This window comes from Lobosporangium transversale, assembly GCF_002105155.1.
Source record: "Lobosporangium transversale strain NRRL 3116 chromosome Unknown BCR41scaffold_30, whole genome shotgun sequence".
Taxonomy (NCBI): Eukaryota; Fungi; Mortierellomycota; class Mortierellomycetes; order Mortierellales; family Mortierellaceae; genus Lobosporangium; species Lobosporangium transversale.
In genome coordinates, this window is record NW_019029008.1 from 249,238 (window position 1) to 490,187 (window position 240,950).

The 240,950-nt window shown below is 40.8% G+C and overlaps 54 protein-coding genes across 54 annotated transcripts; 33 read left to right on the forward strand and 21 right to left on the reverse strand.

The window, feature by feature from the left end:
- Nucleotides 1-10,937: 10,937 nt before the first annotated feature.
- BCR41DRAFT_423774 (hypothetical protein) lies at nt 10,938-17,758 on the reverse strand (the record flags this gene model as incomplete). The annotated part of the gene is made up of 12 exons (XM_022030330.1): nt 17,625-17,758; nt 17,456-17,492; nt 17,178-17,224; nt 16,850-17,034; nt 16,701-16,724; nt 16,553-16,584; nt 14,678-16,457; nt 14,210-14,569; nt 13,851-14,090; nt 12,502-13,749; nt 11,218-12,363; nt 10,938-11,099 (listed from the first exon to the last, which is right to left on the reverse strand). Exons 1-12 carry the CDS (start codon nt 17,701-17,703, stop codon nt 10,938-10,940), a joined length of 5,340 nt encoding a protein of 1,779 aa, XP_021879364.1. The 5' UTR covers nt 17,704-17,758.
- A 618-nt stretch (nt 17,759-18,376) lies between these two features.
- On the forward strand, nt 18,377-21,715 carry BCR41DRAFT_357545 (hypothetical protein). The gene is made up of 8 exons (XM_022024920.1): nt 18,377-18,492; nt 18,766-18,855; nt 18,972-19,190; nt 19,359-19,559; nt 19,708-20,242; nt 20,369-20,674; nt 20,787-20,995; nt 21,134-21,715. The coding sequence occupies exons 1-8, from the start codon at nt 18,397-18,399 to the stop codon at nt 21,689-21,691; spliced, it is 2,214 nt and encodes a 737-aa protein (XP_021879365.1). The 5' UTR covers nt 18,377-18,396; the 3' UTR covers nt 21,692-21,715.
- Nucleotides 21,716-21,829: 114 nt separating this feature from the next.
- Nucleotides 21,830-23,523, forward strand: BCR41DRAFT_357547 (hypothetical protein). The gene has a single exon (XM_022024921.1). The coding sequence runs from the start codon at nt 21,983-21,985 to the stop codon at nt 23,477-23,479; it is 1,497 nt and encodes a 498-aa protein (XP_021879366.1). The 5' UTR covers nt 21,830-21,982; the 3' UTR covers nt 23,480-23,523.
- A 187-nt stretch (nt 23,524-23,710) lies between these two features.
- BCR41DRAFT_423777 (hypothetical protein) lies at nt 23,711-25,242 on the forward strand (the record flags this gene model as incomplete). Its single annotated transcript, XM_022030331.1, has 2 exons — nt 23,711-24,799; nt 24,931-25,242. Exons 1-2 carry the CDS (start codon nt 23,792-23,794, stop codon nt 25,240-25,242), a joined length of 1,320 nt encoding a protein of 439 aa, XP_021879367.1. The 5' UTR covers nt 23,711-23,791.
- Nucleotides 25,243-25,541: 299 nt separating this feature from the next.
- BCR41DRAFT_410036 (hypothetical protein) lies at nt 25,542-26,293 on the reverse strand (the record flags this gene model as incomplete). Its single annotated transcript, XM_022029427.1, has 1 exon — nt 25,542-26,293. The coding sequence occupies exon 1, from the start codon at nt 26,202-26,204 to the stop codon at nt 25,542-25,544; it is 663 nt and encodes a 220-aa protein (XP_021879368.1). The 5' UTR covers nt 26,205-26,293.
- A 5,988-nt stretch (nt 26,294-32,281) lies between these two features.
- Nucleotides 32,282-35,193, forward strand: BCR41DRAFT_128547 (kinase-like domain-containing protein). Its single transcript, XM_022019475.1, has 7 exons — nt 32,282-32,616; nt 32,702-32,995; nt 33,166-33,216; nt 33,406-34,023; nt 34,171-34,270; nt 34,402-34,598; nt 34,692-35,193. Exons 1-7 carry the CDS (start codon nt 32,578-32,580, stop codon nt 34,908-34,910), a joined length of 1,518 nt encoding a protein of 505 aa, XP_021879369.1. The 5' UTR covers nt 32,282-32,577; the 3' UTR covers nt 34,911-35,193.
- A 182-nt stretch (nt 35,194-35,375) lies between these two features.
- On the reverse strand, nt 35,376-37,050 carry BCR41DRAFT_338758 (3-ketoacyl-CoA thiolase). Its single transcript, XM_022022122.1, has 3 exons — nt 36,918-37,050; nt 36,201-36,719; nt 35,376-36,078 (listed from the first exon to the last, which is right to left on the reverse strand). The coding sequence occupies exons 1-3, from the start codon at nt 36,967-36,969 to the stop codon at nt 35,465-35,467; spliced, it is 1,185 nt and encodes a 394-aa protein (XP_021879370.1). The 5' UTR covers nt 36,970-37,050; the 3' UTR covers nt 35,376-35,464.
- A 285-nt stretch (nt 37,051-37,335) lies between these two features.
- On the forward strand, nt 37,336-39,741 carry BCR41DRAFT_372388 (nucleophile aminohydrolase; the record flags this gene model as incomplete). Its single annotated transcript, XM_022026676.1, has 7 exons — nt 37,336-37,426; nt 37,516-37,564; nt 37,729-37,937; nt 38,051-38,973; nt 39,065-39,433; nt 39,535-39,573; nt 39,676-39,741. 7 exons carry the CDS (start codon nt 37,336-37,338, stop codon nt 39,739-39,741), a joined length of 1,746 nt encoding a protein of 581 aa, XP_021879371.1.
- Nucleotides 39,742-40,073: 332 nt separating this feature from the next.
- Nucleotides 40,074-42,113, reverse strand: BCR41DRAFT_381513 (fatty aldehyde dehydrogenase; the record flags this gene model as incomplete). Its single annotated transcript, XM_022027316.1, has 4 exons — nt 41,959-42,113; nt 41,202-41,827; nt 40,366-41,059; nt 40,074-40,214 (listed from the first exon to the last, which is right to left on the reverse strand). The coding sequence occupies exons 1-4, from the start codon at nt 41,998-42,000 to the stop codon at nt 40,074-40,076; spliced, it is 1,503 nt and encodes a 500-aa protein (XP_021879372.1). The 5' UTR covers nt 42,001-42,113.
- A 3,595-nt stretch (nt 42,114-45,708) lies between these two features.
- BCR41DRAFT_372390 (hypothetical protein) lies at nt 45,709-47,143 on the forward strand (the record flags this gene model as incomplete). The annotated part of the gene is made up of 5 exons (XM_022026677.1): nt 45,709-45,759; nt 45,851-45,874; nt 46,069-46,421; nt 46,641-46,913; nt 47,023-47,143. The coding sequence occupies 5 exons, from the start codon at nt 45,709-45,711 to the stop codon at nt 47,141-47,143; spliced, it is 822 nt and encodes a 273-aa protein (XP_021879373.1).
- Nucleotides 47,144-47,648: 505 nt separating this feature from the next.
- Nucleotides 47,649-50,314, reverse strand: BCR41DRAFT_357555 (hypothetical protein). Its single transcript, XM_022024922.1, has 5 exons — nt 49,381-50,314; nt 49,041-49,256; nt 48,743-48,925; nt 47,940-48,664; nt 47,649-47,800 (listed from the first exon to the last, which is right to left on the reverse strand). Exons 1-5 carry the CDS (start codon nt 50,161-50,163, stop codon nt 47,668-47,670), a joined length of 2,040 nt encoding a protein of 679 aa, XP_021879374.1. The 5' UTR covers nt 50,164-50,314; the 3' UTR covers nt 47,649-47,667.
- A 1,357-nt stretch (nt 50,315-51,671) lies between these two features.
- BCR41DRAFT_357557 (hypothetical protein) lies at nt 51,672-55,285 on the forward strand. Its single transcript, XM_022024923.1, has 2 exons — nt 51,672-52,911; nt 53,457-55,285. Exons 1-2 carry the CDS (start codon nt 51,829-51,831, stop codon nt 55,074-55,076), a joined length of 2,703 nt encoding a protein of 900 aa, XP_021879375.1. The 5' UTR covers nt 51,672-51,828; the 3' UTR covers nt 55,077-55,285.
- Nucleotides 55,286-55,533: 248 nt separating this feature from the next.
- BCR41DRAFT_423784 (hypothetical protein) lies at nt 55,534-57,836 on the forward strand. Its single transcript, XM_022030332.1, has 3 exons — nt 55,534-56,285; nt 56,394-56,531; nt 56,807-57,836. The coding sequence occupies exons 1-3, from the start codon at nt 55,883-55,885 to the stop codon at nt 57,820-57,822; spliced, it is 1,557 nt and encodes a 518-aa protein (XP_021879376.1). The 5' UTR covers nt 55,534-55,882; the 3' UTR covers nt 57,823-57,836.
- Nucleotides 57,837-60,492: 2,656 nt separating this feature from the next.
- Nucleotides 60,493-60,768, reverse strand: BCR41DRAFT_288296 (Homeodomain-like protein; the record flags this gene model as incomplete). The annotated part of the gene is made up of 1 exon (XM_022020306.1): nt 60,493-60,768. A coding segment is annotated over one exon (276 nt), but the record flags the coding sequence as incomplete, so codon positions are not given.
- Nucleotides 60,769-63,605: 2,837 nt separating this feature from the next.
- On the reverse strand, nt 63,606-64,977 carry BCR41DRAFT_297424 (dihydrouridine synthase-domain-containing protein; the record flags this gene model as incomplete). The annotated part of the gene is made up of 3 exons (XM_022020455.1): nt 63,606-64,460; nt 64,602-64,784; nt 64,915-64,977. Coding segments are annotated over 3 exons (1,101 nt in total), but the record flags the coding sequence as incomplete, so codon positions are not given.
- Nucleotides 64,978-66,490: 1,513 nt separating this feature from the next.
- BCR41DRAFT_410044 (glycosyl-transferase for dystroglycan-domain-containing protein) lies at nt 66,491-68,174 on the forward strand (the record flags this gene model as incomplete). Its single annotated transcript, XM_022029428.1, has 4 exons — nt 66,491-66,724; nt 66,960-67,293; nt 67,412-67,785; nt 67,893-68,174. 4 exons carry the CDS (start codon nt 66,491-66,493, stop codon nt 68,172-68,174), a joined length of 1,224 nt encoding a protein of 407 aa, XP_021879379.1.
- Nucleotides 68,175-72,642: 4,468 nt separating this feature from the next.
- Nucleotides 72,643-73,444, reverse strand: BCR41DRAFT_357564 (hypothetical protein). Its single transcript, XM_022024924.1, has 3 exons — nt 73,397-73,444; nt 72,936-73,265; nt 72,643-72,751 (listed from the first exon to the last, which is right to left on the reverse strand). Exons 1-2 carry the CDS (start codon nt 73,417-73,419, stop codon nt 73,085-73,087), a joined length of 204 nt encoding a protein of 67 aa, XP_021879380.1. The 5' UTR covers nt 73,420-73,444; the 3' UTR covers nt 72,643-72,751; nt 72,936-73,084.
- A 3,676-nt stretch (nt 73,445-77,120) lies between these two features.
- On the forward strand, nt 77,121-81,665 carry BCR41DRAFT_372398 (hypothetical protein; the record flags this gene model as incomplete). The annotated part of the gene is made up of 5 exons (XM_022026678.1): nt 77,121-77,976; nt 78,299-78,512; nt 78,677-78,786; nt 79,967-80,106; nt 80,226-81,665. 5 exons carry the CDS (start codon nt 77,121-77,123, stop codon nt 81,663-81,665), a joined length of 2,760 nt encoding a protein of 919 aa, XP_021879381.1.
- Nucleotides 81,666-82,103: 438 nt separating this feature from the next.
- BCR41DRAFT_423788 (exocyst complex component Sec5-domain-containing protein) lies at nt 82,104-86,481 on the forward strand. Its single transcript, XM_022030333.1, has 11 exons — nt 82,104-82,255; nt 82,467-82,733; nt 82,847-83,044; nt 83,216-83,296; nt 83,447-83,876; nt 83,977-84,095; nt 84,199-84,315; nt 84,440-84,973; nt 85,076-85,611; nt 85,766-85,907; nt 86,005-86,481. Exons 1-11 carry the CDS (start codon nt 82,219-82,221, stop codon nt 86,397-86,399), a joined length of 2,856 nt encoding a protein of 951 aa, XP_021879382.1. The 5' UTR covers nt 82,104-82,218; the 3' UTR covers nt 86,400-86,481.
- A 1,207-nt stretch (nt 86,482-87,688) lies between these two features.
- BCR41DRAFT_378339 (glycosyl-transferase for dystroglycan-domain-containing protein) lies at nt 87,689-89,495 on the forward strand (the record flags this gene model as incomplete). Its single annotated transcript, XM_022027155.1, has 4 exons — nt 87,689-87,783; nt 88,316-88,940; nt 89,053-89,160; nt 89,280-89,495. The coding sequence occupies 4 exons, from the start codon at nt 87,689-87,691 to the stop codon at nt 89,493-89,495; spliced, it is 1,044 nt and encodes a 347-aa protein (XP_021879383.1).
- Nucleotides 89,496-92,071: 2,576 nt separating this feature from the next.
- Nucleotides 92,072-98,399, reverse strand: BCR41DRAFT_398314 (glycosyl transferase family 41-domain-containing protein; the record flags this gene model as incomplete). Its single annotated transcript, XM_022028955.1, has 3 exons — nt 92,072-93,682; nt 93,793-96,905; nt 97,007-98,399. The coding sequence occupies 3 exons, from the start codon at nt 98,397-98,399 to the stop codon at nt 92,072-92,074; spliced, it is 6,117 nt and encodes a 2,038-aa protein (XP_021879384.1).
- A 3,465-nt stretch (nt 98,400-101,864) lies between these two features.
- BCR41DRAFT_357573 (hypothetical protein) lies at nt 101,865-104,227 on the reverse strand. The gene is made up of 4 exons (XM_022024925.1): nt 104,148-104,227; nt 103,776-103,977; nt 103,174-103,540; nt 101,865-103,031 (listed from the first exon to the last, which is right to left on the reverse strand). Exons 1-4 carry the CDS (start codon nt 104,148-104,150, stop codon nt 102,092-102,094), a joined length of 1,512 nt encoding a protein of 503 aa, XP_021879385.1. The 5' UTR covers nt 104,151-104,227; the 3' UTR covers nt 101,865-102,091.
- A 426-nt stretch (nt 104,228-104,653) lies between these two features.
- BCR41DRAFT_308699 (RING/Ubox like zinc-binding domain-domain-containing protein) lies at nt 104,654-105,853 on the forward strand (the record flags this gene model as incomplete). The annotated part of the gene is made up of 5 exons (XM_022020926.1): nt 104,654-104,749; nt 104,903-105,015; nt 105,123-105,273; nt 105,415-105,620; nt 105,718-105,853. The coding sequence occupies 5 exons, from the start codon at nt 104,654-104,656 to the stop codon at nt 105,851-105,853; spliced, it is 702 nt and encodes a 233-aa protein (XP_021879386.1).
- Nucleotides 105,854-108,340: 2,487 nt separating this feature from the next.
- BCR41DRAFT_128869 (hypothetical protein) lies at nt 108,341-109,883 on the forward strand. The gene has a single exon (XM_022019476.1). It carries the CDS (start codon nt 108,524-108,526, stop codon nt 109,805-109,807), a length of 1,284 nt encoding a protein of 427 aa, XP_021879387.1. The 5' UTR covers nt 108,341-108,523; the 3' UTR covers nt 109,808-109,883.
- A 1,398-nt stretch (nt 109,884-111,281) lies between these two features.
- BCR41DRAFT_372408 (hypothetical protein) lies at nt 111,282-112,045 on the forward strand (the record flags this gene model as incomplete). The annotated part of the gene is made up of 2 exons (XM_022026679.1): nt 111,282-111,550; nt 111,808-112,045. 2 exons carry the CDS (start codon nt 111,282-111,284, stop codon nt 112,043-112,045), a joined length of 507 nt encoding a protein of 168 aa, XP_021879388.1.
- A 688-nt stretch (nt 112,046-112,733) lies between these two features.
- BCR41DRAFT_308622 (cyclin-like protein) lies at nt 112,734-113,473 on the reverse strand (the record flags this gene model as incomplete). Its single annotated transcript, XM_022020923.1, has 2 exons — nt 112,734-113,315; nt 113,393-113,473. 2 exons carry the CDS (start codon nt 113,471-113,473, stop codon nt 112,734-112,736), a joined length of 663 nt encoding a protein of 220 aa, XP_021879389.1.
- Nucleotides 113,474-114,992: 1,519 nt separating this feature from the next.
- BCR41DRAFT_357578 (hypothetical protein) lies at nt 114,993-115,794 on the forward strand. Its single transcript, XM_022024926.1, has one exon. The coding sequence runs from the start codon at nt 115,026-115,028 to the stop codon at nt 115,776-115,778; it is 753 nt and encodes a 250-aa protein (XP_021879390.1). The 5' UTR covers nt 114,993-115,025; the 3' UTR covers nt 115,779-115,794.
- Nucleotides 115,795-117,593: 1,799 nt separating this feature from the next.
- Nucleotides 117,594-119,122, forward strand: BCR41DRAFT_372411 (hypothetical protein; the record flags this gene model as incomplete). Its single annotated transcript, XM_022026680.1, has 5 exons — nt 117,594-117,707; nt 117,961-118,066; nt 118,121-118,279; nt 118,351-118,457; nt 118,544-119,122. The coding sequence occupies 5 exons, from the start codon at nt 117,594-117,596 to the stop codon at nt 119,120-119,122; spliced, it is 1,065 nt and encodes a 354-aa protein (XP_021879391.1).
- A 3,208-nt stretch (nt 119,123-122,330) lies between these two features.
- On the forward strand, nt 122,331-122,936 carry BCR41DRAFT_387989 (hypothetical protein; the record flags this gene model as incomplete). The annotated part of the gene is made up of 1 exon (XM_022027951.1): nt 122,331-122,936. One exon carries the CDS (start codon nt 122,331-122,333, stop codon nt 122,934-122,936), a length of 606 nt encoding a protein of 201 aa, XP_021879392.1.
- Nucleotides 122,937-132,098: 9,162 nt separating this feature from the next.
- BCR41DRAFT_410091 (hypothetical protein) lies at nt 132,099-133,564 on the reverse strand. The gene has a single exon (XM_022029429.1). It carries the CDS (start codon nt 133,504-133,506, stop codon nt 132,244-132,246), a length of 1,263 nt encoding a protein of 420 aa, XP_021879393.1. The 5' UTR covers nt 133,507-133,564; the 3' UTR covers nt 132,099-132,243.
- A 1,232-nt stretch (nt 133,565-134,796) lies between these two features.
- On the reverse strand, nt 134,797-135,286 carry BCR41DRAFT_372414 (hypothetical protein; the record flags this gene model as incomplete). The annotated part of the gene is made up of 2 exons (XM_022026681.1): nt 134,797-134,861; nt 134,974-135,286. The coding sequence occupies 2 exons, from the start codon at nt 135,284-135,286 to the stop codon at nt 134,797-134,799; spliced, it is 378 nt and encodes a 125-aa protein (XP_021879394.1).
- A 1,964-nt stretch (nt 135,287-137,250) lies between these two features.
- Nucleotides 137,251-138,302, reverse strand: BCR41DRAFT_423798 (hypothetical protein; the record flags this gene model as incomplete). The annotated part of the gene is made up of 2 exons (XM_022030334.1): nt 137,882-138,302; nt 137,251-137,782 (listed from the first exon to the last, which is right to left on the reverse strand). The coding sequence occupies exons 1-2, from the start codon at nt 138,214-138,216 to the stop codon at nt 137,251-137,253; spliced, it is 867 nt and encodes a 288-aa protein (XP_021879395.1). The 5' UTR covers nt 138,217-138,302.
- Nucleotides 138,303-140,727: 2,425 nt separating this feature from the next.
- Nucleotides 140,728-143,758, forward strand: BCR41DRAFT_308650 (chitin synthase 2; the record flags this gene model as incomplete). The annotated part of the gene is made up of 5 exons (XM_022020924.1): nt 140,728-141,060; nt 141,332-141,580; nt 141,674-141,795; nt 141,980-142,676; nt 142,808-143,758. The coding sequence occupies 5 exons, from the start codon at nt 140,728-140,730 to the stop codon at nt 143,756-143,758; spliced, it is 2,352 nt and encodes a 783-aa protein (XP_021879396.1).
- A 280-nt stretch (nt 143,759-144,038) lies between these two features.
- Nucleotides 144,039-146,785, reverse strand: BCR41DRAFT_338787 (hypothetical protein). The gene is made up of 5 exons (XM_022022123.1): nt 146,244-146,785; nt 145,776-146,098; nt 145,540-145,663; nt 144,852-145,345; nt 144,039-144,715 (listed from the first exon to the last, which is right to left on the reverse strand). Exons 1-5 carry the CDS (start codon nt 146,568-146,570, stop codon nt 144,052-144,054), a joined length of 1,932 nt encoding a protein of 643 aa, XP_021879397.1. The 5' UTR covers nt 146,571-146,785; the 3' UTR covers nt 144,039-144,051.
- Nucleotides 146,786-146,958: 173 nt separating this feature from the next.
- BCR41DRAFT_357605 (L-threonine 3-dehydrogenase mitochondrial precursor) lies at nt 146,959-150,146 on the reverse strand. Its single transcript, XM_022024927.1, has 5 exons — nt 149,644-150,146; nt 149,356-149,398; nt 148,503-148,642; nt 147,800-148,053; nt 146,959-147,671 (listed from the first exon to the last, which is right to left on the reverse strand). The coding sequence occupies exons 1-5, from the start codon at nt 149,840-149,842 to the stop codon at nt 147,123-147,125; spliced, it is 1,185 nt and encodes a 394-aa protein (XP_021879398.1). The 5' UTR covers nt 149,843-150,146; the 3' UTR covers nt 146,959-147,122.
- Nucleotides 150,147-153,441: 3,295 nt separating this feature from the next.
- On the forward strand, nt 153,442-155,224 carry BCR41DRAFT_410120 (aspartic peptidase domain-containing protein; the record flags this gene model as incomplete). The annotated part of the gene is made up of 7 exons (XM_022029430.1): nt 153,442-153,524; nt 153,640-153,684; nt 153,791-154,161; nt 154,213-154,468; nt 154,610-154,763; nt 154,836-154,949; nt 155,076-155,224. Exons 1-7 carry the CDS (start codon nt 153,483-153,485, stop codon nt 155,222-155,224), a joined length of 1,131 nt encoding a protein of 376 aa, XP_021879399.1. The 5' UTR covers nt 153,442-153,482.
- Nucleotides 155,225-156,699: 1,475 nt separating this feature from the next.
- BCR41DRAFT_338791 (Scramblase-domain-containing protein) lies at nt 156,700-158,775 on the forward strand. The gene is made up of 3 exons (XM_022022124.1): nt 156,700-157,282; nt 157,384-158,167; nt 158,320-158,775. Exons 1-3 carry the CDS (start codon nt 156,781-156,783, stop codon nt 158,681-158,683), a joined length of 1,650 nt encoding a protein of 549 aa, XP_021879400.1. The 5' UTR covers nt 156,700-156,780; the 3' UTR covers nt 158,684-158,775.
- Nucleotides 158,776-158,920: 145 nt separating this feature from the next.
- BCR41DRAFT_357611 (HAD-like domain-containing protein) lies at nt 158,921-160,237 on the forward strand. Its single transcript, XM_022024928.1, has 3 exons — nt 158,921-159,225; nt 159,372-159,857; nt 159,989-160,237. Exons 1-3 carry the CDS (start codon nt 159,083-159,085, stop codon nt 160,143-160,145), a joined length of 786 nt encoding a protein of 261 aa, XP_021879401.1. The 5' UTR covers nt 158,921-159,082; the 3' UTR covers nt 160,146-160,237.
- A 2,187-nt stretch (nt 160,238-162,424) lies between these two features.
- On the forward strand, nt 162,425-163,453 carry BCR41DRAFT_129165 (hypothetical protein). Its single transcript, XM_022019477.1, has one exon. The coding sequence runs from the start codon at nt 162,590-162,592 to the stop codon at nt 163,133-163,135; it is 546 nt and encodes a 181-aa protein (XP_021879402.1). The 5' UTR covers nt 162,425-162,589; the 3' UTR covers nt 163,136-163,453.
- A 2,574-nt stretch (nt 163,454-166,027) lies between these two features.
- On the forward strand, nt 166,028-167,654 carry BCR41DRAFT_378342 (NDE1, mitochondrial external NADH dehydrogenase; the record flags this gene model as incomplete). Its single annotated transcript, XM_022027156.1, has 3 exons — nt 166,028-166,113; nt 166,245-167,128; nt 167,284-167,654. The coding sequence occupies 3 exons, from the start codon at nt 166,028-166,030 to the stop codon at nt 167,652-167,654; spliced, it is 1,341 nt and encodes a 446-aa protein (XP_021879403.1).
- Nucleotides 167,655-171,113: 3,459 nt separating this feature from the next.
- On the forward strand, nt 171,114-172,115 carry BCR41DRAFT_387999 (hypothetical protein; the record flags this gene model as incomplete). Its single annotated transcript, XM_022027952.1, has 4 exons — nt 171,114-171,241; nt 171,523-171,665; nt 171,706-171,786; nt 171,829-172,115. 4 exons carry the CDS (start codon nt 171,114-171,116, stop codon nt 172,113-172,115), a joined length of 639 nt encoding a protein of 212 aa, XP_021879404.1.
- Nucleotides 172,116-177,283: 5,168 nt separating this feature from the next.
- On the forward strand, nt 177,284-179,040 carry BCR41DRAFT_372426 (hypothetical protein; the record flags this gene model as incomplete). Its single annotated transcript, XM_022026682.1, has 3 exons — nt 177,284-177,491; nt 178,645-178,651; nt 178,878-179,040. 3 exons carry the CDS (start codon nt 177,284-177,286, stop codon nt 179,038-179,040), a joined length of 378 nt encoding a protein of 125 aa, XP_021879405.1.
- A 3,850-nt stretch (nt 179,041-182,890) lies between these two features.
- BCR41DRAFT_372427 (hypothetical protein) lies at nt 182,891-184,253 on the forward strand (the record flags this gene model as incomplete). Its single annotated transcript, XM_022026683.1, has 3 exons — nt 182,891-183,071; nt 183,237-183,549; nt 184,154-184,253. The coding sequence occupies 3 exons, from the start codon at nt 182,891-182,893 to the stop codon at nt 184,251-184,253; spliced, it is 594 nt and encodes a 197-aa protein (XP_021879406.1).
- A 5,223-nt stretch (nt 184,254-189,476) lies between these two features.
- BCR41DRAFT_129223 (hypothetical protein) lies at nt 189,477-190,375 on the forward strand. Its single transcript, XM_022019479.1, has 2 exons — nt 189,477-189,873; nt 189,987-190,375. Exons 1-2 carry the CDS (start codon nt 189,771-189,773, stop codon nt 190,292-190,294), a joined length of 411 nt encoding a protein of 136 aa, XP_021879407.1. The 5' UTR covers nt 189,477-189,770; the 3' UTR covers nt 190,295-190,375.
- Nucleotides 190,376-195,569: 5,194 nt separating this feature from the next.
- Nucleotides 195,570-199,360, forward strand: BCR41DRAFT_388002 (hypothetical protein). The gene is made up of 2 exons (XM_022027953.1): nt 195,570-196,524; nt 197,933-199,360. Exons 1-2 carry the CDS (start codon nt 195,616-195,618, stop codon nt 199,262-199,264), a joined length of 2,241 nt encoding a protein of 746 aa, XP_021879408.1. The 5' UTR covers nt 195,570-195,615; the 3' UTR covers nt 199,265-199,360.
- Nucleotides 199,361-200,143: 783 nt separating this feature from the next.
- BCR41DRAFT_357620 (ferritin-like domain-domain-containing protein) lies at nt 200,144-201,443 on the reverse strand. The gene has a single exon (XM_022024929.1). It carries the CDS (start codon nt 201,426-201,428, stop codon nt 200,166-200,168), a length of 1,263 nt encoding a protein of 420 aa, XP_021879409.1. The 5' UTR covers nt 201,429-201,443; the 3' UTR covers nt 200,144-200,165.
- A 2,748-nt stretch (nt 201,444-204,191) lies between these two features.
- Nucleotides 204,192-204,536, forward strand: BCR41DRAFT_372433 (hypothetical protein; the record flags this gene model as incomplete). Its single annotated transcript, XM_022026684.1, has 1 exon — nt 204,192-204,536. The coding sequence occupies one exon, from the start codon at nt 204,192-204,194 to the stop codon at nt 204,534-204,536; it is 345 nt and encodes a 114-aa protein (XP_021879410.1).
- Nucleotides 204,537-207,633: 3,097 nt separating this feature from the next.
- On the forward strand, nt 207,634-209,345 carry BCR41DRAFT_308681 (proteasome complex subunit Rpn13 ubiquitin receptor-domain-containing protein; the record flags this gene model as incomplete). The annotated part of the gene is made up of 6 exons (XM_022020925.1): nt 207,634-207,734; nt 207,867-207,945; nt 208,119-208,359; nt 208,576-208,679; nt 208,882-209,155; nt 209,287-209,345. 6 exons carry the CDS (start codon nt 207,634-207,636, stop codon nt 209,343-209,345), a joined length of 858 nt encoding a protein of 285 aa, XP_021879411.1.
- Nucleotides 209,346-209,422: 77 nt separating this feature from the next.
- On the reverse strand, nt 209,423-211,296 carry BCR41DRAFT_398343 (S-adenosyl-L-methionine-dependent methyltransferase; the record flags this gene model as incomplete). Its single annotated transcript, XM_022028956.1, has 5 exons — nt 209,423-209,722; nt 209,834-210,700; nt 210,821-210,901; nt 210,997-211,110; nt 211,240-211,296. 5 exons carry the CDS (start codon nt 211,294-211,296, stop codon nt 209,423-209,425), a joined length of 1,419 nt encoding a protein of 472 aa, XP_021879412.1.
- Nucleotides 211,297-213,679: 2,383 nt separating this feature from the next.
- On the forward strand, nt 213,680-215,871 carry BCR41DRAFT_423811 (hypothetical protein; the record flags this gene model as incomplete). The annotated part of the gene is made up of 3 exons (XM_022030335.1): nt 213,680-214,462; nt 214,588-214,678; nt 214,814-215,871. 3 exons carry the CDS (start codon nt 213,680-213,682, stop codon nt 215,869-215,871), a joined length of 1,932 nt encoding a protein of 643 aa, XP_021879413.1.
- A 1,787-nt stretch (nt 215,872-217,658) lies between these two features.
- Nucleotides 217,659-219,340, reverse strand: BCR41DRAFT_308556 (hypothetical protein; the record flags this gene model as incomplete). The annotated part of the gene is made up of 5 exons (XM_022020917.1): nt 217,659-218,246; nt 218,395-218,547; nt 218,650-218,802; nt 218,945-219,037; nt 219,209-219,340. 5 exons carry the CDS (start codon nt 219,338-219,340, stop codon nt 217,659-217,661), a joined length of 1,119 nt encoding a protein of 372 aa, XP_021879414.1.
- Nucleotides 219,341-220,015: 675 nt separating this feature from the next.
- Nucleotides 220,016-224,257, reverse strand: BCR41DRAFT_357627 (Muniscin C-terminal mu homology domain-domain-containing protein). Its single transcript, XM_022024930.1, has 11 exons — nt 224,096-224,257; nt 223,777-223,857; nt 223,519-223,669; nt 223,265-223,376; nt 222,816-222,895; nt 222,594-222,692; nt 222,374-222,464; nt 222,208-222,270; nt 221,905-222,089; nt 221,698-221,804; nt 220,016-221,576 (listed from the first exon to the last, which is right to left on the reverse strand). The coding sequence occupies exons 2-11, from the start codon at nt 223,839-223,841 to the stop codon at nt 220,052-220,054; spliced, it is 2,478 nt and encodes an 825-aa protein (XP_021879415.1). The 5' UTR covers nt 223,842-223,857; nt 224,096-224,257; the 3' UTR covers nt 220,016-220,051.
- Nucleotides 224,258-225,782: 1,525 nt separating this feature from the next.
- Nucleotides 225,783-228,904, reverse strand: BCR41DRAFT_398348 (hypothetical protein; the record flags this gene model as incomplete). The annotated part of the gene is made up of 4 exons (XM_022028957.1): nt 225,783-227,223; nt 227,292-228,078; nt 228,158-228,588; nt 228,846-228,904. The coding sequence occupies 4 exons, from the start codon at nt 228,902-228,904 to the stop codon at nt 225,783-225,785; spliced, it is 2,718 nt and encodes a 905-aa protein (XP_021879416.1).
- A 5,804-nt stretch (nt 228,905-234,708) lies between these two features.
- Nucleotides 234,709-236,494, forward strand: BCR41DRAFT_372443 (hypothetical protein; the record flags this gene model as incomplete). Its single annotated transcript, XM_022026685.1, has 4 exons — nt 234,709-235,306; nt 235,395-235,634; nt 235,692-236,052; nt 236,311-236,494. 4 exons carry the CDS (start codon nt 234,709-234,711, stop codon nt 236,492-236,494), a joined length of 1,383 nt encoding a protein of 460 aa, XP_021879417.1.
- Nucleotides 236,495-240,950: the final 4,456 nt, after the last annotated feature.

The following is a 240,950-nucleotide window of genomic DNA, read 5'->3' on the forward strand; positions in this document are numbered from 1 at the left end:
GGCAGGGTCCAGTAATATAATCAATTATATCCTTAAATGGTGCTTGCTTGATCGGATGATTCTCTGATACTGTGACCTGAAATAGCTTGTTGGGTCCCAATGCAAAATCGATGCACGGAAAGTTGGGTAAAGATGGTAGAAACAACTTGTCTGTTGTTTTGGAGAATGTTGAAAAATCTGCTGCAGTCTTGGTAAATAATACTTCCGAGTCCCTCGGGAGATCAAAGAATCCTGTTTCGTCTGACTGAAGATCCTTAAATGGAAACCGAAGTCCACCACATCGAATTAAATAGTGAACATAGAGTTCAAACGAAGGTCCTTTTTTTATTTCACTGCCAGCTTTGGCAAGTCGCTTCAACTCGTCGATCCAAGTCTGATCTTGTAATTCCATGATGATACGTGATCGAACATAAGGAGATGCCCATACCAGGTGGAAGCGGAGGTGGTCAGAAGTGGGGACTCTATGGAGTAAATGACTACCCGCTTTATCTCCTGGAATAAAGAGGTCAAAAAGATCTCCTGGGGACTGGAGTAGGCCAATGGCATCATTGACACACTGAAACGCAGTCTCTCTAGCACCGTCAATATCTTTTTGATTTCTGCATAGTACATCAGATGGACCCTGTAGGACCTGTCTTGGCACACCCCCCAAGTTGCAAAAGAGCTCCTCCAAAAATTCTTCATCCATTCGATGATAATGCTCTACATTGGCTCTACATTCCTTAAGCTCGTCCAAAGTCCATATTGACATGTGATAGTAGCTAAATGGTGTAGTTTCCTTGGCGAATTCATCGTACTGTCCACTGAGAGTTCTTGGTGATGCCGAAAATATCGTCCTGGCTTGATCTGGTTGAGGATTATCACCACTATCAACTAAATACCACGTTTCAGGCCGAGCAAGGAAAACTCGGAATGTTCTTATATTCCCATAACGTTGGCAAGTTGTTCCTCCATAAGCATAGCATCTAGTACTCTTCTTCTCTTGGAAAATAATAATCGGTGGGTTTTCCTCGTCGTGTTCGGCAAGGAGGCGGATGGCAAAATAGACCAAAAAGGCTGACTTCCCAATTCCAGGTGTTCCAGTGACAAAGAGTCGATTCAAACGAGATACTTTACGAGGGGTACTGAGTTTGGCTGTAATATGGTCATAAAGCTCTTTATATTCTTCTCTGATATAAAGATGCCGTGTATTAACAATAGGGAAGGTACGACCCTCAGGGGCAGTCAATATTTTGGAATCCTTGATACCTTCACCAGAATTTCGGAGCTCGCGAGCCACGCTAATAATACTGTAGTAAATACTACCTACCGATGCCTCCCCCATGTACGAAAGCACCTTGACCCTCTCTTTCGAGTTGAGAGGCGAGATGGCAGGGTAACCATCCACTTTCCCTTTCGTTGCAAGCCCTGCTTCTGTAATCGCATCCATAAGAGCACTAGAGCGGCCTGTGCTACTCATGCTTGAACGAGCTTTTTTAGAGGATGACTCTGATAAAGGAGATAGAGTGATCAAAGTCAGTATTTTTGATTTATTGCACATCACTCTAAATTGATCAATAACCAGGTTCTCGGCCAAAAGCACTCACCACAATCTCCATCTTGTTTTCTTTTCTGAGCTAAGTATCAAAAGCGAATAATTAGAAAGAACGTTGAGTTATCAAGGCACAAACCAAATGGTGATATTATGCACATGGCCGTTTAAGATATAAACCAAGCTTCATCAGCTGGAAATATCAACAATCAGTCCATCAAGAGCCAAAGATATACCTCGCTGTGGTGGCTTGACAAAAACATGGATAGTTTTCCTTGGAAGTTCAGAATTGAATATGTCCCCAAGCTCCTTTGACGCGATTGTGAGAGCCTCTTTTGACTCGATTTCTGACTCAAAGATGGCCTCGTCTTTGTCAGGGATGGAGACCTTGTAGAGGGTTTGCTTTTCTGGCGGGATATTACCAAACCTGGCGGACGAATAGATGGCTTGCTTGAGTTCACCAACTGAACTATTGGAAAGAATCTTTACAAGAAAAGATGTTGATTCTCCCTCAACAACGCAGTTCAGCTCCAGCAGCGGTGAGATGGCGCGCTTTTTTCGTTGTGGGTGTTGGTTTTCTCTTTTTCGTTTATTGAGTGTGGAGGCATCCTCAGGCTTATTTGCAGTCATTTTTATTTGTGCTTGGCTCCTTGTGGAATCATTTGCAGCTATGTTTTTTTGTGTTGAACTCCTTGTGGCGACCATTGTTAATAAAGATAAGTAAGACTGAGTATGGTTGAAATGCTGGGAGAAAATGAAAAACGAGTAAGGCAAAAGGAAAGGAAAGGAAAGGAAAGGAAAGGAAAGGAAAGGAAAGGAAAGGAAAGGAGAGGAAAGGAAAGGAAAGGAAAGGTGATGAACGAAGGCTTGGAATAAACGAAAAAGGAAGTTGAGTTCCTTAATTCAAGACCGTGAGAAAATCAATCACATGCCATTTTCTTGATCATTGTCACGTAAAAACGGATAGGATGCATTTGTTTTTTTATTTTATTTGATTATGTAATCAATCAAACATCAAAGGAATAGGCGAAAATGTAAGAATTTAACTGTTACACTAGCCCAATTTCTTGATTGTTCCTCGCAGAAGAACTACGTAATGTAAATTATCATTCCATAGCTCTTGATAGGTTTTCCAGCATTGCTTTTGCAGTATAAGAGGTATTCTTTTATGATCCCTACTTAAATTTTTAGCTACCTGTATTATAGACAATCATAATTCTGTTAAATAACTGGTGCAATTGATATGTATCGCCTCAGTATAGTACGTAAGTTCCTTGCCCCTTTTTTGTGGGGAGATTGTGGGGTCAAAAGAGAGCGAACAGTTGTTCATGTGGGGATATGCGGGACGGCTGCTGGGGATCAACTCAGTGAAATGAGTGCCGTTAGACCAAGGACTTGAGCTTGGTTATCCTTAGAATAGGACAAATACATTGTTATCCTCCTCGCATGATCTCTTCAAACCACGTCTCACCGGGCGTGTCGTGCTTTGATGACCCGTTGCGTACTCAATGTGCGAGGACGTTTGGCAGGTGGCGAAGGTCTGACAGATGAATGTATGGAACATGTCTTTTTTTTTTTTTTTTTTTTTTTTTTTTCAAATGAAAAGTGAAAGGTGTGTGAAAGTAAAGTGTGTGAAAGCAAGGGATGTGATAGAAGAAGGTGTAGAGTGGTAAAGTATGCTAAGAGTTTAGGCCCATAATATATACTCTCGCATCGTACATTGTTGACATGACCTTTAATAGCGTGTGTGGTGTACCGTACTCAGAGAGTGCATCAATAGCCCCAGGACTTGTATACTGTATGATCTGTGTAGCAGTCGCTTCGCCTTTATGGCAGCCACGTTTCGTTTCGTTTTAGAATATAAGAAGAAGAAGAAGATAAAGTAAGGAATTAACCCCTCTCAACCAAAAAAAAAAAAAAAAGAATCAAGTTAAGCCTCGAAATGAGCAGAGATAGCATATATACATCTATACACCTTATATCGATGGTGCCCCGATCTAAAACAACAAGGGAATACTCAACAATCTGGCATCACCAAGGCTAGTCAAGGAAGAAAAAAGAAAAAAAAAAAGACGTTGATCAGAGATTTTTAGACGGCTTACAAAGCTGAGGAAGGCAAACTTTGATTGGCCCTGACCTAACTTGTAAGCATTGATGAAAGTCACTGGTGTGTCCAAAGCCGTAGCTTACGCGCGTGGAAAGTATTGAGAAAAAAAAAACTTCATAATTGGTGAATCTATTTGACAACCCCCCTTGATTTAGCAGCCACACAGGGTTATTTGACAACCCGGGTTGTCAAAAAAAGAAGAAAAATTATTTTTCAACCTATCACATGACAGGCTTCCACTATCCTGCTCTTTTGGAGAACCTTTCCCGACTGGGGCCAATTTGCGATTATAAAATGGTGGCAAAGGTCTATTGTCATGTCTGTGGCTACAGCCTCTCTGTCTTTCTCTTTTTTCTTTATCTTCCACTATGCTTTACACTCGTCATTGCCTATGCACTCTTCAAAACTAATTATTGTCGTCATATCTTACCCACTATTGAGTACTCCATTGGTTTTCAAGTGATAGTGGACACTCTAGACAATTAGGGGACGAGGCAAATTGTCTAATAACAGCCCTTAGGATCCTTGTCAATAAAAAAAAAATGGGGTTGTCAAATAACAGCGAGCTCAGGGTTGTCACGCAAAGAAAAAAGTTAAGCATACTGTTTAAGGGGTAGGGTTGTCAAATAGATTGTGAAACGAACACAGATGGATACTAAGCCACAAGATCTTTATATTTCGCTTTCACAATCTTTTTCCACAAAATGCGAAATCTTTTTATGGTAGAGACAGTGTTAATGATTAAACATGACAGTTTTTATATTGATGAAGTGTTCAATTATTTCTGCTATAATGCATTGGTAGCCGAGTCGAGTCAGAAATGCCTTGATAGCGCTTTGATGGTGTTTTGTCTTGTTAATATTGTTGACGATGATGCTTTTTCCTGGATGATACTTATGCTAAACACCTTGGAAGATCACAAATTTCACGACAATGGATTGCTTGTACATTGTATTTTCTCAGCCTCTTTTGGCTCAAGGATGCAGCCAACAGTTTTCTGCCTCTTGTAGCTCAGTTCATGTTTTGGTATTTCCGACAACATCACTACTTTGTACTTTAATGCTTAAATTTATATCCTAAGATATATATTATATGTATATAAAAAAAGAAAAAAGAAAAAAAAAAATTTACCCTTACTCATCTACTCGTCCGCATCTTGGTGACAGCGTTCAGATGATTTTCAACCGCCCTTTTACTGTACTATCAAACGTCGTGATTAGCAGGCATTTGTGAGACTTAAGATTTTTACTCTTTTTATTTAACGAAGATCGCTGGATTATAGTAAACACATCTTTCTTTCGTTCTTGCTACACACTATGGTCCTGGGGTATTTCACCAAGTTCTGAGATGAAGATCTTATGATGCAGACAGATCAAGTAGTATCTATTGCAGTCAACTGAGAGATTGATTGATTGTCCATTTCTATTGGGTATATAGCTTGTATGATAGGTGTATAGCCCACATGAATGGTAATGAGCCGAGATTCACTACGCTGATGATGAGTGTAGTAGCATGGGCTTCTTATTCTGAGGAGGAGCCGAACGGACTTCTGAAATTGCTCCGCCCAATCTCAGTGAGATTCAGAGGCTGGTTGGACTTTAGAATATATATATATATATATATATATATACGTATATATACTCTGAATTGAACCGCACATTGCATCCTTAATTTTATCCATTGCTGTTTTGTTAAACGACGATATATATAAATGTTGTAGCTTCCAAGGTAAAGGCTAGGGTTAGTCTGAATGAAATGATAAATGCACAGTTTTATCCAGACAAAGATTGAATATCCGATATAGGCAGGAAAAAGAAGGAAAAAAAAAAAAAATGGAAGCACGGAAGCTGCTGCGATATCACCTCCTCAACTTGACCGAGCTCTGAGGTTGCTTCAGTGGTATATAGATAGTATGTGGAATATAGTATATATATGATATAGAGCCTCATTTCCACACTGACAGCTCTAATTAGCTTCACTTGAATAAAGCATCCCCCTAATCAATACCTTGGATTCTTACTTTTGGGTCTTTCAATTTTGACATTTCATGTAGTGATAGATGTAGAGAGAGAGACTGTGTGTGTGTGTGTGTGTGAATGAATGGGTGAGAGAGAGGAGCCACTGACATCGATTTCCGTCAAGTGAAGTAAAGGCGACTGCACCGCTTGGTATGATGAGGTATTTGTCTACCAGAGTGGGTATCAGCCTCCAGGACTATTAGCTTGAATAAGAAAAAAGCTGCTGTGTGATCTGCATGCGCAAGAGTCCCGATAGCCACACACTGCGTGGCTTGCTGCATTACGCAACCAATTTCCTTTGATGTTTGATTGATTACATAATCAAATAAAATAAAAAAACAAATGCATCCTATCCGTTTTTACGTGACAATGATCAAGAAAATGGCATGTGATTGATTTTCTCACGGTCTTGAATTAAGGAACTCAACTTCCTTTTTCGTTTATTCCAAGCCTTCGTTCATCACCTTTCCTTTCCTTTCCTTTCCTCTCCTTTCCTTTCCTTTCCTTTCCTTTCCTTTCCTTTCCTTTCCTTTCCTTTCCTTTTGCCTTACTCGTTTTTCATTTTCTCCCAGCATTTCAACCATACTCAGTCTTACTTATCTTTATTAACAATGGTCGCCACAAGGAGTTCAACACAAAAAAACATAGCTGCAAATGATTCCACAAGGAGCCAAGCACAAATAAAAATGACTGCAAATAAGCCTGAGGATGCCTCCACACTCAATAAACGAAAAAGAGAAAACCAACACCCACAACGAAAAAAGCGCGCCATCTCACCGCTGCTGGAGCTGAACTGCGTTGTTGAGGGAGAATCAACATCTTTTCTTGTAAAGATTCTTTCCAATAGTTCAGTTGGTGAACTCAAGCAAGCCATCTATTCGTCCGCCAGGTTTGGTAATATCCCGCCAGAAAAGCAAACCCTCTACAAGGTCTCCATCCCTGACAAAGACGAGGCCATCTTTGAGTCAGAAATCGAGTCAAAAGAGGCTCTCACAATCGCGTCAAAGGAGCTTGGGGACATATTCAATTCTGAACTTCCAAGGAAAACTATCCATGTTTTTGTCAAGCCACCACAGCGAGGTATATCTTTGGCTCTTGATGGACTGATTGTTGATATTTCCAGCTGATGAAGCTTGGTTTATATCTTAAACGGCCATGTGCATAATATCACCATTTGGTTTGTGCCTTGATAACTCAACGTTCTTTCTAATTATTCGCTTTTGATACTTAGCTCAGAAAAGAAAACAAGATGGAGATTGTGGTGAGTGCTTTTGGCCGAGAACCTGGTTATTGATCAATTTAGAGTGATGTGCAATAAATCAAAAATACTGACTTTGATCACTCTATCTCCTTTATCAGAGTCATCCTCTAAAAAAGCTCGTTCAAGCATGAGTAGCACAGGCCGCTCTAGTGCTCTTATGGATGCGATTACAGAAGCAGGGCTTGCAACGAAAGGGAAAGTGGATGGTTACCCTGCCATCTCGCCTCTCAACTCGAAAGAGAGGGTCAAGGTGCTTTCGTACATGGGGGAGGCATCGGTAGGTAGTATTTACTACAGTATTATTAGCGTGGCTCGCGAGCTCCGAAATTCTGGTGAAGGTATCAAGGATTCCAAAATATTGACTGCCCCTGAGGGTCGTACCTTCCCTATTGTTAATACACGGCATCTTTATATCAGAGAAGAATATAAAGAGCTTTATGACCATATTACAGCCAAACTCAGTACCCCTCGTAAAGTATCTCGTTTGAATCGACTCTTTGTCACTGGAACACCTGGAATTGGGAAGTCAGCCTTTTTGGTCTATTTTGCCATCCGCCTCCTTGCCGAACACGACGAGGAAAACCCACCGATTATTATTTTCCAAAAGAAGATGAGTACTGGATGCTATGCTTATGGAGGAACAACTCGCCAACGTTATGGGGATATAGAAACGTTCAAAAATTTCCTTGATCAGCCTGAAACGTGGTATTTAGTTGATAGTGGTGATAAGCCTCAACCAGATAGAGCCAGGACGATATTTTCGGCATCACCAAGAGCTCTCAGTGAGAAGTATGGTGAATTCGCCAAGGAAACTACACCATATAGCTACTATCACATGTCACTCTGGAGTTTGGACGAGCTTAAGGAATGTAGAGCCAATGTAGAGGATTATCATTCAGTGGATCAAGAATTTTTGGAGGAGCTTTTTTGCAACTTGGGGGGTGTGCCGAGACAGGTCCTACAGGGTCCATCTGATGTACTATCTGAATATCAAGAAGATATTGACTGTGCTAGGAAAGCTGCGTTTCAGTGTGTCAATGCTGCCATTGGCCTACTCAAGTTCCCAAGAAATCTTTCAAACCTCTTTATTCCAGGAGATAAAGCGGGTAGTCATTTACTCCATAGAGTCCCCACTTCTGACCACCTCCGCTTCCACCTGGTATGGGCATCTCCTTATGTTCGATCACGTATCATCATGGAATTACAAGATCAGACTTGGATCGACGAGTTGAAGCGACTTGCCAAAGCTGGCAGTGAAATAAAAAAAGGACCTTCGTTTGAACTCTATGTTCACTATTTAATTCGATGTGGTGGACTTCGGTTTCCATTTAAGGATCTTCAGTCAGACGAAACAGGATTCTTTGATCTTCCGAGGGACTCGGAAGTATTATTTACCAAGACTGCAGCAGATTTTTCAACATTCTCCAAAACAACAGACAAGTTGTTTCTACCATCTTTACCCAACTTTCCGTGCATCGATTTTGCATTGGGACCCAACAAGCTATTTCAGGTCACAGTATCAGAGAATCATCCGATCAAGCAAGCACCATTTAAGGATATAATTGATTATATTACTGGACCCTGCTCGAAGGGAAACCGATCAAAGTCGAATGGAAGTGATGATACCATTTTCCTCTACTTTGTGGTACCAGGATACATATATGACAATTTTAAGGCTCAAAGGTTTGTTACCAACGATGGTCAGGATGCCAAGGCAATACCTGAATGCTTGAAACATGTAAGACAGCGTGTCATAAAAATCGACATCGATGCTGCATATTCAGTAGGAGCAGCCGGTACGAATCTGAAGAATTAAATCGAATACCAATCAAGTGGATGAAATTTGTGTTGTAAAAGAAAAGCATTATACCTGTTCCTTGAGGGTTTTTTTACAATAGTACATCCTTTATGAATGAAGCCATCATTATCCACTTACCCTTTAGACAAAGGGGATGGCGCCTTTTAATCGGTCCTACACACACACTTATTGAGGGCCTGTCATAACTGTTGTTGCATATTTGGTTTAACTGCATATTTGATCACACGAACAAAAGGATAAATGCAGCCCACATAAATAGGATCTTAATTTTATATATAGAAAATGAATGAATAAATACTCGGATAATGTGGTGCTTGCAATGGTTTAACTTAATTGACATTGTTTACACATGATCTCTGTCACTCCACTCAGGAAATTAAAACAAAACCTGTGAAGAAAAAATAAACCTCAACGCGCAGATTGTTACTTTTGCCAGAGGAAAATGTCCCACGATATAGTAAAAACCTCTGTGATACTCTTATGAGCGTTATGATCCCATTCTCTTGGATCGTGTTATTCGTCTATTTTCCGAGTTGGCTTTATCAGATAGTTGTATCTTTTTTTGACTTATTAACCTCTGATGTTCTTCATGATGCATCGTGCTGTTGCTGCTTCCGTGTTGCCTGCTGCGCCAAATAATTGGCGTGTGTGTTAGAGCCTGCCTTACGACATGAAAGTTCATGACGCTTCCAATAGTCCGCAATGCATTTTCGTTCCCCAAAACTTCCTTCTGGTTCCCATGTGTTGCCATGCGAGCCGAATCCTTTCCATTTTACGAGGTACCACCCCCCCCTCCTCCTCCTCATCAGACTCAGAGGTACGATGATCGAGAATGTCTTCCACCTCGTAAAGATCGTTGTCATCGAGGTCATCCAACACTAACTTAAGTTGTGAAGGTGCATAATTGCGACCCAAGACTTCACCTGTGCCATCTCTAAGCACATAGGCGCCACCTGTGTTTCGACGGACAACAATGAAAGGACCTTCATATCTAGGAGTGAGTTTGTCACCCTGGATGGGATCGACTGCCATAACTTTAGCGCCGTCAGGAAATTCATTGTGCACAATCGTCTTGTTAAAACGATCATTCATTTTCTGCTGTGTAGACCTAGCTTTCACATCAATAGCGAAGACAACCTCAGATATGTATCTAAGATGCTCCTCGAGCTCGCTTTGGGATAAAGGCTCACCTGCTTCATCAGATAGTTGATGTAGACCACTGAAACGTCGTGCAAAGAATAGAGAAAAAGGTGATGAGTTGTGTACCGCAACGATCCTAGTGTTCAATGCAAGCTGCACCATTGGAGCATGGTCATCTCAGGTATGCTTTATTCCTTGATCGTTTTTCTGATAAGCCCCATCGTTGCTTTAACGTAGTTCTCAGCGACACCATTGCCTCTTGGATGATAAGGAGTGGACAGTCTATGCTGTGTGCCCATTAATCTAGTCATCTCTCTAAGACCCTCGTTGATAAATTCTTTTCCATTGCCTGACTGCAAAATGAGTGGAAAGCCAATGATGGTAAAGATATTGAATAACGCCTTCGCTATCGTTTGTGCTGCCCTGTCCTTTATTGGTACCACGAACACAAACCGGGTACAAACGTCAACCAAGACTATAAGTCTAATATTGTCGTTCTTAGTGCCAGGGAGTTGGCCAACGAGATCAACTGCCATATGATCTCCAGATAGTTGAGCATGGATTGCCTTCATAGGGTGGTATCCCTTGCATTCTATGCTAACTCTTTGACACTCGCGGCATCGTTTAACATAGGCAAGACAGTCTTTGGCTAAATTAGGCTAAGTCTTCTGAAGCGAATGAATGTAATTCACCATGGCATTCGTGCCTGAATGGGACATGTCATGTGCTTCCTTCAATACATCGACTCGCTTGTCTTCATGCACAACGTCTTTAGGATTCTCTTCACCTTGCAGCATATGCATGTATCCATAGACTTTCTCATTACTACTAGACGGTGAGCGACTTGTCCACAGTTCTTGAAGGAACTGACGAGACAGAGCGTCTGATAAAACATTAAGCGCACCTGGTCTGTAGACAACTTTGAATGTGTATGAGCTGATGATTTCTTGCCAGCCAGTCAACATCGAATTCAAGTGCTCAATCACACCGTGTACGTTCGGATCATCCTTCATTTTTATTCTACATATTATGCATTCATTCATTCATATTTTTCTTTCCCTCTAATTAGGCACAGGTGTGTCCATAATATTGGGTAGGGCAGGCGCTGCTGTCGCAGCTGTTGGACTGACACTGGTGCTTGTTTCGGTTGAAGGCAAGGACTTTGCTACCATGGCCGTCATCAATGCTGGAAGGTATTCCTCGCAGAAGGATGAAAAATAGAACTATGAAGAGAACAATAAACGTAACTTGTTAGTTTCTCTTTGATGAGGCATAATTGTAAAAACAAAAACAAACGAAAAAACAAAAAAAAAAAAAAAAAAAAAAAAAAAGCCAGCATACCTCATGCTTGCTGCTATGTTCACTGACGAAATTGTGCGCCAACTCATGGGCCATCGTGAAGAACCAGTAAATAAGTCCGACATCCCTAGAACTAACAGTCTTTCCTTGTACCTGCTTCGGGGTCAATCCAGCCCCATCATCGTGTCCTAAGGCTACAAAGTATCTCCAGTTGAAGAACAAAGCCCCTCCACGATTGAAAGCAATGGCTTGACCATCGGGATCGTAGTAGACATGCATCGTCTCAGGCACAAGCCCAAAGACGTCCTGTGCCAACACCATTAACAGCCTCACGAACCGAGCTAATGATTTGAGGTTGTCTTTGGTCATGATCTCATCAGCATCACAGCTTTTATCCAGATAAAACTCGAGTTCACCAGCATGGCCTACAAAACTAAGTTGATGACCTGGTTTGACATCACAATATGAATTCGTCAACACTTCTGACACTTGCGACGCTGTTGGTTCACTCGCAATATCGTCCCGGCCATTCGATCGACAGTTTCGAATCGCTTTCTGGAGAGATTGCTGCAAGTTCTCTTGGTAGTCAGGGGTGAAGCTCTTGATGACAGAGTTGGTAGTCGGCGCTGTCGATGTAACCGATGTTCGCTTGATGTCTGAGGACTTATCTGAACCAGAAGGTGTGATCCCAGTCAATGTATCCTGACTAATTGGCCTTCCAATCACAGAGTCTCTGATACTCTTCAAGCGACTAAAAAATGACCCTCCTCCACCAGAACCTGATGGCGATGGTAAACTTGCTTTTGCAGGCGGTGCGGGAGGTAGCGTAGAGATGGTGGAGACATTGCTATTATCCTGTGATGGAAAGGATCCCGGTACATGTGCAGGAGCTGGCACCTGACTGGACCTATTCTTACCTCCTTCAATACGAGGATATCCAGAGTCCAGCAACTTCATGGTAACACGCTGAACATGGTCCTGGTTCTCTTTGGAAAGTGCATCCATCAAATAGGCAGGGTCGCAATCTGGGAAAACATCCTTTAACTGTGCAAGGTACTCTGCCATTTTCTTAGGCCCAGGAGCACTGTTAGCTGCCTGCGCAGCAGCGGCAGCATCAGCCTTGGCGGCTGCTTCAATTCTAGCTTGCTCAGCCTTTTTTGCATTCAGAATTCGATCCACTTGGAATCCCTAAATGAGAATAAAGCCATAAGGTATTGATGTTAGAAAAAAAAAAAAAAAAAAAAAAAAAAAAAAATTGGGATATTGACATAGTAATATATAGTGTTGAGCTGAAAGTGTGAATCAAATGTTGTCTATTTGCATTACCTTGCGCTTCAAATTCAATAAGCTAGTAAAGAGCAGGTTCGACCACCAAATCGAATCGTTCAACTTTTTCTTTTTCAGCAACAGCTTTGCCAAGGCATCAGCAATATCAAAGTAATCCATATCACCCTTTGCAGTGACAAGTAGGTAGTAAGCTTTAGCTTGGTCTTGGACGACACATGCTGTAGTTGACTCGATATGTGTTGCACCAGTAGGGACAAACTCCCGTCGCAGTTGAATTTCGGGTACCTGGCGCACCTTGAGCTTGGTAGTCAACCAGTCCAAATCAAAATTCAATCGATTAGGCGGATGGTCACTCAAAAGTAATGGTGCACGCTCAACAATTAATTCCTGCAGGCTCTGTGACCTCCGTGTCACTGCTAATGCCCCCTGCGGACGACAATTCTCCTTGACCTGTTTCGAGATCCAAGTGCTGCCCAGTGATTCGTAGAGTGTTTCCAAAAGACTCTCCATAGGAGCACTGAGAGGCGTAAAGATCTGCTGAAGGACAGTGTCATCAATCAAGTAGATGTCGCAAGCTCTTGCAAGCTTGTACTGAACAACAACTTGCCCCAAGCTAGCAATAGATGAATCACCTGTATCATCAGCTCCTCCTGTCTTATCGCCCGCAGTAGCTGTTGACGAACTTTCTTCCTCCAAATCCTGGTTAATCCGTCTCTCACCCAACAAAAATGGTGCACTGACCATCTCTTTGACTAGGGTCTTATTTGTCCGAATGACATGCATATGAGACGCAATCTGACGTAGGATTGACTTGTAATTCTCGACACCTCCGTTCCTGTTTAGGAAATCTTGTGGAGAACGAACAACAAGCTGTGTCAGCTCCATTGGGGTGGGTTCCTCCTTGACACCGCACGACTTGAGAAAAAGGTTCGCAGCCCGACCAAAATCAACTGTAGTAAGCAAATCTGGATGGAATGCAGAGTCTTTCTTATAGAAATAACAGGCCTGAGGCTCCGTAAAAGACTTTCCGGAGTCATCCAGAGGAATAAACTTCATACCGCGGAGAGTAAGCCAGTGATGGTGGCTAAACTCACCTTGGAATTTACCCAAGAATTCAAATATTTGCCGTGCCTTCTCTTTAGTAGGTGGAGGAGAAGTCTCTAGTTTCTCAATCAACTTTAGTGCAGGAGGATTCTCTCGGATCCGAAGCATAGCTGCGTGTACCCGCAAATCTTCACGTAACACAGGAAAGCCCATAACACTGCATGCAGCGTTCCAGTAGCATCCCTAGTCAGAAATAATGAGTGTATACTTAGTCAATTGAGGCTTGCTCATCACTTTCATACACAAACATATGCCCGTAAGAATAAACAGCATGTATAGCATACCTCTGGTGTTTCCATTTTGTTATCCACAGTTGGCAAGAATGCGACTTTGACGTTCTTAGGGTTGTAGTAAGGTGCATAGAGGGTCTTGAAATGCTCGAGCAAATACTGCAGAGCCTTGACTTGAACTGTCTGTTCAGATGGAGGTGCAGCCAACGTAAGTAAAACATCCAATGACGGATGTGTTAGTAATCCCAGCTCCAACAGAAGCTTAGCCTCATCTGACGTCGATCTCCACCGACCCTATAGAAGACAAATAATGAGTAATTTTAGTACATGGCCTGTCTAAAATGGGGCTTTTTTTTTTTTTTTTTTTTTTTTTAACTGTCGTCATTCGAAATGATTTCACACGCGACAAATACCTTCCACTCAATGACAGGCAAGCCCAGGGCTATGTGGTCATCTGTAGGGACATAGAGCGTACTGGCAGCGTAACGCTTAATAGGCAGCGGTGGAGGGCCGGTATTGGGCACTTTTCCTGAGGCTGCACCAGTGGTGGCGGCGCTTCCTTCTTTATCTTTCGGTGGAGCGGGTGGAGGTAATGTTGGAGCAGCCTTGTTCTTTTCAAAGTTTTCTCTAGGGAAAATCGGAGTGGCCTTGAGACGCTTCATCTCATTCGGTGAGAGAGTTTCTCTTACAGAAGTGAGGTACTTGACCAGCTGCATATGATCCCAACTTCCTGCATTCACAAGTCGGTCAAACACCAGTTGCAGCTCAACGCTCTAGTTGAATTGAAGGATAATATATTCAGTAATGTGTTAGTACCAACCTGGGCTGATGTAGTCGTTTTGATTCATGGACGAAATAGACACAAGTGAGTTTATGGTTACCTTTCTGGCACCCATGGTCAACAACAATTTCTCAAGCGGCTGCTTTGTAAATACCATGACAGGCAGATCCGGGAATAATGTCACGGTTTTGAAGTAAGATTCGTTTGGAAGTTTCATACCATACTTGGTAGGGATACATGTCTTCTGCACCAACATGGCCACAATAGCCTTTTGTTGATTCTCATGTAACTGACCCCACCCGCGTGACAAGACATGAAGGACCTTTTCTGCAAATACAGGTGACGCCACAAACTCTGGATCGTTCACAATAAATTTCGTCCACTCAATGAGATTGAGCTCCTGCCAAGTACCAGATATTCTGTAGAGTTCCGGCTGTGTAAATGTCTTTGTGATGTCATATGGGATGGTATTAGGCGGTAGAGGCATATCAATCGGCGTCACTTTTGGATTGACGAACCACTTTAGTGTCGAGAGTGGCTTTACTGTGTCACCTGAACAAACAAGTGCCAGTTGGAAAAATGAGTCGACATCCCCATCTGAAAGAGTGTGCCTGCCTTGATAGTTGATCCACCATTTCAGCATAGCAGTCATTTGCTCCACTGTCAGCGTTCGGTTCTCGAGCTCAGTAAGGACGTCTTTGAATGAAATTCTCTTTACTTTTCCTTGTTTCTCCAATTTTTCAATATATTTTTGACTTCCAGTATACAAACTTGAGGGGATAGTTGGAAGTTGCTTCAAAAATGCTGACATGGCCGGATCAGGAATACGGATCTTATCGAGCTCCTTAACACCATGAGAAGAAAGAATCGAGAGGGCAGCGGTTGACATCCTAAAGAAATAGCCTTCAATGTAGTGAGAGACCTGGGGACTAGGTGTGCTTTGGTGGTATTCAAATGCTTGCAATGCATGGAGTGCTCGCTTCTCCAACCATTCCCGTGCTGTTGCACTAACTTGATCATCAGGCTGATCCATGTTTTGATGTGCCAGGATCATTTCATTGTAAAGATGGCCAATCTGAGCGAGTTCGTCTTCATAGATAGCCCTTGAAAGCAATCCGGCCATGCATAAAAGCTCGTGATTCCAGACTTGAAGGCATTTGTCGACAAAATCCAAGCTCTCGCGTTCGACCGTTGGAATGAATCGACCCGCAACGTGGCTGCAGAACCCAGTTGTTTGATGTGTTGGAAAACCAATAAAGATTCTGCCCTGTTCCGGAAATGGCACTAGGTCTTTAAATATTGACTTGTTTTCTGTAGAAGCCTGTTTCTCATCATGTCCGACATAGAGAATCTGAATGGCCGTTTGAGCTGGAGGATATTTCTTAGTTGTGCGCTCCATCTCTGCAGCGAATTTTTTGGATACATTAACATCCATATGCCCAGATGCTGTTTTGAGAAAGATAGTTGTGACAGTTGTAGTTACTTCGCGAGTCCATCTTGAGACCTCCATCCTAGTCGCATCCATCTGCACGCTTTGGAGCTCAACGGACTTTAGTGTAAATATCTTTTCCGGAGATGTTTTATACATGGACTTTGAAAGTGTCATTGGACGGGGTTCGCGCATTCTTTTAGTGATGTTCAAGAGTCGATGGTGGTCCAGATATACAGTTATTTCTCGTAGGTTTCCTGTGAACCCAAGAGATCGCGCCAGGAAAGGAGCAAACTCATCCATGTCTAACATGTCTATGGGCTCACGCAGATCAAGTAGAAAAGTCGTCCAACCATCCTTCTGTAAATCTTCCTCTGGAATCTGAGCTCTTTTGGCATACAGCTGATCATTTCTCCAGTAAAAAGCCATACATTCCTTTCCAGACGATACACTATAGTTGGGAAACAAGGGCACTGTAGTTAGAACAGGAATATATGCACATGAGGATAATTCATTTAGCAGCATACTGTCTACATGGATACTTACAAAGGCTCCTCACAGATGGAAAACAGTGAGTACTGCTCATATTATTAGCACAAGAAAAGAAAGAAAAAAAAAAAAAAAGATCCAGTTAATCCAAATGCGTTGATAGATATAAACTCGAGTGACCCAAATGCCTATCTTTGTAACTTACGAATCCGACACCAAAAGCACCGATCTAGATCGTAGACAATAGAAAAAAAAAAAAAAAAAAAAAAAAAAAAAAAAGGGTTGTTAGGACCTAAAAAGAAGAAGCTGAAAATAAAAGGTTTGTATTATATATATATATATAATTCTTGATACCTTGGATTCATCAGGATTTCCTTCCGCAATCTTTTTCAGCCGATTCCAATCTTCTGGTCGGAAATCCATGCCATTGTTTTTGAACAAGACTCGTGTAATCTTTGAGTTCAAATTCGGGGCTGTTTCGTGACGACCAGGCGACCCAGTTTCAAAAACAATTTCTATTCCTTTAGCTCCAGCGTCATCTACGGGGGACAATTGATAAGGTAAGGAGAGAGAGAGAGAGGAAAAGAAGAAAAGAAAAAAGAATCAGTAAAGATAAGCAAATAGAAAAGGTAACATTATGTCATGACATTTGAACGGAGAAGTCATATAGTATAATATGTACCAGAGTTCTGCATGAGTTCGCGGTAAACTACATATTCAGCAGAGTATCTAAAATTAAGAGGATCGATGGTTAGTTTCCTTTGGAAATATCTTTGTTAATCTCCTCGTGACCCCAACTGATACACCCATTAACCGACTACCATGCAGGCCACGTCATCTTTGCCAAGTGTTTGATTTGATTTTTTTTTTTCGTTAGATCACTTCAGATCAAACACAAATACATACACGCAGCGCTTTTTTCATGACATAAAAAATAATACGAAACAAATAAAAACGAACCTTGCCAAGATTTTGTCAATGAGATGCCGTTGGTTGACTAGGATATGATAGATAGTAAAGAACAGCGAAAAAAAAAAAAAAAAAAAAAAAAAAAAAAAGGTCAGTTTGTTCTGAACATCTTTTTATTGTTCTTTACTTTTTATTTCAGTAAGAAAATGAGCTTTCTAACCTTCAACCCGCTCTTCTGATCCAGTGTGAGAAAGCACCTGTGAGCGCAATGCATCCAAGGCAGATTTCTTTGAAGTCATGTTTGGTCTGTGTGTAGTGAGATTGAGAGGATATGGGAATATGAGAACTTATAAGAGAACTGAAGGAAAAAAAAAAAAAAAAAAAAAAAAAAAGAATGTGGGCGATGTATGTAGTGTGGTGCAGTGCAGTGGAGTGTAGTCTAATGTAGTCCTGTACAAAAAAAGTCTAAAGAGGAATGAGAAACCGGATGAATGAATTTAAAAGAAGAAGAAGAAAAAAAAAGAAATTAAGTGACAGGATGATGCAATGGGGGTTTTTTTTCTGTCTGTCTCCCCTGAGTCTGAGTGGTCCCTGTGCCCTGTGATACAAGGGTATTGCCACCAAATTTGTAACAACACATCTAGAAAAAGTAAAAAGTAAAAAGAAAAAACATCGGGCTTGGCCCATTGGGCTAAATCCAGTCTGACGAGTTATTAGCCATTAGTAAGACGCTAATGCGCTAATACGCTAGTCTGTGAAAATGCTCCCAAACCATTGCCTGACAAAGATGTATACAACAGAACAGACATGACAAGTTTGCTGCGCTACAGCACATGACATGGCACAGTTGTCCGTCAACTCAGGATGACGCATTGGACAATCCTCGTCAATTGAAAAGGGGCTCAGCTGCATTTAAAGTATCCTCTTCTAGTCTTTTTCTTTCTCACTTTTTTTTTTATTTTTTTTTGTTCTATTCTGCTTTTGCATAACAAATGACCATCAACATTGAGGAACGTGAGACTTTGTCCACTCTCATTCTCACCATCACAAAGAGTGGTGACCTCTATCTCGATCCTACTCAAGTGAAGGTGTGAAAACATTAAACAAAAAAAAAACAATTCCTTCACTCCCCCTTTTGAATGAATAGAATGCATGTAATGCAAATTCACTTCAAGAATGAGGGAGTGAAGGGGAAGGAAGGGGGACATGCTCGTTTGACACCATCATAGTCGTTTGACATATCCTTTCTATCCATTTTTCCATCCAATCCCTCTCACCCTCTCCCTCACCCTCTCTCTCTTATCTTTTTGTAAACATATCACTCACTTTTAACAACTCCATCATTTGACACCAACGTTTAGCAAGTGAAGAAGATTTGCAAAAAATCAGATACAAATGTCAGGATTGCCTATGAGTTATTGATGATCCAGCTTCAACGCAAGCATGCTCAGGTATACTTTATAATACAATCTTTACTGTCTGCCTTCATATCTGTGCCTGTTTACTACAACATCTAGTCATAATGGCATTATAACATACTTTTTTTTTCCCCCTTTTTCTAATAAAGATCCGCTTTTCAAGTACACAACTCATTGCGGAGCTATTTCAACGATCTCATGTCTTTCGTGAGTTATTGGTCGCAGATTATTCTATCTTTCTGCAGTTGACAGTTGGTATCCATCAGAATCCACTTCCTCCTCCAGTTTTGTTCGCCAACAAGACCAAGCAATTGGCTATCTCGCTCACAAACGAATGGAATGCAAAATATGGATCCGTTTATAAACAGGTAACAAAAGAAAAAAAAAAAACATGTTTATTTTTTATCATAGATATAAAGGCGATTAAGAAAAAAACAAACAAGTAATAAACTGCTGGGGTTTTTTCTTTTTTTTTTTTCTTTTCTTTTCTTTTCTTTTCTTTTCATTTCTTTTTCATTTTCGATGAATTTTTCTAGATTGCATTGGGATATGACTTCTTAAAATATCACCTCAAGGTCGATTTTACAAACCTCGTTCCCGTGACAGATGAGGCTCGAAGTGCAGAGCAAAGAGCACAAGAAGAGATGACTCGACGGCTTCGTCAAAAGAAATATGAAAAGGCTGCTGCGGAAATGGAAGAAAAAGCGGAGGATATTCAGGACAATATAAGAAAGATGGCATGTGTCGGAAGAAATCAAAAAAAAAAAAAAAAAAAAAAAAAAAATAGTATCGCGTGGAAACCATTTCATGAACTACAACAATATATCCCTATACCTAATACCTTTTTTTTTTTTTTTTTTTTTTTTTTTTTTTACATTATTATAGAACTCTTGTTTTGAAATCCTAGTACCAAAACTAGACGACGAGGCTGCTCTAAATGCAATTTTCAACGTCCCTACGACCGAAAAGGATATTTCAACAACAGTAAACACGGCAGAGACAGAAACGACACATAATGACGATGACGATGATAATAGAAATGAAGATCAGGCAATAGAGAGCGATAATGATGAAGAGATACTTCGGCATGACCCTCTCGGTGTACATGAAAATGCATTAGGATCCAATCGATACAAATTGACCATTACCCTGAACAAGGACAACCCTGTAGATGTTGTGGAATCTGAAGACAATCGAGAAGTCTTTAGTACACTACGAGAATGCTATCGTTTAGTTGTCAAGAAGCATTGGCCCTTGGTCATGGACTGGCTAGACATCTTGATGAAAGCCGATCGGGAAGCATGCGAGCCAAAAACCGAATATGACCGACTGCTCAGGCTGGCTATTGATCTTAAAAAAAGTGTAGCAGATGCGAAGAGCAAGAGTGAGGATTTAGGTGTCAATATGGACACTATGTATGGTAATGAAACAAAAGGGAAAAGGCAAAAAAAAAAAAAAAAAAAAAAAAAAAAAAAGTCAGACTGAAAGCAAACCGAAGCATTGAAACCGATACTGACTGTTATCTTTTATATGCGTGTGTTTTTAGGACCGAATGATCATGACTCTGATGAAGATAATGAAGAGTTTGAAGAGGTAGATATCTTGGCCTCTCGTAATGATAAGAAGAAAGGAAAGCAACCAAAGAGGAATACTCAACCAAGCCAGCCCAAGAAACCAAGAAATGCAGTCTTTGCGATGCAGGGTGAGGATATTTTAAAAGACGATCCAACTTATGCTGGAGGCACCCGGGTGGTGTCTCGAAGGCAGGAACAAGAGTCTATTGAGGACTCCTCAAGGGCTACCAGCGAGGTATCAACTCCACCAATAGACGATGCTGATGCAACAAGACAAGGTACAGATGTATATTTAAAAATAAAAAATAAAAAAGCTTCATGTGTTGCTTCAATTAGCTAATTATTAACTAACATCTGGTCTTAATGACTTGCTAAAATAAAAAATAACAGAGCTATTGGCGAGAGCACCAGTTGTGCCGTGGGATGATGATTTGGCAGTATGGGACAAAAAGGAAATGGCATTCAACACTTCAGGACTTGAGCGCTCGCATCGATTCCTCGGAGTGGGCGATGGGAGTAACATGGTATCGGATGCTACTTTGGAGCGTATGAAGATGCGTACACGTATTTATAGTCCCCAACTGCCCAAAGTCATCAAGGTAAAGCGCTTTTATAGTCTTTTTTCTTTTCTTTTTTTTTTTTTTTTTTTTTTTTAGGAAAAAAAAAAAAAAAAAAAAAAAAAAAATGTTACTACAACACTCTTCTATTATTGCAATGAATTAATCACTCTTTTATAGGCATGTCGCTATCCCATGAGCAATGGACGGCTTTGCATGAGACGAGACCTGGTGCGATGTCCATATCATGGTCCTATCGTCCCTCGAGATGAGTATGGTCAAATTCAACGATTAACTGAGGATGGTAGATACGTACCGGTGGAAGAAGAGGACAAGGGACTGGACGATGCTCAAGAAGCCGCACTGATCGATAGAGCTATTGCAGCAGCATCCGGCTCATCGTCCTCGCTAAGGTCATCTGCTACTCGATCGACTTCAAAGGCGATAATAAAAGACCAATCGAGTTGGGAAGATATTGAAGACGATGTCCATCTCGCCTTGGGTCTTGAGAAGATTGAACCAAAACGCAAACGAGGTCAGGGTGGCTCGAATGAGAATAAGAAGAAGAATAAAAAGCCTGCATCGGCCCTAGTCAATATCACAAAACCCCCAGAGTCTTCGAGGGCTCGGCTTTTGAGACATGTAGGAAGCAAATCAAGCAGAGACTCTGTAGAACAGGATCGACAAATGGAGAAGACAAGCCAATCAAAAGACACACGCCTCAATCGCTGGAGATAGAGATAGATTTCCCACAAAGCCGCTCATTATTTATTTAATTTTAATTCAAAAGAAAATAAACATTTGTTTGTGTGTAATTAGGTTTGTCCCAAAAGTCGAAAACCTAGAGTTCATGGCTGTTGCTTCAGCGACGTGTCGTGTTCATTCAATTTCATTTACCCATTCCCATTCCCACTTTTCTCACTTTTCAACTTTTTCACTTTCTCACACTTCTCACTTCTCACTTCTCACTTCTCTCACGTACATCTTTAGCTGCTTCATCCATTTTATCAAGTTTCCTGTTGTTTCCTCATGCCACAAGGACCCATGACATTCCGTCCTTTGGACGAGAATAATCGAGATGCACCTCCACCCTATGAGGCCAATGCAACAACAACTAGCCCACCTATTAGTCCTATTGCTCCACACCAACAGTACCCAGTCCTTAGCGCAGCAACGCACCATGATGGCACTACATCCTTACCGTCGCCACCGCCTATTAGCTATTATCCTCCCATGACAACTATCTCCAACGCAATACCAACAGTAGCAGCAGTAGCATCAACAGCACAATATCCTCAGTATCCCACAATGACCATGGCAGTCCCTGATACGTCGAGTGAAGTGCCTTATCCAATAGCATCTTCTGATAATTTCTTTCCATCACCCCTTGTCACCCTTACTGTTAGTAATTTCTATAGGCCGCAATTATACCCAACGATACCACTTCAGGACTCTACCACCAACGACGGTACATACCCTATATCACTTTCATCCACACCGAGTAGCCTGTCGGTGCAATATGAGCCGAGCGCCCCTAGTCCGCATAACCCTCAATGGTCGCTGTATTCATCTACAATTTCTACACCAGCAACAGCGGCATCCTCACTTTTTCAAGATGATAAGAGAGCTATGCAAAATTACTATAATGAACTGGATAGTAGAGTAGAGTCAACATCAATAACACAGCATCCATATCTCTCTCAAGCCTCATCGCAACAACAGCAACAACAGCAATCACCAACCTATCCTTCATTTCCTGCGATGACACCTATACCAAAACTAGTAACTACATTCCGATGCAAGAAATGTGGAACGATCTTGGAGTCAGAAACAGCCGTCTGTAAGCGCATTCACACCGTGCCAGTGAACTTTTCAGAGCGAAAAGTTCAACACGCGACAGGACGCGATCTCAGAGAACGAACGATATATGATTCAGATTTGTTCAGAATGTCCAGTCATAATAGCATGGGTGAGGGGAGAAGGAGGTGGAGTACGGCCCATGAAAATAGTCATAATGATAGTTATGATGCTGGTAATGCTAGTGCTGATGCTATGAATAGCAATGGCGGCGATGCCATGCTCCATTCGTCGTCGTCGCCCCAACGGTCGAGGGCAACATCATATTGTTACGCGCCTTTCTCAAGCACAGGACCGGGACCACCAGAACTAGGTCTACTTGCGCCACCAACCATTACAACGACGACGACGGTTACAGATAACACTCAATATGAAACAAGTAATGGGCAAATTCGACGATCAATGAGTGTACAGAACCCAATGACAACATTAAGGAAGTTATGGCGCGATGCAAAGAACGAGTTTAACTATCAGTCATCGACTTCAAGGAGTTCATGGCAGCAACAATATGAGATTGTAGCTCCATCTCCACTGCCCTCTTCTTCTTCATTCTCTCCTTCTACTACTACTACTACTACTACTATTGCTACTACTCCCACCACCTCTACAACTTTGAATGTTGCGCCATACCAAGCAGAGTCGATCTATCCACCTCCACAACAACCCTGAAAAGGAAAATGATAAAATGATGCAAATACAATAAATGACATGAGATTGTTTAAACGATTAAATGATAAACAAATTAACCTTGTTTTTTATTTCTTGACATAATTGCAAACAAACACTTTTTCCAGAAATTGCCTTTTTGGATAAAAAAAGATTGATTTCGAAAGCCAAGGAAAAAAAAAAAAAAAAAAAAAAAAAAGTCTCAAACAGTATAATAAACTCTTATTTTTTTGCCCTCATTCTTCTTTCATTCCCACAACAATTTAGCATTGACATTCAGCAAAACTACACACCTTCAAGAAGGCATTTACAACCATGTCAGAAGACAGGAACAACAACAACAACAACAACAATAACAACAACAACGATAATAACAATGACCGCAGTGGTAAACCCATCTATTCAGTCACGATGGATCCCAACGCTCTGAACCGAGAATTTAATCAAGCGACCCAAGCCCTGCACTCCTCTGTCAATTCCCTCCTCAATATGATGCACTCCTCTGTCTTTGGAGGACTCGAAAGTATTTCCAAGGAGATCTCTGCGTTCGAAAGGAACAGTAAAGAGTTTCTTGAGAACCATCCTCTTCAATCTTATTATCAACATCATCTTCAAAATCTTCCTTTCTGGAATCTTCGATCTGATGGCCCCAAGAAACGATATCGAATCACCATTGAGGAATTACCTCCATTGGAAGAAGGAGAAAACCAAGGCTCTTCAAAAATCTTTTCGACTTCTTCTTCTTCTTCCGATGTTGTAACTAGAGGAGGAAAAGGATCAGGATCAGAGATAGATGAATTCACAATCACTCAGGGTAAGGCTGGAACGCCAGACGAGGGCAAGACTGTGATCACGACCTCGGTAGCGCCAGGACTGTTGGATTGGTTGTTGTTCACGACCCATGAAGATTCGTTCTTTAGACGATTGGGACAACATGAATATGAACATCCACATCATTCACACCATCCAAAAGAGTATTATGATCCTCTCACGGGCGCGACTATTAGAGAGTTGAAAGAATCCGAGATGGAGGATGATGGTGATGATTATCAGAGTCAACAACACAAGAGGACCGTACCCGCATTGGTGGAGAAAGTGAAGCAGGTGGGCACAAGCTGGGAGAGGGATGCTAGGCATTGGTGGCAACGCAAACGTCATGAGGGTGGAAACGATCAGAGTGAAGACAAAGACAATAAATCTCAAGAGCAGCCATTGGATCATCAACATCATCTCTTTACGGGCGTGAGTCAAAGTGAAAGGGATCAAGAAGAGGAAAGATATTCGAGAAGATGGCCTCGTGGACGTACCTGGGGACACACTGAGGTAAGAAAAAGAAGCGAATGAATATTGTTGAAGAAGGGAAAGAAAAGAAAAGTCTGTACAAATATAAGATGCTAATAGACTAATGAATTTAACTTTCTTATTTTTTAATTTTTATAAATACAATTGATCAGTCATATAGTCAGACAACAGTTACACGTCCCGATGGTACGGTTGAACACCGAACTGTGAACAGCATCAATGGGGAGACAGAGACGATTATCAAGATTCAACACCCGGATGGCTCTGTGGAAGAGACGATCACGCGAGAAAATCGTGATGACCATTCTTATAATGGTAGCGGTGGTGGTTTTCGTGACCGGTGGTTAAACCGTCGTCATCGTCGACACGATCGAGAAGAGGATAACGAGGATCGTACGCGAGACTCCATTGCTGCAATGGTTACAGAAGCCTTTAATGATGAACATCAACAATATCGAAAGTAAAAAAAAAAAAAAAAAAAAAAAAAAAACCTCTGCAGCATTTGAAAGGTTGAAGTTGTTGAATCAACTTTTGATAGCAAATATCAGTAACAATAAAATAAATTAATAAAACGTACACGACACGTTCACGGCCATTAAATTATTGATTAACAGCTCAACAGAACAAAAAGTTTTTAAACTGTGAGGACAAAGATGAGAGAGGGGATTTATATGTTCTCTTTATATATTATGGATTAAGGTTATTCTAATGGATAATGCTTTTTCTTTTAACAATTGAAGAAGAAAAAAAAAAAAATTTTTTACTAGAGTACCAAGGCAACTCCAGCAACAACAGCAAGGACGATGGTCACAACAGTAGATCCGATCATGTTGGTATTAGCGCCGGATGTGGTAGTGCCAACGGCCTTTGAGTTTACATTCGTATTAGTACTGCCGGTCTCTCCTGGGGCCTTCACCTGGAATCGACCGGAATACGCGTTTTTGGGAGACAGGAGCAATTGGAGGGCATAGGTACCGGCCTTGGTATCTGCGGGAACGGTCCAGACGAGATTCCCGACCATCTTTGTACAATCAATGGTTCCGACCTTCTTGACATAGAATGCGTTGTCGATGTTGTTCGAGTCCATGAAATCAACCTCTGTCTCGTTCGGTGTTGCAGAGACCAAGGTAGAGGGCGGAGTACAGGCCATGGACCAGGAGAAGGTCTGGTTCGTACCAGCAGCATAGGCGATACCGTCACCTACGGGTTGTGTGAACGAGATATGATCTGGAGGCCCACTTGGGCTTTTGTTACCGCCAGGAGCATCCAGGGTGGTGGAGCCAGTGCTGGGAGGGGCAGGAGCGGCAGGAGTGGCAGGAGTGGCAGGAGTGGCATCAACACTTGGAGGAATGGCAGCACCATCAGCCAAGACAGTCGTGGCTGTGGCCACAAGAGCTAGGAGATTAATAATGGACTTGAGGATCATGATAGAAAAGAAAAGATAAGAAGAAGAAAAAGAAAAAATAAAAAAGATGTTTTGTTGTATTGACCAAGGATGTCTGTTGGAAGGGAAAAAGGAGAAGAAGAGAGAGGAAGCAGAAGAGAGAGGAAGCAGAAGAGCGGATGAAGATGCTAACGAAAGAAGCAAAGGTTTAAGAGAGAAAGAGACACAGAGATTAAAAAAAAGAAAAAGAAAAAAAAAAGAAAAAAAAAAAAAGCAAAAAAAAAAAAAGAAAAGAAAAGGAATCAAGGGGCTTTTTAAGCGATGGTTATATATTTATTCTTGGTGGTTATTCTTGATGGTTATCCTTGATGATTATATTAAAGCACTGACAGGGATCAAGGATAAAAGATCGGTTAAAATCACAACCATAATGACTAGGCAACACCGGTACCTTCGTTTTTTGTTTTTTTTCTGTGGAGAGAACTATTTTAAACCCGATGAACTCCTTTTAGTTTTAAAAAAAGCAACCTAATTGGAAAATGATGTCCACATTCTTCTTTGCCTTGGAAAGGAGAAAAGCAACAAGAATCGGCATCGTTTCCTTTCAAAAAAAAAGAAAAAAAAAAAAAAAGGAGGTGGAAAAGATCAAGGTTAATGAGATATGATGGGATCAAGAAGGCGATATATAGGAAAGGATAGGAAACTATTTGTAGCTAGGCATAGAAATGGTAATAAAGTAGGAGACAGAAAAAACAGAACTCAGGAGAGAAAAGGAGATAACCCAGGTACCATCATTTCCCAGAGCCTGAAGGGGAGGAGAGTAGAAGAGGCCCCTTTTTTGGTCTGTGCATATCTGTACAAAAAAAAATAAAATAAAATAAAATAAAATCTCTAGATGTTGGGAAGAAGTTTGTTTGGACGAGGAGCGTGCACGTGACCTATAGTTCCAATTTAAATGTTTAAATCCAAAGGAAACTTGTTATGGGTCGGGCTGTTTGCAACAGCCAAAGATTCTTGTATACAACCGCAGTGTCTGTGTGTTTGTGTGCCTGCTTTCCTGTTTATCTGTTTTGTCAAAGGGAAAAGATGGAGAGAGTGGAAAAAAGTATTATTGCCGAAATTTGACCGAGGGATCAGATGTGCTTTTGAAAGCGTGTGTGGCATATAAATATTATATGGAAGATTAGGGTTTATGAATGTTGCGATGGTTGTGAGTGGATCGTTCATTATGAACCATTGGCCATTAACCGCAAGGGTTCTTTTATTTTATTTTTTTTCTTTTTTTTTCTTTTTTCTTTTTTATCATAATCTTTCTTGATGTTTTGTATAGATGTTTGTCCATGCATAAATATAAAAAAGTAAAAAGTACATAAAAATGTACAAATGAAATGAAAGAAAGTCAAAAGGAAACAAATAATTGAGTTGCAACGTGCTAATCTTTGTCCTACACATCTTTTTTTAATATGAAGCAAGATTACGCGATGTAAAGATACACATGAGACAGCACGCGTTCATTTGTTGCCACACACTCCCCTATTTCTTTCCTTCTTTCTTTCCCCACTTCCACTTGTTCCCCCATTTATTCCCTTCCCCCTGCATTGTGAGTTTGAGGATTATTGTAATTAATATTGTAATATTATTTGTGGACGAACAAGAGTTGTTGTATTTTTCCCTCTTCTCAACGTGCACATGTGTATGTGTGAAACGTTCATGATTATTATTGTCTATATATATTTATGAATATTCTTATTATGATTATGATCTTTTTTTTTATTTGGCTGAAAATCTATGTTTAGGGCAACAAGTTACAAGCTGACATGTGCTTACTCATCTTTTCTCTTTTTCTCTTTCTATTATTCCCTCTGTACATCTTTGTAACAACATTTTTGTTTTGATGCACAGCCTTGAAGGAAAGGAAAAAGAAAAGAAAAGAAAAGAAAAAAGATAGGAAGAGAAAATAAGCATATATATATATATACATGTGCATATTTTTACCACACTTTACACATGGCGGAATTAAATTGGAAAAAAAAAAAAAAAAAAAAACGCGCGCGAGGTGCTTCTTCTTCTTTTTTGGGGTTTGTGGGATGTGTATCATGTCAATGCTCCTATTAAGGCTATAATGTAGGGGTAAACAGATCCAAAGCAACTTGAGCTTTGATCTTGGAGAGTATTTCTACATGTTGGCTTTATAAAAGAGTCTGTGGTTTTTATTTGATTGTTTAATTGCTATTGATGTGTATTTTGTATTTACAAATATATATATATATATATAATCATATAATATATATACAAATACACATAAATGTTGTTTGTTGTTGTTGCTGTTGTTGCTGTTGTTGTTGGTTGCTGTTGTTGGTTGCTGTTGTTAGTTGCTTAGTTACTTGTTGCTAGTGCACGTTTTGACCTGTCATTTTTAAAAAAAAAAAAAAAAAAAAAAAAAAAAAATGTCCAGACAAAAAAACATTTGCTCCTGCGCTTTCTTCTTTTTTTCTCCCGCGAACCGTTGTTGAGAGCCTTTTTTGTTTTTATTCCACTTGATCGACGCCCATAAAAAATATATAAAAAAATAAAATAGAAAATATAGAAATATAATGATAAGTAAATAAGAGGTGGTTATTATTACATTGAATATATATACATATATATATACCATGTATATAATATAGTATATATAATAGAGAGATTGATAGATAGAAGATGAGGATGAAAAAGAAGAGAAAGAAAGAACGGATCCACAACTTTATGAGAATCTGTATTTCTTTTCAAAGAATAGAAATGGTGCGATGGTAAAACGGTCTGATATTCGAGCCCTATTTCTCCTTTTTAAAAAAGATTCGATCTCTCTCTGATTGCTCTTGTACTAAAAGCAGAAACTATTGATGAGCAAGCAAAGCAAGTAAGGAACACAGCAAGTTCAACAATAACATGCATGATTAACTTTTGGAGAGGGATTATTTATACGTTGCTTCGCTCTCTTTCCAACAGTCTATAGGATTAACATATGGATTTAGTAGCAAAGCCCTTTGATCTTTTTAAAGAATGAACCTAAGAATAAAAAGAGGAAAAAAGGATAAAAGACTAACCTTGGGGAGATTGTCTGCGATGGCAATGAATGCATCCACTACCAGAATGCTTTTCTAAAAGCAAAAGTAAAAAAGCATAAAGCAAAGGAGTCAAAAGTAAAAGAGTCAAAAGTAAAGAGTCAAAAATGCAAAGTCAAATAGAAAAATAGAAAATAAATTAAAAAAGACGTTACAAAGTTACCCAGGGGTTAAAAACGACTTTTTTTAAACTTCCTCTCTCTTCATCTTTTGACTCTTTCATCTCTTTCATCTCTCTCTCTCTCTCTCTCTCTCTTTTTTTTTTTTTTTTTTTTGCTCATCATTCTCCATCCTCTTTTTACCTTTTGCCTTTTGCCTTCACCCGCGCAGCTCACCTGGCTTAGCTTTCTAATCACTCTCATTCTCTCATTGCTCTCTACACGCGTTTTTTATCTTTTTTATTTGTTTTTGTTTCTTTTTCTTTTTCTTTTTCTTTTTCTTTTTTTACTCAGACCTGGACAAAGGTAAGCCCCATCTTCATTTTCATTTTCATTTTCAGATGAGAAAGAAACAACTCCATCGCTCAACGATGATCCAGTCTTTTGGTTAACACTCTTTCTCTTTCTCTTTCTTTCTCTTCTACTTTTCTTTTTCTTCTTTCTCTTTTACATTCTCTTTTACTTCCACTTTTATATTCTCTAATTCTCTAAAAAAAAAAAAAAAAAAAAAAAAAAAACAATCGCTCTCATTCATACTTGTACATTGCCTGACATACAAAAAAAAAAAAAAAAAAAAAAAAAAAAGTCCATCGCTCCTTCATCCTGGCTGGCATTGCTCAATCCCCTTTTCTCCCTTCCTCCTCCGCGTCTTCTGCCCGCTCCGCACCCTCCACCGTGCGTGCCTCTTCCACTCCTTACTCCTCTTCTTCCTCTCGCTCATCCTTCGAGGTCGTTGAACGGCCCATCACCCCTCCGCCCCCCTCGCTTCCTTCTCTCCGTCTGTCTTTCTCTCCGCTCTTTGACGACGACGACGACGACGACAACAATAACAACATCAACAACAACAGCACCAGCACCAGTATCAACATTAGTACTGCGGACGAAATCAACAACATTAGCCATAATAGCTGTATTAGCAATAGTAATAGCATTAGCATCAGCGATATCGCAGACATTAACAACATTACCTACAACGACAACAGTAGCAACCACAATAGCAATCGCAATCGCAATCGCGACAGCAATACCAATACTAATACCAATACCAATACCAATATCAATACCAATAGCAGTACCAACAGGAGCAGCTTCAACAACAGCACCAATATCCAAAGCAACATCATGTCTACTCCTTCCTCTCCACCTCAACAACCTCATCACCCAAACATGTCCCCATCCTCCAACTCGTCCTCGCCTTCTTTCCCACCCTCGTACTCTGTCTCCCAAGCAGCATCAGCGCCTTCCAGCTTTAGCATCGGTGGCAAGCATGCGTCCTTTGGGAGCAACAAGCATAAGCACACATCTCTCAAAAGTAATAAACACGCCTCTCTTGGGAGCAATAAGCATTCGTCCTTTGGTGGCAGCCTCAAACACTCTGCCAGTACTAGCCACAGTAGCCTCTCACACTATCACGGTACCAATGGTTCTAGTGGGCCCCAGAGCATGAACCTTCCCCGAAGTCTTATGCCACCCATGTCATCCTCCTCGAGACCCTCAGGTAAAGCAATCCTTGACTTTCAATTCTATACAACAGACACGGTGAACAAACATTGGACCTGGTCTTTTCTCAGTATATATGGTTTCTGGTGTATAGTGTATAGCGTATGGTGTATGGTGTATGGTGTGTGCTGTCTTTTTTTTTCTCCTTTTATGTAGAAAGAATAAGAGACAGAAAGAAAAGCAAAAGAAAAAGAAAAAAGGAGAAAGAAAAACTTGTCATTGTCTTCATCTTGGCTACTCCTTCGTCATTCATTTCTCTTTTGGAAATGACCGAATGACTATGGAGGCTGTCTCCTATTTTTTTTTTTTTTTTTGTGTTCTGTATCCGTCTTTTTTGCCGCTCATTTCTCTTTTTCTCCTTTTTTTTTTTTCTATTTCATCTTTTTTTTTTTTTTTTTTTTTTTGCAACTTTGCCCTTGTCCTTTTGCTCCATCCACCCCACCTTCTTTTTCTTTGCTTACTTACCTGCTTATCTACTTACTTTGAGCTCTTCCAAGCAAAGCATTACGCGCTCTTGTGGGCGGATAATAATAATAATAATAATAATTTTTTAAAAGTCCAATTGCTCCCACAACAGATTATTTTTTACTTCATCTTTCTCATAAAAAAATAAAAAAAATATGGAGGCAATCGATGATGGCTCGGTCCCACAACGTCAGGCACCACCACCACCGCGTCCATCCACCTCTTCTCTTTCACTTCAGCTCTCATCAGGATCTATTCCTCTTTCCCCACCTTCTTCTAATGTCTCTTCATTTTCTTCTTCTTCTTCTTCCTCACCACCAGTGTCACCCCAGGCAGAGCGAGATGCTGGTCATGCTCCTCCGAGAGTGCCTCCTTCCAAGAAAGGTCCTCCACCGCCTCAAAAACCCTCCCGCCAGAATGACTATAGACAGGACTCCTTCCGATCCTCTGACAATACCATCACCCTCAACGCAAATTATTCACCCAAATCATCCTACGGCCGTTCACACCACTATGATTCCTCTTCAGATTACGCGCCTTCCAACAGATCGACCTTCAAGGGCGTTTTCAGTAACATTGTTAATTCCATGTCAGGTAAAAAAAAAGTTTTTTTTTTTTTTTTTTTTTTTGTGAGCTGCACCCTCCCTGTGGTCGAGCTCTTTTCACAATACACACCATTAAAGTCAAAATGGATAAAGTAAAAAAGAGAAGAGAGCTTGTACTGATTTGTTAAGAATCGCTCTTCTTTTTTATTAATTATTCTCTTTATCTGAACCAGACCTACTTTCTTCTGATAAAAAGATGGAGATTTCTTCTCCATACAATCCTGTCCATTTGACCCATGTGGGTTATAACCTTGACACTGGTGAATTCACAGTAAGTGCTTGCATATTAAAAACAAAAAACAAAACCCATCCTTTAGTCAAAATATAATGGTCATTATTTGTTGTTTGTTTGTCTGTTCATGAACACAAAAAGAAAGAAAGAAACAACGACAACAACAACAACAACAACAACAACAACAACAACAACAACAACAACAACAACAACAACAACAACAACAACAAAAAACTAAAGCAGGATATGACAAGGATAACGGCACAAAACTTGCGTTCAAAAAAATAAAAAAAAAAACAAAGAGCCTCAAGAAAGAGAGAGAGAGAGCTGCTGCAAGTGGAAAAAGGAACAATGGGCTCTCCCTTCATCCTTATTGTGGTTTGCTTACATGTATTTTTTCTTTATTTTCTTTCCTTCTTTATGTTTTTTTTTATTTTTTATATCCATTCCTTTCATTTCATTTACACTTTACTAGGGTCTGCCAAAGGAATGGCAACAACTACTACAAGAATCTGGAATTTCAAAGCAGGATCAAGCGGCAAATCCTCAGGCAGTGATCGACATCATCGGATTCTACACTGATAGCCAGGAAGGGAAACAGAATGATGCAGTCTGGAAGAAATTTGGACACAGCGCTGAACCAAAGACAGCAAAATCTTCTACCTCATCTTCCAGTGCATCGAAACAGCCGCTCAGGGATGACCGTGTTGTTCGTGAGAAGCCTACTTCACCTCCCTCACCCCCTAGCCGTCCAATTCATGAACCCCCTGTATGTTTTATCTATACGAATTATTATTGTTACGATCTTTTGGAAACACACATTGAATGATTGAATAATGTGTACATGTCATGGGTCGCATTCATCCATCCATCGAACGTTATATCTTGTTTCCTTATATTCTTTACATTCTCTCTTTTTTTCTTCAAAACTATTCTTAGAGAGCACCTCCTACGCCTAAAAAACAAGCTGTTTCACGACCAACTGATTCGGTAAGAACATTGCGGAGCTAAGCAAAAAAAAAAAAAAAAAATAAAAAAATAGGAGGGTAGGATAAGAAAGGAAAGGGGGAATAAAAGAAGGTCACGAGCCACGTGCCTTTTTGCATGGTCATGCCATTCTTTTTTACTTTTTTCTTTACTGATGGTCTGTCATTGATCATATCCTAATGATGATATTAGACCCCTGAGCGGACAGAGGCTTTGGAAAGTATTGATACGGATTCAAATCCAGTCTCGCCTCCCGCAGCCACCCCTGTCCCATCCTCTCAGGCACCAAGATCACCACCACCAAAGCCTAAAAAGACGCCACATCATCCGGGTTCAGCCAGTGCTGTACCCTCATCAAAGACCGGCACCTCATCACCTTCAGGGGCTCACCATCCTCAGCCTAAGCGACGTGAGAAGAAGCCAGAAAAGGACGGAGTCAGTTCACAGGATGTGATTCGTCGTCTGCAGGCAATTTGCACAGATGCAGATCCTACAAAGTTATACAGGAACCTTGTCAAGATTGGACAGGGTGCATCAGGAGGTGTTTACACGGCCTATCAGGTCGGCACCAACATGTCGGTGGCCATCAAACAGATGAACTTGGAGCAGCAACCCAAGAAGGATTTGATTATCAATGAGATCCTAGTCATGAAGGAGTCTAGCCACAAGAACATTGTCAATTACATTGACTCGTTCTTGTATCGTGGTGATCTCTGGGTCGTCATGGAGTATATGGAGGGTGGAAGTCTGACAGAAGTCGTTACAACCAACGAGATGGCTGATCCTCAAATTGGAGCTGTCTGCCGAGAAGTAAGCAAACTTTTTTTTTTTTTTTTTTTTTTTTTTTTCCTCCTTTAAAAAAAAAAAAAAAAAAAAAAAAAAAAAAAAAGCAAGGAAAGGAAATATTTTTGTTCCGATTTACTTATGGATGATGCACCTTTTACCATCTTTGAATAGACCCTGTTAGGACTCGAGCACTTGCACTCTAAGGGAGTTATTCACAGAGATATCAAGTCGGACAATGTTTTGTTGTCGTTGAATGGAGACATCAAGCTGAGTAAGAATTGATTAGAATCTGAATATTAGATGAGCAAGAAACTTTTTTTTTTTTTTTTTTTTTTTTTTTTTCTTCTTTTTCTTCATTCAAACTAATGATTTCTGCTTGCGCTTGTTTTTGTTTTATTACAGCCGATTTTGGATTCTGTGCGCAGTTGAAAGAAGGTACTGGAAAGAGAACAACGATGGTTGGAACTCCCTATTGGATGGCGCCCGAGGTTGTGACAAGGAAAGAATATGGTCCCAAGGTTGACATTTGGTCTTTGGGTATCATGGCGATTGAGATGCTTGAGGGCGAACCACCATACTTGAACGAGAACCCACTCAGAGTATGTTCTTCTTTTCTCTGTTCTTTAATAATGGAAGTGATGAAGTTTATTTTATCGTTATTTACCATTCATTACTATGAATTGATTTAATAGGCTCTCTATCTGATTGCAACGAATGGAACACCAACATTGCAACACCCAGAGAAACTGTCGACTGATTTCAGAGAGTTTTTGGGCAAATGTCTTGAGGTGGATCCAGAAAAACGACCCACAGCAAGTGAATTGTTGAAGCATCCTTTCCTAACAAGGGCGCATTCTGTCAGGACATTGGCTCCTTTGATTAAAGCTGCCAAAGAAAGCCAACGACATTAAAAATATATATATGTATATTTTTCTTTCTTTCTTTCTTTTTTTTTTTTTTTTTTTTGCGATCGCGTGAAGAAGGAAGGCAAGTCAAGAAACAGGAAGACGAAGAAGAAGAAGAAGAGAGAGATGAACTTTTTGGGCAACAATGTCTTCTTGATAGAGACATTTCGATCTATTGTTGAGGACAGCCACATGTGTTTTTAGAAACCATTTATTATTATAGAGAGAAGTTTTTTACGATGGAAAAAAAAAAAAAAAAAAAACCATTGAGAACTCTTCTCTTCTCCCCACTTTTTTTTTTTTTTTCTTTCTTTCTTTATCGTTATATTATCGTTATATTATTTGATATAATGATCTGCGACATTTGATCCGGTTCATTATTATTTAAGGAATAAAAATGCCATGTATTTTATTACATTTCAAGAGCTTTTATTTTTTTTTTATTTTTTTATTTTTTTCTTTTACAAGTGTGTGCAAATGGCTATCTACAATTGATCATCTATTTTTTGAATATTTTGTTTGTTTTGCTTTTTTTTTCTTTTTCTTTTTCTTTTTTTTCCTTAACATCTCTCCAAAACGATGGCAATACCCTGACCACCACCGATACAAGCAGATCCAATAGCATACTTGCCCTGAGTGCGCTGCAACTCATGGGTCAAATGAGCAATGATTCTGGAACCAGAAGCACCAAGGGGGTGACCCAAAGCGATGGCACCTCCGTTCAAGTTGGTCTTGTTACGGTCCAATCCCAAGACCTTCTCCACTGCCAAGTACTGAGCTGCAAAGGCCTCGTTGACCTCGACCAGATCCATGTCCTTCAAGCCCAAGCCAGCCTTCTTGAGTGCGCCCTGAATAGCAGAGACAGGGCCAATGCCCATGATGGAGGGCTCGACCGCAGTCACGTGCCAGCTCACCACCTTGGCCAAGGGCTTCAATCCATGCTCCTTGACTGCCTGATCCGAAGCCACGACAACAGCACCGGCACCATCGCTGATACCGGAAGCATTACCGGCAGTGACTGTGCCCTCCTTCAAGAATACTGAGGGCAACTTTGCCAAGGTCTCGATTGTGGTTGTGGGACGAGCATGTTCATCATGGCCCAAGCTTTCGACCGCCTTCTTGACCTTGTATTCCACAGGGACAATCTCTGAATTGAAGCGACCGGCCTTGTTGGCTAATCCATTATGGTCACAAAATATATGAATTAGCTTTACCTTTTTTTTTTTTTTTTTTTTTTTTTTTTTTTTTTTTTTCTGGCGGAAGAGAAAGAAAAAAAAAAATTTAAAAAAAGCTTACCAGCGGCCCAACGCTGCTGAGACAAAAGAGCGTACTCATCACAGTCCTGACGAGAGATGTTGTGTTGTTTGGCCAAGTTTTCGGCAGTGATACCCATGGGACAATCCTTTGGGAAACGATCGACCAGAGAAGCAGCCAAAGTATCCTCCAACTTCAGGTCGACTCCAAAGCGAGTACCACCGAAACGGATGTTACGAAGGGCATAAGGGGCCAAGGACATGGATTCAGAACCTCCTGTCAAGACAATCTTGGAATCTCCGACCAAGATCTCATGAGCTCCGTTGATGATGGATTGGAAACCGGATCCACAAAGACGGTTCACCGTCAGGGCTGGGATCGAGATATCCAATCCTGTACGCAAACCCACATGACGAGCCAAATAAGGGCCAGCTGCATCCGAATGACACACATTTCCGAAAATCACTGAATCCACCGGCACTTCCTTGCCCACATCTGCAAGAGCGGCCTTGGAAGCAAAGGCACCAAGCTCAGCAGCAGTATAATCCTTGAGCTTTCCACCTGATTTTTTGTTTTTTTTTTTTATATATTGATATTGATTTTTTTGGTTATTTTGAGGTTTTTTTTTAAAAAAAAAAAAAAATCAGTATTCAGTATTAGAAATAAAAAGATAATTATATGATTAGTTCATTGCAGGGTAAAGAGAAAAAAAAAACAAGTGAAGCCATTTTTTGATATGAAGGGATTGATTCTCGTTACCAAAGGCACCGAAGGGAGTGCGCTTAGCAGCGACAATGAAGATGCTAGCCATAGTTTTTTTTTTTAAAAAAAAAAGGTAAGGAGAGTGGAGAAGTTGAAGAGTGGAGAATGAGTGTGGGAGGTTTAAAAAAAAAAGGAAAAAAAGAAAGAAAGAAAGATGTGACTAAAAAAGGCTACGCGTCCCGGGAGGAAAAGGGACCCAAAGACTTGAGCGAATAGGAAGGAACAGCGGTTTTGTTAAGAAAAAAAAAAAGCTGGTGGCACGTGAAAAATACATCTCTCTTCTTCTTCCAAACCACGGACACAAAAATAAAATAAAATAAAAAAAGAGCTTTTCTCCACGCGTGAACAAAAAAACATTACTGTAAAAAAAAAAAAAAAAGAAGAGAAGAAAGAGAGAGAGAAAGAGATTATAAACATGCAAACTAATCATCCATCAGATGCAAATGCACTTCATGAACAACCATCTATTCCAAGTAAAGGATTCGTTGCAGTGCATGTCGGTGCAGGTAAAAAAAATAAAAAAGGAAAGCTAATGCCAATCATTAATTCACTTGATTCGACTCACACAAGCTGTTGCGGTTTGGTTTTTTTTAAGGTTTACATGCTGCTAAAAACAAGGCGAGGTACCTTAACGTCTGCAGAAAGTAAGCACCTCTTTTACTCCGTATACACGTGATGCACGCGTGCACTTCACACAACGTGGTTGTCATTCTGTACTATACATTATGACAAAAGGAGGACATTATCAATCCAACATTTTAATTTTGCCATATACACATACATCTTAATATGCTTGACTGTATAAAAGAGCTTGCCAAATGGGAATACGCCTGTTAAAGAAGGATCCTAGTGCTACTGCAACTATGATTGTTGAGCAGATGATCCGGATCTTGGAAGATGATCCTGTCACAAATGCTGGCCTAGGATCTAACCTCAACTTGAAGGGTCATGTTGAATGTGACGCCAGTATCATGAATGGCACCACCCTTGGCTTTGGATCCGTCGGTGCAATCACTGGTAGGGAGGAAAACTCTTTTTTTTTTTTTTAAAAAAAAAAAAAAAAAAAAAAAAAAAGAGCTGAATAGATCGCTCAGAGCACACCTACCTCGGTGTATTATTACATAACATAGATTTCAAAAACCCTATATCTGTCGCCCAGTTGATCCTTCAAAAATCAGATGAGGGTCCACTTTCTCTCGGACGGATCCCTCCCATCATGTTGACCGGATCTGGTGCCACACAATGGTACCATACCATGGGTTTCAATCATCTTGATCGAGTCTTGCCAGAACTTCCGAATTCAATTGTTTTAACTGAGCTGAAGAAGCTTTGCACCAACCATAATACCAATACCGACACCGATGCGGATAATAATAATAACTGTAATACTAATAGTAGTAATAGTAATAATGATGTCAAGAATAGCAACAATAATGATAATAATAATGATGATGATGATGGTGATGATACCTGCTCTTTAAACGGGTCCTTGGTCACCCGTGAATCACTTCGTCGCTATGCCAAATTCAGCGCTATGCTCACCGCGAGCCATCCTCAGAAATCATTGGCCCTTCAAGCGACCTCTACTCTCACTCAACCAGGGAACTCCACCATCAACACGTCCACTCTAAATAATGATATCGCCGTCCATAACCCAGAGAGCTCGAGCAGACCTCCTATTCCGGAGACACAAGCCGTAACAATGATGATGAAGCGTAAAGCATCAATAGGAAGAGGAAAAGAAGAAGAAGAAGAAGAAGAAGAAGAAAGAGATAAAGTAAACAAACGTAGCTCTAGTTATCTAAAGCAACCTCCGCAACACCAACAACAACAACAACAACAGCAGCGGCAGCAGCAGCAACAGCACCAAAACCTTTCACAACCCAAATATGGGGGAAATATCAAGCAAGTCCTAGAAGAGGAGGAAGGTGAAGAGATCAATGATTTACTTCAAGACACTGTTGGTGCCATCTGTGTTGATAGTTGGGGCCGAGTGGCGGCAGGTGTTAGCAGTGGTGGGATCGCTATGAAATTTCCGGGACGTGTAAGTGAGGTAAGCACAAGATTCGTTAGTGGCAAACACGTCAATGGTTAATATAGCACCAAATTTTAATTTTATTTTTTTTCCTTCAAAAATTATTAAGGCTGCGTTATATGGTACCGGTTGCTGGGCGCAAGATCCAACTATTTCCAGTGGAGGCTTCGCTTGCAGTATGACAGGTGCTGGAGAACAGATCTCAAAGACCTTACTTGCGAGGACATGCATGGACACATTTCTCCAAGAAGATGATATAGCCATGGCCACCACCGATGTTCTCGATCGCTTCATCCACAGCCCTCTGCTAAAGAGCTATGAAGATCGATATGCAGGCTTTATTGCCGTTAAAGTAGAACCATCCTCCTCCGTAGCAGCGGCGGTAGAAGGCTCTATCACCAACAGCAATAAGGACAGGAACGAACCATTGCAACCACTGCGGACAGAGTTTGTGTTTGCACATACAACCAAAACCATGGTATTTTTTTTTTCCGCCTTTAGAACAACCTTTAGAGACAAAAAAGAGGTTTCCATCATATTGACTATTTTTTTTTTTTTTTTTTTCATCCTACACTTTAGGGTATTGCTTATATGTCTGCTAATGATAATAAACCTACAGTGAGTTCCAAACTTTTTTTTTTAAAAAAAAAAGAGGCCCTAAATAAGAGACTATTTATTAAGACAATGTTCTTCTTATGCTATCATAATCAATAATACTAGGCGATTATGTCGGAACGAAAGGCCAAAAGCAACAAATCGGTGTTTACGAAGATGATCAAATTATGAACATTAATAAAAGTAAAAGTAAAAAAGAATAGAAACGTTTATTGTAAATGTATATACATGTTGCTTCTTATTTTTTTTTTTTTTTTTTTTTTTTTCAATATCACAATGCATTCACCGTATCGGCACGGAATTCTACTTCTTCTATGAATCAATTAAGCGATAAAAGGTTGGGATGTAATTGTAATCGTTGCCTATTATCAGTCTCTGAAATATATTACTTTTTTTTTTTTTTTTTTTTTTAAAGACGAGCTGATAAAAAGACCAAAAGAAAGAAAAAAAAAAAAAAAAAAAAAACACACATTACAGTCAACAATAACAGTGTAGTATATTCATCAATTGTTATAGAAAAAAAAAAAAAAAAAGAATAGTGCTTCTTTACCTTTGGCAGCTCCTGGATTAGCGGCGTTAGGACCATACTTGGGGTTATCATAGAGAATCCACTGAAGCCAGCTCAACTTCTTCTCTGTGTATGGCTATTTATCATTCCAAAGAAGCCGAGCAAAAAAAAAAAAAAAAAAAAAAAAAAGGTCATGTCAGTGTAAAGTGTAATTATAAACAAAAAAAAAAAAAAAAAAAAAAAGTCGCACATAAAACATAAACTGATTAAAAAATAAAATTCCTTACAGGGAACCGAAGGTTGTTGCCACTATCCATGCCGAGAGACTTGTGAATTGTGCTGCGATCATGTGAGAAGGTATCGAATGACTTCTTTCCGTGGTAGTTGCCCATGCCTGATGGACCGACTCCTCCAAAGGGCAAGCCGTGCATAGTGAACTGAATCAACGCATCATTGACGACCGCACTGCCCGATCGCGTGTTGTCCAAGATGTAGTCGATTTTCTTTTTGTTATCACTAAAGACATAAAGTGCCAGGGGTTGATCACCGCGGCGGACATAGTTGACACCTTCTTCCAATGAATCCACAACCCAAATAGGCAAAATGGGTCCAAAGAGCTCGCTTTGCATAAGTGAATCAGATGGATTGACGTTCAGAACCACAGTGGGTGAGATATACAGATCATCTTCTTGAAGATCGCCTCCAATAACAATTTCTCCCTTTGTGCCCTGAAGAGCGGTTTTCAATCGATTGAAGTTGTGCTTGTTGACAATGCGGCCATAAGATGATGATGTTTGAGGTGAGGCTCCATACATCTCTTGGATATGGAATCGAATAGCCTTGACAAGTTCATCTGCGACTTCTCGTTCAACGATCACATAATCCGGAGCGATACACGACTGGCCGCAATTGAAGAGCTTGGAGCCGATAATGCGACGTCCGATCACCCCAATATTTCCTTCCTTACTCACGAAGGCGGGGCTATTTTTTTTTTTTTTTTTTTTTTTTTTTTTTTAAAAAAAAAAATTATTCAATGTTTTAACAATAGTCTAAGGGAATGGGATAAAAAAAAAAAAAAAAAAAAAAAAAAAAAAGGCAAGATATCCACGGGAACTGGCTTTACCTCTTTCCACCCAACTCCAATGTTACAGGCGTGAGATGCTTAGCAGCAGCAGTCATAATGATCTTTCCGACATTTCCACTTCCAGTGTAAAAGATGTGGTCAAACTTTTGCTCGAGCAACAAGGTCGTCTCCGGAACACCTCCGTTGATAATACGATAGCTTCTGCTATCCAAGTACTTTGGTAACAACTTTGTTAACAATGCAGCAACATGAGGAGAGAATTCGGAGGGCTTGAGGATAGCAGTGTTGCCCGCAGCAATGGCGCCAATTGCAGGGATTAAAAGAAGATTGACAGGGTAATTCCAGGCTCCAATAACCAGCACGATTCCCAGAGGTTCCTTACGGACATGAACAGTATCCATCTTGTTGATCAAAGAGACCTTGACCTTTTCAGGTGCTGCCCAATAATCCAAGTTTTTGAGCGTATCCACACACTCTTGCTTCACAGGTCCAGTCTCGCCCAAGACAACCTCCGTGAGTGGCTTATGGAGGTCGAGGACGCAAGCTTCACGCAAAGCTTCCTCATTTTCGACTATGAGGTTGTAGAGTCCCTTGATTTGTTCTTTCCGATAAGCGAGTGGTCTTGTCAGACCAGACAAAAAGACCTCACGAAGTTCTTCTGTGATCTTTTTTTTTTTTTTTTTTTTTATTTTTTTTTGAGAGAGAGGCAGTAAACGAATATTAATATGTGAAGGACTTTGACCTGAATTCTACAACACAGCACAATATTAGCCATTCTAAATTTTTTTAGACCAACCTTTGGGATGTCGCCCATAGGTGTATACTGAAGAGGTGACATAATGTTAATGTTGGCTAATGAATATAATGAATATAGTGATGTAAAATGAAGATGATGAAGAGCAAATTTATTTCAAATGAGAATATAATTTGGTCTTTTTTTTTATGTTTGAGTGTTAGAGGGTGCATCATGGCCTCTGCGCTACCTTCTTTAACTTCTTTAACTCGGCTCGGATCAGCACGCTAAACAAGAACCTAAAACTTTGTCCAGAAATAAATTTATTTACCCGTATACGCAATTCGATCAACCCAAGCATCCAAACGATCGGACTTGAGGACGACCGTTAGTTCAAGCCGAGCAATGTTTATTGTCTTGGTCGGCGTGAACATTTTCAAAGACCTTGTAACAGTAAGGAACGTTAGAGTCAATTCGAATTCGTGGCCAAAAAAGGAAGACAATGTAATCTTGTCTCACATGATTTCATTACACGTCAATGCTGACTAACAAAATATTCTTGAAATACTCATCTACATTTATATTTATTTATTATAATTTACAAAGATCGTCGCTTTTTGTGTCAGATGGTTGTCTATCCAGAACAACTACTTTGTTGGCTTTGGATTTTTGACTCGACGCGTACGTGATTTTTTTTTTTTTTTTTTTTTTGGATTACTACTTCTACTTATTACCCTTATTACCATTTCCTGTCACTATTGTCATATTTCCCGTCGTGTCTATCTCTAGCCATCTCTTTACTCTTTATAAACACTTACTCCGTCGTTTTCAGCAGGCCTTTCGAGTTGTGTTGTAATTACTGCTGCTGCTGCTGCCACTGCTACTGTTTCTGCCGCTTTCGCCGCATCTGCCGCCGCTGCTGCTGCTGCTGCTGTTGCCACTGTCGTTTCAACTGTTTTTTGAAGATGATTGGACGTAGATATACAAAACCTGTTCCATTCGTTTATCCAACGTTCATCATCTTGGCGCTGTTGCTCTCTTCGCTCTTCTTCTCTCGCACGAGCTAATTTCACCTCCCGAATCCGGTTACGTTCCTCTACTTGAGTGAGCCGTCCAGTGAGTTGTTCCAGCCTTAAATGGGCATCTTCAAGGACCTCATTTTGTCTCTGAAGCGCTTGTCGGACCTGAGTGATCTTTTGCGTCATCTGAAGAATGGATCTTTCCATCCTTTGCCTTTTCTTGCGCTCAATCAATGTTGCTATTTTTCATTTCACGAAGAAAAAAAAAAAAAAAAAAAAAAAAAGTCAGACATATTTTAATTATCGAATCAGCAGAAATGGTGGACTATTTTTTTTTTTTTTTTTTTTTTTTTACCTGCGCGAAGTATTTGTTGCCATGTCCATTGATCCTGTCTATCACAAATCTCCCTTTCAGCCTGATCTAAAATGTAGTCATCTAGTTGAGCCTCAATTGTCAACCTTCTCCATAATTGATCGACATTAGCGAGTTTGTAGAAATGTTTATTGATCTAAAAACAAAAAACGAATAATTTAAAAAAGGTCCATAGTATTGAGGTGACCAAGCATTTCCCAAAGACCAAATAAATCCTTACAAACTTTGCTTGGTTTAACTCTAAAAGATTAAGCTGGCCCATAACCATGAGTTGGATTTCAGTCGGAAGGTCTTGAAACATAACGAAAAAGAAAGAAAATTAAAAAATAAAATAAAATAAAATAAAATAATGTTAAAAGAGTGAATCATCAAAAGACATCGATCGCCCTTTACTGTTTGAATATATATATTCTCTTATTTCTCAATTACCAAAAAAGAAACAACATCGTTGCTGTTGTCCTTCAGTATGGCTAAAGCTGCCCGACATTCGAGTATGAAAGGTATTAAAAGAATAATTGGCGTTACTATTGTTGATCTATGAAAACACGAACGTTGATAGGAAAGGGATAGGAGAACAAAGAAACAAAGAAAGCAAGAAGTAAACGAATAACGCGACATATGTAAAAAAAAAAAAAAAAAAAAAAAAAAAAAAAGAGGGTTCCTTCAAGCTGCCGACAAAATTAGGTGAACACATATTGGCAGCTATAAGAATGTCTTTAGAGCCCTTGGGCAAGATGAAAATATAACCAACTCAACCCTAAATCTTCAAGGGTCCTTCTTTGCCTTGATTTTTGCTCGGGCTGCTAATTTAAAAGTTACCTCATATCTCATATCATCCTTACCTTTTTTTTTTAAAAAAAAAAAAAAAAAAAAAAAAAAAACCGAGAAAAGTAGAAAAGAGTTGAATAATCAAGTCTGTTGTCTCTACAAGTATGGAGGTACGACTAGGACGATATTAAGGGTCTCAAACGTACCCCGCTCCGCAACAACAGCGATATGAATATCTATTGCCTTGCTTAATCCCGACATTTATCTCACTGGGACACGTCTCTGTATGTACGAAAAGGTAAGTAGATATCCTTAGCTCTATGGGTAAAATCACCCATTTCAAGGCCAATTGGACCCGTTCCATCCGAAGCCTAGGGCGGGTGCCGAAACACCCAGCCTCTCCTGATTGGGTTTTAGTTATACGATGCGCGCAACAAAACACAAGTATACATTTGGACATTCTCATGTTTAGTTTTGCAAAACTTGGCGAGTGATGCAGCGCAGCGTTGATATGAAACCTTTAGATGTATTTATTAATTATGAATCTAACGGTTGTAAAATCGATGCCAGTGGCATATCCAAAGAAGAAAAAAAAAAAGACGAGGACAAGGACAAGTGGCCAGATCGTGGGAAAAAAAAAAAAAAAAGAGTAACGTCTTTCGGATAATCTACAATCAATATCTCAAGAATCACTGCTTGTAATAGTGAAAAGCGATGTTCATATTGCTGTTTATAACCTAGGCGAGCGATATTCTGCTTTGTCAAGACCCTATTACTCATTTAGTGTGTCAAAAACGGCATAGCATTACTTTTTTTGTTTTTGTTTTTTTTTTCTGTGCGCGTCTACTGGAGCATAAAACGGGCAAATTTGTCTATTTATCTTTCATCAGCTCATGAGCAGGTCAGATGCAGTTCTCTGTGCTTTCTACTAGCATAGGAAGCATAGAAAAACAACCGTCTATTGAATTATTGTCCCCATACGAGGCCACAATTACGATTCATACACCATGCATGGCTGTCCAGTGCACAAGCTTACTCGATACATTTTTTATACGCTATTGGACAAAGGATTTCGATAGATCGAGAGGAAATACCACTTGTAGAAGCATCGGCAGCATGAACTGTTGAAGCCAAAGACGAAATTTATACTGATATGGACGAAATATTTGTTTTATCTGCAATCAAGAACTACTTTCAAAGAAGTTCCCTCATGATGATGGATGACAGAATCAGCTCTTAAGTCCGCAAAATGACCAGCATGTTCATGCTCGCTCTTACGGAATAGAGCACGAGAACGAACATGACGACAAAAAAAAAAAAAAAAAAAAAAAAAAGATTTGTCACATAGGGCTGTAACTGCCCTTGTGTGAGACTGTGAAAACGTTTGGATCCCTTTCTTCACTACTTTTGTGTGTTGTGTGAGATGACCAACACAGCAAAGTAAAGAGTGGTATTATCATAAAATAAAACCAAAACAAAAAAAAAAAAAAAAAAAAAAATGTTTCGATTATTTCCAGATCATATAATTTCGTCTCCTCATCATAGCTTTTTCCCCTCCTTCATTCTTTTTTCTTCATAAGCCTTTTTTTCTAACAAACTAGCGGTCCATTCTACAAAGATTAACAAAAGAGCAGACTGGAGACGAAAAAAAAAATGCCATCAATCTTAACAATCCCGGACGAGATTCTTTGCCATCTCTTGACTGTATGTTGGATTTAATTTTTGAGCAAATTTTGTTACTTTTCTTGGGCGAAGCAACTCACTTTTTTTTTTTTTTTTTTTTTTTGGATTATAGTTTGTAGAGGATATAGATCTTCAGGTAAAAAAAGTGTGCTCCTCTTAAAATAGCCTTAAAAAAGACCCCTATTACCTCTTAATATGTTTAAGTGTCACTGCCTTCATCTACAATGTTGAAAGAGAAGAGCGAAAAGAAAAATAAACAACAAAATGCGAGCGTATGAGACTGAAACCTCTTTTTTCCCTTTTTTTCTTTTACTTTGTCTAATAACGCAGACATTGGCCATAACATGTAAGCAATTTCGTTGCATCATGATGGACGGTCCACTTCGTCGCCATATCCTTCTCAAGCGTACGCCTGCTAGGCTTCAATCTTCGCTTTCCGATCGACCTTCACGCGACACATTAGCGAAAAGAAATATCCTAAGGGGAGTCAATATCCGTCAGCATATTCAGGAAGGTAACTACATTGGAGGACCTATAGCAGTTCGAACATATCATGTCTCCTGTCAATTGGAGCGACAGCTGGTGAGCATTCAAATTTCAAAAAAGCTTAAAACCAGGCCGAACTGGGCAATGTTGGTCGAACGAGGACTGATTCCAGAAGAGATGCTGGTCAGCCAAGAGAAGTATGAACCAAAGTGCAAAATGGTCACTTTTCAATACCAACGGCAATAGCAGCAGCAATAACGGCAACAGCAATAACGGCAACAGCAATAACGGCAACAGCAATAACGGCAACAGCAATAGCGCTAGGAAATAGCTCAAAACTATGGCCGTAAGCCTCAGTACCCTAGGGTATTAAGAGTTTTCTATGTCAACGGCTGGTGATGACTCTTTATAAATAGTATCTTTCAGCCATTATCCGGATATAGGTTTATGTGTCAACCTGATGATGGATCATCCTTGATACCAGGCTCAGTGTCGACATTAGCACCAGCAGCAGTAACAGAAGAGGCACTTTATCCAACCTACTTTTGTCTCCAGAAAAGCTCATCAACATTGTCCCCCAATGTCAACTCGGACCCCCTGCACATGGCTATGGGCTGCCACCTGTTTCATATTCTTTGGAAGCGACACTCACCTATGGAATTGAAGCAGTCGCTCAAGATTGTCTCAGTGTAAAATACAGTAGGCTTTGAGGAGACAAAAGCATGGGCGTGATCCCGAGTGAATTAAATAGGAGAGAAGGGTCGTCTTTTTTATTTCTATATTTATTTTATTATTTAGATTGACTGACAGCCATTTAATACATAAAGGAAATAAACTATTGCAATGTTGTCGAGGATTAAAGCTTAATCTGAGTATCAGACGACAGGACGCGTCATTTTCGCATGGACCGATATCATAAATTTTGTGCCACTTTGATGTTCCAAACAATTTGTATTAGGGTTCATTACCATCAGCAGCACCTAATTTTGTCCACTGGCGGAAAAAAAAAAGTGCTAGAGTGCATAGAGATATAGAGGCAGATAAAGCAACAGAGGGTAGGACAAAGTGAAGGAGAAAAAAGTTACAAGGGAATAAAGGAGTAAATGTATCAATTAGTGTCCATAAAAGAATTATTTATTTGTTTTGGCATCTAAGGAACTTCTAGGCTTGGAGATTGCGTTTAATAATTATATGGCTATAGCCGTTTTTTCTTTTTTTATAATAATTATAGGCATCCATTCGTCAATCAAGTATTTAAATTATTGGCTGTGGTATATCAAGGAATGGGATGCCTCGATGTTTTGAAAATGCTTGAAAGGAATATAAATAAATTAAAATACATGGGAAAATAAAATGACGCCAGCGGAATTAAAAAGATTTTTTTCCATACAGATATAATTTTTTTTTTCTTTTTTTTTTGTTGGTATTGATGTTGTTGTGCTGTTAGATGAGTCCGTATCGTTTGCCAAAAAGGATGGCCACAATGCAATACAAGAGCATAAAGCCAATTATGCCCCACCACCAATTCAGGGGCTCGCCTTCCATTCCTGGTTGGCCTGGTACACGAATGTTCATTCTAAAGAATAGTAACAAAAGCAGAGTTATTGAGTAGGTAAAAAGCAATGGTCTCATTTAGAATGCGATGATAGAAAATAAAACGATAATAGAAAAACGATGATACAAAAAAAAGAGTAACTTTTCATATTTGCACTCACCCCCAAAGACCCGAGATGAATGTCATTGGGACGATCAAACTAGCAAAGAATGTGAGTGAGCTTACAACTTCGTTCGTCTTATTTGACAATTGGTTGATCTCTAACGAAATCTGCGCCAAGTAGTTGGAATGTGATCTATCCAGAATCTTTTCATAACTCCACAACGACTGCAACATGGTTAGGACGTGATCCAGAATATCGCCTAAATATAACAAGATCTCTCCATCCCGGTGATTGTTTGGATGAATAAGGCCTCCTGCATTGTCATCAGCTTTGGGTACAGAGCCTGAAGAAGCCGCTCCATTATTAGCGCCAGCACTATTAGGTCCTCCATTTCCTGCAGTAGTTGCAGAATTCCCTGCGTTAGCCGCCATTGCAGACGATGAGGCCAATGGTGCGATTGCATATCGTTCATCGAATCGTTTCATCAATCCTCTGACCACATCTGCCTTATTCGCTAATAGGCGTGAAAGCGACATGACATTCTTCCTACATGATCCAATACGTCTCAACATGTCTGTAGTTTCACTTTCTCTCAGTAATAGAACGAGCTCATCGATTGAATCGACTTCGTACTGAATAGTCTGGATAGGAGACGCAAAACTATCGGTGATATCATCCAAGAGTGCATAGTTTATCCAGTCAGGGGTTAAGGTAATATGTGAGTGCAGTTGTTCTATTCTTCGAAGTACATTCAGATGGTGATTTGTTGGTCGGAAATGGAACTAGATAGGTTTTTTGAAAGTCAGCAATTTTTCAAAAGCATTAAAAGGTTACTGTAAATAGGATAAAAATATACATACGGTGATAAGACCATCTCTAAAGACGACGCTGTACATGCTTGCTGGCTGTAGATACGACCCCGAGTTGTAATCTTGGTCAAATGTCCGAAAGCAAACGAAATAGTAGTGGCGGAATACCTCGTATTTTTCGCGTACTTCTTCAGTTGAAATATCCTCGATTGTCAGAGGATGGACTTGGAAGTCCTTTGTATTCAAAGAGATAAAGTTAAAAAGAGGTATTATTATTATTATTATTATTATTATTATTATTACTATAGTAACTTTTTTTTTTTTTTTTTTTTTTTTTTTTTGCTTATACCTTCGCAAGAATATGCATGTCAAAGTCGCTGGGATCAAGGATATCGAGCCAGAAACATCCATCCTTCAATATGTCAGAAAACACAGTCGGCGCTGTAGAACCACCATCCTCTGTTTGTATAGTAGCACTGGACAAAATCTGGGGCATAGAAGGCGCCTGAATGAAGCCGGTTGTTTTTGAGTAAAATGTATAGCGCAAAGATTCCGGTAATGGAGGCTACATTGCATCAATAGCAGTAATGATAATGATAGTAATAAAAAAAGAAAGTAAACATGTGTCATGGCGAAAGGAGAAAAGAAATGAATATCATGCGCTCCAACCACTTGACTACATTACATACACGTGGAGCACGCTCACTGTAAAAGGATGCTTTCCTAGCAGATCGTCTCCGGAATTCAGTGTTCCCATCATTGTTAGAGGAACCCCTTAGAAGGATTGATGAGCCAGTTGATGTTGTGCGGTGAAGATCCTTGCCGGTACTTGTTCCTTTTTCCTTGTTATTGTTGTCTCCTTGGGTATCATAGGTTGTAGCAGGCAGTTTGGCGAGAGACTCCTCGAGTGTTGTCCTTTGAAACCCATTTTCGATCAAAGAGGCTTCGGCAATAGATGCATCTAGGCCAGCATAGTCGATCAGCATAGGTTTATCCGAGTCTCGGGTAAACTGATATCCTCCTCCTCCATCCATCATTCTATGACCACCAAGAGGCGCATGATATTCATTACGGATAGATGAAGTGTAAGGTCGCACGGACTGTTGATGCCCTGAAAGGTGGGTTGAGCGAATTGAAGGCGTGTAGTCCCCATGAAGAGAGTGACGAGGATATCTGAAAGCCGGCGCAAGGTTGCCACCGAAGGGAGGTGAGATGGGGCGTTGAGATTCATCACCATATTGAATGCTATTAGTGTCGCCATTACCTAAGACTGTGTTGGTGTCATTTCCAATTCCATCATCGCTATTGGGATTGTTGCGGGGTGGAAAAGTGTATACACTGGAAGGAGTGTTCCCTTCCAGAGGACGAGGGGTCGCCTGGTCAACTGAAATGACAATATCAGCTCCATCATTATTAGCGGTAACCTCGTTGTCATTAGGAACTTGTTGATCTTGTCCTGAAGAACGATGCATGGCTTATTATTTTCTTGTAGCCTTCTGAATGAGTGTATGAAAGAGAAAGGTGTGACAAGTTACTTCATGGAAGGATCTCAAGATGTGACAACAAAGTTGTAACGCAATGTGAAAGCACTCAAGATTAATTGCGCAATGAAAGAGGAGGGAGAAGCAAAGGAAATGAGAATGAGAAGAGGCACATAAGCATGGCTACTGTGGCTATTATTAATAGATAGAGCCGTTGTGCAACTGCAAAGTTTAAACGGTCCCATATTTAAATCATGGCGCATTTTCCATTACCGAATATGAGTTATGAAAGTCTTTGTCCTTGCTGCACCTGTCTTCCAAGCCCATCCTTTGTTCCCCTTCACTCTGATATCACATATTTTCTCTCAAGAATATAGGGAGTACCGATATTCATCGACACCTTCTGGACTGGTTCACTAAGTGTGTTGGAGGCTAGTCTGGCTCTTTCCTCCAGAAACAAAGCTTGCTTTCCCGAATTCATAGAGCGTAAGCGAAAAAGCAGTAAACGCTACAGCCATTTGCTATAGACGTAGACGTGATACTACTTTCCGGATACTCCACTGCATCGATGCCACTGCTCTTTTTTCCTGCGTTCAAGGACGTGAGCCTTGTCGAAAACGCGCTTGATCGCAAACTGCGATAATCCTTATGTCTGAATTGGTTGATGTTACTCTAATGGACCACATACCACCCCAATGCAAAGAAGAAAGTACACTTATCCATCCACACTCCAAAAGTATTATACTGAAGATCAAACCTTGGGGAAGGCTCAACTATCATGCACACCCCAGGCTCCAAGACATCAAGCCCCAACCCTACCAATTATTAGTATAAATAGTCCACTACGTTAAAACTAAATAAAGCGTCCTTTGACCCCAATTCCACTTAGACACGCCTTTGATCCTGTAAGTTGCCTTGTTAGCACTCATTTTCTCTTCATAACTCAGCCAAAACAGTGCTTTACCAGGATTTATAATAAGATGGCGCGTATTCTTTCTGCTAGTCCCCACCTAACACCGAACGCCAGTCTGATCCATCGCTATCCATTCACTGTTGTGTGAGAGGCATAGGGAAAAAATAAAATAAGATAAAGACAGACTCCAACTAGTACACGAAGAGTATCAGGATAGAAGAACTTTGTGCCGTAGAGGCTAGTACTAAGCGCGGTCACGGTGCGGCGACCAGCCCGGCCACCGTAGTCTGAGTAGGCCAGAGTGAAGTGCGAGATTCGCACAGCAACGCACAATGGTTGAACTAGAATCAAGTAGGGCTGCTTGATCGGTCAATAAGAAATTAGTAGACCGTCTAATAGAAGGAATGATGTGTGAATCAATATATGCCAATATATACATGGATTTGGTGGCGCGAATATGACAACTAAATGTCTTAGTTTGCACAGTCACGGATTTTTTCCTTTCGCCCACAGAAATGTTGTCAGAATGCATTGATGCAAAAACACTCACAGACCTCGTTTTTCCCATTCTTCCTTTCTTTCTTCCTTTTTCACTCCTTTGACTTTCTTTTCCTTTACCCGATTTTATGATCCATATCGCTTTCCCTTACCACCCAAGCGCTAGCAACGCTCTTTTATTGTTTCATCCAATCAACTCTTGAGCGACTTTATTACTTTTGCTTGAATCCTTCCATTCCAACAATATGTTGGTCGTGTCTGCGCACATGCCCTTCTCCGAGGTTTACTCCACAGTTTCGCGCTGGGCCCTATTCTTCTCCATTATCTTTCCTCCAGTACATGCTCTCGGGCTTGAGACTTCCGCCTCCTCCCCGAGTCCCAACCACGATTGTCCCCACTATCACCATAAAATAGGCCTCCATCGCTTCAGCTCTGCGTATTCGTTGATAGTCTATCTTGACCCGACTCATGCCTCTTGCTTACCTTTGTCAGCTGCATTCCCCTATGTATTGAATGAAGACCGAGACAAGCAATTGTTACCATTGCGGACGCGTTCCTCTAGTGTTATTGAAAATGTTGTTAGTCAATCTTTGATTAGCTCTCCGTCACGACGCAAGAAAACTATCAATCGTTGCCAACGTCTCCCATGTAAGGAGTCAGTCGCATCACACCCATCATCAGCACAACTACAGCATTATCACCAACGACATCATTGTTACTGCCAGAGACAGAGAAAGGAAAACGGAAGAGAGACAGAGGAAATGAATAGGGATCAGGCTCCGACTGCTACGCATCAGCATCAACCTAAGGACAAAAAAGAGCATTTTCCAATTTCGGCTAATTTTTCTCCTAATTGTCACTGGGATACGAACTCAGCCCAGGATCAACATCAAAAGTACTGCATTAGTGTGCTCACAGATACATCAACAGATATGATCACAACCCCAGTTTATAGTCGAGAGCACCCTCATCAGAAGAGAAAGATGTCTGACAATAATATCAGAAGAATCAATGTGAGGATGGAGCAGGGTAAACTAACAATGACTAGATCCTTCCTCCATCAGTTTCTGAGTCCACCGTCATTATCTGCTATGAAACCATCTCAGAATCAAAGTCGGCAGCAAGGACGGATGACCTGGCTGGATGTTTTTTTAGACAAGAATCCATCTTTTGTCTCGCCTCAGCAAGAACGTACGGTGAATCCAGCACAGAGCTCGAAGCATGTTACTCGATATTGTCAAGATGAAGAAAATGGCCGTAGGGTTGATTCAGATATTTTCCGGCAGGACCGTCCATTCAGTTCAAGTCATAATGCTTTTCCACTCGTTGTAAGTGATGCCATCTTGCATGAATACACATTTCCCTCCCCCCTCTCGTGACTAGGTGTCTCTTTTCCTTGTATCTAGTAATAGTGTAAAATACATTAATTGGTGGGATCAAAGGAGATCTTTCTTCTCATAAGGGCTTACCAAACAAGACACGCACACAAAGGGGGATATTGGAAGAGAAGCCGGTATCCTTCCAATTACTTCGGATTTGAACATTCTCCCATCCTTCTTTCATTCTTAAACCTCCTAGCCCTCTTATGTTTTGAAGGAGTCACGTTCACTTTTTTTTTTTTACTGTCTTGGAAACCAGATTGCAGATTTTTTTTTGTCATGCGCAGATTGTTGCACAAAAGCGCAGTGGTAATTCCCCACAAGTAAACAAAAAAATTTCCGGAGTTATTTTTTATTGCGCCTTTTTTTTATTTTTTTAATTTTTTGTGAGCAGTTGTGCTGGTGATATGACGTTATTAACTGACGATCAAAGATACAGCACAGAACCCGTTGCAATTGATGGCTAAAAAAAGAAAAAAACTTATTTTGATTAGGGTACCTCTCTTCAATCATGTCCCCAGCATTCAGATTCAAAGCGACGGATAGAGCGAAGGGATAGTGCTCATTATAAAGACTGGGACTCAGAGGTTCTGGTTTCTTCAGTGCCTTTGATCAATACTTTCAACCGAGTACTTGTCCAACTAGGCTTACGTCCAACTGCTGGAACAGAGTCGAATCTACTTCATGGGTCAGCCAACAAGGTTATTAGTTCGTTACCTTCATGGCGTGTTCAACCTCATGCGGATCGCATGGCTCCAGAAGCCGTGTCGGTCAAGGATGGTCAGAAAGAAGCGAAAGGAATGGCCTCGACACCGTTTTCGCCTCTTTATACTTCATCACTCTTGAAGCAACAAAAAGCCATCTTCACTACCACTGCTACCAGAACCACGAAACACTCTGAGAATGTCAAAATGGATGCTGAAGCAAAAAGAGAAATGAAAGGCGAAGGTCCAGAAGTAAAAGCAGGTACAGAAGATACCTGTGAACCCGATGGGCCCACGATGTTTACTGTACCCACACAAGGACCAAATCTGCTCCTCAATAAGCAGATCACTATGGATCGTGTGTTTGTTCATTGTAAAAGTAGTGGTACCGACAATAGTAACGGCAATGGTATCCAGACTTACACTCGGCGTGTTGTGCGGCGAATTTCTTCCTTTTCGCCTTCAAAGTTTGCACAGGATGCCACGATCTTGGCCCAAGATGACAGTATGGCAGGAAAACTGGCCATGGTGGTGATGAGCACTGTCTGTGGAGTAGGTGTTGGGATGTTTGGTGCTCTGCTTTTTGTAGTAGCGCTCAAAGTTCGACTCTTTCAGGTCCGTCGACGTGAAAGACAGCAAAGAGATAACGGAGGGGAGCTTAATGCGCATGCGGCAGCAGCAGAACAGCAGCAGCAATTGATGCATGGGTATGGATACAAACGTGTTATTCCAAAAGGCTTCCTTGATAGCCTTGGTATCCAGACTGTCCTCCACACCTCGACTACCACAATGACGACCACCACCCTTGTGTCCCAGCTAGAAATAAGAAATGCGAAGTTTGTGAAGGCCAAACTGGGATTTGCAGAGAACGTGATTGAGATGGAGGAAGGCTTTGAGGATATGGTGACGCGCCACAATGCGCGACGAGAGCGAATGAGGACTCGGACAAACCATCTTTTCGTCCAAGAGGAAGGAGGTGCGTCGACTATTAGCACCACTTCACTCATGCCCACCTCGGTATCGTCTGCGATATCTCTATCGGTTTTACATCCAACCGATGATCTGACCAGCAGCAGCGGTACAAGTAGTGGCGCCAACAATATTGCGTCTTCTACCATGTTTAATGAGGATAAAGATCGGATACATGACATAGGCAAATCGCATGATGATGAAGGAGAAGGAGGTGGAGAAGGCATTGATGTCAAAGAGAAAAGTAAGCTTCCATTTGCGAATGCAAATGCACAGACAATGTGTTCGATCTGCTTGGGGGATTATGAAGTTGGAGATCAAGTGCGAACACTGCCATGCTACCATCGGTACCACGTGGCATGCATTGATCCATGGTTGTTACAGGTTGCATCACTATGTCCTATCTGCAAGCAAGATCTGTGGCCTGGACATTCGTCCTAGTAAACTGCTTTGAGCTAGCTGTAGTTTTTGCAGTGATGTCCAACATTACTTATCACATCCATCCATTTGATGCATCTGGTGCATTTGATGGAGAATTTTTTTTATATTTTATTTCCGACTGCTCAGATGAGTTCATGAAGCTGAAATATGAACCATGTACCAGTAAAAAAAGCCAATCAAAAACCTTTGACTGGTATGTGGAGCAAAAACACACGAGTGCATATTTTTATTCATACCTTAATTTTATCTACTAGTCAATATCGATCTCCTTGCGTTTCTGTTGGTTCAATCAGAATTCTGCGCTTTTTTTTTTTAGGATTCACTTCCATCTTTCTCCCCCTGTCCTTCATCGTCCGCCTGCCATTCTCTTCCATCTCATCTGCTCCTTTTTCTTCTGCCTTCAACTTCTTTAAACATATTTATAGCGCAAGCCAACCTTGTTGCATACAACTCCATTCAGGGCTCTTTTTTTATTTATTTATTTCATTCCTCTTTGCATTCCATCCCCATCCTTTCCAAAGGCAATCAAACTTTTTTTTTTTTGTTTTTTTCTCGTAACTTTGACTTCAATCTCATCCCACCTTTTATCCCACCCTTTATCACATCCTTCGCTGCCATTTCACTCTCTATCTGTCATTATTAATTCTTGAGGTCAAGAAGCAGACCATTGCCACTTTATCTTACTACTTCAACAACAAAAGCAACAGCAACGGACTTCAGTAGCAGCAGCAGTAGAGGCGGGCATCAATACTAATAACAAATAATTACAATAATAATAATATAATAATAATTAAAGTCCTCGAATCATGCCTTTAAACGACTACCGTGTCTCCACCATTGTGATCCTTTGCAAGGACTGTGGTAATGATGTCGGAAACTATCCTGGTCTTCACAAATGTCCTCCTCCACCTGCCATGCCTGCCATGCCTGCCATCCCCTCCAAATACCAACAGCAATCATCCCCAACATCACCGTCATCACCATCAGGTCTGAACGGAAGAGGAACAGGAGGAGGAGCCAATAGTAATTCATATGGCTCTTATGGTAGTGGAACCAAAACCCCTACTTCATTTCAAGAAAGGATGAACGGATCCTCAGCACGGACACCGACAGCATCTTCTTTTCAAGAACGGATGCGGGAACGAGATCGAGAAAAGCAACAACGTGAACGTGAAGAACGAGAGGCTGCTGCAAGGGCTGTTCGTGAAGGTAAATCAATTCAGACTGTCATTCAAGAAGTTTGATGTTGCACTTACTTTTGATTGGATTTTAGCTTAGCCTTTTTTTTTTTTTGTTTCATTGTCTTATAATTAACAGATACCCGGGCAGAATCAGGTGGATCATCAACAGCTGCCCCAGCACCAGCGTCGGGAGCAGGGTCGACATTATGGAGTAGATTAAAAGCTGCCAAGGAGGTCATCAATGCCACCATCACTGGAGAGGAGAAATGGCCAGGTACGTATATATTTTTATATATTTTTATATTTATAGATGTATATTATATTTGATTGTTTTCAAGGAAGAGAAAGGGGTTGTAGAGCAAAAAAAAAAAAAAAAAAAAAAAAAGGGCATGGGAATGATAGAGAATTTACAGTCTTTGAAACATCCAACTGATAAAGCTTGGTGAAAGGAGTGTTGAATGTTATTTAACAAAATGGAGAGCTTAAACACCACCATCTAACACTCACTCGTTCTTTCTCTCTCTTTCTATTTAAACTTGTATTTTGCAGAATCTGATGATTCGGATTATGAAGGTGAAACGCACGTGCATCGTGTGATACGCGAATATGCTGACAAAAAAGAGGAGGCAGAGCTTGCAGCCAAGATTGCAGAACTGGAGATGATGCCTGTTGATGAGATACCAGCTTCAGCCACGAAATCAGGCGGAAGAAATGAGTATCGCCGAAAGGATGCAGCGCCTTCAACAATGTCATCCACATCTTCATCCTCAAATGAACGTGACGATTATTATGGTCGGTCACTTCGAGCTAGAGGCGAGGCTCAGGATGAGAGATCTAGGTCACCATATGCAAGTAAAAGCTCAGGAGGGGGTCCATCTTCTTCGTTAGATAGTCGATACAAGACCACAAGTGATGCAAGTCGAGACGATGCATTAAGTCGGCTGGAGGGCAAATCTCAAGGCGATAAACTAGCAACTCAGGTCAGTCACCTTGGAAGCACCACTCCTAGAGGAAGGGCCAACTCTCCAAATGTTGGATATCGATCACAAGATCCAGCACCTTCATCACCAACTTCCCCTAATAGCAACAATAATAACGGTTATGGTCAAGCTGGGCATTACAACAGCCATTCGGCTTCTTCATCACCATCACCTTCACAACGGCGATACGATTCACCATCCCCTGCACCTCCATCAACATCATCATCCCGACCACGGTATCAAGGACAGGCCCCTGTCTCACCATCGTATGGAAATACTAACTATCGTCAGCCACAGCCCGGTCCACCTCCAGCGTCTAGAGGGGATGCCTATGCAGGAAGTCGCCCTCGTGGACCGGATCCATCATACGGTGGAAGCGGAGGAAACTATGGAAGACCAGATTATGACCGGAAGCCGGCCTACCCACCGAATGGTGGCTATAGTGGTGGAGGTGGTGGAAATAATATGGGTGCATATGGACAAAGACAACAGCAACAACATTATCAACAGCAATACCCTCAACAACAGTATCAACACCCACAGCCGCGTCATCCTTATGGTGGCTCGCAGGGCAATTACTTTTAATAAACTTTCTGAACATACTATAACCAGTTTTCTTTTTAAGCTATTTGTTTTATAAAATTTTGTACATTCTTTTTTTTTTTTTTTTTTTTTTTTTTTTTCTTAGTGTTGGGTTTAGTGTCCAGAGGGTCTCTGTTGCTGCTGCGAGTAGTGTTGATGATGTTGATGGTGCTGCTGCTGCTGCTGATGATGATGATGATGATGATGCTGCTGCAGACCCTGAGATGGTGGTACAATAGATGAAATAGGGCCAGTTGGGATACTTCCAACAGGTGAGGAAGGTGGACCTGGGGATGTCGGTGACGACCCTGACGATGTTGATGATGCTTGGGCATTTTGCTTGGCCATCATGAGCAATGCTGAAGTGGGAATAAATCCTGTTGGGGACGAAATCGTTGGAGACAGTAATGGTGGAGCCATGGATGATGATCCGAACGTCGAGATGATCGGCTTGGGTGCTCCAGAAAGGGGTCCAGCCCCACTTCCTATCAATCCACCTACATTATTGGCACCAGGACTTCCTGCATTACCACCTATAACTCCTCTCGCTGTACTGCTGACAATATTCGCATAAGAATCAGCTCCACTGTCATCTATCCTTGATTTGTCATTGGAGCTCATGAACATGGGTCCTGTGATCCGATTAAGCTCCTCTTGTTCTTTCGGTGTCAATATTTGTTGTTTTTGCTTTTGCAACAACACCTGAACACGCGTTTGTTGTTGACTTTGTTGACTTTGTTGCTGTTGCTGATGCTGCTGTTGTTGTTGTCGATTCCTCTCTCTGTGATGCTCCATCAATATGGCAGATGATGGCTGTTTTGATGGTGTATTGCCTGTTATAGAAGACGATGGTGACACTAAGCCTGATGATGCTGGAGTCACAGTCATTCCAGAGACTGGAGTGGTTAAAGGTGAAGGACTGGACCCTGGGATGGAGCCAGGAGTTGTCTGCATCTGTATCCTTTGTGAAGTCCCTTGCTGAGCCATAGGTCCATGATGGGATGATGATGGTGATCCCGGCATAACTGCGGATCCTTGCGGATTGTAACCAGAAAGTCTCTGATTTGTATAGATATTCGGAGGACTATAATGCTGTGATGACGGCTGCGGAGGTTGCTGCTGTGCTTGCGACTGTTGCTGAGATGAAGGCTGCTGACTTTGTTGATGATGAGAGGTGTAAGATATTGGTGCGGAAGAGAAGTTGTGATTTTGTGACGCCACTGGTGACCGATAGCCTTGCTGTTGTTGTTGTTGCTGAGGATGATGGGCTGTGGTTGCTGCAGGGACTGAAGCAGCTGATGCTGGTGCACTTGTGCCAGACGAAGGGCTTATTGGAGACCCTACAGATATGGAGGATCCCTGTCGATGGTGTGTCATAGACTGATTACCAGAAGACGGCTGTCGATAATGGCTAGATTGTTGCATATGCGGCGACTGATGCTGCTGACGTTGCTGTGATGGGTACGATTGAGGGTTGTTTCCATGAGTGCCCAGCCCTGTTGTCTTGTTCATAATAGATCCAGAGGCACCAGGTGAAGCTTTGTTGCCGAGCCCACCACCACCACTGCTACTGTTATTATTGACGCTGATAGTGCTGCTGGAATCGTTCGTGCCATTCGTAGTCTGATCGTAAGATCGTGATGTCATAGCCATTCTTCCTGATGATTGAGTTGAATAGTCGGATGTGTGCATTTGCTGTTGTTGATGCTGGTGCAATGAATGATGGTGCCGCTGGGATAGAGTTTGTGAAGAAGGTTGTGATGGAGGTTGTGGTGACAAACCATGACTTAGCGAACGCTGCTGCTGGGGTTGTTGCGATTGTTGAGCTTGTTGCTGTTGCTGCTGCTGTTCGTGATTTTGAACCGCGGAGCGATAGTCTTTAGAAACACCCTGTGCATGTGGACTTGAATTGATAGACTATTAATAAAACAAAGTGACATTTGTGATTAGCTGATTTTACAAGCACAAAATGTGTTATCCACCATCTTTTACCAAAACCTATGAACTTACAGGCTTCGGCCAATACGCAGCCGCATCGCTCGAGGGAGCTTTAACTTGATGTACTGACGACTGTTGCTCGTGCGGATGAGAGGTTTGTGATGGATGTTGGTGTTGCTGATTATGATGTACATGCTGTGGCTGTGGTGGTGGTTGTGTTTGGGGTTGTTGAGGTTGTTGAGACTGGGGGGACTGTTGAGGCTGGGGCTGTTGAGGCTGCTGTTGATCCCTAGGAGATTGGTGTTGTGATTGCTGATGGCTTTGAGAAGGAGGCTGTGCCTTGGGGCTAGATGCTCGTTCATCACTGACGATCGTATCCTGTTGGCGTGCTGGGACAGATGCAAGCTGTTGGTACTGACTACCTCCAGAAGTTACTGCGGGGCTATCTTGGATAGGCTTATCGCTGCTAGAACTAGAATTTTGAGTCGATATCTGTCCAGCATCAGTCTTGGCTCTGCTCTCTACAGTGGTTGGCGACGAAGTAGCACCTCGCCCTTGGGCCTCTTTAGCAGGCTTTTTTGGCTCCATATCTTTTGAACCAGCCTTTGACCCATCTAAACTATTGCTTGACGTACGTCCACCTGTATTTGCAAGGCTTGCTGGATGAGATCCCGCAGTCATCATGATTTTGGTCTTAACGCTCTTGGCACGTACGCGATTATAACACTGATACCAAGTTCTGGTTTCAACCATCTTTGCGATTTGCTGCCATGAGTTTCCAAATGTGTGATAAGCCTCCACAAGCTTCTCATCCTCTTCAGCTGTCCACGGTTGTCGATTAATGCGTGGATCCAAATCTGTCTGCCATTTCTGCATACACTGCTTAGCATTTCGCCCAGGTACTTTCATAGCAACAGCATGCCAATTTTCGCTTGAAAGGTCTCGAACAGCCTCCAAAAGAATTTCTTCTTCTTGACTAGTCCAGGTTCCCTTCTTAAGTTTGTCCTCGGATTTGTCAGTATAAAGAGGTCCGCCAGACCCCACATGAGGACTCTGAGAACCACTTGAACCAGTAGCCTGGATGGGTGTTGCCTGTATATTCTTAGACTTTCTACCCATAACCTGTGTATTGATGGCTCCGGGTTTCTGGCTTTGTCCTTTGGATCCTGCGTCTCCCTCAACTCCAGAAGTTTGGCTTTCTGAATTGGGCCTAATGCTGCGTTGACTGGGGGCTCCAGGTTGACCACTGTTCTCATTGTCACCTTGTTCTGATGGAGGGATCCATCCATGCAAAGGTTTAGGCCGATCAAACCCAGCGCTGTCTCCTGATGACGATTGGCCTAGCGTTGATGAGAGCGGCTTTCCAGACTGTACTAGTGTGATCTTGAAAGGGCGACCACGCACGATCACACTACTTCCAGATTCTGTGCCATCTTTTTCTTTAGATGTCTCTCCGGATGCTAATCGTTGTTCCTCAGCCTCACGTTGAAGGCGAAGTTTGTTGGCCTGCTTAAGTTTCTTCCGAGCGAGACGACGTTCTATCCGAGATAATTTCCGTTGCTGGTCATCATCATCGCCATCATTATCACCGTCCTTAATTCTATGCCTTGGCTCTGCTTCCCTGCTCGCTGTGGGCGATTCAGGCTCCATAGAATACCGTCCTGCGGTATCCCCGCTTGGCAGTGAAGGTGAGTCAATATCATGTCGAGATCTCTTCAAGAGTCGCCCATCATGCATGCTGCCGGGTAACCTTTGAGGGGAAGATTCTAAATCCCGTGAGCTTCTACGCTTACTAGATTTTGTCCCATGGCGATAGCTTCGATAATGCCGTTCACGATCCCGGGAACGTCGTTGCTCTGAAAATACTCCGCTTTCTGCTGGATACTGTGCAGGTAAGGGATGCTCATATGGATAGGGGTAAGGATAGTAATAATGATGTGGGAGATGCGAGGAAGGTGTAGGATCCCAAGGCTTCTGTCGTTGGAAAGCAGGGAAAAGAGCGTGTCTTGCAGGCAATATTTTGAACTTTGGATCGGATTCGTAGGCCTCATCGTCGCTGATATCCAGTGGCGGCTCAAGGTCGACAGCAAACCAAGTATTGTCTTGATAAAATGTGAACGCTTTTTTATTCATATCCAGGGCAGACTTCCGAACTTCAAGTTCTAGAGCAAGATGATCGGTAGCGGATGAAAAGGCGAAGAGCACTTGAGCAGTTTTGAGTGGCGAGAGCGAGACCAGGAACTTGAGCTGCTCATAAAGATCTAACAAATCTTGGTCCAACATGATGTCATCTAATTGTGGGCGAAAAATTGCACAAGGATGTTTTTGCTGTGATAATTCACTGTCGTCCTCAAAAATATCCTCAATGTCTGATTGTGATGATTTTATTAGCCGCTGTTCATCTGTTACTCCATTAACCCCGCTCGAATGCTTTATTGAGTCCTTTTGTTCCGTCGTCAAAGCGTTTGGAGATGCAGATTTGAGGTTGATTTTGACGATGGTCGAGGCAGGATTAGAAGATATCTTTGGCGATGCCATTGGCTGGTCAACGACTTCTGAGGTATCAGGAATGACTAGTTCGCTTACAGGAGCGTCTGATGTAACCTCCATCATCGCCTGCTGGTCTACGACAGCCATTCGTCGCTTGTATGTTGTGAAATTACAGAAAATACAGAAATTACAGTGTCCTGAAAGTTATGCCCCCTTTTCCACCTGCCACTTTAAATATTTTGTCAATATATACTTGTGTCGTATCACTAGGAGGTCACTTCAGAGAGCAAGGTTGCTGAAACTAAAGTGCAAACAGGCCAAGGAATAGAGAGTTTTAGCCATTAGCATCTTGGGCCACTCTCGAATGATTACGCATCTAAGGAGAAAGCAGGCGTAGTTTGATGCCTCTCCGAACAACGAAGAGAATGTCGGTAGGGATGCGACATTTGCATTTTACTACAAAAAATGAATGATGCTTACCGAGAAGGTTGAATAATTGCCTAATAATAAATAATGGCTTTTTGAAATGATGCTTCAACTAACACTAAGTATAGGTCACAGATGAAGCCTGATGGCGAATCGAGTGTGCTGAATGAAGTATGTCTCCAAACTGATAAAAAAAAAAGGCGGCGTACCACAAAACACGTCCCTGCCTAAAACCGTAGAATGATATTTTCGTAGGAAAACAAAGGATACTGAATTTACAAGGGCAAATGAATCACGCGAATTACGTGTTCTGTCCTCGGTGTGATGAATTTAGCCTGCCCTTCAAATATTGATTTTATCTAATCTAGCAAAAGTGACCTTGTGACTATTGTTAAATAAAAATCAGCAATCTCTGATTGGTGCATTAGACCACATTAGGTTTGAAACAATGCATTTATGAAATAATTTTACTATAGAATCTGACAACGGTCTGTCTTTTTTACTCCTATTTCATTATCGGAAGAACCCACCATCATGCCTTCAAGCGCTACGCCAGCGATGGCCTCCCGTGAGTCCACACGAGGGAGTAGGGTCGCATCATCATTATCCTTTGCACGCATAGATTTGATAGGATGGGATGGGCAATCGTACTGGTCTCTTGCGCGCTGATGTAACCGACAGCAGCCTTTGCACATCTGATAAATACATTTGGGTGAAAAGCTATTCTGACACTTCTCATCTTGACATATCTTTGGAGCAACTTTAACCTTCTTGACCTTCTTGTTCGTCTTGACCATAACGGCACCTCCGACGTCTTGATTGTTATCGTTGTCTTCATCATCTCGATGTCCTGAAGTATCTGCAGATCTCTTCGCAGAGCCTGTTAGTCCATTGAAAGAAGATTCGGTAACGGCTATCTTACCATCTTCTTCCTTATCTTTTGACTTTTTCTTATCCTGAGGTGGCATGGGCTGTCTAAAATATGGCTGTACCAGCCAGTGGGGTAGAATCGGGAATCCCTTATCATTCACGCGACCTTCAAACGATTCACCCCTCTGTTCAGAGTCCTCTTGATCTTTTATCAGCCTTTCTTTCAACTTCCTGGCAACTTCCCACATAGCTTCCCTTGAATTAGTCAAGCCAAGTTCTGTTCTGAGATCGGTGTGAATGCTAAGGGATGGTTGGAAGATTTTAAACAGATGTCCACGAATATAGGCGATTTTGGTATCGAGTTCATCACAGATAGTAAGGTATTCCTCAGCCAAGCTCCATGATTTTATGTGGCCCGGCATAAAAATTGCAGGGTTATAGAGGCTTCCTTCTGCAGACATGACGCCTGCACAGCCTGTTTCGTTCAAGCATCGCTCTATGTCTTCGTGATAGAGAATATTGCCGTTGGCAATCACCGGGACCAAATGACCCACAGCTTCTTGCACTAAACGGATTTTTTCCCAATCAGCAACTCCTGTCAGGTGTCCCTTCATCTCACGGAGTCGTCCATGGACAACCAAGATCTGTGCACCAGCCTCCACAACCATCTTGGCATATTGAACAGTTTTTTCGGCATCAGGATAAACACGGATCTTGGCAGTAACAGGAATAGGTAGATACTTATGTAAAGTTGAGATCAACGATGCTATCAAGGGCCAATCTTCCATCAAAAATGATCCGTAATGTCCTCTCCGAGCAATGTGCTGAGGACATCCTAGATTGAGATCAACAGCATCGCAGTAAGGAGCTACAAGTAAGGCAGCCTGCAACAAATACTCTGGGTCATTCGCACAAAACTAAGGCAACACCCATACACATATTAAGAAGAAGAAAAAAATATATCAAAATTAGACTTTGAATCAGAACAAGGACTATAATAAACACCACTCTGGGTCCAGACAGAAAAGAGCTTTTATAAACAAACTAAAGGACCTTACTTGTGTAATGAGGGGTCGATCATTTGGTCCGCCCCCTCCAAGCCCATCCTTCAATCCTGGCCAATGCTCATTGCGATATTTCTCTTCCTGTGCAAACAATTTGGCGTTGAACATTGGAGTATAGCATAGATCAGCTTTATATCGACGACTCAGGATTCTCCATGCGAGTTCAGACTGATCAACCTACAAATGTAGAAAAAAAAAAGGAGCCCAAGTATTTCACTATGTTTTAGTTGATCATTAACTATTGAGATGTACCTGAGTAATATAAATGTTTAATATAGAACCAACCGGTTATATTTCTACATATTACCATTGGAGCGACGATATATTTTGGAGAACCAATAGATTTGAAAAACTCCCAGCCTGAGAGTTTTGGCGGAAACTTGTGTTCTGCAGTGCATTTGGCCGCAGCAGCAGCATATCGCTCCTCGGCTGGTTGCTTTGCTCTCGTCATTACTTAAAATCTTTTCCTGAATAAATGTGCTTCAAATGATGTACAGAAGTATGGAATGCAGAAAAAAAAAAAAAAAAGAAAACCTTGACGATGAATGTCAAATCGAGCTACACTTTCATGCTGACCGTTGACAGAAAAAAAAAAAAGGACTGCTAAGTTAGAAAACATTTGCACGTGCAGTCATGACATAAACAGGTGTTTTTTAGTCTATTTGACAACACTCTTATTTGGCGGACCGCCCCTTAATTATTATGTTGAATCTGGTTTGACGAGCCTATTGACAGCCCTTTTTTTTAATTGACAAGGATGCTCTGGGCTGTTATTTGACAATCCCCCTCGTCTCCTAATTGTCTATAGTGTTTACTATCATTTGAATACCACTATAATACTCAGCGGCTGGTAAGATAATGACGGTAATAATCATTTTTAGAGGATATCTAGGCAAGGACGAGTGTGTAGCATAAAAGAAGAAAAAGAAAGACAGAAAGAGCTAACAGCTACAGTCACGACAATGGAGTGTTGCCACCATATTAGAATCACAAATTTGCCCAGCCGGGAAAGGTTCAGGATAGTGTAAGGTTAGCATGTGACAGGTTGAAAAAGATAATTTTTCTGATCACCAAAAACAAGGGTTGTCACAAGTACAGTTGGTTGCTCAGATGCTTGAACACCTCTATCTTGGAGAGCAAGGATTATATTCCTCAAATCTGCCACTGCATATCCTTCAATATCTGTACATGGTCCCTTTTTTCTATTATTTGCTTTACCGCCCAACCTCTTCAATGTAGCGTTAATCAACAGAGTTGTGAAAAGTTTCAATTCCTGAGTACATGACTCCTTTTAACAAAATCAAATAAATGAATATCTTGTCCACCTGTTACAGGCACAGCTATGTGTGGAAAGAGGCTTTGGCATGTTTGCGTAACGCTCTTAAATTTCGTATATTATGAATCTGCACCCTTTCTCCACAATTCATAATGCATACTATACACAGCAGTTCAGTTTGTAACCTGATATGGAGAGTGTCTCCTAATGTAATTCAATGAAATAATCGCACAATGCCCAAACGCGATCATAAATACCTTCGCTTCAGAATAGCACCACACCGGAGGCTTTTAAAGCATTCATTCCAAGCTGCGTATACTTGTGTGCTCTTTCGCCCCTATGAACTGATTTATTAAGAAACGCCACTTTGCTTCCTATTTCCTTTTTGAAGAAGCTGCTATTTCGATTCCTTTTTAACGTAAAATGTTGCTCATTTTGATCCTTTCTTTTTTTTTATTTTTTTTTATCATTCATCATTTTCCAGGAAGCCATCCCGTTCTCTAACGCTCTGATACACAGTACTTCACTTTCATTCAAAAGAAGACTGAAAAAGAAGAGCTTGTATTCAATTAATAGGCAGCCTTATATTTCGAAGAAAAAATATCATATGAGACCAGAATTATCACCAAAGGTATTGGTACTGTTGCGGTATGCAGCCGCCGTGTACCTCTTAGGATCAGTCCTCTTCACTCTATATAGCCTCTTTCCCCAATACAAGGAACCACAACCAGAGCCTAGCATCAAGCCAAAAAGACTAACTGAACCAGGACAGGCAACATTTGATGTGGAAAATATTCTTTACTCACAGCAGATTATGACATGGAAGAGTAAGAGTTTCTTGGTGGGTCTTGTGAGCAATAAAAGTAAAATCGTCAATTGAGCGCCTTTATGAGGAGACGGACAAATTGGAATAGATCGTACCATCCTTTTTCCTTTCTTTATCCTCATTCTCCTCTCCCCTTTTTTTCACTCTTTCCTCCTCTTCCCTCTATCGATCATGACATCTAGCACCAAACGGTCATCACCATATTGAAGAGGACGCAGTGTTACAAAAGGTCTTTGCCAACACGATACAGCCTTCTAAGGTCCTACCATATTATTTCAAGGCTGTTCGCAACTTTAATCCAGAATCTGTGACCATTACCACTCTGATTACATTTGACCGCTATCCGATCTTCAGCAGACTAGTGACCAACTATCAAGGTCCAATATCAGTATCAATCCATATCACCGATGATGAAAACAAGGACGAAAACCTGTCAAAGCTTCATGACATGTACAACTCAAACCCATATATGAAAGAGTTTGTGGATATTCATGTTATCGTTGATAAATTCGAGCGACAATTCAACATGTGGCGTAACGTAGCTAGATTCTTTGCGCGTTCCAATTACTTTATGATGCTTGATGGTGAGGATGTAGAAATATTCTAAAAAGAATCCCTAAGTCAGTCGTATGGCTTTTTTTTTATCCAAATGAGAAACTATGTCTCATTTTGAAAGTTTTTTATTATTATTATTATTATTAGTTGACTTCCATATCTGTACAGATTTGCAACGTCACTTGTCTCTGGATGCTAAGGCACGAGGAGTTCTGAGTTCAGGAGCAGCAGTAGTTCTTCCAGCATTCGAATATGTAAAGCAAGACGATGGGATCGACTCTGCTACATTCCCAAAGGACAAACAGGCACTAATTCAGCTTGTACAAAAAAAAAAAATCACGACATTTCATGATTTTTTCCCAAGAGGCCATAACGCGACGGATTATGAGCAATGGTACAAATCAGACTCTGTTTACAAGGTGACAACATACCAGCATTCGTATGAGCCTTACGCCATCATGAGAAAAGAAGGCACACCATGGTGCGACGAGCGGTTCATTGGATACGGAGCCAATAAAGCAGTATGCTCTTTTTTTTTTTTTTTTTTTTTTTTTTTTTTTTCCGGTGTATAATAGGTGAAAAGCCCTGGTACAGCAACTTTTAATATTATTATTATTATTATTTATAGGCTTGTTTGTTTGAGATCTACATCTCTGGTATCGACTATTGGGTCCTTCCCCAGGATTTTGTAATTCATCAATCGCACCCGTACAAAGAAGAAACTCGAAAACAAGAGCGCAAGTACAACCGCAGGCTTTATCAGAACTTTCAGGAAGAAACTTGCTTCCGCTACTTTAAATACTTCCTTGAGACCAGCCAGTGGAACACTTCAAAGGCCGACAACTTGAAGGAACAATGTAGCCAAATTAGAGGTTTTAACCAAGCTGTGGAGCAGTTTACAATCTCATAGTGGCACTTTCTTTTTTCTTTCTTTCTTTTTTGGGATCAGCAGACTAATAAAGATATATTCCACTTTCTTTTCTTTCTTTTCTTCCTTTCTATCTGTATACATTGGCGAATACAACACTTTCAATGAAGGAATAGGATGATACCTTTACGATCAATAGATTTTTATTTATTTTTATTTTTACCATTATTTTTATTTTTATTTTATGCTCCGCGAAACCTTCTTTTGAACTAGACGCGTCCAGATCTAGAAGTAAAACCTTGATAGATGAGCCAATAGCTAGTTTTCTAACTTAAAGACGCGTCTTGTTTTCCATCTTGACTATATATATACCATTATTCTGTAAGAAAAAAAATTACACCAATATTTTATTCCCCCCACCGGGACACAGGAGAAACTGATGACCTTTTTGCCACTCACTCCGTCGCACAAAAGTCAAGAGCTTATTTTATCTTTCTACCTATCACAATGTTCTGAGTTTCGCACGCGCCTCTTTCGAATCAAACATTATATACATTTTAGCAAAGAAAAAAGAAATCACTTTAATGTATAAGCATTTGTTTATTATTCATAGCCTGTTTATCAGCCCCTTCTTGTTGTGCCTCTAGGACAGAGGCGTTTCTGTTATGCAGTTATGCATAACAAAACCAAGATCAGCCTCAGCGAAATCATGATGTAACAAGAAAAATGAAAAAAAAAAAAAAAAAAAAAAGTGTGTGTCTTTGCATGATATCAGTATGTTTCTGCCAGAACGTGCCGTTATATCAGGAGAAGCTATCAATAATAAGGAAGGAGGAGGGGAGGGAGAGAGGAGGGGAAGGATAGTTAATGTTGTCGCGGGGGGGTTTTTTTTTTTTTTTTTTTTTGCGAACACATGCTAAAAGAAAGGAGTGTTTTTACACCAGAATAGGAGAACTATGTGATGTGATTTGAACGCTCAATGTTTTTTTTTTTTTTTTTTTTTTTTCTTGTGCTGTGTGCTCCAAAGCTTGTTCAAGTGGTACCTTCCTGGTCGCCCTAGAAAGAGGGAGAGTTTGCCCAGCATGGAATAGATGCAGACCACACATAAACAAAGCTTTTAACTTTTTTTTTTTTTTTTTTTTTTTTTGCGCTGCACATGCCATGGTACGTTCACTAAAGATTAAGTTTCAGTCATTACGCTTCCTTGGATCCGAGAGATTTTTTTTTTTTTTTTTTTTTTTTTTTTTTTTGACCTGGGGAATAACGAAATACATGCATTCCGATCCATTCTGCATTGTTGGACTTGGGTCTCTGATTTTCTGATGGATCTTTTGTTTTCTTCTTTTTTTTGTCGTGCATACAAAATGCAATGCCCTTTTTTTCTTTTACTTCTTGAAAAGTAACCCAGTATTTAGTTCGACCAGAAAAATCATATGCACAAAAAAAATCAGCTTTAGTTATTTGTTTGCTTCCCGCTTCCCGTCGACTCAAAATAGCCTATGGTGCAAGAAATAGAAGCAACCAAATCAGCGGCCCAGAAGGGCTCAGAAAAAAAAAGAGATCAAGATTTATACCAAGCAGCATGTCAAGTACAGCACTAAATGCGGGTCAACTCTCTTTGCGCGGCATGGACACAATTAATCCCTCTTATATGCAAGAAAAAAAAAAAATAAAAAAAAAAAATAAAAAAAAAAAAAATAAAAAAAAAAAAATAAAAAAAAAAAATAAAAAAAAAAAATAAAAAAAAAAAATAAAAAAAAAAAATAAAAAAAAAAATAAAAAAAAAGGAAGATGTAGGGAAAAGGTAAACGTAGTTATGGGAGAAAAGGAGAAACCAATGGACGAAATAACATTCCAAAGGTATGTCGAAGTTCTGCACCTTTATTCGAATAGGAAATGTCTCCTTGGTCTTGGTCAGACAGATAGGTAACCCAGCTCTTATCCTGAGCAGCCCCAAGCCTATTGGTAACCTCGTCATGGGAGAAGTTAGCCACTAACTCAACCCCATTCGTTAAAAAGTATACAGTATGAAAAACTGATCCGACGATACGGATGAAACAGTGTATCACCCACCCCATTAGAAAAAAAAAATTATGTAAATCTTTGTTGACTGGTATCATCCGCTCATCCTGATCTACAATACATGACGATAGACGAAATAAAGAAGTAAATACATTAATATACGGAATATCTGTAAATAGTCTATGTTTTCAAGTTCCAATTGAGTGGCTCAGAAAACAACAAAAAACTTTTCAACCTCCGTTTAACTATCCAAGGGCAAACGCAACGTGGATGACCGGAAAAAACAGAGTTGTATTCTGCTTTGTGCATGGTATACTATCCAGGTCATGTTTGATACTAAATAGATATACATAAATATGTGTATATAATAATTAGATAGATTACTATCAGTGGTGAGTTTACAACAGGGCAAACTAATTGACTTAACAACAAAAAAAAGGAAGACAAAAATGGAATAGTTCGCCAAATGAGGCAAGGTATTTCATATAACCGGTTTTTGCTTAGTTGCGATCCCATTTTTTTTTCTGAATAGCCTCGAATGTATTGGCAGCCAATCTGTTCAGCAACTTGTCACGGGTAACAAATTTCAGCCACCAAATCAAATCAACCGTCGCGTTCGGCAATATGCAACATTACTATCATTAATATTAATGTATTATAACTATAGCGATCATTGTATATATTTGTTATTTCTATTTCAGTCTATTATAATATATTGTTATCATTACCCTTATTATCATCATCATTACTACTATTGTAATTTTATTATTATCATTGTTATTATTATTAGATATTAGTATTATATTTCAGTTCCGGAAAATCTATGAAAGCAACTGAATGGATCACTGTTGTTAGACTCAAAGAACCGTAGATGCCGAACTTCTAACTTTTTTTACTCCTTTTGCAAGCTTCATCAGGGAAAAGAGGGGGAAGAGAAAAAAAAAAAAAAAAAAAAAAAAAAATCGGATCTTCAATTTTGCAAAAAACCAGTTGAAAGGTACATGGACTATGCTTGTCAATGACAATGTGTGAGCGCTTCCTTGATGCAAGGGACACACATTGTGGTGTTTACTGAAACCCTAATCTGGTGTGGTCGAATGGTTGTTGTTTGGTAAGACTTTTTATTCTTTTCTTTTCCTGATTGTATTGGTCAGAGCAATCATAAATATATATATACGTATATTTTGTTTTTCCTTTTTTCTTCCATTAGATGGCGAGTACATTGACAATGTGCTTACCTCCAGATGTTAGCCAAACTCTGTTTGCGTGCATTTTTTCCGCAAAGACCAAAGAAAAAAAAGAGAGAGTCGGACAAAAATCTTTTGTACGTTTGGAAAAATCATGGTCCCCCTCCTATTCGTCTCGTTCGCTGATCTTTGTTTATTGAAATGTGTACAGTATATATATATGTATAAATATATATATACAGTATACATTATGTGCATGAGTCAGACGGCGTAAAAGATTGAAAGTTTGTTGTTTGTCCTTGTTGTTGTCGCTGTCGCTGCCCCTGCTTGTCTAATCAACATCGGGACATTAAAAAAAGAAAAGAAAAGAAATTAGACCGTGGCAAAAAAAAAAAAAAACCTTCGGTCCTGATAACCCATGGAAGGCTAAATGGTCCCCACCCAATTTTGTCCGAAGCAGTCGAGACTAAAATTCGTCTTAATGCCATATCACTCTTTTTTAACGTCTATTCCGCGAGTAGTATAGTGTTGGCAAAGATAAAGGGAGCTTTACACAGCAGGCAAAAAGAAAAAAAGGACAAAGCGATATAAAAACACTAATTAGTACATATTGATTGGTGGTCACTTTCTAATGTAGAAAAAAGTTACTTTTGAAGACTCTTCTGAAGATAAAGAAAATGATCAATGGGGCAAAAGGCGGCTCATTTTTTGAGTACTGGTTTGTTTTGCAGATTCCCGTTGCTCTCCTGGATGCATTAAGCGGCTATAGAGCATGGAGACCTATGCAGGAGTAAGAACCCAGTGTATATTCTGATCCTTTTTGCTCTTCAAAAAAAAAAAAAAAAAAAAAAAAAAAAAAAAGGCGGTGTAACTGAGTGAAGTTGAAAATGAGTAGTAACATGGCTAAATGGCCAAGCGGTTAAATGGCAAATGGTCTGCAATATTATGTATATCAAGCTTTTTTAATGGTTAGAAAGGCGAAAAAAGACTTCAAATTGCAACATAGTTTTACTTTTTCGGTATTCTAATGAGAGACTACCAGAATGATAAAAATAATATGCTCCGCAAGTCATTCCAACGCGTAAAGGAAAAAGAGAAAAGACAAGTAAATGTTGCTACTAATGTATTTTTGGCCACTTGAAGAGATATGTGGGGCCCGAGTTATTATCATTCTAATAAGATTAAAAAGCCTTTCTGGGCTTTTTCCTGCACAGCTGTCAAACTATATGCTTATTTTCTATACTTTGTTTTCTTTAATGATCTCAATTGAAGTGTTCTAGACCAAAGTATTATTAAAACCCAACTCCGTTAAAATGACAAAGTGCTATGTATTAATCAGTCAACTATGACAATCTCATATAATCTGATGTACGTGGCTCTGGGTTCACTGCTCGCCGCCGAGATATGAAACTAACGTATCATATTAAGATCAAAAAAAAAAAAAAAAAAAAAAAGAAAAAGCTGGGTCATTGGTTCATCAGATTGGGGGAAAATACCAAGATACTAACATCCAAAGACTTTTTCAGTCTTTGTTTGGCCAAGCTATGATTGCTTACACTACATGTAGTCTGTATACAAAATGTTGATATCATACCTGCATCAATTCAGAGACAATATCATATAGTCACAAAATATCTTGCAAGAGGCCATCGCATAAGAAATTAAGAAAGCATCCACCCCAAAATCCTGAAATTTCGGATTTTTCGTGGGAGGTAAACATGGCGTTCTTGTTTCTACACGCATCTAAAAACATAATCTCACAAGCGCCCTTCTTTTCAAAGCCATAAATGTATTTACTCTGTCCGTATGCCTGAATATATTTGTTGAACTAAATACCTTCTGTAAAAAGGACAAAGAGAGAGCAGAAGACGGTGGTACGAATTTAATCTCCTTTGGAGTGACAAATGGATAAAGGTCCCATGAGCTATTTCAAAGGGACCATTATTATTGAGCATGAGGAAAAGACATCTTTGGAATATATTGTCTCATGTCATCATAGACTAGACCAAATATTTAAGAGCACTACAAACGTTGGATGTGGAAGAAATAACGTACGAAATACAGCACAAGTAAATCATGGCGTAGCTATCAGGTACCTGTCTGAGCTGTAAAAATGGAGCACAATTTAAATCGAATAGTAAAAAAACGGCTAAGGTTCTATCTCCATGTCGTTTATAAAGAAAAAAAAAAAATAGAGCACATGTCAACACTGTGCCTGTTTCGTCTTTGCCTTGCAGCAACAAGATTGCTGGTTTAAATAAAAAAAGTACATCAGTGATGGTAAAGCCCTCATCTTCGTTGTGTCCCTGAATCTTTTTTGCTTTAAGATTGGAAAAGTCAAGTGTTATGAAGATTATAAAGTCGATGCTAGGGAGCTTGAGGACAATGTTTTACTCACAAAAGAAGCAATCAGAAAAGGATTTCCATGCCGATAAACTTTTACTACGGGGCTGTGACCTTATTGCTGATACTTGATATGAATTAGAACATTCAAAGATGTTCAGACTATTTTTCCTTTTTAACTATTGCAATGTTATGGGTAATGCTAGTGATTCAACAACGTGGCAATTGTGTAGATTGATGTCAACGCCATATTATGATATCATTTAAATGTCGGGGTATACATGCACTCTGCATTGTCGTTGATAACCAAGGTCCGACAGTGTGCAATACGGGGTAGTAAAGTTCAAGGTGTTCCAGTTGACTTTACAAATTGAGGTAGCTCTAGACCCACAATTAATAGTGAAGGAAAAAAATGTTTTTTTGTCCAAAGGTTGACCCGGTCGTAGTCCCCAGGTTGCTCAATGTTCAATGTCAACGTGCAATGATTGGTTAAAGATCGCAAGGGCGCGAAAAGAAAACATGCGAGAGGATTACTCAATATCCAGATACTTTTTTTTCATATACAGTCAATTAAACATAAACACTATTGTAAAGCACAGCATCTCCATTGATTGTGAGCCCTAGCATAGCACAAAGCTGTTTTCGGTTACTCTTGTGGTAAGAGGAAAAAAAATAAAATAAAAGAAGAGGCATGTTCATCTCTGGTGAATGAATGTCCTTTCTCAATGAGAAGCGATCACAAACAGATTCGCAATGGACTGCATAAAACGAGCCCACAACAAGCCCTGAAAATAAAGTAAAATAAATAAAATCATGTGTAATGTCAAAATAAATAAAACAAGCTCAAACTCAGAGTTGACAAAGGGCGAGCAAAATTTTCTCACCCTTTTTCTCCTCTGCCATCTTTTCGATTCATCCGTACTTGGTTCTTTCTTTTTAATTTTATGTTCAGTAGTCAGCTCCATGTAGCCCTCAGTTAACGAGGTATATCAGAGTTATGAGTAAACTGAAAACTCTTCTGATATCTGTTGCCTACCAAGTTTCCTTTCAATAGCTTTTGATGGACGTGAGGTATGCAAGAGAGACAGAGTCGCTACTTGAATTCGCGTTTTATAGGTCCATGGCTGAGGAAAGGCGTACATGAAGTCTGTCATTCGCTTTGTTTTAAAAATAAATAAAAAAGTGGGGGTGTCGCAGTACTATAACTAAATAGCGCCGACTGTATGGATAAGCTGATTAATAAATGCCATAATACATATACATAATATATTTATGATTAACAGCATTTGTCCGTCAGAGACGGGACTGACCACCAATTATACGCAGCTGTACGAAAGGCAGCTTTTCTCTTGGTCGCTTCTTCCCCGCATCCCTCCAATGATCTAGTCTAGAACAGCCCTCATCTGTAATCTTGATAAATATATATACCCTTTTTTATCTTGATAGAGAATATCGTTCATCCACAGAATATTAAAAATTAACCGTTTCAAAAATATTAAATGAAATTCAGTGCATTGTTCATTTTAAACGTCAACACTTCCTCTACATGGCTGCATTGACCCCTAAAAAAAAATTATGAACGGTCATCAGTCAAGAGGCAGAGGGGCCAAGAGGCTTATGAGCGAGATAATTAAATGACTTTCATAATAATTTATTAGGATGATGGCCCATTTTACTTTATTTCTCATCCAGTTCTTCATTCCTACTCTCGTTGATCTCGTTGAGCGACCAAATATTGATTGATTATTATGATCACTAACATTGTTGCCGCTACTGCTACTATTTATTACTGAACGATAAATACTGAATATCTTTTTCTTTTTTTTTCTTTTTTTTTTTTTTTTAAAGAAAAAAGCAAGGACTTTAGTATTCTTCAAAGAGCCAAACTTTACCTTAAGACGAACTTTTTAAAAGTTTCCCTTGCATGCATACTCGTTTATAACTTGGACATTGAAATACTGCAATTCATTAAGAAGTGCTCTATTCAATCGAAAGCACATGCGTTCATATTCCGAAGATAAACAAAGAGCTCTAGCTCCAGTTCATGTCATTGAGTCTTTTTTTTTTTTTTTTTTTTTTGCCTTTTCTTGGCCATTTCATATCAGAGTCGAGAAGAGATGATTCTATTGTTAAAGTAACGAGGCCTATAATTTACTGTAATGACACAAGACAAAGAAAATGAGTCGAGAAAAGCTTTAGTCCTTTGTGATGAGATTAACAAGCGAGGATGAAGAAAAACAACGATATTGGAATGTCTTAAAAGTTTACCTCTCACCATGACGGATCATTCTTCAACTATTCCCGATCGCATTGCGTGGAGCTTAGGCTTTGTATGTCATGATATCGAAGGGGAGCAAACAGAGTAGACATAACATATGGTCGGAGGATCTTAAGATGTTGCCCATGTCATCTGTTGCGATATCTATTATTCAGTTGAAGACGAAAGAAGGGAAATGAAGTCTAAAAGGCTTCATTCAAATGAACATGTTAAAACACATAATTGACAGTGAAGATGCGAAAGCTTGAGACTCAACCTCGGTAGCAGTCAACCAATCCTCATTCAACAAGGACAAGTCAACTTAGCTTGGCCAATCCTGTTTAGAGAATTTTATTCAGCGTTTTTTTTAACCGTTTTTTCCCTCTTTCGTTTCTTCCTTCCCTTTCTTTCTTCTCTCTTCTCTCTTCTCTCCTCTTCTTATTTCATTGTTTCTGTTCCTGTTCCTCTTTGCTTCCTCTAATAGCTTGGACCATCCTTTCCCGTCTTTTTAATTTTTTTTTTTTAAATTTTTTATTTCCTTTTCCCTTTTTTTTCCTTTTTAACCTTCTCTCTTTATTCATTTTATTTCTATTGTCGTTGCTCTGAGCTTGTGGAGGCATTATATATTTTGTATTCAATTCAATTCAATTCAATGTTCACATAAACCTGGATCAAGTGTTTTTTTTTTCCTCTTCTTTTAACCTTTACAACTTGCTCACTGACACATTGTGCCGTTGTGAGGGTTTGTTCGGTTTGATCCCTTTTTTGTTCATTCATTCATTTGTTCATTCTCTCATTCGCTCATTTCATAGTCTTGACTCCTGTAACGGTTGTTCTTTTTATACTTTCTATTCAATCCAATTCAATAATTTTCAACGGTTCTTTTTATTTTATTTTATTTTTTTATTTTACTACCTGTCTGTTGTCTTTCTCCCCTATCACCCATCTCCCTGAACTATTAGAGCTGCATTGTAGTTGGAGCAGAAATGTTCAAACTGATCTAGGTCTCAATATTTCTTTTTTCCTTTTGCAAATGCATTGGTGGCTCTCCTTGAACCCACGAATACATTTGATCACTCCCATTGCAACCGTTAAAGTTTTTTTTTTCTTTTTTTCTTTTTTTCCTTCCTCACGCTCCTCTTTCCCTCTTCCTCTTCCCCTTCCCCTCCCTCCCACGCTATGGAACACAGCCAGAATACATTGTACCCGTTCCATATTCAGAGCAGCAATAACAGCTCCAATAGCAGTAACGGAATAGGCAATAATAGCGCCACACTGAACAACGGCAATACCAGTGTTCATCATCATCCTTATCACAGCACCCCTACCCACCAACACCACGAATTCCAGCAGGAGCTGCTCTCTCCAACACATCCGCACCCACAACAGCAACAACAACAGCCGTTTCATGGTCAGCATCATCTCCATACGCCACAGCATGATAATAACAATAGCTTTCATGGGTCCCATCCCGATCTGCAAAAGACGATCCCACATCAAATGGAAATTTATCAACAACCTCAACCTCCACCTCAGGGTCACGAGTTAGTGGACCCACTCTTGAACCGACATTTGAATACTCAGGCGAACACTCTCCAATCCTCGCACCATCACCAACACCATCATTATCAACCGCCGCATACCTCACAAGCACCACCATACTATTATCAACAGCAGCAACAACAACCGCCACCACCACAACACAAACAATACCCTGATCAGCATCCTGATCCTAATACACCAGTCTCAATAGCAAGCTCTGCTCTAAACTCTGGCTCAGCTGCGTCTACACCTTCCCTATCATCACCAGCCTCGGCTCTACCTTACCAGAATAGCGATTACGCCTACATCAGCAACAACCCAGCTTTGCCTCATCTCCAGAAGCACACATCACCAACAGCCTCTTTCCATGTCCCCACTGCGCCAACTGCGCCAACGACGCCTTCTAGTGGACCACGTCTTGGCTCACCATCGTCGGCACAGAATCTCGGCACAGGCCTACCGCTAGCTATGGCTCCATGGACCACCTCCAATGGTAAGATGTTGTCAAGCCAATATCTTTGAAAGCAACAGTGCGACTGTACATGTCAGGGGAGTTTGTAGATCGCGCTACAATTTTTAGATCCGTCCTTGACAAAATGTGGTCAATGACAGGGATGTGGTTGAGAAAGTGTGCTGTATCTCTCGCTTTTCTTCAAACGAGTCCAAGTTGTGCTTTCTTTTCGTTTCTTTCCTTCCTTCCTTCCTTCTTTCTTTTTTTTTTCTTTTTTTTTTTTTTTTTTTTTATAAACATAAAAATTAATTCCTTTTTATTGCTGTTATTTGTCTCTTCTTTTTTCTTCCGCCTTACTCTATAGCCTCATCAAGTGAGCAGGATATGCAGCCAAGACAACATCTTCAACAACAGAGCCATGCTGCTCCACCTCCATCTCATCCTCACCCTCAGCAACAAGCACAACAACAATATTCCCAGTCTGCACGCGAGCTTGCTCACCTGAGTTCGTTTAAAGGGGATCGCTCGTCATATCATCAGGTATCGCAGCCACAACAAGCCTCAACGCATCTGTACAGGTAAGCAAAAAAAAAAAAAAAAAAAAAAAAAAAGAAGCTCCAGCGGCCTGCGTCACCTTGTTTACAGAAGATCTCAGCAATGAAGCACTTCTGTCTGAGTTTTTATGTGTAATAAATAACATGTGGAATCATTTTTGCGATTTTGCATGTAATTTTTGGAATAGTCCGCAAATTCAAGATCAACAACAGCAACATCATTCGCAACAACATCATGCGCAAATGTGGATTGGCGACATGTCTTCAGAGTCGTTCCATTCTCCACCAGAGTTTCTAGGTAAGCAAGCAGTTATGTTTGATTTGTGTGGGTGAAGTACAGTTTATGAACATTAAACAAAGTTCAACCATGGAGCATCGGGCATTGTTCTGCCAACTCTTTTCTATTTTGAAGAGTCTACGCTTATGCCAATATGCTTTTTTTGTTTTATTTGATTTGTCTGTGATTTGTTTGTTTGTTTGCTTGGACTTTCTTTTACTTTTTTACGTTTCAAACTTCATTTATAATTATTTGGATACTTTGGTCGTACAAAACATAATAAGCGGGGTAGGAACGCTTTATAAGGGTTACCAGCATAAGGGCAGAGACATCAATGAAGAGGGGAATCAGCTCATATATTTATTGTATGTATTTTATTGTATGTATTTTATTGCATTTTATTATATCGCATTACATTGCATTTGATTATATTTTATATTATGTTAATAATGTTAACACCGCTTTATTCATTCATTAATCGCTTGGCTCATTGTGGGTTTCATTTTCGTTCACCATCTAAAGCCTAGAATAATTTATGGGTAAAGGATTAAGGATGAAAGAATAATCTTTCCATGCACCTTATTGAAAGGGGGTGTTCGCGATTCATTAGTTCATGCGTTCACAAAAAAAGACGCGAAAGAGTTTTTGATTGGACCAAACATTGTACGACATTCGGAAGGGCATATATTATATATAATTTTGGATACAGAACAAAAAAAAAAAAAGCAGGAGTGACAAGGATCTCGCTGTTCGCATGATCTTATTCGGGTGATAGACAACAAGTCTAACAGCAGCGAAGAAGGGAAATGGATGGTGATAATCATGGGGACGATGAATGTAACACTTATTATACTTCTCCGCATTCATGCGGTCGTTTTTTTTTTTTTTTTTTTTTTTTTTGTACGTTGTATATTTGATCACGCGTACGCGGCTTGATCCCAATTATTATAAACTTTTTGTGTTTTCTCTCTTCGGCGAGATATGCAAACCGGTGACTTGTTAAAATCGAGAGTTTAAGCGAAGATAAAGAGGGAGAAAAAAAAGTTCAACGGAAATCAGAGAGCTGGTGTTTTTTTTTATTTTTTTTATTTTTTTATTTTTATTTTATTTTAAATCCCTCAACAAAACCCTGATTACCAGAAGCGCCAAAAATTAATAGAGCAATTCGGCTTACTCTAATTTCATTGCATGATTAATCTAGAACAATCTGATCGACAGCCTCACAAACAGCCTCGACCATTCGGTGCGCCTGACAGCGCCGATCATCCCGTTCATAATCCTCCATACACTACGACCGGTAATTATATGAATAGCCATAATGCCCCTGGACATGAACGACCAGTAAGTAACAGACTTTTATGTAGTATAGAGAGAAAGCAGCATAAGAAACAATTAGGAAAAAAGGCAGTCTTGTGGATAACTAATAACATTTTCGTGATATTCTTTTCAACATTAATCAGAGAGTACAATCTGGAAGACACCACGCTCTAGATCGCAATATCCTCGATTATTCTGAGAGCTACAACCCTCACGGACAGGAGCCACCACTAGTGACTCATCATACAGGAATGGCGTTCTTGGATGATATGTCGCTACTCTCTCCATCACACCCTTCCCAAACCATACAACCAGATCCTCAGGGGCAGTCCTTTCATCCTATGTTATTAAATACGGGAACTAGTAAAAATAGAATCTCAGGGTCATTAGACTCAGTCCCTATGGGATTGGCATCTCCAGCAATCATTCCTCATCCTGATTATGGTGCTGTTGCGTCCTACGTTCATACTCCTACAGCTTTCGTTTCAAAGGGTCGCTCATCTGGCAGCGGAGGGGGGGGCGACGCTCTACCTTCCCGACCGCTTCCACAACGTACTCAATCTGCTGGTGGGCGTATCACATCAACGCCAAAGCTTCATCGGACTCGGACAGGCTCTGCCATTTCTTCATCCTCCTCTCTTGGCTCTAGTGCTGTTGTGCCACCGACCACATCTGCCTTGGGTATTGCCAACAGTTCTTTTGCAAGCTCATCATCTGTGATTAGTACTGCTGCAGGTAACCCTCCCAACACAGGTGCGACCACGGCTATTGGAACAGGATCCGGAGTCGACATGGATGAAGGAATATCTGTATCTCCTTCGTCCTCGTTTTCGTCTTCAGCATCGAAACCACGACCAAACAATCATCCTCGCAAAGCTGTTGCCGCAAGGGTATATGAGTGCACGTTTCCTGGATGTAACAAAGCTTATACACAGCTACACAACTTAAAGTCACATGAACGCACAGGACATACCCCTGTCCAGAAACCCAAACCCTTCCTCTGCATAATCTCTGGCTGCACTAAGGCCTTTTCACAGCGAAAAAGTCTGGCGCTTCACATCCGAGCTTCACACAAAGAATATAAATTCAAACCTTTCAAATGTGCGCAACCTGGATGCCAAAAATCTTACACACAGCTACATAATCTCAGGACTCACGAAAAGACCGTGCATATGTTGGATCTTTCGAAAAAGAGGATTCGAAATCCCGCTCCAAACACAGAGAGCACTGAGGAGAATATGATCGGAGTACATGAGGACGATGAAGCCAGTGACAACGATAAAAATAAAAAGAGCAGCAACATTAACAACGACAAAAACATCAACAACGCAACTATTGATCATGTTCATCAGGATGAAGTCGTCGCTACTTCGAATTCAGAGGGCCATTCAATTTCAAACTTTTCGAGCAGAGGTTATAACTGTAATAGCAGTAACAAAGGATCTTTTGAACAGAGAATGGAGTTAAACTATAGGAATATAAATGAGCTCGGTGGTTACGGCGCACGCCGAGAAGCCGAGGGAACCTATGAAGATGAGGGACATGAAGGAAATATTAAAAATGGAGGCTATGTAAATGATTAGGTTAAAATCTCTCATCTCATACAAGGACACATTTGCTGCTGAACACAACGCATAATACACAACATGACACACAACACACATTCAGGGAGAAAAGCAAAAATGTACAAATACTGACGTGTGCAAAAATTAGTTACGCCCACGCTATTTTTTCCTCCCTTCTTCCTTTGAGAGAATTGTAAAATAAATAGTATAGCAATCACATATTCATAAAAGTTATATTGCTGTGCCCTCCTCAAATGCATCAGAGCAACGCACAACCCTCTTTCGAGTGCACGTTTGCGCGCCACGAACTATAAAAAAACAACGCGCTTTCCAAAGTGGGCCGACCATGCTCGCAATTGCTGCGCCGAGACTTTCGGGTTTGATCTGGCAGTCACGTTATTCATGACTGAACAGGCACGACATTGCTCTCCATGTGATGTGCATCATCTTTATTAACACAAGGTCTCATATACATGCAGCAATATTACATCTAATCACCGTACGACATTTAACATTTTAAAATAACATCAATCCATCGAGGCGATCATCATCAAGGCCTAAATATACCAGAATGGGTTCCATTGTCAAAGATATTCAGGAGATTGAAAGTACGGCAAAAGATTTTTTTTTTTTTTTTTTTTTTTTAAATATAAATCTTCTTGGCGGCTAAGCATTCTAACACGATGGTATCAATATACCAGCATGTTTGCAATAACATTTCGTGATAATCTGTCCAACTTTTTCATTGATTATTTGAAAAACTCTGATTATTGACTCCTTGTTGCTTTATTATTATTATTATTATTATTATTCACAAAGTTCTTCGTCATTACCATCTGGACAAGACAAATCCGGACGTTTGGGTTGATGAAGAAGATTTGCCTTCCTGGGTTCATGATGATGATATCAATACTGATCATGGTGGACGAACGACCCCTAGGGAGCCAACTCGAAGTGGAAGAGGGGGAGGAGCAACAGGAGGTCCATCTTCACAGGATGATGAGACATTTACTCTTTCAGAGCAGGTCGATCTTTTAGGGTTAATCAAAGGAAATATCTTGAAGTCTAAGAACGTACGAGGAGATAGTAAGTTGAGATCAAAGGCGAGTTTTGAGTGTTTGGTTTATTCATACATACACATTTGTATATAGTATTATGATGTTTACAAAACGATTTTTTTTCTTAACTATTTTTAATAGCTAATCTCATTTCTTCCACACAAAAGAGTTTTAATCCACAACGATATCTTTATGCAGTGCATGCAGATACCTCTTATGATGACCTTTGTGTGGGTGTTGATAATCTTCAGGCTTCAATTGCTCAAAGATCCTCTGCTCTGAAGGTCTTGGTACAAAATAATTTTAATCGCTTCGTAAGCGCCAAGAATGTGATTGATTGTAATGTTCAGTATTTTTGTTGACGGTTTTTTTTTTTTTTTTTTTTTTTTTTTTTTTAAAAAAAAAAAAGTTGGAATGATTCCTTCAGTTGGGAAAAATAATATTCTATGTAGCGTTGACTCTCTTCCTTTCTACATATATATATATCTATCTGTATTTTTTAACTCTTAGCTGTTTATGATGACATGAAGGAAAAGACTCTTAATGAAGCCCAGGATTGGGGTACCAACCGTCTAAATAATATCCTTCGAGGTAAAAAAAAAAAAAGCTTCTATTTCTCGTTCCTGTTAAATGTTTTATATCAATATATTACTTTAAGCTCACATTCTACAACCTCTTTTTTTTTTTTTTTTTTTTTTTTTTTGCTTCTACACCTTGAAACCCCATGATGCATATCGTCAGAGTCATATGGAAAGGCGCATGAAGTAATCAATCCTCTTTTAGAACGCCGCGAGAAAATCGAAAAGTTGCGCTCAACAGTTGGACTTATGGAGCCTTATCGACTCTTCTTCAACTTGCCCAATACACTTCAAGAGAGTATCAAACAAGGAAAGTATCAACAAGCAGCTCGCGACTATAATAAAGGCAAAGTGTTATTAGCGCAGGCTTTCCCTACCAACACTGGGGCAACAACAGCACCATCGACCTTGAGCAGCGATAATGCATCGACCCATTCACATTCATCAACATCTAATCTGATTGAGACGAAACGAAGGGTGTTTGATAGAGTTTGGTCCGAGGTTGAAAGGATTGTGGCCAAGCTGAGAGCGGATTTGGAATCACAGCTAGAAGAACCCTGGCGTGGAATGGAAGAACATGAGCGCAATATCAGGTTAGTTTTTGCCTTTTTTTTTTTTTTTTTTTTTTTTTTTTTTTGTAAACTTTTATTTTTTCAAGTAAAAATGTAACTTTCCTCCCCTCCTTTTTTTTAGACTTTTATTTGAATTGGACACCACAAAAGATCCTGTATGGCATTGTTTATCCAGTCAATTTCGTTGGATTAAAAAGATTATGGTGGAATCGTATGATGAACAGACAATTATTGTCGAAGGTAATGAAAAAAAAAAAAAAAAAAAAAAAAAAAAAAAAAACTTATGTCAATGCTTTTGGTGTTTAATGGTTGACTTTCAATCTTTATTTTACAAATTTCATAGAGCTCCGTAAGAGTGATGAATATCTACAAAGTCAAAATATGACTGTGAGTGGCCGTACGGCTCTCTTCAAGCAGATATTGGCAAATGTAAATTCTACAGAATTCGAAAGCATGTTTGGTAATACTTCGGATTGGATATGATTGTTTAGAACATACTCTGTTAGATCAGCCTATATTAGTAGTTGGATTATGGTTAACAGTGATTTCCGTGTCTATTTTCCCTCCTTCTGCTCAACATACAGCCAAGGAACCTGAGGTCAAGATTTGGCTTGCAATATCAACAGGTGTCAAGACCCTTTCTGAGCTCTTGATGCGACTTTTGCCAGATTTCTGGAAGCTGGCAACCACTTTCATGGAAGACAAGCTTCAGAAAGTTCAACCTCAGAAACGACGCACGGGCGGGAATACTGTTGATACTCAGAAGGTTGCACAGTGTCATGGGATGGTGAGGGAGATTATTGAGCTTTATTCATCGCAAATGACCTCAATGCTGATCGACAACCTGATTCCAGAGCCACAGCCCCTTCCTAATGATGAAAAGAATCATGGTCAACAAGGTGAAGGAGAGGAACGAGATCAAGCTCAACGTATATCGCGCAAGGAAAATTCTGTGGTGACAGCATTTTTCTTGAGCAAAATGGTGACTGAAGTCAGTAACTGTGTTAATGATGTGAATGGCCTGAGCATACGTGGAGGCGCCTTCATGGTCTTGGTAGACTTGATGCAGCGTGTTCGTTGGAAATTTGTAGAGGTCCTCTGCGAGCTCTGGGGCGAAGGTAAAATTTTCTACTTTTGCTGTTGCTCGTTCGGAAGAGTGGTCATGTATTGTTCGAATATGCTTTTCATCTCTTTTGCTTTTTATTAAAAATTTTTACTAGATGCCAAGGTCTTTTATAAGCACGAGGATTGGACCCTTCAGTCTGAGAACTCACAGATTACATTGTTTGTGGAGCTGTTTTATCAATTCCATGAATATTGTCTTCGCTCTGCTTACAAGTATGCCAGCATCTGGACTGCCACGACAGAGGATCCTGTTCAACATGACGATGGCAATGCCGTAGTCCCCACTCAATACACAGAAAAAATCCGACAGATGTTTTTAGATGCGTTATATTCATTCCTGGATGGACTTGTCCATTTAGCATTTGCTGATGCAGAAAGATCAAACCAACAACAAAAACAGCAGCAGCAGCAGCAGCAGCAGCATAGTGAATATGATCTTAGTGGTCCTGGTGCAGCATCCTTTGAGAATTTGGCTGGCGGAAAGAAATCCAAACTTATTGACATCACCGAACTCGACCCACGAATCTTGATCACAATCAGCAATTTGAGTGAACTTCGGGCAGTGACCATTCCCAAACTGTTGGCTGATTTTGAGAGGACTTGCGATATTAGAATGATGGATGATGGAAAGGTAAAAAAAAAAAAAAAGCATTAACGGTACTAGCGGTATCAATTCGAATTATTGTTTATCTACTTGATATGAGTTTTTTTTTTTTTTTTTTTTTTTTTTCTTAAAAAAAAAAAAGATTGGAAAGCCATTGACACAATTTTTTTTTGTATATAAGACATTGATTGAGGTGGTAGATCAATTGGATAGTATCTTGTTTGAGGACTACATCAAGCGCAAGGCCGTGGTAGCAAGCCGAGTAATCACAGATGGTATTTTGTACGGGGGTATTGATTGGCAGTCTACTCCAAAGCCTACTGGTAATGTGTTTATTTGCAAAGCTTTTTGATTTATTACCACAAAAAAAGCTTCTTTTAATTTTTTCTTTTCTTTTCTTTTTTTTTTTGTGCTACACAGGCGTACATTCGTTCATGTATGAAGCACTGCTCTCGCTTGTGGTGGTGCATGCTCAGATCAGCGAGATCGCGCCTCCACTTGTGTTCCGTGCACTGTCTGCATTGTTAATCAACATGGCTCAGGATTGTCTACGGTGTTTCCAGCAGGTGGAGCAGTTTGGAATGGGAGGAATGCTGCAAGCAACGCTGGAGATGGAGTTTATGAACCATACATTATCTCAATACCAGAGTCCATCTTCGGATGAAGTTCTGCAAATGATTTATGATACCATTGACCGAGCCTATAGGCCAGAAGGTGAAAACCTACAGAATGAAATGACGGCACTCAAGAAGCTGCTGGCGGATGCTCGGCAGTCGACTCAGATGCAGTTTATGTGTTTTAAGAAACCAAGGTGAACAGATTTAATCAAACCGCAAGTTCAAAATGTAGTAGAGGGAGAAGGAGAAGGAGAAGGAGATAAATAATAATAATAATAGTAAAAATTGAACGTATTGTACAATTAAGAAAGTGAAGGAGAAGGGAGTGAGGAAGAAGATGTCAATCACGGATTCAGCGGTTGATGTTAGAGATTGTTAGAGATCAATCAAAGCATCAAAGCTTGTTATTTTTGTACTGTTCAATGTAGTTAATGTAGTTGTGGACAAGTGGACATGAGGTGTGGATATTCTGAACATGTACACAATTTTGTGTACATGTCAGGATGATTAAATGAGAAAATAGAATAAAGAGTATAAATAGATTCAAGGAATCCAGGGCCAGGGCTTCATAATTGGGTCAGGCCAACTCGCTCTATCTTATTTTAAATCGTTTAATGAAAACACAAATTCAAGATACTTATTTTTATTTGAAGAATGAAGTATACATGCAATAAATTTTTATTTGTTCGTTATACCATCTTGTTCCATCATCTTTCTTTTCTTTTTTTTATGCCGCTAATGTCTTTTCTTCGGCCCTCATCTGCATCTTGATCTACTCATTTGTCCTTTGCCTTTCTTGTTATTTATTATTATTATTTTATTATCATTATTGTATTAGTATTATCATTCTATACCCTTTTGTTTTCCTACTCTTCTCCTCTCTCTTACGCAAAATACGCACAAACCTTTTTCACAGGCGATAAAAAAAAACAGTAACCATTCACCCCATGGCAGTGGCAGTGTCAGGCAACTTGTGCAGTTGTCTTTTCCGATATGTCGTCCTTGGCTTCTTAGCCTTTTCGATAGTCTATACCACAGGATCGATATTGTTCCCAGACTTGAGTTCAGCGGACCTTCGCAAGAATGCAGCTGGTCTGATTCAACGTGGAGCTGGCGCTGCAGGTGTCTCATCTTGGATTGATTCTCAAACCCCCACGTTTGAAATTGAAAGCATTCATTACAGTAAACAACAGATGGTCATTCAGAATGCTCAACAACGCAAAGGTAAATTTTATCCCTCCCTCATATTGACCTATTGACCATATTGAATCAATTTTTTTTTATTGATGTGGCTTAATATGTGAATCGGCTTTGACTAATCAAAAGAACTCCGCTTACTTCTTTTAACCTGTATCATGATGATCGCATTTTAAAATAATATATATCATATAATATGTATCATATAATAATCATTATCAGGAGCAGATGCGGCTAGTTTGCATAAGGTGGATGAAGATTTTTATTTATCCAAGGTTTTTAGCACGGCAATGCAACCTTCCAAGGTGATTCCTTACTACTTCCGGGCTGAGGGTGTCTTTGATAAAGAGGAAGTGACAATCACCACTTTAATCACCGAGAACAGGTAAAACAAAACCAGCCAAAATCCATCGTATAATCAGAAAGGGAAAGAGGGGGAAAAGGGATTGGCGGCTTTTGATGTCTACTCTCCTCCCCCTTTTTTTGTTTGTTGCTAAAACTTGCAAAAAAAAAAAAAAGAAAAAAAAAATTAAGGATGTTACCAAGAGTAACAGCAGCAAAAAGAGATTGTAAAGAGCACAGCAGATTTACAACGTGACATTCAGCGCAGAAACATCAGGAATTTATCTGTCTATGGAAGGTGGTTGATGAGAAGTGGCCTCTTCCGGTTTCTTCCAGGCAGAAAAAAAAAAAAAGAGCTGCTCATTTAATTCAAGGGAACCCATACAATTATCTTATTTATCACTAAAAACGAAGAGAAACGTTACAGAGAAGCAAAAAAAAAAAAAGGGGGAGGGGGGGGGGGAAGAAAGGGCAAATACAAAAGTTATGTCGTCATATCCAGAAAGAGACTGTGAGGAAGCTCTACGTTGAATTTTTACTCATAATTTGACTCAATATTGCCCTTGGTTACATAGATTTGGTGTTTTCACGAAACTAGTGCGCAACTATCGTGGCCCCATCTCTGTCAGTATCTGGATTCGGGATGATGAGACAAAGGATCAACATTTCCAGGCATTGCACGACCTCTATGAGTCTGAACCATTGTTGAAACAATACGTTGATGTACACGTGGTAGTAGATCGATTCGATTTCCAGCTCAACATGTGGCGCAATGTGGCTCGTCTGTTTGCTCGAACAGATTACTTTTTGTTGCTAGACGTTGATTTCCACATCTGTACAGATCTGCGTAAACATCTTCAGGAGTCCGCTCAAGCAATGCAATTGTTGCGTGAAGGCTCAGCTTTGATTTTGCCAGCATTCGAGTACACTCATGAAGAAGATGGTGTGGATTCTGCCACATTCCCAAAGGAGAAAGGGCCTGTTGAAAAGTTAGTGTTGGATAAAAAACTGATGGCATTCCATTCTGCCAAGTTTGAACCAGGTCATGGAGCTACCGATTATCAGAAATGGTACAGGACTACAAATGAAATTTACAAGGTTACAAAGTTCAATCACAAATATGAGCCATATGTGATCTTGAAGAAAGAAGGTACACCTTGGTGTGATGAGCGATTTGTCGGCTATGGTGCTAACAAGGCGGTAAGTCTTTTTTTTTTTTTTTTTTTTTTTTTTTCTTTCTTCAAATGCTTTATTTTGTTTATAATATTCGTTTAACTCATCAATTGTTTCTCTTTTCTGCATTATGGAATAGGCATGCTTGTATGAGATCTACATCTCTGGTATTGATTATTATGTCCTGCCGCAGGATTTCTTGATCCATCAATCTCATGCCTATCCCGAATCAAAGCGTTCAGGCGGTGTAAGTTATTATACTGCTTCTTATTTACTTTCAAGCTTTATATATATATATTATAAATATGACAATAACTAACCTTTTACATATTTCATCGCCTCTTTTTTTTTTCTCTTCTTCTCTAGCGCAAACTCAACGCTGAGCTATATGCTGCGTTCAGAGACGAATTGTGCTTCCGGTATGCCAAATCCATGTACTTGGCTAACGAGTTATCGACGAAGAAAGCCAACAATATGCGTTCTCAATGTTCCGCTCTCAAGGGATTCAAAGCCGCACTCGACTCCTTCCCTCAGATGTGGCCCACTAAACCTCCAGTTGCCTCATTGCCAGGATCAAAGTAAAGGAGGAAAAGAAAATACGGATGTGATATATGTGAGAGGACGAGAGAGAACCGCAGAGAAGGTGTTTGAGTTATGACTTTTTGATGAAGCAAGTAGCTTCGAAACATAGACAAATTGAGAATATTAGTTACACCATGTATTATCATAATAAAAAAAGATTGGCGATGTACATGTATGTCTCAGTTGGTATTTCTTAGGAGAATGACTCGTACAACAATATTTGAGATACATAGCCTGAAAAAAAAAAAAAAAAAAAAAAAAAAACTAACAAAAAGAGTCAGTAATACATCGCCACACAGAGTTGATGCAGAAATGTAGTGTAGGAATGATGAGTTCTTCGTCTCGTCTTGGGCTTTCCTTGCAAGGTCGTTGGATGTTTCTTTCAGGTTTTGACTACCATTAACAGAGCGAATCGAACTTGTTGGGTCTTCATAGCCGGGAAAAAAAAAAAAGAAAAATAAAAAAGACCATTCTTCATCTGTCCTTGTCAAGTGGACTAGAGTCTGATCATTTACTTTGCTTGGCTCCCTTTACTCGATTTTTTGTTTAAGAAAAAACGTCGTCGGTTGATACAGAAAGTTTTCTGATTTCAGTAATTTTTTTTTTTTTTTTTTTTTTTTAGTGGTTCAGCATTCAAAGCTGTGCTAACCCGTTTAACATACACGATAGTACTTTAGTAGGTTAGTACCCACGAGCCGATGAATCTTCTTGGCAAGAGTTTGGTGATCCTGATGAGGAAAGCATTTTTCATTATTATATTTTCAATTAAAGGTAAGTTAATCTATTGTTAATAAAGCTCAAGCATGTAGTAGTTTGTCCAGTCAAGAGATCCTAGCTTTCATACTGTTGAGTATTTTGGCTTTTCTTTCATAAATCATGGTCTGATGGTCATGGATGCTACTCGAAAATCAGAGAAATAAAAGAAAGTACGCTTCCGGTTTCTTATTAACATGAACTAAAGCTACATTCAAATGGACATTCCTGGATTGGAAAAAGAAAAAACCATATACGGTCACCATTGCGAGATAAACACATCCGACAGCCTCAACAGCTTCCTTCTTTTTGCACAGCTCAAATATATCAAAACTGGATGCAATATGAGGGTTTTGCAAGTCCATACTTGGCTGTGCTACGGTCAGCTTTCATCGCTAAGCTTTTTGAGCTTAAAAATCGGCAATTAGGCTCTTTTCTATAATTCAAACAATCTGAACAAAAAGTTTCCCTAGGTTGTCTTACTTGAACTTCATAATGATATTCTGGTTATCAATATATATATATATATTTGTATGCTAGAAAAGGAGAACTGCCTGATATCGCTACTAGCTTGCGATAAATCATAGTTACTCAAGCTTTTGGATCAGCACAAGGTACGATGGTAATGTGTAGTGACAGGTACTATCTTTTCGATCCTTCTTGAAAGTTGGATACAACTTCATGCGAGTAGTTCCAGGGTGAGAATCGTTCCCCCAAGATGTCATTGCGTTACTCAGTTAGCCTTAGTCCAGAGTCTCCTGTACATCAAAAGCCATGGAAAAACACGTTACCTCATCGTTAGGGATCTATAGGTCTACTATGGCTCCAACATCACAGCCTGTGCCTTGACTAGGGGGAAAAAAATGTAAAGGCCGCCCTAAATAATCTGTTCGACCCCACTCTTGAAGATATCAGTCCTCCACCAGCTATCTCTTCAACTGCAAATGACAAGAGCAAGAGAGCAGGAGTCGAGGAAGAGAAAGTGAGAAGAACAAATTGCTGAGGTCACGAAGGGGCTGTAAAATGTGGAAGCGCTTGAGCAGTATAAAAAACTACTTGTAGCTGTGAGCAATATTGATAATACCAACTACAAAGCATCATACTTACAATCCGTTGATCTTACCCTCAGGAATGCCTTCATGTCAAAGGAGTATAGCACATCTTCAACCTCCAGGATGCCTTCGGTCCAAAATTATATGCCTGTGATCCATTTTTGCTATTTTGAGCATCCTGCGCACAGTTTAGGAAGGGGTTTGGGGAGGTATATAAATATGTACATATTAATAAGAAACAATCCGGTTTCTTGGAATTTCGTGTGTAATCATCACCCTGAAAATAAAGGTTTATCCTATTGAACTTTGTTCCTATAGTTTCCTACAAACTAGAAAGCCTGTTTAAAAAAGGCTACAGCTGCTTCTTTCAAGCAGTTCCTGATGGGCCTTTGAAGGCTGGAGTTGGTGGTCCAGGACAAATCTCATTCATAGAAGATAGATCTTAGCACATAGCCTTTATACTAGTTCTGGAGTTGTTGAGTGCATGTGCGCCAATATTCATGAAGACAGTAACAGAAGATACCCTGTCAGTTTAACATTTTAAACAACAGGCTAATATGAGCAACACCAAAAATGGCCATTCAAAAAAAAAAAAAAAAAAAAAAAAAAAAGGTTAAAATAAAAAAGAAGAAAAAGAAAAAAAAGAAAAGAAACAGAAAAAAAAAACACCATTGCTGTTTCTAACTAAGTGGTTGGTCATGGTTTTCATTTTTTTTTTTTTTTTTTTTTTTTCTTGTTGAAAGTGTTGCAAGTGATAAGTAGACATCGCACTCAAACAAATGCTGAGGTTTCATCGCGAACAAAGATACAGCCAACATCTGGCCTACGAATCTGTTGGTCTAGCCGCTCGACTCGAGTCTTCATCATAATCCCTCCGCCATTACTCGCCCGTCTTGGCTCTCCATGCTGACCCGGATCAATCTGACCTTCAGGGATACCATAGCCGCTAAAAGTGCCTGCACTGCCATTCGAACTAGACTTGTATGCTCCATAGCCATTAGTCGATGAATGCCTCTTTGTGAGCGTTACCCGAGTTGGTGACGACGATAAAGCCTCTGACACAATAGTGCCTGAGTTAGCTGGAGGTGGCGGGACATAAAGAGGGTGAATGGACGCCGTTGTCGATGTTGCCGCTGAAGAGCCAGTTAAAGGGCCATGCATGCCACTATTACTATAACTACCATTGTTACTGTTGATACCTGTTGCCTCAAATGACTGCCTTGTTATTCCTGAATCAGATGAAGCAGACACCTTCGCTATCATGTCGTGAGCACCAACTCCACTACTACTTCCATTGTTATTGTTAGTCTCAGTGCTATTGGAAGTACTTCCGTAATTGTTTCCAACCCCATTCGCTCGTACGTGTCCATTTGCTATCGGAGGCGTCATATGCATATCTCCGTCATTTTCCACAACGATGTTTCCTCCAGATCGTCGTGATTGACTGCCTACAGCATGGCCTAACGCAGAGTTCTCCACTAATTCATCGAATTCCTGACCGCTCTCCCAACGCCTCCAAGCCTCACAAAAGCCTTTCTCCAAGTTTCGTGTCCACCGCAAGGTATCAAAGAGCAAAGATCGGTCTCGATTCTCCCACAATTTCCTTCGCAGTTCAATCAGTGGGCCATGGCCGATCCAATGGACAACGGATTGTTGGGATTGTACCAAAGGCTGATGTGTTTGTTGCATTGGATGTTGCTGTGTGTATATTGCCATTTGATGTTGTTGCTGCAATAGTTGAGAATGCACTACAGGGGCACTATTTCCATTTATGGCGCCAATATGGCTCATTGCTCCGTTCACTGAATCAGGTGTGTGCAATGGTTGCGTCAATGAAGTGCTGGAAGTATTCTTCATGATCTGTGCATGGTTAATGCCGTTTGTTGTTCCAGTGCCAGCTACCATAGAGTTAGTAAGACCAAGCCTACTTTTTAGAACATTGTCTTCCACATACTCCCACCGGCAACCCTGCGCAAAGCTAACTGCTCGGTCTTCGTATTCCTCCTCAGTGTTAACGATCATCTCGTTGCCGTGTCCAGTGGCATAAGCAATGCTGGCACCAACCCGAGAACACATCTTATGAGCATACTTTGGGAACGTGAGGATCGGAGTGCCGCTCCATAGAATATCTGCAGCAGTTGTGTGAGCATTACATTCAGGAGTGTCCAAGAAAAGGTCCGCAATACGACCACGATGGATGTGAACCTGCTTAGGCGCCACATCTGTGAAAATTACACGTGATGCGACTGAAGGGCCAGCCCATTCGTTGGCCGTGCGAAGCAAATGAGGCTCCCCAGCAGCAGGGAATCGTAGTAGCCAGAGGATGGAGTTGGGCACTCGAGCCAAAATCTGTAGCCACACTTTGAAAATTAGTGGATCAATCTAAAGGGGGGTTTTTTTTTAAAATAAAAAAAAAAATAAAAAAAAAAGTTAAAACTCAATGGTTTGTCCAAGTACTATGTGCCGGAGAATCTGTATGATTAAATAAATACCTTATATAGCTGGTTAAAGTTGGCAAAAATGACGGTATTCTCGGCAAGGCCAGGGAATAATTCCTTACGCATCTGCCATCGTCGGTCTTGCTCCAAAACCCAATTCCACTCAGGACTCATAGCTAAATGAGGCTCAGTCGCCATAAGCAATCGCTTTTCCTTTTCCTTCTCCTCCTCACGGAAGCCTTGCCGGTGATCGTTGACAAAATAGCTATGAGGCATGTATATAAACTTTTCTGTGTAGACCCAGTCATCGCCGTTATCTTCGGGATCCACTTCACCCTCAAAATCAGAGAAATTCTGATGGGAGAAGGATAGTATGTTTGGTGTCAAGGGGTTGGTAGAACCTTGCTCCACCTTAATGTCTTTTTCGGCATCAGTACTAGGTCGTCTCTTTGGTCCCGTGCCTCCTCGAACTGACTCTCCATTGACACGAGTGGGGTTCTCAAGGATGAAATTTCGTTGTTTTCTCTTCCATGCGACTCCCGTCACCATCTCGGGTGGGCAAACTACAGGATCAGCAACAATATAGTCGCACCAACCAGCACCCAATGTCCCAGCAAAACCCATAAAGGATACCTGAACGGGACTAGGTCGTGCTGCAAAAATCTCGTTCCTAGCACCTTTGGTGTACCCATTCAGATTGACGAGCACATGAATGCCATCTTCAACAACCCGTTCGACAACTGCCTGGGTGCTCCAGGTGGAAACCTCGATAAAATGTTCAACTTCGCTTTGAATCTTAACTCTATAGGGTGTTTGATCGGCTGGGGTGGTTGCATAACAGAAAACTTCGAAGCGAGTCTTGTCATGCATACCAAAAACACTCTGCATCAGATGCGATAGCGGATGGTTGTTGAAATCGCTGCTAATGTAACCAATCTTGAGACGTGGGGAGGGCGGTGCAGGGGGAGGGTACACAGTACTTGGTAGCCAATTAGATCCCAAAGTTCCATGTGTAATCCGAAGAGCATTCCTATGTGAAATCAGGCGAACCTGTCGAGCGCTTAGGGGATAGGTGAAAGTGTGGAATGGAAGGACGGTTGGTACTGGAGGAGGAGCCATTCCATGAGGAAGCATTGGTCGCTGATATTGCTCCTTGATTTCCGAGCTAGGACGTCGGGTTCGCGTTGAATTGGGACTATACTTTTCCAAATACCATTTACGTTGAAGACGCCTCGATGCCCTCTCTATTAGCCGAATAATCCAACCGCCTTCATTTCGACGATCCTTTATATCTGTACGACTAGCCCAACCATCCAATCGTGCCTGCCAAAGGGCTGCATCGCGATGACAGGGGTCTGAATCCAGAAATGCGCGTAAGATCACCTGCCACAACTGCTGACGGAATACTCTTACCAATCCCATGCCCCAGACAGCCCCTTCTGTTAGCTGCTTCTCAACAATTTCGGAAACTTTACCCATAAAACCAGAGGTCGGTCGCTTCTCTATTGACGAAACATTTATAATCTCTAATCGGCCGGAGGCACTAACGCTCACGGCACCAACTCCGCCTCTTCCACGCCAGTCACAAACGCCACCCAGCGCATTAACCAATCCACAGACAGCTTCAGAAAAGTTGGGATTGATCTCCACAGCACGCTTGTACCACTGGATACTGTCTTGAACTTTACCCAAATCTTTGACTGCGTTACCGAGGTTGGCCAAGGCCACATCAAAGCGAGGGTTGCACTCCACCGCCTTCTCGTACATTGCGACGGCCTCATTCAATTGTCCCATGTCCTTAAGCAAAGATCCCAGGTTAGTGTAAAGATGAGGATGACGTGGATCAAGCTGAAGACCATAATTGTAGAACTGAAGAGCAAGTGCTTGTCCAGTGATTGGATATGCTGGCGCAGCTTGAGTAGGAATGACCAAACCATTTGCCTGGATCTGAAGCTGCATAGGTTGAGCAGGAGCTGGATACGAAAAGATCTTTGCTGTGGGTGGGATTGAGCTTAATAAGATCCCTAAATTGTTGCAAGTCGAAGGCGATGGGTTTAAAGCCAAACTGAGATAGTATAGCGGCAGCAGTATCGACATGGTTGGAATAAAATTGTCAGCCCCAGCTAGTTCCTTCGCCTTGGCAGGTTGATCCATAACATCCTGGAAGAGCTTGGCCAGAGTCAAAAGGATAGTGCTAGTGGTCTGATTAGCCTGTTGCCAAAGCGAGGTGCTTACTCCATTCTGAGTACTTGAAACTCCAGATTCATTACAAGACGCTGCTAGAGCAGCCAACCCCGGAAGGATACCACCAGTGTCACGAAATACAACCTGTGTGACTTGAAGAGCCTCTTCGGGGCGGAGTAGCAGCATGGCGCCATCAAGCTCACGAGGTGTAGGCCGAGGGTAGCCAGCACTCATTCTGGTCAAGCACATAAGCTCATTCACCACTTGCATTGCCCCAATACCTGGGCCAAACACAATCTCCAAACTTCGTTCGTACTCTCGGCGTGCACCGGCAACATCACCAAGAGCATACTTGAGGTTGCCTTTAGCATAGAGTAAATTCTGGAGCCTTGGAGTATGTTGAATCGGAAGCGGTGGTGGCTGCTCTCCTGTAGGGTCAGAAGGATCTGGTAGAACGTTTACCTCTACGAACTCACAGATCTTGAGCGCCTCCTTATATCTAGGAGGTTGCTGAACGGTTGCTGGCTTTTCAGTTTTTGGCTTTGATGACTCTGTTTCAGAAGCCACAGCCTCGCTAGTTGAGGCCTCCTTGGGTGTCTGGGCCTGAGACTCTGAAACACCGTATCCTGAGCACAAAACCCCAATCAAATTCTCGACGGCGTCCCAATATCCAGGTCTCAGTCGAACGGCCTTCCACCACCATGATTCGGCCTCAGACTGCCGTCCCATGCTTCGCAAAGTCGTACCAATGTTACTCATTGCCTCCACATAGTTTGGATCCTTGGTCAGGATGGCATGATTATACTCGAGTGACTTTCCGTAATTACGTTGAGTATAATGCACACAAGCAAGCAAAAGAAGCGTTGGCAGATGGGATGGATGGATTTGATGAATCATTTCCAGGATTGATACAAGCTGAGAGTCAGATGTCGGATTAGCTGCCTCTGTAGCGTACAATGTATGAGCATGTGCCAGTAATGCATCTAGTGGGAGTTCGCGAACACAAGGTAATGGGCATCTTAGGCTTATCTGTTTGTAGCAAAACCAATAAGGCAATCCTATCTGTACTTGGAAATATCCTTACCTCTCCATTCAGGCTTTGTCGGATCAATTTTCTCATGATGAATCGAGCCGTCTGCATATTGCACCTGAACATCCAACTCAAACATCACACGCGGCATTTGGATTTTGACAATTGTCTTTGGTCCCGAGTCAATGCTGGCCGTAGACTTTACAAGTTGCTGTTGGTGGTGTTGTTGTATCGCCTGCTGCTGATGTTGCTCCTGTGCTTGAGCGTGATGAGCATACAATATTTGCTGATGAAGTTGCTGTTGCTGCAGTTGGGCTTGAACTTGAGCCTGAGCATGTAACTGAGCTTGCTGTTGCAGTTGAAGCTGTTGATTAGTGCTCTGCGTTGGATACTGTAGGTGCGCTGCCGATGGGACAAGCTGAACATAGCCATTCATTGACACTTGATCAAATCCGGCTTGTCGGCTATGTGCAAGTTGCTGTTCAAGCGATGCGTGCAACTGATATTGAGCCGCTTGCTGTTGGCTTCCACTAGATAAACGCTGCTGCAGCTGCTGTTGCTGATGCTGTTGCTGCTGAATCGCATGTTGAATTTGCTGTTGTTGCTGGAGTTGAAGTTGAGCATGAGTAGGCTGGTACTGCACAGGTACGTGGGCGTGAGATAAGACTTGCTGTTGATACGCTGGTAAGACGCCAGAATAGTGTTGATGTTGGGATTGTTGTACATGAGGGTAAATGCCGGAGGTTTGTCGAGGATGCGGGTGCTGGTGAAGTTGATGTTGGTGCTGTCGATGTCGGTATTGTACTTGCTGCGGCTCTAACTGGGTTGGAATCTGGCTCCTATGTTGTATGTAGTCATGGATCGAGGTTTGTCCTGCTTGAGCCCGAAAAGCCTGCTGTGGTGCATAGAGAACTCGATCTGGCTTTTGTAGATCCTTATGATAGTATATTGAGTGTGCGCCTTGAGTAGACTGCTGCAATGCTGACTGGGTGTCTTCATATGGTGCCGTACCAGCGGCATTCAAGATGCTATCCAAATATTGATGATCAGAAGCGCTTCCTCGAGCTAATGCTCGTTGAAGCTCTGCATGATGGTAGGCGTCTACGCTTCCGGATCGCTCAAGTCGTAGCCAGCCTCGATCTTGATGGTAGTAGTAAGAGAGGGTGTTGGGTGAGGGCGGTGGTTGCATCAAAGGAGGAAGCTGTTGTTGCAGGTGTGCTTGATATGACTGTAAAGTCTTTGCATACTGTTGGGATTGTGCTTGCACTTGAGCTTGAACCTGCTGAATTTGTTGGATCTGTTGGATCTGTTGAATTTGTTGTTGTTGTTGCTGTTGTTGTTGTTGTTGTACAGCTGAGGTGTATTCGCGCACAAAGGCTGCTGCCGTGTTCTGAAGATCGTAACTAGTGGGCATATTAATGGTGTGTCTAGCTTGAGAAGAAGACATCTTTTGATGATGGGAAAAGAGAAGTGATGAATTGATCAGCATCAGAATCAAAATATATTATTTCATGTGGTCTAGGCCACTACTATTTAAAAAGATAATGATGAAAGAAATGTAGAGGGCTTTGTCGTGTAACAGAAAGTCCTTTCTTCTTCATCTGCTATAAGCATTGACATGTTGATCGACGCATATTGGATTGACTGTCCATGTGAAGGAACAATTGATTTACAGTATGCTGTGCGTACCTTGTCCGTGATGCGATGCAATATTAAAAATAAAAAAATGAATCAAGAGATTATTCAATTGCGATCAAATGCTATTAATCATGGAAAACAGGATATTAATATATTAAGCAGGTCGTTTGGACGATTGGAATCCAGATAATAATGATGACGATGACGATGAGAATAAGATTGATATTGACTACGAAACAAGAAAAAGAGAGAGATAAAGACGAAGAGAAAATGGGAAGTAAGGAGAAAGTACGCCTCGGCTTTTTGGCTTTGGTGTCAACAAAGACAGTAAAGAACAAAAGGGGGAAAAACGAATCCCGAGGTTAAAAATGGACTAGGCAATATTGACATGTCCGCTGTAGACAGACTGTGTGCACCACAACTCTGTGGACCTTTTTTATTAATCTCTGTTTGTCCTACTCCTGTCGATTCTCTCTTTAGCGCCATCGCATCACAGTTTAGCTCAGAGAAAGAAAAGGGAAAAGAACCGGACCCCCCATGGATGGTCCATTTCATTCCAAAAATAACAAAAAGAACATACTATCGAACTTTGGGACAGCACCTTGGGATGGGGCAGTGCCCATTCAAGGACCACAGTCATCAATAATATAATGTCATCCCACTCCAATTATAAAAAGAACATTAGAGGCTTTATGCAAGTTCAGCCAAGTGTTAACACCCAAACCCCAAATGCTCTCTCAAGTACCATTATGAAAGCAAAGTAAAAAAAAAAAAAAAAAAAAAAAAAAATGTATTACTGCAGTCAATTCAATCGGTGCTAACCGCATCAAGCTTCTTTCCTCGTAAAGATTTATATTTCGTTGCCACTCCAAAAAAAAAAAAAAAAAAAAAAAAAAAAAACTTTCGTCAAATGGTAATGCATTCATTTCAAAAAAAAAAAAGAACAGATCGTTGCCTCTGCCACACCACCACGAAGGAAATGACAATAATAAACAATACGCAGAACGTAGACTCAAAAGTAAAATGCTCATAAATAAAATACTCATAACACATTTTACTGAATACGACACAAAAAAGAAAAAAATTTAATGCAGCCAAAGCGGGACACATTTGTAGTTTTTTTCTTTTTCTTTTTTTTTTTTTTTTTTTTTTTTTCATGGTGCTTTTGACATGGAATGCAAAGTTCAATTGGTGTCATTCCCGAGTGGTTGCCATTACTTTTGAATGTATGAGGTAATATTTTACCTGTCAATAATAATGGGTGTTTGTCTCTAAAGTGAGAGAGACAGGGAAAAAAAAAGGCTCTTGTTCTTTTTCGTGAGCGCGTGAAGGGATTGAAGGACGATCGTGAGCAGAAAACGAATATAGCGATGAATTATGCGGGAGAGAGAGAGATAGAGAGACGTTAGAAGGAAGAACGAAGGAAGGGAAAAAAAAAAAAAAAAAAAAAAGTCGGATGAAAGAAAAAGAATAAAGAGAAACGAGACAATATCATTGAAACAAAAAAAATCTTTGAATTGTATAAAAATATTCTTTATTGAGTAAACAGATATTCATATTAATTTGAATAATTAGACTAATAACAAATTGAATAGTGAATTGAGACGAAAGCCTTACTTTATTTTATTTATTTTCAATGAATTACTATACCATTCTTGTTCACCTACACCATTTACGCACGCAGTTTTATCGACTGAATTGTTGCGGATGTAGCAAAGAATCGCCACATAATAGACAAGTCCCAAGGCAAGAAAGAGACATGAGATCAATCGGTAGTATTGAACATTTCGTCGGGTCCTTTGACCTCGGTATTGAAGAGTGACAGGACACTATTAGATTAGACTAGGGCCACGCTAGATAGCTAAGCTATCCAGCCCGCACGGGGCCTAAATGTCCAACAATACGGGATGCTGTGTCTGACTCTGAATGAAATGTCAGAGAGATAGTCATTTTAGATAAGGAATAGAATGACAGACAGAGAGAGGATCTAAAATGGACATCCTTGACTTGTGAAAAACACTTTTTTTGTAAAAAAAAAAAAAAAAAAAAACAACAACAACAACAGGGGTTAGAAAGAGAGAAGGGGCTACAGCTGTCTAGTCTAGCACCATGGCTATGGTAATGGTCATGAGGCCAAATCATCCGTTTTATTCCTACGGAGCTTACTCTGCCAAGTCTATGCCGCTTTTAATGAACACACGTTTACAATTACAGAAACTCGTTTAGAAACGTTTTACATCGTCAATTAACATTAAGCGGTGATGCTGAGTCGAGTTTCACTAACTGATGAGTTGTCCAGCCAAGCAGCTCAATCGATCCCAATGCATAGCCTACTGTTGTACTCTACTGCGCTCTCGAAAGCAGTTATGGTAGTCGATTCAACTCAGTCACATACACCCTATTGACCTTATTTGCAAACAAACAAAGCTGGGCATCAAATTCGTATTGACTTCAGCGCTACTTGACATCATTCTTGAGGAAAAAATAGAAAGGGTATCTAGCATCAGCCACGCTGTGTCTGCCCCGGTTGGCTCTCATTCTGCCTTGCTCTCACTCTCGAGGTTGTACTCTGAAGTATGTACTAAACGAACCAGGGTAGAAATCATTTGTTCCATGATGTTCTTAACATCTCATTCCTATCATGCAGCGACATATAGTTTATAACTGACCAAACCCGTAGATACCCCTGTCTGGACAGACCTCAATGCGTATTCAATTAGAAAATATGTGCTCAGGAGTGAAGATGCACAGACGGAGGCTAAGAAAGAGAGCAAAAACACACAAACGCACATTTCGGCTAGCATGCACGAGTAGAAATAGGCAAACGCACTAGTGTTCTGCCTGACAACAATGATGACAAGGTACGAAAGAGCGATCTCCGGCTAAACTCCGTGTTAATTAGTGCCGGGACCTTGATTTATAGTCATCTGGTGCATGTCCCTCATAGACAGGCTGAGTGTTACTCTTCAGGGTAGATCTTTTACATGTTCATTTTTATTCTCATTCATTATCCATCTTGCGCTACGCGGCGTAAACTCTCCTTGTGTTATAAACCTTTTGTTGATGCTTTACTACAAGTCTAACTTTATAATAATAATAATAATAATAATAAAACAAATGCCCAAGACGTCCAAGATCAGTCCTCATCTTTCTTTTTCGATGCGACAGAGATGATTACTAGCTCGGACAATGGACGTTAAAGACGTTATGGTATTTCACCGGTGAGATTCCAGATTCAAGAAATGTTACGCGACTCAGCCGTTTATGGATAGCCATGTAATCCACCTTTTTTAAACCCAATTGACTATTGCCACGTCCAATAAGAGTCGCGTTAAAAATGCATTTAATGGTGTTAATAATGATAAGTTTGTGTACAAAAAAAAAATGAAAAGAATAAAAATAAAGGCAGCAATGAGGAAAGATGGGTCAGGTGAAGCTACTCTACAAAATGAATCAGGCGAGTGAAAAGGATAGTATCAAGGCATTTTTTGCTTGTTTGTTTTACTTCTTCTCCTTCTTATCTTTCTTATCTTTCTTGTCCTTCTTCTCCTTCTTCTCCTTTTTGTCATCCTTATCCTTCTTCTCCTTCTTTCCTTCCTTGCTACTCTTCTCCTTCTCCTCCTTCTCCTTCTTGGCTCTCTTGGAGGAGGACTTATCCTCCTCAGCGGCTCTCTTCTTGCCAGTCTTGGGGGCAACATCTTCCATCTCAGTGTCAGCAGCCTCCTTGAGACTGTCAATGACCTTCTTCATCGTATCAGCATTCTTAGCAGGGGTGGCGCCTGACTCATAGAACTCAAGACGCTGCTCCACTTGCTCCTTCATAGCCTCACCAAACTTGGTAGTAGGCATTTCGCTGAAGCAATCAATGCGAGAAGCGATTGAGCACTTATTGGCAACGAAGCGTGAGATGCGGCCCTTGTTTTTGGTTCCTGCACGACCAATGAAAGATGAATGGTAGATCAAACCGTACTTGGGAGTGTTGCCCTTGGTCTTCAAGGCGCGGAAAAGAGCTTTTTCTGCACCAAGAATCTGAACAGTTGAGGCAGGGTATTTGGAAAGGTTGGTCAGTGAGCCCGCGTGGGAGATAAGGCGGGCACCAACCATTTCGCCGATCAAAGCAGACAAGTTGGGGGCAACGTTGTTCATCTTGGAGATCAAATATTCGTGCAACTTCTTGCGATAATCAGCAAGATCAATGACACGTCTGGCAAAGTTCTCAATATTGATCATATCAATCTCGGAAATGTCAGTACCCATAGAGGCACGTGCAGCGTCCACAATCTGCTGAGCCTGAGCAGCATCTCCGGTGATCTCCTCCAAAGCCTCCAATTTGCTTTCAGAGAGCTCGCCTTTGTTCTTAATAAGCTGTGCCAATTTGGCATACTTATAGTTATCGTTGACGATCTTCACCAATTCAGGGAAATGCCACGAGTACCATTCCCTATACGGAGGACACATAAACGTTATTATATAAACAATTAGCAGCTATTAAAGAAGGATTATGGATTATTAAACAAAGCCACCATACCATAAGGTATGATAGTAGACTGATTCCATGAGACATGGTTATTCAATATACTAACCTGATACGCATGGCAAAGGTGTTGACATCCTTATCCATCTGATCCAATAAGGCAATGGCCTGAATGATCATGTTATCAGAACGATGAACGTTAAACTTAACCTTGCCACGAGAGTAACTGTGACCCAGACCAAGCTGAGCACGCTCGAGATCACCCTCCTTGAGTTGTTTCAAGAGCTTGTCAGCAAAGAGACGGACACCGCGGACGAGATCCAGAACAACCTCACTTGCATCACACTCAATGCCAAGACCCTCTTTAATGGATCCTGCAAGCGACTTTTCAGTTACGCCCAAGACAACCTTCGATTTTTTGCCAGGCTTCGGGACGTTCAGTTCCAAGAAAGCCTTCAAGTGGTCGTTCATGATACCTGAGATATGAAGATGGTATCCATGTTGACAATGGATCATGATTATCCATAAAAAGTAGCCGATGTCATATTATATAATACGTGCAGTCGATTGAAATGAAGTCGTCCATGATCAAGTGGTGAAAAAAGAAATATGTAAATAAAAAGATGGTGAGTAATCCATGATAAGTCCCTTCCTTTAGGTAAACTAATCTATATAAATAAGAGTAATTTGTCTTTCTTCAAATAGACGCACCTTCAGAAACATCATTCATGTTCTCAAGAGCGTGGGCAGCGCTCTTGAAGGGAACAAAAGACTTCAGTTTGATCATCTTGCCCAACTTTGTAAGGTCAGTGGCAGCAGCACAAACGTCAGCAAGCTTGGATCCAATCTCTTCTGACTCGAGACGCTCAAAAAGAGCATATCCTGAAGAGCTCTCAAAGAGGAAGTAGTTGACCTAAATATTGATCATTAACTATAGTCAGCCAAGCATTTCATTTGAATCTGATCAACAAAGGATAAATTCAAATGACACACGCAATTGAAGGGTAAAACAGCGACGCAATAAGTTCTAGCAGCAATGTGTACGTGTGAGCGAATGTAAAGCCATTAATGCAATCCATTTACCATATTGAATAGGTGGATAGGATGGAGTAAAGATTGCGATGAAAGAAAGGGAGAGAGCAAAAGCAATAAGGCAATCAATATTTTTTTTTTTTTGACTTTCGACACTTGCAGGTAGTTTTTTTTTTTAATTGTTGTTGTTTTCAAAAGGGACTGTGTTTGGATCTTAAGGGTTATTTCAGGCATACGACGGCAGAACCATTTATTCATCAGCATACTCAATAGATCCAAACGCTCGCTGTTAATTTATTCTGGTTTATATTGACATGGTGAAATGCCCGCTAATTGGTGGTTCTGCTCCTGTGTTTTTATTTCACTACAAGCACAAAAGGCACCATCAACTCATATTTTTTTATGTTTTTCACTTTTTAAAGTAATTCGCATCCTCAAGGATACTTTGACAACTACTTTTTCCATACTTGCAGCGCATACATTCCTCCAATCGCTATCTGCGTCTACCATTCTTACAGCACCCTCATCAACCAAACATCTCGCATTTAATATCAATCATGTATTCTGAAGAAGAAGATTTTGACTGCCCTTTGTGCATGGAAGAGTTGGACATCTCGGACAGGAATTTCCGTCCTTGTCCCTGTGGTTATCAGGTACAGTTCAGTCTGCGGTTGAGCAATTACTGCAGTTCATCACGCTTCATTTTGTTTATCGAAATGCATAGTATTCCATCGTTGATGTTAGTGAACTCATCATCTTTCAATGTTCCATTGCATTGCTGCATCACATTTTCATCTACTTTCCAGATCTGTCGCTTCTGTTGGCATCACATCAAGGAAGATCTCAATGGACGTTGCCCTGCTTGTCGACGAATCTACTCTGAGGAAACAGTTGAATTCACACCCATTTCCGCAGACGAGTAAGATACTTTATTCGTGATTCATCATGCTATGCATTCTTTTGTCCAGCAAAGTTTTACTGATTGTTATATTTCTTCCTTTTTTATCTTTTGCAACTTTAAAAAAGATTGGCTATGATCAAGAATGAGAAAAAAGCCAAGGAGCGTGAAAAAAAGGAAATTGAGGCTATGAACAGAAAACATCTTGCCAACATGCGTGTTGTTCAGAAAAGCTTAGTTTACGTCATAGGCTTGCCCCCGAAGTTGGCAAACGACGAGGTACGAAGGATGTGAAAGTATATTTGGCGCTATTGGAATCAACATTTGAACCTCTAATCTAATATGCTTGATCATGTTCCTCCTTTCTTTTTTATTTTTATTTTTTTTCCCTTTTTTTTCTGGGATGCATGCTTTATATAGCATACGTTGCGACAACACGAGTATTTTGGTCAGTATGGCAAGATCTCAAAAGTGGTGATTAACCGTAGGAATGCGCCAGTACCGTCTTCAGGGGCTTCTGCAGGAGTGCCAAGTATTGGAGTGTATATCACCTATGCACGCAAAGAGGACGCAGCAAAGGCCATCGCAGCAATCGATGGAAGTATTTGGGATGGCAAGATCCTTAGGTAAACAGTGGCGCAAAAAAAAATTATGTAATGCAATATTTTTATTGATCTTGGATGCAGGTTAAATTGTCTGACTGCTATTTCATGTATTCAATAGGGCATCGTATGGCACAACAAAGTACTGCACGTATTACCTTCGTGGCATGACTTGTCAGAATCCTAATTGCATGTACTTGCACGAACCTGGAGAGGATGCAGACAGTTATACTAAAGAGGATCTTGCAGTTGGGTAGGTGACAATAGACTTTTTTTTATTTAAAATCTTTATTTGTTTACCATGAACAAAAATAGTATCTAAGCTGAATGGTTTTGTGGTATTAGGAAACATCACCTTCAAGAGCATATTGTTCCATATGACCCATCCATACACAAGCCAGTTGCTCTCGGTCGTCCCACTCTACCATCACATGCATCTAGCTCTTCCTCAACTCCCAGACCTAGACCAACGACAGTGTCGTCCTATCATACGAATCCATCTTCTATCACTGATTGGCCTGCACCAGGTGAAAAACCACCTGGAGATGACAGGGAAAAAGACAAAGATAGAGACGAAGAGAGCTCTGCATTACCAGTCACGGCATCCTGGGCCAAGATTGGAAGTAACCCATCTACACCAATATTAATGAATTCAAAACCGCTCTCTCGCAGGACGACCACAGAGCCACCGCCACTACATGCAAAAGGATCCTCTTCATCAATCATTACAGGTGTTATTGTTAACAATGGTAAACAAAAGGAAAACACGCATACTGCTGGATCACCAATACTTGATTGTAAGTATCGCTTTTTTATAATTATTGTATCTATTATCTTTTTTTTATTTTTATTTTCTTTCTGCCTTGCAAATATATTGAAAGTTGTAATAGAGCCATTAACCTAGGCATATATATTTCCATTGTATAATAGATGAGCCTACACCCGCCGAGGCTTTAGCTCTTGAGGCAGCGGCAAAAGAAAAGATGCTGCAGGAACAGCGTCAGCTGCAGGAACAGCAACGTAAACTCTCAAAGAAGCAGGCTAAAGACCAAGATGACGCTGAGCAACAAGTAGAGACTTTAAACCGAAAGCTACGAAAGCAGCGTCAGCAAGAACTCGAGCGATTCCAACAAGAGATGGGGCAAAAGCTCCAAGCCCAAAAGGATAAAGAAGAGGCACAAAAACAGCATCAAGAAGAAGTCGAGCGATCCCAACAAGAGATGGAGCAAAAGCTCCAAGCTCAAAAAGATAAGGAGGATCAAAGAAAGGAACAAAAAGAATGTGAGGCGCGAGAAAAGAAGGAGCTGGAGCTTCGAGAAGCGGAGGAAAAGGCGAGAAAGGAGAGGGAGGAACTGGAGCAGAAAAAGAAGGAAGAAGCCGAGCGCAAGGAACGGAAGCGACTCGAGTTTGAAGAACAGAAGCGGAAGCAGATGGACAACATGTTTGTCACGACACCGACATTGTCACTTGGCTCATTTTCATTCAACCCTGATGCCTCGTTGGCCACACAGCCTCTAGCATTTGGAAATGGTAGTAGCCTTATGTCTCTTGGTTCAGAAACACCTGGTGCCTTTGGTCTAGACAGCTTCTCAGCATTCTCTAACCTTCCTGTGACCCCAGGACATTATACTGGATCGTTTAATCCATTTTCGATGGATGATGAGCCTCTCATGCGACGATCTGTTGTGCCACCGGCTCGATCCTTTCTGGATGACTTGGATTACGACCCGATGACTGGTCGTAGCCGACCCGTGGGACCTCCAATTCCAGGCAAGCCTAGACAGACTTCTCGCTTCGGATTTGCGATGGATCAACAATATGGCGATTCCTTTGGCCACGAAGGATACTCTAGTCCCCAAGCAATGCAAGATGGGTTCCGTGCCTTGTTCCCAAATGTCAATGTTAGTTTTGGTGACTCCATGAATGTACAACAGCAACAGCAGCAGTCACAGCAGCAGCAGCAGCAGCAACGACAACAACAACAGCAGCAACTCCAACAGCTTCAACAACAGCAGTTCCCAACGTCACCGCTTTTTCATCGCCAGGAAGCTCCACAGAATGCAGGATGGGACTCTTCTGACAAGCAGGATACTCGTATGCTACAAAGAGGTATGAATCAACTCAGCATGGATCCAATGCTGACTACACCTAGCTCCCGTATGGCAGAATACCATCAGCAGCTTCAAATGCAACAGCAATATGCTCAGCGCAGTGGCCCTCCTGGTATCACTCGCAGTGCACTTGCCTCGCCAATAGTGAAGTCTCCTCCTCCTGGTCTAGAGTCTGTTGCCAGAGCCGATATGAGTAACTGGGCTTCACAGCAACAATCACCATTGCAGCAAAGACAACAGCATTCGTCAAGAATGAACAGTTGGAGCAGTGATAGTACTAGCCATATTAGCAATTCAGGATTAGGAGCAAATCAAGAGCCTACTCAAGATGTATTTGGTGCATCGTTGAAGACTGGCACAGCATCCCCTCTTACAAAAAATAGAGGTAATAGAATTATTGAATATTTTCTTGGTCGGAATAATTATATCGCCAGAAGGTGTCGATTTTGACTCTTTTTCGTGTGTTTTCGATATTTTTAGGCTCACTCAACTCCATGGCCTTCCCGGACCCAGCAATCATGTTCGCTCGTATCTCTTCGGCAGGACCTGCCAAGGCATCGCTTGTTGAGGCTCTCCAAACCCCTCCTGGTAGCTTCCGTATGACTGCGTCTCAGGATGGGTTACGGTCGCTCAACAATGAAGGCATGTCAGGTGCGTTTTACGGAGTATCGAATCGGAGCGCTATGATGGATGGCGCCATAAACTTGAAATGGAATGAGCACAGTAATTAATCAATCGACATTGATGATTATGGAGGATACAAAGAAGGCATTGACAGCATGACTGGACGAGGATGAGTTTTATGATATTGAGATAATGGAGAAGAGAAGAGATACAGAATTGAATAAGATGTGTCTGCACACCTTCCCATGCCCTGCGACATACAAACAGGACATGGGAAGGTGTGTTGAAGCACATTGTCTTTCCAAATTACCTTTACATATATCTTTAGCAATATCTTCAACTCACCTTTTTGTACTCTCGTTCTTCTATTTGCACTTAGATCGAGTCAGTGATAATGATAAAATGAGCGAAACCCAGACCATCCTGCAGAAGCAACTACCAACGAGACAATCAACCCCAGATTCACCTTCATCCTTACAGAACATTCCTCCAGGCTCTAAGCGCAAGGAGATTAAATCTGTTAAGGGTGTATTGAATTCTGGTATGAACGCACCTTTGAATGGAGGATCAAGATCTCGTCCTCCCTCAACCCCAGGTTCTCCTCTTGTGGAGTATCGTATGCAACTCTTTGGACAGCAACAACAGCAACAGCAACAACAACAGACAGCGCCAGGCGAATCGTCTCTAGTAAATGGACTTTCCTCAGCCGCTGCTCGATCCGCTAAAGTCAAATCAGATCTGCTAATGGGTCTAAACTCACCCAATATCCGACCCGATCGTTTTTCTACTACAACTATGAAGGATACATCTGAATCTACCCAGCAACAGGGCATTAAGATGGCCAATGGCCACGGTGGATTTTACGCATCGAGCAGCCCTTATATCTCTAACAGCTATTCTAATAACGCGAATGGCTATGGTAGTAACCCGACCACTGGCGCTGCTTCTGGGCCTCCCCCAGGCTTTGGCAACTCTGCATCTGGATCTGGTAATAATAGCCCTTATTTGATGTCGACTCTATTGGGTCGCGTACAGGAAAATAACTCTAATAAGCCTTTGGACGTGGCCAGTATGATGAGCGCGCTAGATTTCTTTGGTCCTGGTCAAGCAAGCTCGCTAATGATGTCACCTAACTGGAATCTGGCAAACGGAACCAACATGAACGACAATAACTTTGGTGGCAATGGAAGCAGTGGCCAGTCACACTTAATAAACGGCGGGGCTCTGAGCGTTGGGAGCGATGAATCGAACGGCAATACCATAGTTAATACCAATAATAACAATAGCAACAATCATGCCAAGAATGCTAACGATGATAATAGCGACAATACGAATAATGACACCATCACATCGGCGAGCGCACACAGTGTTGAGGATTTAGAGCTTCAGGTCATTAACGCCAAGATGGAGACTCAAATGTTGGAAAATCAGTTGAACGCTGTCATCAAGCGCAACCGTCGCAAGCTGTATGCTTGATATATTAATGAATGAAGGAAACCGAAACTATCCACAATATTGTAGAATAAAATAAAGAAGATTAGATAGATGTCTTGTTCAAAAAAAAAAAAAAAAAAAAAAAAAAAACTGAGCTATGTTTCGTGCTGTTTCTGAGAACAACAGCTATTATGGGAGGCTCGATCGTAGGTTGGCATCAAAAAAAGTGACAGCACTGGAGTATTATCATCGACACCAACACCACATGACATCAACTTTCCGCTTCAGTTTTGAAATTCCGCAATAACAACTACTTCCATCGCCTCAGTCCAAGGAAACTGATGGTCTTAATAGGGGAAGCAATAACAGCAACAACTCATAACGGTCGCTGCAACAGTGTTAAGGAAACAGATCTGTCGCCATCATCTTTATCATAGCCGTACTCATTAACACTGCCATCATTATCACTATCTTCATCTCCATCGTCACCATCAATGGGACCGATCCGTAGAAGAATATTCATATTATCAATATTACCAACCTGTGTTTCAAGGGAACAGGTTGTCCTTGGTTTCAGCATTAGCAGCGGCAGCATAGGCACCAACATCTTAACCATATAATTATGTCATAACAGCAAATACCCGCGAAGACACCACAACTACCACCGCCTTCATTAACATCAGAGGCAACACGGCTAACGCAACTACCCACAATGTCAATAAAGTTGAAACTTTTTCGACTGTTACTTATTATTCCTACACTTTCGATCTCTACTCTCTCTATTCCCTTCTCTGCATTGTTAGATGGCAGAGACCAAGAACAAGCCGAACACAAATAAAACTGAGGACAAGATTTTAAAGAGGAACATGAGTTAAATCAAAAACTGAGAAACTCCGCAAGCGGAATCACCGGCCGTAGTCACCCACATCTTCAAACTCTCTTCTAAACTTGAACAAAACACTCCACAATCAGGTTCTAGTTCTGATACAATATTTGGAGAGCGGGAAGCGCTGGATTAAGAAGCGGACAATAAGTATATATTAGAAAGGAGTAAAAAGGAACAAGATCAAGGGCAGGGTGGTAGAGTAGCAATACTCGTGGTGTACTTAAATAGTGATCTTTTTCGGTTTGAGTGTTTTGGATTCAAAGTGCTTTCCTACATGAACAATCTATTACCTTTTCCCTCTCTCATCTAACGTTCGTATTGCTGCTGAAGTTTTCCGCAAATATCATCTTACCTTAAATAAAGGAAGTAACAGTAATAATCCCAAAATCAAACATCGTCAAAGTTGCTCGTTCGTTAAACTTAGCAAAATAGCGATTTTGCCTCTAATGGTGGCCATAATGAAAGCCACCTGCTGTATCGAAACATTCATATCGCTACTATTTTATTATTGTTCTTTCTTCAAGACAGTTGACAAAACATATCAACTGCTGCTTCTTGGATGGTGCGGATAGGTTTGAAGCCAATTTTCTCCCTGATCATACAAAGAGCGTGCGGAGGAAATTATTAAGAATGATGTCAAACTTACCCGATTTGATCATTTTAACAATTAGAAGACACTTCCCCATCCCTTTTTCACCTCTTCTTCTCTTCCCATTCCCTCCACTGAATACTTTTACTCGTGAGCTTTGGAAGCAGTTTACCTCCCTTAATAGAAAAAGTGGTTTTGAGAAATGTAAATCACGGGAGCTTAGGAAAGTGGTTCGCGTTTCTCTTGCAAAGCCTTATAAAGGAGTTAAGAGCCATTGCATGGTCCTTGGTATTGTTCAGCTATTCGGGAGGTTTTTTATTAACCTCTCTCTGACGTTTTCCCCGTTAAAAAAAAAAAAAAAAAAAAAAAAAGATAACGGAACACGATACGTCAAACCACCTCCTCGTGGGTGCGCTCCGAACAACCTCTTTTCCCTCTGTTGGTTATACATGGCTAGCAATCAAAAAGATGACTAAGCATCTGGCTCAGATTAGCTTAGAGTGTATTGGTAGAAGCATTTGTAGCAATAAAAAGAGCTTATTATTTATTATACATATTTTAGTCAAGCTGTTCTGTGTTAGAGGTTGACTTTTTTTTCCCCTCACCTCTTGGCAAAATAAAGTTTACCGCATGTCACAGTCGCGGAACCTTCAATTTTAGAACTCCATCTGCCAGTTTACCAGAGTCTGTTCCTTCTGTATGGTTCAGATATATCAAGTTGGTGGTTCATGGCGTATGGGTATACGTTGTCAATACGCTGTATGCTGTCCTCAATGTTTTGATGAAGCGCATATGCCCCCGCTGAAGCTGTCGTTTTTACGAACTATAATCGATAAAAGTGCGTCCAACCTAACCTTATTCTTCCTTCACACAAAACGAGCAAGACAAACAGGCAAGCATCCATGGAAGATGTGGTCATTTAAAATAAAAAAAGGCTTCTTTATTCCTCAAAAGGACCAAACCAATCATATATAGCTGATAGCCCAAGTGACTTTTCAATCATTTAACAACCAGATGACGAATATTTCAGGCCTATATCCATACTGTGATTAGAAACAAGACTAAAACTCAAGTACATATATTTAATTATCGATGTTGAGCGATGAAGGGTATTACTAACTTTTCTAATTCCGGCTATGGTTGAATCAAGTGACATCAGTATATCATGTTAAGCGTTTTGTAGAGACCTAGATGACGTGATCTTCTTCGACTGTATTGCAAGAGGATGCTTCATGGATCCAGTTGACGACAATCTTCGCGAGGCCGCTATAATCCTTATTGTATCGACGATATACAAATGTGTTTGGCGTGCTATCGCTCACCATGGTATCAAGCATGTCTTCTACAGCCGGTGAGATTTCCTCCAGTGTATAACCAGAGTATAAAATCATTGAATGTGTCTAGCAATTCATGCGTCCCCATGTCATAACGAAAGCATGTATAAGCCATAGAGCCCATTTTCAATCTGTATAACATTGATAATATCAATAATATTAACGTACCCACTCTGTCCGGCCCATCATCCAGCGGCTAATATATACTGCAGCTGCAGCTTGAAGCGATGGCTTATAGATGAGAAATCGGGGGTCTAGTAGGACTAGTTCAAGGATGAACCTGGTGATGGACCTAACATAGATAATGTCATCATTGTCCCCGTCTCCACGTAAGCATCTCCGCAAGAAAGGCAATGGTCCTGGCCAACCAACCCTGTAGTCGAGCAACCGTAGGATTTCGCGCTCATAAAGCTGAAAATCGGTGACTTCTACTTGGTATCCAAACTGACCCATAAGCCTAGTATACTCTCTCAATCGCATACATCCAACACGCTGCTCGAACTTAGCGGCAATCAATAAGCAAACGAAGGAAGTTATAACGAGGACCATCTTATTGTCGTGAAACTTTCGTGAAATTTTGTTTAAAACTCGGTCAAACAGATTGACGCCGAGGAATAGGGGTTCAGGGAGGATACGCATTTTCATACGTGTCTCTGTCATAATCTCGATGCAGTGCATCCTGTGAGCCCACGCAGACTCTGGCATCCGCTCCAGATATCCAATATCTGGCTGGAGAGTAGTCTGGGAGGAAATATAAAAGAAGTTCGTTTATATTTGTTTGCACACCTGGGAGGCAGAGTCATACATCAATAGCTTACCTCCATCTCACGGCAGTGGCTAAAGATTTCATCCTCATACTCCATCATCAAGGTCTGGTCATGGCTGGGGTCTCTGTCCATAGTTGTGGAATTAGTTCGTGAATCAGAGGTCATGGCCCGCCTCTGCTTTTCCTGGAGTCCGATATTCTCACAATTGGTGATTGGGGCTAAGTGTGATATGGGCATATTTGAGTTCGTAGCGCTCTTCTGCGCCGTAGAGACTTCATCTTCCCTGCTTCTACCTACGTGTTGCTCGCGCGCTAGTACCTTGATATGCGCCGCCCCTTGGCTGGTTACAACAGGATGTGTTGCTTTGTTAGGCGTTCGACCAACTGAGGGGGCCACACCTTTGGGGTTGTATTGTTCACTGCTGCTTGTCCTCCGCCTCTTGTCATAGCTTCCTCCCGCACAACCAGCCTTTGAGGGGCCTACTGAGCTGACGTCCACTTTTTCCCCTTGCTTTCCCCCGTTAGAGGGTTCTGGTCTCCTAGATTCATTTGGCTGCTCATCATCCCTGTCATGCTTGCGTTTCTTGTCTACTACGTCGACTTGGACAACTTGTTCGGATTGTGTATCGAATGACGTCGATGCCCGTTTAAGCACTGAATTTGCCTCTGGGACTGCATGACTGTGGGTAATATTTGGATTTCGGATACGTTTATTGCTCATGGGCTGTTCATGTTGTATCTTCAAGGCATCTCTTTCAACTGCTGTAGTCACCATGCTCAAAGTGCTGTTGTTATGTGACGCAACTGGCTTGGATGCAGTGAAAGGAAGAACTGACTCAATAAGTTGACCACCATTCATGGCCAATTCGTTACTTGAAGTTGCTCGAGAGAACGAGGCTCGAGTTGTTGATGCTCTAGAAGCAGCTAAATTACAAGCAGGGGCTGAGGAAATCTGATCTCTGGGATCAGTTGGGTATTTGATTGGAGCCTTTACAAAATTCACTTCAGCGTCGCCACGACAGCTTTGAGCTTGTTGGTCTCCGCTCGTATGGATACTTCGTGTCTTGGATGGTTGTAGTGGATCAGCAATCTCGTTTTTCAACCTAGCTTTCTCTGAGTCCGCCTGATTGATAACCAAGATTAAAAAGGAAATAGCTTATTGTTAAGACCGCGTATATCATCTTCGTACATGGAACTACAATGCTCGCTCTAACATTAAAAAAAAAAAAAATAAGCTCACTAATTTTCACTCTACCTTACTCTGCTCTATATTCTCTTTATTATTTCGGGCTACTGTGCGAGCTGTGCTTTGTAAGCCAGGAGGTTTTTTATTGAGAACCATATTTATATTTTTCGGAGGTGTGCAAACGTTAAAGAAGGTAAAAAAATATAGTGGATTTGTACAAGCGAGTTTGACCAAGTTTCTGCAAGGAGCAATAAGCACACTAGCAAGCAAAACAAAGCAGGAGCTACAACTGCTAGTGCAGAGGGAATTAAAGAGAGCTTGATAGCGAAGCAGGGTCTAAGCAAAGGTTGTGGATTAAAGAAAAAGTAGAAAAATTATGATTTATCACACTACCCACGTGCAAACATTCCGAGGCACTTGTTCCCGCCACCAAAATGAGACGTTAATAAAGATCTGTGTAGCACTGAAAAAAATCAGTTCCACAGATCCATCAACATCAATGGTTCACATGTACAGATTCACTCACAGGATGATTGAGGTCATCCAGGATGACAATGCTCAGGACAATAAGACAGTAGTGCCTGCGGAGGTCACTCTTGCTAATCTGACAATGTTTTCAACTGTCCTCTTCATGACAGAATTCCACAAGATGGGCATGGGAGACTCTGTAGACATTTCAAAGACGTGCAACATGTCTGAATGGCATCGTCGTCTGTACGCAGGAACAAGGAAACAAGCTTCAAATACCAGTCGTGAGGACGAGGACGAGTACATTGATATCCTTACTTTGCTACCAAAGCCAATCCCAGAGGCTGGGGTAATTTATGCCACTACATCCAAAAGTCCAAATGATGCATCTGACAAAGAAAAATTCACTTCGTTCCTGTTTGCTCATCACAAACAATCCATTGCTCAAACAATCCCATCATTGCCATCACAAGGAGCTTCTATTGATAAGCTGTCACCCGAAACTCAGGCGTTGATATCTAAGCTGGGTGTCACACATATCTGGCTGTGTGGATCAGACCCAGAGCAGCGACGACATGGTCTCATGGTCCAATGTCTGAACCAGCTTGAAAAAGACGTTTATACATGGAAGTCTTCCGGACAGGCTTCTGGCATAATAACTGTTCATACGATCCCTCAAGCGTTCCCAGGAATGGTTCACTTCTTGACAAAAAACGAATTTCAAGGCGGTGACAAGGTAGTTGGCGGCGATGCTGGGAAAGTTCTCTTTTGGAAGGAAGTGTAGTAAGATACAGTCAGAAAGATCATTAATTCCAAAAAAAAAAAAAAAAAAAAAAAAAAAATTGCACAAATTAAGTAGAATAACTAATATTTGATAAATACAGTATCGAATACAAATGATAGCAGAGGAGTGGGCTTAGGTGCAAAGATAGAATGAAGTGATGCCAGAATAGTCAAAAGGAAGACATAAAGCATTCTTATAGACTATGTTTCGCTTGTATATACGGCCTACCCCCAAATACTGACATTGGAAGACAGCAGCGGCCTACCCTTCACAGTCCATTAGTTACATTGAAAGCAGCCTACCTTCTCTTCGTGGGAATGATGTAAGCATAAAAAACTATATTGAGAAGCTCAGAAATATGGGGAAAGCCCTAGATTCCTTCCTTCTATAGCAGCAACAATGTCATCAAGAAACATAGGTGGGATGCGAAAAGAGTCCGAACCGAAGAATACAAGATCACCGACAGCCTGCTCAAGATAGGGACGGGTCTTGCAAGTTTTCGCCTAATGCAAGGCTATCTTTGTTACACGAATCATTCCAATCATACTTCGTGAATACGAAAAGTACTCGCCCATTATTACAAAAAAAACGTGGCCGGCGGCCATGCGGCTTTAAGCAGTAGTTAAAACAGAGGTCGGCCAAGTTAGCCGTAGAAAAACCGTCAGCCATTACTTTTTTTGTCGTTATTATCACATTGTAACTAATCTTGCTCTTCTCCCTATGAGGCCCGATCTCTTGGGTACATCGTTGTATCGTTGTAGGTGTAAACGAATATTATACTTCAAAAAAAAAGTCCGATCTGTCAAGAATTTGTTAGTCAGGTTGAGATCCGTCGACTCTATTGCAGCAGCTGCAAGACATTTATGCACAGAGATGTCATAGCATGGCATAACATTTGGAGCGTTGTTCAAGACCATTTACTTTATCAAGAACAACCATCCTATCTTGTGTCAAACAAAAATAAGGATGGATGACGGAAATGTAGTTCACCATAGTTGACAATATCTGCGTGTCAGCTGTTTTCGATGACGTAATAAGGCCAAGATACTTCCGTTCTTCGTTCATTTGCATTGCAAGATTGCTCTCCTGCCCACTCCGTAATCGCAACATCCCACAAGAAATCCTTTCACTTGTTAAGTTTTCTATATCTACTTTTCAAGGAAACAGATACTATGAATGCACAGGGTAATAGCCTACTATAGGGTATTGAATTAAAGCAATTGTAATTTCATTTACCCATGGTGTAGTGCGGTGTTTTGGGATAACCGGAGGTAGCTGTGTCTTAGGTACAGTGAGGCAGGCCAACTCATAGTTATAGCTTCATTACCCATGGCGTAGGATGGCATTTTGGGCTTTGAAATTACAGTTAGTTTTAGGATTATTTACTGACTATTACGCTTTAGTCTCTGAACAGATTGATATAGCTGAGCAATATCCTGATGTCTTCCTTCCTAATCTTGCTGGCGTGGGATATTTCTTCTAGCTAAATATCCTGACTAAATCGAACTTTCGGGGTTATTATACTTATCGAAGAGAAGAAGGTGTCAAGAATTGGAGAACGGCCATTAAAGAATGGAATGGATGGACGAAACGTTTTCAAGTCTCTGATCATAAGCAGCTTAAGGTTCTAGCCCTGGATGAACCACAAAAATTCAGAAATAATTTGAAGGAAGGCAGCTGTAAGTACTTTTACGTTTTATGTTTAGCTTTCATTGGTGATAGATTTTAACCTAGCATATTTTTCAGCATCTTCAAATCTATTTTCTTCAAGCATTTTCCTAGAAAGTCCGACAGTAAACCGAATGACTGAGGAATATGAACAAATTTGCAGAGGATTTCCAATTACTCTGTCAACCAGTGTTCCTAACCGATTCGAATAAGCCTTATCCTGGAATGATTCGAATGACGCGAATGGATCGAATGGATCAAGTATCGAATGGATCGAGTGTCGAATAGTTCGAATGGTTCGAATAGGGGCACTGGATATTCTTTTATTTAGTTTATTACTGAGACCCTCAGGAAGAAAGGCAAAAGAGGAAAAAGAAAGGAAAGGAAAGAAAAAAAAAAAAAGGAGATGAAACATAATGAAAGGTAGCATTGTTACGCGTAGCGAAAGTACGGTCATTGTAATTTACGCCCAATCAAAAAAAAAAAAAAAAAAAAAAATTACTACAAACACAAGTTTAAGATTATCATTTCCTATTGTGCCAATGGTTCGAATGAATCGAATAGTATTCGAATTTTGATATCTATTCGAATGGTTCGAATAGGAGCACTGCTGTCAACAGGTACCAATATTGATGAACTCCTATTCCAATATACAAGGGATCTATAACATGAAGATCCGTTGCATTCGTTTGTCATATTCAAAAGGATAGAATGGAGTTTCATTCCAGAAGGTGATTTGAAGGAGTTCCAGGATCTTCTCGAGCAATCTGAGGGAAAGCGTGGTACATATTCTTTAAAAACATGGGAAGCAAATGTAATTTTGCGATTCAAAGGTAAATTTATAGTGAGTTGAGGTGACCTTTTTGTAAAAAAATTTACACTTGCTTTCTACGTCTAACTCAAGTCTATGAAGCACATAACAATGCGCTTCCAATGAATGAGTCTGAATCGTGGTATGTGAAGAACATTTGGAACATCTTGCTAGACTTGACTCATAGTACATTTGTGAAGGTATGTCCTGGAGATAAGAATTCGACCGCGTCTTCGAAAAGGAAAAACGTTGAACGGACTCTATCTACTGGATATGCTATTGGAAGAAAGGCAGATTCTATATTTCTTTCGAATCGACATCCATTCAAATTGGCGTTGTGAAGATAGGTAGGTTGGACAAAGGAGAAAACTCTACCAAGTCCTTAAAAGATGGCAGGAAGATATGTAAATTCCTGAAAGGCATGTCTGATCTGATTTGTAGCAGGCACCGCGACGCTCGAAGTGTAAGAGATGGGTTAGTATTGCACGGCATTATATTGTCAGGCCTGAGCATTACTTTTTTACTATTTGTATATGTTGGGGGACAGTTTCATAGATTATTTACTCATGAAGAGAAAGCTCTGACAGAGTCATGGAGCTATTCCAATACTATGAGTATCATCAGGGCATTCGTTCTTCTTGGAAAGCGACTGAAGGACACAGAAAAATATATTTATGAAAGCACTTCTACCACTGAAAATAACATTGAGGCTGAGTTACACGGCGCCTCAGTACCTGTATCGAAGGGATCAAGTATATCTACCGAGTTTCCTCCAACAATAACAACACCTTATAACAGTCCACCATCCTCTCTATTGTTAAAAAGATCTCGCGCTAGTAATCAGGCATTTACGGAGCAGTCATAACCTCTTCTCATTATCATTTTTTATTTGAATAAATTTTACGCTGGTCAATATCCAGCTACTTGCTATGGTCCATAAAACTACACCTACTCTACTTGACTCGTTGTCGATAGAAAGCACTTTTTTTTTTTTTTTTTTTTTTTTTTTTTTGGAGAGCATTCTGTAATTCTGTAATCTGAAGATATTAAGAAATGTGGGACGTCTCGGGTCTCCAATGTTGTCATAAGGATTATTTATTGTAATAAACAACAAGGCCATTGGTTCTTTTCTCTCCTTTTTTGTCTCCTCACTTCTTTACACGCACTCAATTACTCTGTTCGTTGATATAACCAGAAACTTCTGTATTTGTGGCTCACCCACGCAGTTACTTTCGTTGAAAAGGCCAAACCAAACTCAAAAGAATGGCTCCGACACATTCACCTCAAGAGACGAGGGCTCTAGCTTAGTCCCAGCGTTTTTAACAGGTGTTTTTTTTTTTTTTTTTTTTTTTTTTTTTTTTCCACCGGTGACTGATGATGGCGTGCGATAAATCCGTGTTGCAATTAACACAGCATCTTGTACATATTCTGTTTTTTGTTTCAACTTGGACATGTGATTTTGGTGAGGGCCGGTTAGTGAACTGATCGTACTCTTTGATTTTTGACTCTAGCTTGGCCCTCAAGGAATCAGTGAGTATTAAATAGTGGATGAAACGTTATGGCAACTGAATACTCGTCTGTGGTTATGATACGTTTCTCCAGCTGGTCAATGAGGCGATTGAGCTCGGCAGTCAGATTGAATTCTGGCTCGTGGCTGTCGCTATCTGTGGCCAAGGGAGCGACAGCCGCAACATAGCCGCTTATTGACGAACTAAAAACGATAGTCATGTCATTAATGAGCCCCAGTATATCTACTAGCTCATCACCCTGGCTCATCTCTTTGCTATTTAGTCGTAACGTCAGAAGTCTATCGTGATTAGCTGATTCAGCTTGGTTCGGTCCTGCGGCTGCGTCGATTATTAAGCTTTCAGTGGCTGGCATGGGTCCTCGGTGCCTTTTGAACATCGCTAGAATACTATCCCATTTGGTTACGACGTCAAGGACCACGGCCATTGGCGTACACGTTGGATCAATTTCTTCCTAGCATATCTTTAATGCCTGACCCAACTATGGGTGTTTACCTCGATCGCGCTACAATTTCAAGTCGGATATAGAGGTTCTTAACGTCATTCTCCATTCCCCATTCCCCCTTTCATGCGCTCCGCTCATTCCACTCGATGAGTCTTGCATCTTTGGACTTATTCAAGCATAATTGAAGACCCTAATAACACCGCATCCCAGTGAGGGACGGGTTACTGTCCACTGAATCTTGGTAAATGTTACAGCAAACCACGCGGAAGCCATTGATGAAGTGAGTCACTTAGTGCTATGGTGTCAACTAACTTTTGCTTTCCATACGCTAACTGCTTAACTCGCCTCACAGAAAAACGCAAGATAAACCAATCAATGAATAATATATATCTTAGATTTAAGGCGTCAGGATCGGTACCGGCTTCCTGGTGCTATTTTCATTCCTAACTCTTTAAATCATCCTTATAAAAATCTGAAACATAGGTCTACCATAGTGGCAATAAAAGAGTGCTAAGAAGAGAAAAGCACAGTCAGAAAGGAAATCTGAAAATGTTACATTGAAGAGCAATGTCCATCAATTGAGATGTGTGAGTGGAGTCTAAAGTCAGCATACGGGTATACTTTTTTCGTATAAGATACTAAGAAGTGACGATACGGAGGAAGGAGCGTTTGCAAGAGTGACTTAGATAAAAGTCAGCCGCTGTACAGTCACCTGAAACAAAGATTGGACAAAAAAATAAAATATTGAAATAGTTACGTAGGGAAGCGTTTCCTTCAATCTCTTTCCTTCCTGTTTTTCACATACAAACAGCTTGAGTAAACCACCATGGCGAGACACTTAGACATTGAGAATAAAGGTATCATCGTTGGAATGCACCTCGCGGGCATGAAGGCTGCGGAAATCGCATTGCAACGCGGTGTACCCCGAACCTCTGTTATTAATATTATCAGGGTGTACCAAGAAAGAGGCACCACTGCTTGCACTCCGATCCCAGGACGGCCCAAAGTACTAAGTGAACGGGACCTCAGGAGCATCGTTCGCCATACTAAGCAGAATAGAAGGTGTACTCTTAATGATATCACTAACCAATTGCCGAACAAAGTTTGCGAGAGGACAGTTGCGAAGGCATTGCATTCACTGGGTATTTTCAGCCGGATTGCAGTAAAAAAACCATTCTTAAAAGAAGGACATATAAAAAGGAGGCTGCAGTTTGTCAAAAAATATATGAGTTGGTCCATGGAAGACTGGAATCGGGTAGTTTGGACTGACGAATCATCATTTGAAGTTGGTAAGCATTTTCGTCAAATAAGAGTTTGGCGTAAAGTAGAGGAAAAGTACGATCATGATTGCCTCGCACCCACTTTCAAAAGTGGTAGAACAACTCTGATGGTCTGGGGGGCGTTCACAGCAACCAGAAAGTCTCGGTTGGTTGTATTTGAAAGAGGTCGTAAAGATGGACGGTGTTTCGTGGAAGATGTATATCAAGGCGAGCTAGCCAGATTTATGGCTGAGGTAGGGGATGGCATACTTATGGAGGATAATGCTCCAGTTCATACTTGTAAGATTGCAAAAGAATGGCGCGAAAAAAACAGCATCCCGAGGATTCCAGACTGGCCTTCATGCTCCCCAGATTTGAACCCTATTGAACATGTATGGTCACTTCTTGCGGATGCACTCGATAGGCGCGCTAAAGGGCCAAGAGATCTTCCCACTCTCACACGGGCTCTTATCGAAGAGTGGAATAATTTACCGCAAGAGAGGCTGGCCAGCCTTGTCGCTACCATGCCCGAAAGGCTGGAAGAAGTGAATGGGGTCGATGGTAGGAACACTCACTATTGAACCTACATGGCACTTTTGCTACTCTAACAATGCCGTCTTCAAAACCCCAATAAATAACAGTATTGACCTCTTTAGTGAGCATGTAAAATTTCATGTGTATTGATGAAGTCTTTATGTATGTTGCATATGAGCTGTTTGTCCAGGTTGTTCAAAAAAAAATCAAGAAAATCCATTTTGTCCAAACTTTATTTCAGGTGACTGTACATCGCTCCTCCATTTTGCTTTGTTGATTGACAAACTACATTCTGATACTAAAGAAAATATGACTTTTCATTACCCAGAAACAGCGCAGGAAGACCCTTCTATTGAAGCGCTGCGCAGAGAGTTGGCAGCTGTTTCGCTAGTGCTCAGAAACACACAACAGGATCTCAAGGATGTTGAAGATAACCTCGCATACATTCAAGCAGAGCGCAATACAGCACTATTCAGTCTCGCTGAGACCAAACTCGACCTGCAAAACGCCAGAGACGCTCTTGCCAATAGTGAGCGTGCACGCCGAGAGGCCAATCAGGATCGGGTCATTTCTCGCCCTTGTAAAGAGCAGGAAGTCTTTGTTATTTTAAAGTTTCAAAAGCCTCAACCATCACCTGTCGGAGGATTTCGCATCTTTGCACAGCAACGAAAGGTCGTTGACCGCAGACTGAAGCAATTCATTGCTGATAACCCTGAGCTGGATGCCGTTGATGTTGAGGAGTTGCGATTTGATCGTTCGCCGAGGGGAGAAAACGTCATTCAACATATGAGGCGCGATAAAGATGCCCCAATCAAGCTCAGTCGTCGCAACTTCATCCTCAAGGACGGCAAGACGGAGGATGAGATGGTTGAATATATCACACGAGTTTTCAACACCCATACCCAGGAGAACTAAACTGTCCAATAAAGTAATCTTGACATTTCACACAATTTCTTTTTAAAAAGATATTGTGCTGCTGAGGTAAATTGTATTTGTAATGGGTGTTCCCCAGCAATGTGTGTGTTCAGTAGGTGTGCTACGGAGCAGTTTAAGACATCGGTCAATGAGTGTTGTATTCACAACAGGAGGGTCGTCCCAATAATAATCCACCTCAACTCCGGTGAAACATTTATCCGGTGGGTAGACTTGCAAATGCATTCTGTAAAAGAAAAAAAAAATATTGGAAGTCTACCCACCGCCAAGCCTGGTTCGTGTGCATGCTTTTAATACATAATATTCTCATTGGAAGGTTTGGTGTCACTGGAGCCAGAGATTTGGAACTAACACCGCTTCTGGTCTGCATTTTTCCTCTATAATTCCTATGGAGATGAAGATGAAGGCAGCCTAGAAGGCGGTCATCCGAATCCAAGTAGTCACCCAAGATCCAAAGAATTGAGCAATATCCAGAAGTTGGCGAAAGGCGCATTGATATCGATGGAAAGATCTTTGAAATATATTTAAAAAAAGTATGCAGTTTGAGGTAGTGAGGGGGTTGATCTTGTAGTTTTAAACACGTTGATCCAATATAGTTGGACAGATAGCTCGAGAATGGCGGTACATGGCTCACTCCACTTCCACATCCAAGCCAAGATACCAAAGCTCAATTGCCATAACTATGATTCAGGATCTCATCGTCAGCATTGGAAGAGGTGAGTGAATTGTTTAAGAAGGCATCCTGCAGTTTGAAGATACTTCGTGCATGATCCATCTTGACTTTATAACTTGGAGTCAAAACCTGTACAAGAGTGGCGTTATTACCATCTGGATATTCAAAGCTGTCCTGTGTCCAATGGCTATGATGCGCCTCGGCGGTGATATTGCGCAATGCTACCATGCGTTTGATGTTGAGGAGCAAGCAGCACAGCTTGAATTGCAATGAAAAAGTGCTCTTCTCTGAGCTCTTCTCTGAGACTCTATTCACCACAGTGTTGCTGAATTTGTTGAAGGTGGTCTGCATTTCCCCAAAATAGCTTTCAATCCTTGAGCGAAAGCTGCCAAACATGTCGTTATATCTACTCTCGCTGTCTGTCAATGCAATTCCTTTGCATTTGCGGATTGGGCAGCTGAAATTTGACGATTTCAATATTCCACTGCCTGTTATAATGCCCTCAATATACTGTGTATAGCCACCATCTAGAGCAATGCAATCAAGGGGATGGATCTTCTTCTCAATAGCCATTCTAGAAAGCATGGTTCCATCATTAAAATCGCGGCATTTACCGGGCTGAGATACAAAAACAACCATACCATTAATATCGCAGCATACCTGCGTGCGGAATCCTGACTTTTTGAGTTTGTATGAATACATGCTAGCTTTATCTGCATTGATGTAAGCGACTCGGCTGTCATGACCATCGAGGTGCATCGTGATGTGTTGAATGACTCTGGATTCACATCCCGTGAAGAGAGCAAACGCAGCCTTATGCTTGAACACATACTTGCCAAATAGGCGGTCAGTTTCCCTTCTAAAACATGTGCCTCCCTGCCAAAAAAAGTCCTTATAGACATCATGAAACGAACTTTTGGGCAAGAATGCACCCATCTCACCAGTTGGAATACCTTTCAACAGCATATAAAGTATAAGCACGCCTTTCTCAGCATTCCTGTATGGGCCAGGATAAGGCCTCGTGCCAAAAATCACAGCCAGGAAAAAGTACACAGGAATGATGCCCAACTTGTTCTGTACAAAGTCTTTGATCTTTCGAATATCTTGTATATCTTTGATCTCAGTACGGTGGAATTTGTTCCGCTCCACAGTCGGCCATTCCTCGTACAGGAATCCCCACTGCATTGATAACAATTTGTCAAATTCTGCATCCATTATCAAATATCACCAGTACTTTTATTTGCCTCAATTCATTTTATTATGTTGCTATCTCTAATCATCGCATTTCAAATATTCGTACTGTATATTTTTATGTTAGAATTCTACAGTATAAAATTAGGTCGTTCTCACTTTTGGCTACCCGTGCACGGACCAGGCTTAGCGGTGGGTAGACTTCCAATATTTTTTTTTCTTTTATAGAATGCATTTGCAAGTCTACCCACCGGATAAACATTTTGCTGTGATTTAAACACACAATTTTTTTAAATATCAAAGGACATCTGCCGTAGTGAAGCAACCTTTGAGTAGTGCACCAGATGATATTTCGCACAGCGTTTGTTGACTCCCACAATCTTAACACCAAGCACATCATGTAAAATATTGTTTAGATACCCTAGTTGGTGTTTGAATATCCAATTATTGTGCGTTGGTTTCTTTCTATCCAGTGCTGTGCGAGTGTTATCCATTTCCTTCAAAACGCCTTCCCATATCCTTCTGATTCCTTCTTTGAGAGTCTGTGCTTGCACAGTATTACTGGCGAATACATCTGTGAATTCACATGATGTCATGATATCCGCTGCATATTGCAATTTGACATATCGCGAGCCTTCAAGATTGTGATGCACTTTGGTTTTTGGGCATAATCCTAGTCTAGCCTCCTCCCTTTGTCGGACAGCCTCTAGTCTATCTTCCAAAGTGGTGCTATTAGTGGTGTATAGAGAGCACAGGTTCTTGTAAACGCTTTTCTCTTTCTCATTATCATAATCCTTGACCCACTCAGGCGTCACAATGTCAGGTGTGGTTATATTGTAGGCTTTCATCAAGCGATATTTAGACACTGCATACTTATCTGCATGTGTGAGCTCAGGCAACTCGCACAACTCAATGAAATCCTCATAGGACAGGCTTCTTGCATTAGCTATCTGCTGATGGCGCTCATCTTTGATCCTAGCCAGTATTATTTTCTGGGACTTGATAATTGGATGGCCGATAATATTACTGAGTCCTGCTTGAAGAGAAACCGATCAAACCTCGGAGAAAAGTGACAATATCACATTCCTCTGTTTCATGGTCCCAGGCGACATACACGTCAAGCTTAAGATTCAGAAGCTCGTTATCAACAATGGTCAGAATGTTAAAGCAACACCTAGATATTTAAAACATGCGGGACAGTGTGTCATAAAAACTCACATCAATACCGCATATGCAGGAGGACCGCCGAGGTTCAAGCATGAAGAAAAGAGTCGAATGTCAATCAAGTGAAAGGAATTTTGTCTTGTAATGAAAATACCATATCTATTGAGTATTCTTTACAATCGTTCATCCTTTATGAACGAAGCCATCACTATCCACTTGCCCTTTAGACAAACGGGATGGCGCTTTTTAATCGGTCCTACACACACACCCAAATCACTAGCCTCATTTTTACCAATCATCTCTTGTTTCCATCATCTGCATTGCCATCTATTATTCTAACATTTTATTATTCTAACATTTGAATCTACTCCACAATTCTCGTTTCCATCTCTCTGACCTTATTAAGCACACTATCTTAATTAAAGGTAATTAATTGATTAATTAGAGCATGATGACTCTTTTTACGCGAAATATACCATTCTTTTTTCTCATTCCTCGTTCGTTCTCAATCAAATCAATATCCTAGTCTGGACTTTGAAAAAAAAAGCCATTTTCTGCGGCGAGAATGGCAGAAAAAAAAGAGCCTTTCCTGCGGCGTGTTTTCGACTTGGAAACTTTTTCAAATTTAAAAAAAGAGACCTCTAGCCAAAATGTCAAGTTTGGTCCCAGCCTGTGCATGTGCACATGAACTTCGTCCTCAGGCTGGTGACGAGACTGAGAAATGAGTTCTTTGCGCCAGAGGGTCAAGCTTGTCGCTCTTTTTGGCTAGACTCTTTCAAATATAAATGGTTTACTTAACAAAATTCTTATAACTGAAAAGGACTAACCAAAAAGAGTGACAAACTTGACCTTCTGCTGCGCACTAAAGATTGTCACGTCACAATGACCCAGAAAATGGCACGTGGCTGATTTGAAAAAAATATTTTCTCACACGTCGCCTAACCTTGCTCCTTTCTTTCCTTTGCTCCACTTCATTTTCGCCACCTTTTTCATATTTCACCACTTACCTCTTTTATTCATTCCAAGCCTTCATCTATTGCCTTTCCTTTCCTTTCCTTTCCTTTTTTTTTTTTTGCCTTACACATTTTTCATTTTTGTTTTCATACAGCGACCACGGGTGATAGAGTAAGAATATACCTTTGCCTATTTAACCATCATTCTCCCTGCATTTCAACCACACTCAGTCCCACTCATCTTAATTTTCAATGGCCACCACAAGGAGCCAAGCACAAAAAAACATGGCTGCAAATGATTCCACAGAGAGCCAAGCACAAAAAAAAATGACAGCAAATAAGCCTGAGGATGCCTCCACACTCAATAAGCGAAAAAGAGTAAACCAGCACCCACAACGAAAAAAGCGCGCCATCCCACTGCTGCTGGTTCTGAACTGCGTTGTTGAGGGAGAAGCAACGTCGTTCCCAGTAGAGATTTTCTGCGATAAATCGGTCGGGATGCTTAAGCAAGCCATCAAGGTAGCAAAGAAGCCAGAACTTGATCATGTTGCCGCAGATAAGCTCATCCTCTACAAGGTCTCCATCCCTGACGAAGACAAGACCGTCGTCGAGTCAGAAATCGAGTCAAAAGAGGCTCTCGTACCCGCGTCAATGGAGCTTGGGGAGATATTTAATTCTGAACTTCCAAGGAAAACGATCCATGTTTTTGTCAAGCCACCGCAGCGAGGTATGTATTAGCTCTTGACGGACTGATAGTTATATTTTCAATTGATGAAGCTTGTTTGCTTATTTTCATGCCCAACACCATGTGATATCACGCCTTTTTTATGTTTGTTTCGTTGTAATACAGCTGTTTTATTTGTTATTGAGATGGATCTCACGTCAGGTTTTTACTTGGGGTATTGATGTGTTTGAGAAAACATAGAGATGCAACACTAACATAGTCTTGATACTTTTCGATTTAATAAAACAGGTCAAAAGAGGGGTCGCGACAATTTTGAAGTCGACGAGGGCGACGAAACTTCCTCCAAAAGACCCAAAGTTGAAGAGGACAACTTAATCAAGGCAATTCGAGCAGCAGGACTTTCCGAAAAAGCCATAGTAGATGGGCGTGCCAACCTTCCTCGTCTTACAAGTAAAGAGTTGGTTTCGGTGCTTGAGAACATTGGAAGCAGAACATCAGAGGCCAACATCTTCCAAGCAATATCCCGAACAGCTTCCAGGCTAAAACGTTCATCTTTTGGAAAAGCAGATTATGTGATATCCAGTCCACCAGGGACAAGGCTTCCGGTGATCGATGCGCAAGATCTATATGTAAGAAAGGAATTCAAGGATCTCTACGATTTAATCACCAAACAGTTTTGCAACGCTGAGGACGATGCACGAAACCGTATTGTTGTTACAGGGACGGCTGGTATAGGGAAGTCATCCTTTCTCATATATTTTGCCATCCGACTACTTGCAACCAGTACTGAGGATGATCCACCTATTGTCATCATCCAGCGAAAAGAAGATTCAATGTGCTACGCTTTTGGTGGGTCATCTACTGTTCAAAATGGAGATATAAAGGATTTCGCCGCCTTCCTAGAGCTACCTAACACTTGGTTCCTAGTCGACAGCTCACCAAAGCCGGAGCTTATGGAGGCTCGAACTATCTTCTCAGTATCACCAAAGACGTTATTTTCCGAGTCCAACATGTATCAAGAAATTGTAAAGAGGGTGGTATGGATTTATTACATGGCACCATGGGAGCTGGATGAGTTAAGACAGTGTAGAAAAATGGTTCGGACCTTTAACATCGTCAGCGAAGAATTTATGATGGAACTCTATGAGAAGATAGGTGGTGTGCCAAGGTATGTTCTCGAGAAACCAGCGAGCCGACTGCACTTTAATAAAAAAGATCTTGATGGAGCTAGGAGGGTAGCATACAGTCGCGTAGAAGAAGCCCTCGACAACCTCAAGGATCCATTGAAGCTGTTACAATATTTTGAACAGGCCAAAGATTCACTACAATATAGCAGCCGACTTCTTCATCGTCGTCCAATAGGAGATCACCAGCAATTTGTGTTAGAGTGGGCCTCTAATCACATTCTCGAAAAGGTGTACGAAGCAGCGGACGACAATACTTTTGATATGATATTGAATCGATTAGTCAATGGCAAAGTTGGAGTAGATCTAGGAGCTATGCTCGAGATATGTATACGTCGCATACTACGGAGAGGCGACTGTACCTTCGTGGCCAAGAGTCTAGATGTAGAGAAAAAGCAAGATATCACCATCACCATCGATGCCAAGCCGACGGTTAAATTCTTCGAAGCTTTTGATGTTTACAAGGAATCGATGAAAGGAGAACTATGGATCCCAAAAAGCAAGACTTTTGCCTGCGTTGATATGCTAATAGCGCCGAATTATCTACTCCAGATTACGGCAAATGTAAAGCATGGTATCAAGAGTGAATCTTGCAAAGAACTTCTTAAAAAGCTTCAAGAAAAAAAGTGGATTCGCTCAGAGAAGGACGTTGTATTTATTTTTGTTGTTCCAAAAGCTAAGGCTGAGGAATATAAGAAACAAAAATTCAAGATTGGGGCTGGTCGGGTGGATCCTAAACCGACAAAAGAACTATCAAGTATCAAGCAATATGTCATGGGGGTAGACTTAAACGCAGAATTACAGCGAGGTAGACTTGAGGGCAGAACTAAAGCGGTATAAAATAATAATTTGAGAATAGTACATCAAACTGCTTCCATAATAATTATAATGTAGAATGACAATATATTCAATAAATAGAAGAATAGAGGCTGGAAGTAACACTGTAGTATTGGGTACCAGAATAGCCTAAGATGTCTTTGTGACTTGGTAAAAGGAATATTTCCAAGCAACTCTCGAGGCTGAACAGCTTATATTTCATCAGGTTACCAAAATCTCTGTCTGGATATTTCCTTACCATCCTGTGCTTTTACAGAGACTCTGCACACCAATTTTACCACTCTGCTGATTTTACTGCTACCACTAGATTTACCCGAGAGAAATATTTATCTGGTGGGTTGACTCGCAAATGCATTCTATAAAAGAAAATAAAATATTGGGAAGTCTACCCACCGCTATGCGCATAATACAGGGACTATATCTATCTCTAATTGACAGACCTTCTCTATCTGACTCAACTTTTTTTGCAACCTCGACTCCGACCCATGTGAACCAATGAATTCATGCCATCTCATCTTTATCCATCTCATCTCTTTTGTCATCCATCTCGAAATTTATCATGCAACGTTTTGTCACACCGCAGTACTCCCATCTCCATGTGATCAGCTACAGTCATCTTGTATTGTATTTTTGCTGAAAGAATTGCTTTTCACCATTTCTCCTCATTACTATTCCAAACAATGACTACCAAGAAGTGCACCAGTATGTACAGTCACCTGAAACAAAGATTGGACAAAAAAATAAAATATTGAAATAGTTACGTAGGGAAGCGTTTCCTTCAATCTCTTTCCTTCCTGTTTTTCACATACAAACAGCTTGAGTAAACCACCATGGCGAGACACTTAGACATTGAGAATAAAGGTATCATCGTTGGAATGCACCTCGCGGGCATGAAGGCTGCGGAAATCGCATTGCAACGCGGTGTACCCCGAACCTCTGTTATTAATATTATCAGGGTGTACCAAGAAAGAGGCACCACTGCTTGCACTCCGATCCCAGGACGGCCCAAAGTACTAAGTGAACGGGACCTCAGGAGCATCGTTCGCCATACTAAGCAGAATAGAAGGTGTACTCTTAATGATATCACTAACCAATTGCCGAACAAAGTTTGCGAGAGGACAGTTGCGAAGGCATTGCATTCACTGGGTATTTTCAGCCGGATTGCAGTAAAAAAACCATTCTTAAAAGAAGGACATATAAAAAGGAGGCTGCAGTTTGTCAAAAAATATATGAGTTGGTCCATGGAAGACTGGAATCGGGTAGTTTGGACTGACGAATCATCATTTGAAGTTGGTAAGCATTTTCGTCAAATAAGAGTTTGGCGTAAAGTAGAGGAAAAGTACGATCATGATTGCCTCGCACCCACTTTCAAAAGTGGTAGAACAACTCTGATGGTCTGGGGGGCGTTCACAGCAACCAGAAAGTCTCGGTTGGTTGTATTTGAAAGAGGTCGTAAAGATGGACGGTGTTTCGTGGAAGATGTATATCAAGGCGAGCTAGCCAGATTTATGGCTGAGGTAGGGGATGGCATACTTATGGAGGATAATGCTCCAGTTCATACTTGTAAGATTGCAAAAGAATGGCGCGAAAAAAACAGCATCCCGAGGATTCCAGACTGGCCTTCATGCTCCCCAGATTTGAACCCTATTGAACATGTATGGTCACTTCTTGCGGATGCACTCGATAGGCGCGCTAAAGGGCCAAGAGATCTTCCCACTCTCACACGGGCTCTTATCGAAGAGTGGAATAATTTACCGCAAGAGAGGCTGGCCAGCCTTGTCGCTACCATGCCCGAAAGGCTGGAAGAAGTGAATGGGGTCGATGGTAGGAACACTCACTATTGAACCTACATGGCACTTTTGCTACTCTAACAATGCCGTCTTCAAAACCCCAATAAATAACAGTATTGACCTCTTTAGTGAGCATGTAAAATTTCATGTGTATTGATGAAGTCTTTATGTATGTTGCATATGAGCTGTTTGTCCAGGTTGTTCAAAAAAAAATCAAGAAAATCCATTTTGTCCAAACTTTATTTCAGGTGACTGTACCTTTAATTCTTCGCATATTTTTCATTACGCTAGGGCCATTAAGGCTTGCCCTCTTCAGAGATACTAATGTGTATGCAATATAATAGCTGGGTTTTAAGTTTGAAGCACATTGAAGAGGTGATAGGCTGGCTCGAAACTGATGCATTCAATGTTGGGACAGAAGCTGTAAAAATATCTTGCACAGTCGCATAATTTATTCAGGAGTATAGTGGAGAAGTGAGTGTGGTGGTTGGCATGATTATTGAATGGGGAAAAGAACGAAAAGACAAGAAGAGGAGGAAAGGAAAGGCAAAAAAACGAGTAGTATTTAAGCAAGGAAAGTGGTAGAAAGTAAGCGCAAAGTCGGGATAGTTTCCTTATAAACTTGCAATTCCGATAGGAGTCTGCTGCTACTTTACTTCCTTTGGTTCCTTCCTTTTCCTTGACCCCTGCTATATTCGTTTCTCCATCTCCCATAACCTGGCTCACTTCTTTGGCATCTTACTTTCCTTTAAGTTAATTGGTGTTCCTCCTCCGTTCACAAAATCGATAAAATTATTTTATTAGATACCTACCTATTCTACTATCTGTTGTCCCGCTTTCATCTCCCAAACCTCAGCCTCATCCGCTGACTTCTTTTGCACCTTCCTTTTCTTTGTACTGTTCGGCTTGCTCACACCGTTTTCGTGCTCCATAACTTGGATGTCTTCAACTGTTCTCTTCAGAGGATTTATCGCACTCTTCAGAACGTCTACCACTTCTGGAGATGCCAAGGTTTCCATATTGTCTTTGTCTATGATAATAGTGTACTGTGTCAGTGTTCGGCCGCTGCTGTCGGTGACTTCCTTGGGCTTGGCCACTGAATAGCTACTCCGCTCACAATTGGGCAAAAGCAGCAGCGAAAAGAATATGCCTCCTGAACAAAAATCAGCCAGAGAAGGAGGATTACTGCTGGATGGTAATGGAGGCAAAGAGAGGTGTGCTTCGATGCTTTCACAACAGACCGTCCTGTGAGCATCACTGATATCCTTAGGATAGAGGGATCCAGATATCTTTGACTGTATGAAAACTGGATAGTGTTGGTTCTCTGACTCTAGTACAAAAACAACATCAGGCCCGGATGGAGTCTCTGGTGGATAAAAAAATGGCGCAACCAACTTGGTGTTGTGTATTGAGTCAGTCTTACAGTGGGCATAAAGGAATTGACCCATGCTAATCTTTTCATGATGGGTCCCTCGCAGCCCAGTGTCATGCCCAACGATTGAGTATGTCCTGTCTAGTATCTTTTGGGTCCCACTGTCCTTGATCCCATCCTTGAACAACAGTGGATTTATTTTCTCTCCATGAAAGATTGGGATAAGTAAAGCAGGGCTAAAGTACTCCAAATATGAACCTCGTGAGCCTGCTGCAATATTCTCTGAGAACCCACGACCAAGCAACCGAAGCAATCCAGCGTCGTCCTTTTCAAAAAAATTAAATGCTGCTTGGAACGCAATTGGTTCGTCAATAATTGTAAGCATCTTCCCATTGGCGCGGGCAACTATTCGCGCAAATGAAGCATCAACCAGAACAGGCTCTGCGTAGTTCAACTCAAAGTCTTCAGAATGAAACAATCTTTCTTTGAGGGCTGTCCGAAGGTTTTCTCTGATGTCTGCCTTGCTCTTAATGTCTGCGTCTTTGTGGGCACCAGTGCGATCCGGAATGCGCTGAAGCTCAAAGCACAAGTTTCCAGGGGCCATTAAACCTGTCTCTGTGAGCGCATTCATCTGTATTTTGATTAACGCTTTCAAATGCCCTACTTCGCCGCGTTGAATCACATTCTCTATTACTGAGATCATTGGCCGAAGGCGGCCACGGAACCAAGCAAAGAGCAATGTGCGCGCTTGTTGATCAATCAATTCGCTTAACTTTGATGCTGAACTCGGAAATCCTTGGTGCACCAAGTATTTAATAAGCTTATTGAGATATGTTTCGACTTTTGCTAAATCATCCCATCTAGGAAAAGCTTGCTCAGTCTTGAACTTTGGGTCTTGAGCGACTTGTTCGGGTACTTTTGAAGCTATGCCGGTCCCTTTAATCCAAGCGAGATCATAAATACAAAACCCGGTCCCACAAGCAACAATACAGTACTTCGACAAGTCTTCCGATATCGCCTCCAGGCCATGATAGAACGGTGACAGAAGTGGCCGTGGTGCATCCCCAGCCTCAGATTTAAAATCTTTTGGGGATTCTGGCCCCAGGACCTGAGCCTCGTCCAAAACGAGTAGAAACTTGGATTTGCTCTGATACTGCTCTATCAGAACTTTGTCTAGATTACGGAACTGGTTCTGTAGGAATTGAATAAGGTCGGCGGAATCGATGTTGATGAATGAACTTGATAATTTCGTGAAAAATGCTAGGAACAAGTCTGTTTTGGATGGATCTGAATTGCCAAAGTAGACCTCTCCAAAAACTTGCGGGCACACTTGTAGCAGCATCCACTGCCTGGGGGTCATTTTACTCTTAGACGCACTCAGACAATGCAACAAGATAGACAAGCGAGCAAGGAGTAGGCAGATGGTCATCGACTTCGCAATTTGACTGTTTAACTCTGGATCCTTGATACCTCTTTTTGTTAGCTTGGCTTTTTCATTTGTAACAAGACTAATCAAGCTATCGACGTCATCGGACCCTCTATCATGCCGGCTAGCATTGAGATAAAATCCCCAATTCTGTGAGAGCATATTCATGACTGTTCGAGTCTTCCCGCAGCCGGACGCTCCAAATATAGGGTATAAGCTGAAGCCTTCCGAGATCTTACTGAGGATTGCTGTCGCCATACTATCAAAGTCAGCATTTGAGCCGTTGGGGTCATCTGAATTAGTAAAGTCGACAAATAGGAGTGATGGCTTTGTTGAGTGCCTCTGCTGCTCCTTTCTGCTCCAAGCCCTTGGGAAACCTGCTACGGCACCATCTGTCACTGGTAGTTTTACCTCGCCAGCAACATAGGCCTCAATAAATTCGCTCCAGTTTTCAGAGTAAAACTCCTGCTCAATCCTACTGAAATTACTTTCGACTATAGTTATTTAGAAACAATGTCAGTGGTGGACTCACAATGGATTGCTGCAACAAATTCAAAAAGGTGCATTTTACTTACGTTGTGCAAGACTGACAGCTACTTTAGGACGACAGGGATATAACTGTGGTTGTTCAGCTATGTGGAGTCAAATCAGTCAAAAAACAAGAAACATTAGATTGGGCCATTACTCTTAAGTAAAAGTAAATAAACTTAATCTGTAACATTTGTTCCACTAGAAACCACATACCTTGCTGCGGCACTTTGACAATGATGTGAATGAGACCCTCTGCCGCCCCTTCTGGGAAATAAGTGCTAAGCTTTTCGAGCTCATCTAGTACCTTGACTGATCCTTTGGGGAAACTGAGTAGTCCTTCCTTTGTTGCGCCACCAGGAATGAGTTCGAGAGTGAGCTTGTTTGAGGCAATATAGTTGAGATCTGGTGCCTTCTCTGCCTTGATGACCTTCTTGAGGTCGTCAATAGTTTCGTTGGAAAGGATAGTCACTGAGAAGGACGTCAATTCTCCCTCCACAATGCAGAAGAGCTTTAGCTTAGTGGCCATGGCGTCCTCCGTTTCCAAAATTGGCAATTGATTATCTGTAGTAGAGGAGTTAGAACTAAGCTAGAGCCCTCGCCTCTTGAGGTGAATGTGTCGGAGCCTATCTTTTGACTTTGGTTTGGCCTTTTCAACGAAAGTAGCTGTGTGGATGAGCTACGAATAAAGAGGTTTTCTGGTTATATCAACGAACAAAGTAATTGAGTGCGTGTGAAGAAGTGAAGAGACAAAAAGGGAGAAGAAAGAGCCACAGAAAGAAAAAGAAACTAATGGAAGTTGAGGTGTGACCAACCCTAATCTGTTTTGAAACTAGATTAATGTGCTTACTGGTCCACAAAGTAATGTAGTCTAGCAGCAGGTCCTATGCCTGGTAGTTTACTAACATTTGGGACAAATGCTATTCAGATTTAATCTTTGACTTGACAGTAAGAGAGACTGGACTCAGAGTTTCTACACAGTCCTGCTCTATGAGCCTACTATCATATTATCCCGAACACTTCACGGCTATCGTCAAGAAGTTCTCATTCAGCTCACATCCATCACACCATGATCTAAATTGAATCTAAAGATAAATCTATTCAGACCTTTCGGCGTATTCAATTGACTCAAACCAGCCTGTCTTTTTCCTCCTCTCAGCTGTCATCACTTCTGTAGTCATGTCATCTCTTATAAGCAATAAACAATAAACTTGGTAGGATTATGAAGTATTCCAGATTGCTGATCTTATACAGAAGATCATTGATAGTGTTAGGTTATAGACAAGGTCTTATATATAATTCAAGTTGGTATAAAAAGACCGTAGGCAATACTTCAATTGGCCGTTCTTTCCCTCTCCAGCTTTTTTTTCCCTATTTCTGCCAGTGACTTTTGACTCCTGTAATACAAACCCATATTGAGACTCATCCCAGTAATGGATCGCGAAGACGACAAAGAAAGCCTTACGTCCATTATTCATACCAGCGACCCTTTCCTGCCCTGCCCACGGCTACCCGGGTTTATTTTTGTCTTTGCTTTCGAAAAAGAAAGATACGGGACGAGATCAACCATCAGTCGCGTTAAAAAAACAAAAATTTATTTTACTGACGTAGTTCTGTAGCTCGAGATTTATTAAGAAAAAATTATACAGGAAAGGGTCGCTAGTCTATGAAGGATAATCGTATTAAATTTGCTGTTCCACCTGTTATAGTTTACCTCTGACGAGGTTTAAGTGGAGAGAGGACCGGTTGTGCATTGTAGGAAATAAAGGGATTAAAACCACCTTAAAGGCAGAAATGGAATGGTGCTGAAGTCAATAATAACTCTGCTTTCAATATCGGCACCGAACTATTACGTTTCGCCGTGCCGCGTAACTTTTTAAAAAGCGGAGTAGGAACGAAAAGTGTAGTTCGGTATTAATGGAGAGCGAACGGCCAGAATATCACATAGAATTGTTGATGTCTTTTGGGTTATCATATATTATCATTCTTTTAGTCTTCTATAACCAAGAACAGGATTCACTGATGAGGCCCCAACAAAGCCTAAGACCCAAGCTTCAGAGGGGTATAGCATTAGGATTAGCATATTTGGATAAAGGTTGAGAATGACGATGATGGTGGTTCAATACGTCTAATCCAACCTGCATCTTCGATTCCACAACGTCTACAACGGCTTTTTCAGTTCGGAATGTGCCTATAAAGTCTATGACCAGGTAAGCCTGTATGTACTTTTGAAAATCGATTTTATTTACTAAGATCAACAAGCTGCTGCGTTGGCTCAAAGAGTCTACCAATTTTTTTTTTTTTTTTTGATAAAAATAAAATAAAAATAAAATAAAAATAAAAGTAAATTCTAAATGGGTCACCATGTGGTACATCTCTATTTTGATGCCATTGTTGTTACGCAACACGGAATTTTATTGTTTACTTTAGCACGACGAAATCTCCATCATAATCTATTAATTTTTTTTTTTTTTTTTTTTTTTTTACCGTTGTTCATGGATGTGTAAGCATGTGCTCGCACAACTCAAGGGCATTTCCGACAGCAGCACCACGATCGGTCCAACCATCAAACGATTTGAACTCGATTTGATCCTTGGGCCACAATACCACATTTCCTCCAGTGGACTTGGCCTCCAAGACCTTCAATGCTGATACATCATGACCCACCATCTCCAACGCTTCCAAGAATGGGATCGTCTTGTTCTTCCATGACCCTCCTGCATACTTCAGTACAAACTTCGAGATGCCGACTGCGCACAGCTGGTGATGTTGTTTATCTCCCGATCCCGAGCTCTTTGAAGGGGTATACATCCTGTGTTCAATCACAAACCATTTCTGATTCCAGGCCAACAATCGAGTTCGGATCTCGAACGACTGGAAGAGTGCGATCTCCTTCTTGAACCAGAATTGGGTTCCTCCCAAGGCGAACGCGATCTTGCGGAGTGGATGCATGGGCAACACGCTAGGTCCGAACAACGAGGTCACGTACTTGACTCGTGCATAATCACAGTTTTTGTTGTATGAGCTGAGAAAGAAGAAAAATATACAGAAAAGTTAACTTCTTTTTCGCCGTTGTTTGTTGTAATTGCTGTTGCTAATATTAGTGGTGAGGAAAAACTGCTACCTGTTTGAGAAGTGAAAGTTAAGGTCCAAGTCATCGACCCAAACTCGTTCACGGACAATTGAGGTATCTGTAGGGCTGATTCTGAAGGGCTTGCGATGGCTCAGGGAATAAAGCTGGACGGCAGCGATACGAAGACCCATTTTAGCATGGAAGACTCCCGGCAAGGACTTGAAGTTGAGTAGGAAGATCAATAGAATGAACCGACGAAGGTGTTTGCTAACCATGGCCTGACGTGGGCGGACATGCTGGAAATAAAACGAAATCATGTTGGCTGCATATTGAAGCATAGGTGGCGGAAGCGCCAGCATGATCTTGTTCATAGTGGTTGGTGGCATTTTTATTGCTTCTGTTTCTTGTCTATTCCGCTTTTTCTCTTGGTGCCGTAAAAAATTTAAAAAAGGAGAGTGAAGTGGAAAAAAAAAGGAAGGGCGAGGGAAAACAGAAGGAAGAGGTCATTTTTAACAGAGCAAGAAAAATGTGGAGAAATTAACCGAGCCATGTCACATGCATCTGCTCTCTTTTATGAAAAAAAAGTGACAAAAGTGCATCGCTTGTTGTACATCACATTTTTGCTTGGCAGACTCTGCCCATTGTCCAGTTGTGTTCCTATCCAAGGGCCAATGGCTCTTGCTCCCAAAAAGGTGGTGCTACCAATGTTTGTTGTATCCTCAATAGATCATCTACAAAATATGATAATGTTCATGTGAAGAAAGACACTGCTGTTACTACTGTTACTGCAATGCGGCTCATTTTACCGAGATCAATGCGATAGATCTTTAATACATATGATGCACTTTGCTTCATTATCAGATGATGTACCAGGCGGAGCCGAGGATAGGATTTCAAGTCATATTCCTTTATGGCCTTGAAAACATCTATTTAACTTTTAAGCAAAATCGTAGACGAAGTTCCATCAATGATTCTAGTTCTAGTTTTTACTTAACTTCTATGAGAAAACGTGGCTTGAATCCCTACCAAAAGAATACACATGATTTGCCCGTTTTTTCAGCACAATTTGTGCTTGATATTGTGATTCAACCATCCCCTTAATGTACTGAAGACCAATGGACACTTTAACATCAATTCTTTTTTAATGCTCAAGTGAGCTTAGCCACAGCTCAACTAAGTGGTTTGACGATGGCTGAGTGAGTGCATATGAGCCGTTCACTCTGTATAGCTCTCCATCAGTTGGTCAAAGAGGTTTGACCATTTTTATTTGTTTTGTTTTATTAAAGCGCGGGAATTGCGATGATGTCTATTTAGATCGTTCTTTCTCGAAGAGCAAAGTGCACCTGATCCAAACGAAAATGAGGGACAATGGAAAGGACCACAAGAGAGAGAATGTTGGACACTTCTTTCAGGACCAGAGATCGGCAAATGAATCTTCTTTTTAGATCAGGACAGTTATCACTCTCCATTTTGATCATTTCTTTAAGTAGTTTGAAGTTAGACCATGACAAAGTGTCATCTCACATAACCCTTCTTTTCTAATGCTCACCACTAACTGTATACAAAGAAGACACTGCCACTGTTTTTCTTTTTGGGAGCGAACACATTAACAGTAGATCCAAAGTTAACAGTAGACGACACAGCATGGCCCTATTTTTATTGGCCAATGAGCGAAGTCCAAAAGTCCCTTTTTCGCATCATTTTTTTTTTTTTTTGTGGATGACACAGCCCAGCCCACACCCTATTTTACATTGGCCATGTGCTTTGGGAGGGCGAGGTTCTTTGTTTTGAGTTGAAAAAAAGGAGAACAAAGAAATAACCACCATCGCAACCAGTAACTACTTCTTACTTCATGTATAAGGTACGGAATGAATGATCAGCCAAGCAAGTCAAGTCAAAAGAAGCAAGAAACAAGAGGAATCGAGAGAGGAAGAATTGACAAAGAGTGGCTAGTCAGCTTTAGTTTGAGAGGTTAGTTCGGTACTAATAACAAATAGCAAACATGTTGTTTGTGTTTCCATCAATCAATCGACTCGACTAGAACTTGGTGATTTGTTTGTTTGCAAAAAAAAAAAAAAAAAAGGTTTTTCAATCTGGGCTGGGCCACTCATTCACTTTCTCTTTGCCTAGGGGTATAAAGCACCTCCTCTTCCTCTTCTTGTTACAAGTTTCTACTCCATTTTGCTCTCTTCTTCTCTTTTCTTTTTCTTTACCTGTCATCCTTTCCCCTTCTTCCTTGTCTCCTCTTATTATTCTTTCCTACTTTCTCCTCGATCTCTTGTCTTGTTGCAAACTCAAAACAGCAGGTAAAAATTAAAAAAAATAAAATATACGATCTTTTTCACAACTTGTTTGAAGGTGCTACAAGTTGTTTCTGGAATCTCATCTTCTTTTTTTTACATCTTGTCATCTTGCTCCCCTTTCCTCTTTGACAACTAGATCAGACAAACCACCACCTTTAAATTCTTGAGAGGAAGAAGTTAGGCATAAAAGAAAAAGAAAAAAAAAAGGCGTCCACAACACATTCATACACACTAAAGGAGCAAGCAAGCATCATGTCTCGCTATCCGCCCGGACAGAATTCATCGGATTATCCGATGCAGAATGTGAACATACAATACAATCCCAATGCTAATCCCTTTGAAGATGAACCTCCACGCAGCTATGGCCAGGATGCCCCTCTTTTACTCTCATCGGGCTATAATAACAATAACAACAGCAACAATAACCAGTATGCTCCTAGTCCTGCGGTTGCTCCTGGATTTGCTGCTCCTTCACCCTATACCCCATATCAACAGCCTGTTGGCATGCCTACGCCTCATGTCGGTAATCAAAATCCCTTTGCCAGCACACCCAATTTACCACCACAGCCATCTCCACCCCATGTCCAATTTGACATGAACGGTAATAACGCTGGTCCTGGCAGCTTACCTCCTGGTACACCCGATACTCGCCACTATGGCCCCGCACCCACAGCACAACGCCGTCGTTATCAGACCACCAAGAAAGTCAAACTGACTTCTGGTAACTTGGTTTTGGACTGTCCTGTTCCCTCTAAATTCCTTAAGACTCTCAAATACCAGGAAGGTGAAGAGTTCACTCACATGCGCTACACTGCCGCAACATGTGATCCTAATGACTTTGCGTCAGAGAACTATACCCTGCGACCCCTTTTGCTGGATGAACAGCCTCGCGAAACCGAACTTTTTATTGTCATGACCATGTATAACGTAAGTCTATGAAGTCAAGTCTAAGCTTTTTGTTTTTATTTGTTTGTATTACCGTACACTTTTTTTTCCCGCAAGCTGTGATATGATGGCTTTTCTAAAAGCCAAAAAAAAAAAAAAAAAAAAAAAGTCCAGGAAACAACATTATTCCAAAGCCTAACCTAAAAATCAGCGGGAAACAAAGAGAGGGAGGCGTATCAGAATAGATAAAACCCAAATGCCCATCCGGAGATATTTACCTGTGTGATTTGTTATTTGCTATTCTATCAAATAGGAAGATGAAGTCCTCTTCACGAGAACCATGCATGGTGTGATGAAAAACATTCGCCATCTGACCACCCGCGATCGCTCTCGTACCTGGGGCCCAGATTCGTGGAAAAAGGTTGTCGTCTGCATCGTCTCTGACGGTCGCTTGAAGATCAACCCCAAGACTTTGAACGTCTTGGCTGCTATGGGTGTTTATCAAGATGGTGTTGCCAAGAACATCGTTAATGATAAACCCGTTACTGCTCACATCTATGAGGTAAATATCGAAAAAGTAAATGTAATAATTAATGCGGCTACGTCAAGTGATGTTGATAGTTAATAACCGATATTTATCCCTTTCAAAATTTAGTATACAACCCAGGTTACTATTGATCCTGACATGGGTCGCTCTGGTCATGATAAGGGCTATGTTCCCGTCCAGATCTTGTTCTGTCTCAAGGAAAAGAACGCCAAGAAGTTGAACTCCCATCGGTAAGAGTTGCTTTTTTTTTTTTGTGCCTGTTCATTTCCTCAATGATCTATTATTGGAAAATAGCAATAGGCCTTCCTCTCTTTGGGCTGTTGTGCATACCAATGATTCATCTTAAGATGAGAAAATAATTTCTGTTCCTGAATTCTGATCAATGTCTTACATCATAAATTTATTTTTATATAGCTGGTTCTTCAATGCTTTTGGTCAAGTGTTGAAGCCTAATGTTTGTGTGTTGCTCGATGTCGGTACCCGCCCTGGTTCGACTTCAATCTACCATTTATGGAAGGCCTTTGATCTCAACTCGAATGTTGGAGGAGCTTGTGGAGAAATTTGTGCCATGTTGGGTCGTGGAGGCAGTGCTTTGCTCTCGCCTTTAGTGGCTTCTCAAAACTTTGAGTACAAAATGTCGAACATTCTGGACAAGCCTCTCGAATCAGTCTTTGGATACATTTCGGTCTTGCCAGGAGCTTTCTCTGCTTACCGCTATCGAGCTCTTCAGAACGATCCTTCAGGCGTTGGTCCTCTGGAGAAGTACTTCTTGGGAGAGAAGTTCCACGGATCAGATGCCAATATTTTTACGGCCAATATGTATTTGGCTGAGGATCGTATCTTGTGTTTCGAGTTGGTCGCCAAGAGAAACGCAGCCTGGGTGTTGCAATACGTCAAGTCTGCATATGGTGAGACAGATGTGCCCAGCACTGTGGCTGAGTTTATCTCACAGCGTCGTCGTTGGTTGAACGGATCATTCTTCGCCTCGGTTTATGCATTGGTACATCAATTTGATATCTGGCGCTCGGATCATTCCACTGCTCGCAAGTTGTTCTTCCATCTCGAATTCTTTTATAACGGCGTATCCTTGTTCTTCTCATGGTTTGCCTTGGTAAGGACATTATTATTTTTTATTTTTTTTTTAGTTGTTTTTATCCATAAAAGGTTGTTTTTTTTTTTTTTTTTTTTTTTATTTGCTAACAAATTTTTTATGATTCATATATATATTTGAAAATAATACAGGGTAATTTCTATTTGACGTTCTACATTCTCGGAAATGCCATGGTGTTCAAGAGGGATCTAGAGGGCAATATACTGCAGGAGTCACCTTTTGGTGAGAACGATGCCGGATTCTGGATCTTCACGATCGCACGGTACATTTACATCTTGTTGATCGTTGCACAATTCATCATGAGTATGGGTAATCGTCCTCAAGGTTCAAACTGGGCATACAAGTCGTCAATGGGGTTCTTTGCAGTCTTGATGGGCTACATGTTGTTTGGAGCCGGTTACATGACGGTTGCAGGCATCAATCAAGCTCGAGAGGATGCAGAGGCTGATGGAGGTGGAACGTCGATCACATCATTGTATTTCCAGAATGCCATGTTCCGAAACACAGTCGTTTCATTGGCATCAACCTATGGACTGTACTTCTTTGCTAGTTTCTTGTTCTTGGAGCCATGGCACATGTTCCACTCCTTTATCCAGTACATGTTCATGGTTCCGTCGTATGTCAACATCTTGAACGTATATGCATTCTGTAACATTCATGATATCTCTTGGGGTACTAAGGGAGACACCTCTGTCAATACAGATTTGGGAGTCGCCAAGAAGACCTCGGAAGGAGGCGTTGAGGTTGCAATGCCGACCGACAGTCACGACATCAATAATGCATACGATGAAGCCGTCAGTTCGTTGTCAATCAAGACGCCAGAAGTGAAGCAAGAACGTAGTGTGAAGGAGAAGCAGGAGGACTATTACCGTGAAATCCGTACTCGTGTGTTGTTGGCATGGATCATGAGTAATGCATTTTTGGTAGCCTTGGTAACATCGGCTGCTTTTGGTGATTTTACCAGAAACAGTACCACGTACTTGGGAATTGTTCTCTGGTCAGTCGCTGGTCTGGCTTTCTTCCGCTTTGTGGGTAGTGTCACCTACATGATCCTGCGTCTCTTCAATGGTCGCATTGTCTAAATATTTTTTTTTAAAAAAAAAAAAAAAAAAAAAAAAAGCTTCGCATGCACATACACTTATTAACATATCCATTGTAGAATAGTCGAAGTTGAGAAAGTTTCGTTTTTTTTTATGTTATTCTTGTTTATAATAAACAACTGTTAAATAAATGCAATGCCAAATAGATGCATTGATATGCTCATTCACTCTTCACTCAAAAAAAAAAAAAAAAAAAAAAAAAAAAATTTATTTTATGATACTTGTAAAAAAAAATAATAAAATAAAAAAAAAAAAAAAAAAAGTGCTCATTTTCTTTAATCAATCTTGATACTGCCATAAATCTTGCGAACAAAGGCAAAAGTGGAGAAGAAGCCAATAGCACCACTGAGGACAAAGAACATGATGCTCATGATCGCTGTCCATCCGAAATACAAGACAACACTTGTGAATGACTTGATTTGCAGAGACGTAAAATAATACATGATCGAGTACAAGAAAATATAGATCGCACTTGCACCGCTTGTGAAGAACGCTCGCCACCACCAATGATAATCCTCTGCACACAGATGGAAATAGCACATCAAGATAGTCACCTCGGCACATGTCAGGATCAAAATTCCAAAGACCAGGAACAAGAATCCAAACACATAGTAAATCTTGCGGAACCAGATCGAGTTCAAGATGAAGTACAGCTCAATGAAGATGGCTCCGAACGGTAAAATACCTCCAACCAACATCGATGGGATCGGACGCAAGTAAAATACTTGGTCTGGGATCTGACGTGGGATCTGATTTGCTCGGACAGGCGTCTCAATCTTGGGACGCTGAAATCCTAAATATGATCCAACCACTGACAAAGGTGTCGATACCAAGAACCACAACGCAACCAGACCCACCATGGTTCCAAAGGGAACCGCGCCCGATGATTTGGCACCGATCAAGAAGAAGTTCAGAGCAACAAATCCAGTGAAAATGACACTAAAAAAAATTAAAAAAATAAAAATAAAAATTGTAGAAAACATATTTAATATCATCATTCAACATTACAAGGCACAAAAGTGATTAGGAAAATAATAATAGTAACAATAAATAAATAAATAAATAAGAAAATTACCCAGGGAACAAGAAAGCGGTACCAATGACGTTCATTTTCCATGCTTCTCCTCCAAACATCTTGTAGAGCCTTGCAGAGACAAATCCAGCAGCAATACCAAAGAACATGTAAAACACAATCATAACCGTTGCTAACGATCCACGGTTGGAAGGTGACAAGAATCCCAGAGCTGCAAACAAGATTGTCACCGCAGCCATCAAAAACATCTGGGTACCATTGCCCACAATGATTGACAACAACATTGGGTACGCAGGAGGTCTGAACACATCTCCGTGCACCAACTTCCAACCAAAATCTTCCTGGAAATCCTCTTGTGCCTCCTGCTGGTTATAACGGGAAATATCTTTGTGCAATGCTCTCAACAGTACCATTGCTACCATTCCCGTCAAAAACAATACAATAATGACAGAGTTCACAAGACTGAACCAATGGATCCTGGGCTCACCCACCATCAAGTACTTGTCCCATCGAGTCGCCCAGGCAGTTTCGACTTCCTATTAGACATTTGAAGGAGGGGGAAAAAAAGGTTATATTAATGATATTCAGTTGGATGCAATGTAGTAGCTTTTAAATACATAGTTTGATCTGGAATGCAGACACAAAGGAGGAGAATATGAAGTTCGGCGGTATTGAAAAGAGGGAGAAAAAAAAAAAAAAAAAAAAAAGGAGATGTTCTAGTCAAACTAACCTGCCAATGAACCGCATAGGTGTAAGTGACATGGGTAGGCTGCTTCTCAGACAGATACACGCCTGGAATCTGCTCCATCTGTGTAGAACCGCACAGCTCAGAACCCTCCATAGCATTTTCAATACTAATCATTATCATACACATACAGCAAAAAGTGGAAAAAAAAAATGTTGGTATTAGAAAATAAATAGCAAGAATTATGATTCTTTGAATGACCAGATTCTGTTAATAAATACCTGAAAGGCTCAACAGTGACGCCAACAACACGAAGGGTATCCTTTTGCTTGTTATGGTGAAACTCAACATTGATCTCATAGTGATTATTGAGCTTTGGAGTTTCCTTTCCATCTTCAACCCCGAGAGGGAACCCAATCGAGTACACCTGTTTTTCCTGATCACCCTTGCTAGCTCCCTGACGGATATGTCCTACAGGCAATCCATCGATCAACCAATTGATCACATAATTCTCCCGAATCCTATTATTGATAAACTTGGCTTCCTCTGTCGACACGTCCACCTCGCATAGTTTCTCGCAAGACTTGGGTTGCCTCATACGGATCTAAGAAGAAGAAAAGATCGTTAAGAGGACCTTTAGTGTCACGTATAAACATTAAACAAACAGTAATGGTGGGTAATAATGAAAATAACGGTCAAAGCAAACAAAAGAAAAAAAAAAAAAAAAAAAAAAACTTTTTTTTATTTACCCTGAAGGGTGAATCCCAGATTCGGTCACCAAAAAGAATGCTTCCTAGAGATTCTGCCTGAGATCGTTCTCCATCTTTTGGTTTACAGAAATGGAACATGGGATAGTAATAGTCATAAGGAATGACTGACTTGAGTTCTGAATCGGATCCAGGTGTCAGTGCATTCACCATTAGAAATACTGGATCTGAATCATGATATTCTGTAGGGGCCACTCCAGGCAAGTAGAATGCATTCGTCAATGAGATGGTTGTCGTGGCCACAATAGCCAGTAATGCTGTTACCCTTGATAGGGTATTCCAGCGACGCGTTGTTGTCGCTGGTAACATTCTGAAATAAAATGTAAAAAGGATGGAAATGAAAAAGAAAGGAAAATAGAGAGAAAAGAAGAAGGAGGAAAGAGGAAAGAGGTAAAGAAGAGGATGGATTAATTAAAGCGAAAGATTGAAGGAGAGGATGGTTCAGATGAGAAGACAGATGACAAGATAATCTTCCCGTGTATTTCCACTCTTTCTGTGGTGGCGTGGCGTGGGCGAAAGGATTGTCCTGGTTCAAAGAACAGGTTATTTTTATTCTGATAGACGTACAAGACTCGTACAGAAAAATCTCCCCCATTGGCCCATGGACACGTTGCGTTACAATGGCATGGCAAGAAAGAAAGAATTTTGAAGGGATCGTCACCCAAAGTTGCACGTGCCATCCATTAAGCTTGAGTGGGCTTTGTATTATTGTAACTATTTATTAAAACAAGTAGATAAAAGAATAAAATGCAAATGCGATGAGTGTGATGCACACTCAACTTGTCTGGATCTATGGATGAGGTGTATCAAAGATTGACTACTCAGAAGAATGTGAGAATGCAACAGAAAATAAGGAGTTATCTAAGCAGCCACGGCAGCCGTTGTTGAGGGACTATCAATCGGCGCGCTCTTCTTCTCTGCATCCACCTGTGCCTGGATCTTGTCGAGCATCAACTTGACCATTCTCTCAAGACCATACTCTTCCTTCCACCCAAAGTCTTTGCGTGCCATCGAGTCATCCAATGAGGCTGGCCATGAATCTGCAATAGCCTGACGGAAATCTGGACGCGCTGGATCAGAGTACGACATCGTGAAATGTGGGAGGTGCTTGCGGATCTCATTGGCCAGCTCTTCTGGTGTGAATGAGACCGCTGTAATATTATACACAGATTGAGGTAGCATAGTTGGGTACGTGAGAAGATCAATTGTGCCTCTGATACAGTCATCTAGGTACATCATCGGTAAACGTGTGTCTTTGGATAAGAAGCAGGTGTAATGGCCGTGGCGGATAGCGTGATGGAAAATGTCGACGGCATAGTCGGTCGTTCCGCCACCAGGAGGGACATCTGCACTAAGAACGCCCGGGTAGCGGGCTGATCTAAAGTCAACGCCAAATTTTTCACGGTAGTACTGTAATTCATATTGAACAAAAAAAAAAAAAAAAAAAAAAAAAAAAAGATAGAGATAATTAGGCATTTCTGTTTCTTCTATTAACAATATGTCAAACGCGCAACCAAATAACCGTTGGCTTGTTTTACCTCGCCAAGAAGCTCAGTATGCAGCTTGGTAATACCATAGATGGTATTGGGCCGCATAATGGTCAAGTCAGGAGTGTTGTACTTGGGTGTCGATGGACCGAATGCACCAATTGTTGAGGGCACAAAGATTCTCAGACGATGTATCTTTGCAAGCTCCAATACATTTTGTACTCCAGTCATGTTGACACTCAGGGCCAAGGCAGGATTCTTCTCCGCAACAGCAGAAAGGAGCGCTGAATAATGCACGATCCAGTCTATGAGTGAAATGGACAGAGCAGGGATTGGCTGTGAGCATATAGAAGAGTCTTTTTTTCCAACATGGGGGAGCGCCCAAACTCAAAGTATATATCATGGGAAAGTTGTTTCTGCAAGAACCGGTTCTGTGTATCATAAGGAAGCATTGGGAATTTCAAAGTCGCTTGTACTTGACAAATGCTCGTTCGGAGCACTAAAATAAGGGTTTAGAAAACAAAAAAATTCCCAGGATGTCCTCCTTTTTTTACTTCCACAGCGCACATTCATAATGGTTGTTTTGTGCTACACATGCTCTCAAATTGAGCCCTCTTTCTCATCTTTCATTTGTAAAAGGGCGACAGGGCTGAAAGGAATTATGAGACAAAGATTGCTCTGTGGTCATTGATTTTCTCACCCCGCAAAAAGAAAAAAAAAAAAAACGTGGGGGTAAAAGTTTGAGTCGACTTACCAATGCGCCAATCGGCCACAATACGGTCGAGTAAAGAGTAGTTCAAAACGTCAGCGCAAACAAAGGGGCCGTTGGCTGCGAATTCATCTGAAGGCTTACGGATATCGGAGGCAACCACATTTTCATTGCCATACATTTGACTGTACTCATAAGAACGTCAGTTGTGCGTCGAACAGTGTAGTAAACAAAATAATATCAAAGTGGTTAGTAATTAATAATGTTTCCACATTAAGTCAAAAAAAAAAAAAAAAAAAAAGAAAAGTTAATGGGAAGGTAGAAGTAATGCATGATAGGCTGAATGGACATTTGGTCCATCATTGATGAAAAACATGTCCTTTTCAAGAGTACATAAGAATAAGAGAGGCAGGGTAAAAAGTGTGGGAAGAATGAGAAGAGAGTATGGGCGAAATTAGCGAGGTGGCAGAGTAGCGAGTGCCAGGAATATTTTGTCATTATTCGCTTGCCATCCAACCTCAATCCTATGAATGTCCCTCCAAGCCCAACCGTGTTTCTTTTGTTTTGTTCTTCTGTTCTTGGACAATCAACGTGTTATGATATGTCGGTGATCAAATGAATCTCTTTGTTCTTTTCTTGTCCATCTTTTTTTTTTTTTTTTTTTTTTTTTTCACCAAAATTGAACTGTGGGAAGAAAGCCTTTTAGGGATTGAATGCTATTTTTTTTTTTCCTGCATACTTGTTTGTTTATTTTCATAGCGTTGGGGGTACATGTCACTGGTACAACAAAAGGCATATTTCATTGTACGACCACGTTTGTCCAAACAGCTGACAATAAAAAGTTGCAAAGCAGAGAAAAAAAAAAAAACACTGACGAAGCCTTTAATAGTTTTCTTACCGAAGTTCTTTGACCAAACCAGAACCGAGTTGGCCCAAGGAGCCTGTATAATAAAAAACGAAGAAGTGATGGAAAACATGAGAGGAGAATAAAAAAAAAAAAAAAAAAAAAAGGAGGAAACGAAAAGTAAGAATAGGATGATGGTCAGTATGGAAGAAGCGAAAGCCTCATTATGCGAGCGCCTTCTTTTGTGCTTCCTGCGCAATTCTGCATCTGAACCACAAGAGTTTATTGGTGCTTCATTAGTATTAATAATATATCTAAAAAAAAAAAGGCCATTTTACTTACCGGTGACTAACACTCTGGGATGACGGGGCGCAGTAGGAGTATTGGTGTTAGCAACATTTGCGGAAGAGGAAATGGAGAAGAGTCTTGTGGCGGTAGCGGCGTTGTAACGCGAGAGAGCGATGGTGGTTGCCCTAGCTAAGGGTTGTCTCAGGATTCTAGTGGACGATGTAAGCATCGACGTTGTTGTTAACTTGAGCATGTTAAAAATTAGACTAAACTCTGTGTGCAAATAAGAGGAAGTGGAGGGGAGAGAGGAAAATGAGAGACAATGGTAAGGATGAGAAGTGAAAGAGAGAGAGAAAATTCACGGAGCTATTTTTTTTTTATTTTTTTTTTGATTGATCGTTTATAAATGAAGAAAAGGACATTGGAACGTTGGGACGTTGGGGCATTGGTCCAGACCAGTGATATTAATCGCTAAAGGTATTAATCGCTAAAAGGTATTAATAACCCATTGCTGTTTCTGGACTGTAGTGAGAATGAATTGAATTGGGGCACTATACATGTACGACGTGCAAGGCTTTTTTTTTTTTTTTTTTTTTTTTTTTTTGTTCAGGGTCAGTAAAAGAAAAAGAAAAACACATTATTAGTTGTGACTACATGCTGCAAACAAGTAATAGAACTTGGTCGCTGCAGCGCAGTTGCATCCATGCACAAAATTAGAGTGTCCACTGGACAAAAAGAACAGTTTTTAGTAATTCGTATCGTTGCTCCTGTACACAAAAACCTCATTTGTATCGCTGACTCTTAATTCATTATTGGAGTAGTAAAATTACGGGATCTCCGCTGCTATTGATTGTTGTTTCTTTCTCGTCCTTCTTCCTTCACAACTTACCGGAAAATTCTATTCCTTCTCTGAGACGACATGTACACATGTACACATAGCACTGTGGTACATGAGCAGCTTATCGATGAAATTGATGAGTAATTCCATGGGCTTATCATACAAAACTTCAAGGAATTTTTTTTTTGAGTTTGAGCATTCATCCTAATCAATGTCAATGAGCGATGAGTGATAGATGACATGCATTGACTCGTTTCGTTCTCAATATCTGGCTCCCTGGATTTCTCATGTTTAATAAGACCAAATATCAATATGTCCCCACACAACGAAGAAAAGCTGGGCACGAGAGGGGTAAGAGCCCTTTACTGAAAAAGAATCATGACATGGATGCTCTGATACTGTTTACTGGATGCAATCTAGATATCTCAAATTTGCTTTTTTTTTTTTTGCACACTCTTTATTTCGCGGCACATAACAAAGACGATGCTGTGGTCGTCAAGGCAATTGAAAATAGTATGGGGATCAACCACCATTATTATTAATCTCCGCCCTTTCTAGTCCAAGTAGAAACTATACACAGCCTACAAGAAACTGGAGAAGCCTTGTGATGGCTTTCGAGCCACCAGGAAATATGTTTGGGTATCAACACAAATTGAACATATAAACTAATGGGCTTGGAAGCGCAGAGGATAGAAATAAAATAAAGTATTGTTTGATGCTACTCTCCGGCTGCAGTCTTGGAAGATGTTGGTTGGAGCGCTATGATTATGTACAGGGCATAGAGCATTTATGTAGGCTTTGAACCATTGTAATATCCTTTGTGGAACCAAAAAGATAGTGCTTTTCAACCTGCAATGAACAAACCTCCAATCTCTCAAGTGACCAATCAGTTCCTGAGTACTCTCGTGAAGGCATGGACTAAATGCTTAAGCTTGCTTCTTATGCATGCCAGCAAAATTGCATTAAATGCAGACTGATAGGTATCTTGATAGACGCACAAAGGCTAGCCTCGCTTACTTCAACCTGGGATACTTCATGGCCGTATGATAGCAAGAACTACTGAGAGATCCCTGTGAGTCCCATTTGAGATATTGCCAAAGCTTCTATTTCATACTAGGCAGGATTTCGGGGTTGACTCCCGGATCCTAATTTAAAAAGATCCTACTCTGGAGAAACCCTCAAGTGGAACTGGACAAGTTAACGACAATGTAGTGTTTTCTGACGCAGATGGCTTTATCTGGATAAGATCTCGACATTGCACCAAGAAAATAGGAGGGGTTGCCATTATGGTCAGTGCGCGGATCTTTATTTTGGCGAATTAAAATTTTTCTACATTCTACAGTACATGAGCAACCCTCTACTCTGGTTGGTTGATTCAATGGAGGAAAGGAAAAAAAAAAAAAAAAAGAATCGGGGTCTCATTTTAATCTGCGGTTAAAAAAAAAATAAAGCTAATAACTCATTCTTTATCCTCAGTAGACAAGAGTCATAGATGATAAGAATATGTTTGTCATAAAAAAAAAAAAAAAAAAAAAAAAAGGGAAAAAAGGAAAAAGGGAAAAAAGCAAAAAAGATAAAAGAGAAGATAAAAAAGAAGATATTAAAATTAAAAATAAAAATCGAGAGAAGACTACAAATCCATCCTTTCTTATTCTTAGTTAGTTCACTTCCGAATGGACTGCCAAACTGTCGTTGAAAGGCTATTGTGACCGAGGAGGACTCTCTGAGGAACGCGAGCAGCAACAAAAGACGTAGTCATGGCCTTGGGAGTAATCATTTTTATGCCATGCCATGTCCTTGTAGTGAAAGATACTGTCGCTGAAAAGTTGACAATAGCTTTCTTTTTTTTTTTTTTTTTTTCTAGCAACAGGCTCGCCCTATTTATTCAAAATATATAAAATAATAAAAAGCAAGCCTTGAGGGAATAGAGACATATTCGTATAGAAGTAAACTGATAGACTATCAGGGTGGCTCTATGATAAATATCTTCATTTGTGTATCTGGAATCAAGCCTAACTTGTATACGATGTCGACGAGAAGTCCTTCTTTGTGCTAGGAAGCGTCTTTAATGTGGATTGTGACAGTATGTGCTTATATGATACAAGCCTTCTTTTTTATTATTATTTTTATTCTTTGAGTTCCTTGCGGTCTTTTGGAACCTCATTCATAAGAGGATATTTTAATAACATAAGCAACAAAAATAGGTAATGGTTCGGATAAGTATGATATCTACATTTAATCCCATAAGTTTCCTGCTGATTTTGAACTAGGCTATTAATGTGTGGTTATTGTCAGTAAAGAAAAAAGAAAAAAAAAAAGTAAAATTATCCAAGAATCAAAATTTGATTATGGATGTGATACCGCATAGCATGGAATGTGGAATATGTGGAGAAATGCTTGATTTTAAACACCTGAGTATACTTTAAGGCATTGGTTACTTAATAAATGCTGTCGGTGTATAGTGTACAGCATGCTTCATTTACATAATTACTCATGGGTCCCCCTGTGTCTCCTATGACCAATTCAGTGTCGCTCTATTTTCTCTTTCTGTTTTCTCTTCTTTCATTTCGCTTTTCAACAACCTGACCGTTGCTTGAAAGTCTACAAAACAAATTTTAAAGTATTGTTAGCCCTTTCCTTTCAGACAAACAAACATTAATATTTTTATAAACAAACAAAAAAAAAAAAAAAAAAAAAATATGAAGCTAACCCTGTGCATTACTAGTGCTCTTGTGCTTCTCGCGGCAAGCAGCGCTTATCGTGCTGAGCATGAGATAGAAGAAGTGTTCAAGTAAGCAAGTAGCCATGAAGAGCCATTATAGCTTTACACGACAACTGTTTGTTCACAATCCTCTTTTTTTAATTTTTTTTTATTATTATTTTATTTCCTGCATATAGGATTCCTATCGTTCCTATTCGTGGAGCGCGCCAACCCTCGACGATTGGGCGATGGGAACACACTTTAAGGAAATATGGTGTTGCGCATGGGCAAAAATCTGAAGGCGCCAGAGGGAAAAGTCGTGTTGTACTAGAGACAGGAAAAGAGGCATCATTAATGGCTCAAATACCATTAATTGATTATGATTTTGACCGCGAGGTAGTTATAATATTGGATTTATAACTGTTCAGCTGTTTTGAGTAAGGGGGGGTTTTTTTTTTTGTCTTAGAATATTGATCTTATCAGAGTGCTTATTATTCTCTGCTTCTACTAGTATTACGGAGCCGTGCAAGTTGGTGAACCACCTCAAACGTTCAAGGTTTTAAAAAAAAAAAAAAAAAAAAAAAAGGCTTTTCATAAACGTTCCACATGCGTGAAAAAGTATAAGGTTTTCTTAAAACATAGATTTTCTCTCTTTTTGTCAGATTGACTTCGATACAGGGTCGTCCAAATTTATTCTCTCATCCAAAGCCTGTAAGGATTGTTCTGGTAGTACGCGTTTTGATCCAGCTGCATCGCACACATTTCGACTCAACAACGAGTATGAAAACGAACTCGGGAATAAAAATTCTTCCTCTACTTTTACATCTGATCCAAACACTTGGCACATCACCTATGGCGACATGTCTCATGCGGAAGGCATCCTCGGTCGGGACCACGTCACCATCGCCAACCTAACGGTCCGTCATCAGCAAATCGCACTCATTCTCAGCGAAAGCGCCAATTTTGATGATGTAGTTGATGGTATCATGGGTCTCTCTTTTGGAACACTGTCCTCCCCTTCTTCGCATCCCCAGTCCTTCTCAACCCAAGGACCACCCGAAGGAGATACACCTTTGGAACCAAGGACTTTATTTGAAAATATGATGGATCAAGGACTTGTCAAACATGGCGTCTTTAGTTTCTACCTTGGAAAGAATTATCCTAATGGGACTAGCGATCCTATCGACAGTGGAAGTGATTATACTGGGGGTGGAGAGGTTATCTTTGGAGGAGTCGATACATCCCGAGTGAGGGAAGGGTTCGAAATCGTGTACACACCAGTAACTAAACCAAAGTATTGGCAGATCAATATCGAAAACATCTTTGTGGCCGGTCAACGTGTCGATTACTATCCTGAGCCAACAACAGTGACATCAGCTGCGAGAGCTGTAGGAGCCACAGTAAAAACATCATCTAAAGAGTCTACAGCTAATCGAAGCAAGGGTCAGAAGCGTGGTAGCTTTCAAAAAAATAATCCAAAGAAGCAATCAAATATCGTAGGAATCATGGATACAGGAACTACGCTGATGATTGTTCCTGAGCGACTCGCATTCGCCGTGCATCAGCTCATCCCTGGTGCTGTTCAGATCTCTGGCCAATCATGGACAATCCCTTGTGATTTAACATCCACTACCAGTTCTTTTTCTTCATCAGCTAAAAACATCAAGAGCAACAAGAGTAACTATAGTAGCAATCTGAAAATCCAAGGAATTGAGCTTGAAATCGAGGGCCACAGGTTTGCAATCCCGTTTAGTGATCTTGTGCGTGAGGCTGTGAGGCTTGATGGTCAGATGGCGAGCGGTATCGATAAGGGAAATGGACGTGTAAAGAAGGAGGATAGGGACCAAGAGCAATCCAATAATGGTAAAAATCAGACCAGTAAAGATAAAGTCAGTGTAGTACCAACACAGCCAAGGCTTTGCTTTTCGGGGATTCAGCCAAGCGCAGCTAACTTTATGATCATCGGGGATTTATTCATCAAAAATAACTACGTGGTATTCGACCAAGCAAATCAACGGGTTGGGATTGCTCCACTCAAGTTCCCATCATTGACCAAGCACAGTAGTAGCAGTAAGAACAGTAGTTACAGCGCTTGACCAGGATCGACCCTATTCGTTCGTAGACTTGATGCCAGAGAGTCGGGCAGTAGACGAAGAAGACAAAGAAAGTGGCTATAAATCCTCCTCAATTGGTGTAGAGTAAAATATAAAAGTATTGCGAAGATCAGAGAGTATTATAAAAAAATTTATTGTATTACATTACTGTCTTCTCTTTAATTTCCGCACTGAGTTGAGAATAAGCGATTAAGAACCAATGTAAATTATAATGTAAGCATATAGCCAAAGATACTCTGAATGTTGCCTGGGATACGTTGATTTCAGATGATGGCCCTCTCTTGCATGAGCGAGATATAGAGAAAAGATGCGGGTTCGTTTACGCGTTTCTACTCTTCACATTGTCCAATTAAAATTCAATGCTCCCTTATCGTATGATCCGCTTATAACTTTGCAACGTGGTTGTTCTCGATAGAAGCACAAGTTGTTCAAGTTTTTTTTTTTTATTTTTATTATTTTATCTAAAAAAAAAGACACATGCCGAATAGTGTGAATTACACGTTGCAGTCTAGTACCGCACAGCTTTGGATACGTACATGTACAACCACTGCCTGATCCCTTGGCCAACTAAACGCGTAGAACTATCAACTAAAAGCCAGGACCGCACCCTTTATTCGTCCTCTGCCCTCCTTTCCATCCACTTTCTCACCCGATGGCCTCTTCCCTTTGTTGCTTATAATATTCATGCAAACAAAGTATGGGAAATGAAACAATTTAAAGGATTTATTTCATCACATGAATCATATAAATATCCGAGTCCTTTTCCCCCACAGTATTCTACTGATTTTTATCTCGGAGAACCTCGGATGGATTTTGTCAAACGACTTGGAGGGGGGGATAGAGGGCTTTGTGCTCCAAGCTCCTCTCAAAAGCCCCCATTTCTGTATCTATAAGAAATTAGAGCGTTATATTTATGAGTGTCAATGCCTTGTAAAAAAAAAAAAAAAAAAAAAAAAAAATGACAGAAAGCTTTTTCAATAAATATTGTAGAGGAGCAGACCCATGATAGAGATTCAGTACCAGCTTTAACCTTCAACCATGGAGAACTTTCGTTCCTTCTTACTTTTTTCTTTTGAGAAGTATACTTGGATACTCCTTCCGATCCACACCTGGATCTTTCATAAGAAGTTATCCATCCCCCCGATGACTCTTGTGGGGAGGATGAAATTTATGGCTCTTAAAAAAAAAACATTTACACAATAGTTAATAAAACTTGAAGGTAAAGTATGGATCCTAAAAAAAAAAAACAAAAAAATACATACATGTGTTGGTAGCCATGAGTTAAATACTCCATGAATTGTTCTCTCCGCCCGGGGAGCTGCTCATTTCATGCAATAATGAAATGAAATGATTCTTGTAAAACGCGCGAAAAAATGAAATGCGCTGTGCACAAAAAAAAGCCTTTTTAAGAATTAAGCCACAGCGATCGAATAAATGATGACAACTTCCATTTCTTTCTTTTTGTTCGTCTCCCCATTCATGAAAAACAGCATTACATTATAGACAACATTTAGACAAGAATATTAAAGAAAAAATACATGGCGACGAGGATGCAACGAGCCGCAATAACTGGATCAAAGACCTTTACTTTTCTTCGATATAGTGGTCGCTCACCACTCGGACATACGACGACTATCACAAGAACTCCAGTAGCTAGATCATATCAACATTTTCAATATTCATCACTAAGACGTCGTGCAGCAGCGGTAACAGCAGGGGGGGGGAGCAAAGCCTCACCCAGCTCACGCGGTGGACGTATCATCGCTAGAACAACAGCTCCCTCACGAGCAAATGTTATTAGATCCACCGCAGCAGCAACAGCCTCGGCTGTAAACCACAACCATGGAGCATACAGTGCAAACAACGTTGCAACGTCACAAGATCAAGCACCAAGCAATGTCATCCAAGGATTGGATGTGGCATCTACACCAGCTGTCGTTCCTGAGGACCCCTTTGGTGTCTTGCAGCCTCACCATCCTGCTTATAAATTGCTTGCCCAGCCTGCACTGATCATGACTCGTCAGATTGAGATGATGAATGGTATAGTATAGTAACAATTTAAAACCAAGTGCTCTATTTATAATTCTCATTTTCTTTTATATTGTCATTAACACTTATTTTAATCTGTGTATGGTATTTAGTACTTGTGGGATTCGAGCAAGCCAACAAATATGCTATTGTGGATCCACATGGAAACCCGATCGGATATATTGCAGAGGAAGATACAACGTTTATGAAAGCTATGAGTCGACAGGTGTTTAGGACGCATCGACCCTTCAAAGCATCAGTGTTGGATCTAGAAGGCAATGAGATATTGAAAATCCATCGTCCGTTTGCATTCATCAATTCAAGGATTATGATTTCAACTCCCGATGACCGATTGATTGGTGAAGTTCAACAGGAATGGCATTTGATCCGCAGACGATACAACTTGTTTACGCTCGAACAACCTGACCCAACGACCATGTCACAGCACGAAGATCATACGACGACAGCCATCTCGACCGAAAGAGATTTGACGGGTCGAGGATTGAACCGAGTTCAATTTGCACATATCGATGGTGGTTTCCTGGCTTTGGATTTTGAAATGCAGGATGAGCAAGGACGAAACATTGCGAGTGTCAATCGAAATTTTGTGGGGTTTGCGAGGGAGCTCTTTACGGATTCAGGACAGTATGCACTTCGATTTGATGCAGCAGTGATTCAAGACTTGCAACAGCAACAGGGTCTTGGAGCTACACCTACTACAGCAGCCACGACGGATCAAGATTTGCAACATGCCAAGGAGATCCAGGCTAATAAGGATGAAAAGGCATTGGCACAATTGGAGAGCAGAGGTGGACTGACATTGGATCAGAGAGCCATTATGTTGGCTTGTGCTGTCAGCATTGATTTTGATTACTTTTCAAGGCACTCTGGCAATGGGTAAGCTTATCATTTTATAAAACAGCAGCATCTCTATGATGGAAAAGGAAAAGGGACAGATTTAACAAAAGAATCTCCACTGACCATAACGTTGTTTATCTTTATTTATGTATTTTTAATTACTCATAAAAAAAAAAAAAAAAAAAAAAAAGTGGTATCATGCCGATTCCAATGATGATGGGAGGTGGACATGCTCCTGTGCCAAGTAACAGTGGAGACAATCCCATGGGCACAGTTGTGGGTGCAGGAGCAGGCGCAGGAGCAGGTCATGTTCTTGGCGATGCAACAGCAGGAGATGTTACAGGCGGCGCAGTTGGCACAGGAAGTATGCCTGGTACTCCGCCGATGCCATCTGCTCCTGCTCCTCCAGCCGGGGCCACCAATGAGTGGGGAGAAGAAATCTGGGCTGAAGATGATTCCTCACCCGGGGATTCAGGGGACTCTTGGTTTGGAGGAGAAGAAGGAGGAGACTCTTGGCTTGGAGGTTGGTTCGATGGCTTTGGTGGGGGGGATTAAAGGAGCTTTTCTCTAGCCAAAAAGAAATAATACATAATTCATATAAACATGATATATAGATATATATATATACTATTAAAAAAGAATAATTCTTGTAGCTTTTTTATTCGTGGCACTTCGATAGTGTAAATGTCGGTGTTGTAAAATTATGAGAAGATTCGCACTAGTCATACTTTCCAAAAAGAAAAATGGCGTAACATGTACTGCCAGGAACAGGTTCTACAATGTATACGTTGAAAGGAAAAATAGAAGGTCCTTTCTAACGTTCCTCAGGACGACAGATATCATTGCGAAGTTCAGTATTCCTTCCCTTCTCAATTTCGACCTTTTTCTGTCCCCATTCTTCTTCAAGTTACTCATTTGCCCATCTGTGTTTTTGCTTTTTTGATCAAATCCATCATGCCACGAATTGAAGTATTTTCAGATTTTGATGGAACCATCAGCATGGAGGACACTGGTTGCATCCTCATTGACTCTGGCATTGGTGAAGAGACTCGCAAGGCAATGGATGTCCAAGTCTTGAACCATGAGTTGACATTTCTGTAAGTTTAGATTAATAATAAAAAAAAAGGAGTATATGAAGTAATGCCTGTGTCTGTAACATGACCTCTTTGCTAATCACTGGACATGCTCGCCCTTATTCAATCTATATAAAAATATTTTTTCCCTTTGTGATCGAATATAATAGGGATGCCATGGATATCTGGTGGTCAAGTGTGAACTTGACGTTTGAAGAGGGTCTGGAGCTAGTTCGGGAGGTTGAGCTCGATCCAGGATTCCTAAAGTTTTATGCACATGTTCAAACGCACAAGATTCCGTTTTCGATAGTCTCCTGTGGTCTTGATATCATCATTGAGAAGTACATGTCATGGTACCTTGGAGAGGAGGAGGCGAAGAAGCTGGTGATTTTAGCGAATTATGGCAAGGTCGTGGATAAGAAATGGTTGGTCAGCTACAGAGATGAGACACCTCACAGTCATGACAAATCAGTCTGTATTAAGGAATCCAAAGAACAGTTCAAGAAGGAGATGGTTGAGCAACAGAAACAACGTGAGTTGGCTAAAGAGACCAAGCAGGAACAGGCAGAGGAACATGTCATTGTGTTTTGTGGAGATGGTATCTCGGATCTGAGTGCAGCACGCGAAGCGGATGTTTTGTTTGCAAGGAAAGGAAGGTAAAAAAAAATTATAAATGTCCCTCTATTTTTTGAATTTGTTTCATCTTTTTAAAAAAAAGGACATGGCTCATGCTCACCAGAATATCCTTTTGTCTATTACATAAATTTTTTTAATTGCATTTGAATAGGAACTTGGAAAAGTATTGCAGGATTCACAAGATCCCCTTTACGCCATTTGACAGCTTTGACCAGGTTAGAGAGTTAATCCAGGGACTACAGGATGGATCCTTGACGATGACGGAGGTTAGACGTCGTCAACAGCAGGAATGCGAAAAAGAAGTATGAGATCGAAATGTTTTGTTTACTCAGTCTGGTCGGTCTGATATTTTAGTGCAATCAATTAGTCAATTAGAGCAGCAAATAGAAAAATGGCCGGTTAAAACTTTTTAATCAAATGATGTTTTAGACTTTAAAAAAAGCGGGAAATAAGTTTTTTTTTTTTTTAGCTTGGAGTACAGAGATTGGCACGGGGTGTTTCTAATCAGATGCCACGTACATGTACATGTACACCACACATGACATCAAACAAACAACAAAGAGGCAGACTGTATACGTGCCATGTAATGAGACCACCCTAGACCAATGGCAGACACAAGAAGAAAAACGCCTTTTGTCTCTCTCAGTCCACTGAAAGGCAATTGTTGTTGTGATCGTTGCATCTGTGTTGTTTTTGTGTTTGGTTTCTTCTCTTTTTCCAAATGATGAATGATGAGAGGCTAGTGCGGAAGGAAAAAAAAAAAAAAGGAGCTTCTGCATCCATTCATTTTCCGCCTGCCTCACTCTCTATTTTTCTCTTTTCTGGTCTCTTCTCTCTTCTTCTCTTCTTTCAACTTTCAATTTTGAACAATTTCATTCTCTCTTGCTCTCGCCTGCTCTCTCAATTCTTACCACACACTCAATTCTCTCTCTCTCTCACTTTCGCTTTCGCTCTCTCTCTCTCTCTCTCTATTTCATTGCACCCCTCTTTCAATTCTCCCTCTCCCCTACCTTCCTTCCCCCTTCACTTCCTACCCCTCAATCCTCTTCCCATCACTCTTTACTCGCTTCCATTCCACTTCCTCCCACACTTTCTTTTTTTCATTCTTTGTTATTTCTCTCTCTATTTTTGGTTTTTTTTGTTCACATCCCGTTCCAAGAGGATATATTAAAACTTTCGTCATCCTCTGTTCTAAAGGTAAAAAAGAAACCTATTCCAACTCATACCTTCTTTTGGTGTTGGGCTGTGTACCATGTCTTTAACGGTATAGAGTTATTTGAAATTGTTTGTCCCATTGGATCTTTCTCCATATTACTGTCTTCTTTCATATCACATGACTGCATCCTTTTTTTTTTTTTTTTTTTTTTTTAAACAATGGGACCAATGATCAATTTGTCAATGTGAATGACTGAATGTCCACAGAACCCCTCATTAATTGAAAAGATTTGGTGCATTGAGAATTAAGTTGGAAAACTGGTTGAGCTTTTACATAAAATGCAATATGCTCTCTTACCTTTTTGCCCTTCCTCTCTCAGCTTGCGACGACCCTCCTTCCTCTTGAATAAATACCTTTTCTTCCGTTTTTTTCCCTTTTTCTTTCTTTCTTTCCTTACTAACAATCCCTTACCACAACCACGAACCACCAACTTATCCTTCCTATCCACCCTTACTCTCATCATCTACACCTGTCTTTCCTGGTTGTGTGTTCCATTATCTGTACTCTTACCACAACCCTCTTTTCCCTATCATATACTTGACCATCCACCTTCATCTCACTTACATTCTATCCAATATTTAGATTCCATCTCCCTTTTCCCTCCTTCCTCCCTGTAGTTCCATATAACCCATATGCATCCATCAACAGCAATATCCGCTCCATCACAGGCCTCTGCTCCTTCTGCTCCCCGAGCTCAGAAATCCAATAACCGGAAAAGTGGCCTTACTGCAGCCCTCCAGAAACAGAGCCAAGGTCAGAGCCACCAAAGTCAGCCTCAGAGCCAGACTCGTCATAACAATAATGGCTCTCGTCATGCTCAAAAGACCCCAGAGCAGACCCATCATCGTCACCATTCTATGCCTCCTCAACAGCGTAACAATGGTAACAGCCAACAGACCAAGGCTGACATGACTAATGTGACCATCCTCAAGCGCTCCTCGGCTGCCCCTGTTGCCAAGACCGTTACTGTGCTTGATCCTCAGCAACAGGTTACATCCAAACGCACTCAGACTCACCAGCACCAGCATCAGCACCAGCATCAGCAACGTAATCATCACCCTAACCAGAAGCAGAGGCCTCACTCTCAACAACCTTCCAAGGCTCGCCGAGTGCAGAGACGCCAAGAAGCTCAAGTTGATCTTGAGCAGGCTATGCAGCAGAGTCCTCCCTTGGATCCATCCAGCCCACCATCCTCCTCGGACTCTGATGATTCAGAGTCATTTTCACGTTTGCCAGACAATTATCTCCGTCGCCAATTGACCGGCAGTCCTCCTCATCGACCTAGCTCTGCGCCAGCAGTGCCGCAGCAGGCGCAGCCCCGCCGAGGGTAAGTTTTTTTTTTTTTTTTTCCCTTTCTATTCCAAGCTCTAGTGATGGTGATGTTTTATTTTTATGGGTCACACTGGGTCATAATGAATTTATTGGATATCAGATCTTCATTGATGAAAGATAATTGATTGATGGCTTTAGCTTACTCTTGATGTACCCTTTGATGGATATGTCATTCCATTTGTCTATTTTAAATGTCTTTGGGGTATGAATGATGAGCTAATCATCCAATTTTTATATGATTATTGGTTTTTTAAATATAGCCATCAGAACATGGATGGTGCCCAACATGGCTCAAGCCGTGGCCCCTATCCCATGGACATGCCACAGCGCCCGACTGTTACGATCAAGACCAATTCTGCTGATAAGGTCATGTTGATGGAGAAGAAGACATCACTTTATGCCGGTCCCACCTTCCATAACTCGCCTGCCCCAACCAGTCTTCCCATCCCTGCTTTTTCTCGCTCGGCCGGTAACAGCCCCACTGAGCCCACTGTTGACAGACTGCCTTCGTCCCCTTTCTTTGCCGAAGCGGCTTCTCCCCAGCTCAACAGTATGCGACCATTCACTGTACCTTCGCCCACGGAAGGTTGGACCGGCCACTACTCCATGCCTTTGACCCATGGCTATAATGTTCCTGACCGCATGGCAACCTCAAGCTTTACCCCACATGGTCCTGCACCGGACAGTGTTGCTCACTTGATGGAAATTAGTCAGAGTCTCCGCAACTTGCTGAAGATCCAAAGCCAATAGTTTATTTGATCTTTTCTCTCATTTTTGCTTCTTGCTTTCCTTCCTTCCTTCCATTGCGTCTCTTTTGGTTTTTATTTTTTTATTTTTCCTTTATTTTTTATTTTATTTTCATACCCTTTTCTTTTTAACTCTATCATCTTTTTCTTTTTCCTTTTTTCCTTTTTTGATTTGTCCTTTTCCATTTTTCTTTTTCTTTCTATCCAGGCATGTTATTTTGTTTGCCAATATGGATAGTGTCCGGGTCGTGTGCACTCATCATGTAGCCCGAAATTTTAGTATATGCAGTGCATAAGGGTTCTCATGAATGGGTTGAACATAGACTTGGACAATTATTTTTTTGTGTTTTTGTTTCTTTTACTTTTGTAACATCAGTTCTTTTCCCAATTTTGCTTCTTCCTTCACTGATTTTTGCTTTGTGACTTTAGGTTCCGTGAATTTTTTTTTTTTCTTTTTGTTGTTGATGTGTTTTCTTCTACTTTCGTTCAGTGTATTATTAGAGGTTTTTTTTTCTTTTTTATTCTGTATTTTTATCCTCCCCGTGTACAGTCCCTTGTTCTCTTTTTCTATATTTTTTGCTATTTTTTTTTTCTTTTTTTTTTTTTGTCTTTAATCCCGATGACATTTTGGGAAACTTTTTTATTCGATTGAACACTGCGCCCGATCCAACCCTGCTGGGATTTCATGACTGCTTCCCATTTCGTGATTTTCAACACCCCGACATGTGCTGTCTACAACTTCCAATTCTCTCCTCCCAGCCCTCAAAAACCGAACGCATACAGACCAACCGGCCCATACAAAAAAAAAAAAAAAAAAAAAAAAATCAAAGCAAGCAAAGCGGAAAAAGACTTGACGAAGGAGTAAAAAATAAGGAGGATGTCGAAGTTTGTGCATTTTTTTATCCCATCTTCGAATAATACCCACTTTAAGCGATTGCAGCAGCTAATCAACAACACATTTTAACAACCTTTTTTTATTCTTTTTATCAAAAACGTTACGAAAAAATCAATTCACGACTTTCTTTTTTTCACGAACCATCCCTGCCTCACCCTTTTCATTCTTTTTCTTTTTCTTCTTTTTATACTCCTTTTTCCTTTTTCTTTAAACAAAACAAAAAAAACAAAAAAGCCTAAAAAAAAATATAAAAACAAAAAAAAAAAAAAAAAAAAAAAAGAGCCATGATGCATTAGCTAACTCCTTTTTATGGGATTAGGTATTGTTTTCTATGCTTTTGTATTTTTTTTTTTTTTCTAGGCCGTTTTCATAGAGAAATAAATTTTCACTTTTAGAACGGGTATTGGAATTTGTTTTATGGGCTGATGAGCTGCTTGGTTTTTTGTTCTGCTCGGCAATGTCTCGTATTGTAATGATAATTCAGAGCTAAGAGCAAAGAGCAAAGGACTAAAGGTGGATGTGGCAGTTAGTAAGAGAAGACCACGTGGATTTGCTTGTGATGACGCAGAGACACATGTTTATAGGACAGCAAGTTGGCCAATTTATTGGTTAAAAAAAAAAAAAAAAAGAAAATGGGGTGTGGTGACACTTTGGACTTTTCTTTTTGAGTCGGAGACATAAAATTGCTGTGCATTCCTAGAGCAACGCGCAGCAGGTCTTCATTCCATTCCATTGACGAGTCATTTTTTAAAATTTATACGTGTATTTATATATTTTTCCACGGGTGTTCCGAAAAAGTAAAGAGGTTTCGGAGAGGGCATGGCAAGGAACGGAGCAGGAGGAATAACAGGACAACAACGGGGGAGGGGGGGGGAAGGACAAAGAAGGCTGTATGGTATGGTTATTTAATTAAAATAAACGAATTAAAAGTATTCTGATTGAACAGGACGGAGGGGACTTTGAATGTCCTAAGCTTTTTTTTCCGTTGGAAGACGAGAATGGAAATGAAAAGGGAATGTAAAAAAAAAAAAAAAAAAAAATAGGGTGAGGGATAAATGAAATGAGTGAGAGAGGGATAAAAAAAAATAAAAATGATACGCACGACCCTTGTTTTCGTCTCCATGAAAATGCCTTGCTGTGTAACGCGATAATGACAACATGACTTTGTACGTCCGATCAAAAAAAAAAAAAAAAAAAAAAAGATTATAAAAGGTGCTCAAACAACTTTTTTCTCTTTCCTCTTTTTTTTACTCGCTATCCAATTGTTTTCCTTCTCAACTCTCTCACATTCACAAGAATAAAATATAATGCCATTTCCATGTAAGCAATCACTTTTTTTTTTTTTTTTTTTTTTTACGTGATCAAACATAGCTTTATGAGGCTAAAAAAAAAAAAAAAAAAAAAAAAAAGAATCATTAGCTCTGGTCATCTTACAAAACTTTTTTTTTTTAATACCTTCTTTAAAAAGATTCGCGTCAAACTGCATGGATACTACCATCGCTGAAGCATGCTACCCGATCTGGTGCTTCTACAAAAGGCCTCTTGAGCATGACTTCTAGTCTGGCAGCAAAAGGAAGATTAACAGGAGGAGGAATGATGACTTCAATTCCCAAGAGTCATCAACAACAGCAAATCCATCATTTCTCTTCATTTCCCTCTACCCTCTCACTGACATCAGCTTTATCCAAATCTAAAGCCAAAACCCAATCTATGCCCTCTTCATTTTCATCTTCAATCTTTTCTCTATCTTCGCCATATCAACAACAACAACTCCGCGGCATTAAATCAGTTGGAAAGTGTCAGGGTAAAAAACAAAAAAAAAACGAACAAATGCAGACATTTCTTTGATCGTCGTCAACATTACGTGAAACGGTGACTGTGAATAAAAGACGCTAAACATAAAACATCTTTTATGATCTACTCTCTATTCACAATCCACTGTCATATCTTTTTTTTTTTTTTTTAAAACAAAAAAAAAAAAAAAAAAATGCAGGTCGTCTCATGATATTGGGATCCGGATGGGGCGGATTCAAATTGCTACGTGATATGGACAAGAAATCATATGATGTCGTGGCTGTGTCACCCAGGTAAAAAAAAAAAAAAAAAAAAAAAAAAAAAAAAACAGAGCTTGGATTCTTCCCCTTGGATGCTCCCCCTGAATGTTCTTCTCCCTTAATATTTATTTACCTTTCTTTTTATTTTATTTTCCGATCTTTAGGAACCATTTCGTGTTCACACCATTGTTAGCCAGTACATCTGTAGGCACACTTGAATTCCGATGTATCACAGAACCTGTCCGAGGTTACCGGGATGTGGAATACCATCAAGCATGGAGTGATGCCATTGATTTCGAAAAGAGCAAAGTGGACTGCACACTAAACCTACCCAAGGTACCCAGGACCTATATTCACAAATCTCCCACTGAAACACTAGAGGATACCAACAAGTTCACATTGGATTACGATCACCTGATCCTTGCAGTTGGATCCTATTCCAACACGTTCAATATCCCCGGTGTTAAGGAACATGCCTATTTCTTAAAGGAGGTAGCAGACGCCCGCAAGATCCGGGCGCGGGTCTTGGAATGTTTTGAACGAGCAGAGATGTCTCGATCGGATGAGGAAAGGAATGGATTATTACATTTTGCTGTTGTCGGAGGTGGACCCACCGGGGTAGAATTCTCTTCAGAGCTACATGATTTCATTCGAGAGGATTGTTCACGATTGTTTCCTGATTTGATGAACCATGTGACCTTGGCTGTCTATGATGTGGCCCCTACCATCTTGGCCAGCTTTGACAAATCCCTGGCTCAATATTGTATGAACAAGTTCAAACGATCTGGAATTGAAGTTCGAACTGGAACAGTGGTTGAGAAAGTCGAGGATGGGAAATTGATTTTGAAGGACGGTAAGGAGGTTCCATTTGGGTGTTTGGTTTGGTCTACAGGCTTGACAGAGAATCCCTTGACAGCATCCTTGGAAGGAAAAGTACTCAAATCGAAAAACAAGAGGATCTTGACGGACGGTTACTTGAGAGTCCTAGATCCAAATGGCAAGGTCATTCCCAATGTTTATGCTCTGGGCGATTGTGCAACCATCAAAGGTATCCTCAACAAAAAAAAAAAAAAAAAAAAAAAAGATTTGTCAACCGAGAAAGGATGAACAAAGTGTATAACTATTTCCATTTCTTTCTAACTTTTTTTTTTTTTTTTTTTTTTTTTTCCTTCCTTCCTTCCTTCCTTTTACCCTTTACTATAGATCATGAGCTCCCACAGACGGCTCAAGTGGCTAACCAACAGGCTAATTATTTAAGAAAATCGCTCAACAAACTAGCAAAGAACCCAGAGAAATCATTAGAAGAAGTGGTTCAACCGTTTTCGTTCAAGAATAGAGGATCGATGGCCTATATCGGTAATTGGGAAGCTGTGGTGGACATGACCAAGGTCAATGACAATGCCAAGGAATCAGGACGATTGGCTTGGGTCTTTTGGAGATCATCCTATTTGACCATGAGCGTGTCAATGCGAAACAAAATGCTGATTCCGATGTATTGGTTCATGACTTGGGTCTTTGGACGAGATGTCAGTTCCTTCCAAGAATATGATCGCTTTAAAAAGCTCGATGCATAAGACAAAAGATAAAAAGAAGGAAAAAAAATAAAAATAAAATAATAATAATAATAATAATAATAAAACCATTATAGATGAACAAGATGATAGTTAGAAGAAAAGTTTTAATCGAATCATCGCATCAAGCTTTATCAGATAAAGATAAAGTTTAGCAAAGCCGTGGGAATCGTTATTGGAATGGCATTCGACAAAGGATAGAGACGAAGTTTTTTGATAGGATAGTTGGTCGTTAAGACCTAGATTTTATTTCAACAGTGACAACATATTAATCGTATCCAGCGATTTTTTTTTTTTTTCTCACGGCACCTCTATTTTATTTAAGACTTCGTTTCCCTTTTTTTCTCAGAAAACTTGAATAGGCTCCAATGCTGCTTTTTTTTTTTTTTTTTTTTTTTTTTTTTTTTAAATCGTATTGATTTTAGTATTTCAGTACCAGTATCGCATACTGATACTGCATACTATATAAAATGACAGAAAATTAGCATTGTACAGTACGTACATAAAATAACTGAAAGGCCATTGGCTGGAGAGACACAAACAAACATGCACTTGATACTAACACAAGAATTTGACATTCACAAATAAACATGCAATGATACCATCGCTTAAGCTGGCCCGCACAAATCCCATGTAAAGAGAACATAACTTGGTATCATGAAAACAGAAATTTAAGATCACTAGTAACGCTATTGTCTTCCAATTAACTCTTGTCTCTACAGATGCTGTGCTCGTGTTGTTCGTACTCGCAGTTGTCGCATGGCCTCGTCGTACTGCTCTTGAGGTAGCTTTGTGAGGCAGGCCCGGAGAAAGTGATAAGACCTTGTAACACTCCACCCTCTCTTGACGTTGCTTGGGACCTTGACTAATAATCTCTTAGCTTGTCTTTCCAACTGGCTATTGCAGCCTTCACATGTTGGCAACTTTCCCTTATTGGAAACAACGTTGGTGGAGATACTGAATGGATAGTTTTGTCGTGATTGCCGTGGTTGCTTAGAATCTTCACTGGAGCTTTCTTCACTCTCACTTGAATCCTCCCTGCAGCTTTCTTGGCTCTCACTTGAATCCCCCTTGAAACTTCCATGGCCCTCGCCTGAATCACCCTTGGAACCTCCATGGCCCTCGCTTGAATCCTCCTCCGGGCTTTGACTCTCAGTTGAACTGTCCTCCGACTTGTCTGCACTAGTAACACTGGGACTACTAGAGACATCATCCCCATCTGTTTTGTTGCCAGCTAATTAGTTGTGGGATCTCAGGTACCATACTTGAGTTGGTTGAAAACCTGTAGAGGTGTGCCACGCCTGAAGGCAGTCGATAATGAGTAGCAGTGGCCATTCAGTAACCTCCATTCGGGAATACACCCGCGTGCCGCTGCAGACTTCCAGAGGTTCCAACGTTCCATCTTCGAGGTTAAGTGAAAGCATCCGCTTGTGGGATCCCTGAGCCTGCAGTGGCAAAGAACAAGAAGTGTCTTCTTTCTTAGTTGACATGTCAACGCCTTCTTGTTTAATTTGCCTTGCATGGCTCCTCATGACAAAATAAGAAGCACTTTGTGTCTCTTTCAAATTTCGATTGGGACATCCCACTTCAGAACACGTCGAGTTGAAAATAGGCTTGAATGCGGTCAAGCCTCGTAAATGATCAGTGAAGCTGCCCTCAACAGAGCCCCATAAATCATGGTCACCTTCTGGTGTTAATCTCAAAGCTTTGTTGCACCACATCCATCTTGCCTTGGCATGTTTTTGTGATACTACTAGGTTAACGACATCTTCCAGTAGGCTCCCTTGGGAGGTCGCTAAGGTAGCTGCTGAGTATCGCATGCCAGAAAACCTACGTAATAATACCCAAAGCATAAGAGGAGCGTCTAACGAACATGTATTGGTTGCCTTGAAGCCCTTATATTGGATCTGCCATGGTATTGCGAGGTCTTCCCATTCTTCGTCGATCGTTAGCTTGCGGGCTTTGTTCCTACTTCCTTTAGGACGACCTGCTCGACGCTGCTGCTTAAATATCTCTGGGAACAGTGTCTTGTTGCAATCTGGCGCGCGACCATCGTTGCTTCGGTCCACTTTTTTTCTCTTTTCAGGACACTTAATGCGATGGTATCTTAGCGTCGATCCCTTCAAGGCTTGTTTAATATCGCGTTCGATGAGACTTAGGTAGCGGCAGGCGTATTTATACGTATCCCCGACACTCATGCCCTTTTTAGTTGGTGAGTGGCGCTTAAAATCTCCTCCCAAACTCTCTTGGGCATTTGTATCCTTTGAAAATGTCGAGATGTCGACATTAGAAAGAGATTGGAAAATACACTTTGCTCTGTTTGGATTCATATACCAATCAATCCACTTTTTTGTCCTTGGGAAAGATTCCACCAAATCCTGAATAAGTTCATGGAACTTTTCTGGCGTGTGCTTGTCGAGGAGATCTAGGCATTTGCGGTTAAAAACTAACTCTTCTGAAGGCGGGACAACTGCAGAATTCCTCTGCACCCTCATTAAGGACCGACGGAAATGGACCTCACAGAACCTGTAGAAGTTCTCCATCTGTATCTCGTGATCATCATCGAGCCTAAAATATTCCCGGACAGCAAGCTCAAACCCTGCGCGTTCTGCTTCACTGAAGTCACAGACCATTCCGGGCAATCCCTCAGTAAATTCATCGAATCCCTTGAAAGGTAAGTATTTAAACATTGCCAAAAAATGGAATGCTTTTGTGTTTTCCCAAATAGCATTGACATCACGACTGGCACCGTCCTATTGATCACAAAATTGAATGCGCTGCTGAACGTGATATTGATATTCGCGTAGTGTTCGTCATGGACAAATGATTCGATGGAGTCGGTCTGCATACAAATATTCATGTTTTGGAGCATTTCCTTCATGAATTCCGCCTGAATAATAATATGAGCTTCATTCTCCAATAAGCTGATGGGGCCCATCATCTTATAATCTCGGTCGAATGCTGCCAAAGAGGTGATAGTCCAGGATCACTTAAAGCCATCTAGAATTTTCTTTCTGTGGTACGCAGTACGACTAAGGTTAGCAAAAGCGCTATGGATCTCCGTGACAGGCTTTCGGGTCTTCGTGCCAATCAACAACTTCTTAGGCTCCGCCTCTGATGCCATCTTCACCATTTTTTCAAACTCTGCCATTGCCTCTCCAGTCGGCTTGTTCGATGGTGGAGGCTGATGATAGTGGTATCCATGATCCTGGGCTCTTTCAACATTGCCAATGCGCTCTATATCAATTTTTGCCTGGCATGGAGTATGAATCAGTTGCTGCCTGTGTGTTTTGCATGGAACCTTTGGAGGCGGAGGGAGCGCGTCTATACTTTTGCTTGTAGGGAGCTTAGGCCTTTCCAGATACCCGCAGCTGTCTACCGAACACTTGTAGACCCCAAGGCACCGCTTCATGAAAGTTATTTTGTTTTTTTTTTTTTTGCTTGCGGTTATTGTATACCAGCATGGACCACCCGGACCCACATCCTGGCTTGCGTCGACGATTACTGCACGCTCCCAAAGTGCTTTCGCCATCTTCGCTATCCGAAGTAGACGCTATAACTTGGTTGTTGCCACTGGTGACGATGTTGAGGTTTGTCTCGTACGCAACCTCCCCATTTGGAAATTCGAAAGATGATGTGACATTGGGGAAGGCGTTCTATTGAGCACCGACAATACAGGTGTGTTTAATAAGAATCTACTTTTTATTATATATCTCTTCCAATACATACACGAGGACTATATTTAAACCTTTGAGGGATATCTACTTCTAGGACGGCAGGATGCCTTTGACTTGTCTAGAGATCGTGAAGGCAACAATGGTGAAAGGGAAGCTGAGACCCTAGAATGATGAGATGCTTTTGACTTGTCTAGAGAACGTCGAGGCAAAAATGGTGAAAGCGGGGGTGAGAGCGGTGTTTTCAGATTATACTGCGAAGGGTCGGATATAGGGTGCCTATTCTCCGCAGCCTTTTGTTCGGATGGCAAAGCCTCTGTATTGACGTCCACGCCTGGCGGTACAAAATGCGAAAGCATATTAGCCGCTGTTGAGTATAGGGACGCTAGCCCTTGATGAAGTGTCTCGGATGGCGGCAGGCGATGAGGGCAGCTGGGAAGCGAGCACGGGTACCGGATCGGGTATTGGATAGGATTGTATGGATAGGGCATGTATGCATGTAGGTGTGGGACGTATGAAAACGAAGGCTGAAGCATATGATATGGAGACTGCGAGGAAATGTTGTACGGTGGCAAATGTGGCGGTGGGTAATGTAATAGTTGACAATGTGGCTGTGGGTAATGTAATAGTTGACAATGTGGCGATGGGTAATGTAATAGTTGACAATGCGGCGGCGGACAATGTGGTGGTGGACAATGTGGTGGTAGATAATGATGTGGCGGTGGATAATGTGGCGGGGGATAATGTGAAGGTGGTAGCTTTGGATATGATGGTTTCGATTCGCTCCTAGAATGAACTGGTGGAGGATTCTCTTGACGAGAGGGTGGAGCATGAGATCCGCATTGTGGCAAGGATGGTGTGGAATGAGTATTTGATCGCTCGCGACAGAAGTCGGCTTCTTCGCCCGAAGGTGAGTAACTCATTGAAGGCAGAGGTAGAAAGAAGTGCGGGGAAGTAGTGAGTAAAAGAAAGGAAGTGGAAGTGAAAGAAGAGAATAAACAGAAATCTCGGTCGAGGCGTCTAGAAATGGGATGCCTCCATGCATTTGCAAGAGTCATATTATCTCAGACCTGCAATTTATTTTGCATGGGATTTGTGCGGGCCATAATTTAGTATCATGAAAACAAGATTTTAGTATCATTTTACATAGGATTTGTGCGGGCCAGTTTTTAAGTTAGTATCAGTGCATGTTTGTTTGTGAATGTCAATTCTTGTGTTAGTATCAGTGCATGTTTATTTATGAATGTCTAGTATCACTTCCATGTGCTCTCAAAAAAAAAAAAAAAATGGGCGCTCGGGGCGGGGATGGAAATAATACTAATATGCACTTACGGGATTCATCTCCCAAAATGCCTGAGTGCTTCATATATGCATATCCGCGTTCTCAGGATCCATAGAAAACCAGATACTCTATAGTAAAGTCCCTCATTTCGGCTCCAAACGTGCTAAAGCTTCTAAAGTCGATAAAGCAACCGAAAACATATCTTTCAAAACAGGAAATTGTATTTTTGGGTTAATAATTGAAAATGTTTATATTTAAAGGCTTGAGAACTAGAGCATCTTGAAGTCAAGGCTTCTATGGAAATTGTCCAGCTTTTAGACAAAATATTGTAGAACCATCAGAATATCTCCAAAACTTATCAAACTTTCCAAAAAGTAAGAATATGTAGTGCATAATATAATGTACTAAGGGACCATACGTGTTCTTATAAAGGAATCTGAAGTTCCTTAATGAATAAAGCCAGAAAATCACTAAAAAATGATATATATTTCTCTCTTCAGCTATAAGTAAAGTCTATGGAAAATGCTTGGATTTTGGAAAACTAAGACTCTATACAAAGCGATGTAACGTATCTATCATATACTGTGTGGAAGAGCACTTTGACGTATTTTTGAGGGAAAGGCAGACACCTTGGCTTGACATTGAACCTCATTTCGACCATTTTATAACCTTTAAACGGCAATAATTCCATAAATACTTTAAGGATTAAGATCAAAACATCCTTACTATGTAAGTACCAAAGCCTTATATCCCCGATACCTCATCCATTTTTCTATAATCGATATACATCCAGCAATAGGCTATTTTACTATTTGCGATAATCTAGCTGTCGAAGTCTTGTAAGTCCATTAATTTTGTGCGGCAAACTTAATTTCTAATTTTAGACCAGGAGAGAAAAACGCAGAGGGTCAAGCTTGTCGCACTTTTTGGTTAGTCCTTCTCAATTATAAGAATTTTGTTAAGTAAACCATTTATATTTGAAGGTGTCTAGCCAAAAAGAGCGACAAGCTTGACCCTCTGATTATTTGTGTTTCTGGCACAGATGCTTCGTTTTTGGATTGTATTTCTATAGGTCTGTTCGGACGTTTACCTGGTTCTGATCATAATAGCAAGTATAAATAATTCGGTTAATACCGTTCTCAGTTAGTTTGTGAAAAAAGCACAATTTGTTTATGTGTGAAGAATTCGACAACAGGTTTTGTGGACACTTTGCAATTGTGGAAAGGGATTTGTATATCGTTTGCCAGACATCTTTCCCGTGACATGCATCTAAAGAGTGACAACTTTAAAATCTGTACACTCTTTTTTTTTTTTCTTCTTTTTTTTTGCATTAGTAACGAAATGAGTCATTTCTGCCGCAAATCCCTCAATACGCAACTCACTGTTATATAAAGTCTAAGGAAAGAAGGGAAAAGTAGGTAATAGAGACGAAAGAGGGAGAGGGAGGAAGGTTAGGAATGAGCCTGTTCTGCAAACGTGTCCTCAAGGTATGATGACCAGCTTGGCTACTATATCTCTATCAGGCAATCCTTCTAGTCGTCCTCAAGAGCCTTCCTTATTTTAACGGAGGAAGCGAAATCTTTTTTTTTTTTTTTTTTTTTTTTGCAAGCTAAATCTCCATTGACCCTGACTTTAAAGTCGCTTTGAACATGGATCGAGTACAATAGGCATGTCTTCTACCCCTCGATCCGCCAACCTTGTATTCTCAATATTACGATTAAACTCGACCTTTAGTGTGGATCGATACCCAAGTGACGATAGATCCGAGGACATGCTCCCGCAGTGTGCCCCAACCATCCTTTCATTCACCATCAACCAAAACAAGCCAATGGGACCTGGAGAGCTTCTCCTCTGTTCAACATCGTTGGAGGAGGAGGATATACTTTTTAAAGCCTTCCACTCAACTTTGATCCACCAGCGGGTTGCAAAAGATCTAAGACGTTTCACAAGGCAATTGCAGACATACTATCCTTAGCCCATCTAAACACAGGAGCGCCTTGCCAACTGGGGCCGCTGTAGAACCAGATCCAGACTAGCCGCCGGCATGTGAAGAATTGCTGGGGGGTAGTACTCTATTAAATATTATGGTTCGATCCCACTGTCGATCCTGAATAGAAATGGCACTATTAGGGTACGGGGTTTGGCGGACTAGAACAAGTCTCGCGCCGTCATGAAGCGAGATTTGTATAACAAGCGGATGTGAGGTTTCGTGTGGGATATTCACTCAATTTGCCAACTGTTACACTACAATGAAGCGCTCAGAATTTACGCGTGGCGAAGCCATAATTTGCAGACGCGTCCACACATCCCTTTTTAATATGTGCTCAACCTAGCCAATCGCGATAGAATCACGGTAGGCTCATCAAGGCTTTGTACTGAATTTATTATGAGTAAGGGCCACAGGCCTTAGATATGTCATTGACCTTGTAGCTTGTACATGCACAGTTTCAGCACTACATTTACTTTAACAAGGGTCAGCTTGCTTCAGTCCAGAACATGCTCTGTCCTTAGTCCGTGGCTATCCAGAGTACCTTGCAGTTTCCAACATCCTATTCATTTAAGGGCATCTGCAAGGGCTTATTCTTCTAAAGTTGATATTAACGTTAGTATCACCATCTTCAAAGTAGAGTAACATTAGTTTTATTTCATAAATAATAGCAACATGACTACTTGAAGCAACACTACTCTGCTTGCTTGCGCTAATTAGAAAAAGAAGAAGAAGAAAGACGATCTTTAGAGCTATTTGTACTTCGATATTAGGTGCATGGTAAATAGAATAAAAGGAATAAAGGTAGTAAGAATAACAAACAGGTAATCGCAATGGGTTTTGGCTCAGAATGCATTGTCTCATCATCCCCAGTCCTATGCCATTTGGTCGCGAATATGTTTTTCCCTGATAATTGTGTAGCTGCAAGCGGTATTTGCCAAAGTTATATGAGGTTACAATATGTACTGGGTTTGAGCTAGCAATTATATACGGCTAAAACATATTCGTGGCAAATAGCGAGGCTTATGGTCAGAGTGACGGTAACTGCGGGTTATCCGTCTGGTATTCATCATTTTAGAGCCCAATGCTAGACCTAAAGAATGAAAAAGTTAAAGGGGTTTAAAAATAAAAAATAAAATTAAAGAAAAAAAAGAGAGAAAAGAAAAGAAAAGAAAAAGAAAAACAAAAGAAAAAGAAAAAAAAAACAAAAGAAAAACAAAAGAAAAACAAAAGAAAAACAAAAGAAAAACAAAAGAAAAAACAAAAGAAAAACAAAAATAAATAATAAAAGAATAATAAAAGAGAAAATAAAAAAATAAAAAAAACCAGGTGGGGCCTTGCTCAGAATGCATTGTCTCATCATCCCCAGTCCTATGTCATTTGGTCGCGAGTATGTTTTTCCCCGGTAATTGTGTAGCTGCAAGCGGTATTTGCCAAAGTTATATGAGGCTATAATATGTACTGGGTTTGAGCTAGCAATTATATGCGGCTAAAACATATTCGTGGCAAACGGCGAGGCTTATGGTCAGAGTGACGGCAACTGCGGGTTACCCGTCTGTGTATTCATCATTTAGAGCCCAACGCTAGTCCTAAAGAATAAAAGATAAGGGGAGAACTGAAGGATAAAAAAGTTAAAATAAAAAAAAATAAAAGAGCCAAGTGGCCCTTGCTCAGAACGCGTTTTCTCATCATTCCAGCCCTATGCCATTTGACCATGAGTATGTTTTCCCCCAATAAATGCGTAGCTGCAAGCGGTATTTGCCAAAGTTATATAAGGCTACAATATATACTGGGTTTGAGCTAGCAACTATATGCGGCTAAAATATATTCGTGGCAAATGGTAAAGGTGCTGGTCAGAATAAGGGAGGAGTAAGCATCCAACCCTCTTTGCATTCATCATGTTATATAGCTCTGCACAATCCGCCGACAAAGTTCTAACGGACACAAAGCGCATAAGGAGTAGAGGCTGTCGTAAAATCAACACTCTTGAAGTGAACACAGAATGCGAGTGAGAGAGCGAATAAAATAATAAAGTAAAATAAAATAAAAAAAAAAAGAATCTCAATAATACTTTTCTTTTCGACTTAGCTTTGGGCCTTGAATAGAGTTGGCTCCTGCTCCTGTGGATGGGAAAAGGTGGAGTGCGTTGGGAGAGAAAAAGAAAGAAGAAAAGAGAAAAAGGAAAAAAAAAAAAGCTTTTTATGCACCTTTTTTTGGTGGCGAAACAAGGTCATAAGTCATGTGAAATCCTTTGAACGCAAATATTCGCGTCATCTTTACTTTTTAATTTTATTTCTTAAGCTTTTTTCAAAAAAGCAAATCCTAGTACTCCTTTCTTACCTTACTCAGCTCACCACTGAACCACAGTCAACAATAGCTTGCCTAGCCAACAAGCTCTGGAACGCGATCTTCTATCTACCACTTTATCGCACAATCGAGCTGTGCCGTATTTATTGTACTTGTTCAAATTCGACATATTATTTTTGATCCTTCAGTGCGAAGCAAAGATTAAAATATGCTATTTCTTCATTGCGAGAAAAGCCAGGGCCAGGAGCGAGAGCAGGACCAGGATCTCTGGGCATACATGCACTCACTTGTGAAATAACCCAACACGCCCAACCCTTTTAAATATGTTTCTATTATGAAGGAACTTCGACCATGCTAAAGCCAAGAGGAGGACTTCATAATAATGCTTCCAATGGGACCACCTCGCTTCAGGCACCCGTACGCCTTTATGGCCACATCAAATCGAATATGTCGCTTCTTCGTAACAAAAAAGAGAAACCTGGCTCCGTTGGCTGTCATCGCTAGCATGGTTGGTCGTCATAGCATGTTTGCAGGAATGAGCCTCCTCCAACATTCCTTGTACCGCCATCAGCAATTCTATACAAAAACCAGTAGGTAGCAGCAAAGTGCTGGCTTTAAATCCGACATCATCTCTATCTCCAGAGTCAACAAGCGAGGCTAGATAAATGGAACATCAGCAAGGACTGATGTAACAGTGAAGCATCCGAAACATCCTTGTATCTGACTGAGGAGCAGGTTCAGGGGCAGGTCTATATTTGATAATGTTTTGTAAGGCTATACGTGGGTCGATAGTTGTCCTTGCCTAGATTTGACGAAGCAAGGCAACACTGCATAGCATATAAATATGTAAGTTATAGCAATCCTTTATGTTGCGAGCAAGCTATTTTATTTTACTTTTTACCAAAAAAAAAAAAAAAAAAAAAAAAAAGCATCAAGGAAATTGAGCTCCTAAAAAAACCTTCAAAGGAGATTGTAGATCAACATGGACTCTTTTAACAGAAAGGAATATTAACACTGAGTCAGGATACACGTGGTTGTCATTCAGGACATAAAGAGCTTCGTGGTGCCCACCAATGTTATTTTAAATATTGAAAGAGATAAAACTATTATGGATGAATTTAAGTAGCGTAGTGTTATAAATCCTTGAATAATCGGCCCCTGCGTTTAGCTCAGGTTTTGAGCTTTATTGTAAAGATAAATTCGAAAGGCAATGGTTATTTATTCTTATAAATGCCAAAAAGTAGCGTTAATATTTCAGTTACTATTATATATGCAAATAAAGTATTGTGTATTGGAGAAGACGTTCCATCCCTAGTCCACCTTGTAGCATCCGTTTGATTGTTTTTTTTTGTCAATGTGTAAACTAGATCTGTTACTATTACAAAATGAAGCTTGAAACCCCTCTTTATCCTCTTCTACAAAACCAAGCACATGCTGTCGGTGTGTTTGCTGAAGCTTCGACTCCATTTTCGTTGTAGTTTCTTGCATAACTGATGCTTGAGTCTAATTAGCCTATTAGTGGTTAATTTACAGTCATCGTGCTCTTTGACCTTTTAAGTCCCCCAACCATCGGTGCCAATGTGAAATAACATTTGCAGCCAATGGTGATGATACAATTCAGCCATTAATATATCCTCTGGTGCGAGACGCGTATTCAAGCCATGGGAGTAGAATCAAGAAGAAGTTTGCTGATCAATGATGCTTTAGTCTTTTTTATATTTTTATACCTTTTTATTAATGTAGCTGCTAGGTGAGAATAGCACTCTGGATGCTACAAACGCTTACCTGTAGAACACATATGAGATGACCTGGTTAAATATGAGTCCTATTTGAGACGAGTATTTATAGCTGCTCCAGTTCTTGTTATGCATGTTGTTGTGATGGAATGGTCGAAATAGAGTTTGATCATTCTGCAAGAGGCTGTTGCTTTGATGGTTTGAATGCACATGTTTCAATTTGGTGGCGCACTTGCCAAGACAAGACAAACGAGACAAGACAACGAGCTCGATACACAGTTCTGCAGGTCTAAGAAAGTGGGCAGAAAAAGGAGATCCCCAGACAAGCACAGCATGCTGGCCTTGCGACAAAGACTTGGACTCTAGAGAAAGGACAATAAAAGCTGAGGCTTTCTCATTATGAAGTCACCATTGCCATATAAACATGACGATGCCAGAAAGATCTTTTTTTATTTCCATTTTGACTCCCATAATGAATAGTAGAGTGTTGATGAGTAATTGTGCATAAATAAATAACAAAAAGGCACCAGACTCTTCGCCTGCCTGCCGCGAAGCAGACAACCCAGGGCGCACCACGTGGAGGTGGTCTGGTTGCGTGCCCCCCGGGCCATAAACCCTAGAGCAGTCTACCGACACGCCCGTCGCAGGGCCCAACCCGCCATCCAACCTACAGCGTCCTGCAGGCTGCAAATGGAGTCCGTTGGACATTGCCTAGTGCTCTCGAGCGCACTAATCCAATGCTTTGGAGGCCGTTAGAGATTCAAAAGAGGGAGGAAAGAGAGGTCTTTTTATACATTGTCAGGACCTAGCGACTTGCTTTCTTTTCATTTTTCACCAACCTTTGACATGTCGATCGATTGTGGAACCTTTTTTCCATATGAAAAGCGCTTCGCAATTTGAGGTTTTTTCATCTTTTTTCAAGAAATTGCAGTCCTATTTCCCTCTAATGCTATTGAATGAAAATGCATTTAGTTTCTCTTCATCCTCTGAGATATCTAATAAGCATCCATATGGCTACAATCCCATCTGCCTTTGACAATCAACAGCATCCTGGTTCTTTTTATTTTTATTTGGCGTGGTCTGTGCTCTCATACCAACAGAGTTTGTTTGTTTGCTTGTTTTGGTAAGATTGCAAGACAACAAAGAGAGCAGAGAGTGGGCGGAGTGGGTGAATATATTTTACTGCACTTTGACACAGAGATGTAGATGTGCGTAGTCGCAACCTTAAACAAAACTATCCCGAGAAACACATTGTCTTGCCTGTCTTACTGCTTTGAGGAACTGCATTGTCAGGATTGTCAGGATTGTCAGGATTGTCAGGATTGTCAGGGTGGTCGGGATTGTCAGGATTGTTAGGATTATTAGGATTGTACCATGTTTATTAGATATTTCACACCGTCAAGCCATATTTGATTATACAACTCACAACAATTGACTGCGGATGAAAAGAAAAAAGAAAAAAATTACATACCAAGTTGCCTATCCACTTCTCGTCTAACATTGGTGGCAAAAGAAAACAAAGCACTAAACCCAGGTCTAACCTTCCTGAACCTTCTTCACCATCATTGCTAAATGTTTAATTAGCATGCAATTGCTATTTGTTCACTCCTGTCTCATTGCATTGATTGTAGAAAAAGAAAATAATCCTTTATGTATTTTTGTTTTTGTTCATGAGACTTTGGACTAAGGAGTATCATATTATGGATCCGCTGCAATAATGCTCTGTAAAGCTGAATGGGCTTTATCGCTTCTTTCTTCACTTCTTGGTCTTACTTAGTCACTTCTCTTCAGCTTCTCTCTCGCTTCTTGACCTGTCTCTCTTAACCACCTCTCTCTTCACTCCTTGCACACCGCCTCTCCACAACCAATCCGCGACGAGTCCCAGTAAGGCACCTCCGCTACCAAAGTGGCTTCTTCATAAGTTTGTATACTATACTACACTCTATATTTATAATCGCAAGGCCTTATTGTCAATGCCAGAACCAAATATCAAAGTATCCATGAATCCTACAGCTATCTCTCATATCTCTGTTCATATCCCTTACTTCTAGAATACAAAGGATGAGCGCTAGAAAAAACACACAGCAACGGGAGTGCCAGTGCCTGCTGAAGCTGTTACACCTAAGTAGCAGGAGGAGTTGATTAATATCGACGTAGCTCTTTTTACGTGTCGTCCAAAGGATGATTACACCTGCTCGAGATACTTAATGTGATGGAAATAAACGAATAACCATTGGCTCAGCTCCTGTTAGATGTGTTCAGTTCGGATAATCAGAACATCGAAGAAGTATCCAGAGCTTTTACAAAAACAAAGGCCTGACTCCATAGTCAGGATCTGGGCCTTGCGATTAAATCCGAAGGGCTTCACAATGGATCTGGCAATTTCTCTGAAACCATAGCAGGAATTGTCGTTGAAGGTGCAAAAAGCGAGCTCGAGGAGCTTACTTGAACTGACAATCTGAAGTCCCTAGCCAACAATCTGTCCTCTACGCTGGCTCAGTAAATCTAATTGAAAAAAAAAAAAAAAAAAAAAAAATGACATCAGCACCCCTCCTCTTCAAGATCATTTACACCTTGACGCATGTCAACCGTAGGTCCATTAAATACTTAATAGCTGCTGCTGCCACCGTCCTTAGTATGTTGGAGAAATTCTGTTCTCCGGAATCGAACTACTTGCAGATGATGATGGGACTTCATTTGCATGTCTTGGGATGTCCGAAGCGTGTGATAAATTTGCTAACAGGAACTCATTCAGATGCGTTAGCTACTTCAGAAAGTTCGTCATTTCCTTCGGAATGAACGATAGGGTTGAAGTTAGGGTATCCGATAGAATTGTCATCGCGACGCTGTTCAAAAGCCCTGGTTCGATCGAAATGTCTGTCAATAATTCGGTGCAGCTGCTCCGGTGTCCCAGGAGTAAGGGATATGAACAGAGATATGAGAGATAGCTGTAGGATTCATGGATACTTTGATATTTGGTTCTGGCATTGACAATAAGGCCTTGCGATTATAAATATAGAGTGTAGTATAGTATACAAACTTATGAAGAAGCCACTTTGGTAGCGGAGGTGCCTTACTGGGACTCGTCGCGGATTGGTTGTGGAGAGGCGGTGTGCAAGGAGTGAAGAGAGAGGTGGTTAAGAGAGACAGGTCAAGAAGCGAGAGAGAAGCTGAAGAGAAGTGACTAAGTAAGACCAAGAAGTGAAGAAAGAAGCGATAAAGCCCATTCAGCTTTACAGAGCATTATTGCAGCGGACCCATAATATGATACTCCTTAGTCCAAAGTCTCATGAACAAAAACAAAAATACATAAAGGATTATTTTCTTTTTCTACAATCAATGCAATGAGACAGGAGTGAACAAATAGCAATTGCATGCTAATTAAACATTTAGCAATGATGGTGAAGAAGGTTCAGGAAGGTTAGACCTGGGTTTAGTGCTTTGTTTTCTTTTGCCACCAATGTTAGACGAGAAGTGGATAGGCAACTTGGTATGTAATTTTTTTCTTTTTTCTTTTCATCCGCAGTCAATTGTTGTGAGTTGTATAATCAAATATGGCTTGACGGTGTGAAATATCTAATAAACATGGTACAATCCTAATAATCCTAACAATCCTGACAATCCCGACCACCCTGACAATCCTGACAATCCTGACAATCCTGACAATCCTGACAATGCAGTTCCTCAAAGCAGTAAGACAGGCAAGACAATGTGTTTCTCGGGATAGTTTTGTTTAAGGTTGCGACTACGCACATCTACATCTCTGTGTCAAAGTGCAGTAAAATATATTCACCCACTCCGCCCACTCTCTGCTCTCTTTGTTGTCTTGCAATCTTACCAAAACAAGCAAACAAACAAACTCTGTTGGTATGAGAGCACAGACCACGCCAAATAAAAATAAAAAGAACCAGGATGCTGTTGATTGTCAAAGGCAGATGGGATTGTAGCCATATGGATGCTTATTAGATATCTCAGAGGATGAAGAGAAACTAAATGCATTTTCATTCAATAGCATTAGAGGGAAATAGGACTGCAATTTCTTGAAAAAAGATGAAAAAACCTCAAATTGCGAAGCGCTTTTCATATGGAAAAAAGGTTCCACAATCGATCGACATGTCAAAGGTTGGTGAAAAATGAAAAGAAAGCAAGTCGCTAGGTCCTGACAATGTATAAAAAGACCTCTCTTTCCTCCCTCTTTTGAATCTCTAACGGCCTCCAAAGCATTGGATTAGTGCGCTCGAGAGCACTAGGCAATGTCCAACGGACTCCATTTGCAGCCTGCAGGACGCTGTAGGTTGGATGGCGGGTTGGGCCCTGCGACGGGCGTGTCGGTAGACTGCTCTAGGGTTTATGGCCCGGGGGGCACGCAACCAGACCACCTCCACGTGGTGCGCCCTGGGTTGTCTGCTTCGCGGCAGGCAGGCGAAGAGTCTGGTGCCTTTTTGTTATTTATTTATGCACAATTACTCATCAACACTCTACTATTCATTATGGGAGTCAAAATGGAAATAAAAAAAGATCTTTCTGGCATCGTCATGTTTATATGGCAATGGTGACTTCATAATGAGAAAGCCTCAGCTTTTATTGTCCTTTCTCTAGAGTCCAAGTCTTTGTCGCAAGGCCAGCATGCTGTGCTTGTCTGGGGATCTCCTTTTTCTGCCCACTTTCTTAGACCTGCAGAACTGTGTATCGAGCTCGTTGTCTTGTCTCGTTTGTCTTGTCTTGGCAAGTGCGCCACCAAATTGAAACATGTGCATTCAAACCATCAAAGCAACAGCCTCTTGCAGAATGATCAAACTCTATTTCGACCATTCCATCACAACAACATGCATAACAAGAACTGGAGCAGCTATAAATACTCGTCTCAAATAGGACTCATATTTAACCAGGTCATCTCATATGTGTTCTACAGGTAAGCGTTTGTAGCATCCAGAGTGCTATTCTCACCTAGCAGCTACATTAATAAAAAGGTATAAAAATATAAAAAAGACTAAAGCATCATTGATCAGCAAACTTCTTCTTGATTCTACTCCCATGGCTTGAATACGCGTCTCGCACCAGAGGATATATTAATGGCTGAATTGTATCATCACCATTGGCTGCAAATGTTATTTCACATTGGCACCGATGGTTGGGGGACTTAAAAGGTCAAAGAGCACGATGACTGTAAATTAACCACTAATAGGCTAATTAGACTCAAGCATCAGTTATGCAAGAAACTACAACGAAAATGGAGTCGAAGCTTCAGCAAACACACCGACAGCATGTGCTTGGTTTTGTAGAAGAGGATAAAGAGGGGTTTCAAGCTTCATTTTGTAATAGTAACAGATCTAGTTTACACATTGACAAAAAAAAACAATCAAACGGATGCTACAAGGTGGACTAGGGATGGAACGTCTTCTCCAATACACAATACTTTATTTGCATATATAATAGTAACTGAAATATTAACGCTACTTTTTGGCATTTATAAGAATAAATAACCATTGCCTTTCGAATTTATCTTTACAATAAAGCTCAAAACCTGAGCTAAACGCAGGGGCCGATTATTCAAGGATTTATAACACTACGCTACTTAAATTCATCCATAATAGTTTTATCTCTTTCAATATTTAAAATAACATTGGTGGGCACCACGAAGCTCTTTATGTCCTGAATGACAACCACGTGTATCCTGACTCAGTGTTAATATTCCTTTCTGTTAAAAGAGTCCATGTTGATCTACAATCTCCTTTGAAGGTTTTTTTAGGAGCTCAATTTCCTTGATGCTTTTTTTTTTTTTTTTTTTTTTTTTGGTAAAAAGTAAAATAAAATAGCTTGCTCGCAACATAAAGGATTGCTATAACTTACATATTTATATGCTATGCAGTGTTGCCTTGCTTCGTCAAATCTAGGCAAGGACAACTATCGACCCACGTATAGCCTTACAAAACATTATCAAATATAGACCTGCCCCTGAACCTGCTCCTCAGTCAGATACAAGGATGTTTCGGATGCTTCACTGTTACATCAGTCCTTGCTGATGTTCCATTTATCTAGCCTCGCTTGTTGACTCTGGAGATAGAGATGATGTCGGATTTAAAGCCAGCACTTTGCTGCTACCTACTGGTTTTTGTATAGAATTGCTGATGGCGGTACAAGGAATGTTGGAGGAGGCTCATTCCTGCAAACATGCTATGACGACCAACCATGCTAGCGATGACAGCCAACGGAGCCAGGTTTCTCTTTTTTGTTACGAAGAAGCGACATATTCGATTTGATGTGGCCATAAAGGCGTACGGGTGCCTGAAGCGAGGTGGTCCCATTGGAAGCATTATTATGAAGTCCTCCTCTTGGCTTTAGCATGGTCGAAGTTCCTTCATAATAGAAACATATTTAAAAGGGTTGGGCGTGTTGGGTTATTTCACAAGTGAGTGCATGTATGCCCAGAGATCCTGGTCCTGCTCTCGCTCCTGGCCCTGGCTTTTCTCGCAATGAAGAAATAGCATATTTTAATCTTTGCTTCGCACTGAAGGATCAAAAATAATATGTCGAATTTGAACAAGTACAATAAATACGGCACAGCTCGATTGTGCGATAAAGTGGTAGATAGAAGATCGCGTTCCAGAGCTTGTTGGCTAGGCAAGCTATTGTTGACTGTGGTTCAGTGGTGAGCTGAGTAAGGTAAGAAAGGAGTACTAGGATTTGCTTTTTTGAAAAAAGCTTAAGAAATAAAATTAAAAAGTAAAGATGACGCGAATATTTGCGTTCAAAGGATTTCACATGACTTATGACCTTGTTTCGCCACCAAAAAAAGGTGCATAAAAAGCTTTTTTTTTTTTCCTTTTTCTCTTTTCTTCTTTCTTTTTCTCTCCCAACGCACTCCACCTTTTCCCATCCACAGGAGCAGGAGCCAACTCTATTCAAGGCCCAAAGCTAAGTCGAAAAGAAAAGTATTATTGAGATTCTTTTTTTTTTTATTTTATTTTACTTTATTATTTTATTCGCTCTCTCACTCGCATTCTGTGTTCACTTCAAGAGTGTTGATTTTACGACAGCCTCTACTCCTTATGCGCTTTGTGTCCGTTAGAACTTTGTCGGCGGATTGTGCAGAGCTATATAACATGATGAATGCAAAGAGGGTTGGATGCTTACTCCTCCCTTATTCTGACCAGCACCTTTACCATTTGCCACGAATATATTTTAGCCGCATATAGTTGCTAGCTCAAACCCAGTATATATTGTAGCCTTATATAACTTTGGCAAATACCGCTTGCAGCTACGCATTTATTGGGGGAAAACATACTCATGGTCAAATGGCATAGGGCTGGAATGATGAGAAAACGCGTTCTGAGCAAGGGCCACTTGGCTCTTTTATTTTTTTTTATTTTAACTTTTTTATCCTTCAGTTCTCCCCTTATCTTTTATTCTTTAGGACTAGCGTTGGGCTCTAAATGATGAATACACAGACGGGTAACCCGCAGTTGCCGTCACTCTGACCATAAGCCTCGCCGTTTGCCACGAATATGTTTTAGCCGCATATAATTGCTAGCTCAAACCCAGTACATATTATAGCCTCATATAACTTTGGCAAATACCGCTTGCAGCTACACAATTACCGGGGAAAAACATACTCGCGACCAAATGACATAGGACTGGGGATGATGAGACAATGCATTCTGAGCAAGGCCCCACCTGGTTTTTTTTATTTTTTTATTTTCTCTTTTATTATTCTTTTATTATTTATTTTTGTTTTTCTTTTGTTTTTTCTTTTGTTTTTCTTTTGTTTTTCTTTTGTTTTTCTTTTGTTTTTCTTTTGTTTTTTTTTTCTTTTTCTTTTGTTTTTCTTTTTCTTTTCTTTTCTTTTCTCTCTTTTTTTTCTTTAATTTTATTTTTTATTTTTAAACCCCTTTAACTTTTTCATTCTTTAGGTCTAGCATTGGGCTCTAAAATGATGAATACCAGACGGATAACCCGCAGTTACCGTCACTCTGACCATAAGCCTCGCTATTTGCCACGAATATGTTTTAGCCGTATATAATTGCTAGCTCAAACCCAGTACATATTGTAACCTCATATAACTTTGGCAAATACCGCTTGCAGCTACACAATTATCGGGGAAAAACATATTCGCGACCAAATGGCATAGGACTGGGGATGATGAGACAATGCATTCTGAGCCAAAACCCATTGCGATTACCTGTTTGTTATTCTTACTACCTTTATTCCTTTTATTCTATTTACCATGCACCTAATATCGAAGTACAAATAGCTCTAAAGATCGTCTTTCTTCTTCTTCTTTTTCTAATTAGCGCAAGCAAGCAGAGTAGTGTTGCTTCAAGTAGTCATGTTGCTATTATTTATGAAATAAAACTAATGTTACTCTACTTTGAAGATGGTGATACTAACGTTAATATCAACTTTAGAAGAATAAGCCCTTGCAGATGCCCTTAAATGAATAGGATGTTGGAAACTGCAAGGTACTCTGGATAGCCACGGACTAAGGACAGAGCATGTTCTGGACTGAAGCAAGCTGACCCTTGTTAAAGTAAATGTAGTGCTGAAACTGTGCATGTACAAGCTACAAGGTCAATGACATATCTAAGGCCTGTGGCCCTTACTCATAATAAATTCAGTACAAAGCCTTGATGAGCCTACCGTGATTCTATCGCGATTGGCTAGGTTGAGCGCATATTAAAAAGGGATGTGTGGACGCGTCTGCAAATTATGGCTTCGCCACGCGTAAATTCTGAGCGCTTCATTGTAGTGTAACAGTTGGCAAAAAAAAACATGACGAAGATGAGGATCGGAAATAAACGTTTGTCGGGTGCGTGTGTGCGCATGGAGTAAGAAGTTTATGTGTGAGAAAAAATGAAAGAATAATTGAGACGAGTCAACGAAGGAATGAAAGAATGGAAAAAGAATAATTTCTATTAGTGTGTCACCTTGCATAACTTGTTTTATCGAGGGCTTAAGGAAGTAAAGAGAGTGACAAGCTTGGCTGGCCCATTCTTCAACATTAAAGTGCTATGATAGTTTTTTTCATTCATTGTCTATGACTTCTTGCCTCATAGCTGACTGTGTCATGGAGAAGGTCATTGAAGGAGTGGCCCAAATGGTACTTACTACCTGACCATGTGATAATATGAGTTGAGCATGATCGAGCTGGAAAAAAACGAAGTAAAAGAATTCGGTATCATGGTTCCACCCGCTTACTTTGCACCACATGAATTATTTCTGCTACGAGCGCAACCACACAAACCCAGGTCTTCAACTTGTCACATGACAACCTTTCACTGTCCTGCACTTTTGGAGAAACTTTCCCGGCTGGGACAAATTTGCGATTCTAAAATGGTGGCAACGCTCCATTGTCATGGCTGTGGCTACAGCCTCCTCCGTCCTCTCTCTTTTTTCTTTTTCTTTCTTTATGCCTTAAACTCGTCCTTGCCTAGGATTATTACCGTCATATCTTACCGGCCACTGAGTATTCATTAATCTTCAAATGATAATGAACACTATAGAATTAGAGGACGAAGTGGAGTGTCAAATAACAGCTTTGAGGATCCTTGTCAATAAAAAAAAGGGTTGTCAAATAACACCGGGCTCAGTGTTGTCAATATTTTACTATTTGACAGCCCGAGTTGTCAAATAGGTTAATTCCACCCCTTTGATCTGTGGTGGACGATTCTTTTTCGGACTCATCAATCAGCTGCTTAGGAGAGGCGTTTAGTGCTGTAGTAGTATTTATTGTATTATCTAAAAAATCATCCGCATGTTTCTCTATATGCATATTTTCTAAAAGGCTTGTTCTCGCCTACGTCAGGAGGAGAAGCTCTGCCATCACATAGCAACAGTATTGACAATAGACTGTTTTGCCGGCATAAAATGTCTCCATCTCGATGATGCCGTTGACAACCTCGTGAAAACGCTTACGACTCGCTGTCTCTTTCACCACAGCGGTTGCACTGATAGGTACCAGTAGTGGGTCGCGCCGATTCTTTGATCGGTTTTCTAGGCAGAAAATCGTTTGTTTCGATTATTCTTATTTTTGTTAGCTGATTAGCGATTACTTTCCTTCTCAACACGAGGCTCTTGTGCTTGGACAGGAGCTATTCAGCAAGTCTTCGTCACTGATGGGAGCCGCAAAGACAGCTTGTTCCTCTTGGAGTAACTTATCAATCTCCATATATTGCTCAATGTCGCCTAGGGCATAATCACCATACCGCGATTCATGGCCGGTGAGACTGGGCTGACTTGCGACCGTATTGCTTGCAGACGCCTGGTGGATTTGTTGGGAGGAGAAGACAGGGTTGTTTCTGTTTTTGTTTTATGGATCTGTAATACTGCGAAGAAACTTCACTTAAAAAAATGGAAGATAAATGAGAACAGTGTGGATCGCAGCATAGTGGCATTTCCTTTTGTACATGTACGTTCGTACGTGTGATCGAATATGCAATTAGACGAAATATGCAACCTTATCCAAGGGGTTTTTTTTCGTGAGAAAGCAATGAAGGCATCTTATTTTAGGCATGTGCATATACAAAATTGATATGTGTTTGAATGTGTATTATCCATTCTGTAGCTGTGTGTAATCAATCTTTTATTGATGCTCGAGATTTTAGAATAAATGGTGAATGATGTCTGGGGTCTGGGGTAGCAGAGCACTTGGTCAAGTAGGCTGCTGAACCAGCATATTGAATAAATAAACCCACACGTGCTTTTGTTCACAAAATCGCTGGATAAAAGCCCCACGTGATGGGGCCTATGATATGATTACCCTTAATAGACATGGTAACTCCATTGTCTTTCATTTATTGGAAGACCCAAACACCACCACATATCAAGGGACACAGACACAAGAATTACTTTCTCATCTATTAATTGCTTCATGAACATCTTTCTCACACATACTTTCACACTCGTACATTCACATTCCTCTCCTCCTCTCTCTTTCTCCTTTTTCTTCCATCCGTGCACGCATTATAAACATTACGCACATTAAAGAAATTCTTTGCGTTTATTTTACCATTATACATCGCTTATTTTTTCATTTTATTATTTTTTTTTATTTTATTATTATTACTTTTTTTTTTTTTTTCTTTATTATTTTTTTGTTTCCAAATAATTCATTGCAAAAGTTGATTTTCTCTCTCCATGGTTGGTTGGAATCCAAAGGGGGTTTATACGGTTCATCGAGGCGCTTCTTTGAGCAATCGTAATGGTGATGGTAACAGTAATGAGTTCTTTCAGTTCAAATGTAAGACATTCCCTCCTTAAAATAAAAAAAAAAGCCTTTTTAAAATATTGTAATGAATGATTTGTTTTCATAGAGATCTAAAAAAGAAGCCAATAATTGTTTTTTTTATATAGATAATTTTACACCCGAATCCGTAGATAAATCTAAACCTGGAGTATTGATCGGGAACGGTGAAGGATTTGAACTTGAGTTTGCAGGCAATAATGGAGGTGGTAATGGTGCCGGGGGAGGACCTAATGCAGATCACACGACTGTAAATGGCGTAGGTAGTGTGGGAAGTGAGACAATTGCATGGACTTCTCCTGCAGAACGACCGGGGCGTGCTGTCGATTGTTTATTAATTTTTGATGAGGAGACTCAGGTAAAAAAAGAAAAAATTAAGATTTATATTTTTATCTGTGGGTTGATCTTTTGGCGTTGATATCAAGCGCCGTAAGACAATCAACGGAGAATACGAGTAATTGTCAAAATCACCCTTTTTTTAATTTTTATGGTATGATGCTACTAGACATTCACATTAGAAAGGCAACACGCCGCATTCTCCTTCCTCCACCGCAGAGGTGGTGGCGGAGCCAAGCCTCAGATGATTCATTTGCCCAATAGTACCAATACCGCAACTGCGGTATCATCTCCAGTGATTACTCCCACAGTGACAACCCCCGTGTTGAATAACAAACAGAGTAATGGACGAATAGACAGCAACAATAGTACAAATACCATAAAGCCACGTGCAGGTGTTCAAAAGTCTACAGCGGTTGCCCCTACAATATCGACCCCTGCAACTTCTTTGAATCGTTCAGCTGCTCAAAATAATGAGGGCATAGGATCAGCAACAACAGCATCTGCACCGGCAGTACCGACAGGCGGCGATGCAGATCAGGATCCAGATGATGATACGCTCGACATGTTGATGGACATTGAAAATGCGATGAATGATATTGGTGACGAGGATATGAATGATGGTGATGAAGGTGATGATGAAGACGAGGAAATGGAGGAAGTCACACCTGTAATCCCAGCGGTTCCAACATCTGTGCCTTTACCAACACTTCCAGCTGCACCAAACAGGCCAGCTACAACATCAATATCAACACCCGGTGCCACAAAGCCTACCTCCACTGGCAAACCAAAAGGACGGCCGCGTGTCAACATGCCACCACCACCATCTGCTCGTGTTAATGCCAATGCCAATGCAGCAGCAGCAAAGCCGGCATCTATAGCAGGTGCATCATCACCAGCTCAGCCCATATCACTGTCTGCAATGTCAGCAGGGTTAGCAAAGCCGCCTCGACAACGTAAGGTTTCGACATCTGGAAGTGATTCAGATTCAGGGTCATCGTCGTCTGGTTCTGGCTCTGGATCTAGTTCCGGTAGCTCTTCAGGAAGTTCGAGTTCAGGATCAGGATCGGATTCTGGTTCAGGTTCTGGCTCCGGATCGGATTCAGATTCAGGAGATGACCGAAGGAATAAACGCCCACGAGTACCTAGAGCAGGAGGACCTGTGCAGCCACAACATCGTGGAGCAATTGGTCTTGGTCTGTCAACACCTGTTGGTGACGCAAATTTTGGCGGAGGAGTAGGAGTAGGGATGGGAGTAGGAGGGCCTGTAACTGGCTCGGTGTCATTGAATTCAACACCAAAGCTGCCAAGTGCAACACGGATGCCAAAACCTAGTGCTTCGGTAGGAAATACACCAAGAACTGGGACAGGGAAACTGAATTTGCCAACTCTTGTGTCTCCACAAGAACGCTTGCTGAAACAACAGCAGCAACAGCAGCTACTACAGCAACAGCAACAGCAACAGCAACAGCAACAGCAACAGCAACAACAACAACAACAACAACAACAACAACAAAGGCAAAAGAACCCAAGTTCACCAACAGATGCATTAAGTGAGGAAGAGGATCTCGTCAATTTCCTTGAAGAGAATATCAAGGTGAGTTTAACACCAAAAAAAAATATTGCTTTTTACGGTTAGTTGGATTACGGATCTGAGTCACTACCTGAGGCATGCGTTTCTAATTTTTTTTTTTTTTTTTTTTTTTTTTTTTGTCCATTATGTCTATATAGGAGGACAAGCCGACGTCAACCGAACCTGTCAAGCCTAGAGGACCTATCTCTTTGAACGCGTACACGGAGACGGTGGCTGGAGGACAGTTCATCAATGATGATGAAGGTGGCATCACCAGTAGCGATGAAGACTGAACAAGTTTTTTTTTTCTCTTTTTTTCTCTTTTTTTTCTATTTTTTTTTTTTTTTTTTTTTTTTTTTTAATATTTCTTGCCACATGGAGAATAGGATTCAGAACTATTCGACCATACATGTATATTAGAATAAATAAACTTTAACCAAACAATGCAAAGAAAAAAAAAAAACTAAGCATTTAAAGAAAAGGAGAAAGGCGGGAAATTAAAATTAAAAAAAAAAAAGGCGCATTGGCATGTTTGTTCTGACTTATTTTTTTGTTCAATAGAGGTTCGATCGATCTTTTTAAACTTTTTTCATTTTTAATTTCTTTGTATCAACCAAGAAATATATTCAAACTTTGGCATGTAGCATATATACTCTCCACAAAGTATATGTTTGTCAAATAGAGGAGCAATGAACCATATAAAAAGATACATGCCTGTGTGGAAAACCCTTCCTTATATGTTTGCATGTGTGGACTGATTGTCTTCCATATTTATACATTTGCATGTCCTGAACATGATGCACAGTAGTGCACAAGTAAGCCGCAGTTCTTTTTTTTTTTTTTTTTTTTTTTGACCTAGTAATGCAATATCCTAGTAAGGAGAAAAGATCATTATAATTTGAGGCACAGGAAGAGAGACAAAGAGAAAGAGAAGAACAAGTCGATCAAAATCAGCAAGGACATTGGAGGAAAGAGATGAATGGATATACAGTATATGATATCTAATGGTAATTATGATGGGCTGTTGAGACCAAATGTTTTCAGAGCGCAGCTCGTATTTACATGTTTACATTTTCCTGTACATTTTTACATATACGCAGTACACTTAAATGTCTACATACCCTAAGCATTTAGCCTTTATAAACATTCATATAATTGTGTGTACTGTGTATACCTTTCCATTTATACACAGTCTTCATAATTTGTATATACAGTATATTAGCGTTGAAACTAGAGCAAGGATACATGAACAGTGTTGATCGGAGCTGGGAGAGATCTGATTTATTTAGAAAGTGCAAAAGTATGGACTACAAGATTAGACTAGCAAATTGGACGCGAAGGATATGAAAAATAGAAGTGGAGATATAGACAAAAACTACATTCAACATTATCCATAGCATATACTATACATATTTAAACATATATATTTACGACTAAAAGAGATAAAAGGCGACAAGAGATGGAGATGGAGGAGATGGTTTTAGACCAATGGATAGACAGAACGGAGTAGTTCAGGGGGGAGTTAATGTATAGTTTCCTATTTGTTTGCTCTACTGTTGTACCATTGCCATTGAACCACTATAGCGGATAAATGACATTCGTTGCAATGTCGCGATTTTTCTTGTTTATTTGTTTTGATCCAAATATTGTTATAAGTATTATTGTTATTATTATTTTATTTGTTCCGGTTTATTCGTACCCTTCTTAAAAAAGGATTGGTTAGATGAACAAAGCGTTGACCGTTGTAAAGCTTATTTTAGTGGAAGCATCGCATCTCTTAATCTGTTTCTCTCCAAGGCGTAACTGAGCACGATTTTTTTTTTTTTTTTTTTTTTTTTTTTGTTACTTCTATTGTTACTCCGTTTTTTTTTGCATTGTTTGAGTATGCTATCCTACAAAAGATCTTTCTAATTGTTACTGTTGTTGTTATTTCTAAATTCGCTACTGCCGTCTACAGTTAATTCTTTCAATATCCGATTGGATAGGTGAATAAACCGATTTTACTTACCTCAGTTCAGTTCGGTGAGCCTCTTTTCTTTTTTTAGCCCTAACCTGTCCTTTTTGTAGATATATACCTCCATTACCTAGTCAGCCTGTCCACGTTTCTCAAAAGTCTCATCAGCATCACCATAGTCATCCTGTCCTCCCCTAATGCCCGATACCATCATTATTTTTTATTATAAATGCATGCTGTTCTTTTTTTTTTTTTTTTTTCATTTTGCTCTCTTTTACTGTTTGCTAAGCACAGGTGAATAAAAAATAAAAAATAAAAAATAAAAAAATTGCTGTGGGATGATCAAGTACAAGAACAAATATACAACGAAATACAAAAAAGACAAAAACCAATGCCTCATTATGCATGCCAAAGGACCGAACGATCGCATTCAAATCCCTCACATGTACAGTAGTCATATAAATATACATATTTTAAAATACGTATACGCATTTATTTATTTACCAAAGATATATAAAATACATTTCACAAATAAACATTTTCATTTTCAATGCAGTACGCTTGGGCAATGCAATGCAAAAAAAAAAAAATAACCAGAGCCAGTCCAACCCAGCCCATCCAAATACATTCCTCTTATTCAAAAAAAACTCAATCTCTTTTTTGCACAGACACTATGTAACACATCCAAAATGTGTGAACACAAAAACACAAAAGTAGGACACAGACTTTGAAACAAAGGGACGTTGCGAAAAAAAGGGGGTGAAGAAGGGGGGGGGGGGAAGCAAGAACAGGGTCACTTCTTGCTGTTGTCTATGGGTCATGATGATCAGCATTAAACATCCATCATCACTACTTTAACAATAGTTTCCTTATCAGTAACATGTCTAAAATCAATAGAGAGTTAGGAAAAAAATAAGTAAATCATCGAGGAGAAGGGACGATGATAGATCAAACTTGCAAAAGGGTACATGCATACGAATGCGAATGCAAAAGAGCAAAGCAGAATCCATTGAGCTCGCTCTGTGTTTTTTTTCCTGATCTCCATCTTTACTTTTTTTATTCACCTCTGTCGGGATAGGAATTACAAGACTGATCAATAGCCATTGACCATTGGTCATGAAGTGTGGACTATGGAGAAATGCTGTACTTCTGTGCATGTTTTGCATGTTTTGAATATTTGAATGTATTATATATATTTATATAAATATTTTTGTCAAATGCATATCCTTGTATTACTTGAATTTTCCGCAGACGTTTCATCTTTTTTATTTCTCTTTTGTCTCCTCTCTTTTTTTCTTTTTTCCTTTCTCTTCTAAGCTATTCATCAACTATCAATTCCTTTAAATATTCCTCTTTCTTTCTCTCTTTCCTTTTCCTTTTTTTTAATTCCTTGATAGCATTTTATTTTTCTTTTTTACTGTTTATTGTCCTTCTTACCGTCTCTCCGTCTTTTTCTACCTTCCCGTACATCTTCATACCCTCTCGGATCAAATAATACACAAACAAACAAAAAAAAATGTCAACTATCATCAGAGCAAGGACTTGGTTCAAGTCTAAGAAACAACACAAGAACCAACAGAAACGACATCCTCAGCATTCATCTACATATTCCGCCCCATCCATCTCATCTCCCTCGCCTGCTGCATCCACACTTTCGCCTCCATCTTCAGCCTCGGCCTCTGCCACTTCTGACTCCCCCTCTTTGAGCTATTCTCATCCTCATCCTCATTCCCATTCCCGCTCTTGTTTAGGGTCAGAATCACGGTCAGGATCAGGGTCAGGGTCAGGGTCAGGGTCAGGGTCAGGGTCAGGGTCAGGGTCAGGGTCAGAGTCAGGGACTGGTCCAGTTCTTGAAGATCCACAACAATCAGCCTATATGACCACAGCATCTAAAGCCATGCCACACTATTTCTCCACTTGTTCTTTTCCTTCTTCCCCTTCATTTCCAACCACCTCCTTGAATCCACCTGTGAACACCACCACTGATACCACTGAAAACAACACCGAAATGTTCAATAGCGAGTCTCTAATAGAGAGCGTAAAAGCTACAACAAAAACAACTGCAGTTACTGCAACTGCAACACCAAATTCAACAGCAACTAGAAAATCAATGAATTCCACTTTTTATCCTACTACAACTACTTCCTCTCCATCACCTACTTCTTCTTTTGCACGTAACTATAACAGCTATAACAATTACAACTACAACTACAATTACATCTACACCAATAATAATAACAGCCTCTTCATGTCAGCTGACACTCAACCAATATCTACAACGTTTCCAAATGAGAGACAAGTGTTTCATCACTCATTGCCACCACATCAACAAATAGAGTATCAATCCCAACTTCAATATAAACAGCAATATGAACAACAGCGGTTTGTAGAACCAATGGAGCTGTTTACAGAAATGAATTCCCATTATCGGAAAAGTCCACCGATGCCACCGATCTCGATTAAAATCCCTGGTCAACAAGCTCCCTTGCAGATCCGAGGAAGTCTTGCCATCTCTAGTCTCCAACGGCAACAACAGCAAATTCAACAACAGCAACAACGATTAAAAGCAAAAGAAAAAGAAAAAGAAAGACTTCAGCAACAACAGTCATTATTAAAGCCCGACTCGAATAAATATTTCATAAGAGGAGGTGTAACAGCATCTTCGGCTTCAACTTCAAGATCAAGCTCTATGATCGGATATAGGTTACTCAGAGGTCTTTCAACACGATTCCATCCTCATCAAGATCATTCAACAACAGAACCCATTCCTGTTGTAGAGACTGTGGTAAGCATATATTTTATATTTTTATCTTTTTTTTTTTTTTTTTTTTTTTTTTTCTTTGCCCTCTCATTTTTGACTATTAGACGATAGACTATGATAATTTGCATTATTTGCATTCATATTATCTGAGTAATATAAAGGGATGGGAAATACAAAAAGAAAGAAGAGGGGGGGAGATGTGCAACTTTTGGAGGGATTGCGATACTGCCATTCATGATGTGGCATGGCATAGGAAGGTTGAAATTTGAATTTATTTAAAGCTGTGTGGGTTATATTGTTGATTTCGTAATTTACTTTGGTCTGGAAGGTTTACTGGCAAAATTGCAGAAAAAGGGTGTACTTTTGATGTTTATATTTACGTTCATGTTTGATTGCGATTGAAGGAGAAAAGGAAACCAGGGGTGTTGACAGAAAGAAAGCGAGTGAGTGAGTGTCCGGTGACGATGACTATGATGACGATCAAACACGATAAGAAGCATAATGACGATATGTGGGTGTGAATAACTACTGGCTAGTAGAGGAGATAACAGGTAGGAATTTGTGGCAACTGACTCTGTTCGACTTATTTAGTAGCTCGGAAATAAGGGAAGGAGGTGATCGGGGATATAGGTACAGAGAGGGAAGCAACCTCAAGTTTGTATGTGTTCGTCAATGTGCAGGAGAAGAGGGAGAAAGCAGAGGGGGGAATCTTGGGGGCGAAGGAAAAATAAAAAATAAAAAAAAGAGCCTTATGGGTGAGTGTTGCAGGGGACACGGTTCACAGGTTCGTAAGTTCAAAGCGCTGCATGCACATGCACATTTTTTTTTTCTTTCCACATTGGGAGGAGGTAACTTTTGTCGAGAGAAAGGGGGGCCAGGTAGAAAGCGCGCGCAAAAACAATTGTACACTTTGTGTCACCCTGGACTATCACAGACAAGGAAGCAAAGCAAGGGATTGAAGTGGGACGTGGAAGGATAGGAGGGTCAAAGGGAGAAGAGGAACCATGGAAGAAAAGAGGCAAAAGGGAAAAAAGGGGGGTGGGGAAGGAAGGATGGGTGAGGGAAGGAGAAAGGGGAGAAGAGGGGTGCAGGCAAAAGGGATTCTGTTGGATCGGTGGGTGGATCTTTCTGTTTCATCTTCCACCACTTTTGAAGAAAACAGTGCTCGAAGCTGTGTACGCTAGAGCCATGTTCATGATCCATCTCTCTCACTTTCTCTTTCTTCGTCCCGCTTTTTCTTTTGTTTCTTGGTCCTCTTTCCGATTATTCTTGATATCGTCATTGTACACCTCCTTGTTCCTTTTTGCTCTCTTTTTTTCTTTTTTTTTCTTTTTTGTTTTTTGCTTTCTTTTTGTTTTTGCTACAAACAAACTCAATCTCTTACGCTTTTTATTTTCTCTCGTTTGTTATTGGATAACCGATGATCTTCCAGGCCCAAGAATATGCAAGAACCATCAAGTCCCTGTGGCAGATGGTTGAAGACGAAGAGCTCGCCTATCAGATTGATGCAGCTGCAACGGCGGCTCGTCAACAACAACTACGGATAGAGCAACAATGTCAGGCTCAGATGGCAACAGCCTCTTCGTTGACTACATCTGCCAAGACTCGTCATAACTTCATCTCCTTCCCTTTGCATCCACTGCACTCTTCAAAGCCAGAACTCCTTACATCTGTATCTTCATCTCCATTCTTTCCTTCTTCCATTCCCTCTTCTCGTTCCTCTTCTTCCACTTCGTCTCCAATCTCATCTAACCATTCCTCCCCTCGCCCACATCCTGATCGTGTCAATACCCAAGACAGTGACAACGACAAAGCCTCAACAATTGATCCCGAAAGACGAATCTGTCGCGAACCTTGCTGTATTCTAACCAAGCCTAACAGTGATATCAATAGTGGTAACAAGACGCTGTCAAGTCCTTTACAGAGACAAAGACAGACAATGCAGCCACAGCTCGACTCGACCAGTGATGACTATCCTTCCTGGTCATGGAATCGACCTTCGCCTCTGATTCATGCCTCCAACATTAGCAACTATGACGCTACTTCATACCTCCCTGGCGCCGGTGATGGTGGTGACAGTGATGATGAGTCCAACTCTGATGAAGGCCGTGAACGTAAGAGACGCGAGCTTGAAGAATTGGAACGTGAGCTCATGGTCCTGGGTCTCCAGGGCTATCAAGATGCGTCTGATGGTTTTGAGCTAGAGGTGCAGCAGGCGCAGCACGCACCACAATTGCCAGGAGCTTCCCCTGCACAACAACAACAGCAACAACAACAGCAACAACAACAGCAACAACAGCAACAACAGACAACCGCTGCAGTATCAAAGTCAGTCTCCCAGGCACAGTCGTCTATGCAGCGGCCATATCAACGCCGACGACAGAATAGCCTTACATACGAGGAGCGCCGTCTTCAACAAGATACCCGCTGGCAACAGCAGATTACCAAACCGATGTCTCCTACTTCATATAAGGGTCCAAAGACAATTAATTACCTTGACGGGATTGAATTGGATGAAGACTCTGACGAGAACGAAGACACTGTTGTTCTAGCTGTAGCTCACCGAGTCTCTGTCCGTCACCATGCAGACTGGTCCCTGCAGCAGATGGGGGAGCGCCAGCAGGTGGCCTCGTGGGATGTGACCCGAGGTGTTTCCTGGACGCCCATGCCACGAACTCAACCACAGCTACAGCAGCAACAGAGAAAATTAGCTCCCAAGTACTCTGAGGGACCCATCACTTCGGGTATGATTAGTGCACGCTAATCTACCCTGGCTCTCTTTTTATTTTCTTTCTTTCCCTTCCACATGTACTTTCTCACTTGTTCATTAGTTCATTTGTGTATAATTTCCCTCTTCCCCCCCCTTCTTTCGTTTATTACAACGAAAACGACAAAAAAAAAAAAAAAAAAAAAAAAAAAAACAAAAGACAAAAAATATCTTCACGAAAAAAAGGCCAATCAATTTCTTTTACATTTACATGCTATTCAATTGTATTTTATGTTCTTATGTCAACAACATTTTTAACGACCTCCCCACTCCTTCTCAACCTAACGAAACTCTATTGAAGTTTATGGTTATGTTAATAAAGAAAAAGAAAAAAAATGAATTACTTTAATGCATCCCTTATTTTGAGAAAGAAAAAAAATAAGTTCAAAGCATAAATACGCCGTTAATGTTGATGTGTTGATGGCTTTTAAATCCTAACGACTAGTTAAAGACACGACTTGTTGGGTTGTTTTTCCACAAACCCTAACGTCACGTGCGTAATTGACACAACCTCTTTTTAAAATGATCATGCTCTCATCTCTTGACTCTTTCGAATGTATTTGAGGGTAGAGAGTACTACTTCAGAAGGTACACATTCTATTGGAAAGCTTCTTTCTCCTTTGAACAATTATAAAGAGTCATTCCTCTCTATTTTTTTTTTAAAAAAAAAAAAAAAAAAAAAAAAAATCCTCATTACATGAAGAAACATAAGACATTAGGCAAGTATTACAAATAGTAATAGGGGTAGTAAGCGAGCGTATATGTTTGATAAATCTAGTGTTCTTTTTTGTGAATAGTTTTTTCGTCTTTATTAAAAGGAACTTTTGCAAAAGTTCTAATTATCGAAATAAAATCTGTACAATTTTGGACTAGAAGACTCCTTCCCCTCCTTTTTTTTTTAACCAGACTGGTAGAGAGCAGGGCCTGCAACGATATGCTGGTTCAACTCGGTCAAATTGGCGGGTGTGACAAAGACATCTTCATCAACAAGTGCAACAAATACAGTTCCGTTGATGATTGGATGACCCTCAGTGGTGAGACCGGGGTACAATTCTGGGACATAGGGCTGCTTTGTAGTGGCCTTTCCGACCTTGAACTCATCACCGTTAGGCTCCGACCATTCGACATCGTCCAGTGGTGTGTAGGTAACATTCAATTGACTGATCCATGCAGCAAACTTGGGCTGTCCAGCGTTGGTGCTAGTCGTGTATTGGTCATCAGGTCCGATCTTCTTGCCAGGCTTCTCAAACTCAAACTCGACTACACGACCACCCTCACTCAAAGGTGGGCGGTCAGTTGAGATTGCAGGGCCAAATCTTGGGTCTGTGCTGTTGGGGTTATTGGTAATGAACAATCCAGGGAAGACTTGCCAGATCAGAGGGTGCTTATTATTAATTTCGGGGCAAGAGACAATGTAGGGAACTTGAAGGGTCCATTGCATACTCTGGGTGATACCGGTTTGGAACCAGACTGGCATTGGGAAGAGACCCTCGAACTGGCGGAAAACCATCTGCTGACGTGCTTCTGTAGTAACTGTTTGCAACAGCAGCTGTGCTGATGGACGCGAATTCAAGTGTTCGATAAAGCCAATGACACCAGCCTCACCAATACGTGTCACCAACTTGCTGAAGCGGACAAACTCCTTGACAGTCTCGAACGGCCATTTGTAGGTGCAGGGCTTGGCCGCAGCAGGGCCGAGCATGTTGTAGATGTTAGTAGCGTGGCCGACCTCTTGATCTGCCATGTAAGCGACAAGTTCTCGATCAGCCTTGCTCAATCCCGCATCCTCAAAATCTTTGAGCGAGAACTTCTCTAGCGCGTACCGGAACAAATCAAGCTCAATCCATTCAGTGTAAAGAGCAATGCTGAGTGACTGGTAGTCAAAATCTGAGAGTGGATGGTACACAGGGGGCTCATCCAACCCGAGACCGCCGGCAGGAGTGTGAGGCTTTGGGGGCTCCTCATGAAGCTCACCATTGGAGACATAGCCCTTGTTTTCAGGGTATGGCGCAGTGATGTTGTTGGCATCAATTGGCTTCTCGTGAATGGACCTATTAGGGGCTTCTGGTGGGACGTCAGACCTAAAGACGCTCATAGGAGCGGCATTGATAAAGCTTAGGGCCAAGAGGGCGAGTGGAATAAGGTTGAACTTCGACCTCATGTTGGTAGATCTGGAGTTCGAGGGGATAGGAGGGGGTAGGCAAATGCTAGATGTAATGTGAATGATGAAGAGTAAAAAAAAAAAAAAAAAACTCTTTGGGAAGGGCAAGTTACTACCCTTATATAGGATATACAAGGTGTCTACCTCCTACCTACTTTCTCAATCATTTGCAATCAGTGTGGCATCACCACTATGAAAGATTCACACGTCACCCCTGTTCCTGAAATAAACTCCACCCTTTAGCAAAGCAAGCATCCATGGTCACTCTTTCTGCACAAACTATCCAGATTTCTTTATCGCTTGCGTGCATCGCATGGTACCATGCGCGTAAGGGTTGTGGTCAAAGTTAATCTTAATACCCGAGCCTATCTTGGGACGCCAATCTGAGTTTGAACAAAGTCTCAATAGCGATATTTAGTATCATAGTAATCAAAGATATTTTTATATGAGACATGGCGACGTATAGCGCGAGCCAGAATGTTTTATTTTTTTATTCTAAAGTGTCAACGTTTTCTATAAATTGCGGAATGAGTGCATGGATACTTACATCAGTACCGTGCGATAAAATGCTCACTAAACTTCCCCAGTATAGCATTTGAAATGCGTTACTGACCTGCATAGACCCTATACTGATCAGTTTGCAATTATGACATCAACTTGATGTTCCACACTTGCTCTCACAGCGGTTTTCCCTTTCTCTCTTTTTTTAAAAAGTGAGCATGATGAAAAGTTGCGCAGGTTATAATGAATATGAATACATATAACGTTAGAAGGAATAGGCGTGAGAAGAGGGATAATGCATGCGCGATCGAAATCTAAAAAGAAGTACCAATAGAATGCCTTATAAATGATGTCTGATCTACGTGATTGTCACTTTTTTTTTAGTCTACAGCCTATTCGCATAATATGTAATAAAATAGACCGGTCGGTCAATTAAAACTAGTGTTTGTATATATATTACTTTTATGTTGTAAAATACTGTTCAATCTCGTTTGGTGCCATGTATGATGTTTTGAGATTGGAGCGACATAAATAGGAGATCCCTTATCATTCCTTTTTGAGGACATGAAAGGAGCACTTTATTGACTGCTCATAGTTTTTCCTAAAATAGCCTTTCAGGGTTCAGAATCTTACTGTCCAAATTTCACTACTCTTTTGTTCGGGAACACCTCAGATAGTATAGTCAGTATTTAATAGTAGTGACAATAATAACATTAATCATAATGTTATTTGTAAAAGAGAACGATTGCATCCTAAATTTGAAAATAAGATGTCATATAGCATAATTCCCTATTGATGATTTTTACAGTGGACCAAAGTATACAAGAAAAAGAGGAGTACAGTCTGTGGATCACTGGCAAAAATTGTTCACGTCGTTGTAACGTAATCTAATCGGTGGTAATACAAATATTTTTGCCGGAAATATTTGCTAGTCACAATCCAAACAGACCTTCTATAAATATATAAATATATCATCACCCTAGGAATGCAGACGCGTTTCTCTCAAGCCTTCGAAGTGAGAGGTTACCCTAGGCTCGTAACCAACCTAAGATTATCCTCTTTTCATTATTCCAAAAAAAGAAAAAAACAGTAGCAGGCATTGGTGGGCAATGAGGCAAGGAGTGTTTGGAGGTTAGAGATTGAACCAATTGTGGTCTGCACAGAGGTCAATGCAGACTAAAAAAAAAAAACTTTCGAATGATAGACATTGCAACATCACTTTACAAGCTACTTGACAAGCAATCGTAGTGGGCGAGCTTGGACAGCAAGTAGAATATTCATGTTAATAAAACGATTCCAACTCCCTTATGTTTCTTTCAAAGTTTACGCATCCACACCCTTTTATTTCCATTATCTTACTAAGGCCTATCGCTCTCAGCAGATTACTTTAATAATACTGTAATATATAATAATAATAATAAAAGTATCTGAAGCATAGGAAAGGGTTCGATCAAAGGTTTGGATGCCTCATCTAATAATCAGTCCCGTGCTTTACAAACTTAGAATACCTGCAAGTTTTAAAGTTGTGGAGTGGATGGCACCCAGCAGCAGCCAAGTTTACACAGAGAATAACATCAATATCGAGCTGCACTTAGTCGGGTACACAGGAAAATATTGTTTCCGGAGGTTCACATGCCAGAATAACTAATTTTGTACCATGAAGGGATAGGATATTCAAATCTTTAATAGAAGTCTTTTGTTGATGATTTATGATCGGTGCTCTTGTTTTTTATAGTTCATGATGCTTCATTATATTCTCTAGATCAATATCTTTTTCTCCATCCGCATCTTTTTTATTGCACTGTATATAAAATCATGACCACCAACGTTTCTTTTTGACAAAAAAAAAAAAGCTTCAGCATAATGTAAGACTTACATAGCAGTGATTCTTTTCGAAATAAATGGAAGATTTTAAGGATTCAGTCAACGTATCTAGTCCATGAAAGTCCACTTATAGCAAAGTTTGATACAGACGTATACGCTTTTTTTGAATTAAATTAGTGGCTGATTCACTTGCAAGCAAGCAAGCTAATAGGCTGCCAGTAAACAGTACATGAAACGGGCCATTACAACCACAGCCACCACAGCACTCAGTTGTTTCACGAAGTGTACGTACATAATGTTGACGTTTTGTTTTCAGCAATATAAAGACGAGCCTTCGAAAGGAATTGATCAGCTCTTGTACCAACTTTTTCATACCACCAACCCAAACTTATCTCTTGCTTTTTCCCTTCATTTTCACTTTAATTCATTTAAACCAAGATGTCTCATACTCTTACGATTGACGGCAGAACCTCGATTCAATTTGAATCTGTCTCTGGGCTGGACGCTTCTGCACTCGAGACAAAGCCATACATCCACTTACACAAAGGTCGCGGCACCGCCACCTCTGAGCTTCTCGAATGGATGGCGTCGGATACTGTCAAGGCTACACCAAAGAACGTCACCATCAGCTCTCCTAACCAGTTGACCGGAGGCCAGCAGGTATGGACACTTACGGAGGCCAAGCCAGTCCTTGTTTCGGGCCAGGGTGTCAATCAGAATACGAATGAATTCGCAGTTGAAGATCTGAGACTGTCTGTTGCGGATATGAAGCCTCAGCAATAAGCATAAAAAAAAAGCCAAGAAATGATGGAAGGAGGAAGAGAGAAAGAGGGATCCTCATTTTTTCTCCCTCTATTTCATAAGGCATGTACATATACATACGAACCTCGAGTCTTTCTTCATGGATCAAGATCTCGAAGTTGTCATCTATTCATTGAAAAAAATAAAAAATAAAAAATAAATAAAAAAAATAATTAAACAAAAATTAGTACAGGTCTGTTTTGAGTTTTTTTTTTATTCTGATGTATGATCCTTCTAAAACTGGTGGAGTGGAGTAGAGTGAGGCCAGGTGTTGGTAGGTAGGGGTTATAGGATAGGGCTCAAGGGAGGTAATTTCATCCCAATAGACACTTTTCGAAGCCCCCCGTTTTTCCTTCGAGACCTGCTAACAACCCTTATCGAAGAAAAGTTAAAAGTTTGACCTTTGACCTTTTACGTTTTTGCGTTTTGGAAAAAAAGCATAGATTTATTTGTTACACAACTAAACTAAATTCAGTTCACAGAGAGAAATGATCTTTAGCTTTTGCCCTTTCCGTCTTTTTTTTTTTTTTTTTTTTTTTTTTTTTTTAAGGACGCAGAGACCCAAGGATTCGGCTCATTTTTTTTTGATGTTTGCATCAGATTTGTGAGGTGGAGCCAGAAGCGCTTGAAATCCAAATAATACAGTTTCATTCTCTTTCTTGCAGTAGCTTGGACTCCATGAACCAATACACCTTTGAGGAAAGGGAGTTCACAGCCATCTTTTGTCAACGCTTTGATATTATAAGTCCATATGTCTTTCAGATCATGCACCAGCTTGTAGTGATTGAGGAATGGTTTATTGGCATCTTTTATGCCAGGTTAGCATACTCAAACGAGACAAGCTGTAATTTTCCACGGGATACAATAAGCATCAGCTTGGTGATTATATTGGCTTTTCTATCACAGATGCTCTGTTGATGTTTTTTCTTCACTAGAGTCTTTGCGACACCTGATACTTGGAGCTTGGTAGGATGCTGATCAACACCATTCTATAGACCCATTTTCTAGCCCTTCTTGTCCTCAATGAAATAGTGAGTCAGCCAACGCTCAAGTACCGCCGTCTGTGCCAGGTTCAGTTAATTGAAAGCATCCCTTGGTCGAAGTTAGTTCAATTATCCGTAGACACAGAATCGTAGACCGTTGTCGCCTTCTGCCGCTCCACTCAATGTCGGTATTTGAGGCTAGGCTAGTGCACTGCTTTCTGATTGACAACCAAGTTGTAAAACTTTGACCGTCTGGGTCGCCGTATTAGTGCGCTCATTACTTGGCAACAACGCGCTCTCTCCGACGTACGAAAGGCTGTCCCAAATCTAGACTTAAAGCCTTGAATTATTCTGACTCACAGTTCCAAAGGTCAGTGATATCTCGTTTAGTTCTCACAACGTTCTTTATCTCGGTCAAGTAATAATCTGTACCACCAAGAGTAGAGTTGATTCTGGAAGGTAACCGTCAACTGCGGCCGTGTAATATCCAGAGCGGTGAGTACGTCTGCAAGCTTGTACACCAAAATGCGGTCTCTCGAGATAGGACGTCAAATCGTTGAGATGCTCTTGTTTGCGAACGTATCGCTGTCTCGAAACATAACTACATCCTCTATCCAGTCAACTAAATAAAGTTCAAATACATATGGGAAACTTTTTCTTCAATCTCTTTCTTTTCCGTTTTCCACATATAAACAGCTAGAGTAAACCACCATGCCGATACACTTAGATATCGAAAATAAAGGTATCATCGTTGGAATGCACCGCGCGGGTATGAAGGCTACGGAAAACGCATTGCAGCGCGGTGTACCTCGAACCACCACTAATAATATTATCAAGGTGCATCGAGAAAGAGGTACCACCGCTTGCGCTCCGATCTCAGGACGGCCCAAAGTGCTAAGTGAACGGGGCCTCAGGAGCATCATTCGCCATACTAAGAGAGATAGAAGGTGTACTCATAAAGATATCACCAACCAATTGCCGAATAAAGTGTGCGAGAGGACAGATGCGGGGCACTGCATTCGCTGGGTATTTTCAGCCGGATTGCAGTAAAAAAACCATTCTTAAAAGAAGAGCATATAAAGAGGCGATTGCAGTTCGTCAAAAAACACATGGTTGGTCTATGGGAGACTGGAATTGCGTAGTTTGGAGTGACGAATCATCATTTGAAGTTGGTGAGCATTTTCATCAAATAGGAGTTTGGCGTAAAGTAGAGAAAAAGTACGACCACCATTGCCTCGCACCCACTTTCAAGAGTGGTAGAACAACTCTGGTGGTCTAGGAGGCGTTAACAGCAGCCAGAAAGTCTCGGTTGATTGTATTTGAAAGATGTCGTAAAGATGGACGGTGTTTTGTGGAAGATGTGTATCAAGGCGAGCTAGCCAGATTTCTGGTTGAGGTAGAGGATGGTATCCTCATGGAGGTTAATGCTCCAGTTCATACTTCTAAGCTTGCGTGAAAAGAACAGCATTCCGAGGATTCCAGACTGACCTTCATGTTCCCCAGATTTGACCCCCATTGAGCTTGTATGGTCACTTCTTGCGGATGCACTCGATAAGCGCGCTAAAGACCCAAGAGACCTTCCCGCTCTCACATGAGCTCTTATTGAAGAGTGGTATAATTTATCAAAAGAAAGCCTGGCCAGCCTTGTTGCTACCATGTCCAGTGCTCCTATTCGAACCATTCGAACCTATTCGAGTTCGATATGTTCGAATCGATTAGGAGCCTGAAAGGCTGGAAGTGAAGGTAGGAATACCCACTATTGAATTAACATAACACTTCCACTACCTAACAATACCATCTACAAGGTCCCAATAAATAACATTATCGACCTTTTTAACAAACATGTAAAGTTTCATGTGGATTGATGAAGTCTTTGTGCATGTTGCATATGAGCTGTTTATTCAGGTTGTTCAAAAAAATCAAAATTTGATTGTTCAAATGGTAGAAATTTCCTAGCGCACTACCAGAGTTTGGTCGCCTAATTACTCCCTCGGTGACGTAATAAGGCTAAGAGTGTACTGCACTCAAATCTTAATTTGCTCTATCCTTTTTTTACTTTTGCAAAAAGACAGACATTGACATTGTTACATTACACCATGGCATTAGCACCAACGAAGCCCCACCTCTTGGAATTCAAAGCAGGACGATGCTTCAGGGTCAATGGAACTAACACCGTCGAACCAGACCCTACAAAAGGGTAATGCATATTTATATCTATAAAAAACAAAGGCGAAGTGGAGAATTCGTTTTGTGGTTAAAAAAAAAAGCGCTCTTTTATTTTTCCTTTCTACCGACTTTCTAATTTATACGTTTGGTGAAATCATATTAGACTGGCTTACTTGCAGGCCGATGATGATGGGTTAATGCATTATTACTGGAAGAACCGAACAACCGGAGCAATAGAGGATGTAATTTTGCGACTCTGATTTTCTTGTTGATTTGGGGATTTGATGACATTAAAAAAAAAAAAAAAAAAAAAAAAAAAAAATTGAACAAGGCCAAAGCCAAGGCTCAGGATAAGGATAAAGAGAACTGATAAATATCCTCTTGATTTTGTCTTATTCTTAACAACAAATTTCAGGATTTAATCCTCTTTCATGGGGACGCAGAATTGATTAAAGTTCCTCAATGTACGACGGGTCGTGTGATCATGCTTCAGTTCAAATCATCTTCACAAAAACTGTTCTTTTGGCTTCAGGATGCAGATACATCAAGGGATGACTTAATTCTTCAACGAGTCAATTATCTGATTCAATCTCAGGAGGATGAAGACGAAGATCAATATTTGGATGCAGAGGATATTGCGATGGAAGGGGTTGAAGGTATGTAGTTGAACCTTTTTTTTTTTTTTTTTTTTTTTTTCATAAAAAGAAAAGACAGACAAGTTGGGTAAAGTCAAACAGCAATATTCAAACACTAAAAATCGTTTTTTTTTTATATTTTTTATGGAATAACATTAACGGCATCAACAGCATCAGCAACACAAACAGGACCAACACCTGGGACATTATCATCAGAAACAGTTGCACCATCTGCAGCATTTGCACCTGCAGTCCCCGTTTCCTCTTCAACAACTGCAGGAGGTTCTTCTTTGACATCGCAGCAGATGGATACTCTACGTCACTTATTAGGAGGCCTTAAAGTCCCTCGTAAGTCTATTTATTCCAAAAATCCTCTTCTTTTCTGTTTCAAAGACCTTGAGAGCAAAAACAAAACACAAAAAAAACCTATGCGGCTTCTCTGGCAAAGACGCGGGTGTAATATATTTTAGTGCATTTGTCAGCTATCCATTTATTAATTTTTATTTTTTTAATGCTATTTACACATTTACATTACGCACAGAGAGTGCAACTCCAGCTGCAGGACCACGATCAAATCTTCGTCTAGATCATGTACTGACACCAGGATCGATCGCACCATTGTTGAGCAACCCTCAAATCTGTGAATCGCTTTATCCACATTTACCCGAGTCTTCAGAGAAGAATCCCCAGGAGATTCAAGCCATCGTGCGAACGCCTCAATTCTCCCAGGCATTGGTCTCATTGAGCACAGCATTGGAGTCTGGACAGCTGGGTCCGTTGCTGAGACAGTTTGGACTAAGTCCAGACGCTGGTGATGGTATGAAGTGGCTACTGTTAATAATGCCAGCACTAACCACAACAAGCACAGCAAAAAAAGTTCTTTTTTATGCATCTTAGTTTGCTCCGCTGATTTTTTTTTTTTTTTTTTTTTTTTTTTTTTTGTTTTAGGTGTGGAAGGCTTCTTGCGTGCCATTCAAGAGCAGGTCAAGAAAGATGGCACTAAATAAACTTGTGGGCTGTTAGAACTGCTTTGGATAATAAATAATAAAGAGAAAAAAAAAATCCAAGTGATGCTGGTTTTTAATTATTCATTTCTATCCTGAGAATCCTTGGATGTCAACAAGTACTGAATCAATTGCGATACTACCTTGACGTTGATACTGTTGCCTAAGACACGATATCGTTGCTTAAGTGATGTCGTTACAGGAAAAGAGAATCTACCTTCCATGATTGGGAACCCCATCAGTCGTGCAACTTCATTCTCAGTAAAGTAACGTAGACCAAGCGAACGAAGTAAGGCTAATGCTCTTGCGTTGTCCTCATCTGGTGTTGTCGAATCGGGCTTGGCCTTTAATAATAGAGCTTCATCGAACACGGCAGCCGTCTGAAACCCGAAATATATGAGAAAAAAAAAAAGAAAAAAAAAAAAAGTTAATTAGGAAGTTATTCGATTAAAAAAAAAAAAAAAAAAAAAAAAAACTTTTTTATGCCTTACGTCTTTGTCTGTTGCCATCTGGAAAATTGATCCTGTCGATTCAACAAAGTGATAATATCCTTTCGTAAAACAACAGCTCCTTCGAGTCGTCTCCTTCACAATATCAAACAGCCATCCATATTTTAAAAGTGTCTTGTCTGGAATCATATACCGTTTCATGCGTTCATCATCCATATCCTTGAACTCAATATACGATTCCAGTGTGTCGACTTTGAGTGATAATTCGGGATCTGCTAAGATAGCATCTTCGTCTGGCTTTTGACCCTGACTACCATTACCACTACTATTACCACTACTATTACCACTGCCACTGCCATCGTCATTGCTAGCACTACCACTTTCCTTTGTGATAATAGAGGTTGACAGACTGGTTCTCTGCTTTTTGGCGATAGATGTTGATAATCCAGATAAATCGCCTTGTTTTCTCGTATCCACAAAATCTTTTCCCTGTCTTTCATTCAGCTCCTTATTGTTGCCCTTGTTATTTTCTTCTTCACCGTCATGATCCCTATCAGATGTAGTCGTAGACGTAGGATGAATAGATGGAATGTACCCAATCAATGTGCCCGACACTGGATGAACAAAGCCCCCGACAGTATCCTTTTTCCTTGCTAGACAATAGTATCGCATTCGAGAGTTGGGGATCCCGATCTGTAAAGGCGTAATCAACAATTCTTGAAACTCATATCCATTAGTAGTGAGAGCCTCGACCAACAGATCGCGTGAATCAGATTCTTCGAATCCTTTGACATTTTCCAAAAGGATATAGTTGGGAGGGTGTTGAAGTTTCGGCAAGATATCCATGAGGTAGAGAAAGGACTTTGCACGATTATCCTTACTACCTTCTTGGTTTCCTGTTCGAGTATACTAAAGAGGAAAATATTGAATAAGCGGCACAAGCAGAGCACGTTATTTATTTCTCTTTTTTTTTTTTTTTTTTTTTTTTTTTTCCCTTATTCACGCTACTTTTCATTTTTTAAAACTTACTGGTTGACAGGGTGGAGACATGAGCCATACATCAGCTTGTTGCTTATCATAGAATTCTACAGGTACAGCTTCAATATTCCTCTAAATGAAAATTAAAGAAGCTGTTTACATTAAAATAAAATAAGTTCTCATCAAAACTCAAAGCATTCAGATACCTGCATTATATAGTATCTTACCTGGGCCAGTTGTTGTTTTCCATGGTTATGAGCATATACCTCGTTTGCAGTAGTATTGATATCAAATGCTTTGAGGATTTCACCCTTATGACCAGATTCATTGAATGCATAGTGCTATTTAGAAATTACAGTAGTTGATCGTCGTCAGAATTGATAATAATAAAAAAAAAAGTGGTCTTTGTGGTTAATTCTTCAGCCAAGTCATCTTTTCTTAATTCTTGTCACCCATGTCCAGACATTTACCATGCCTCCAATGCCGGAATAGAATTCCAAAACTCGAAATTGATGAGGTTTGGACATGTTTACGATTAAATTCAGTTGAAGATGTGCATGACAAGACTCGTCAACAACCAGTGGCTTTTGTTCAATACAAGGAAGTTTTGGCCCGGGCGAAGCTCTTTTGCTTTTTTGTTCATGCCGCTTGGGAAAGGTTACAAATATTTTTATTGTGACCCTTTTCATCACGATCACCTCCATTGTTCTGATTACTGCCGTCCTCGCCCAGTCTCCATTACCATTACTACCCATTGTCATCATAAAATAAATGTTCGACTTTGACCTGTGTGGTATGTGCATTGTATATCTGTTGATCTGTAGGATTTTTAAAGTTTGTCTAGAAATTCAGGAGCAGGAGACGGAAATAAATACTTGTGTCTAGCGTCGTGCGCGCTTTGCAGGCGGAGCAGATGACTCTTCCCCGTGGGTTTGTACTTTGCAGGTCTCTCTCCTTGAACCGAACTATATCTTTGTCTTGTGACTGCAGGGATACTTTGTCTCGATATCCATGAACTATACGATCTCCAATGTCACAAAAGACTTGAAATAAAAAAGATCTCATGGGAGCGCTCTGGGTGGATATCTCGGATTTCTTTTACCAAAAATACTCTATCCATAAGTTTTAATTTACCAAAAAGAAAATAATAAAAAAAAAGGTCGCGTCTACAATGCATTGGAGATTTAAATTGTGAACTTTTTGCTTTACTGTCCTAATATTTCTCAGCATGCTCTAAATTTCCGATCTCTTGCTTTTATTCCCTTTTGGATCTTTGCTTTCGTTGTTTTCATTTATTATATCTACATATTTTTTATATCATCATGGTCGCTACACGTTCCACACATTCGTTGGCATTGTTATTATTATTTTCTTTTATAGTTGCCTAAAGGAAATGACTTTGCCCAATATTGCAAAGGAGTAACAAGGGCCGAGTGCGAGCCTAGAATGGAAAGAATGAGACATAATCCGTCCTCTATTAAAGTTGAAGTCCTCTTCTTTCTCTCGTCTTCTTTCATTCACTGCAATATCTTCCGTCTTCAATCCTCTCAACGCTAAACATTGATTGCAACATGAAATGCTGTTCACATTTGTACACATCTGTCATAAAAGATGGTCCATCCCTATGTCCTCGTTGAAATATAGCCAGCCGAGACCTCCTGGTCGCTGTAATCGCTCCCCAAACCATCAGAGATGTCCTACCACTCTTAAAAGTAGGCGCGACGCAATCATATTCGTACTTTTCCTGTATTGTGCGCTAAACTCTTATCTTACAAAAATGCGGACCAACTTCAAAGGATGGCTCGTCAGACAAAACCACCCGATCCCAGTCTTCTTTAGACCAATTCTTGTATTTTTTAATGAAGTTCAATCGCCTCGCTATGTGCTCCGCACTTAAGAATGGTTTAGGGACAGCAACACGGCTGAAAATGCCTAAGGAATGCGGAGCCTCTGCAGCTATCTTACCCACTTTTTTGGGCAATAAGTTGGTGATCTCTTGAAGAGTAGCTCTCCTTTTCCTCTTACTACTGCGTGAGTTGCTCCTGGTGTCATCGAGCACTGAGCAGTTTTGGGCGTCTTGGAATTGGGGCGCGAGCACTGGTCCCCCTTTCATGATATACCTTGATAATGTGATGAACTGCTGATAGGGACACGCCACGGCCATCGACAAGAACTTGAGGGAGCCCTTTTACTGGGGCTTGGGGTGAGAGTAACCATGGCGTCGAGAATTCATGATCTTTTCCTTGAAGTCCTAGCTCCACTGATTATATCTCTAATAAGAGGAATGTAGCTCTTCATCCTGTCAAGATATTTCACACGATGGTGTTCGTCCAAATGCACATTGTCATTTGGTTTGAAGCATTTGGGCATTAACTACAAAGCAGTCTTGATCGTATTCCCTTTCCATTACTAACATTGAATAAAAAAAAAGAACATTAAAAGGAATAACCAAGCTCGAAGGACATTTGAGAAGAGCTTAATCCAATGATTTAACTAATCCTGCATTTAATCCTTACCTGATGCTGATGTTGAGGGAGCTATAACCACAATAAGCGTGCTAAGTGAGAGTAGCTATAAGGCAAAAAGACAAAATACATACATTTGTCTAACCATGAATTCTGAGTCGCTGCTATCATCTCCTTGTCATTTACTGTGGCCATCAAACATTGCTATCATATTACACCCTTTTCCTCGTCATCCTGATTCTTTACTCTGGACGAAGAGTTCCTGTTCCTGTGAGAAAAAACTTTTATTGGCGGCGTAATGTACTGCGCCTTCCACAAACTATACGTTCATTAATATTATTTGAGTTGTTTCGGACGTGATGTTTCAGATGACGAATCGATTTTGGTTTTATTTTTCCCTTTTTCACTTTTCTTCTTCACTCCCGCCAAAGTAAAAAAAATTCGAATGCTCGTCATCCCAGAACTCCTTTCCCATCTTGGTCAGTTCCTCGATGTATCAGACCTGGCAGTAGCCTGCCTTGTCAACAAGACCTGGAACGCGATCTTCACACCACATCTTTATCGTGTCATCGAATTACAAGGCTATGAAAAATGCCTTGACCTAGAGAGGGAGATGGGATTACAACTTGTCACTCGTATTCATTCAAATCTAGTACGCTATTTAGTTCTGCGGTGTGAGCCCACGGTCGGGAATATGCCGTTCCTTCTGTCTGAAGAAGGTCAAGAACAAATCCTTGAAGCTGAAAAAATCGAGATAGGAGAGAGCAAACACGGAGGCAAAGACAAAGGCACAGGTAGAGGCAAAGATAGACGCAAAGGTAGAGGCAAAGGCAGAGGTAAAGGCACCATCAAGGCCAAAGATAAACTTCTACCCAGACCTCAACTTCACTTTCGATTCCAAAAGCTAGAAGAGCTCGTTCTCTTCTTCACACATAGTGTCAACACACCCGCAGAGACCTGGCCCCGAGTCATGAATCTCCTTTGCCAGAACCCAAACCTTACAAAACTGTACATCTCTATGAACCTTAGTACATGCTATGTCCCTACCGAATTTCTTCAGACTCTATCACAAGCATGTCCTCGACTGCAAATACTTCATTTAGATGGGGACTTGGATGATGAAGCCTTGTCGATTATTGCGGACCAATGTACTCGACTCACGGATTTGAATATGATATTTAATCTGAAGGAATCACCCGTGCCTTTCCATCTTCCAAGTGCTTCCGCAGTAAGTTTTTTTTTTTTTTTTTTTTTTTTTCTTACATCGTTGCTTCAACTTTGTTACTAACATTTATTTTTATTTTATTTATTTATTTTTAAAAAAAAAAAAAAAAAAAAAAAAAAAAAACTCAGCCTTATACTCTTAAATATCTCGATCTTTCCACAGAGGAACTTTCATATGACACGAAGTTCGAATGGATGAAGAGGTGCCCTGATTTACAATGTATTATACTGCAAGGGCGGGGAGACCTGCCAGAACCTGACTTGACAATGAAGCTCTCTCAACTTTTGTCAGTTTACTGTCCAATGGTCCATATACTTTACATATCATTTCGCTCTCTATCTGATAAAAACCTAGCCAAGATTCTGGAGAGTTTTAACGGCGATAACAACAACAACAATGACAACAACAACAATAACAACTATAACAACGACAACTATAACAACATCACCAATAACAAACCCTATCAGGAAAGGAAACCATTCAATATTATTAAAAACGCTGACATTGACGCCACCGTCACTTCTACTTCGTCATGTGTTACTCCTTTTACCACTTCCTCCAATAATGCTATTCGAAGAGGTCTCACTAAACTCGACGTTCTCTATGCCGCGATTGGGCCATTGACCATGGAAATGCTTTTCCGTTTTCATGCTTTGACATTAACTCATTTAAATATATCCATGTGCATTACAGCCGACAGTTACATGGCTCTTTTGGCACTTACCACATTTCCTCATTTGCTCACGTTGGAGGCACGGTTCATAAAAGCGCATCATATCTTTGGCTTCCAAGACGATGACCCTATCGTCATGAATACTGGTAACAGCAGCATCAACAGCAGGAAGGTACTTAGACCTATACAACCCATCTGTACCAACCTGCGTGCCTTCAATGTTTTTATTTGTGGATTAGCTGGGAGACCTCTTTCATGGCATCATGCTATTTATTGTGTTCTCAGTAAGCTGCGACATTTGGAATATCTAAATGTCTCTCCTGGACAATCTATCATGATGCTAGGGGTGCTTCATCAGGAAGCAAGCAAACGTGAACCTTCATTGGATCATATTTGCTTTGAATCATTATTAGAACAACGAAAGGAGTTTTCTGTGGATGGATTGGCTGTACGATTAGAAGCTGGTTTGGGTGAACTGAGGGTGCTGAGGAAGATGAACGAGTTTAACTTTATGGAGTTGGATCAGGTCATGGGCCTTCAAGATGTGTGCTGGATGGTAGATGCTTGGCCATGGATAGCATCGATCTATGGATGGTTCCATACTGATAGGTCCAGCCATGCCGCACTAAGAAAGGTCTTGATACAATATGGCATTGAAACCAAATCTATCGGCACAGGATATGGGAGCGCTAACTTTGACTATGATGATGAACTCACTGATAGCTATAATGGTGGATGAAGACCAACCATTTAATGGTTACTAAGGAAAAGAAAAGAAACCATTTCACCCTTACAAAATAAAAGCAAAAAAAAATTTTTTTATACATCTTTTTATTTATTTAAAATTTTACTTTTTATAAATTTATAAACATTTTTTTAAACGTTCAAGCTCCCTGGAGAGTTCATTCTAGCCCATCGTCTTTTCACCATCTCTTGAGGAGAGTACTTTGATTCATCTTCGTCTTCTTCTTCGTCACCGTACATGCCGTCACCATCCTGTGAAGTAATCACAAGACTCTCCTTCTGTTCATCTTCCTCTGTTTTCTTCGCTTTGCCCTTATCTGCCCGTCCATTCTCATGCTTGTGCTGAGAAGTTGGACCATCAGCAGCAGCAGAATCATTGTCATTGTTTGTAGTTGATGGTTGGTGATGGCCAGTTGCTGTAGGGATATTGGGGGGTTGTTGTGTTTCTGCAGAGGGCGATGTGATAGATGCGGTAGATGTGGACGTGGATGTAGGCGTAGGAGCTTGCTCGGGTTGACTTACTCCTACTAATCCTACATTGGATATTAATTGCAAGCCAACTTGTGATGTTGAAGTAACATTGACACTTCTACCACCACTGCTGTTACTATTACCATTACCATCATTCAATCCAGCACCGACACCTCTACTGCCAAACATCCTATCTATAGCTGATGATGAGGATGATGATGAAGACGATGATGATGAACCTGACAGCACTGTGGTGGGGGGAATGGTGGGGCTCGGAAGATCTACAGGCTCACTTCTGATAGGTGTTCCTTCTGGTGGTAGAATCCCTAAAACACGGTTCAAGGAGCTCACGCTTTGTGCAATCTGTGCTTCCACAGCCTGTAATACACGAAGACGTTCTTGAAGACCACGTCTTGTATTCTCTTCTAGATACTTCAATTGCTCATCTGTTAGTGCATCCAATGGTGTTAATGGAATCTCATTGATTGCTGGATGAACTCCTGACTGATTCAATCCTGCAGAAATAGGTGGCGGTGGTGGTGTTGTTGTTGTTGAAGAGGAACCAGCTGTTCCTTGGTTTTCACTAACTGCTGCTTCATTAGATCCAGGTTGTTGCTGAGAAGAACTTGCTCTTGACCCAGCCTGAGCTTCTTGTTGGTTATGGCGACCAGCACCAGCTCTTGCCCCAACAGGGAACAGAGGGATGAATCCGGGGATAGGATGCATCACATTAGGGATCGAATAGTGAGGGATATAGTTGGCTTGACCCATCGGCGCTGCATTGAAACCAGTTCCAGCTGGTGTATTCGTCGTTGTTGTAGAATTTACTCCTGATCCTGATCCTGGTCCTGATCTTGGTCCTGTTGTTGATGTCGCTGCTGGTGCCTGTACGCCTGCTCCTCCACCCTGTGGAATCGCTCCTGGAAAACCGCCTGCCATTTGTTGAGGATGCCAGCCGGCCAAAGGATACTGTCCCTGAGGTGCAAAGAAAGGATACCCTCCCATACCATGGTTCGGTAAGAATGCTCCATGTGCTCCCCCTCCTGGTACCTGGGGAGCGTTATTATTCCCAAAATTACCGAACCCTCCAGGGACTGCACCTTGTTGTCCTGCTCCAGGACCAGCAGCCGCTCCTGCACCTTGAGCTGCATCGCCGGCTGCTTGTTGGACAGGTGTTGGGGCCGGTGTCGGTGGATCTAAAACAAGGCGACGGCTATGGGAGGGCAAAAGAAAAAGCGCATCAGCATTATCTAGGAGCTATTTGAAACTATCCTATTTATAAAAGTTTTTTTTTTTTTTTTTTTTTTTTACTTACCAAGTAGGGCAACTTTGCTGTCGCTCCAACCAACTCTTAAGACAATGAAAGTGGAAGATATGACCACATGGAAGTTTCTTGGGTACATTTGTGCTGGATCCTGTTGGACGTGTGTTGCTAGCAGGTCGTGCTTGTTGTTGTGCTCCTGCTGCTGCTGGCGCCGGTGCTGTTGTTCCTGCTGCGTTTTGTCCAGCTGGGGCATTCGAATGATGTCCAACCATCTCTTCACGGCAAATGATACAAATGGGGTCGCTAAGGGCGGCCAATTCAGCAGGTGAAGCATCTGGATAACGTTCATTCATATTTCGAGTTGCTTTTCGGTACTGGATAAGATCTTTACACTTTTGAAGGAAGGATCGCATGGTCATGTAGACATCTCGGATAATATGCAGAGGCAAGCCGTAGCACACCAAGATCACCATGAAGAACAAGAGATACGTCACAAGCTTCACAAAATCTGCAACCAGATCAAGGTAGAACAAAAGCATAGACTTGTTCTCCCAGGGATCCTCCGTTCGCATGTCGATTGTATGGAGTACATATTTTCCAAAAGAAGCCATTAAGCTGGTGGCAAGCAGAGTGTACTATTGACACAAAAAAAAAAAAAAAAAAAAAAAAAAAATAGTGGATACCATGGCATTGAATTGTAATGATTAGATTTTTTTTTTAAAGAGAGAGAACATTGATAACCATTGGAAATATATAAAAAAAAAAATAAAAAAAAAAACTCACCTCAAAACCAAACATGATCATCATATTAGGGCCTTTAAGGGTCACAATGTTGACAGCATGATAGACAAGAAGAACGTCTAGACTCACGAGCATTGCAATCATTGTCACCATCCTGACATGAAACGATAGAGGAATTTCGGGGGATTGTTCCATCTGTTGTGTAATGATAAGGAGAAGAAAAAAGTAATATCTTAGTACTCTAATGAAATGTTGTTGTTGTTGTTTCTTTTTTTTTTAAACTCTTAAGATACTTACCGAATCTACACGATCCATACACAGCCAATGGAATACTTTCAGGAATAACAATACTGTGAACATGACCACGAAGCGCGTATCAAATTCATCCTTAAAAATTGTCATCGCTAAACACGTCTCTGTCACTGCATACCAGGCACGTTCGTACAAGTGCTTTGGAATGCATATAAATTAAAACAAACAAACAAACAAAAAAGTATCAATATCATTGACTATTGACCATAACGCACATAAAAAAGATTACAAGCTAGCATGGCTGTACGAATATGACATCAATCAACTTCTCCTCCATTACCTCGACTTCGAGTGTCCTAAGGTTGCCAAAAAAGATGATTTGAACTAATTGTCCTGCAATGATGGTCAAGAATAAGCCAAGATTGAGGATAATCTAATGGAAAGTAAAAAAAAAAAAAAAAAAAAAAAAAGAGAGAGAAAGAAAAGCACGTCGATAGATTGGTTACTATTTTTCAAAAATGTTGCTTCTTCATTATGGGTTTTACCATTCCCACAATCTGCTTTATACGCTCCAATTGCGCCCTATACACCTTATACACCTTACCATCATACAGGCATTGGACCGATAGAGGTAAATACATGCTGCATAGAAATTACTTCGCTGTGCAAATGCATTGGCTATTACTGCTCCCGCAAGAAGGGTACTGATGGCTCCATAGACTGCCAAACGTGCCATCCTGAAAGTTATCAAACAATATTCTGACGTCTTTAAGAAGAAAAAGATTTTTTTTTTCCTTTGACCACTTTTTCCTTTTTTTTTTTTTTTTTTTAGTCCCGGGTATATCAAGAGAGGGAAGGGGAAAAAAAAGTCCCTATTGAGTTGTCTCTTTGTTCTCGTCCGTCCGTTTGTTCACTCGTTGTTGTCGTTAAAAGGTTTTGGCGATGTAATGTAATGTTGATCTGTTAAGCACAAGGTGGCATGTGCACACTATTTGAATTTAGAAAAAAAGGTCGAGTGCCCTGTCCTTTTAGTCCTTTGGTTTGGTTTAGTTCAAGTTCCTCTAGGCTTCTGTTGATAGGGCGATAAAGTCTTTGGAAGAAAAGAAAAGAAAGAGATGATAGATTTAAAGAGAAGGAATGAAATGGTGGCAGAGAGAGAGAGAGAGTGTGTGTGTGGGAGAGAGGAGAGAGGATTGGAATGACGGTGATGTGACGGCGATATTTTATTGCGAATGGGATTGTGCCACCTTTTTATGTTCAAATGAAATGTTCACACAACACATCATCAAATGAAAAAAAAATGGGCTCAACTTTTTGCATTGGGAAACACTACATTGCTATGCTACATTTGCTACACATGTCATATTCATGCTATCGATTATCTTTTTAATTTTTCTTTTTTTTTATTTTTCTTCAGAAATGCACTGAAAAACAAAGAAATCACGGATTATGCCATGGCCAGGTACCGACCAGACTGAACCTGCAGCCTAATTGATCCTAGCGCACTGTCTTCTTTTTCTTTCTCCTGTTTCTGTCCTCCTTGTTCTTGTTCTTGTTCTTGTTCTTGTCCCTGTTCTAAAGGCGCTCTTGTCAGATGAACTTTCACATCCGATAACAGCCTGCCTTGTACTCTAAACTTGACAGCTGCCGGGTTCGGCTGGCTTGCTGCCCCTGATGGATTCATCTCAAATCTTGCCATCAACTTGTGAGGCTCCAGCGATGTACTACTCATCACAATATTATCCACATCCCACAACATCTTCCCTGAATCCTTATTCCAAATACCTCCTGGCCTAGATTGTGCATTCAATACCTCCCCTGTCACTGGTACCAAGAATGAAAGCTCACTCAATTGAGCTGGAGTATTGTTGTCATTGTTATTGCTGTTATTACTATTATCTCCAGTTCCTTCCTGCTCTTCTAATGATGGTAATGGTGTAGGTTGGATCAATCTGCATTGCATATTAACCTTATAATTGACCAATAGTGAAGTCTGTTTTGGCTCAATCCTCCATGCTGGTTGTACTATTAATGGAATCATCGTCCTGGCTTCCTCCTCTGTGGTCCGGACTTGGTATTTTAACACTGCAACCCCTTGTCCCTGCACAAGTGCCTGCGTTAATGCCTCTAAGTCGACCCAGAACGATCCTTCAGCCCCCTCTACAGCTGTCAGGTACGTCTGATTAGGAATGTATCTCTCCAATGTCTGCAAATGATCGAGTCGTAACAATGCCTTTGTGGGTTGTCCCTCATTGACTTCAGTGCCTTCTTGATTCAAAATCACCTCTCCTGTTACCAAAATCTTCACTACTTCTCCTGCTTGAGTATGGGCATGCACTTTCTCAACCACAGAGACTATCCATGTCCGTTCTTGACCAGCTCCTGGCACCGACCCCCCATTCGCATGCGTTGCTGCGATTGGTGATGTAGGCGCAGAGGTCCCCATAGGATGGAAGGACTCTTGGTCACTTGTAGGAGGCTGTTGTCCAGTCCCTGAAGATGTTACTGGAGCTAGTGATGATGGCACTACCAATCCAGATCCATTAATGAGTGGCAACGGAGGCGTAGGTGGAATAGAACTGTTATTATTTAATCCTGATGACAGGCTCAATGTGTTTGCGCGCGACATTCCTGGAGTGAAAGCAGCACTTGGTTGAAGATGCGATGAAGATGAATTGAACAAGACTCGTGATGATGGCGAGCTCAAGGAGTGGGGCGTGGATGAACCATCTCGATCGGATGCGAACGCGCCTGACAGAGGTGGGGATTGAAACGAATTGTTCAGGCCAGAGAGCGAGTCCTCTGACTGGTACATGCTCCTGACCTCTCTTCTTCCTGGATGTCGTCGGACAACAGTCTTGCTCTGCTTCAGAGTAGAGGTGACTCTTTCGAGAGCAGCACGAACCTCGTCATTGCTCTCGTTGACAGTATCATGCTTAATTTCCATCTGCATCCTGGGTCCTTGTGAAAAACTAATTGAGTGGAGCAAAAACAAGATAAAGGCCGTTTCTTTAAGTTTAGAATGATCTTTTTAACCCTTTTAGACATGCTTTCATTCACTTTTAAACACTCTGATTTTTTTTTTCTTCGAACCTGCTAGTTTCAGAGCGTTCATCATCACAGTTACTGCTCATGCCTGCATCCGACCAAGGCCCATGATCTGGAGGAGGGATAGAGAATCCCTCCGAGTCTACCTGAGGCTGAGATTGACGTGATCACGTTAGATTTGTTGAGTCCATTTCTTCTCAATATGACTCATCACATTATTATATGATGGACGTTTAATTAATTGACACTTACAGCTTCACCTGTGCTTCCGAGAATATTGGATCCTGTGCGTGTATGTTCCTGAATGTCGACCATGCTGGCAGCCTTTGACTTTGGTACTGAGATATCTGTAGAAAACGATACATTACTCAATTGGCTGCCTCCTGTCATGCCCCGCTTATGCGTTCCATTGGATCGACGTGGTTCGATGCTTGAAGCTAAAGAAAATGAAAGGGAAAAATAACAGTAATAATTATTATTAGGCCGTATCGTTCTTTCGTCGTTCATCAAGATTTTTTTTTTAAAAAAAAAATTCACAAAAGATTCGCTTCTTACCATCGCCATTGCCTGGATATGAAATGCCAGAGGTGATAGATCCACCATCACGTACAGAAAGTGCTACACTCATCAAAAGAAAATAAATAGATTTCTGTCAACTCATGTCCATTTTCGGTTTTTCCTGTCAGTTTTTTTTTTAAGCTTTCTCTTCCATTTTCCTTACAATGCATGTTGGAAGAGGCTTCAGATGAAAAGAGTTCCATATCCATGACTGGCTCAAACTCTGCAACCGATGTTGATGTGCGTCCAGACATCTAAGGAGGAGTAGGATTTAAAAATGTCTTTTTTCGTTTAGTACTGGACAATTAATAAAAAAAAAAAATCCATGAAAAAGGTGTATCCTGTCCATCAGATCTCGTCCTGAGATATATCTCAAATCTTACTTCTGCAATCTGAAGAACAATTTCTGTCTGGATGGCCTCAAATGCAGAGACCATCTGCTTCAAATGCTCTAACCGACTCTGATCCACTGATTGGCATTTCTAATTGAAAGAAAAAAAAAAAGTGAGTGCGTAGTCAGGATGTTGTAAAGGAAACAAATAACAAGGCATTATGTGAATCATGGTGACATTAAAAAAAAATATGTATATAATATATTTCCATACCTGTAAAAGCTCGGGACCTTCCATACGCCATGCAGTCTTTGTGCTTTCGAGTTGCATACTGTACTCTATTAACTTTTGCTCTATAAAAAAAATAAAAAATAAAAAGCTCTCATTAACACAAACATTCGCCCATCATTAAACCTGTTATTCCAGTTTACATTGGAAAATAAAACAAAATAAAAATAAAAAAAAAGAGAAAGAGAGAGAGATAGCTTTTTTTTTTTTTTACTTCTTTGTCTTTTTTTTTTTTTTTTTTTTCCTTTCTTCTTGATCTTTCTTATCGTTCTTTAATTGCTCTTTCTTTCTTTCTTTCTTTCATTATTGTTACACGGATAATCTGATCGTAATAAGGAATCATCCAGTCATTGTTATTATTGTCATTGTTGTTGTAGTTGTTGATGTTGATATTGATGTGAATAAATAAAAAATAAAAATAAATGATCACTCACCTGCGGCCTCTCCTTTCTTTCCAGAGACCTTTTCAAGAGTCTTTTTGTACTTTGCAACCTTGGCTTGCTTCTCATCAAATTCTTTTGCGATCCGCATGCAACTTGCTTCAGCCTTGATTTGATAATAATAATAATAATATTGTTATTAATATTATTATAAATTCAGACGATTAGAGTTAATGACAAATATATACTAAAATTAATTAAAAAAATGATTATTAAAGAATTAAAAATAAAAATAAAAAAGCCGTTACCATAGTCAAATGCTGCCATTCTGAATGGGTCTTTGTGAATTCTCGCAGTGGCCGTTCAATCTCATTTGTGATTCGGAGCGAGAATTGATTATGCAAACTGGCTAGCTCCGAAGTCTCTGCATTTAACTTTTCCCAAGGTGCAGTGAACGTTCTAGATAAGATAAAAAATATCCCCCAAAAGGTCTTTGCTTTAATTTCCCGCTCTTTCTTTTTCCCTGGTCTGCATGCTAGAAAATAGACGGAGCAGAATTACGTTACCCTAGTGCCTGAGTGTCGGTGACAAAATGTTTTTGGAATGCTTTCGTGATATTTTTGGCATACATGTCCTCAATGTGCGCGCTTTGAAGATATATAAAAGGTATCGCAATTCAAGTATAATGTGGTACGTACACATAGTAAAAAGTACGATAATAATGGTAAATAGTAAACTGGCATGAGCAATGACAATTATGGGGGTTTCTCTTCTTTATGCATACTGACAGGAGTAAGTCAGGGTTACAGAGTAAAAAAATATATATATTCGTGTGCACAATTGCATAATTGCATAATTTGAGGGTGGAAAACTCTCCTTCCTTACCGTTCCTTGAAGTAATTGGCAAGTTGTTCATGTAGTGCTTTGGCCCGTCGAAGACGTGTTTGCACTGCTTCCAGACCATCCTGTGGTCTTTCAGTCTATCCAAGTGAAAGCGAAAGAAAGGAAGGACGGAAGCAAAGGAAGGAAGAGAACGAGAAAAGGCACTTTAATATTTTGTTTTTTAAAATAAAATATATGAAAATAAAGCAAAGTAAAAGGCACAGACATGGGTAAAAATAAAAAGTAAACAGTGCGAGTCGTTCCAAGGTTTGTCATATTATGCCGTTATGCCAAAGGGGATTGGGCAGAATGCATTAACGGTGTGTCAAGTGGTCATGGTCATAGTCGTAGTCGTGCAAATAAGCATTTTATGTATTATCGGTGTGAGTGAGACTGAAAAGTTGTTGTGTGAGGTTATTAATAAAAGTAAAAAAGATGTCTCATCAGGAACATGTCCATTTGTAAATGCAAGAAATGTATCCTGTGGGCCTTATTTTGCTGCTATTTCTATTTCCATTGCTGTTGCTGTTGCTGTTGCTGTTGCTGTTGCTGTTGCTGTTGTCAGTTCAAGAAAAGATTCCAGTTTTTTTTTTTTTTTTTTTTGGTAATTGATTTATTCTCTCAAGCAATGAATCTGTGTCTTTTTTTAAATTGTATTCCTCTATAAATGTTTTCTGTTTTCATTACCAAAAAGGCCTCTGCATAACCCATTGGTAAGATAAAAAGGTAAAAAAGGCAGTTGTAATAGAAAGGGTCAAGAGAGTAAAAGATAAAAACGTTAAAAGAAGTAAAAAAAAAAAAAAAAAAAAAAAAAACTGTTCAACAAGAGCAAGAGTGAAAAGAGAATGCGGCAGAAAAAGTATGTATTGTAAGCGTAAGATGGAATGAATGAATGAAGCAAGTAAGCTAAGAGTGGATATTAAGCCCGCCAAAAGAAAAGAAGAGTGAGCATGCAAAAAAAGAGAAAAGAGAGAGATTGGACTTCTTTACTGAGCATTAAACATTTTCATGTATTCTGCCCAATGTTGATGTCGGACAAGGCATAATTGCAAACAGAATAAGGTTGAATTGATCACGTGCTATTGCAACTCTCCACACAGGTCATATCATCACGATCCATGCTGTGCATCTGTTCTCACCTACCTTATTCTTTTCTTCTTATTTATGTAATAGCGACAAGCTTTTTGTATAGCGCGGCTAAAACGCGCATTTTGGTTTACCCCTGATTTTTTTAAAAAAAAATAATAATAACATGCTCTACGAGGTAATCTTTTTTAAAAAAAATGAGCCGGAGGCTTTTTTTTAAAAAAAAAAAAAAAAAAAGAAAAGAAAAAAGAGAAAGACGCGTTTAGAACTATAAGCACGTGGATTTTTTCGCCAGGCACAGACATATCGATGTATTTTTTTATACTGACAATCTCTCAGTAATATAAAAATTTACTAAACGTGAGGAGAGTGAAGAGCAAAACTCTTTTATATTCTTCTTGTTCATGATCCCTGGTTGCAAGCTAAAGTTCACAAAGCAAGGTGGCCAATGTCAAGCCATAGCTCCCTCCACCCCCCTATCAGTGGTTTTCGTTGCATTACGATGATTATCACTACATAACATGCTATTTTTAGTTTTATTATTATTATTTCGAACCGAACAATATCCTTAATTACTCCAATATTACATCGATGATAAAAGCAATCAAGATGGAGTCAAGGCCTTGCTAGGCTTGAACGCCTCCGACAACGTCAGCGCCGTTTCATACCCAATCGAGTTGCCTGTAAAATTCAAGGAGCTCAAAGTCGTGTTAAACTTCCGTGCCTCCAACAGTGCAAGGGCTCCTTCACTCCCAATGGAGTTTCCTCCCAAGCCCAAAGCAGTCAACGCCATGTTAGTCTTGAGTGCCTCTGACAGTGAAAAAGCTCCCTCGATTCCAATTGAATTGTGCGCCAACTCCAAAGTCGTCAAGGTTTCGTTTACCTTGAGTGCCAATGAGAGTGCATAAGCTCCCTCATTTCCAATTGAATTGGATTCCAAGTCCAAAGTGGTCAGAACCGTCTTCGTCTTGAGTGCCTCTGACAGTGCAAGAGCCCCCTTCTTCTCAATCGAATTACCCTTCAAGTTCAACGTGGCCAAAGTTGTGTTTCTCGCAAGTGCCTCTGACAGCGCGAGAGCTCCTTCATCCCCAACTGAATTGCCCTCCAAGCACAAAGCGGTCAAAGCCGTGTTACCCTTGAGCGCATTTGATAATGAAAGAGCTCCCTCCATTCCAATTGAATTGTACGCCAATTCTAAAGCGGTCAATGTTGTATTACTCTTGAGTGCCTTTGATAGTGCACGAGCTCCTTCATTGCCAATTGAGTTCCATTTCAACTCTAAAGTAGTCAAAGCCTTGTTCTCCTTGAGCGCCTCTGACAGTGCCTGAGCTCCTTCCTTCCCAATTGAGTTATCCCACAAGCTCAAAGTAGCCAAAGCCTTGTTGGTCTTGAGTGCCTTTGATAGTACAAGGGCCCCTTCCTTCCCAATTGAGTTCCATCCTAGATTCAAAGTGGTCAACATAGTGTTTGTCTTGAGCGCCTCTGACAGCGCAGCAGCTCTTTCCTTCTCAATCGAGCTGCCTCCCAAATCTAAAGTGATTAAAGCTGGGTTGGTCCCCAGTGAGTTTGCAAACACTTTAAAGTCATTAGCTTCCATTAATCCAGGTTTCATCGAAAAAGATAATTTGTGAAGATGCAACGGCCTTTTGGGCTGCAAACTGGAAAGCTTTATAAGGTCCGGGGATAGAACAATATGAATCGTCTTCATCTTGCTCAGTCCCATGATCCGAACCAGGGTTTCATACCGCGTGGATATTGGAAGAAATTTCTCGGTAGTGCTTTCTTGAGACCTTCCGAGATCAAGTCGAAGGATCGATACACTTGACTTCTTTAGTGCTTCCTCGAATGCAACAAGGTCAGCTCTTGTCCACTCCCAGCCGAATGTAATATCCAACTCGTAAACACGCCTTGCATTAGCTAGCACATTGAAGAATTCTCCAGGTTTGCTTTTGGGATACAGGGCGATAATCACTTTGCCAAGATACGGGTCATATTTGCCTCCATTATTTTCCACTGCACCAGCAAACTCTTTCTGTTCTTTTTCTCTATATGTCGAATGATAGTGGTCGAGACAACCCATTTTACGTGACCTGTTTCCGTCGTGATCCTGTACAAGTTGCCAAATTCCCTGTCTTCATCCCTTATTCGAAGAAATGTGCCCAGTTGTCGGAGATCTGCCCCTTCGAGTGCCTCATGCTCATCGATTGTATTGATGTTTTTCAACACCGGGTACTCAATAGAGAGCTTTTCCATGTATTCGATTGAGTAATTGATAGCAGCAGTCAAGTTTGGGATTGGTGCTAGACAAGCAGCTATGGGCGCTCCCACCCTGAGGCAATGTAAAATGATGAGCATGTGCCTTCCATACTTGCGAAAAAACTTTGTGCTGTCACGGACTTCATATCCATCATGCTTAGCAAGGTGGATTTGGTTTTGGCTGCTCTTGCTTATCTCCGCAGTGAGCTCTCCGCATTCACAGAGGAAATGAAGGCGGAACTTATTTCCCAGGACATTCCTTGGGTCCCACTTGGAGGTGTCGACAGGTAAGATGATAAACAGCCGTGGGATTGGATACTCGTGTAGCTCAAAGTTTTGGACTAGGATAGCATTGGCATGTTTTTGTAGTGTGGCGAGCTTATCGAGCGCTTTATTTTGCAACTCAAGCATTTGATCGTCTCTATCCTTAGCCTCCAGTTGCAGTGCAAGTACCATGTCCCCTTTCTCTCTGACCTCTAATTGCAGCTGATGTATTTCCGATTGGAAAGCTAGTATCTTGTCATTTTTTTCTATGGCCTCTAACTGTAGCTGAAACATATCCGATTGTACTCTACCCATCGCCGATTGCAGTTCAAGCATTTGTCTATCTTTCTCTTCGGCCTCCAATTGCAGTTGAATCATATCTGATTGATTTATATGTCATATCTGATTGATTTATATGCATCGCCGATTGCCGTCGAAGCATTTCGTCACTCCCCATACTGATGCCTTGCAGCAGCTCCATAGCCCTTTCTATATTAGAGTTGACCATCTCAGTTCGTCTATTATTGCGCGTAACGAGGGATGAATTGGAAGACCGTGCCAAATATGATAATGGTAAATGGTCCTGAGTAGCTAGATTTGTCGATCTTTTTGATCCAGGCAAATGGGTGGCGACGTTGTTGACGCCCTTGCTACTACTGTTGCTGTTATCATTGTTGTTGCTCTTGCTGTTGCCGTTGCCGTTGCTGGCGCTCTTGCTGTTACCGTGATTGTTGTTGGAAATACGGCCGCCGTTATTATTGTTGCTATTGCCGCTACCATTGACACCGGTGTCTCTGCTGCTACTACCAGGCTGCAGTCTTTTTGTAACGACATCCAAGGCCTTGTCAGGGTAAAACGCGATGCGTGGAGGCTCGATCCTAATAGGCGGCCTAAAGAAAGAAAGAAAGAAAACGTGTTAAAATTGAGCTCTCTCTTCTCTTTCTGCCACTCTTAGGGTAATTGATAAGGTAAAATAAAGTAGCCAATGGGAAACATTAGTACCTGTTGCATTAGTGTCCAAGAGGAATCGAATGGGGATCCCATCCAATTCGAATCCCGACGCATCCGGGAATACTTCTAGGATGTCTTCCAGGTGTGCAGAGTATAACGGATTCTCATTACTCGCGGAAGAGTTTTCGATCCTTACACAGACTTTTTTTTAACAATGCCTGCTTTTCGAAATTGCTGGTATGAGAGTTTTGTCATTTCAATGATGACTTGGAGATTGACAAGAATGACAAGATGAAAAGTTTCTCATTTCTCATTTTTTTTTAAAGCAACGGTCAGTCTTAATTCTGCTTCGCCATCATTTTGGAGCATAAATTAAGTTTGTCCAATAAGTAATCAGTATTTCAGGGCGAGTGCATACTGACACTGATACTGAAGTTGAGTGAAAGTTTTGCGGCTGAATTGTGTTGATGCACAGACACAACATGAACAAACAAACAAACATGCACTTGTTACTGACACAAGGACTAACCTGCACACGCACAAAATCCATGTAAAGTGATACTAAAATTCTTCCGTGATACTAATATTTTGGCCCGTACAAATCTATTGTCCTTATCTTTTACATGATAAAAATCCGTTTTAATCAAGAAATACAAGGATCTGTACTATCATGCTAAGAGTCTTGTACATATACTGCACACAGGCTAGTATTGCAAAGAGGACAAGCTTCCTTTACATGGAATTTCTGCAGGCTTACTGTACGAATCAAACTATTATATCATGAAAGCGATTTTAGTATCATTTATGGGTTTTGTGGGGTCAGTTCTCGTGTTAGTATCGGTGTATATTTATCTGCGAACATCGGTTTTTTGTGTTAGTACCAGTGTATATTTGCTTGTTTATGGAGTACACCTGTGCACCATACCCTACTAAAGTCTGTGCAGCAGTAAATTTTTCTAATTTTAGTACTCAACTCCAGTATCAGTCCTGAGAAACTAAAATCTGTACACTCGTAAAATATTAGGCCCCGATCCCACTGCCAATCCTGAATAAAATGATACTATTAATGGTACGAAACTTGACGGACTAGAACAAGTCTCGCGCCGGCGTGAGGTGAGATTTGTATAACAAGAGGATGTGAAGTATTGTGTAGGATATCCACTCAATTTGCCAACCTAAACTTTTTTTATTTTTATTTTTATTTTTATTTTTTACCAACTGTTACACAATAATGAACCACTCAGATTTTACACGTGGCGAAGTCGTAATGCGCAGACGCGTGCACACACCCCTTTTTAATATGTGCTCAACCAATCACGATAGAATCACGGTAGGTTCATCAAGGCGTCAATCCCTTTGTACTTGGTTTAATATGAGTAAGGGCCACAGGCCTTGGAGATGTCATTGGTCTTGCAGCTCGTACATGCACAGTTTCAGTACTACAATTACCTCAACAAGAGTCAGCTTGCTTCAGTCCAGAAGTTGTCGATTTTGTTTGTAGTTTTTAAAATAATAAAAAAGACCCAGTCAATAAAAAAGTTATGCAAAGATACTATTCGTTATATATATGGTAACGCTTTTTATTTTTAAAACCAATCGTTGCACTACGCTTTATTTTTTCTTCATGAAATTTCTAACGAGGCAAGAGCTGGCCGTGGCGAAGCCACGGTCTCCGGCCCGTATTAACTAATGTGGGAACTTTTGAGAGCATTGATATGGTTTTTGTTCATGGAGCTGTGAGCGATAAACATGAACCAAACTGCTGGGAAATATTTCTCCAAATTACATGTGAAGTGATATTATGCAGTTTTCTCCAGGAGAAGAGGAAAAAAAAAAAAAAAAAAAAAATGGAAGCACGGAAGCTGCTGCGGTAGCTCCTCCTCAACTTGACCGAGCTCTGAGGTGTATAGATAGTATGTGGTATATAGTATATGGTATAGAGCCTCATTTCCACACTGACAGCTCTAATTAGCTTCACTTGAATAAAGTATCCTCCTAATCAATACCTTGGATTCTTACTTTTGGGTCTTTCAATTTTGACATTTCATGTAGTGATAGATGTAGAGAGAGACTGTGTGTGTGTGTGTGTGAATGAATGGGTGAGAGAGAGGAGCCACTGACATCGATTTCCGTCAAGTGAAGTAAAGGCGACTGCACCGCTTGGTATGATGAGGTATTTGTCTACCAGAGTGGGTATCAGCCTCCAGGACTATTAGCTTGAATAAGAAAAAAGCTGCTGTGTGATCTGCATGTGCAAGAGTCCCGATAGCCACACACTGCGTGGCTTGCTGCATTACGCAACCAATTTCCTTTGATGTTTGATTGATTACATAATCAAATAAAATAAAAAAACAAATGCATCCTATCCGTTTTTACATGACAATGATCAAGAAAATGGCATGTGATTGATTTTCTCACGGTCTTGAATTAAGGAACTCAACTTCCTTTTTCGTTTATTCCAAGCCTTCGTTCATCACCTTTCCTTTCCTTTCCTTTCCTCTCCTTTCCTTTCCTTTCCTTTCCTTTCCTTTCCTTTCCTTTTGCCTTACTCGTTTTTCATTTTCTCCCAGCATTTCAACCATACTCAGTCTTACTTATCTTTATTAACAATGGTCGCCACAAGGAGTTCAACACAAAAAAACATAGCTGCAAATGATTCCACAAGGAGCCAAGCACAAATAAAAATGACTGCAAATAAGCCTGAGGATGCCTCCACACTCAATAAACGAAAAAGAGAAAACCAACACCCACAACGAAAAAAGCGCGCCATCTCACCGCTGCTGGAGCTGAACTGCGTTGTCGAGGGAGAAGCAACGCCGTTCCCAGTAGAGATTTTCTGCGATAAATCGGTCAGGATGCTCAAGGAGGTTATCAAAGCAAAGAAAGCCAATGCATTGAATAATATCGGCGCTGACCAGCTTACCCTCTACAAGGTTTCCATCCCTGACAAAGGCGAGGCCATCTTTGAATCAGAAATCAAGTCAAAAAAGGCTCTTACAGTCGCGTCAAAGGAGCTTGGGAACATATTCAATTCTGAACTTCCAAGGAAAACTATTCATGTTTTTGTCAAGCCACCACAGCGAGGTATATCTTTGGCTCTTGATGGACTGATTGTTGATATTTCCAGCTGATGAAGCTTGGTTTATATCTTAAACGGCCATGTGCATGATATCACCATTTGGTTTGTGCCTTGATAACTCAACGTTCTTTCTAATTATTCGCTTTTGATACTTAGCTCAGAAAAGAAAACAGGATGGAGATTCTGGTGAGTGCTTTTGGCTGAGAACCTGGTTATTGATCATTCTAGAGTGATGTGCAATAAATCAAAAATATTAATTTTGATCACTCTATCTCTTTTATCAGAGTCACCCTCTAAAAAAGCTCGTTCAAGCATGAGTAGCAGAGGTGATCTTATGGATGCGATTACAGAAGCAGGGCTTGTAACGAAAGAGATAGTGGATGGTGGCCCTACCCTCTCGCCTCTCAACTCCAAAGAGAGGGTCAAGGTGCTTTCGTACATGGGGGAGGCATCGGTAGATAGTATTTACTACAGTATTATTAGCGTGGCTCGCGAGCTCCGAAATTCTGGTGAAGCTATCAAGGATTCCAAAATATTGACTGCCCCTGAGGGTCGTACCTTCCCTATTGTTGATACACGGCATCTTTATATCAGAGAAGAATATAAAGAGCTTTATGACCATATTACAGCCAAACTCACTACTCCTCCCAAAGTATATTGTTTGAATCGACTCTTTGTCACTGGAACACCTGGAATTGGGAAGTCAGCCTTTTTGGTCTATTTTGCCATCCGCCTCATTGCCGAACACGATGAGGAAAACCCACCGATTATTATTTTCCAAGAGAAGAAGAGTACTAGATGCTATGCTTATGGAGGAACAACTTGCCAACGTTATGGGCATATAGGAACATTCCAAGATTTCCTTGCTCGGCCTGAAACGTGGTACTTAGTTGATAGTGGTGATAATCCTCAACCAGATCACGCCAGGACGATATTTTCGGCATCACCAAGAACTCTCAGTGGACAGTACGATGAATTCGCCAAGGAAACTAGACCATATAGCTACTATCACATGTCAATATGGACTTTGGACGAGCTTAAGGAATGTAGAGCCAATGTAGAGCATTATCATCGAATGGATGAAGAATTTTTGGAGGAGCTTTTTTGCAACTTGGGGGGTGTGCCAAGACAGGTCCTACAGGGTCCATCTGATGTACTATGCAGAGATCAAAAAGATATTGACGGTGCTAGAGAGACTGCGTTTCAGTGTGTCAATGATGCCATTGGCCTACTCCAGTCCCCAGGAGATCTTTTTGACCTCTTTATTCCAGGAGATAAAGCGGGTAGTCATTTACTCCATAGAGTCCCCACTTCTGACCACCTCCGCTTCCACCTGGTATGGGCATCTCCTTATGTTCGATCAAGGATCATCATGGAATTAGATCAGACTTGGATCGACGCGTTGAAGCGACTTGCCAATTCTGACAGTGAAATAAAAAAAGGACCTTCGTTTGAACTCTATGTTCACTATTTAATTCGATGTGGTGGACTTCGGTTTCCATTTAAGGATCTTCAGTCAGACGAAACAGGATTCTTTGATCTTCCGAGGGAATCGGAAGCATTATTTACCAGGACTACAGCAGATTTTTCAACATTCTCCAAAACAACAGACAAGTTGTTTCTACCATCTATACCCAACTTTCCGTGCATCGATTTTGCATTGGGACCCAACAAGCTATTTCAGGTCACAGTATCAGAGAATCATCCGATCAAGCAAGCACCATTTAAGGAGATAATTGATTATATTACTGGACCCTGCCCGAAGGGAAACCGATCAGATTCGAAAGGAAACCGATCAAAGTCGAGTGGAAGTGATGATACCATTTTCCTCTACTTTGTGGTACCAGGATACATATATGACAATTTTAAGGCTCAGAGGTTTGTTATAAACGATGATCAGGATACCAAGACAATACCTGGATGCTTGAAACATGTAAGACAGCGTGTCATAAAAATCGACATCAATGTTGTATATTCAGGCGGTACGAACCTGAAGAATTAAATCGAATACCAATTAAGTGGATGAAATTTGTCATGTAAAAGAAAAGCATTATACCTGTTCCTTGAGGGTTTTTTACAATAGTACATCCTTTATGAATGAAGCCATCATTATCCACTTACCTTTTAGACGAATAGATAGTGTGGTTTAATCAGTCCTCCCTTCTACTGGGGCATTTAGGACTTTATAAAGCTTCCTGTGATCATCATGCGATCTTGTGTGCAAGAAAGGGCGGAATTTTGTGATACTATTACCAAAGAGTTTTGTAAGAACGGATAGAGATGAAGGATCCTGTGGAGAACCCAGTGAGAGTCTGATGATGAGACCCAAAATCATATTATTATCACCAGGACAGCTGGCATAGGAAATTATCCTTTCTCATATGCTTTGTCATCTGGATGCTTACCACTTGCGGAAGCCCCATCAATTATCATCATCCAAGGCGCCAGAACGTTTACCGGGAGCTAGGATGACAGCTCCGCTCTAAAGACATAAATGTCGTTTTAGCCCCATGGTGCGTGCACGGGATGGCAATCTGCGACCAATGAGATCATATTAGTTGTATGGTCGGCCAATTCAGTGTCAGTATGTGAAGGCGGCGCGTCTAGAATCTCTAGGCGTCCAGGGACATGAAATAAAAAAAACATCAAGAATTTGGCCCAAGGCTGCCACGAACTTGACCAGTAAAATGTGATACAATATTGGATTGTGTCGTCGTCAATAGATTAATAGTTCTCGGTATATTAATGCTACATGCTGTTGAGGGCATCAATCAATCTCACCAGAATCATTTCCTCTCACATCAATTACCTTGGGAGCTATGCTAGATGGATGGGAGATTAGGAGGAAAAGGTCCTTGATGTCTGGGATATCCACGCTTGTTTATAATCTCACCAAATGTTCTGTGTCTTGCGTTCATAGGCGGTTAATCGCAATTTGGTTTTCGTATACCCCTTGAAGAACGCAAACAAAAATGCCTTTATGTTTATACTCGTCAATTTACCCTTTTTACTGACTTGTGTATTTCAAATACTCATAGTCAATAAACGGTTTAACAACAATGAGAAAGAATTTTATTCTAAGGATTGGTCTGAGTTTATCAAGGCTTATATTTATGGCAACGTTAAATTACCAGTAACAGACGGCGCAATGTCAGGCTTCCCAGATGCTTGGCGTCGATTTCAGTCAGAAAAAAGAGAGGCGACACATAGACCGTCACTCCTGTTCTTTGACCCTCCTGGTTTGGATGGCTCTTATATGAGCTGCGACTCTAATAACAAGGCAAAAGAGATCTTCGTACATACTTCGTCGCATAGTCTCAGCTTTTGTCCACTTTTTGGAGCATCTGGCTGTGGAAAGACTCGAACAGTTATGGACACACTCTCGCAAAACTGGGGATTTTATTTTAATGCTGGTCGAGATGATCGCGGACCAGATGATGTCTGGTCTTTGATTACTTCTGTCAATCTTGGGGCTGGTGTTAACTTATCGGTAAACACTAATATTGCTATGTCGACCACTACCTGCCTGCTCCTTGTTCGTGTGTCTATCCTGTTATGTTGTTTGAGTTTGTCCGAAGGTAGAATGATGCCTAGCCAATGGATGCTATTGCAAGTGTGTCCACAGGTTCTTGGAGAAGTTCATTGAGGAAACTCGGTTCCATCCAGGACACTTCAAGGCACTTGTACGATATTTGGAAAAACAAAGTTCCTCAAGCTCTGCATCAAAGCTGAGAGGCCACTTTAATGATCAAGCAATCGAGATGCTATATGCCTGGTCCTGTGGTCGTCTCCGTCCAATGATCACTATAATAGAAAACCTCATTGGGCGTGCCGATGCTGGCCTTGGGAAGCAAGAAATCAAGGGCCTGGTGTCGTCGCTCACTGATCCAGGATATAAAGAATCTGGTAACCTATGCCATGAATAATCTAGAATTCTGAAGCGTATTAACAAAGGGGATGCAGGAATTAAAAGCAGTGTCGAGATTAGGAAAATCTTCAGTCGAGCCGTAAAGAATGGATTACTCTATGGTAAAGACCTGATATTGGAGTACAAAGAGCCTGTTCCGGTCGAGGCTTCGTTTGTTCGAATTGTCGTTAATCAAAGGAAGAAGGAGTTTACAACTATCGTTGAGCCAATTGCATTTATAGCAGCGATTAACTTGTTTGAAATGGATGACCCTGAATTGGTTAAATTGGTTAATAGTGTGTTGTTAGACGCCCCTACGTCTGGCACAAAGGGCACACATTTTGAGTATTTCAGTCCCGCTTTGTTAATTCCAATCTTCCAGAACTATAACAATGAACGAATTCTTGGATACTCACTGTAACAAAGACTCAATACATGAATCCAAGTTAATCTCGAATACCTCTCATCACCGTCCTCTCTACCCGGCTTTGCTCGAATGACATATCCTTATTGCTGTTGCTTAGGCCTTACTTATCGCGTTGCCTTATCATGTTGTCTTATCATGTTTTCTTATCATATTGTCTTAACATGAACAGGGTGATTATTCAGTAGCTAAAGTCAAAGAAGTTCCTGCCATCAAAGACAAACGAATAGAAACGACGTGCTTAAAATTAGCTTGTTGAACTTCCTTGAAAGCGCAAGGGAGTCCCTCGAGAAGTCAGAGTTGACTCGAGTTATGGAGGATGAGGGAGAAGGAAGCAAGCGCAAAGAACTACAGGCAAGGAGGACATCAAAGAGAATTGTCGATAAAGCTCAAGCTATGGAGAATAAGGAAGAGTTGAGCAAACCCAGCGGATGAAATAAAAGAAAAAAATGAGTCGACTCAAGCGGAGGACGACAATCCTAATAGGCCAAGCAGGGATAAGGGACCAAGGAAAAGGTAGCGATCGTTTCTTTTACTTCTTTTTACTCGCCATTGTTTATGACAATGGCGTAGACACAATTTTGTAATATAACACTAATAAATAAATTAAAATATCGCTATTCAGTAAACCTAAGCAAGGAGAAGTGAGCACGCCAAGCGGATTGCCGCAGCTGCATCATCGGAATTTTCTCAAGCAAGTAGCAAGTTGTTTCTATTGTCTATTCCTATCTTCCCACCCATATGTTTTGTGTTGGGGCCCGACAAGCCATTCCAGGTCACATCAGAGGAGCATCCGATCAAGCAAGTATCATTCAAGGAGATAATCGATAATATTACTGGATCCTGCTTGAAGAGAAGCCGATCAAACCTCGGAGAAAAGTGACAATATCACATTCCTCCGTTCCATGGTCCCAGGCGACATACACGTCAAGCTTAAGGTTTAGAAGCTCGTTATCAACAACGATCAGAATGCTAAGGCAACACCTAGATATTTAAAACATGCGGGACAGCATGTCTGTTACGTCCTGAGGCTAGGGAGTGTACCCAAATGGAGCACTCCCCTTTTTATTCATAGATCAGAGCAATTAGTGACGGCTATGTTGGAGCCTATATAAGGCTCCGACCTAGCTAAAATAATAAACAACTTTTGATCTCCTTGACTTCCGATTTACCATAAAACATATCATTTTTTCAAGGATCTACATAGAGTTACATCCATCCATTTTATCAATCCATCCAACCATTTTTTTTTTCCATAATTTCAATCCCTTTATTTCAATCATGTCTAATATTAATAAAGTACCAATTAACGAAGATGTTGATATGGAAATCTCTTCACCAGAGAATGGCTCAGGCTTGACACCTGTCGAGCAGTTGAACTTATTGGTGGCTAGCCTGGTCGTAGATACGACGGAGAGTGTAGTCGAGTTCGGCAGTGATGCTGTTCCCGATATCGAGAATGTTACGATGCTTCTTCGAAGTTATAGACTTCAGAAGGAGGAGACACTCAGAAAGAAGGCATTGCTGTTCCTTAGGTACAATGATGCCAAATCAAAGTTAAGAAAAATTGACATTGATGAAAAGACACTTACCAAGGCCTTAGGCGATCTCGCTCAACAGAAGGCAGACATCTTGAAGGTCTTAGTAAGACAAACTGAAGACTTGAATAGTTCTATTGAACATATGGAGGAGGTCAGAAATGGCTTATCTTCAAGCGAGGACGTTTCGATTGATAGATCGAGTGTGTCTGAAGCAGATAGTCACCGTATAACGGTGAAATGGGATCCTGCTAATCCCGAACATGACGCACTTCATCGAATCTTCAAAGAAGAGAACATTCCTTTGATGGAAGATTCAGAAGAGGTAGACTATACCAAGGTCAAGAAGAAAACGTTTGCGGATGCGCCTATGCTTGATTTAGACGTGTCCAAGGTTCCCGGCAAGAATATGGTCAAGGAAATAGCAATCAGGGTTGTCACTTTCCGTGATGACTTTGAGAGGATATTCCGTCGTAACCTTTCTGATGTTCTTTTCGACAAACTAGCATGGGATTACTTATCCCTCTGCGTTTCCAAAGTGTCCGGCCTGGCGCGAGACTATGACGATCTCATCAAGAAAGTGCCTCTTCAAGACAGGACCTGGTCTCGGGCAGTTACATGCTTGAATAAAGCTCTAAAGTTTGACATTCTAGGGGCTTACATCGCTGATATGGCGCTAGTTATGAGGCCTGAGAAGAATGACACTATTAGGTCGTTCGCGCAACGATTGCTACCACTGGTTGAGGCAGCTGGAATCCCAGATGATGGCTGCTATATGCTCATCAAAGCTTTATGCAATCATCTGTCCGACGTAGGATTTCAGGCTGTCATCAAGGAATTCGGCTCAGTGAAAAGTGTTAGCTCTTTGAAGGAGTTTCTAGAGTTCCTAGAAAAGACACCAGGTGCCTTAGGTGAGAAACGAACCGATGACGCCCATTGGTTTATCCAGAAGTATGGAGGAGACGCTGGAGAACAGTATTTGCGATCCATCAAGTCCAGATCGGAATACACTCCTAGAGAGGTTCCGAGATCTAGTCATAAAAGATCTCGACTTAATGCCAATCCGTCAAGTGATAGAGAAGCCAAGAAGGCTAAACCATTCAAGGTCTGGTGTAAGGGAACGGAGAAGTGTAGGTCGAATCCGTACAAACATGCCCCGGAGGACTGTCGGTATGCTAAGGATCAAGTCAGAGATCATTCTAAGGATAAGCCCAAGGACGTCAAGAGAACTGATGTGCGCAAGCCGCTTGCCTCAGTCAGTGCTTTTAAGAGGATTAGTGATAGTGCGCTCATAAGAGACATAATTCCGAATAAAGAATCCTTCTTTTCCTCGTACTCAATTGTTGAGAAAGCTTGTATCAAGCACCTAGGGGCTTTCAAAGGTCCCGCTCCTGGTGATAATAGAATAGCTGTGCCTATATTTATAAACGGGCAACAATATACAGCATTGTTAGATCCAGGCGCCACAACTTCTTTGCTCAGTAAGGAAGTAGCCATAGAGCAAGGTATTCGCTATGGTCGAGTACCAGGAGAATCTATAGCAATGATAGAAAAAGGGACTAGCACGGATAATGCCATTACTTGTGATAAAGTCCAATTGGTCTGCAACAATAGATCTGGAGAATATCAATTGTCGGTCATGGACATTGAGTATTATGACTTCGTGTTGGGAATGGATCTCTTCGCTAGACTCGGCTTTTCCATCACGGGAATAGCCATGCCGGAGATACGAGAGGAGGAATCCCTATGGGTCCCATATGATGAAAAACCTCAAGTCATTCCGTCACAAACTCCAGAAAGAGAAAACAATGCTGAATTCAAAGCATTGAAAGAAAAGTTCCTGTTAGCACTGGAGCCTTATTTACAGGCGAATGAAGCCATCTCGCCAAATTCATTTTGCAATCTTGATACAATGAAGGTCCAGCTAAAGGTTAAACCCACCTGTATCATCCAGGAAAGATCTCGCCCATTCCATTCGCAAATTGAAAAAGAAGAAGTGGAAAAGACCATCCAGAAGTGGCAAGAAACGGGTGTTATCGTTCCAGCACCTAAGGGGTGTCCGTATAATAACTCCCTGACAATGGCAGCACGCCGTGACCTGGATGCTAATATTCTGAAATATAGAGTATGCCTTGATCCAAGAATGTTGAATCGTCAACTAGAGGATACTGATGTCTTCCTCTACCATTAATCACTGATATCCAGCAGAGGGTAGCAGGGCATCTGTATTTCACCGCAATTGATCTGTCTCAGGCGTATCATCGCATGCCTGTAGAGAAATCAAGCCAACCACTAACTGCATTTACGTACGGTGGTAAGCAATATATGTTTGCTAGAGCACCTTTTGGTTTAAAACCCCTCACGAGTATCTTCCAAAGAGGAATGTCACAACTCTTAGATGATCTGCACTTTGCTGACAATTATGTGGATGACATTATTGTCTATTCGCACACAGCAGAGGATCATATTCTTCATGTCAGCATTGTCATAGAAAGGCTTACAGCTGCAAAGTTGATAATCAATAGAGAAAAGAGTAAATTCCTTAGTACAGAAGTGCTACTACTGGGGTTCATAATCAACAAAGAAGGACGCAAAATAGATATCAACAAGGTTGCTAATGTGCATTCATGGACACCACCTACCAATAAGAAGATGGTTCAACGCTATTTAGGCCTCTTCAATTATTTTAGGGAGTATATACCCTTGTACAGCTCGCTCACAGCACCTCTAAGATGCCCTGCGCAATGCCAAAGGCACTTTTGATCTTAATAAGGAGCAAATGCGAAGCTTTAACAGCATCAGATCGCTTATAGCCCAAGCTCCAGCCTTATCGTTCCCTGATTTTACTCAGCAATTCTTTGTAGCCACCAGATGCCTCTAACGTAGGCATAGGAGCTGTCCTATATCAGCTACCGGGTGGCAAGGAAGATGAAACCAAGGTCAACTACATATCCTTTCAAGCCAGAGCATTGCATAAGCATGAGAAAAATTACCCAGCTTACAAGAAGGAACTCTTAGCAATTATTTTTGCACTAATGAAATTTCACCATTACCTTTGGGGAAGAAGATTTACATTATATACTGATCACAGACCTCTGACGTACATTCATGAACAGAAGGAGTTGCCACAAATAATCCTGAATTGGAAGGCCACTCTGCTCAACTATGATTTTGAATGTATTTATCGTCCAGGCCTGCTGAACATTATTCCAGACGCATTATCTCGCGCATTTCCTGAGGAATTGTGGAAGTCTCCTAAAGAAGAACAAGCTACATGTTCTACGAGTCGGCAGATTGCTTCTATGAGGCGAGGAACAGAGACTACCGAGAATGTTCAGGCAGCTCCACAGTTC

Excerpts from the sequence above, each read along its gene's own strand:
- BCR41DRAFT_357545 (XM_022024920.1), top strand. The coding sequence starts at position 18,397 with ATGACCATCAACATTGAGGAACGTGAGACTTTGTCCACTCTCATTCTC. Across the intron at positions 20,243-20,368 it reads CAATATGGACACTATGTATG|GACCGAATGATCATGACTCT; the intron begins GTAATGAAACAA and ends GTGTGTTTTTAG. Across the intron at positions 20,675-20,786 it reads TGCTGATGCAACAAGACAAG|AGCTATTGGCGAGAGCACCA; the intron begins GTACAGATGTAT and ends AAAAAATAACAG.
- BCR41DRAFT_357547 (XM_022024921.1), top strand. The coding sequence starts at position 21,983 with ATGCCACAAGGACCCATGACATTCCGTCCTTTGGACGAGAATAATCGA.
- BCR41DRAFT_128547 (XM_022019475.1), top strand. The coding sequence starts at position 32,578 with ATGGGCTCTCCCTTCATCCTTATTGTGGTTTGCTTACAT. Across the intron at positions 32,617-32,701 it reads TTATTGTGGTTTGCTTACAT|GGTCTGCCAAAGGAATGGCA; the intron begins GTATTTTTTCTT and ends ACACTTTACTAG. Across the intron at positions 32,996-33,165 it reads GTCCAATTCATGAACCCCCT|AGAGCACCTCCTACGCCTAA; the intron begins GTATGTTTTATC and ends AACTATTCTTAG.
- BCR41DRAFT_338758 (XM_022022122.1), bottom strand. The coding sequence starts at position 36,969 with ATGGCTAGCATCTTCATTGTCGCTGCTAAGCGCACTCCCTTCGGTGCC. Across the intron at positions 36,720-36,917 it reads CACTCCCTTCGGTGCCTTTG|GTGGAAAGCTCAAGGATTAT; the intron begins GTAACGAGAATC and ends ACAAAAAATCAG. Across the intron at positions 36,079-36,200 it reads TCAGCAGCGTTGGGCCGCTG|CCAACAAGGCCGGTCGCTTC; the intron begins GTAAGCTTTTTT and ends ATAATGGATTAG.
- BCR41DRAFT_357555 (XM_022024922.1), bottom strand. The coding sequence starts at position 50,163 with ATGCATCGTTCTTCAGGACAAGATCAACAAGTTCCTAATGACAACGAG. Across the intron at positions 49,257-49,380 it reads ACAGTGAGCGTGCTCCACGT|CCTCCATTACCGGAATCTTT; the intron begins GTATGTAATGTA and ends GATGCAATGTAG. Across the intron at positions 47,801-47,939 it reads TTCATCTCGGGTCTTTGGGG|AATGAACATTCGTGTACCAG; the intron begins GTGAGTGCAAAT and ends ACTATTCTTTAG.
- BCR41DRAFT_357557 (XM_022024923.1), top strand. The coding sequence starts at position 51,829 with ATGTTGGTCGTGTCTGCGCACATGCCCTTCTCCGAGGTTTACTCCACA. Across the intron at positions 52,912-53,456 it reads ATAATGCTTTTCCACTCGTT|GGTACCTCTCTTCAATCATG; the intron begins GTAAGTGATGCC and ends TATTTTGATTAG.
- BCR41DRAFT_423784 (XM_022030332.1), top strand. The coding sequence starts at position 55,883 with ATGCCTTTAAACGACTACCGTGTCTCCACCATTGTGATCCTTTGCAAG. Across the intron at positions 56,286-56,393 it reads TGCAAGGGCTGTTCGTGAAG|ATACCCGGGCAGAATCAGGT; the intron begins GTAAATCAATTC and ends TATAATTAACAG. Across the intron at positions 56,532-56,806 it reads TGGAGAGGAGAAATGGCCAG|AATCTGATGATTCGGATTAT; the intron begins GTACGTATATAT and ends TGTATTTTGCAG.
- BCR41DRAFT_357564 (XM_022024924.1), bottom strand. The coding sequence starts at position 73,419 with ATGATTTACTTGTGCTGTATTTC. Across the intron at positions 73,266-73,396 it reads ATTTACTTGTGCTGTATTTC|CTCATGGGACCTTTATCCAT; the intron begins GTACGTTATTTC and ends CCTTTGAAATAG.
- BCR41DRAFT_423788 (XM_022030333.1), top strand. The coding sequence starts at position 82,219 with ATGGGTTCCATTGTCAAAGATATTCAGGAGATTGAAA. Across the intron at positions 82,734-82,846 it reads TAAGAACGTACGAGGAGATA|CTAATCTCATTTCTTCCACA; the intron begins GTAAGTTGAGAT and ends TATTTTTAATAG. Across the intron at positions 84,316-84,439 it reads AGAATTCGAAAGCATGTTTG|CCAAGGAACCTGAGGTCAAG; the intron begins GTAATACTTCGG and ends CTCAACATACAG.
- BCR41DRAFT_357573 (XM_022024925.1), bottom strand. Across the intron at positions 103,541-103,775 it reads CATGAATGATGTTTCTGAAG|GTATCATGAACGACCACTTG; the intron begins GTGCGTCTATTT and ends TTCATATCTCAG. Across the intron at positions 103,032-103,173 it reads ACCTTTGCCATGCGTATCAG|GGAATGGTACTCGTGGCATT; the intron begins GTTAGTATATTG and ends TCCTCCGTATAG.
- BCR41DRAFT_128869 (XM_022019476.1), top strand. The coding sequence starts at position 108,524 with ATGGAGAAGAGAAGAGATACAGAATTGAATAAGATGTGTCTGCACACC.
- BCR41DRAFT_357578 (XM_022024926.1), top strand. The coding sequence starts at position 115,026 with ATGGTTCACATGTACAGATTCACTCACAGGATGATTGAGGTCATCCAG.
- BCR41DRAFT_410091 (XM_022029429.1), bottom strand. The coding sequence starts at position 133,506 with ATGATCTCAGTAATAGAGAATGTGATTCAACGCGGCGAAGTAGGGCAT.
- BCR41DRAFT_338787 (XM_022022123.1), bottom strand. The coding sequence starts at position 146,570 with ATGTTACCAGCGACAACAACGCGTCGCTGGAATACCCTATCAAGGGTA. Across the intron at positions 145,346-145,539 it reads CCTATGCGGTTCATTGGCAG|GAAGTCGAAACTGCCTGGGC; the intron begins GTTAGTTTGACT and ends AATGTCTAATAG. Across the intron at positions 144,716-144,851 it reads ACCGCTTTCTTGTTCCCTGG|TGTCATTTTCACTGGATTTG; the intron begins GTAATTTTCTTA and ends AATTTTTTTTAG.
- BCR41DRAFT_357605 (XM_022024927.1), bottom strand. The coding sequence starts at position 149,842 with ATGCTCAAGTTAACAACAACGTCGATGCTTACATCGTCCACTAGAATC. Across the intron at positions 149,399-149,643 it reads TCCCAGAGTGTTAGTCACCG|GCTCCTTGGGCCAACTCGGT; the intron begins GTAAGTAAAATG and ends TTTATTATACAG. Across the intron at positions 148,054-148,502 it reads TGTGGCCGATTGGCGCATTG|ACTGGATCGTGCATTATTCA; the intron begins GTAAGTCGACTC and ends TTTCACTCATAG.
- BCR41DRAFT_338791 (XM_022022124.1), top strand. The coding sequence starts at position 156,781 with ATGGCGACGAGGATGCAACGAGCCGCAATAACTGGATCAAAGACCTTT. Across the intron at positions 157,283-157,383 it reads TCAGATTGAGATGATGAATG|TACTTGTGGGATTCGAGCAA; the intron begins GTATAGTATAGT and ends TATGGTATTTAG. Across the intron at positions 158,168-158,319 it reads TCAAGGCACTCTGGCAATGG|TGGTATCATGCCGATTCCAA; the intron begins GTAAGCTTATCA and ends AAAAAAAAAAAG.
- BCR41DRAFT_357611 (XM_022024928.1), top strand. The coding sequence starts at position 159,083 with ATGCCACGAATTGAAGTATTTTCAGATTTTGATGGAACCATCAGCATG. Across the intron at positions 159,226-159,371 it reads AACCATGAGTTGACATTTCT|GGATGCCATGGATATCTGGT; the intron begins GTAAGTTTAGAT and ends CGAATATAATAG. Across the intron at positions 159,858-159,988 it reads TTGTTTGCAAGGAAAGGAAG|GAACTTGGAAAAGTATTGCA; the intron begins GTAAAAAAAAAT and ends GCATTTGAATAG.
- BCR41DRAFT_129165 (XM_022019477.1), top strand. The coding sequence starts at position 162,590 with ATGAATGATGAGCTAATCATCCAATTTTTATATGATTATTGGTTTTTT.
- BCR41DRAFT_129223 (XM_022019479.1), top strand. The coding sequence starts at position 189,771 with ATGGTTGGTTGGAATCCAAAGGGGGTTTATACGGTTCATCGAGGCGCT. Across the intron at positions 189,874-189,986 it reads TGAGTTCTTTCAGTTCAAAT|ATAATTTTACACCCGAATCC; the intron begins GTAAGACATTCC and ends TTTTTTATATAG.
- BCR41DRAFT_388002 (XM_022027953.1), top strand. The coding sequence starts at position 195,616 with ATGACCACAGCATCTAAAGCCATGCCACACTATTTCTCCACTTGTTCT. Across the intron at positions 196,525-197,932 it reads TTCCTGTTGTAGAGACTGTG|GCCCAAGAATATGCAAGAAC; the intron begins GTAAGCATATAT and ends ATGATCTTCCAG.
- BCR41DRAFT_357620 (XM_022024929.1), bottom strand. The coding sequence starts at position 201,428 with ATGAGGTCGAAGTTCAACCTTATTCCACTCGCCCTCTTGGCCCTAAGC.
- BCR41DRAFT_357627 (XM_022024930.1), bottom strand. The coding sequence starts at position 223,841 with ATGTATGCCAAAAATATCACGAAAGCATTCCAAAAACATTTTGTCACC. Across the intron at positions 222,271-222,373 it reads AGCCTCTTCCAACATGCATT|CACTTTCTGTACGTGATGGT; the intron begins GTAAGGAAAATG and ends TGATGAGTGTAG. Across the intron at positions 221,577-221,697 it reads GAACGCTCTGAAACTAGCAG|TTTTTCACAAGGACCCAGGA; the intron begins GTTCGAAGAAAA and ends CCACTCAATTAG.